This window comes from Epinephelus lanceolatus, chromosome 19, assembly GCF_041903045.1.
Source record: "Epinephelus lanceolatus isolate andai-2023 chromosome 19, ASM4190304v1, whole genome shotgun sequence".
In the NCBI taxonomy this organism is placed as follows: Eukaryota; Metazoa; Chordata; class Actinopteri; order Perciformes; family Serranidae; genus Epinephelus; species Epinephelus lanceolatus.
The window spans coordinates 14,781,696-15,057,728 of record NC_135752.1 but is presented as its reverse complement, the minus strand read 5'-3'; the positions used below and the strand labels follow the sequence as shown (position 1 = coordinate 15,057,728).

Sequence of the window (276,033 nt, the reverse complement as noted above, 5' to 3'; positions counted from 1 at the left end):
TCCTTAGCTTCCGACAAATATAATGTTGAGTTCACTGAATAAATGAAATCTGAGTTATCCAAGTAATGTATCTGTTTCAGTCTTTGTTTTTTTGCGCGTAATATAAGTGTATTCTCTCTGTTTTTATGGCCCTGAATTGTGAAGCTCCCTCCCTTTAGATCCAAAAACTGCAAACTCCCTGGGAATTTTTAAAAAGAAATTAAAGAGTTATCTTTTTTATTTGGCTTTCAATTTTACTGGTATCAAAGTATTAAAGTTGTGTTAATTGTTTTTGTCTTGTTTGGTTGTTTTTGTCTCACTTACAGCTATGGCTAACATGGACATTTTTTTTCTTCTTTTTTATTTTTATTGTTTATTTACACATGATCTTGACTTGTTAAGCAATTTGGACTTTATCTGTCCATGAACTGTGCTTTATAAATACAATTATTATTAGTATCAATATTATTAATATTTTACATACAGTTCATTACTGTTGTACTTTTACCTTAGTTTTAAAATGCAGCATTTTTATTTGTAAAGGACCATTTTTCCATTGAGGTGTTGCAACTTCTATTAAAGCAAAGAGTCTGAATACTTTTAACCATCACTGTAGACACACAGATAGCTTTACTTTTATCTGTGTATACTTACATTGAGTTAAAACTTTTATTAACATTCCTGCTTGGTTTTTGAATAAATATACATTTATTTAACCATTTGGAAGCAGCTTTCATTAAGTCTGTATGAATTAATAATAACAGAAACTCTTCCTGGAACAGTCAGATAGCTTCATTCACTAAGACTCAGACTCTCTCCACAATGTGGCATTACATACCCACACTGAACCCACACGCTTAGTCTTTTCATGGCTACACAAAACCGCAGCTGGCTGCGTTCATCACTAGAGAGGACATTAGCTCAGATATTTTGCATGTTTGGTACTGGATTATTATGTAATGATCCAAATGTTATCGTAATTGAAACAGACATCCCTTGATTTTTTTTGTGCATTTTTTTCTCTCAGCTGGGTTTGTGTTGGGTTGGATTAGCTGGCATGCCAACTGTTTCCCCTACACAACGCTTGTGTAACTTCAGTTACACAGTTAATGGGGCAGGGATGGGTACTGACGGAGAAAAAAAAAATGTTGCATAAGATTTATGGCTTAACGTAATACTGATATTGAACAAAATGCAAATCCCAGATGACTCATTCACATGTCAGGGTATAAATACAAGAAGAATATATTTACAGGTCAGGGAAAGTGCGTCAGATGCCATGGATAAACGTCATTTTGGGCAGATCTTATTACTGATTTCAAGTGTTGTCGTCATGCCTGAATCTGCGGAATAACTCCTCCAGTGAAACGACTGTTATTGTAGTGAGTGCGGCGTGTGAGGTCATAATGTCAAAAATGAGATGTTGACATGTTTTCAACACATTTATAGTGATTGCATAAAATAAAATACACTGAAATATCAGTATTGAGATTTCTAACCTTGCATTTTGGACATTAACATGAAACAGCTGTATAAACTGTATGCTGTATGACACAGATGATCCCTGTGGGGTTTAATCCTGCCTTAGAGTACAGAGTTATTACAGTACAGACTTTCCAGAAAATGTTGAGACGAATATCCTGGTCCTGCATGATAAAATGTGTTCCCGATTCCTCATGATGGTCTCATTGGCCCTGCTGAAATTGCATTGTGTCTCTAAGATTACAGCCAGTCATCTCTGCTTACAGTCAATACCTCATCTGTACATGAAACATTACATACCTCCGCTCTGCCAGCCATTGCTTATGCCACAAATAGCATCAGCCAGCTACAGGATGGTAGCATTGTGTTACAATGCCCCCCTTGGCCCCTTTTCATTTTCTGCAAGTCATCCAACGTATAGTGAGTTTATCCTTTGGATAGGCTTTGTTTCTACTCTCAATATTTTGAGGCAACATTTAGAGTAATGCTCACAACAAAACGGTAAAAAATGTCTTTTGTTAATCTTTTATACTGTATTAAGTGTATAGGGATACATCATCTGCAGTGTTCATTGATTTAGAGGACCTACCATATCCATCACAAAGTAAATTTTGGAGTTAAAAGTCGTAAATCACCTCTAGTGTCACTGAAACATCCGAGAGACCAAGCTCAATAACTGACACAAATTAAAAATACAAATCTTCCACCTCCTGGGCCAGACATGACTACTAATTCACTTGTCCTCTTTGGACTCTTGTCCCATGACTGACTGCTTTAATTAAACCATGATTGGGGCTGGGAAGATGGTAGTGTTCTAATAGGATTGCAAGCTTTGGTCCGTCTCCAGCTGAGACTATCAGGGTATCATGGACCTCAGGGATGAGGCTGAGGCGTTGGACGGGGACCAGCTGAGGCCAAGGTTGTCTTAATCAGCAAACTGACTGGTATAAACAAAATGAGGGCATTACGAAGCTCAGTCAAGAAGATGATTACGATAAAATGATGGGGTATAGGTTTGAACACATCAAAACGAGCAACCCAATTAACGGACGGCAGAGAAACACACCGTCCCGTCGTTGCCCTTCCTCGCCAGTGAGCAATTTCACCGAGCTATGAACTCGTCCACTCGTCCCATTACAATAGAAAAACACTTTGCAATATTCAAGCAAAAACTGTCAGATACAAACATTTGCAGAACATCCCGTTCCTTAACTTAATGTCAGTTACAACAGGATAGTAAAGTGCGACTTAATGCATCAGTCAAATAAGTAAACGGGTTACATGTCAGTGGAGTTAATGTGACAGTTGGCATTACCATATCATAATTAGATCCACACAGCCGAGCTCTTGTTTAACCTCTACAGATTATGCAGCCACAAAGCTACAGCTGCACTTAACCTTTACACTCATATCCATGAATTAATGGTCATCTACTGCTCATTACACACTACATAGGAAAGAGGTTTTGTTTGACTCAAAGCTAACATGGTCTTGTCACACTGTCAGTGGCTAAAGTTGCATAGCATGAAAGGGAATATCTAAAGGTTTGACCGGTACCTGACCCACACACAAAGCTGTTCTCTACATGTATCCCACAACTTCTGACTTGAAATTATACTATGTAACTAGCACACATGTAGGAATTGAGGGGGCATCTCGCCATTGTGCCATGGTAGAGGTGGAAAAATTCCCGTGTTTACAACTTGTAAGTGTTAACATCAGTGGTCATCATCTCAAGACAGTTGTAGAGTTGTCAGTGTAATGGTTCAAAATACCGTGCATTGTTATATTAGCGCTATATCCATTTAAATTGGGTTTGACTGCCTTGAACAGGGGTGGAGAGGATTGCCCAGGGACCCAATGGGAGGGGGGCCCTCAAGAAGCCTGGAATGAAAAGTTTGAATTTGTTGGAAATATCATTTTTCTAAGTAATAAGTGCCGAAACTAAATTAAGATGGCTGAATACCTCAGTTGAAAGACTGAACTTTGGATAAAAACTTAGTGGAAGCCCTCTGAGGCTCCCTCTCATCTCTCAAAGCACAAAATGGTTTTGTCCACCCCTGCACTAGGATTCATCTCTAAACTCAGCCTGAGCCGAGTGAGTGAGTGACTGCTTACACTGCTGGACCACGAACATACACTGTCTTTCCCGAAAAAAGAAAAAAAATCGGGTTTAAAAAAAAAGACAGATGGAAAAGAAAGAGAAAGAAAGCAAACTGACTTGTAAAAAGAACAATGCCAAAAGGGTACATGAGATAAACATGGATCAAAAAACGAAGGATGGGGGGCCCACAGAAGCTGCCTATGCATAGGTCATAGACGCCTGACCTTGAATGACAGACTTTGGCTGAGGCATCCATGTTTGGATGCCTCTGTGGATCATATTTTGGCTTAAAATACCTGGATTGGTCGCTACAAACATGGCTGGAAGTATCCTAACCTCTTGTTAAAAAATACCCACTTTTGTCGCAATAAACAAGGCTGGAAATGTCCAAACCTTTTGTTAAAAAATGCCCGCTTTTGTTGCTGCAAACATAGCTGACAATGTCCTGACCTCTCGTTAAAAAAATAACTGCTTTTGCACCTACAAATGTGGCTTGAAATGTCCCGACCTCTTGTTAAAAATACCTTCTTTTGTTGCTGCAAACAAAGGTGACAATGTCCTGACCTCTCGTTAAAAAAAATACCTGCTTTTTCACCTACAAATATGGCTGGAAATGTCCCGACCTCTCGCTACAAAATACCTGCTTTTATCGCTACAAACATGTCTGGAACTCTCCCAACCTCTTGTTAAAAATCCCCTGCTTTTGTCACTACAAATATGGCTGGCAATGTCCTGACCTCTCATTAAAAAAATACCTGCTTTTGTTGCTACAAACATGTCTGGAACTCTCCCAACCTCTTGTTAAAAATCACCCGCTTTTGTCACTACAAATATAGCTGGAACTCTCCCAACCTCTTGTTAAAAATCACCCGCTTTTGTCGCTACAAATATGGCTGGCAATGTCCTGACCTCTCATTAAAAAAATACCTGCTTTTGTCACTACAAATATAGCTGGAACTCTCCCAACCTCTTGGTAAAAATCACCCGCTTTTGTTGCTACAAATATAGCTGGAACTCTCCGAACCTCTTGTTAAAAATCACCCGCTTTTGTCACTACAAATATAGCTGGAACTCTCCCAACCTCTTGGTAAAAATCACCCGCTTTTGTCGCTACAAATATAGCTGGAACTCTCCGAACCTCTTGTTAAAAATCACCCGCTTTTGTCACTACAAATATAGCTGGAACTCTCCCAACCTCTTGGTAAAAATCACCCGCTTTTGTTGCTACAAATATAGCTGGAACTCTCCGAACCTCTTGTTAAAAATCCCCTGCTTTTGTCACTACAAATATGGCTGGCAATGTCCTGACCTCTCATTAAAAAAATGCCTGCTTTTGTTGCTACAAACATGTCTGGAGCTCTCCCAACCTCTTGGTAAAAATCACCCACTTTTGTCGCTACAAATATAGTTGGAACTCTCTGAACCTCTTTTTAAAAATCACCTGCTTTTGTCGCTACAAACATGGCTGGCAATGTCCTGACCTCTTGTTAAAAAATACCTGTTGCTATGAACATGGTTAGAAATGTCCTGACTTGTTAAAATAACTGCTTTTGTTGAGACAGTGGTCTGCTCCTGTCTGCTGCCTGGCAGCCATTTTGCCTAGGTGTCAGCCCATCCACCATCCCCTCCTCCTTCAGACAAGAAACTTAGGTCATATAAATGTAAACTGAACTACATCATATGTATGAAATGCACAAATGTAGTATATCAGTAGTTTGCAGGACAACACCACACAACACCGACATTTTATTCTGGCAACTGGGGTGCCATGTGTATCATACTGTTAGTATCCTCTAGTATGGAATTGAGATACAGCAAAAGTCAGTTCCTGATACATAGTGGGCTGCCTGCCTAACCTGGAGGTAACCCAGCTTCTTCAATAGAGTGGCCCCACACCTGATCCTGATTAGTGTGGAGGACTCATAATTGTTGGCTATTACAAGTAAATGATTTTAGAGCTCACTGTGTACACAGTACCACGCCCTGGAATCTGGCCCTGACCTCAACACGGAGAGGGAGCATGTAGCCCAGTGAGAAATACTGCATGTTCCAAAAACATATATTAGTAATACTCAAACAACTGAGTCTGTGCCCCCGAGTCCTCTGGCAAAACTTAACACTGCAACCTATTATCGCCTATTTAATTTAAAGTATGTGCATGCACTTACTTGAGTAATAGATTTTACTCTTCATGCATGTTTATTCTGCCCAATTCTAACCACATTTCTAGGGGCAAGGAATGCGCTAATCCTTTAAGCACATATTTTCTCCATAAAATCAAACTTTATAAAGTAGCTTTCAACCTTTTTAAGAGAGTTGACAAAGTTCAGTGTAACATATGTTGCAGGTCATTTGAAGTCATTCAGTTACAGGCACCTTTGCCCTGAGGACACATGCCTAGACAGTGGATCAGGTGTTGATGCACCATTGACAGCTTTTCACCGCCTAATTCCAGATTTGTGGCATACACAGTGTCCACTTGCTACGCGTAGTAATCCCAAAGGATTGGCAAGTATTTTTAGTAATGGATTTACTGACGTCGGTTGATCCCTTGATGGGTGGTGTCTTTCAGAACAGTTGTGGACCACCCCAGCCTTGCTGAGCAAAGTGTTTACCAGTATGCACGTGTGGGTGGGTGGGGGTGTGTGGGGATAGCCTGTGTGTGTTGGTGTATGTAGGCTTCTTAGCCATCTACTCGCAGGGTCAACCACAGTGCTTGAATAATGGAGTTAACCCCATTTGAAATGCAGTCATGTTTTCTTCCATTCTAACTTAAGAAAGTTGCCGTGTTTGTCTGCTGTCTTATCTGAAACTCGGCTTAATGAAAACCAAGAATCTTTTGAGGATGTCCTCACACTGACCATAGGTTATTCCTGTGTGTGAAGAAACTGAACTGATTTCAGCACAGAGTTTGTTGGTTACTTGATACCCAGTATCTACTGAACTGAAAATAAGTTGGGGAAATACCCAGTTGGGTAGGGTAGAATCTCTCATTTGACTTACACATTAAAGATATTACAAGATATTCCACCTTTGAAATATTCTAAAGCATTTTTTTAAACATAAAAAACGTGTCTTCAAAGTGCTTCTGCTAATGCCTCAGTAATTGCCTGGGCTTGTACCGTCACACTTTTGTGTTTCTGTCCCAAGAATCAAGATAAAATGGGAGTGTTTTTCACCTATGAATCTTTGTCGAGCAATTAGGGACATGCTGTTCTCACTATTATATGACCAACTCAAGCTCCGTGTAGTTTAGGACTGAAAGAGTCTCTCCTTTTACTTTACACAATATTAATATAAGAACAGGCTTCTGGGAGCTTTTGGTCTGTCTGTATTATTACTTCCAATATCAGCCATATTAGTGTGGCTGTCTGTCTGTTCTCTCTGAGGCACCTGTCGCATGCAGTGATTTTACTTCACAGTGGGGCTGCAGGCACTTCTTTGTGGATACCTAGCTGGACAAATGTTAAGTTTCTATCTCACTGTGTTTCTCTATAAATATTTTTATGTCATTTTCTGTCATATAAATGACAAATATGTGAGCGGTGTCTCGTATCACATCAATATGCAATGATAACTGGCAGACTTTGATTTAATAGCGTGACTTTTCTGTTTTTACGCTACATAAATGATCTGCAGTTCAATTTCAACCTTATCATGTCTGCCATGCTATGAGCAAGTTGAAACCCCGGAGTAAAACGAGGGCTACGTCATGGCTGGCCGAGTATGAGACGAATGCAAATGTTAATTATGGCTCCAAAAAGTCAAATCGCCTAAACGTTGAAAGCCAGAGATTTTAGAGGCTGCTGGGAAAATCCCATAGTAATCCACGGTGATCTGAAGTACTCTAGCTCCCAGACAGCGCAGACCACAGCCAGCTGCAGACAGACAAGTGTCCTTCTGTGTGTGTGCATGCTTGTATGTGTGCCTGCGTTTGGGGCGGGGAACAAGAGGAGGGAATTACTTTAGATGAATTCTGAACGTTTTAGGGTAAGAGAATACGACATGTTCCTGGTCCAAGGCTGGGGGAAATGAAGTGAAGGGTACTCTACAGACACAAATACGTAACCTGTGACGTCAGCTCTTTCCTCATCCATCCTCTGCATTATCCCCTTTTTTCCTGTCCAAACACTGAGCCTTCCTGTCGACTGTTCCTCTCAACCCATATTTTTAGTCCTGACACTCTAGCCCTCCCCTATTCCCACCCAGTTTTATCCTCCAGTTACCTCTTACTTCCTCAGCTGTCCTAACTAAACCCCAAGCTATCACTCAGCTCTCTATATTTTTCCTGTTCTGTCATGGCTGTAAGGCTTCCTGGTGTTTTGGTCTGCTGCCTCAGCAGCACAGCAAGGTTAAATCTCCCAGAGGAAAGAGGTTCCCTGACGCTCCACCCATTACCACATACGGTGCACTCACCTTGGGAGATTGACGGTGTTCAGGCTTGATTATACATTTCACATACAAAAAGGATAAGCAAAAGAATTACCATTGAAATACACATGCACCATGGCAACCATCTTTAATATACAATCAATGCAGTTTGTTTAGATTAAAGCAAAATACACAAACAGATCAGAAGGTGAAGGTGTCCAGCTCAGGGGAGGTCAAGGAGGAGCCAAGGTCCTTTCACAGTTGCAAAGTCTCTTAATCTCTGAGCTGTCTTGCCATAACTTCAGCCCCACAGGCAGTCTTTAATCCCAAGATGCCCCAAACGAGCTCCGCCAATCAAATGATTCCGTTTTGGATCTGCAAATCCTCACAAAGAAGCCAGGATTTATGAGCAGCCCGTGACAAGAAAGTCCCAGATGACGGAAGAGCATAAATTCAATGATGTTTTGTGATTCTGTCACTGCGTTTGTTCATAATCAAGACAAAATATATATAACTTCCATCTTATCCTTTGGTATTATACATGATTATGTGTTATTAAAAAATTACTCAACTTGGGTCTTTCTAACTTCCATGGTTTTAGCCACAACTTCTGTTAATTACAGGGTGATTCTTCAAGTATTGTAATTTTTGTTTTGTTGTCAGAAACAACAACAACAACAACTATAGTTACAAAAACACATTTTAAATTTAATTTTTTTTTTTTGTCACACTTACTTGACACCAAAAGCAACATACAAAAATCAATGATAGAAAACTAATTATCTTATTATAAACAAAAAGAACTTTTATGTGTTGTTTTTGCTATATTTTCTTTGTCCCTGAGCCAGGGAAGTTGGACATTCAAGGAATTTAATACTGATTTAATAATAATTTTAAATACAAATGACATAAATACCCATATAAACTGTGTTGTAAGATATATTACGATTCTCTGTCTTTTTTTTTTCCATAAAAAGAACATCTGTTCTTGGTGTTCCTGTCATAAGTTATTGTTTTATTTAATTATTATTTGTACATTCAAAGGAAATATGAGCTGTTTGGAAATGACATCCAGTAAAACATTCTTCATTTAAAAAAAAAAGACCTTGATTTCTTTTTATTTCATGTCATTCAGCCATGTGCTCTCCTGTCACATGACTGTTGCTGTGGTCACCAAGTATACAAAGCTAGCAGATAACATTGGCGGAGCCAGTTTCCAGGGCCCTGCTGCTGTGCACGCTGCCTGATTGGCAGGTCTTGTGGGGGCCCTTTAATTGATCATTAAGGTTATTAGTCATATCTGTGCTTATCCTGCTATGACACGTCAAAATGTCTGCTACAAGAAAGGCCCATTAACCACATGTAATATTGTCAACTCTCGACAGAAACAGAGTGGAGAAATGCTGACAGATAATTAAGAACCGCTTCACAATTATGAGGTTGTAACTTTGAGAAGGAGCTATTGATTAGAAAGTCTCATGTGGGCTATCTGTCTCCTGATTGTCCTCAACTTAACTGCTTTACTATGTTGGACCAGGCTCACTGATATGTTGTAATAACAAGGGATCAACTTATAACAGCTCAGCGTTTAAATATGAGTGATGGCTGGACACTTTTTACCCCCATCCTCACTGTCCCTTTTAAATATTCATTAGCCAGCCTCCATGTAGCAATGCTAAAATGTATTTGATTTTTCACAAATACAGGCCTTAATCCTGTCTATCAAAGTTAATGCATGTATTACACAGGATGTCGCTGCAAAATATTCTACCCAGAAGGCTTTTGTTGGAAACTGAATCACAGACCTGAATGTGAAATGTGTCTTTGCTTGCCTTGTATTGATGATGAGCATGAGCCCCATCAGTAGCAGAGTAAACAAGATGTTTGACTTGGCACCTGCGCTGCTGCTGTATTGAAATATGACTTGAATTCATTCTGTTGTATTTCTCTCATGTCTTAGGTGGTAAAGAGAAATGCAGCGTGCTTTTTTGGGCTTAATACAGCAAACAAGTTATCTGCTGTTCATGTGTATAGCATTTTGCTAGCTGTAAAGCAGTGGTCCAGGGAACATCCATTGGCAGAAGTATTAATTATTCCATTTATTTTGCTTTTAACATGTTACAAAATCTGTTACTGACGCATTACATTGGTTCAGATTGCCGTAGCAGTCCTAAACCAATGCAATATTTATTGTGCTCTCTGTTTGCCTGAATCAGAAAGTGTGATAAGAACCTCCCGGTCACACCCATACTGACAGGATCCCTTAATGTTTAATCAACCAAGTTTTTAAAGTGTGTGGTGTCCATTTAAACTGCCACTCCAGATTAAAGATATCATTTCTCTGTGAGTGATTTATCTGATTTGTTATTAACTGGATTAAGATAAGAAGATTTTTCTAATGTGGCCCAGCAGAGTTTAGAGAGATGAAATTGTGACCACACTGCTGCTGTTTTCATTCGCTGGACCAGCAAGTAACTAAATCGGCTGTTTAAATGAAGATAAAACAACGACTGGCCAGGACGTGCAATATATTCTTTTCCATCGTGACACAAAGTGACTGTCCTTTATATTGTTTCTCTATCTTTTAAACATTCATCAGAACCAAAAGCATCACAAGACAAAGCTTTAAATCCAGGTTTAAGTTCTTTGAGCTCACCCTTATGAATAATTAAGATGCCCACAATGGCAAGGTGCCCCAGTTCGATCCCAGACTAATGAATCAATCACTAATGACTCACTTAGCTCATCAGGCTTGACATCAGTAGACTCAACATTTAACCAACACTTCAGCATGACTCTGTTAGCTTGAAGTGTTAGCTAAAGGTGTCAAAGCTCCTCTTCTATCTCCTGCAACTCTTATTTCCCCAGAGGAAGAACAGCTGTTAGTCTGTTTTATTATACTGCCTGTCTCATTCTTAAAAAAACACTGCCACATTAACCGGCTGGAGGTTAGATTGACCGACCTAATCTTGTTTTTACTGCATTTTAATACCTGTTCTCTTTGGGTGGATCTGGATATTAGTTAGGCATAATTTGCTGGTGCCTAATGCTGGCCCTGTTTTTAGTTGCTTTGTGATTCGTCATGTAAACCAGCGAGAAATTACGCGCATATTCAGATCTGAACAATGTCCTCACCCTCCACCCAATACATCAGCTGCTGGGAATCTAAAAAAATGAAAGAAGCGGTGAAAAAGTCTTAACACAGGACTTGTTAGAAACTAAAGTTCCTATGACACATTTTTATCTCAAAATGATACAAGCATAGAAAGGGTGTCAGGAAAAAAAAAAAAAAAAATCCACTTCAAAACTAGATGTAATTTCCTTCAGTTTCTAATACTTTCTAATAGTGTTCTTGGCACTCACTGCCAGCCACAGCATCTATCTAGTGTTTTCAGCTTGTGAGTCTGCGCGTGTGTATGTGTGTGTGTGTGTGTGTGTGTGTGTGTGTGTGTGTGTGTGTGTGTGTGTGTATGTGTCTGCCTACTATAGTGAGAACTACCGTAGAGGCTGTTGTGGGTACTTTGCCAGATGTCTATACCCTCAGTTGTGGACAGATTTTGTCAAGATGACAGAGTCACAACCGAGCAAGATGCAGTCATGAAAAAGGTGTAGCTGCAGCTGAGGTCAAAGGATCACTAAAGTTATTTGCTACAATTCATCCTGAAAGGGACATGAATGTCTGTATCAAATACCGCAGTGATCCATCCAATAGTTGATATATTTCAATCTGGACCAAAGTGGAGGATCGACCAACAGACTGACCGTTCCATACCATCCAGAGCCATGCAGCTCACATGCCTGAGAAAGGCTAACCACCTTAGACCGTTGTCATTGATAAAGACAATGCTCTGATAGCTATTAATATCATTAGCTGGTTATAAGCAGATTAATGAGCCAACGTGACGGAGCTTTCAGCAGGATATGAGGTGGCTGATGAGCTGAGAGAGGTAGGTACAGGTCAAGATACAGTATGTTTAGCCAATAGTGTAGCACAAAAATATGAAGCAGGAAAAATTACTTATTTGGAGACAAGTTGAAATTGTGGTTGTGAATTGCAACAAAATGTGCTGCTATGACCCTGTTCTAATAAGTTGTAGTCTACTTTGGTAGGGTTGTTTATTTCTGTATGTAGGCTACATGCATCCATTTTTGACTTATTTATGGCTTACTTGACTTACCAACACATTCTCACTCCCAACTTATCAAATACTGACGCTTGGTCAGTGGCCCTACACATCATACTATGACACCCCAATGTACCCGTCCTGCTTCAGTTTTAGACATTCAGGGATGGCGTGTCAATTTACAGTTGTTACATGCATCGTGTCTTTTCAAAATAAACCTCAGTTTTCACAGAAAATGTAAAGTTTCCGCTATTATGGGCCTAATTTCTTCTTAAAATAACCTTAAGTTTAGGAAATAAAAGCACCTCGTTAGGTTTAGAAAAAATGTATGTTTTGGTTTAAAATAAATCTTTTGAAGTTGCCTGAGGAAGACCGTTTGGGTCGAAACGTTGCTTTTTTAGTCATTAAAAACTTACTGGGAGCTCTAATTCAGTGTGTGGATTTTCTTCTTCTTTCTCCTTGGTTTAAAATAAGCACATTAGTTACTAATGTAATATAAGGTCACATGACATGCACTACTCGCATACTATGCTACACATACTAGCACACTATATTGTTGTTAAAATAACTAGATTGACTTCTGGTTTTACAAGGGTCACAGACACCAAGCTCTTGGGCGAAAGTCCAGAGTGTGTTTAACCCATCCATCTCCAGTCCCTACAGCCCTATACTGACTTTCTCGCTCTTTATACTATGGTAGTTGCCCAGAGCGTCAACAAAGTCCAGAGCCCATCTTGTCCCATATTACTGCTAAAGGATGCCTCTGTGCATCAGTGTGTGACGTCGACAGGGCATTAACCAACATCAGTATTTGATGAGTTGTAATAATCACCAAAAATATAGGTAGGATCAATGTCATATTACCTCTGATTTCTTATTAAAAAACAATAACTGTGTGCCTCTTTAACAGTGATGGGTGGATGTAGAATGTAGAGTAACATCACCCTGATCTATACCTAATGTAATGTGATGCATTCATCATTGCAACAAAAATATCTGACTGCAAAGAATCCTAGTTAATTGTACTTGAGCAAATTAATGCAGCAATCAGAAAAGTCCCAGCTGCTTCTAGAAATGTTGCTGCCACCCCCTAACTGAGAGGTCACAGTATAAATATTGATTCCTGGCAAATCAAAACATTGTTCATAAAACTGTGGGCAGTAACTCTCAGCCCTCAAGCTCGTACAAGCTGATTATACACTACCTGGACAGCACAAGATGGCAGAGAGCCAAAATAAACAAGTGGCTGGTGAAGATAGTAGAATATCAAGCCAGGCGAAAGACTCGCAGAAGTTGGCAGACAAAACCAGAGCTAAATTGTCAGTAAATGTTTAGTTTAAATTTGACAGATAGCGAGAAAGAGGATTCCAATGCAATGCTTATTCTGCGCTATAGATTATTATGGGGGTCTTTCGGCTGCCTTATTTTAGATGTGATGTAAATATTAGTCACCATACATACTCAATTCGCATACCTCATCAGACTGCGTTCAGAAAACATTAACATCTTAATCAATAGCACTCTGAAATAAATAACTGTTTTGATAGAACTGTTTTTAAAGTGTAAACCTGTTCATTAAAAAGGCATATATGCATTTACAAATGGATTTTTCTATTTCACTGAAAACCAAATTGCATTTCTTACCTTATGGCCTTCATGCTCTCACATGAAGACTTTGTGCTCTGCTCCTAAAATTCCAGGCCTGAGCAGCACGCATCCAAGCTATGAAAACTGCAGATACTGCACTTAAAACAACGCAAATACAGCGAGGCAAAATGCCAAGCGGACAAAACTCATTTTAAAACAAGAGTGAATCTGGGGTTGGCTTTTACCTTCACCTTTGCTGGTGAGCCCTGAAGGAGAGGATGAGGATAAAGAACAACCCTGAGTTGGCCTGTTTTCTGTTGGACAAGTAGGTGCCAGCGGTTTGCTGAGTAAGCTTGCTAAAGTGTCAGTTTTGCCATTCGACAAATGTTCCCACAACAGCAGTTGCAGTGTATGTACCATGAGTGTATAAAGAGAACTGGATACAGTGTTGGAGGCGAGGCCCCGTCCGTTCCTATGATAGCTGATCAGTGGCATGAAGCCAGAAAAGATTTACTTCTTGGGTGTAGAATTACCCAGATCTTCTGCATCACTGGGCCCATAGAGCAGGCGCACTAGAGACTTTGGTAAGCTGAGTGGCTAACTTCAAGTTTAACCCTCCTCAAACTTGAATAGGGATACAATTATTTAATCATGTGGCTCTTCTAGACTTTTCAAATGTCACTGGGCTGAATGGATCAAATCCTAATAGTGAAATGAGTCATTTCACGAGGGTTGTAATGCTCAAAAATGTATTCACTGATTTACAGGCCTCTCTTTCCCAGTGTAAGTCTATGGGAAAAAGATATTTTTAGCCCAATGGCATCACATGATGGAACCGGAAGTTGTAATTCCCCTGTTTGGCCACTAGCCCAACACACTTCCTGGGGGCCTGGTGAATACAAGTAGTCTAGGGAGGAGGGGCCATGTTTCGAACTTGTGTTTCCAAACAGTAAACAACAATTCCTGCATAGTACGAATTCAAGGACAGTGGACAGTATCTAGGCTAGTGGATGTTCCTCTTTTTATTATGTACTGCTTTCTCTTCCAAGCTCGCAATAAATCTGCTTTGGCGGGACAGACTATGGATGACTCAGAGTCAGTCCACCTACTTACATCACACAGTCATGCATCACATGTGAAAAACCTTTGGCTCTGCAGCTGTAACCCCATTGACAGAAAGCTATCAAGTAATACAGGAAGGCTCCAGCTGAGTGGATACAAACTGTCGCTGTATTTCACAGTCGGCAGTGGCGGGAAGCTGGAAGCGGGAAGTTATAACCATGAGGAGGCTTTCAAGAAAATGAGGTTCCAGAGCCAGAGCATGTACATGCACTGATGGATTGCCCTCAACTTTCCACCTTTATGGACATAAGGGCAGAGGGATCCTTCCTCTTCATTGTCATTGTGAGTCAAAGCATGAGATGGTTCAATGGAAGGTCAGTCTGAAGTCTCACTAATCAAGAGCGGCACGTGTCTCTTGCTGTGCCATATGCCTGTGCCCTTCAAATATGTGTATTTACAGCCATACATTTAGATCCAAAGGCAAAATGCTGCGTCCTAAAGTGATGATGTAAACTCGCCATAAACCCAACATAATGTTCTGCAGAGAGGAGCAGCAAACAGTAAACAGCAGCTGTCTTGGACATGTGACTGAGCGCCCGCCACACAGGGAATGAGCTATATCATGATTGATAAGCCCAAGCATTGGCTTAATTGAACACAGTGTGCCAGGCATATCAGCTTGAAACAAACATACACAGTTGTACATACTGTATGCATGACTAAACTTCATACACAACACACGTGCAGACACATACACACTTTTCTCAAAAGCACTCCCATTCATTTGCTGTTGTTCATTTGCTGTCTTTCTTTCTGCCTGCCATTTCTACAGCTTTCCCTCCTTTTGTGGCTAACAGAAATCCCTTATGCAACAAAAAGCCTGTCTCGATTATATTATCCGACTTCATCATCATACTAATAACGCAGCCAGTGTAACACGTCGTAGACAGCTGGTGCAGCTACCAGTCCAAATGCAGCCAGTTCCCACCCCAGGTTCCCTCTGCCAGCATCCTTACCCCGGGAGGTCAGCTGTGCACCGTTCCCCTGGTTTCATCTCATTATGCAATTCTTGCTATTAATATGCTTTATGGTTATTCCAGGTTTCTTTCCGAGAGAGATAGAACACTTCATACTAATTTTGAGCAGTTTTCTACATGTTATAAAGAGTGATTCTGTTGCTTTCTTATATAATGTTCTGATGCAATTTTTTTAGGGATTTCTTAAGATAGATACATCCATCTAAATGCAAAATAATCTCATATAAAGTGGATATGGAATCATCTGACACCATCTCATAATAATCACAATGCTGAGTTTATTAGGTAAGGTCATATACAGTATCTTCTGTCACACACACATCATCACTTCTTCCTGGGAGGTCAGCTTAAGGCTAATCTGTATATATGTACAATACAGGCTATAGTTCTTTATCAGATCAGAGATTTATTTATGATGTATGGCTTCTCTTGCCACTTGTGGGCCACATTATTTTCAATTCAGTCATTTGATACACCGTTATTATAAAAGATATGGATTGTAGCCACTTTAGGTACCTGCAGAAACCAGTGGCTGCTGCTGGTCTTTCAAGGAGGGGAAGCTCATTTTCGGCCTACATCATAAAATGTGTCTGTTTATTTATACGTAAATTCTACCCTCTGGGGCTGCTGTGCAAGGCTAGTGTGACCGCCTGTGAGTGCTTTGAGACGATGGAGCGGCTCACAGCAGCACCCGCTGCTCGTTGGGGACAGTAGCTGCAGAGCGACAGAAGTCAGAGTCTCACGAGTAAAGTCTCCAATAACACCAGAAAAAGATGCTAGATTTGTTGCTAATCGTTTTTAACAAAGAAAAAGTCACTAAGAGGATTGGAAAAGTCTCCAGATCAACTCGGAACAACGGAATGAAAATGCTCCAGTGGTGGTTTATATTTCAAGATCGCTGATTCGCTCATTTTGCTGTCAATCAAAAAGGGATTCAGCCTCAGACAGATCATCCAGTCATCATGCAGAAGCCCAGTGTCCAGGCCAGCCGAGGCCAGCCCACTGCCCCATAGACCCCCAGAGATGCTGAGCGTCCGATGGGCGGGACAAAACTGAGCATTTATCCAATGACTGTCTAGTTTCGCTGCAGTGGAACAACCCACTCTATGCTTCCCCACTGAAGTCTTTGGACACTGAGCTTCCACTGTGACGCTACAGGAATGAATGAGAAGAAAGTCGTGTCAGTGACCTGTGATAAGTAGCTGATTCTGAACAAAAGTTGAACGCGTTCTAGCGCATATTTAGTCAATGAAATGTAAATACAACCATACATATTTGACCACTTATTTTTTGACAGTTTAGGGGAAGTTGAGCTTCCCTTGCAGTCTTAGAGCAATCGCCACTGGCAGAAACCCACGATAAGTAAAATAGAGGCTGGAAATCCCAAATTATTGTTAAGTTTTAAATCATAAAACATATCATGCCATTAGGCAGGACAAAAATGTTTCTGAGAATAGGTATCAACAGTGACTATAATGTAGTCTATAGTAAATGAATCATTCTGACTTTCCATATGGTTGGAGGAAAATGTTCCACGTATGCCCTTGTTGACCATTTGTCGATTTTAATTAACTGTGTTATACCGTCCCTTATTACCCAGACATGATGGTTACAGCACACTAAATCCACTTTTAAATGATGAATGAGGGAGCCTCTGCCATTGCTAATGGGCACAAGTGTTTCCTAGTTAGCGCCTCCTCTCTGCACGGACACCACTGGACCTTTGTGTGAACATGTGCGTGTATAAGTGTATCCAGTATCAGCTCTTATCTTATCATCACCATCAATGCAAGTATAAAACTATACATTTCCATGATGCATCACACTTTAAGCCTGTCTTCTCTGCAAGCTGAACTCATGACTTTGAGCTAGAATCATTCGCACTTCTTCTGGAAAGGTAGGCAGAAGCTCTCAGCTTTCACAGTGCCACTTCTGTCTGTCTGTGAACTGGGTTGTGTTTACAAGTGCAACCAGGGCACCTGACACTTTGTGTGTAACACTAGAACAGTATTATCTACAACACTCACACCGGCACTGCAGGGTAAGATTTGATCACAGACACCTCAAGTGCAAAGAAAGGACAATTCATCTGAGTTGAGACAAAATCTCTGGGATTATTATCCTTAACAAAGAGCTTTATGAATGTTGTATTTTATCATTTATTTACAATAGTGATCATCAAAATGTCGCAAAAGTGTATACTACTATGCAAATAAAAGCCATCAGACAGTTTTACATGACCACATGGGCCCAATGGTTCAAAACCTTCAACAATTCTTCCACTAACACCCACTGTAAACACAAATAAAATCATGCAATCATGCAATATGTAAATTCTTCATTGTATTTTTTCTTTCTCTCACTGAACATAAACAAACCTTAACGTCACAGGCATGGAGAACTGGTTGCATTTGCAGGTTTTAGATTACACACGAGGGACAGTTCGCTGTATGATTAATACTGCAGTTAACCAAGAAGCCGAAGATAAATCACAGACCCTGTTTAAAATATAATCTTCAAGGCTTTGACGTCAGCACTACGGTATACAAGGACTTTTATGTAGGTCGGGTTAATAAATTGTATTTTCATGGATGCCTAACACACAGATCAAGATCAGATCTGGAGTAATAAGTGAAATTATTTAGCTGGATATTCTCACAAAATAATCTAATCCGATATATTAAGCAGGGTTAGTACCTTTGCACTGTAGGTTGTTCAAGGGGCTAAAACATATATCAGCCTGCATTTGGTCTATTTTCTCCAAAACAAGAGTCAACACTGGAGCATTTGAAAAGAAAAGAAATCTTTAGCCTCTGAATAAGATTAGAGGACCAGTTTGTAGCCATTAGTGGCATCTAGCAGTAAGGACTGCAGATTGAAAACAGCTAAAACTTCTCCTATATGCCAAGCGCAAAGTCACAGTTAGGATTCCCTCAGTGTTTATTGTTCAGGAGGTTTTTACCTGGAAATGAATTATCCACAGAGGTCCACTCAAAAACAAATGGACCAGGTATTTAAACCGGTAAAAAATCAGTGTATCTCCAATGCTGCTCTACTTTTTGCAAACAAGCCACTCGCCCAGAACCTGCTAACGTGAGCTCATCTTTTTCTCTGTTTGCCTAAGATCCAGAAGTTCATGAGGTTTTTACTGGGAGCTGAATTATCCACAGAGGTCTCTTCCTTTCCAAAATAAACAAACAACAGTGATTTTAACCAGTAAAAACACTGAATAAAGAAGTTTCACATTCAAAAAAAAAATGTGTTTTTTAAATGCTTTTCCTAGCCGAGGGGATAACTATGATGGCTGATGCGAAAACACAAATGGCCCTATCTTAGTTTGTCCATTCTGGACTACTGTAAAACAATATGGCGATGCAACATGGTGATCTCAGTAGACGAGGACCTGCTCCATGTCTAGATATAAACAACTCATTCTAAGATAACAAAACCACAGCAAGTCTTATTTTTTTATATTCCATTTCTGCCATATATCCCCCTAAATCCTACATACTGGACCTTTAAGTTCTGTCGCAGAGCTGCCATCACATTTATTGTACCTACAGTACTTTGCTCCACCAGTGTTCCCTTGCATGTTTTCAAGCACATACCTATTCTATGCACACACATGCAGTAGCGCCAGTAATGTTTGGCTTGTGTATTAACAGCACGCTCAAGTGAATATACAGAGCATCTCAAGTGCTCTTGACCAGCACGGCTCTTTCCTGCTCTTCACACTAATGCCCCAATGCAGCAGCCACTTGTATGTTATGCACCAACAATCACAAAAGACCCATTCGTCTGCCTGAGATGGCTCTGTGTTCATGAGACATGTACTTTCAGCCTCTGGTTAAAGTATTAGCCAATTTCAAAAACAGTGTATATTCAGGCCAGCAGACTTGTATCTTTCCTCATAGACTGAATGGTGAGAATATCTGAACATTCAGACCATCACTGCTTGCATCAAAACGAGTTTAATTAGTACTTGACATGAATTATATTAAAGTTTTTTACTGCATGCATGTTCTGTAGGTCCTCAGAGGAGGCTGTATTTCACCTGCAGTAATGCATGTATGCATGCAGTGTACTATAGGTCCTGTGTTTGTCACACATACTGTTCTTTATGTATGCAGACGCAGACTGCATTGCAGTACTCTACTGCCTCCATCAGCGCCTTTGATGTTCACTTCATACAAGCCGCTCACTTCAGTGCTGACAAAACATCGTCTGTGATACTTTTCTCGAACTCTCTCATTTGCTATTTTCTTTATTCCTTTTGACTGTCACATAAAGAGGTGCTTTATGTTTGTGAGGATGTAAAAATCATGGATCGAGTAGTGTGCCTCACAGAGAAAGAGGGAGGGAGGGTGTCTTTGAGGTATGGAATATAAATGATGTGAAAGGTTGATACACAGCTAGGTTGGTCTGTGTGACTATCCTGCAGGCACAGTTTGGCAACTGCTATGGGCTGCTTGACAGTTATTGTGTGTGAATGTTGCGTGTTAGTGTGCAGTGTACTGTTAGTGGGTCTATGCTACAGTAGGCTACATGTACATTATTCCAGGTGTCAGGTTTATACTGTATGATACAGCCCTACTTTGTTTGGTATTTTAAGCTCACAGGGAGCTTAACTAGGTCCCTCACCAACTGCCCTTCCCTTTCTCCTGTGTCATCATCTCTCTGTCCCGACCCTCCAGTATGTGAACACAGGATTGTATTTGTTATGGTGGAGATATACGGGCTTGTGTTGTCCCAGAAAATATATCTCTGAGGGTCTTAAAAGCAACAGCATATAATATTCAGAGACACATCAAAGCATTGTCTCATTTTTTCTGATGCCAAGCTGCCTTTTTTTTTTTAAATGTCCAAACCATCAAACAAAAGTACAAAAAGTATTCATTCATATAACACACCACATCCTGTGCTTGGAAATATTTGTACATCACTAATCTCACAAAAATAGCTCAGCCTAAACCAGCTTGTACATTTATATGTCTCTTTTTTTGACTAATAATCATGGTCAAGCCCATCAGACAACAACATGGCCAGATGGCGTACACCAGATGTTCATGATTACTGAGAATACAAAATGATTCCCGATTTCAACATCATTAGCAAATAAAAAACGAGAGAGAGGGGGGGGTATGTGGGTGAGAGAAATTCCTGTTTCTGGCTCGGAATCAACAAAGCAAATAGGAATGCCCTTCGTGTTTTGATCCCACGGGGGGGGAGAGAGGGAGGGGCTGGCTGGTATTGATGTAATCACCGCTGCTTTATAAAAAAAGATGGGCTGGTCTCGCAAGGTCCCTTGCCCAGATGCTGTTGCGTAATAGCTCATTGAAAATGAAAGTTCTGTTGTTTAGCATTGGCTTCCACCTTCTGGGAGCAGCCGACCAGCTTTAGCTGTATGAAGCTGAGCTGATGCCCATTGCCAGCCACGGGAGGTAAAGCCGCAGCCATTGATGATGAACTGTCCATAAGCCGCGGGATGGAAGGACACTCTGCTGTGCAACGTTTGTAAGCCTCGAGATATTAGACAACTACAGCTGCAGCATCATACACATTTAGCAGATGATGCATCATCAATGAAAGAGGATACACTGAGCCTCACTGGATATTTTGTGGCAGTTGCATGCAGGACGTCATGACACTAATTAGAAAATGGTGAGATGACGGTGATGATTGGCTGACCTCACTTTTGTGACAAGTCTGAGAATATCAGACTAAATCTCCCCGAGAGGAGCAGGTTGTGTTTTTTGAGGATGGCCCCAATGACTTAGACAAGTCTCTTGAGAAATAGATGGGCAGCTTGTAATGTGAAATAAATATCTAATGGAAAATCATATTAACCATGCTGAAATTAATCAGAAATTGCTAAATGCACAGTAGCTAATCTGGGACTATATTACATTGTGACTTCCATCTGGCCAAATATGCCCATAATGCTCTAAATCAGTGGTTGCCAACCTGGGGGTCTCAACCCCCACTAGGGGTCGTCAAAGCTTCACTAGGGTTTTAAGACTTTCGTGATTTTAAGGGGATTCAGACTTTTTAAATATATACAGTAGGCCTGTATTTCCAGATTTTATTCATTTCTGTGAAAAAACTATTATATTCAGGATATAAACTTTTAAAATTTGAGAGGATAAGTGCACAGTGAAGACCTGAACACAAGCTATATTCACAAAACCTTCACTCTCAAACAGCAATGTTCTGCAATTAAAACAACCAAAGAGCTAATAGAACAATGGCCACGTGCCAGGGAAAAGAAACCATAACTGTATGATTGTTTAAAAAAAAAAACACAGACAGAGAACTGTATAAAAAATCCCAACAAATATCAGGGACACTCATCTCTGATGCAATATGCAAAGGAAATAATCTGCTCGAAAATCATCATCATTTCACACAAACTTCCTGCAGATATTGCTCAACTCTTTGGGTTAATTGTACAGTTTATTAGTTGTTTTGTCATGTTATTGTTATACATCAAATATAACATCAAATATCCATAAGGTATGTGACTTGGTCAGGGGTCGCCAGTTTACTCAGTGATAGAAAATGGGTCCCTCAGTCCTGAGGGTGCTTCAAATTATGACAGTCTAAACAAAAAGACACAACAGGAGACAGTGTTCACAGATTTATGCTGCATCCACAATTGAAATGTTAATAAAATTAGATTTTGTATATTAAGTGAATTTTAATAGACTAAAGTTAATTTTAAAGCCATCTGAATTGACATCCGGTGTTTCCCAAAGAGCCAAAGTGGTGGGGCAGAGGAGCATCACTCTTTAGATGAGATTAGTCTGATGACCCACAAGGAGAAATTAGATTGTAGCAGGAGTAATGGTACTGAGCGGGAAAAGACAAATATAAATATAATGTACTGTAAATGTTGCGATGCAAGATGATGATGCGTTCAAGTTTATTTGAGAATATACTAGAAAAAGGATGACAGAGTTGGGTTTTTTGCTGACTGCGACGTAGGTCACGCATAGGATACGATGCACAATCTAAAACACATGTATTACTGAATTATGTCAGGTGACTGGCTCAACTCAGTGTGCATGGCAAAATCTTACTGATGACCTCACCTGACAATTGTCTGTTAAGTGCTTATAATAGCTTTCTACCAGCTGATGCCCTCTACCTGAGATCTCCATCTGCATAGTTAGTGGCAGCAGCAGCTGATTTACACATTCATTTAAGCTTATAATACACACTCTCAAGTGAATTAATTTTAATTTTTCAGATTGATTTTGTAAATATTTCTCGTAGACTTGTTATAGTCAGTTGTGGTTGGTTGGTAAATATTGCGATGACCACTGTTAAGTAATATGACTATGAGTCTGTAGTCAGGCTCGCACCTCTGTGAGACTGTTCTAACAGCAATGCTTTGAGCTAAATGCTAACATTAGCATGCTAACATGCTCACAATGACAATGCTAAAATGTTGATGTTTAGCAGGTGTAAAGTTGACTAAGACTGGGGTGTTAGCATGCTATTTGCCAAATAGCACTAAACACAAAGTATAGCCAGGGCTATGGAAATCATCAGTTTGCAAGTATTAGTTTGCCAGGATGCGAGATATTGACATTTTGACCTAATGATGTCACTAGATATGAGAGTCAGCAGATCATCATAGTTTTTAGAACTCATCCTGTGGGGAACATCAATGTCTATACCAAATTTTATGACAATCCATCCAATAGTTGGAGAGGTATTTCAATAAAATCTGAAATGTCAATCTGCTTGTGGAGCCAGAGGATAAAAGTCAGGCGATCAGTAAAGTAATTAGGATGCATTGTCTGAAAACTATCGTGTGCCAAACCATGTACTTCACGTTGACATATTTCACTGAATAAGTTAGGTTAAGGTAGAGGAAACGTCAGTTGATCAACAAAGTCATTCAATTTTAAAGGACCTTAGATATCAGTAAAAAAGTCATGGTCATCCATTTAATAATTAAATAGTTGCTGAAATATCAGGATAAAAGTGGTGGACTGACTGGGACACAGACATTGAGCCACACTAAACGAAAACTTAAAAATAGCAAACAGTTCAAAACCTAACCCCTTAAATTAAACAAGAGCACCTGATACAATTTTTTTAAAGGCATCTTTTGATTAATTCCACAAAGGTCCAGTTGTATGAGGAGATTGTGTTGCTCCTTCAGACACTGTTGCATTATTAATCAAAGCAGTCTCACCAGGCTCCCACCTAGTGCCACTTTAATCCTCCTTGAGTCCCATGACACACCTCAGCTTTTCACTCCACAGGTCAAGCAAGTTGGTGAGAGGTGGCTAAAAGGTTGTTATCATGACAAAAAATATTGAAAATAAAAATGTATTTTCAGGAAACTCAATCTACAAATTTGTTTTAAGATGTGACTTAAAACATGGCATTTGTCCTTGTCCTTCTCAGATAGGTTGTTCCAAGTGCAGATACCCTGGTGGAAAAAGCAGGGTCATATTTATTTTCATCTCAGGGCCTCAGGCTGCCAATTAGCTAATACGTATGTTTACAACATTTTGATTCAAACAGTGCTTTCTAAGTAATATACAGTACAGGCCAAAAGTTTGGACGCACCTTCTCATTCAATGCGTTTTCTTTATTTTCATGACTATTTACGTTGTAGATTCTCACTGAAGGCATCAAAACTATGAATGAACACATGTGGAGTTATGTACTTAACAAAAAAAGGTGAAATAACTGAAAACATGTTTTATATTCTAGTTTCTTCAAAATAGCCACCCTTTGCTCTGATTACTGCTTTGCACACTCTTGGCATTCTCTCCATGAGCTTCAAGAGGTAGTCGCCTGAAATGGTTTCCACTTCACAGGTGTGCCTTATCAGGGTTAATTAGTGGAATTTCTTGCTTTATCAATGGGGTTGGGACCATCAGTTGTGTTGTGCAGAAGTCAGGTTAATACACAGCCGACAGCCCTATTGGACAACTGTTAAAATTCATATTATGGCAAAAACCAATCAGCTAACTAAAGAAAAACGAGTGGCCATCATTACTTTAAGAAATGAAGGTCAGTCAGTCCGGAAAATTGCAAAAACTTTAAATGTGTCCCCAAGTGGAGTCGCAAAAACCATCAAGCGCTACAACGAAACTGGCACACATGAGGACCGACCCAGGAAAGGAAGACCAAGAGTCACCTCTGCTTCTGAGGATAAGTTCATCCGAGTCACCAGCCTCAGAAATCGCAAGTTAACAGCAGCTCACATCAGAGACCAGATGAATGCCACACAGAGTTCTAGCAGCAGACCCATCTCTAGAACAACTGTTAAGAGGAGACTGCGCGAATCAGGCCTTCATGGTCAAATAGCTGCTAGGAAACCACTGCTAAGGAGAGGCAACAAGCAGAAGAGATTTGTATGGGCCAAGAAACACAAGGAATGGACATTAGACCAGTGGAAATCTGTGCTTTGGTCTGATGAGTCCAAATTTGAGATCTTTGGTTCCAACCGCCGTGTCTTTGTGAGACGCAGAAAAGGTGAACGGATGGATTCCACATGCCTGGTTCCCACTGTGAAGCATGGAGGAGGAGGTGTGATGGTGTGGGGGTGTTTTGCTGGTGACACTGTTGGGGATTTATTCAAAATTGAAGGCACACTGAACCAGCATGGCTACCACAGCATCCTGCAGCGACATGCCATCCCATCCGGTTTGCGTTTAGTTGGACGATCATTTATTTTTCAACAGGACAATGACCAGGCTGTGTAAGGGCTATTTGACCAAGAAGGAGAGTGATGGAGTGCTGCGGCAGATGACCTGGCCTCCACAGTCACAGGACCTGAACCCAATCGAGATGGTTTGGGGTGAGCTGGACCACAGAGTGAAGGCAAAGGGGCCAACAAGTGCTAAACATCTCTGGGAACTCCTTCAAGACTGTTGGAAAACCATTTCAGGTGACTACCTCTTGAAGCTCATCGAGAGAATGTCAAGAGTGTGCAAAGCAGTAATCAGAGCAAAGGGTGGCTATTTTGAAGAAACTAGAATATAAAACATGTTTTCAGTTATTTCACCTTTTTTTGTCAAGTACATAACTCCACAGGTGTTCATTCATAGTTTTGATGCCTTCAGTGAGAATCTACAATGTAAATAGTCATGAAAATAAAGAAAACGCATTGAATGAGAAGGTGTGTCCAAACTTTTGGCTTGTACTGTACATAAAAAAAAATCAACACCACTTGCATTTTGAGCAAGCGAGTGTTGTGAGAGGAAAAATTGTTCCTTAAGACGTTCACTTTTTGCTGTGATTTTGCCTAGTAAATCGATACCACTCTTGTATCTGTAGGCTATATCAAGCTACAGCCAACAGCGGAGTAGGTTAGCTTAACATAAAAGACTGAAGGCAGGGGGAAACAAGTGGCCTGGCCCTATGTTTGTCATTGTGTATATCGCTTCCTAACTGGACGTGATGCGAGCAGGCGAACATCAGATTGTTTCAGAAGATGTGCTAACTTCCTCCAGGCATCAGGGAAGACGACGACATGTCAATGTTTGAAAAGCCCCTCTCCCCGGGCTCTATTTTGTCAATGCTTTGCGCACCTCTTGTTGTTACTCACAGGACACTTTTTACACCCCTTTTTATATCATCAAATAACTAACTAACACCAAACTTATCAGAAAAATGAACACTTAAACACGTCATCATGACAAGGACTACCTAAAATAGCAGAAACCATCTTTGGGAAATATTAATTTGACGAGTACTTTGATCTTTTAATTTGGCCCATGTCTCATCTGCTAACATGGAGGTGGAAGGGGTTTACAACTTATACTGCAGATCAACATGTTTTTGGTTCATTTTTGGGGAGTTATCTGTCGTCCATCCTTATTATACAGTCTTTGGTTCAGACAGAATGCAATGTGAATTTTAAAGGCGATTAGATTCGCCTGGGGTGGTACGAACTGATGTAAATACACATCCGTGTCGGTTCAAAATATTTCAAATTGAAACATTTGCACGTACCCTAGGGCTTTATGGCTCTACTTCATAAAAGTAGATAGATGAGAGGGAAATGGAGAGACTGGAGGGAAATAAGAGAAAGAAGAGGCTGATGTGGACACAAACACACAGGCACACTCCCATGGATATGGTCGGTGCTGCTGTTGATAGCTAGCTAGATAGAGCTAATGTCTCTACAGTTGGTATACTGCTTTGGGCAAATAATCACAAACACTGCGGCAGTCGAATTTGCGTGTATGACCTAAGGCGAAAATGCACCTTTAGTTTCGTTTATCTCCAGGGTTGCTGCTTCCCCCGTTTCCAGGATTTGTGCTTATCTAAGCTAATCGCCTGCTGGCTGTAGCTTCATATTTAACTGACAGATACCGGAGCGGGATCACCTTACTCCCACAAAGTCAGTTTATAAGTCTATTTCCCAAAATGTCAAACTATTGTGTAAAGGTTTTCTCAAAAACTATGCAGACTGATTCTGTAAATTCTGATACTTCCAAGAACACACAGTTAGCAAACCACAAATCAGACTTCAGAGCCTTTCACCATGTCCTCCTTCCTGTCGTCTTATCTGGCACATATCACAACAGCCTGCATGTCAGCTGGCAGGAAGGCAAGCACGTCCGTATCACATCACCAACTGAAACTGTACCAGAGTCTTAAGTGTCTCTGAGGTACATGGGTCACACACTGCCTGTCCTGTCCTGTAATAAGAGAAGAGGAGGTGCCAGTCGGGATACTCATACAAGCCCTGAGCAGCCCAGGCACACATCACCGCGTTACCTCAGCCATCCACTGACCCGCGCCCAAGTGCCCTTGTTCTCACAGTAGCCCACATTCATTCACTGTCTAGATGAAATGAGCTCCTCTGATTTTGGAGGGAAGCAGGAGGAGGACGTTGATGGTGTACAGAGGAGGGTCAGGTGACCAGTCACATCCCTGTGTTGCCTCAGTTAGGCTATGTAGGTCACACCCTCCTTTGACTAATTAAAAATTCAGGATGGAGATACCTGCTTAATTCACAGAGGCTTGACAAATGTTTCATGACAAAAAATTTTTTAAATCTAAGGTGTTTTGCAAAACATAACTATGTTAATTTGTGTTCTTTAAGTTCAGTCCTGATTGGCAGTCTACTCTTAACACAAGAGATGACCACATTTTTCAAGCTGTGGAGCTCAGTTTAGAAAATCAATTGACAATCATTTTGTCTACCAGCACGTAGTTATCTTTGTTTGCATTCCCCTTTAGTTTTCACATTATTACAGTTAAAAGGACTTAATAACCTCCAAAAATAAGTGCTATATCATAGTAGTTAACTTTTTGTCATTGTTGAAATGAAAGTTGAGCCTATAAGAGAATGCAAAGACGTAATCTGTGTACCTGCATCTCTCTCAGTAACCACCCTACAATAAGAGCTTAAAAAACAATAGTGTGGAGGGGAAAACAAGAGACACAGAAATATATTATTCAAATTACTTTGCACTTCCTTTGGTGATTGTGTAATTTTATTTGGACATCTAAGAGATAATAACATGCTCAGTGAAGCAGGCTCAATTCTGTTTTTTAAGCCTGGGGATATTTTTCATGGCAAACGCTACGCTTTTAGATGTTTATGAAACAGAGGAGGGCAACTGTGAACATGGTCATATTCTACAGCCTTAATGCATAAATCTGTTGGTAATACAACTTACACACATGAGAAAGAGGGGGAAACTGTTAACTGCAGAAAAAAGTTCAATCTGATTTTGATTATTGCTGCTATTACAAGGTCCTGAATGCAGAAAGACCAGAGTACAATTACATTTAAAGGAATTAAAAAATATTGCTGTGGGCAGAATTAAATATGTGTATGTCTTGTACAATATTTCTTGTTCAAGCCATGTGTGACATATATACAACATATGATAGATTTTTGTGTAAGTCTGAAGTTACTGACACGCTGAGCAGATACTGAGCTGATTAAACCACAGTTATATTGATGAAGTGTAAATTATTCAGCTGGAAAGGGGAATATGTAAGGGATTACTGACATTTACGGTTAAAGGGCCCTGAGTGAGCTGTTGTAGGTACGTATATAAGAACCTCTACCAGAGCCCCCGCTGATGCCATTTAAAAGAATATTTCAACATTTTGTGAAATTATCTCATTCGTTTCTTGGTTTGTTTTTTTCTGGTCACTGGTCTGTTATGTCCCTTTCCCACTGCATAAAAAGCCTGCTAACACTTTCTAAAATCTGGCCTCTATACTAAACGGGAAAGGTTACAAAGGGCATTCACACCCGGGTCAAATGACTCTGCAGTAGTCATGGATATTTATCAGCTCCAGCTCTGATCTGCATTAATGAAAATACAACGCTCAGGTGAACAAACTAGTTTAAGCCCCTTCACCGGCAAGATGCAATGACGCACCACCACATATACAGTCTGTCTCTGCCCAAGCAGCGCTCAAACATCGTTATTAATTAGTCTGCACCGAGTTTGAAAGACAGACTGAGTAAGTAACATTTTCACTGTCCTCCATGCTGCTTTCTACTGTTTACTAACCTATATTCCAGCCTCTCTGTGACATCAAACGTGACGCACCAGTAAACAAAACAGAAAGACATGCTCGCCTACTGCAGAGTCTACTAGCAATGGGAAATGAGTCTATCACCTATTTTTAGCAGGTATACCCATGTTTAAAAAACCTGCCTACACGTGCTAATTTCGTTGGAAAAGGGCTTTTACATGAGGCTACAGCCAGTGCCATTAACTTAGCACACAGGCTGTAAGCAGGGGGTAACAGCTAGCCTGAATCTGTCCAAAAATAATATCTCATTTGTCGTATCCGAACAGAACCAAAATAGCAATTTGAAGTATGACGTGGGGTTACTTGCTGAGAGCAATGATTTCCTAGATCTCTTCTGGTTTCCTGTAAGCCTCACACTGAAGACTCCAGAAATAGTACAACACATAATTCCATAAAATACGACAAATTTAAATTTTTACAATTCGGTGACTGTAAAAATTTAACAAATTGAGATATAGCATGATAATTAGTGACCTTCAGCTCCTTGTAGGCAGATTTTTTACCTGTGGACAGAGAGAGGCTGGCTGTTTCCCCTATTTCCAGTCTCTTGCTAAGATAAGCTAAGCTTAGCTAAGCTAAGTGCCCTCTGGCTGAAGCCTCATATGTAACATACTAATATGACAGGAAACAATCTTCTCATCTGTTTTTTGGCAACATAGTGAATACATGCATTTCTTACAAGGTCACAGTAATCCTTTAGCATGGCAACAACTTAGTGTCATACTGTACTATCCTAGTGATGACATGGTAATAGATGCAGAGCAGAATTGGAGGCTCAGTAATGAGATATCTGCATGCCAAATGATGGAAGACTCATAAACTGCATGATCATTAATTCAAATTCATTTTAACATATGCCAATGTAACTAAGGCAGACCTCATGCTCACTTTCAGTGAATACATGCTGCACTGCCATCACAGTGCTCCTGCTGAATTGCTTCCATGCAGTGCACTAAATTATTATGTCAACCCCCTCTCACTCTTTCTCCCCAGCGCCGCCTTGATTCATGCAGCCCACTTTATAACAAACATGCCATCCGCGAGGATTGCTCCCTATGATGCAGGTCATAGATCATCTTGCAGTCTTGGCTTCACAGAGCCAAAATTCTGTGATTTTTAATGTATGAAAAAAAGAGATGGATAAATTAGGAGATACCCATGTGCCTCTTTGAAACTGAGCAAACACATTTTTTTGTGAATTGCACCTGGGTTGAAACAAGCCTAGGCGGCCTAGTTAGAGTAGTGACACGCGAGCAGTTCTTGCTTCTTTTTTTTTTTTTTTTTTAAGTTCATGATGCAAACTAAGGCCAGCTGCACATATTTAGCCAGAACTAGAACATCTCAATCCAAAAAACACCCATGTGTCAATGTATTCAGGCTTTTAAAGGTGTAATGTTTGAGTAATTTGACCACATACTGTTTGTCATCCAGTATGTCATCCATTTGTACAGATCAAATTAGCTGACTGGGAGAAACAGGGTGACAGAGATTAGCTGACAGTGAAATGCATCATCAGCAATACAGGATCTGTGCATGTGTGTGAGTGAGTGAGTGTGTGTGTGTGTGCGCACGTTTGTGCGCTCTGATGATCTCTGCTTATACTCAATGCTCTCCTGAACTTGCTTTGTGAAGTGATGCATCGAAGTGCAACAACCAGACTGCCCTCCTGTGGGAATAGGAAGTATTACATATTCATAACCAGGTCTGTCTCCACTTTGATAACGAAAGCTGAAGCAAGTCTTACAGTATGTCAACAGTATTGATCTGTCAGTCCTAATTTCTATATGGTAAAGGTTTTGCAGCTGTGGGAATTTTATATGTGTTTATAAAATATTCATTTTTAAATGAATTTTTAAATCTTTTAAATGGTTTAAATGGAGTGTGGCAGAGTTTATAAGAGGGTTCCTATCTCTGTCAGTGCTTCTACACATAAATCTGAATGAGAAAAGACATCTGGTGAAATTATTCGATACCACTGAAAAAGAATAATCTAATTCAGACACGGAGAGGATTTCATTCTGTTCATTTTCAAAGTAAGCTGCAATTTAATCCTACAATTCAAACCCTATTTGGTCTTTGTGTTGTCCTTAACTCTCCTTTTACCCATCCATACAGCTGCAGACAAAGCAGTAAAAGTGAAAGCAGAGTTCCTTTCAGGTCCAGCCAATCAGCAAAAGGACTAAATCAGATAAATATAATATATTTTTCAAGTGCGTTATTCCAGACAGGATATTTTCATTTGCTGTATTTGTGTGGCTGGATATACATTACAGTTTAACCTGAGGTAATGTCCTCTCCAGTGTCCCTATATGACTCTTGTGTTCTCACATATTTGCAGCTGGATTTGATATAACATACTTGAATTCACACCTGCATCACAGAGGCAATAACCAGGAGAGCGCCCTGGCCTCTCTAAATATTGTGTACTTGTTAAGTTGATAGATGAATGTTATATTTATACCTGGCGAGGACTCTCATGAAAAAGCCTCCCTCTCTCAGCTGCAAGGCTGCTGACTGCAAGTTGAATTCTGCCTTACTAGCCACGCCGCACACAGGGAAACAGATGGGTAATAAGGTCATAGCAGACGTACCTCTCACTAGCACAGACAAATTGCAGACGCACCAGCTGTGCTGACTCAGGACAACATTAGACTCAGGGGAATTGAATTAAGGTCTCCTTTTGTAATGAGCGAAGTTGTTGCTTTGTGCGTTCTTTGCTTTTTATGTAAAGGCTGGCGGTCCTGAAAACCTATTTTCTCAATCAGCCTCTTTAATTTGAATGCAGGTTTTGTACATAAGCGCACTATCTTATGCCAGAGATGCAACACTTTTTCACCTGAAAGGTGAAAGAAAAATACCAGCGCCGCCAGCAGGTCAAAGTTTTAATAATAATAATAATAATAATAATACATTTTATTTATACAGCGTTTTTACAGCTCTCAAAGACGCTTTACATTTAAAACCAAAGAAAAGAAGTACATACATGTAAGTGCAAAGACATAAACAGAAGACAAGGTCAATATAAAACAAGGTGCAAAAGCATAGTGCAAAACAAAGAAAAGGAGGGCACATGAGGAACCGAGAACGAAAAGCTAATGTTAAAGGTTAAAGGCGGATTTGAAAAGGTGGGTTTTGAGGAGTGATTTGAAGGTGGATGGATTTGGACAGTCACGGATGTGTATAGGGAGGGTGTTCCAGAGGGAGGGGGCGGCTATGGAGAAGGCTCTGTGCTTGGTCCTGTGTGGGGGTGAGAGGAGGTTTTTGTCGGATGATCGAAGGTTGCGGGAGGGAGTGTGGTGGTGGAGCATGTCCGTGAGGTAGGAGGGGGCCTGGCTGTGGAGGGCTTTGTGGGTGAGGAGGAGGAGGATCTTGAAATTGGTTCTGTATGGGACAGGGAGCCAGTGAAGGTTTTGCAGGACAGGGGTTATATGTTCACGTTAGCTGGTGTGGGTGAGGAGGCGGACGGCAGAGTTTTGGATGTACTGAAGTTTGTTGAGGACTTTGGATGATGAGCCATAGAGGATGCTGTTGCAGTAGTCCAGTCTTGAGGTGATGAAAGCATGGATGAGAGTTTCAGCGGCAGAGAAGGAGAGCAATGGGCGGAGACGGGCAATGTTTCTAAGGTGAAAGAAGGCAGTTTGGGCGAGGCGGCTAATGTGATGTTCAAATGAGAGGTTATTGTCAAAGATGATACCAAGGTTGCGGATGAATGGGGAGGGAGAGAGGGTGGTGTTGTCAATGCTGAGGGCGAAGTTTTGTGTTGCTGTAGAGAAGGATTTTGGGCCGATGAGTATTATTTCAGATTTGTCACAGTTGAGTTTGAGGAAGTTGGCTTGCAGCCATGATTGGAGTTCAGTCAGACAGTTGATGAGGGTAGAGCGGGTGGCCGGGGTGATGGATTTTGTGGAGATGTAGATTTGGATGTCGTCAGCGTAGCAGTGGAAATGGAGACCATGACGACAGATGATGGAACCAAGGGGGAGTAGGTAGATGATGAAGAGGAGAGGACCAAGCACCGAGCCCTGAGGGACACCTTGAAGCACTAATGTGATACACAATGGCCAAAAATGTAAATGCACACTTTTGTTTTTGCTCCTATTTTTCAGAGGTTTAGGTTAAAGCAGAGTTCCTACAGCTGAAGGCAAATTCGATTTATGAAATTTAAAGACTTTTTAAATCCAATTTTACAATAACTAAAACTAAAGACAAAAAAACACAAACTGACATCACTGACTTATTTTCACAGTCCATAGTTGATTCCTCTCATGCCGAGTTTGAAAAACGTTTTACATAAGATACACAAAGTCTCTGATCCATTGCCTTGTACTGGTTTCAGCTGTGCCACAAAATCTTGCTTTAATGGCCAATTGTCACTGAACATCCCGATGTCGTACAGGTACAGTGACAGGTAGTTAGTTATCCTAGGCTGAAACAAATTACGAGCATTATTGGTTCTGCTATCAGGACATTGCTGTAAAGCATCCGGTTAATTATTTAAAAATAGATGTTACCAAATATTTTAAAGATTTAACAATGCAACATTAGAAAAAAAACGATTAATAAAATCCTACTTCCCATGTCTTAGCATTTTTAAGAATTTTTGGATATTGATTTAATATATTTTAATACCTTATTTTTAGATTAAATAATTCATTATCTTTTAAGTTTAAGTTTAAGTTTAAGTTTATTTAAGTTTAAGTTTATTTACTTTATTAATCCCCCTGAGGGGAAATTCAATGTTTTCACTCTTGCTTGTCAATTACACACAGGTCCGAAAGACACACATATGCACAAACAGGACCTATACATGCACAAAGTGGAGAGATGTCAGAGTGAGGGGGCTGCCCTTTGGTCAGGCGCCCCGAGCAGTTGGGGGGTTCGGTGCCTTGCTCAAGGGCACCTCGGCAGTGCCCAGGAGTTGAACTGGCACCTCTCCAGCCACCAGTCCACGCTCCATATTTTGGTCCGGACGGACTTTTAAGACGTTTTAAAGTAAACTATGCAGGATATGTCGCTTACTGTTTTTTAAAACAAACTTGGCCCCTCCTCTTCAGCTCCACAAGACTGAAAGAGCAGTGGTGTTCAAGCGAGCTTCAGAATTCATGAAGGGAAGAGTGGTGTTATGGAGAGCAAAGCAGGGGATTAGAGAAATAAAATACTTTGATTGTTTCACAACCTTTATGTTCTAAAGCACAAATAAACACACCCACACCTCCACACACCCCTGTAGGAAGGTGCTGCATTGCTAGATTTTATATGATTTCAGCTGAAGTGCATGCTTCATCCTGTCTGCTTGGCCTCTCTGCTCTGCGTGTGGCTCAACTTCGCCCTCAATCAAACAGACATACAGACCTGTAGCTTGCATCCACAGAGCAGAAGAGAAAGATAGAGACAGCGGTGTAGCAAGGTTGCTACGTTTTATAGAGTCCTGACCTTGCGCTGCTATTGGCTGGGGGCTACACACCACTACCCAAAGATTGACATCCAGAAATGTCTCACACAAACCATAATAATAAGAAAATACAGGCAGAGGGCAGGTTCTCTGCAGATACAGACACTGCCACACACTGCTAGTGGGTCATAAGTGATGACTGAGAGGGATTACTTTTATGTGAGTCCATATATTCTTTTCTTTTTCTTTGAATCCTGCATGATATACCTTAAAGGATGCATGTGGAGCCTTAACAATGTTAGCAAGTGCATATCGGCTACATTATCATTTTCATTGTATCCCAGCTGAAGCAAAAACCAAATTGATGAGACATTCCCCATTTTGGCAGCAGGCTAGCTATGACCTGGCGGTATGACATCAGTTGGAACAAAGAATGTTGTTGGTCACATATATATTTCCACAGGCGAATCCAAAAAAATTAAGTCCATCCCAATATCTTATCCCCTGCATGAATGTTGCACAGCGGTGTCCAAATATGCATAGAAAACCAAAACATTTTTGAAAAATTTAAGAGCAAACTTTCCAGACAAAAATCTGTGCTTGGTGTGAACTCAGTGTTATTTTAAGGATCCTCTGATAAATTACATGAATCAATTATTTCTAGAGGTTTTTTTGGTGATCTTTACCGTTATGTATTTCAGTGACATAATCTAGTCTAGTCTGGGATTAGTGTGTGTGTCCACTTATATTTACAGTACCTAAGCAGAAATGATCACAGTAGCGTGGATGTGGATCTTCAGAGTAGATTCCTCATATCTCTCCTTTTTTCCTTGTCCCAACATAACCTGTAAAACAGAGAAAAACAAATAGGCATTTTGTCTACATATATTATGACGTCAACTACATGTGCTGACATGTGTAAGATTTATGTCCAGCTTGCAGTTTTTATAAAGCCTCCGACACTCAAGGCTGGTGTCAAAGGGACTAGTTTGAAGCAGATAACCTACGCCATGTAGCCTATGCTTGACATTATTTCACATATCATTAGGAAGAATTTAAACTTATTAACTGTAAGGTTAATGATAACACACGTGCGGTTAGGCTGGGCTGAGAGACTTCGGCTGGTGCAAATGATAACGAGCACATTAACTTTAGAGATAAACTATAAACTCGACTTAAGTAGCGGCTGGTGAACGTCGGCTAACTTCATGCTAACGCTAACTGAGCTAATTACACCTGCCTAACGTTACCTTTTGTGACGTAGTTTTTGGCCACCCAGGTGACTCCTTGTCGCCCAACTTTGTCAATCACTGGTGTTGTTATCCGGCTCTCAAAATATCGCTGGACGCCTGTCTGGAACTTAATTTGAGACATACCGCTGAGTTTATTCAAAATTTTACGACGCAAACTAGCAAATACCGCAAATAAATCATAGACTGTATATCAACCACACGGCACTAAAAGTGACGTCGAAAAATCACGCATGCGCAAACGGTATGTGTTTATGTTGACTTTTGCGATATAGGCTATCTACAGTGACCCAACAGGTCTAACAGAGCTGCATCAGTGTAAAAAAAAGGTTTCAATTATTTAACCATTAAGAATATAATAGAATATATCTTTATTGTCCACCAAGTGTGTCTTTGGCTCACCAAACATAAAAGACAACATTGTAAAAAGCAGACAAATAGTAAGACAAGCATATAAAGTCATAACACAGTAAGTCAGGTCATTGTCTGTCGGTGGTTTAAACCTTATCACTAACTTTGGTGAGTTAAGGATTTTGATGGCACTTGGGATAAAGGACTTACATAGGCTACATTTTTAAGTGCCAGAGGGGCTCTATAGCGCCTCACTGAGCTTGCCATAGTTACAATCCTAGGGAGTTTATTCTTGGATGTACAGTCAAGGTGACCGTACCAGGCAGGAAGGTGACAAGTCAAAAGTTAAATAGTTTTGTACAAGTATTCTAAAATCTGCTAACACCAAGACCACTGAATTTTCTAAGAAGATAAAGTTGCTGTGTGAGCATCTCTTGAAAATATAACAGCGTTGAAAGTTATTAATCGACTCCATAGGCCAAATACAAAAAGACTGCACTAAGAGATACAGTGGTCATCTTTGAGTTTGACTAAAATGGCAGTGCCACCTGATATAAAATCTCCTCTGAGTAAGTTCACGAGATGTTTATGTATCATGTCTACCACTAAACATCTACACAAGTTGTACAGTACTTTTTATGTTTATCAGACTATAATGGAAAATGTGTGCATAGCCATCCTTTCTCACTGTTTTTCGTTTCTCCATCTCAGCTTACATGTGGCATTGACCTGTGACTGATGTGTCTTGGGCTGCTCACACATGTATTCACTCCTACAGCCAAATAAAACACAAATGAGCAGAGAGAGCAAAGTTCAGCTTGTTGCAACATCAATAAATAAGTAAATCTAATGAAATGAAAGAGTAATCTGTACCAAGCACATTATAATTTATCTTGCATGACATTCACACTTAAAAACAAGACTATGGTAAAAAAAAAACCCGAGAGTAACCATATCAAATTCTTAAGTACACTAAGGTAATATGGCACCAAAACTGTGTGGGATATAGTAAAGTAACTGCTTTCTTTCCCAGTGCTCAACCCCAAAGTTACCCAACATTGACAAACATTGACATGAATGATTAAATTAATTGTGTTAAAGGTCCTGTGTGAAGGATTCATGGGGATATATTGGCTGAAATGAAATATAATATGAAAAGTATGTTTTCTTTAGTGTGTAATCACCTGGATATAAAAATTGTTGTGTTTTCGTTACCTTAGAATGAGCCGTTTATATCGGTTTAGGGAGTGGGCCCTCATCCACATCATGTTTCTACAGTGGCCAAGAATGAACAAATCAAACACTGGCTCCAGAAAGGACTATTTGCTTTTGTGTTTTTGCATTGGCCACCATAGTTGGCAGCCCCTCTGCAATGAGTCAAACAGCTTTGGAAAAACATATATTTTTAACATGGAACTGCTTTATTGAGAGCTTTCTGGATTAAATCACCTCCTTTGATTGTTTTGGAGAGGAAGAGACCATCCATCCATCCATCCATCCATCCATCCATCCATTTCCAACAGGTCATGGGTGCATCAGGCTGAGCAAAGCACTTTAGACGTCCCTCACCCAGCTACGCTTTCCAGTTCTTCGTGGGGGGTCCCGAGTTATTCCCAGGCCAGATGAGATATATAATCCCTCTGTCTTATTTCCTGCCCCAAGCGAGGGAGTTTAAGTATCTCGAGGAAGAGACCTCGGCTCCTGGTAAAAACCTCCTGAACAATGAACACTTAAGGAATCCCTAGTGGGAGCTCACACTCGGCACATGGGAGAAGTTTCAGCTGGTTGCAATCTGCAAACCTCACCACTACACATTCCTACACATTGCTCCTTTAAATGTAGGTACAGCAAAAGAGAACAAGACCATGGGGAAAAAGTGTTATATTACATCCTATTTATGCCAATATATCATCCACGTCCTGAGCACTGGACCTTTCAGTTATATTAAGAACTGTTAAGTATATTATTGGCCAGAATAGTTTCACTTATCGCTATATAAATGATCTAAACAAGCAATGGATGATCTATTGTTTTTATTAGTCTTTACATTATACTTAGCATTTAAGAAGAATTTTTTCTTTACTCTCAGCTACTGTATCCATCCCAACAGCATCTGTCCATTCTGCACATTTGGATGTTATGTAGATGTTTGTTGGCTTTGTTTTCCTAAAAACAAATACTTGGAATTTTGATGTCTGAAGTCCAAAGTGGTCTAAGCTGGTCCAACGAGTCAGATAGCACAAGTTCAAAGTAAAAGATTAACTAATTTATTTCTTTTTTTCTGTAGGAGTAAATACATGCGGGGGCAGCACAGCACAATGAGTCACAGGTCAATGCACTGTCTGGGCTGAGAGGGACAAGAGGGTGGCTATATTTCATGCACTCAGAACTTCAGAGAGAGTTGGACTCAAAGACTTAAAGGATGGAGAAAACAGCGATTCTGTTTTCTGTGCTGCTCCTGGGGTGGACCTGGACCCTCCAGGGGGTCGCTGCTGATGATGATCAGGTGACTGGCTGAGCTCCTCAGTTCTCTCTGCAAATTTTTTTTTTTTTTTCACAGATTGTCAAATACAAAATGAGTTTAAAATGTAGCAGGATAAACAGGACAACTACAATTTCTCTTTGATTTAATGCTGCAGATATTAAAAAAGGGATATGAATGTCTCACTTAGAATGTGATTGAGTTTCAGTGAAATGCTGGAATATGAGATTAAAGAGTTTGTGATGTTAACCAAATTGGAGAACGCGTCTCACAAGTTCAAATGAATGTTATGTGGAATATTTGGAGAAAAAAAAGGTTTTGAATGTCATTTTCTGTCTGTGGCTGCGGTACAGGTGAAGACCACTGAGAGTACTGTGGTGCCTGCAGACGCTGAGGGTGCTACTGTTAATACAACTGTGCACGATGCAACTGAACACAGTACAACTCTAAACAATGCAACCGATGCAGCTCTTATCAGGGCTCTGTTCAATGCAACAGGTAAGAGATCAACTTACTCTGCCGGTCTGTTACTTCTCCAACTCCACCTCAATGAGCTGTGGGAAATTCATCTATGGAGGGTGTGGGGGCAACCAGAACAACTTTAAAAATGAGAAAGAGTGTATGCAGAGATGTCACACTGTAGGTGAGGAGTGGAATACAAATAATACTAATAAAAATTGTTAAGTAAACAAAGAATTAAATTATTAAATAAGTCGGTGATATAATCAATAATAGAGGATAGAGAACAATAATAGTAACTTATTATTATTAATCTCTCTCTTCCTGTAGACATCTGTAACGCACCACCTGAAAGAGGTCAGTGTATGGCATTTTTTAAGTATTACTTCTACAACTCCATCTCAATGAGCTGTGAGATATTCACCTATGGAGGGTGTGGGGGCAACCGGAACAACTTTAAAAACAAGAAAGAGTGTATGCAGAGTTGTCATCCTGAAGGTGAGGAGGGAAAACAAATAATACTAATGATAATAATAATTGTTAAGTAAACAAAGAAATAAATAATTAAATAAGTCAATAATATAATCAATAATAGAGGATAGAGAACAATAATAGTAACATATCATTATTAATCTCTCTCTTCCTGTAGAGGTCTGTAACGCACCACCTGAAACAGGCCCATGTAAGGCACACACTGAGCATTACTTCTACAACTCCATCTCAAAGAGCTGTGAGAAATTCGTCTATGGAGGGTGTTTGGGCAACCACAACAACTTTAAAGATGAAAGAGAGTGTATGCAGAGATGTCACCCTGAAGGTAAGAAATGAAATACAAAACACATGTTTCACACATCTTGGAAAACTCGCATATCAAAGTGTTGACTGGCTGAGCTCCAGAGTGCTGCTGATTGACATTAAACTTAACATGACCCAGTGGTGCAGGGGAGGGTATATGCCACTCTGGCAGTACACCCACTTTATGAACTATCACTACACCACTGACATGACCTATCTTTATAGTATGACTGTGATACAGTTTCTTGTTTTTTGTTGATCTGGTAAAGCAAACAAATAAACAAGAACAACATTTTAAAGAACTAAAGAAAATCAAGTGTTAGGTCTTGGGGTGTGGGGGTATGTGAAATAGCAAGGGTAGTCTGTTGTGTAGGGAAAAGAAAAAAAATAGGTAAATAAATAAAATGAAAATAAATACACTACGGTAATAATGTAGGCAGGAATAGATTTGCTGACACAGTTAATAGAAGAGGTTAGCTGTGAGTGATAAGACCCAAGACAGAGCAAACAAAGGAGGAACAAGTGCTGGGTAGACCTAAAATAAAACAGAATTAAATTAATTAAATTAAATTAAATTGAATTCAAGTAAATTCAATTCAATAGTGAAGGGGGGGGGGGGGGGGGGGGGGGGCAGTGGCACTGTAATAAAATAAAATAGAGAAAAGATGGAAAGGGGGAAAGTAAAGAAATTATTAAATTACTGTGGTCATGATACGTAAAAGGAATAAGGATATAATAGTAAGAAAAGAATAGTAAGAAAAGAAATAAAGAAGTTAAAGAATAAATGATAAGGTTAATAGCAATGATAGATGTGAACAGTGGTATCAGGAAATGAAGAAAAGCCAATAAATAAATACATTGATATTAGCTGATGGGGAAAACACGTATTTCTGATAATAATGATCAAGTAAACAAAGAAATAAATTATTCGGTAATTTATTAATAATAATAAGTCAGTAATAGAATCAATAATAGAGAATAGAGAATAATAATAGTAACATATCATTATTAATCTCTCTCTTCCTGTAGAGGTCTGTAACGCACCACCTGAAACAGGCCCATGTAAGGCACACATTGAGCATTACTTCTACAACTCCACCTCAAAGAGCTGTGAGAAATTCGTCTATGGAGGGTGTTTGGGCAACCAGAACAACTTTAAAGATGAGACAGAGTGTATGCAGAGATGTCACCCTGAAGGTGAGGAGTGGAATACAAAACACATGTTTCACACATGTTTGAAAACTCGCATATCAAAGTGTTGACTGGCTGAGCTCCAAGGTGCTGCTGATTGACATTAAACTTAACATGACCCAGTGGTGCAGGGGAGGGTATATGCAGGTATACAGGGTATACCCTCCTCTGTAACCTAACCATACAGCAACTACCCACCCAGATATGATCAAAGCATTTAATGTATTGTTTCCCTTCTACAGAAGAAGAGCACCCAACAGTGGCGTGATCAGACTGTTGAAGTTCTGTTTTTGGAGGATGAGGAGAAGCTGTTTCTTGAAGGCAAACTGAGGAGATGAAGAAGCATCAACGCTTATCTGGTTATACAAAAACATGAACCATAGGGAGCATATTATGCAGATTACCAATAAAGCAATGCATTACTACGTTTGACACTTGTCTAATGTTTACAAGAGGTTGATGTGGTTGACATACGTCCTGGCGTCCATCATACTAGACTGAATTAATAGAGAACCCAAACAGAGAAAACAGACAGACCTATGAAATGATAACAGTGTTAGTTAGTGTAAAAATAAAATACAGTTATGTATTGTAAATTTGAATAAGTGAACTAACCGTACACTCTGAACTGTATTTGGTTACTGGAGTACTTAGTTACTGTAAAACTTTTTGGATTCTCTAACAGTGAGTATTTCTTTCCTCGTCATGTGACACCACATATGGTGTCATAAACAGCAGACTTTTGACAAAGCAAAGGTGAACATCAGCTTTTTGAAACTACTGTAGATACCAACATGAAGCACCTGTTCAAAAAAAACAATTGGGCCAGAGTCTAGCCCTCTGATGCATGAATTATGAAAGCCTTGGTCAAGATTTTTTTCTGAAGTGTTTTTATTCTTCTCAGGACATGAAAAAAAAAGTTCAACTTTTTTTTCCAAAAATATGTTTTTTTCATAGAGTTCCAGACATGTCCAATCCAGTGGACTACATGCGCCTGAGCACTCAACATAAAACATTGTGAACTTACTGTAAAAATGAATTAACTTGTGTTTTATATTAAATATACAAACACTTTTTATGCTTTGAAAAACATTTCAGCAACTTTTTGGAAGTTTCAACTCTGTATAGGCGCAATGTTTAGGCCTGAATAAGAAAACTATTGCCACTATTTATCAGTGCCACAGAAGCTTTGAAGAGGAGGAGTTTCATCTTTTCCCATCCAGGTAGAGGCGCCATGCATTTACAATGGTCACATCCAAAAAATGAAAAAACACTCGGATGTACCACCTCTTGTTTCGACGTCTGTGGGGGTACATTGCCAGACATTGGTCAACAAGATCAACCCCACTCATGTGTTGATTGTAAAGGGCCACACAGAAGAGTTTTTGGACCCTGACCATCTTTTTTTCCTTCCTGACCCATCTGTTGGCAACATCTTCAGGGGACTGGCCAGCACAGGACGAGACCATGTGGATGACTGAACTGTCGAGCCAACATGTGACAGTGATGTTTGCATTATTGCTGACAACAGAGCCAGCTCCTCTGCCCATTTCTTTCAGTTGTTTTTCACTCTTGAGTTTCTGATTTGCTCCCTTCAGCCTGTTTGCTCTGCATGTACCTGTGCCATAGATGCCTTGGTCTTTCAAGGCCTCGATGAGTGGAATGCTGCTGAAGAAGTTATCAAAAAACACCTTGTGATTTTTGTGTTTTATGTCATCACAAAGATGCATCACCACATCTCCAGCCATTCCCAATGCACTGATGCAACCACTACTTGCAGAGCCTTGGTACACTTCAAATCTATTCATATAGCCTGAGGTTCCTACCCTCACCCACACTTTCACTCCCCAGGGTTTGGGCTTTTTGGTATGTATTGTTTGATGGACATTAAGCCTTTGGAAGGAATGATCTGCTCATCAACTGACTGAAATTCCTCATGGTCTGCTGCTGCCTTGAATGTTTCCTGAAGTGCACTTAGCAATGGTCTTATTTTGAAGAGCCTATCTGTGTTTGCTGGCTGTTAAGTCAAGTTATCCACAAAGTGCAGGTATCTCAGGATTTGCCCTTATCTGTTTACAGACATGGCATTTGCAATTATTCCAAGACGAAGGCCATCCTCACTAGACCAGTACATTTGTGCCCTAGGATACTGAATGTACCCCATGATCATGTTGATGCCTAAAAAAGTCTGCATTTCTTCTCCTGTCACTGCCAGATTTTCTTTCCCTTTCTGGAGAGCATACAAGTTGGTGTTTTGCACTATATCATCAATGAGATCTGCTGGAAACAGATGTGTGAAGAAATCTATGGGATATCTTCCCTCCACATTCAATTTCCACTCTCCTAGAAAAGGAGGCAAGTCTCCATCAAAGTCGTTGTCTTGGACTTTCCAGTTTGCGGGCTTGAGTATGGTCAGGTGCCATGTGCCTATCTTCCACAGCTCCCTGATCATGCTGACCTCCCTCTGCATCCTCACGGGCATCCTCACTTTCTGCATCCTGACTGTATCTCCATCATCCTCAGCTCCTATGTCTCTGGTCTTCTCTGGCAGCCACTCATCATCACTGTTGTCACTATACTCATCATCACTGGAGCTGGATGGAATTTCCTGAACTATTCTGTAGGCTGCCTTATTCTTTGCTGCGTTTGAAGTCTACAAAATATGACAAAATAATTATTATAGTAACACAAACTACAGCTAACCTGCACAAAAATATATATTTTAAATGAATAGCGTATAAACAATTATACACTGACATAACCAAAACAGTCACAAGAAACAGTGAAGCAATTACATGACTTGTGTTGAAAATATACTGGTTGATGCATGATGTCCACTTCATTGGACACATGGTTAATCGTAATTTTCTACATATTGGAAATAAAAATGTCATATTCCAAATGGATAATATCCTTCCTTAGATGTTACTGTATATAATCATATTTTGTTTTTACCTCTGGGGTTCTTCTAGAATATAAGTTTTGACAGGATATGTCAGCAGTGGTCGGCAGGGGTGGCTGTCTAGCGGCCATCTTGGATTCAGAGGAAATTTACTTGCAGTTACACCGACTGACCACTGAATAGACCGCAATGGAGTAGGGCAGCAGAGAGCACTCTAGAGGCTGATATGCAGTTCCACCATAGAAACAATTGCATTTAAGAAAAAATGACTTTTTAGTAGCTGTCCACTGCAGTGACCGCTATGCACCAGAGGGCTAGGGAGACATTTCCGAAATCACCCCCCAAAACTTTTAAAAGCCTCCAGAAGTCTGTTTTCAAGAACTTGTGCAACAATTTGGAATCTACAGAGAGACCGTGTTGGTTTTAATGATGCCAGAGATGTTTTGCCACTTCTTTCAAATATCACCCGATGACACCGCCAAAGTGTGTACGATCCAGCATGAGACATCTATGTTTCTACAGTGATGTCACCCATTCGTTTGTAGATTCTTGTTTTAAAACATCAAGTTCAGCATTTTGAATATCTCCATCTTGGTATCTGGAGACAGAAGTGACAAAATTTAGATGCAGGGGTGGAGCTGTGCATGAGCGAGGTGTGGATCTGACTCGGTGGTGACACCTTGCAGACAGCCTGCCACTCATAGAGATCCCGCCCTTACATATGCATAACTTTAAGCCCTAATAAAATGTAAATGGGTGAGTAATATAAAAATTCACCCTCTGTACATTTGTCATGAATGTTGAAGCTAGCTATAGAGACCAAAACCGTTTTTTGTACCAGGCTGTAAATATGTTTATTTCTGCTGTAAAGTTGGGCATTTTAACACAGGGGGCTATGGGGATTGACTCGCTTCCAAAGCCAGCCTTCAGTGGCCATTTTAAGAACTGTAGTTTTTAGCACTTCCACATTGGCTTCATTTTTCAGCCCCGGAGGTTACTGCTTGGTGACAGGCTGTCTGTGGGGCATTGCTTCAGTCTAAAAGTCAGATCCACCCATCGCTCATTCACAGCTCCACCCACTTGTCCAAATATGGTCACTTCTGGCTCCATAAACCCAAGCTGATGACAGCTGAAATGGGAATACATAAACTAATGGGGGATGTCATGGTAGCTACATCCATTACTTTATACAATATGTGGCAAAAATACATTGACTGCTTTGATCTGGGTATTTGTTGTAAATTTGCATGAACAGACATGTATGTACTGTACAGTTGGCATTTAAATGTAAATTCCAGAATTTCTATGACCTGAGAGGCCTCGGGCATCTACAATGGAGTCTCCAGTTGAGTTCATCCTACTGATCGCGTTTGTTGTATTTATCATGCTTTGTCTGATGAACGACAGATGACGAAATAATATGTACGACAGGGGACTTCTGCTAGCTAGCTAGCTAACCAGCTAACATTACGAGGCAACATAGTTATGCTAGCTGGCGTGTTATCGTAATGTGAAAAATCCAACAATTTTGCAGAACAGGACAGATGACAGACGCCAGGTAGTGCGAGCAAGCTAGCTAGCGAACAAGCAACCTGACAGCGGTAACGTTAGCTAGCTGACTAGCTTTCTAGACAGACATGAATAGCAATACCATTGTGAATAGCAATAAAAAACTGTTATACCGTTCTCTGCACAAATACACAGTTATTCGAAATAGTTTTTACAAAGGTTCCATGTTTATTTGCAAAATTATACGTACATGTATGAACTTTTTTCCTCGTCTCTTGCTCGGTGGTAGCCATGGCGACATCTACCCCTCGCTGGCAAGTCAGCATCTGAAATCCCTCGCTCTGAAGGGCTAGTTTTATACCTACTACTCCTCGTTATGCCCCCTACCCCTACATGCAAGAAGGAATTGGGACACCCCTACCCCTCGCAGGAACGTGCAAATCTAGGGGTAGGGCCAAGGGGTAGGGCTAAGGGGGGGTATTGGGACGGGCCCTTAACCATCAAGAAGAACAGTGTTGAAAGTCATTTAGCCTAAGTTGGCCAGATACAGACTGATGTGTCCTGGGGTGCCCCCACATGTATTCACTCCTACAGCCAAATAAAACACAAATGAGTAGAGAGAGCAAAGTCTGGCTTGTTGCAGCATCAATAAATAAATAATCTCGTGATGTGAAAGAGTAATCAGCAGCAAACACATTATATTTTATCCAGCATTATTGTGTCTTGTAAAAATATTGACAGTAAAAAAAAATAATTAAAAAAGGTAGTTAATGGTACTTAAAACAACAACAATCATATGATGATGTATTAAGACCATTGCTGTTACAGCTGGATATTTCACGGGAACAGAGAAACCAAACTTTTAGTATTCTTGTAAATACTGAATACTTCCAGGGGTAGTGGAAAGACAAAGCCAAGGTTTGGAAAAAAATCTATTACCAACACTGGTATTCTGCAAAACCTATCAAGTAATTATTCGATAGTGTATAATCACCTGAAAATAAGAAGCGTCCAGTGTATCGCTGTGTTTTTGCTACACTAAAATGAGCCATTTATGTCTACACACGGAGCGGGTCCTCTTCCATGGAGCATGCAACGTTGTCTCTACAGTGGCCTAGAGTGGACAAACCAAACACTGGCTCTAGAAAAGGCCATTCATGTTTTTGCATCAGCCACCATAATTTGCAGCCCCTCTGCATGAATCAAACAGCACTGGAAAAACAGAGATTTTTACAAGTTTGAATCACCAAATCTGTTCAAGTGTTTCGGAGAGGAAGAGACCCCTGTGGATGACTGGGTAAAAATGTCCTAGACAATAAACACTGAAGGAATCCTAAGGGCTCATTTATGCTCAGAGTTAAAGACAGAGCGGAGACAGAGATGGACGGAGCCCTCTGTCCATACTATATGTGCATTTCATCCGTATTTGTGCATGTCTTCTGAAAGCTTACAGAAATGTACGAAAAGGAGTTGTAGGGTGATCAAGCCTGTTTATTCTGGATTCACACTAAAGGACTTTTACTCAGCATCCTGACATCAGAGGATAATAGGTGACCAACCACTGGGTCACCTTCACTCAACTGATAAGCTCTCAACAACCCCCCACATCACCAGATGTGGCTGGAGAGTTTAAGACACGTCACAAACTCTGGAAACGAAACAAAGAGACAGACTCAGCCACATGGCCTGAAAGGTGTTTCAAATGTAACTTTATTATTTAACAGGTTGGTGTTGGTGCTGGTGTTACCCAGGAAGAAGATTCAAGCAGAGTGGCCTATGGTGCAGAGTCTGTGTGTACTGTATGTTAATGTGATAACAACCACCCCCTTTCCCTGCAGTTGTCTTTTAAGAGGAAAGACAGAAACGTGGATTCCAGGAACCAACATGTTGTTTGTAAGTTTATGCTTCACCTTTCTTTCTATTTCAGTGCATATACATACACATGTACATATATATATGATGTTATAACAGGATCACCATGTATAACATTTAAATCTGAATTAGTAGTGTCTGTTGACCACTTATTTATAAGTTGGTAATATCCTGTTGCAGACAATGTGTGTTTGGTACCATTCAATAGCAGACAGCGCCACATTGGTAAATATGGAAGCATTAGAAATGCTCCAAGCTTCATTAACCATCTAGGAAGCAATTAAAGAAAATTAAACTTTAAATTAGCAAACGTACAGGAAGGGAGGAGTGAAATGTCCCGCCAGTGACAGTGAGCTGCTCCTACTGGACATCAGCCTGAGAAAACAGCTGGCAAGGCCAATCACAGCGCAGAGGCCGGAGCCTGCCTGCCAATCTATATATATATATCTGTATAACTATAAGATGAGAAGAGACTTTTTGTCTTGTAGAGTCAAAGTTAAGTTTAGAAGAAGATCTTGAAGAAAAACTTTTGAGAAGCCAGCGGGCCATGCTGGGCCCCATCTAGCATGGTCCCGCCGGGCAATTTGATTGCATCCCGAGCACTCCTGTGTCCTGGACCAACAAGGTCAGGACTGAAGAAAGGCAGACTCCTGCATGCCCACACTGGGTGTGTGAAGATGACCGACATGGAGGGCCAAGCTCACCTGAGCCAAGGTTGCCATGTGGGCTCAGGAACGCCCAAAAGTGCCCAAAAGATCCAAGGAGTTCAACTGAGTAGAAGAGAAGGACAGCACCAGGAGCGGTTCACGCCAAGGAGCAGCACTGCTTTTTCCTCTTCCCCCTCCAGAGCATCTTCTTTCTGGTCAGCTACAACTCAGGTGAAACAACACAATTTTCCTTTGCTGGGGTTTGATGCTTAGTTTAATAAGTATGGTAGGGAGCATTGGATAAAACTAGGATTTCCCCTAAGTTTTCAGATGTTTCCTTTTTGCTTCCCATGCCTCTCAGTTGTTGAATGGTGCTTTTCACAGGTCCATGTTAAAGTTTCCTCTGATGATTATCTCACCCTTGCTCACTGCTTGTATTGCGTCTTGGTCTTCTGTGTCAGTAGTATTAGAATAAATGTTTGTCTATAAAGTCGTTGTCCTGGTTTTCTGTAGGATTACATTCAGTCACTTTACGGTGGCAAAGATACTGGCTACTTGAGCTCTATTTGAACTGACAACTGATAATTAATAATTTCCCCAAAGTGCGTTAAACATTTTTGTCTGATCAACAAGAGGTGTGGTTTTATTAGTCTGACTATGAAATTATATCGCTGGACGAATAACTAAAGTGGTTATGTTTAATAATTCTTATTAACGTCACTTTTTTCTAATATTGAGCTAATCAAACCCTACAGTATTCATGGTGAAAAACGTAGGCACCTGAATAATTATAATCAAATCAAAATTTACATATGTAATGGTGGAGAATTTCAGCGAGCATTTATTTAATAAATGCTGCCACAGAATAAATTATAAATTACGTAACATCAATATATCCTACAGAGTCGTACCAGTGGAGATCATGCAGTGTAGTAAAAGCGAGATCCAACCATAGGAGATGACAACGGAATTTAAATAACGGCAGAACAGAACAAATCAGTAATATATGATAATATATCGTAATATATAGTTAAAACAGTGAAAAGAATTCTCCGTCCGCATGTCAGGATGTATATAATGGCTGCAAAGACCATCACCATCTACAACACTGCCTCCATTTAAAGGTGCAGTGTTATGACCTCCTCCCCCATCACCTTGTTTGTTGTTGTGCGAATCTTTTGACTCTACATTTGGTGCCAGTTATTGACGGTGTCTATGCCATCAGAAAGAACGAACAGAGGTATGAGAGCAGTGGCATTTACAACATTTGAAACAGACATATCAATTTTCGTACATAAAGGGAGCATAAATGAGCCTTAACTGGGAGTTTACACTTGGCACATGATTGGGGATGATTGAGATGATTGATTTCACATGATTGAGGATATAGATTGCAACCAGCAAAAACTTTTTTCCATGGGAAAAGTTTTTTGCTGGTTGCAATCTATATCCTCACCACTAGATGCCGCTAAATCCTACACACTGTTTCTTTAAACCCCTTTACCCCATAGTCTTATTTTCTTCAATCTTAGCTACTTTATCCATCCCAACAGCATCTGTCCATTCTGCACATATCGGATGTTATGTAGATGTCCGTTGGCTTTGTTTTTTGTCTACGAAACAAATACTTGGATTTTTTTATGTCTGAAGTCCAATGCCTAAGCGGTCAGCTGCTCAAACAAGTCCAGTGCACATGCAGTAAAACATTAATTTATTTATTTAGAGGAAATACATGCTGGGGCAACACAGCACAGTGAGTCACAGGTCAATGCACTGTCTGGGCTGAGAGGGACAAGAGGGTGGCTATATTTCAGGCCCTCAGAACTTCAGAGAGAGTTGGACACAAAGACTTAAAGGATGGAGAAAACAGCGATTCTGTTTTCTGTGCTGCTCCTGGAGTGGACCTGGACCCTCCAGGGGATTGCTGCTGATGATCAGGTGACTGGCTGAGCTCCTCAGTTCTCTCTTTTTTTTTTTTTTTTTTCACAGATTGTCGAATACAAAATGAGTTTAAAATGTAGCAGGATAAACAGGACAACTACAATTTCTCTTTGATTTAATGCTGCAGATATTAAAAAAGGGATATGAATGTCTCACTTAGAATGTGATTGAGTTTCAGTGAAATGCTGGAATATGAGATTAAAGAGTTTGTGATGTTAACCAAATTGGAGAACGTGTCTCACAAGTTCAAATGAATGTTATGTGGAATATTTGGAGAAAAAAAAGGTTTTGAATGTCATTTTCTGTCTGTGGCTGCGGTACAGGTGAAGACCACTGAGAGTACTGTGGTGCCTGCAGACGCTGAGGGTGCTACTGTTAATACAACTGTGCATGATGCAACTGAACACAGTACAACTCTAAACAATGCAACCGATGCAGCTCTTATCAGGGCTCTGTTCAATGCAACAGGTAAGAGATCAACTTACTCTGCTAATTAACTGCATGCTGCTTATTGTGCAGTGATATGACATGTGATAGAGTCAAGTTCTCACAAATGGTTATCTTCCCCTCTCTCTCTGTAGAGATCTGTGTCAAAGCACCTGAAACAGGCCCATGTAAGGCATATATTGAGCGTTACTTCTACAACTCCACCTCAAAGAGCTGTGAGAAATTCGTCTATGGAGGGTGTTTGGGCAACCGGAACAACTTTAAAGATGAGAAAGCGTGTATGCAGAGATGTCACACTAAAGGTGAGAAATGAAATATAAAACATGTCTTTCACACATCTTGGAAAACTCACATATCAAAGTGTTGACTGGCTGAGCTCCAAAGTGCTGCTGATTGACATTAAACTGAACATGATCCAGTGGTGCAGGGGAGGGTATATGCCACTCTATCTAGCAGTACAATAGAGTTTTCCTAGCTGGGGTCTTAAAGATGTCCCATCTCTCAACAATTTAATGACACTTTGCATCGTCTTTGTCCACATTAGTAATTTATTTATTCAATTTTCACTGAAAACAGAGTTTTTGTCTGTGCTGCAACTGCTAATGTATGTGCATTTATTTATTATTTCTTAAGGAATGGCAGTACTTGGAGCAGAGGAGGGTGAGGAGAGAGAGGAGACAGAGGATGGAGAGGAGGGAGAGGAGGGAGAGGAGGGAGAGGAGGGTGAGGATGTGATTTGTTTTTGTTATGCGTTTCACAGTGCGTGCTGAATGTAATTGTAGTGTGGAGTAATGTAATGTGTTTGATGTATGTGTGCGAGTGTCAGTGGGGGAATGTATATGAGAAACAGTAAGTGATCAAATACAATAATTATGCAAATAACAGCTTTAAAAATAAAAAATAACAACAAAGCGGAAGGCAAGCCACAGGAAAAGAAAAAAAAGGTAAATAAATAAAGTGAAAATAAATACACTGCGTTAATAATGTAGGCAGGAATAGATTTGCTGACACAGTTAATAGAAGAGGTTAGCTGTGAGTGATAAGACCCAAGACAGAGCAAACAAAGGAGGAACAAGTGCTGGTTAGAAAAAAAATAATATAAAATAAAATAAAATAGAATAGAATAAAATAAAATAAAATTCAACTAAAGTAGTTGTAGTAGACTAGACATGATGATAGTAGCTGAAGGGGTTCAGGACATAATCATGATAACAATAATAATAGTGATGAATAGACAAATAACTAAATGTGTGAGTTGATAAAAGTAGTGAAGACGGGGGCAGTGGCACTGTAATAATAGAAAATAGAGAAAAGATGGAAAGGGGGAAAGTAAAGAAATTATTAAATTACTGTGGTCATGATACGTAAAAGGAATAAGGATATAATAGTAAGAAAAGAAATAAAGAAGTTAACGAATAAATGATAAGGTTAATATTAGTAGCAATGATAGATGTGAACAGTGGTATCAGGAAATGAAGAACAGCCAATAAATAAATACATTGATATTAGCTGATGGGGAAAACACGTATTTCTGATAATAATGATCAAGTAAACAAAGAAATAAATTATTAAATAAGTTGGTAATAGAATCAATAATAGAGGATAGAGAATAATAATAGTAACATATCATTATTAATCTCTCTCTTCCTGTAGAGGTCTGTAACGCACCACCTGAAACAGGCCCATGTAAGGCACACACTGAGCATTACTTCTACAACTCCACCTCAAAGAGCTGTGGGAAATTCGTCTATGGAGGGTGTTTGAGCAACCACAACAACTTTAAAGATGAGACAGAGTGTATCACATTATTATCACATTATTTCACACATTAAACCTCACATATCAAAGTGTTGACTGGCTGAGCTCCAAAGTGCTGCTGATTGACATTAAACTTAACATGACCCAGTGGTGCAGGGGAGGGTATATGCAGGTATACAGGGTATACCCTCCTCTGTAACCTAACCATACAGCAACTACCCACCCAGATATGATCAAAGCATTTAATGTATTGTTTCCCTTCTACAGAAGAAGAGCACCCAACAGTGGCGTGATCAGACTGTTGAAGTTCTGTTTTTGGAGGATGAGGAGAAGCTGTTTCCTGAAGACAAACTGAAGAGATGAAGAAGCATCAACGCTTATCTGGTTATACAAAAACATGAACCATAGGGAGCATATTATGCAGGTTACCAATAAAGCATTTGTTACTATGTTTTTACATTTGTCTAATGTTTACAAGAGGTTGATGTGGTTGACATACGTCCTGGCGTCCATCATACTAGACTGAATTAATAGAGAACCCAAACAGAGAAAACAGACAGACCTATGAAATGATAACAGTGTTAGTTAGTGTAAAAATAAAATACAGTTATGTATTGTAAATTTGAATAAGTGAACTAACCGTACACTCTGAACTGTATTTGGTTACTGGAGTACTTAGTTACTGTAAAACTTTTTGGATTCTCTAACAGTGAGTATTTCTTTCCTCGTCATGTGACACCACATATGGTGTCATAAACAGCAGACTTTTGACAAAGCAAAGGTGAACATCAGCTTTTTGAAACTACTGTAGATACCAACATGAAGCACCTGTTCAAAAAAAAATTTGGGCCAAAGTCTAGGGAAACATTTCCGAAATCACCCCCCAAAACTTTTAAAAGCCTCCAGAAGTCTGTTTTCAAGAACTTGTGCAACAATTTGGAATCTACAGAGAGACCGTGTTGGTTTTAATGATGCCAGAGATGTTTTGCCACTTCTTTCAAATATCACCCGATGACACCGCCAAAGTGTGTACGATCCAGCATGAGACATTTATGTTTCTACAGTGATGTCACCCATTCATTTGTGAATTCTCGTTTTAAAGCATCAAGTTCAGCATTTCGACCATCTCCATCTTGGTTTTTGGAGACAGAAGTGACAAAATTTGGATGCGAGAGTGGAGCTGTGCATGAGCGAGGTGTGGATCTGACTCGGTGGTGACACCTTGCATTTAGCCTACTATGTTGGCCAGATACAGACTGATGTGTCCTGGGGTGCCCCCACATGTATTCACTCCTACAGCCAAATAAAACACAAACGAGTTGAGAGAGCAAAGTCTGGCTTGTTGCAACATCAATAAATAAATAATCTCATGATGTGAAAGAGTAATCAGCAACAAACACATTATATTTTATCCAGCATTATTGTGTCTTGCAACTGGACTTATTTAAATGAGAATATCCACAGGTGTAAGATGATGTATTAAGACCATTGCTGGTACAACTGGACATTTCGCAGGAACAGAGAAACAAAACTTTTAGTATTCTTGTAAATACTGATTACTTCCAGGGGTAGTGGAAAGACAAAATGAGGTTTGGAAAAAAATCTATTACCAACACTGGTATTCTGCAAAACCTATCAAGTAATTATTCAATAGTGTATAATCACCTGAAAATAAGAGTCCAGTGTGTCACTGTGTTTTTGTTACACTAAAATGAGCCATTTATGTCTGCATACGGAGTGGGTCCTCTTCCATGGAGCATGCAACGTTGTTTCTACAGTGGCCTAGAGCAGACAAACCAAACACTGGCTCTAGAAAAGGCCATTCATGTTTTTGCATCAGCCACCATAGTTAGCAGCCCCTCTGCATGAATCAATCAGCACTGGAAAAACAGATTTTTAATGTGAAACTGCTTTATTCAGTGTCTTTGCCTGCCCCACTTCCTGAATAAGCTGTAGCAATAAGAGGGCAGAATAAAAATTACACAATAACCTGTACCTGTCATATAGTGTGAAGTAAATACATCTTCTGCTTATCGTCATCACTAATCCTGCCAGAAAGCCTTTTTGTCCTCCACAGTTGACTTCATGTTGAAAGCATATGATTCCAGGCCGGTCTTAACAGACATCTTGTCACGCTGGATGTCATCTTCCAGTCTGCTGCCTCAGTCAAGACTTTTTGACTGCTGTGATCGCCGACACAGGGCAGCTGTTGATCCTTTTTCTCTGAGGTTTTGTAATTTCTTGCCGTATCTGCTCAGTATCACATAGCAGATAAAGTGTTATTTGGGGACGGACCTAACTGTCTTTCAATGCCTAAACTCATCTAATGCAAACTTTAGTACTTGTGCAAGCACACTCCAATCAGATCATTTCAGAAATGAAAACCAGTAATGGCTGTAAAATCTAGGGGTCGACAGATAATGGCCTGGCCGATATTATGAATTTTTAGGGTTATCGGTATCGGTGATTTTTTCCACCAATATGCCGATATACAGTTTTGTTTTCCTTAGCTGCGCTGTTTTGCCCATGGCATGCTTCTCACTGCCTACACGTACCACTCTAGGCTCTTAAAAGCAAACTCAAGACCTACCTTTTTAGCCTGGCTTTTGATTGAGCTCTCCTTTATTTTATTTTATTATTATTTTTTATTGTTTTTCATTTTATTTTTTAAATTTTGTATTTATAATTATTGTGTATTATTTATTCATTTTTTTGTTATTATTTAGCTGGCATATTCTTCAACTTTGTTACTTATTTATTTTTAACTTATTTAATTTCCTATTTATTGAAAGATCTAAAATTTCGTTCTTTATTCTGAGTTTTTATCCTGACTCTATTCTGTGTCAACTATGACTTTTACAGCAGACATATATGGGTTGTAAATATCGGTCATCGTTATCTCGGTTTTATAATAATTGGTATCGACATTGGTTCTGAAAAAAACATATCGGTCGATCACTAGTAAAATCTGCATTCTTTTTCACAGAAGGGAAGTGGTCATACAATGAATGTATTACATTAGTTGTAGGTCCTCCCCTCTTGGGGAAAGTGGCGCTGTTAGAAGCGTACCTGGTCAGCCCCATGTATGCTAACTACCAACAGCAGACTCAAAACTGTACTGTCAGTACTTAGTTGCTTTCCATCACTGGATTTTACACTTTTAAAATTGCACTGAAGTGTTGTTGGATCAAAAAAAAACATGTGCATTAATATAATATATAACGTATGTCTTTGATAATTACATACTCATATTTTATTTCCCCTTGATTTTGGATATTTTACATCCCATTTCAGATTAATAAAACTTTATCTGAAATGTTTTTAAGGATGAAAATGTCTACAGAGAGTCAAAATTTTCCCTAGACATTGTGTTTAGTCAACTTTTAAAAAACATCTATGTGTGATACATAACTTTGGTGCATCAGTGTGTTTAAATGTGTGACACAAGCACTTCTTACAAACCTGAATACACTCCAAGTCATTTTGAGTTTGCCTTTAGCGGTGCTACTCTGCAGTACCAGTTTACCAACAGCTGCATCTCCCCTTTGATGTTGCATATGCAGATATGTACTTGTCATGGTGGGTTCATTCCAGCATCTACTTCTGAGGACATAATGCATGGGGCCATCCACACACAGCCACACACAGCCACACACAGCCACACACAGCGACCTTCTGGAGGAAAGCGCATTTAAGACACCATCCAGCCACTGACCTTAAATTGTAGGATAATAATAAATAACAGCAGCATCAACACCAGCAAAGATTTTAAATACAACACACCAAAATCCTTACTTAAACACTCTTTTATTTTACAATAATACTGCCTGTGTGGGACAGGTCATTAAATTATTACATTATTTTCAAACAAACAGGCACATTAACTCCTTTATTGTGGCTTATTCACCTATATTTTTAAAAATCGTATTCCATATCCCTGTAGTTTTGATTCAGAGTAAGCACTGCAATAATTACAACACCTCGCACAGCTGGAAAACCAAAACTACACATATCTTCAAATCAACCGACATATAAACAGTTCACTACCTTACAGGTTTTGGCGAATAAAAATCTGCGTTCAGTGCATAATGTGCATGGCAAGGGAGAAGATACATTCATCACCAGGTTGGCCACAGCTGGCTGCTTCAGTCCTCGGTGTCGGAGCTGTCTGCTGGGTCTGTGTTGTGGGTCAGCATGTAGTTGTCCATGTCGATGGAGGGGCAGTTGTGGATGGAGTAACGCAGACGCTCAGCGAGGATTGCCTGGCTTGTGTACGGGGGCAGGCGAAACAGGAAGAAGCAGGTCTGTGCAGTAGGGAGGCCGTTGACGGGCTGAAGGTGATAATATGTGGAAGAAAATTATTGTTTGGACTATAAATATGGTTTTCCCTGTAAACATGCTTGTTTTTTTATTAGTAATAACCTCACCCTGTCAACCTTGATGATTTGAAACTTCTGTGTGATATCAGCGGGGTTGGAAGGCAACCTGGACCGGCCAGAGACGAAACGTAGGAACAGCACTCGCTCCTCATTGGTGAACTCCTCCAAGCTCTGCCAAAACCAGCCTATAAGCTGGTGGCTCTCTGTGATGTCACGGTAACGCACCAGCTTCTTCAGCATCTCAACTGAGACCTCTGGCAGGCCGCAGACCAGCTGCTCCAACTGCTGTGCCGTCAGCAGGGAGAGGAGGGGCACGGGGATGATGGTGGACATGCCCTCTCTGACTGCTGCCACCTGCACACAACAGAACAACATCAGCTTTGATACTTCTGAGGACGCGATAAAGGGAACAACAACAGCACAACAGACAGGCTGTCTAGTGAGCACTAATGGAAACTGGTGGGCACACTGGGTGTTTAAAATGGATGAGTTTCAGATACAACAGAGAGAATCCACACCACAAGTTTTTATTGTACAATAATACTGCCTGTGTGGGTAAGAACTGTTTGGTAAATATAGTAACAAGAAATTTGTTTAAAGTTTATTTTTTTTAAACCATCCTTATATAGAAATAATATAGAGCAGTTTGCATGTTCACAGGTTATGAAGTGACAGTTTAAAGGTCCAGTGTGTAAGATTTAGAGAAATATATTGGCAGAAATGTCCCCTTTTAGATATAAAACCACTGCTTCATTATTTTATTCTATTAGACATTTGTGTGAAACTTTGACCACCAAATTCTGATCTGTTCATTCAAAGTTCAAGAAATTCCTCTGATGTGTTCCAGAGTTACTGTGTTCACGAGAATGGAAAGGACAGACAGACAATCCAAAACCATAATGCATCTGACCACAGCCATCACCAGTGCAGAGACATAAAAGGTGAGCACACATTTGCAGATATTGGGTTAGCAGCCTGTCTCCAACAAGCCGAACAGAGTTGGAGAAACATTGATTTGTAACATAAAATGGTTTTATTCTGTGATTTTCCCTGTTTAAATCCCACAGTCAATTTTGTTTGGAGAGGAAGAGACCTCTAAGAGACCTGCGGAGACCTCTGCAGATGATGTGGCTCACTGGGGAGAAGTTTCAGCTGGTTGTAATGTTCAACCCTCACCACTAGATGCCACTAAATCCTACACACTGCTCCTTTAACTGGTCTGCTAATTGCACCCAAATCATTCTCTAACAGTTCAAACCCTACAAACCTGTGAATCCATTTCATGCAGCCTGTAGTCCAGAGCTCTCTCCACATATTCAGTCCGGCTGGCGAAGGTTAGTGAGATGTTTTGACCACCAGGAACCACAGGTACCAGCCTTCCATCTGCACTGTGGGCCATAAACGAATCCAGTGGAATCATCTTCAGAGGGTGACATGGCAGGAGTGAAAAAGGGTTAGTAAAGACAAAGGAAGTGAAAGGTTTGGAAACAAAGAATGAAATGGCAGTGGGTAGACTCTGCAATAAGACAATCTGCATAGTATCTTACCACATGGAAATTATCCTCTGTGATTCCACTGTTTTCCAGGTGAAGGATGCCTTGAAGGGTGCGGTAGGTGAGCAGGTCAACCTCCTCCAGGTCAGGACCTCCCAATGGCATCGAGCAGAGCTGTTTCCACACCCAAGGAGCCAGATGTAAGTCCAGAGGTTTCTTGGTGCGGATAGCTACAGCCATGAGGATGCCCAGGAAGCGGAACTGGACCATGTGATCCTCTGAGAGTGCTGCTGGGTTCAACAGGAACCTGTGAGAGTAGTCAGAGAAGGCCAGAGATAGGGAGTGTTTTGAGAATCTGACACAGGTACAGTTGGTTATTATTAAAAGATAACTACAAAATGCGCACCTATCAGTGTTGCTGCCCACATCTGCAAAGCTGTTGGGAGTATGAATCAAAAGATCCACAACACCAGACTGCAACTCCTGGTGAAAACACATTGTAAATTGTTAATTTACAAAAAGCAGAGAATATTCCAGGCTGTATTTTTATCATTTTTATAGCTGTCTCTGTTGCTCTGCTGCTCCCTTCTCTGTGCGGTTTCCATCCTACCTGGCACATCTCAGTGATGGTGTCATCAAACACTCCTCCGGCATCGTCAGCTCCCTCGCCGACAAGCTTGACCTTCCAGGCTCGTGATGGAAGCCGCAGCTCCAGAGGATTCAGGCTCACCACTTGCTTTGCAATCTGCACAAAGATGGGCTTGCTCGAACGCCCTCTGTGGGAGTGTAAGGGAGGGGAGGGGGTCATCAATCAAAGTTTTCATAAGCAAACACTGTCTGACATAAAAACAAACTGAAAATTGCAGTATGAAGAAAACATGCAACCAAAGTGCCAGATGCAAGTCCTGAAATGCAAATGAGCCCTGCTGTCCAACTGGAAACACAGCCAGTTATTCTGGTCACCTCCTGTTTTCCACCAGCTCTCCTCTGAAGACACACAGATTGGGCAAAGAGACTGAACATCACTGTCAACCTTACCTTGTGGAAATCCGTTTCACAGTGATCTGTGGCCCATACGTTTTGCCCTGGGTCATTGTTCTGCCGATGGATCGTACCAGAGGCAGAGTGTTGACCTTGGGTGATAAAAGACCTCTGAGATCACCCCGGATAATGGCTGTCGTCCCTGAACTATAGCGTGATGTGGACACCTGGATGGAGGGAAGGACAGGGAATAAAATTGGAGTAAGTAAATGTGGCATCACAATAAATAAAGGATGAAGATTAACAGATAGCATGGGTATGATTATAAGCAGGAATTCAATTATCAGTTTATTTAAAAAAGAAGTCAGAAAATGGGATCAAAGATTACCGGATTCTTGGCATCCAGGTTGAGCAGCCTCCAGGACTTGTACATGAGATCAGAAAAGTGGTAGAGTACCCTGAGGCGCATGCTGAGGACATCAGGGCTGCAGTCTTTCAGAGTGTTGTACTGGGGAGGAACTGACTGGGGAAGACCAAGCTGGAAGCTTCCAGAGCCACCTGGAGATAAAGATTACAGAAAGGAGATCCGAGTGTATTATCCTTCATGGATCATAGGTTGGAAGAGTATCTGTGTGTGTACATGTACTGTAGGTATGTGTCTGTGTACCTGAGTTTTTCATCGAGGTAGAGGGGGTGGTCCATGCTGAGCTGTGGCAGCGACCAGCAGAGATCTGTCTGATGTTTTTCCCCTGGAGGGTTGTTATGAGCGTAGGCTCCTTCACTGGGTTGGAGTGTCCAAGGCCAAGCTGGAACACACACATAAAAGACAACACAGATGTGCAACGTAAGCAAACTTTAGATTTTCAAAGTGTATGATATTATAATAGACGATGTTGGTTACCTGTCCCTCACTGTTGCAGCCCCAGGCATAGACGTCTCCAGTGGAGGACAGGGCGAGCACATGTTCACAGCCCACAGCAATGTCTTCTATGAAGAGCCCCTCCAGAGACGGCACCACCTGAGGGCAGGATTTATTCTTCAGCATGGAGTCTGGCAGGCCGATCAGACGCTCTGAGTGATGAACAGAAGGAAGCTGAGTAACACAGTGGCATACACAAGTGTGCTTTTTTGTGCATGCAGCTTTGTGCCAAGTAAGTTGGTGAATAGATTCAGAAACATTTTCAAAAGAGCATTCACTTCATTTCAAACACGAAACATAAATATACTTTTAACTTTGAACATCAACACTTTTGGGCATAGTAGCAAAGTAGCATACAGTTCAGAAATGTTGCATGTTATGACAGATAATAGTCATCGTCGACCCAAGAAACAAATAAGATGTTTATTACTTAAAAACCCAAAGTGCTGGATTTGTAATGTTTGGACTCAGCTAATTTTAAGGGTCCTGACACAGGATGCGGTGTGGGTGTGTGCCACATTGTTGGCACTTGTCGGTCATTGTTGGCTGCTTTTCGGCCAATTCAGCGTGTTGAATCAGTGTTGGTGAAGAGAAACGATTGGAAGGAAAGTAAACAACTGAAGTCAAGAGGGAGTGAGATTGAAATAAACTGATTATATTCGGTAAGATTATGTTTTTAGCCACGGAGATCTTTAACGTAAATGGTTCGTAATTGTTTGTGTTATCGTCCTCTTGTGCGCGGAAAATAGAATTCAACACCAGGTTGTGATGTTAATGTCTTTACTGGCTAACTAGCATCTTAAACCCACACTGTTGGTCTTCCAGTTTCCTTTTGAATGACAAATACAGACTACCGCCACCTGCTAGTTTTTGGGGAGTTTTTCCTTATCCGCTGTGAGGGTCCTAAGGACAGAGGGATGTTGTATGCTGTAAAGCCCTGTGAGGCAAATTGTGATTTGTGATATTGGGCTTTATAAATAAAATTGATTGATTGATTGATAGTGTACAGACTTATTTTGTATGTGTATTTTGCATCAAAAAAGACACTGTTGCAGACAGCAACACAACAAGTGAAAAGCATTTGTACCTTTTTTAGATGTATTTACAAATGAGATTAAATCTTCATGTGATTGTGTTTTTAAAGGGTAATTTCCATTTAACACTTTGCACACATAAGGAAAACACTACGGGCATTTCAAAAAGAAAATAAATGCAAAGCAACATTTTTTACAATCCACTCAACAATAAAACATACCTTGTCCAAATGTGTAAACATGTCCATCACAGGCCAACGCCACAGAGAACTGAGTTCCACAACAGATCTTTTTAATTCCCTTATTGCAAAGCTGATCCACTTTCTGAAATCAAGAACAGACACAAATAATATTTAATGAAAACTGTATAAAAGCACTAAGTAAATAAATAATAAATAAATACTAAAAGCAATGGATACAAATGAGGCAATGATAAGCATGGCTTTGGATTCTAACCAGATAAACTGTGCAACATATATAACATGTGTTGTGTCTTTTGAGGATTCCTGAACATGAGCCTTCATCATTATTAACTTACCTGAGGGTAGTATTTTGCTGTAGAGGAACCTGTTCCCAATTTGCCATAATCCCCATCTCCAAACGCCCACACAACCATGCCATCAAGGGATAGCACTAGCGTGTGGTTGAGACCACATGACACCTGAGAAAGGTAACCAAGTTAGCTTTGTTGAGTTATATTCATCATCAGAATCATTTTTCTGATACATGATTTCTGAATCACCATCTGAGTTTAAGAATTAAACAAACAGAATCTATTTCTTACCTGTCCCACATGGTATCCCTCTAGGGCAGCCACCCTTTCAGGCAGCATCTTGTTGGACGTGGACCTTTGACCCAGACGACCAGATTCCCCACTGCCGAAGGTGAACAGTTTCCCATCTGCTGTTACAACAGCTGAGTGCCGAAAACCGCAAGCAAGCTTGGAAAAAAAGAAAACCCCATATGAAAGTTTCAATTAAACTGATTTGTTTTATGTCTAACACTTTAATGTTTGGTTTTCTTTGGAACTTTTTTTGATACCACAGGAGTTTAAAGCACGTTCATCTCTACCTGAACGACCTCTTCTCCTTGTAAGGCCTCTATCTGTTTGGGCCTCCTCTGCCTTTCACTGTTCCCGTGGCCCAGTTTTCCGAAATCTCCATCTCCCCAACTGAACACCTCCCCAGTTTCAGTCAGAGCCATGGAGTGTCCATCTGACCCACAGGACGTCACCAGCTGAGTCACCACATACCCTGCCAACAAATCAAAGAGTCAGTAAAGCTCAACTTATGAAAGGAAGAATGAGGAAAAAAATACACACTTGGGCCAAAGCAGAAGCTACCACACCAAATTTCAATACTGTAACAAAAATAGATTGTCCCCCACTTTTCTATTGTGGAAAAAAACATGGTTTGAGGCAAGAATGAAAATTCATCACAACAGCAGAACAGCTCCGACTTGGGGCCCTTGATGAATACTGTACCTTGAAAAGCAGAGATGATAGTGGGGACATAGAGATCATCAGAATTCCCCTGGCCCAGTCTGCCATATTGTCCTTCTCCTACAGCCAGTACTGTCCCATTGGACTGGACCAGGAAGGAACAGTTCTGTCCACACACAACCTGAATGACAATTTAACACATCCACAAAGGTGGAGAAAAATTAGAAAACAGTAGTAACCAAGGGCAACGTCTGTGTCCTGAGTGAAAAAGTTGCTACCTGTTGTGTCTGTAAGAGTGAGGGTGCAAGAGTAGGCACCATGAGGTTGGTTCCCATTCCTGCCAACTGTCCGTACCGTCCGTTCCCCCACAAGTAAACCTCGCTCTTCCCCCCTAGCTGCCAGTCCTAAGAAACACAGCAGGTAAAGCAGAAATCTTAATCTACTATAACACTCTCCAGCTTACAGAAAAGACAATCTCAAAGTGCAGACAGATGGTAAATTAAAGGGAAATCTAATTTTAATTGTGTGTACTGTTTCAAAATGGCCAAGCTGTTACCTCTGGTCTAGCGGTGGCCCATGACATCAGCTGTTCATCCATCTTAAAGCTCCACTTACTGTTATCCTAGAAGACAGAGAAGTCACTCAAGAGATGCCTTCATTGAGGCGTCTTGTGTATATTTCAGTCAAATTAAATTCCTGAAATATTTTCAGCCATTTCCTGAACAGACAACAGCACAAAGGCGATTATCACCACTCACCAGTGCTTTGGTGATTTCAGTGGCATCCACCTCTTGAAACTCTGAAATATTAAAGGACTCTGGGAACGCAGTACCACTGGCAATAGCCTCAGCACTGCGGACAGTGGTGGCGTATGTGGCGAGCCAGCTCCACTCTGATGGGCAGGAGTGGGCATCAGGACTTGTGTGGTGTGGGGGGCGTGGGAAGCGGCACAGGTGTTTCTCTAAGGACAAACCGACAGTCAAGGAGGCCAGGCTCTGCAGGAAGGCACTGTGGACTAGCTGGTCACCTGCTGCCACATGGGTCTGCATGAGGGGGAGAGATTCAAAATCATGTCTCAGCTAAGGCCCAGAAAACAACACATTAACAACTCTGAAGGAGCAGTTCACCCCAAAATCAAAAATGGATGTTGTTCCTCTTACCTTTATTTCAAACTACACCTGCCAACCGTATCACAAAAACAAAAGGAAGGAAAAACATGTATCTTAAATTTTGGGGTGAACTGTCCCTTTAAGTAGTTGTAGTAATGACCCGCTCATAGCTGTACTGCTCTTGCAACAGCAAGGGCAGCCTCTCCAGGAAGACGGCCAAACAAGGTGCCCGATTTAGACCCAGGATGTTCTGGCTTCTGAGGACCATACGACAGGAAGCTAGCACGTGGTTTTGACTCATCCAGTCGGGGGTGCAGCAGATCAACAAAACATCCTGGGAAAGAAACAATGACAGATCAGAGCTGTAAAGTGACACATGCAAGAGGACATGTTGCATCTGCATCTTTAAGTCACTTTTTTTTTGCTTTTATAGTAATAAACTGGTATAAAAAATCATATTAGTAAAAGAAGAATGAAGAAAAGCACTGTGATATTCTGGTTTCTCTAAAGGAGCAGTTTTTGGGGAATGTGCTTTTTTGTCAAAAGTTAGATGAGAAGATGATGTCTGTGTGCTACATATGAAGACAGTTAGCTTAGATTGGCATAAAAGCTGGAAACAAGCCTTGGAAATTGAAGTTATGAGTAACCTGAATTACCTTCGACCTCCCAAAGCAGGCAGCTACACACAAGTTTGGTATCCAGGTGGTATTGACGACTGAACCCAAACCTGTAACAGTTTGCAAGACTGAACCATCCTGCAAGATGCACAGAGAATGAAGAGAATTAAAACTCTGAAATGAGACCTCTGACAGGTTTATGTTAGAGTAGCACACTAAAATGGTTTAATAGTCTGATTATGTTGATTGTTAAGTAAGTAATCTTTGCACTGACTTCAGGTCAGTCACAGTGAATGTTCTTTTCTGACCTGTAAGGACCAGATGTTGAGCAGTCCCCCTATCCCTCCAGAGACCAGAGCCAGCCCGCTGGAGCAGAATGAAAGAGACTTCACTGCCGTAATGTGGCCATGAAGTACTAGCACACACTTTTCACTCCCCTGCTATAAAAGGAAACAGAGCTGTGTGATTACATGAGCTAAACTCAGAGGCAACAGCTGCAAACACAAAACTGCCACATAACATCCTGATAAGATTTTATAATACCAAAAGTTTAAAATATTAGTATACCCAGGGCTGTAAAAAGGATTTCCAACAGCCGATCCAAACTGACCTTGACATCGGTGCTTTTATCCTGGCCCTGGGAGTTGTTCAGTATGTTGGGCAAGGATACAGAGGCACCCCCCTGTGGCAGTGTCCAGACATGCACAGAGCCATTCTGACAACCTCTACAGAAACATGGAAAGAATTAAATGAGAATTTATGAAAAACATATTTGAATAAACATTCTTTTTGTGCTGTAGCATTGTCACCATTTTTGTTGTTAATATTAAGAAAGAGGCAGAACATTCAACAGAGGAAGAAAGAAGGATCAGTTATGTAAACTCACACAGCCATCATGAGCCTGGGATCAGGTGCTCTGCCAGCGAGTGGGCACCATTCGGCAATAGTGACAGCGCTAGTGTGAATGAGGGAGTGGAGGGTCACCCAGGTGCCCCCAGAGCGTCCCAGTATCTCCACTACTTCTGACTTCCCTAAACAGAGCAGTAAGTGTCCTGTGGGGTCCCATTTGAGAGAACTCACACTATCCTGTTGAGTGAAGGGAGGGAGAGTGGAGTGGTCGATAAGAGAAAAGAAGAGTGGAAAATGTGTAGACAGCAAAGGCAATCACAGCTGTTTGTCTTTTGTTGTTGTGTTCTGGAGAGCATTTTTATATACAAACCTTGAAGACAGACAGCACTACAGGCTGCTCATTCTCATAGGTCTCAGTTGTGGCCAAAAGGATCTTTCCACTGGGGTAGCCCACTGCGAAAGGCTTGTCCTCACTGTGCCAGGCGACACACTGGGGAGCTAGGAGAGATCAGAAATTTGGGAAAACTAAAATTACTGCCTCAGGGTTGTACGCCTCCACGAACCAGTCAAGTTGCAGTTTACATCCAAGTCTGCCCAGATACATATGTAGCCATGACAGTTGACAATGCTTCACATATGAATGTTGCAACAAGGAGTCTACATATTCTGAAAGATCTTTACAATCGACACAGTTCAAGATGGACACCCAGGATTAGTGTCACCAATTCTGTATCTGACACTGATGTCATCCCCTCTGTTCCTGAGATATGACACTGAGTAATAGCCAGAAAAGTGTTTCTGCAGAACATTATGATGTCACAGTGAAGCTGACTTTTGACCTTTTAGATATAAAATGTCATCACTTCATCATTTTATCCTATTACCCTGGGTTCACACTGGACGCGGAAGTGCCCCGATTTGTTAATTGTCGTGCAGCCGCCTGTCAGCGGTTGCCTGGCTGTGTGTATGGTTGTCTATGTGTGCATGAGCGTGTGACTGTGTGTATGGCTCTGCTTGGCTCTCTTGCTCTCTATTTTGACACAAGTGTCAAATATGTGGAAGCATGGGAAAAGAGGCAGACTGTAAGCAGAAGGAAAAAGCTAGTAGGGTTGTGTCCACACCAAATACTGCATTAAGAAGTGGATGTAGCTACTGTGAGGTCACCCTACGCACATCACACCAATCAAATGAGCCCCTCTCCTCGCCCTTAAATGCGCCGCGCGAAGGCATAATGAGAGTTTACTCAATTCGCCATGGCAGAAGAGAGCAGCAGCATCAGGCGGCCAAACTTCTCCCAGGAGGAAACTGATGATTTGGTCCGGGAGGTCCAAGCTCGCAGTGTCCGAATATACAGAACTGCGAGCAGACCTCCACGGGCTGATGATGCAAAGGTAGCCTGGGAGGAGGTCACCACAATTGTAAATCAATGTTGTGTTTCTCTCGTGCGCGCGCGCTCTCTCTTTCTCTCTCGCAGTCTCACTGTTTCTTTTCTTTTGACTTTTCTAAGATGACAGATGCTGAATATATACTCCCTATCTGATGCTGTGGCTGTTTGTGGTTGGCTGAGAGGGATGTGAACTCATTAGTTTGCAGCTGTCTTAATCAAATCAGGTTGGGTTTCCATTACGCGTGCCAAACGTGCCAAACGGTGCCAATCCCCTTTGATCTGACATCAGATGTGACGGGACAGTCGATACAGAGATACATACTCGGTCTGCCAAACTACCAAACTGAGTGCGCCTCGGTTGCGCTGCTCGAAACTAGCTCTGCGCAGGATTCGCCACCCTGCGCCACCCTGTGCTGCACCGGGAAACTAGAGCCCCTGGAGTTTCCTGCTTGCTCCACACCTAAAGATAACTCCAGGAAGACACTGCATCCAGCAAAGAAATAGTTCCAGCATGTGATGGCCTGTAAACCAGCAACTTGTGCGTACATCTCTGTTTGTGTACATATAAAATAAACAAGATATAGTGTGTACTGAGCTGTAGATTCTGTTAGAGTAAGAAGGTTTGGCTTTAAACAGTAACAGTGTGCGCAGCAGGTTCCTCACCCTCTTTCCTGTGGCAATGGGTGAGTTCGGTGCTTGTCACCTGCAGGTCTATCTGCTGCATTGTGACCTGCAGCCAGCAGAGGGAGCCGTCCAGTCGACCCAACAACAGGCTCTCAGCAGGTCTGTTCTTACTGGCCGTTGGCTGGTCAAGAACCCACAAGCTAAAGGTCTGAGCCCAGCAGAGGGCTGTGATCCGAGACACCTGAGCCTCCACATGACAGTGGGATCCTGTAAAGTACGAGGAAAAGTTCAAATTGTAGAAACTACTGTGCTCATTATTAGGCATTTTACAACTCTTTAAAGTCGCTCTCTACTCAAAAATGTATTTAGCTTAATGCTACTTCACTAAAACATTAAAGTTTCTCTGTGCTCAGAAATCAAATAAATCTACTGGACTACAAGCTACAACATTTTGTTTTGTTACATCGCTGAGAATTTATTACGTTAACGACTGAAACAAGAAATATAATTAACTACACTTATTTTTCTTTCATAGCAGTAATGGAATAAGAAATAATCCAGACTAGTTAAGAGACAGTATAGCCAGACTTACCCCTGATGTTCATGATGTTGATGTGTTTGTTCTCTGGGGCAGCCAAAAAGTTTCCTCCCGTACTCCAGTATACAGGTGACATTAGCTGACATCGAGCGGCCCTCTCACTGCTTGATCTGTCTGTCTTACTGGAGAGAGAGAGTCAGAGGAAGGAAAAGCTTACAGGTACAAGTACTCCCAGTTTTTTTGACATAGCAGCCCCTCTGTAAGATCTTCAGAAACGTCTCTTGCCTCATCTACAAAAACCAAGAAACTTGCCATTAACTTTTCATAATATGTGTGGAAGTGATCTCCAATTTAATGATATAAATATGGATGAATAATCTTTTCAAATTAGCCTAACACGTTTAAAACTCTTACTGGACAATACAGTATTGACACAAGCAGACAAACCTGGTAATGCAGGAGAAGGTGGTCTGTAATTCCACTGTGTTCTGGCTGATGCTCCACAGTTGCACCACCTTGTCCTGAGAGCATGTAGCCAGCAAACTCTGGTCACTGTTCCAGGAACAGCTGGTCACCTGAACAGAACAGAGATAATAAAAAGCTTCTTTTTACGTAGTAACCAGAGGTGTCTGGTTATAGGTTGAGAAATGCCAGATCTGTCCCCAGCCCAGCTAACATTGAAATGTGACAGAGGCCAAGTTCTCAGTTGATTTTTCTTACTTGTCTATTTCTCAAAGAATGTTCTAAATAAAATGACTACTAAAATAGTCCCTGTCTTGCTGGATGTTTTACAGACAGTAATTCTCATTTCCAACCAATTGCTGCTCTGCACAGGAATGATTAGCGCTATAATTAAAGGCTCAATGGGTACAGCACATATCATGAAGGCTGATCGTGCATTCATGTGGTGTTGGAATAATCAGAAAACAAGTCCCCCGACTGGGAAAAATCACACGAACACCCCCTCAAGTCGTAACAACAACTCAGAGAGGCGGCCAAATTTTTGGTACACGACTTAAGCGAGCTGACGCTATAGACCCTTTATATGTTTGTAAATAGAGATTACGTATTTTGTGGGTGGAGCCAAACTGGTCGCAGACAGGGACAGTAGTGGTGTGAGGGTGAGCACCAAATTAAACATAAAAAGCACTGTTATTTTTATATTTCTCAACCGATTGCAATAAATCGTTTTTATATCCATGGGTTATGATCTATGTGTACTAGGAAAAAAAAGTTTTGTCTCCAGTTCTTTGCTCTCTATCTCTCTATCAAAATAAACCAGAAATGCCTAAAAAATGTTTCAAGCTACTCATTAGATTGCTGTTTTGGAGTGCTGTTAAATAAACATATGCAGTGTTTACATAAATAATGGATGCGCTGGCTTTAAAAAATCTGAGTTTCTAAGCTAAAGTCTGAAAAACAAACCAAAAAACATCTCATCCTGTTGTGAGAACAAAGGAAACACTATTTAGTCAATAAGGTTACAACAAGAAGGGTATAAACAACACTATTCTGTTTTAGAAGTAAATGGTATAATGCAGATTACAGTGCAAGTCCCTCACCTTGTTGTAATGTCCTTCCAGCCTCTTGAGGGGACATTTGCGCAGGTCTCCAGCCAGGTCACTGTACGACTGGGGCCTATGAGGACTGTCCCTTCCCGTGGCAGCCAAAGCCTGCACCAGCTGCTGTGCTGCCCACTGGCGGTGTCTACTGGTCAGCCTGGCGGACAGGACACATGCTGCCAACGCATTAGCCAGCTCCAGAGGGCTCACTCTGGCACTCAGGTGGGGTAAAGGGGAAGGAGGCAAGGACGAAGAAGACACCCCTTGGTTTCCTGGATCTAGGTCACATATGCAGAGGAGAGCTACTATGAGTAAAATCACAACATTTGAAACACTGTAGTAAGTAACTACACATAACAACACAACTACTTGAGTAAATTACTTCCTCTCACCAGTGGCCTCGTGGTCAGTCTTATCTGGGCTGTAGCAGTGAACACCCTTCTCAGTTAGCAGGGACACCAGATTCTGTGTGACCAGGAATGTAGGTGGCGTCTGCTCATTGTAGCCGTTCTGTTGCTGGGCTCCCTGGACTGCAGCTGCTAGACTGGAGCTAAGACATCCTCTCTGCTGCGGGTTAGTGATGGCCCCAATGTTCACCCCTGTAGCTGCTGCCATTAAGTCCTACAGGCAGTAACATTAACAATGTATTTTAGAATTTCCATCCATTTGCTAGCAGTTACAATGTTCACAATTCAATAATCCTTCAAATCCAGGATGATTACATGTTTAAATGGATCATAATTTCATCATTTGTTATTAGTAGGGCTGAAAAATAAACCAAATTTATTAATTACTAAGATTGTACTGACCTAAATTCACTCTCATTGCAGTTTCTAATAAATACATGGCCTGATTCACATACAAGTAAACTAAGAAAAGCTACGACGACCGTTATATAACCAGATATTTTTAGAGGTCTATAAATAATTCAGACAATTAAATAAAAGTAAGCAGCACAAAAAAAGATGTGTAATTTACTGATGTATTAAAACATTATTTCATTTATTGTCATCAAAGACAATCAGGACATTTTGTGATATAGTTCTGATATAGTGATATAGTTACTGTGCTGTGATTTTAGATCATATCTCCCAGCACTAGTAATTAGCATTTGCAGTATTTATAATGAGTGGATTAACTGAAGAAAACTGACCTGAGTGCATATCTCCACTAGCTGCCTGTAAGCAGTTGGGCTGTGGGACACCACACTGCCGATGGCTGAGGTAAGGAAGCTGAGGCAAGTGGAGTTGTTGCGCTCTGTCGCCACCCCCTTCGCACCTGGGTGTCTGTCCATACAGGTGTGAGCCCTGCCCCCAGCTGCTAGAGTCATTAAACGCACCAGGATGCGGATATCTGCCAGACCCAAGGACTCTAGTCCGTTAGAGTGGCTACACACTGATGCGCTGGAAAGGAAGACAAAAGAAGAGTCTTAAAACCACAATAAACTGGTGAAATAAACTGATTAACAATACGAAATACTCTGGTCAAATGTACCTGGAAGCAGTCTGAGACAGTGCTCTCATCACCATGCTGTAAGCTAGCAGAATCTGGGCTGTGGAGGTGACTCTTCTTAAAGCTTTCAGTCTGTCATGAGAGTCCCTCAGTGATACTGCCTGCTGTCCAAGACTCAGAGAGGTCTTCTGCTCAACAAGGGCATTCCCTGGTGAGGAAAAACACATATCAAAGGGGATGCATTTATGGTAAATCACTGGACTAATTCCTGATACATCTCGCTAAACTCACATTTTATACACCATCTTGCGTGGGCATGCAAAAAAAGTCAAAATACTGGATCAAATGGGACAACTGGGAGTACATTATGTGTACTTCAGATGCCCAGCTATGATAAATGAGTGATGAGTCACTATGCTGCAGTAAGTTTGACTGTGGTTGGACTCTTTTGCTGCCAACAAGCACAGAGGGAATGTGGGTGTGTGTTACAACAAGTGGGCTAAATCTTTCATCAGAGACTTACAGAAACATTCACTGCAGCATGAACAAGAGGACAGTTAGCTGCAGAGTAATTGCGACCTAATGCTGCTAATATGGCCTGAAACTCATATTTAGAGGTTTGCGGATGACAGAATATTAATTGTGGTTGTAGGTGGTTGGTTTGGTGTCACACTATCCTTGAGTCAGGGTAGACCTGCAGAAAAAGTGACTCAACAATCATGCAGAGGTAACGTGGACTATTTTTTCACATTAAACAACTTCATGTTGCAAAATGATGAATTTCAAAATTCCATACCCTAATTTCCAGACTTCTCTGCGTTTTTTTTTTTTTTTTTTTTTTCCCCAGAGAATATGCAACATCTGAGTAAATATATCAGTGTATCATATTTCACATTATATTTAATTTTTCTTAATAGGCGATTGTAGCCAAGTACCATAATGGCATGCAAATAAAAACTCAGGTAAGTTCAATGTCTGGGCTGAGGCAAAACGGTTGGGACTCTGGGAGCAAGTGATGCAGTAACGAGACGTTGTTTTTTCCTTTCAAGTGGCTCAGAATCACCTTCTCCCCCATGTTGGTGATGTCAAATGATTTTACACAAAGCTTGCATCTAGCTCTGTGTATGAATTGGGAATCCTTGGCCAACCAGTATTTATATACGATATTGTCAAGCCATCCATCCAAAAACTTGCATCTACCCATTGTGAACCACGTGAAACTCGTCTTCTTGTCGAAGGTGCAGTGTTGGAGTGAAACTTGATACCTGGGGGGCTGGAGGAGGGTCATGGGGCAGCGGACTGGACATACCACTTGTCAATCAGGTAAAAGGGGCGGTATGTTTTCTGAGATGTTTGCTCTCACACAAACTGTGCTTGGCCCGGCATAAAACACAATCCGGATTGATTAAATTATTTTTAGAAATACCTCATTTTCTATTTTAGAAAACAGTATTTTAGAACAGTGGTAATAGTCTGGAAACATAAATATTTTTCCATACTTTATTTTTCATTTTCCATACTTTTTAATACCTGGAAATTGATCAAATTTATTTCCATACTTTTCCATACTTTCCATACTTGCGTAGGAACCCTGTATACCATAACTAGCTGAAAAACAAAACAAAAAACATAATACCTTTGGGAGATACTGATTTTGTAGGGTCAGCTGTGCTGTAAACCAGGGCTCCGAGGGGATCTGGCTCAGTGAAGGCAATGGGGTCTGGCACCAGCTTCTTTTCAGTCAGCCCCAGTGGTCTCAGCAACAGCCCAAAGTCCTCCAGTCCTGTCAGCTTGTCTGTGTCGCACTCGTCTTGGTGGCTCATTTCCCAGTCATCTGTGCAAACAGAAGCACCATTCAGATTATACAATTCATTGTAAATTATTTTAAAGATTAAATTGTTCACTTTAGAGTGAAAGTGAGCTTCCCTACCATCAGAAGTGCTGTCCAACTGGCCAATCAAATCAGATGTCAGACCTTTAATCCTGAAGCAAAGGATGATAACAATGATAAAAAACAGGCCTTACAATCAGTTTACTTTAACCAACTAAATCTTTATGATAGAAGAAAAAACAGTCACGAGCCATCCATCATTTCCTGTATGATCTACTATACCTTTCATATTTAGAACTTGGGTCACTCAGGTTTGCAGCCAGATACTTTTCCCTGCAAGAGCTGCAGAGGAGGTAGAAGGGGAAGTTGGAGCCACACTCCCCTTTGAACCAGACATCAACGTAGGCCCCGGTGCTGTCATAACCCTTGCGTGCAGCACTCTGACCGCAACCTGGGTGACGGCGCTTTATGTGATTATTAAATTGTAGGGTGAGGGTGTTGCACAGTTCACACTTCACCATCTGACTGTGTTCTTCTCCGGCCTAAAAAGAGGGTAATAAGATGGATGACAATATTTACAGTATTAACAACAATGAATAAAGACTTGCATATTCAGAGTAATAACAGATTGCATTTTTATTTTATGTCATGCAGCCTTAGTGATGAAACATGTGTGTGTGTCACCTCTACTATCTGGAGCGTGTCTCTCTCCAAGCTGAAGAATGAAGGGGTGAGCAGATCCTCATAAGTTTCTTCATGGTATGGGTCATCCATGTAGCCCAACTCTGACTCCTCCTCAACAGAGTAGGGATGAAACTCCACCTGCTCTGGCCAATCACTGACTGAGCTGTGTTGTTGGTACAACTGCGGGAGGGGGTTGGGTGATGGCAAGTCTGAAAAGATGATGTTTGCTTCAAATGAAACCAAACAGTAAATGTACAGTAGTGTTGTTACAATACTGGAATTTCAAATTTTGATACAGAACCTTATATAAATATCAACATTTGTTACCATTTTCAATATCAAGGAGAAAATTTGGGGAAACTTTTTTACAGAAATGAAAACAATAAGGCAGTGTGCATGTTCAAAATCCTCTGAGACGGTCACATATTTAATGCAATATAAAGCAAGTAAAAACAAAACAAAATGGAGCTGCAAAAGCCTGTGACCAGAGTGAATTAGACGAGTGACAAAACAACAGCACTGTGAGTGAGTGCGGGGGGCGGGGCTATATGGGGACACTACAGTGGTTTGTGCGTCAACTCACTGTCAGAAAGAAGAGAGCGTGAGAAAGTAGTATCGATAGTATGAGTACTAAAGAAAATGAGTATAGAAGCAGTTTCAACAGAAGCAGTGTTTAATGTCTGCAAACACATGAGCTTTGATGTGCACATTTTATTTCTAGTTCAATGCTATGACTCTGACCTGCCCTTCGGAAAGAGGTCCTCTGACTCGGGCCTGAGCGTCGCCGCCGTGCTGGAGGAGGTCTGTTCCTAGTGAGGTGGACGTCCAAGAAGTTCTCCCTCTCTATCCAGTCGAGCCCTGGCAACAGACTTTAACAACATAACACATAGTCCATCATTCTGCTGGCTGCATTTATAACAATGAAAGTAACATAATGCCAGTATCAAATAAAAAATGTCTGTCTGTTGTTCAAATCCCTGACCTTTCATTGGGTTGACTGGTGGGCCGCTCGGGACATTGTACCGTCTCTGGCCCATCTGGTGACGGCGTGTCAGGAGCACCCTCCGGTCTTGCTGACTCGGCTGCCTGCTGCTCCTCTGTCAGGGGGTGCTCTAGCATCCAGCTGGCCAACACCTCGATGGTCTGAGAGTCCAAGTCACCTGCTACATCTGGGAGGGACCACAGGGAAGTTGAACTGTCAGAGTTCAAAAAGAAAAGATGGATCATGGAGTGTTGCATTCCCTAATTTGTGTTGGACATCATCACCAGATGATCATGCTGAGGTGTACTGTCTGAGGTCATCTGCTCTAAGTGTTTTTCCTGGGTAAGTGTGTGACTTTTGTGAAACAGAAAGTGAGGGAAGGACTAAAATTTGAATAGTGTGGGGAGCTTGAGCTCAAACATGATGCTGAAAACATCACAATGTACTGTATATCGGTGCCATGCGTGAGAAAACAATCAGAGTTTGGTTACCTTAAAGCCGACATATTCCGTGTGCAACATTTTTGCAAGAATTTTATTTGCAAGTAAATTCAAAATGTATTATTGTAGGAATTTGAGACACAGTGTTTAGGGGCTTGGATGATTTTTTCGTTCTTTTTTTCCCCAAGAGAAATGGGTAAAATCTGAAAGCTATCCATCAAGATACATTACTCCAGGAGGTGCAGTCTCTGAGGTACAGATTGTTTTGATGCAGAAAAACAACAAAAACAACATATGCTCTTTGAACATCCTACAAACAATAATAAACATCAAATATATGACACACATTTATATATTGAGGCTTGTTATTTTTAAAACAGGAAAATAACAATATGCACTGTTATACAACTCTGAAGCCTCAGTTGATATCCACCATACGTAACAGCATCATGTTAATTCTTAAACTAATACTTTCTTGTATCTATGAAATACAAAATTACTACTAAAGGCTGCAGGACACAATGAGAGACAGATGTTTAAAATAGAAAGCACATGATGCAGAAGATTTAGTGATATCAGACACTCTTCACAAAGCAGTACCTGCTGCCTCCATGGCCCAGTAGATATGTCTCACAGAGAATCCCATTTCTAGCAACCGACTGGTGACAAACATTTGTGTCCGCTCTGGTAGTTGAGGAGAAGAGGGAAAGTACACACACACGCACGCGCGCACACACACACACACACACACACACACACACACACACACACACACACACACACACACACACACGCACGAACAAAAAAAATAAAAAATAAAACAGAAAACAAAAACAAGCCCACAGCTTCATTTTGTAAAATGTTCATATGTGCAGACTATAGTGAAATGTATCAGAACAATAAATTGGTTTCACATTTTGTTTGCTTCCCCCTTCAGTTTATCTTCTGCTTTACTCATTTACAGACCACAAAAAGCTGCTCCAACCGAAGTACACCTATTAAATTAAGCTTTTATATCCACAATGAATGACTGAACCTTAAAACCCTCTTAGTCCTAATGTATCCTAAGGCATTAAAAACAAAGGAATGACCTTTAGTATATTGGACTTCCCAGGACTGTTCAAAAATAAAAACCAACATAATTGATGATGAAAAAAATGGTGGCATCCAAGCATGTGAGTGCACAAACTGTGGCATGCATGCATTTGATTTAAAGATATCTGTCTAACAGCAAAGCAAAACACATGCTGTTTTGACACAAATAGCTGAACATATAAGACCATGCAAGAGACAGACAGGTCCCACTCAGTAATCATACTGTACATCTATGTCTGTTACTCATGTTTAATCTAAATTAGTCGTTATATGTAATATGTATTAGTAATATGAAGCCAGCATGGGGAAAACATTTGTTGAAGAATGAACTGACCTGCAGGACTGCAACGACTAGCGGAGCTATTCTATTTAACACAATCTGTTGTATATTTTAAATCAGGAGAAACATTTAATTATCTCTCTTTTTTTCCTCTATATGTTGATGTTCTTTCCCCCATTAACGTCTCTGCGCTTGTTCTTACCCAGGCTGCTTCTGGCCTGTGTGCTGCAAGGACCTGGTTCCATGAAGCTAGTCTGCTGCTCTGTGAAGGCATCACAAGAAGCAGAGTTGGCCAGGCTGAAGCAAGGATGCAGCACGGGGGGAGCGCTAACCAGGCCCGTAAGCGTGGGGAACCGAGTTAAGACCATGTGCCTGGAGGGAGTGAAGATACAGTATGTAAAGTAATAACACAGTGCATGTGGTGCTACACTGAATGAATAAAGTGCGTTTCATTTACCTGATTTTACACTTGGAGCCAAAACATCACCATAAATCAAGCATGTGTCCTTATATGTCAAAGACTTGAATCATGACATTATGATAAAGCCCGGTATTTGTTGTTGTGGTAGCTACTCTTGTCAAAACTCTCCTCATTGGAGGGTTTCGATTGTACTTTCTTACTGATTCATAGACTGTATAATAAAGATGGAACACATGACAGCTCCCCAAAAGTGAAGCCAAAACATCTCAATCGCCCCCTGGTGGCTGGCTGCAGTATACGTAATTGATACCGCCCCCTCCATATTAGTGCTTGGGACAGGAGCCAAACTAAAAACTCAAATTATACGTCCAATAAATTCTTCCAAAAGATGGTTTCTGTCATTTTAGGTAGTTCTAATAACACTGATGTACATTCAAGTGTTTTTCTGATAAGTTTGGTTTTAATTTGTTAAGTTTAGTTTTATATAAGGGGGTGTGACATCATGATTGACAGCTGTGTGCTCACAATCAATGGCACTGCTTGTGATTGGTTGGACCCGTGTATGGACGGGAACTCAGTACCACAGAGATTGCTATTGTCCAGACTCTGGCTCCAAATGACGTAACCGGTGCAAGATGGCTGCGGCCTTATTCAGGATATTTTGGCTTCATTTTTGTACAGTGACAGGATGCAGAGACACTTTGTCCATCTTTATATACAGTCTATGGTTTGATTATAAAGCACTGATGCTGTCTGTTTGTGTGATTCTGAAAAGCAGGAAAACGCTGACACTCTGGTCAGCTGGCTGGGTTAGGAGAAAAACAAGCAGGCGGCGCTGCAGCTGAGGTTAAAGACAGTGTAGGCAGAATCGTTGCTCTCTTGTTTCATATACATCCTAACTCACCCATTCCCTGGACTTCAGAAAAGCTGCTGCTGCCAAAAGATACAGGTCTGTAGTAATCAGTACAACATGAGAAATGAGGATAGCTCTAGTTATTGTGTTTGTGTCCATTCAATATGTTTCTGAGAATGTGCTGGACTAAGCATTTAGTATGAATTACTCCATAAACAGTTAAATCCAAAGAAAAGCATTCATGATTAACCATTTCTGTACTCACTGGAGAAGGCTGATGGGAAAGAAAGGATTGAAATTATCAAGGCCATCTGCCTGCAGGCTTGCTGGCAGAGAGGATGCCAAGTCTGTATTAGAGGATGAGGCAGAGGCTCTGTTTGATTGGCCAAAGATGGCAGTGCCTTCTGAACCCGCGCTGTACAAGGACACAGAGCTGGAGGACTTGGAAATGGGCTGAGAGGACAAGTGGTGGCCAGATTCTGCAAGGACAAAGAAGAGAGGAAGACTAGATCATACCAAATACTTATTAGGTTTTTTATTTTGACCCTAAATACAATAAAACAGAGCTTCTTTAAAGTCTGTCAGTCTAACTTCCTAGTTTGTAAGGACAAGTTGAAGTCAAGTCACAAGTCTTTTTGCAAATTGCAAGTCAAGGTGCAAGTCTTTCAGGTCTCAATGGTCATTATTAACATATCATAGCATTTCAACATTTTTCTTTTAAAAGCTGTGCTAATAGTATGTTTAAGACAAAGAAGAAGGTCTGTGCACACATCCAAAGACCATATTAGGTACCAGGTGCAGGACAAACAAGTGAAATCAAAAAAGAAGGAAAGTGTCCGCACACTGAGTTTAAGCTCCTGCTTTTATTTGGCTCAAAGCTGCAAGCTTTCGACTCTATCGGGTCTTCATCAGGCAAAAACAAACAAAAAAAAAAATAGTATGTTTATACACCAACTAGAGCTGCAATGATAAGTTGATCAACAGACTTCTCCAAGGAGGGGTTTAAAGCTTCTGTTTTGTCTTAACATTATTGTACACCGAATATCTTTTCAGACAAAACGAGAAAATTTCAGAGATAGGACCATGTCATTGTTTTGCAAGTCCCAAGTCAAGACAGTAAAGTCCCAAGTCCTTAACTTTGAGTTTTGAGTCTCAAACAAGTCGTAATCAAGTAATAATGTAAGCTAATCAGCTAATCAGCCTGCTAACTATATTAATATTAGCCTTGACTTACTGCTCTTTGTGCAACTTCAAATGTTGATCGAAGTTGGAAGTTGGTCTATAATTTTTGACCTGCATGTTTTACCTACTGCGATTAATTTCTGTTGACCACTGCATAGTTTTTGTACGTGACCAAATTTTCTTTGGAATCATTATTTTCCACTGGCACTCAGTAATATTTTATAAATTCATCATAATTCTTTCCTACAACTTCGTTGGATGCCGTCTGATTGGTTTAATCAAGGTGGATCTGGGGAATTAAGTGTCAACTTGCTGGGAATAAATAATATTAATGTTGACTGATTCAAGAATTTGATTCATGGTACACTTTTTAAATAATATACGTTTTAGTCTTTGGGCTTAGGGGAAGGTATCCGGTGTTTTCAAGTCAAAAGGCTCAAGCGCAAGTGTAGTCACCAGTCACTGGTGTTCGAGTCACGTTGCAAGTCTTTTTTGATTTTGTCAAGGTGAGTCTATGGTCAATGTATTTGTGATCGTCTAATCCTCTGTGAAGTCATCACCTTAGGCCCTGGGAGATTGTGATGGGCATTTTTCATAATTTATGAGGTTTTGTAGACCAAACTATTAATCGGAAAATAATCAGAAAATTAAGCAATAATGAAAACAATAATTGGTTGCGGCCATAATACCAATTAAGTCCTTTCACTGCAAAGGCCAAACAATGAAATATTCATAGTATGTAGCCTCCATATCACTATGTTATTTATTTCTTCATTCAATGTCAAAACAAATCAATAGCTCTGCAATACAGTATAATTTATGAAAAATAACAATCAAAGTATCTTTAATTTAATCCAGAAATCCTGATACCTTTGTGTTCTTTGTCCTCCTGCAGTCTGCTAAGGGCTCCTTTGTAGATCATGACCTGAGCCCTTTCCAGGTCGACAAGAGACACGCTCTGTTTGATGGGGCAGGGCCTGACTGCCCACTTCACCATGCTCTGCACCACGTACTGCAGCACCGATCTCAACTCAGCACTCTCATCCCACTGTCTGCTGCTGGCCTTAGCCTGGTCAGGGTTTGGGCTGGAGATGGGACTCATTGAGGAGTTGGGAGGGTCATGTTTAGGCACCAGGAGCAAATCTGATAGCTTCTCGCAACTAAAAATGACAGTCAGGGATTTTAAAGCTCCAGTGAGAAGGTATGAGACTCTAACTGCTCTCAGTTCATGTGCAAAGGCATCCATTGTTTGGGATGTTTGGGGTAGACAGGTCAACTCCTGATGGTCACTGATCTTTGTGGCTTCTTTGGTTGAGGATGGCGATGGGAAGGGGTCTGAATCGACACTGCAATTCATCTCACTCTCTTTCATGTTCTCCTCTGAGTATTTCCTTTTGGGGTTGGAGCCTGGATGAGCTCCCAGCCATCCCTGCTCCTCCAGAAGCCCCATCAAATAAATAAGATCTAACAACACTGTAGGTTTGAGGCCTCCAAGCGGGGTGACATCGCAGCAGGATATGTCACAGGGCTCCAACGAGATGATCGGCGTGTCGCTGGGTGACCAAGAATTCATGGAGCTTAGTTATTGGGAAGGATGGGAAGAACCCACAGATACAGCATGGAGTGACACCAGGACGGATTCAATAGGGGTTAATGGATTTAAGAATGAAGAGGAGGAAGCAAGAAGAAAGTAAGATCAGGGGGGTAAATGACGAAAATAAAGTAAGATGTTAGACAGATTACAGAGAAGGAAAAATAAACACTAACAGAAAAGAATTATACAGAGTAATAATCATGCTGAAAGGATCAAGACAAGAAAAATATAAGAATTGTTTAATGGAAGTTAATGAAAGTCATCATTTAAGAAACATATGCAAAGACATATCATATCATAAATAACTGGGCATATGAATATATATCTGTAATACCTGACAGAGAGGTCAGCCTCCTCCCACTGAAGCTTTGCCAGGGAGCTTCCTTCTTTCAGGACTCCCAGCAGAATGGCCCTGCGCCCACTGGGCTTGTGCAGGCACAGACCTCCAGCCCTGAGACCACTGTCCACTCCTCCGATCAGGGCCAACACCGGCCACACTTCAGTGCAAAGAGCAGCCAGCTTGGCGTCTGACAAGTATCGACGATGTGCCAACACATCCCCTGTGTCGTCACCAGCAGCAGCTCTGTCTCTTCCATCCTCTTCTGTCTCAAAGTGTGTGGGACCGAGGCCTGGAGGAGGATGTAAGACAGTGAGATGAAAACAAAGACTGACAAGTAAGAGCTACGAATACAATCTGCTTTATAAGGATAAAACATATTATAAACTTTAATATTGATTTTCAAATACTGGATATTCTAAAACAGTCAGTGACAGATGCTCAAGATACAGATGTACCGAACCAACACAGCTGGTTTTCATCCAGCTGTTCTTTGCACCTGCTGTTTATTCCTCAGTCCAGTGTAGCCAGACTGTGATTGACAGTTACCGCTGACTTGATTTTAGTTTCACATAATTGAAAGGTAATGTGAAACCTAAATTAATTAAAGAGAAAATTAAACTGCATACCTCAGGGAGGGTACTGTATGTAATGTAACCGAGATGTAGTCTATCAGCCAAGGTAGAGCGGTGAAAATACTCTCAATATAGCATGCACTTTAACTGATGGATTTCTTTTTTTAGGTGGCTAAAATATGTTTTGCTGCTGCCACCATCCACAGCAGTGCATTGGTTAGCTTCTGTGTTGGCACTCCAACCTGCTTCTACAAACTGGAGAAATACCAACAGACATCTACAGTAAGTAATATACAGACTGTGTTGAAGTACCCCTACAACCTCACTTGAAAAAATCCAAACAATCCCTTTAAATGCTCCAGAAATAATAATAATTTTAAAAATATTCTCATGCAGAGGTGTATGTTTAAAAATGCTTGTTGTGTATGAAATAAACAACATTCAGAAACTAATAATAAACAATGCTTAAGCTGTATCTGACCTGAACTGAAGCTTCCCAAGTCATCCTCTCTCAGCAGGGGACCAATGAGCTCCAGGTGGGAGTGGATGTACTGGTTGATGTGCGAGGACCACTGGTCACACTGATGGAGCCTACGGAGGAGCTGCACTGTGGATTCCAGCAGCACCGTGGTCCGAGGGCTGCAGAGAGGCTCCCCGGGAAGTAGGTTACTGGGCATGCCTCGCATCTGGAGGTCACGCAGTGTCACCTGGGAGAAATACAGAGGCATAATTTTGTTGTGCTACACAGTGTTCTCAAAATAAAACTGCTGTATGTGAAATTTCAGGGAATCTGCTGAAAAAGCTGAGAAGACCCATCTTTATTTGTTTTACACACTACTATGCAAAAGTTAGTTATTTTGTGTTTATGTGCGGTGACTCCGAAGACCAACTAACTGAGCGAGGCAGTGGAAGATCAACAGTTCCTATTGTTAGTGTGGCTGAAGAGTACTGACCATACAACTGGATAAATGTGACTAATTATTCTGCATAAATTATATAAGAGTTTGCAAACAGATAATTTGGATTCTTTGTTCACTGTAGATGCACGCAGACGTTTTCTTCACAAATTTAGCATAACACGAGCTGAGTTACTGATATGAAAATGGTAAAAAGACACTAATGCCTTGCCTACACAGGCTTCACACATGTGAAGTAAATGCCTATAGTATGAACAATATATCCAGTACCTTCTCTCCAGGATTACTGCTGTAGAACAATACACAGGGGTACAGTTCAGAGGCAACCACACCTTCAAATGCCAACTTTGGCTCCTAGCAGAAAAAGACAAACACGCAAATATTGCAGAAAAACACATCAGTCAATAAGAGTAAAACCTCTGAATACTGACTGTGAATATTCAATCAGACCTTGTCATTCTTGGCAAATGATATGGTGTGAGCCTCCATGTCCAGGATGCAGGTGATGGTGTCACCCTGGGTAAAGGAAGGAAGTGTGCGGACCAGTTCCCCTCCATGGTACAGGTTGCCACTATAGGCACGATACAGCCACATGTCAGTGGTAGTGTGGTGGTTGTGATCTCGGACTGGCCAGCGTGAAACACCAATACATGTGCCCTCGTTGCCTCTGTTCTCTTTGGTAATGTAGAACTGAGGAGAGACATCTAGGTCAGTTTGTTAAACATCGCAACATCTTGGAACATTTCTGTGGTAAAATCTGGACAATAACCAACAAAGAAAGCTAAACTGCATGAGTTTATTTTTCTTTATGTAGACACCAGTCTTTACCTTCCAAATGAAACAGCCAGATGTGATGGCAGTGGTTGCCAAGCCGTAACCTTTTCCTCCTGAGCCATGGGAGAGGATGTTCCCACTCTCCAAAGAACAGCAGATTAGCTTGTGTGGGTCAAAGGAAAAATCTCCAATGGGAATACATTCATCATAGCTGCCAGGATTCTGCGAAACATGAAATGGGGAAAAAACAGTTTTCCAACAGCCGTCATCAAGTAAATGTACAAGTAAATGTTGCAATGTGCAATAATAGTGACATATATGACATATACAGTACAGGCCAAAAGTTTGGACACACCTTCTCATTCAATGTGTTTTCTTTATTTTCATGACTATTTACATTGTAGATTCTCACTGAAGGCATCAAAACTATGAATGAACACATGTGGAGTTATGTACTTAACAAAAAAAGGTGAAATAACTGAAAACATGTTTTATATTCTAGTTTCTTCAAAATAGCCAAGAGTGTGCAAAGCAGTAATCAGAGCAAAGGGTGACTATTTTGAAGAAACTAGAATATAAAACATGTTTTCAGTTATTTCACCTTCTTTTGTTAAGTACATAACTCCACATGTGTTCATTCATAGTTTTGATGCCTTCAGTGAGAATCTACAATGTAAATAGTCATGAAAATAAAGAAAACGCATTGAATGAGAAGGTGTGTCCAAACTTTTGGCCTGTACTGTAGATATGTGATTAGGAATGATAATTATCATATTAAACTGCATGGTTATATTTTCTATGAATGCTCTCTGTGATGTGACACTAATTAAATTTGTTGTTATTCTTCTGTCTTCTCCACCTCTCATCCCACACCCACCATGGAGAACAGGACCATCTGTTCTATCATAGCCCTGCTGTTTTCAATTTCATGACTGCCAGGAGTGAATTTCACTTGTTCCTAAACACAGCATTCTCTGACTCTTGGATTACTGCATTCATTCACAACTGTCAAAACACATAATCGACGCCTAAATACTACATCATGCATTGATTATGTTGACTAAATAAGGTCACACAGCTTTAAGTTGAAGGTTGCTAGCTACAATAGAGTTGGGATAGCTCAAACCTTTAAAATGTTGGCTGTAAATTGTTATTCCGATACTGGATGGAAAACAAGAATGGCTGTCCTATTTTTCATATACACAAACTGACTGATCACTTTGGCTTTGTTTTTCAGGCAGCACATCAGTAGCTACAATGCGAGTAAACACTAGGGATGCACCCTGAAATTCTGGGCTGATGCTGATACTGATGTTCAAAATAACAGTTTGGCCGTTAGCCTATACCAATGTTTTTATTTTTTTAATTTTATTTTTGCTGTTATTTATGCCAGGGAAACAAAGAAATGTACGTTATGAAAAATAACTGATAGTTTTAAAGCCCTTCATCACGCCATCTTTGAATGAGCACAAATTTATTCATACAAAACTTTTAATATAACCTTTCACATGAAAAACATTAGGTTTCAAAAATAACTGCTTTAAAAGCCCTTTTACTATATTAAATATATCATAATCCCCTCCCTAGTATCTACTTTATATTGCTGTGAAAACACCAACAAATTTAGACTTCATACAACTGTATTTATTTTATTTTTTAGAATAATTTTCTCTTAAGAAAATACTTCAACAAGATAACATTTGAACACATCATAAGAATGTTTTAATTTACCTTTGCCTAATACTGATTTTTACTGAAAAGAGCTTAAAGGCATCACAATGTAACTCCATGCAACCTCTGTCAGCAGTTGTGGCCACCGGCTGCTAATGGCTAACTAGCTCCCCTTCTGCCGATTTTTACATCGATTTGTTGCTTACATTGTAGCGTTATCAGGAAAACAACAGGGTGCATTCCCTTCTGTGTCAATAGTGAGTTTACTGCATCTTTTCGTCCTGAAGGCATCCTGGGGAAGATCTCCGTTTGTCCCATAAACGTTTCCTATTGTCCCTGGGATGGCAGGACACCGTTAATCTCGAGCCCTGCTTCTTAGCCTGTGCAAAATTGACGTGATACAACGGAAAAACATCAGCCGCTGCCTTTGGTGGATGCCATCTTATTTGCCAATAGGCTGATGGCAGTCTTGCCGATAAAGCTGCACTTCCCTCGTAAACACTTATCTATATGGGGATTATCAGACGAGGCATGCCATGGAACTGTGAGGACCATTTGTTTTACATGGTAACACATTGAAATTATACTGCTTATGTAACAGCATTATAGTAAGAAGTACATAAGCCTTTAAAGTAGGGCTGGGCAATGTGTTTTGGATATTATAATATGGTAAGTGTTCCCTTTCAGTCTATTCATTCGGTACAACACATATAGTATGGGATATCACAACCCCGCGTGGCCTGTCTGAAGAAACCTCTATTCACGCCTTTAAGGCAGATGATCTGTGGTAACGTATGTGAGGCCCCGCTAGCCGCTTGCCATGATGACGATGACGTGCTGGACATCGGTTTGGACGTGCATGGCTTGTCGGAGGATGAACAGAAGGCTTTATCGTCAGGCCAGTATGCCGCCGCTGCTGCGTCGGTTGACCAGGACGACACATCCTTCCTCTTGCTGTACCGCCGTGCAGCCGAGAAGCTGGAGGTGGAGTGGCCCTCTCCCCCACCGGCTCAGAAACCGTTGCAGTTTGCGGGATTTTTTCCTTACCCCCGAGCCGACGACTGTTAAAAATAGTCTGCCCTTGTTCCCTGATTTTGTCGCGGAGCTAACCTCAACATGGAACAAGCCGCTTTCTACCCGCGTCACGGTGCCCGGCTATGGACAGTACTTGGACCTGAATGGAGCTGAAAAAGTGGGTCTGGTCAACCCTCCGCCTATGGAGCCGTCCCTGGCAGCCTACCGGCCCCCGGCCCAAAACCACGGTGTCGGCGGCCCCACTATGCTCCCATCCAAGCACTGCAGGTTCTCCGCGTCGCAGCTGGAGAAGATTTACCGGGCACAGGCAGGCACGGCCCGTGCGCTGAGCTTGGTCACTATGCTCCAGACATATCAAGCCATATGTCTGGCGGAGCTTGGGTCACTCATGCCTTCCGACAGTCCACTGGCCCCTCTTCTCAACGAGGTTAGAGTCGCTACGGATTACATCCTCCACGTGTCCCGCTGTGCAGTGCTCTCCCTGGGCAGAGGGATGGCTTCTACTCTGGTTGCGCAGAGGCACCTGTAGCTGACTCTTTCCGACGTTCCGAAGAGGGACAGGGCTGTTTATTTGGATGAGCCAGTGTCTGCTGAAGGTCTGTTTGGACAGTCGCTCGACGCTATTCAGACAAAATTTGAGCTGAGAAAGAAGCAGACAGAAGCCCTGCGCAGCATCATCCCCAGACGTGATGCTAAACCAAAGCGGCCTGCCAAGCCGACACCGCCGCCTCCCCCCAAGAGGGCAGCGCTGCCTGCGAGTTTGGGCTCCCAGCTGGTGAAGCAGCAAGCGCCAGGCCAAACCCCACGCCAGTCGGCTTGGAGCAAGGGTCCGCCACCAGGCCTCCAGAAGGGTTCAGCGCCTAGGGGGAAGAAGCCGCACTCATCCTAGCTACGGGAGTGGGCCGAGAGGGACTCCAGCAGCAGGGAGACACTGCTGCCCCTCATCTGTTGCTGCCAAAGAGGCCGTGTTCATGTTTAGTTCTTGGCGAGAAGCATTGCACAGTCTCCCAAGCACAACCCCCCCACACACACACAAGTGCCCCAGTGTTGGTGCCTTCTGTTCACTGTGTGAATGTTGTAAATGTGCATTTATTGAAATCAATAAAGGTTCCGTTTTGTACCAAACAAATAAACCAGGTCAAACTGGTGGTGCCGTTCCCCTCTGGCATGCCACGGGGCGACAGCCCATTCCCTACAGTGCTGCAGGTCAGTCGGCTAGCTGTCCACCTCCTTCAATGGCGCGCATGCGCAGTCTCACCGTGGGTAGAGAGGTTGTTGAGGCTGTTGCCATGGGTTACCGGTTACAGTTCAGGGCCCGGCCACAAACACAGTTGTAGGGGACGAGGCAGCTGCAGTACTGAGGGAAGAAATAAACAGCTTGTTGAACAAGAGAGCAACATGAGTTGTTCCCACTTCGGAGACAAACAAAGGTTGGTACAGCTGCTATTTCGTTGTTCCGAAGAAAGGGGGGGGGGGGGGGCTTCGTCCTATTTTAGACCTGCAAGTGTTAAACAAGTATCTATGAACTTACATGTTCAAAATGCTAACACTCAGACAGCTACTGAGCGCGACTGGACCAAGCGCTGGGCTTCTCGGTGAATTTACAGAAAAATTCACTGACCCCGAGTCAGCAGTTTTCTTTTCTCAGGCTGGAAATATGTTCGATTTAAACCCGAGCGTGTCTGTCAGAGCACAGGGTGGCTGCGTTTCACCGCTGCCTCACTCAGTTTCAGTTGGGACGCAAACTACCTTTTCGGACGATCTTACAGCTGTTAGGCATGATGGCATCTATGATTGCTGTAGTGCCACTCGTGCTGTTAAAGATGTGAGCGTTGCAACGCTGGACTCAATCTCATCGGCTGTGCGCGCCACGTCACCTCCAGAGAAGGCTGACGATATCTCCTTCTTGCATGTCGGCCCTCCTCCCGTGGAGGGAACCCGGTTTACTACAACAGGGCTCCCCTATAGGGAGGGTGTCTTTTCGCAAGGTGGTGTCCACAGATGCCTCCCTGAGAGGGTGGGGGGCTTTGTGCGAAGGTGCAGCAGTGAGAGGAGTGTGGACGTCGGTACAATGCAGGCGCCACATCAACCACCTGGAGCTGTTAGCAACTTTCTTAGCTCTAAAGCATTTTCGTCTGGTTCTGACAGGTCATCATGTTCTGATCAGGACAGACAATACAATGGTGGTTTCCTACATAAACAGGCAGGGAGGGACCCGCTCACTGCCCCTGTTGAAACTGGCTCGCTCTCTGTTGCTATGGTGCAGCGCTCATTTTCTGTCTCTCAGAGCCACCCACGTCCCGGGCCGCCTGAACCTGGGGCTGGACCTCCTCTCCAGGGGAGGTCCTCTTGTGAGGGAGTGGAGGTTGCACCCATTGGTGGTGACTCAAATATGGGACCGTTTTGGCAGGGCAGAAGTGGACGTTTTTGCCTCCAATGCAAATACCCACTGCCCCCTGTTCTTTTCCATGACGGACCACAACACTCCCCTAGGGATGGACGCATTAGCGCACATATGGCCCGACACACTTCTGTATGCCTTTCCCCCAGCGAGGCCCTGGCAGCTTCCCCTCCGCAGTGACCTCCTCTCCCAGTTGGGAGGGGAGGTGGTTCACCCGCGCCCAGAGCTGTGGCGGTTGCATGCCTACCTGTTGAAAGGTCCAATCTAATAACTAAGGGTCTGCCCCCAAGTGTGGTGGCAACGATCCAGAGTGCGAGGGCGTCGTCAACTAGGGGTGTGTATGCTTACAAATGGCGGGCGTTCGAGCAGTGGTGTCAAGACCGAAATGTACTCCCATTTCAGTGCTCTATTGTGGATGTTTTGACATTCCTCCAGGAACTGCTGGATAAGGGTCTCTCTTTCTCCACAATTAAGGTCTATTTGGCCGCTATATCTGCATGCCATGTTGGTTTTGATGGAGTGACACCAGGCGCTCATCCTCTTGCCATGCGTTTCCTAAAGGGAGTCCGCAGGCTGAGGCCTGTGATTAAACCCAGCGTTCCCTCATGGGATTTAGCTTTGGTGCTTGAGGCGCTTTGTGGACCCCCATTTGAGCCTATTGAGTCTATAGATATGAAGTTTCTTTCATATAAGACAGCACTACTTCTCGCTTTGGCTTCTGCAAAGCGGGTGGGCGACCTTCATGCGTTATCTGTACATCCCTCATGTATTCAGTTCACTTCGGATGGCTCTAAGGTTACATTGCGCCCAAATGTAGCATATTTGCCTAAGATGATCCCTGCAGCCTATAGCTCTCTGACGTTTGAGCTTTTGAGCTTCTGTTCCCCTCCGTTTGCTTCCGAGGAGCAGAGGAGGTTACATTTCTTGTGCCCCGTGCGTGCGCTACGTACTTACATAGACCGCACACAGAGTGTACATTTATGTGACCACTTGTTTGTCTGTTTTGCTAATCCGGCTAAGGGTAAAGCTCTGTCTAAGCAGCGGCTTTCTCACTGGATTGTGGAGGCTATCTCCCTAGCATACAACAGCAGGGGTCTTCCATTGCCTCACAGTGTGAGGGCATATTTGACCAGGGGCATGGTAGCATCATGGGCTTTATTTAAAGGGGTATCTGTGAGTGATGTCTGTGCTGCAGCCAGTTGGTCATCACTGCACACTTTTGTCCGGTTTTATCGTTTGGATGTGACAGCCCCTTCGGTGGCTCACTCTGTCCTTTCTCCTGGGTCTACGATGCACTAGAGTGCTGGAGGTGGACTCCGGTTCGGTGACTGCTCTGCTGGGCGTGTATACATGTCCCATACTATATGTGCTGTACCGAGTGAATCGACTGAAAGGGAACGAAATGTTATGACTATAACTTCTGTTCCCTGAAGGAGAGGAACGAGGTACAACACTAAATTGCCCCGCTGCGCAGCTGGGCTCAGTGAAGAGCGGCTATCGAACTGAAGAATGACTGTTGACTGAATGACCACAGATCATCTGCCTTAAAGGCGTGAATAGAGGTTTCTTCAGTCAGGCCATGCGGGGTTGTGATATCCCATACTATATGTGCTGTACCTCGTTCCTCTCCTTCAGGGAACAGAAGTTATAGTCATAACATTTCGTTTTTAAGTGTGTAAGTCTTTTTCTGGTTTTAAGGGCTGCTTTACAGTAAAGTGATGTTACTGTTCCTGAACTTACCAGACTGTTCTAGCTGTTCTATTATTTGCCTTTACCTGCTTAGTCATTATATCCACATTACTGATGATTATTTCAAAAAATATTATTGTGTAACCATTTAGTTAAAGCACTATTAGTCAACCCTACAATATTGTAAGTATTTGATAAAAACTATTATGATATTTATCACCCAGCCCTACTTTGAAGTACATATATTATTATGTAGTACTGCTGTGTTACCCCCTTCTCTTTTTCAGCCGTCTCCTCGTGGTTCTTCTCAGCTAATGGTTCCTTCCACATGTAAACAGATACAAGCTGAAAGAGTTGTTTAACAATCTACAAGAAAACAGAGGAAAGAAACAAATGTAATAGATAATGTCTTCACATTCACACTTCACACTTATCACATTCACAATTTTACGTGACCAAATGTCTTCTCGAGCTACTTCACTTGCATGCTGCATTCACATTTTGACATCATACCTGTTGAATTTGAGCAGGCTCAGAACAAGCAGGTAACAGTCTTTCTAAAACATGGAAGGCCAAAAGCTTCGTGCGAAGGTTCTGGAAGTGTGGAGATCCTGAGAAGTGAAGGGTGGAGGTGAACAGGAAATCAAAAGGAACCAAAGCAATCTGTTCTGCCCTGTAAACAATACCAATGCTGTTTTAAAATATTATTCTAAATTGTCTTACCCAAAGAGCACTTGTGTGAAATAATGGCCATGAGTGGATCAATCCATTTGACAAAAGTAGAAAGTCTTTTCATTACTCTTAACGACAAAACACGCCTCAGAAAAACCAAGAAATCTGCAAGTTGAGATTCAACCACTTTGCTGCTTTCCACTCCTAAAACAACAAAAAATAGAAGGAAAACTATACTTAAAAACAGAAGGGCTACACAAGAAGGCATTACAAAGGCAACATCTGTATTTAAAAATAAAATATTTCATTGTGCTTTTTGTAAAACATATTTTAGTGACGTTCAATGTAGCTAAATTTGTAACACCAATTAGATTTGCGCTGTTGTTGCTGGAGTCCAGATCAGTTCTCTCAGCTGTTCCTCTCTCTGCTGTCTGCTGTTGGTGGAAAGTATACAGGATATTTTGGAGCTGCTCACACATCACTTCCATCAGAGCATGGGATACATCCATAGGCAGCAAATCCTCACAGGAGCTGAGAGCACAGGACAATTTGTTATGCAAATGCAAACACTTAAGTGTATTTTCACCTCTTAACTAATCAAATCTTCATTCTCACCTTGCAGCCACAGTTAGTATCTGAAGCAGGCGGGCACAGGCTAGTCTAACAGCCCCACTTAGCAGCATGGATCCAGATTTTGAGGCTGCAAACCAGCCCTGGTTCATCAGTGCACAGCTGTTGTTGGTAAGCATGGAAAGGATTTCCAGGATGCCACATTTGATAACCAGCACCAGGTCCACTGGTTGGTAGCAGAAATTCAGTGCAAACATTGTGGCTAAGAGAAGGTGCTGGCAGGAACCTGGGTATAATAGAGACAAAAATCTCAACTGCATGCAAAATAAAATAAAATCTACAGCAACAGGGAGTTTACAAGGTAATGCAAATGAAATCATAATGTTTTAAATGCAGGTGAAACATCAATGAACAAACCTGGATGTTCACTTTCCAACACGACCTTCTGTTTGAGGACACGCACCACCTGCTGGTAGAAGGTGTGGGCTGCAGATTGTAGCTCTCTTTGCGTATCAATAGAAGCTGAATGTGTACCCAACTGGGTGAAGATAAAAGGGATTGGAGAGAAATTTATACAACAAAATGTTTATGTAAGACAAACATCAAATGAATAGAATATTCAGTGATTCTCCTCTCTAAATCTGGCTTGAATTTAACACTTATTCATTCTTTTCATAAACATCTACACAAACATTGTGATAGCATGATTACTAGATGTACCATGTAATGCTGCATCTCATAATTAATTCTGGAGGTAGAGCCAATGATTTGTGTTCCCAAAGCAAAGCACCCAGAGAGGAACTGAAGCTGCACAGACTGCAACAACACAGGAAACTGAGGGGAGACGGTGAACCCACTGCTCTTTTCCTCCATCTTAGACAGGAAGGATGACATCTGACACAAGGCCTCCAGACGCAACTGATCAAAACAAAAGGAATAGATAGTTCAGACCTTTAAATAAATTCACAAAGGCGCTCTTTATGTTTTGCTTTGTTGTGCATTGTTTGAATGAGACAAAAAAACCACCAATAACGACCAATAAATGACCAAATAGCTGCAGGTGTTATAGGGTGACCTAATTTCTCAGCAGTAACAATTAAAGGGACAGGTCATGGAAAAAAAAAAAATATATTGTTCCTCTTCACTGTAGTGCTGTTTATTAATCTCGAATGTTTTGGTGTGAGTGCTGGATATATTAGTCATAAAGATGTTTCCCCCTTTTTGAATATAAAGGCCAAGACACATCAAACCGACATCAGAGAACTAGTGGCAACGAGAGCCCACTGCTGCATCACTTCATGTTGCCGTGTCCTGGCCAAAAAGTTGCACATGAACACACCAAACCAACAGCCAACGAGCACATTTGTCCTGTGCCTGTATGAGAGGACATACCCTTCCATACCAGCAGCCGAAGTCATCTGTAATTGTTATTCAAAAGGGGACCCGGAAGACTGTCTTGACACTAGTTAGCCAGTTAGGAAACATTTATACTAAAGACCTCAATGGCTAAAAGAAAATAATCTTACCTCACATAACAAGCTTGTTTTGACCTCTCTATGTCTTGACTTTAGCCCTTTGTTTACTGTCCTCACCTTTACTGCCAATCATGTTATTCACTGATGGGCTCCGCTGTTGCCAACGCAAATTCAACATGCTGAATCAGCAGAAAAAAAGCAAACCCAAATGGTGCGAGACACATCAGCCGACTGTCGGCTTGGTGTGTTAGGGCCTTAATGGAACTGAATGGCACTTGGCTTATGGTCCTCAAAGCCTCCCAAAAAACTCATCAGCAATGTCTCTTTCCAGAAATCATGACCCCGTTACTCAAGATAATCCACAGACATTGTGAGAAATTTTAAGTAGGAACTATTTTCTTTCTACTGAACCATACCTGCCAACCATATCACCGTGCAGATGGAAGCATGCATCTACCCATGGATGTGGGGCTCATTCCCTCGACAGTGTGAGATTTAAAAATTAATGGTGTCCTCCTCAGCTGAGCTGTAACATTAGCTAGCTCAATGGTGCTACATGTAGGTGAGCTAGCAGCAGATACATGCTTCTGCCTGCACTGTGATAAGGCTGACAGGTGTAGTTTGGTAGCAAGAACATAGTTCCTACATTAAACTGCTCACAACAATGTCTGTGGATTATCTTGAGTAACTGGGTCATCATTTCTGGAAAGACACATGGCTGTTGAGTTTTTAAAATGTATTCTTTTGGTGCTTTGAGCACCACAAGCAGAGCACCATTTAGTTCTTTTATATTACAGAGAAAGCAGACATCTCTATAGCTGACAACTCCAACATTTTGCAACTGACACTACAACAAACTACATAAATAAAGTGCGCTACAAGCGAGAGGAATAATATGTTTTTTTGATATGGGGTAAACTGTCCCTTTAACTTGTTTGGCTGTAATATCATGTAAAAGAGAAAAACCTTATTACCTCAGCCCTCTGTTGCTGCTGCAGTATAGCAAAAGTAATGGCCTTTGGATCTGCCTGACTAGAAGTCTGTCCACCCGGCAATGTTGGTGAGGGGGACGATAAGTGGACCAGGCTCCCACAGATGAAGTGAAACACCTGGTTAAGAATAGGCAAAGTGTTGTTGCCATGGGAGGACACAGTGGTGGTCGGACTGATACACTGCCGCAGGCGATCCCAAGCGTCTTTCATGATGCCCAGAGAACACAGAGGTAAGCCTGGAACAAACACAACACGAGAATAATGGCCAGTATTGTACTCTGTCTGTTCTGATTTTATCTTTCCACACCTCTTACAGAGTTAGTCATGCAGTGTTAATTGCTGTATGGAGAAAAAAAACTTGGTGTGATTTTTCTCACTGACAAAAAAAATTAAAAATAAAATTACACTGTAATCAAACTGTGTTCAGATTTATAATGAGAGACTCATTAAAAATGTTTATTTGTATTCACTCTTTCTGTCATTGTGCTGCATGTTCCCATGGAAATATTGCAAAGCTGACGTGCAACAAGCTTTCCTGACCCCAAGAGACAACTCTTAAAAAAAATAAAATAAAATTCTAAATCTAAATTAGGATGACACATGATTAATTAAAAGTAATAATTGGACATTTTTTTTTAAATGCATTTATTTGCTTTCCTGCCGAGTTACAGCTATACAGTGCCATAGCTCTTTCTCCCTGTTTCCAGTCTTTATGCTAAGCAGAGCCAACAGGTTAATAACTAAATATATAGCGGACAGATATGAGAGCTGTACTGATCTTCTCATTTAATGCTCTGCAAAACTATTCCTTTCATTCATGACTGTATGGATAAAAATGCATTAGCTGAACAAGTATTTTGGAGTAAACATGTTCCACCTACCCATTTTATTCTTGGAAGATCCCAATGAGTTTTTGGATTGGTCAGACTAAGTAAGACAAAGACAGTACATTAGCACTAATTAAGATGTCTTGGACCAAATTTTGGTGCAGTGCAAGACTCACCTGTTTTCGTCCATCAGCAGCCATCGTAGAGAATTCTGTTGCTGACTTCCTAAATGTGGAATGATGTGGACAGTTAACACAGAAATGGCTTAAGAAAAAACAACTGTGTTGAAAAAAATGAAAACAAACACAGGCTGCCAAACTCTACCTTGCTCCTGTGCCCACAGCCTGACTGTTCTCCCTTTCACTGGGTTCCACACAAGCAGGCCTGACCCCGAGCAGGAGGAAGAGACAGCGGGACACCACCAGATGGCAGGCGGCAGGGAAAGACATGCTTTCCTCGGAGTCCCTCTGCTTCTCCCACTGCTGCTTGGGATCCAGCTCCCTCTCCGGGCTGACCGGGCTTTCCATGCTGCTGGGGAGGGTGGAGGTGCCAAAGGATTCGTACACTGTCACATTCTGCTGCACTTGCATGGCCTCCCGGGTGGCCATGAATGATTCTAGGACCTCTGCAGAGACAGGAAAGACACATGGGAATCAGATGTGTCATAATGATGATGAAAGGTTGAGTGGATGTGTGTGCAATGTGTATTTCTGCCTGGGTCTGTCTGCCTTAAAGCATTAAGCTACAAAAATATAATTAAATGTTTTAACACCGCTGGAGAAAGGGCAGAAACAGAGATGTGCATTTCTAACCTGACAGGTACATACGACTGTTGCTAAATGTGTCCTCCTCCGCAACCTCCTCCTGGTTGTGGTTTGCTGTTGGGGGTGGGGGCACCTGAACCTCTCGGCTGCAGTGACCTCCTGACTGCTGCTCATGATCTTTTCCCACCTGCTCCACTGAGGTGCTTGGCTCTTGCCTGTCTGTATCAGGACTTTGGGGAGATGGAGTGGTCTGCAATACAACAAACATATTTAATGCATCTGTGGAGTTTTTTCTCTTTATAATATGGTGCAAAAATAAACAATAAAAAAATGGCTTCTTTAACACAAGGAATAAAATAAGGTGTAACAATTGTTAAGTTGGAAATAGGCAAGTTTTTTGCCACTGCATACGACCTACTGGGAAATGAAGGCTCAAATTACAGCACAAAGGAAGTGTGTCAAACACTAAACTAACACAGGAAGAGGATAGCGCTTTTGTTTTACCCAAAAGAACATCACAGTAAATTCTTTGCAGTTACTATCTCCAGTAACAAAAAGGCAGAAAACCAAATTAACTGTGGAAGCTGTGATAGTTGCTAATGAAGGTGCAATAATGATTAATATTAATACAGCAAAGCACACTTTTGTTGTAATGTTTGAACAATAAATATTACACTACACATTGTTTATAAATAACTGTTTTGTTCTATACTCATTTAACTGCCAAAAATAGTTGCATTGCATAATATTTGATGACATTTTAGTACCTGTTTAACAGCAGTCTGCGCCTGTGGTATCCTCGGAGAGTTTTTATGGGCCAAAAGAGTGCTTCTGATTTTATAAACTGTCTCATAGACGTCCAACAGCATCTCACAGGGCTCGTATCTGTCTCAGGGCAAGTGGATAAATTAAGGAGATAATTAGCATTGCTCTGCAGTCGCTCTGCATTGCAGTAATGATCTTACACAACAGAAACAGGCATTTCAGCAAATATTAGATTTGTGTTACCGACCTGTCCTGCCAACAAGCCTCATTCTGCAGCCCAGTGTGTTTCAGAAGAGCAGCCAGACTGCAGCGACAGACACTCTGCAGCAAGCAGTCGCCTGAAGAGCCTCCACTCTCCCATTCTGCTCTCACAGCAAAAAAACACAACTCGGTTACATCAAAGTCACAAAAAGGAAAAAGACACAACCTAAAGACCAGAGTTTAAAGAATAATCTATGATGTATTGTGCAGCAATTATCCAGGCAAGTAGATGTATTGTGTATATGTATTTATAATTTCTCTATTTAACAAGATGATTTAAACATTGTTAGTCCATTATGACGTGGATATTTACATTAAACACCATTAAACACAGGCATACTGTAAAAGTACCTTTGCTGTGAGCATATTCCTCCATATTCCGCCACAGGCCACCTGCAGGTCCTCTGGAAGATCCCAGCGCCAGTTCCAGTAAAGTCCTGGTTTCCTCATTCAGACTGAGCTCTGCCAGCCTGGCATCACTGCTGCCCAGCAGCACCACCTCACAGAGCCATGCCATGCTAGAGTCTACAGGATAAACAATCACATAAGACACAGGACACATTAACAAATGAAGAATACACACTACATTTAGAAAAGTATAGATTATTTCCTCATTTGCATAATGAAATATCAAGTAACTTTAATAACTTGTTGTTTGTTATCCCCTAAACTCTATACCCATGTCAACAACATAAGCATTACTCTTCACTCACTAATAGTCTCTGTAATATCCTCTTTACCCATTCTCTTTAAAAAATATTTGCTGTACTTTCATGTAGCCAACAATGTGCTTTCCTTATTGGAGGTTCCCAACAGAAGGTGGACACATTAGTGCAACATTAATCTGAGGATGAACACCGCATGCAGTTGGTATCTATTTACCAAAACACTGGCTCATATGAAAGCATGGAAAGCAAGCAGCATGTTCTCCTACCCAGCTGTTCAAAGTCCATCTCAAGCCCGTTCCTGAGGAGGACATTTGATAGCCAGAACTCTGACGTTTTCTCCTGAAGTGAGGGCGGCGGGCCTTGCAGCATACCACCAAGGCAACGGCCGACCGCCAACGCCACAGACCGTTCCAGATCCAACAGCCAGACCCACTTGCACTCTTCCTCCTGTTGCTGCTGTCCAACGCATGTGTTTTCTTCACTTTTATCTGTAAGGAAGGTCCCTTGTCATTGTTTGTATTTTATCTCGTAGGAAGAATCTCCAGTGTAAAAATTAACTATCCTATAAAAGCTATCCCTGTGATACTGCTGTAGCCACTAATAATACCAACAATCAAGGATAACATCCATGAGTCAAGTGTTGATCAAACTTCCACTGACCTAAACAGGTTTTCTGAGCCTCCATCCCCAGTTCTTGTTCCTCCAGGAGGCCTGTCTCCGGTAGCAACCTGTTGAAATCATTGAGTTGTTCCAACAAGGCCAGTAAATGGCTCAGGAGGGGTTGAACTGTGCCCAGGGGCAGTAGCAGCAAGGAGTACATTACTTGGCACAGCAGGCTGCCAGCCACTGAGTTGTACAACACCACTGGGACAAGGGTTGAGACGAAAGAGGGGGATTAGAGACTAATAAAAAGATAACTGAGAAATACAGTTACACGACAGATTTAAAAGCAAAGTAACAGATTAAATCATGGATTTTTAAACATATGGGTGAATGTGTTTATGTGTTTGTCCTTAGACCAATTGACACTTCATTGTTAAGTGACCCAACAGCTCCAAAATCTAAAGGCCTGAATGTGCCGTGTATAAAAATGTAAAGACAGATAATTATGAGGGGTGTATTTATACATTGATCCAGTGATCAACAGATACAAAGTCAAAACATTTATACCTATCTTTACCTTTAAGCTATGAATTTATTTTGAAATTCCCGTAGCACGTCTGTGTCACAGTGTCCCACCCAAGCACCCCTCCTTCGTTAACATTCAGACAGTGCTAGTGGCCTAGTGCCAGGCAGACAATGGCAAGCAGTCAAGAAAAATAAAATGCGGACATTTGCTGACATCATCTCATATCGATCACAGGCCCTAAATTTAATCATATTTTGGCAGACTGTGATCTCAGCAAATATCATAACGTTCTTCAAAGAATCAATAAATACCGCACCTTGACGAAACTTGTAATTTACACCTCTAATAAATTATATTTGATGCGGTCTTTGGTAAACAGAACCCTACCATATATGCATACATATTTGCTGTCTAAATGTTTGAAACTGTTTTTCCACTGGTCATTATTAGGGAAGTGATTTTATTGTATTTTTAGAGTGAAAAGACTCTGTACGTCACATAACAAAAAATATGTGGGTAACAATGACACACACTTCTTAACAGCCATTATTCTTACCATGCAGCTTCTTGATTATTTGTTTATCCAGAGAACTCTCCTTCAACAGTTTGGTGGATCTCCTGAGTGTCTCAGCGGCGCAGGGAAGCAGCAGGTAAAGATGCTCACGAAGCAGCGTTACACTGCTATCATCCTACAGAACAGAGGAATCAGTGTAAACATATACAAAATTACATGACTACAGGGCTGTGGGTAAAATATTAGGTTCAAATATATGTGAATTAAAGTGTACCTCAGTGCTGGAATGGATGTAGCAATGGGCGAGCAGGTGTTTGTGAAGTCCAGACAGCAGCTGGTGAAAGTGACAGGGAGGATCGGTCTGTCCCTGGCTATCACTTGATAGCTGCTTGTCACTGTTTTTCTCCAATTCCCCAAATGCCCGCTCCTGCATGAACACACACAAAAACACAAAGTGTGTAGTAGGAATATCGCACTGATTCAAAGGTAACAATATGCACCAAAATATTCAGAAAATATAAGAAAATTTGAAAAGCTGAGCAACAATATTTGACTGAAAAATAATGCACTACATTTCCCCCAAAAGTTAAATCGTAAATCTATCCAAATTAAACACACATAAGACAAAAAAAATGCACACAAATGCATAAGGTCCCCCTTACATACCGTGTAAAAGCCTATGCTGAGGAGCAGAGTTCTGAGCAGCACCTCTGCTAAGTGCAGGGGGTCATAGGCTTCAACAGAGCTGGATGAAGATGGGGGGCGGACGGACATGGCAGGGGTCAGAGGGGGTCCCAGAGCTGTCACCTCCCCGAAATTGCTGTAACCTAGTAGAGAAGCTACATGGCTCTGATCCTGAAGGCTGCTGAGTACCATGTCTAACTGCAGACGCTTTGAGAGACACAGAGGAAAGAAGAACAGAGAGCTGTCTGGTGTTTGATCATTTAATTGTGAGGTTACTGGAAACATCTCTGCGGAGAAGTCATTTTTTACAGCAACAAATTTTCACAACATTCAAACAGCCTTCAACACATACTGCCTAGCAACGCTCCAAGTTGGTGCTGTGATTTCAACAAACGCTCTGTTTACTAGCCTCGACAATCCATCCATTTTATAGCCAAGTATCTGGATCAGAATCATAGTTAAAGTGAGGAAAGAAAGGAAGAAAGGAAGAATAAGGTAGTTTAAATATAATTGTTTAAATGTGCTATATATTTACACCAACAGCTTCTAGAAAAAACACATTTCTGGCTGAAAATATATTGAGGCACGAATGCCAAAAAAAACATTTGGTCATGATAATCAGCAGCACTATAACCACACATACCGCAATGTTTAAAATGGCACACAGGAGCTTAACATACCTGTCCTTTGGAGAGGACATTTAAGCTCTGAGGGCCCTGAGGAAGGAGGGACAGGAGCAGTTCTGTTCTTTCCCTCAGCGGAGGAAGCAGCAGGGATGCACCAATGGACAGCGTGTTCAGAACTGCCTGAGGATGGACAGGAATGTCAACACAAGGTGGAAAGAAACTTGAATATCAATGCTAAGCATTTACTGCATCAATAAATCAAATAGAAATTAGCACATACAGCACATATCTAACAACCCATTTCACATTTTAATTTAGATACAAAACAGTACTTATTATCTTGGTCCTTACACCTGCAAACAACACCAACACTTCCCCCAGTTCCTTCTGTAAATATGTCAGCATAGGCATATCATGAAAATAATCTAGTAACAAACAGATTGTTAATTTACCTGTTGTATGGAGTCTGGCATATTGGTATCTATGAGCCGGAAGAGCAGGTTTCTGAGGGGCCTACCCTGAGCACCCAAAACCATGGCACCAGTGCCCCCAGCGTGGGCCAAGGACAAGTGGATGGACAGCAGCTTCATGCACAGCAAGAGAAACTGATGGTGGTCCCTGAGGAAAACACACACACACACACATACACACAGCATTAGGAGTCCATGCACCAGAACATTTTTTGCAGGTGATGCTGGACTAAATAAAGTCTAAAACAGGAATAATAAAATCCAATCTTCTGTAACAGAAGTGCTGTGTTAATTAAATTTCCTACCTTTTAGATAAGAATGGGGCAGGGGGTGTGTCGTCAGCGATGCCGTCACAGTAACTTTCTAGAAAATTGCGTAGGTAGGTGAATGTACTCTCTTCCAAGTCAACACAAAAGGGCCTGTGCCATGCCACCAGTTGTCTGGAAAAAAGGAGACAGTTGCTTAAAAGAAGCTGCTCAAGCATAAATGTCTCAGAACTGACAAGATAGAATCACAAATTTGACAGGGGAGAAGAAAACAACAGTTCAGCAGTATAAAACAATGCTGAACACTCAATGGAAATGTTGCAACACAGAAATGCCACTCTGATATATATATACAGTACAGGCCAAAAGTTTGGACACACCTTCTCATTCAATGCGTTTTCTTTATTTTCATGACTATTTACATTGTAGATTCTCACTGAAGGCATCAAAACTATGAATGAACACATGTGGAGTTATGTATTTAACAAAAAAAGGTGAAATAACTGAAAACATGTTTTATATTCTAGTTTCTTCAAAATAGCCACCCTTTGCTCTGATTACTGCTTTGCACACTCTTGGCATTCTCTCCATGAGCTTCAAGAGGTAGTCACCTGAAATGCTTTTCCAACAGTCTTGAAGGAGTTCCCAGAGGTGTTTAGCACTTGTTGGCCCCTTTGCCTTCACTCTGCGGTCCAGCTCACCCCAAACCATCTCGATTGGGTTCAGGTCCGGTGACTGTGGAGGCCAGGTCATCTGCCGCAGCGCTCCATCACTCTCCTTCTTGGTCAAATAGCCCTTACACAGCCTGGAGGTGTGTTTGGGGTCATTGTCCTGTTGAAAAATAAATGATCGTCCAACTAAACGCAAACTGGATGGGATGGCATGTCGCTGCAGGATGCTGTGGTAGCCATGCTGGTTCAGTGTGCCTTCAATTTTGAATAAATCCCCAACAGTGTCACCAGCAAAACACCCCCACACCATCACACCTCCTCCTCCATGCTTCACAGTGGGAACCAGGCATGTGGAATGCATCCGTTCACCTTTTCTGCGTCTCACAAAGACACGGCGGTTGGAACCAAAGATCTCAAATTTGGACTCATCAGACCAAAGCACAGATTTCCACTGGTCTAATGTCCATTCCTTGTGTTTCTTGGCCCAAACAAATCTCTTCTGCTTGTTGCCTCTCCTTAGCAGTGGTTTCCTAGCAGCTATTTGACCATGAAGGCCTGATTCGCGCAGTCTCCTCTTAACAGTTGTTCTAGAGATGGGTCTGCTGCTAGAACTCTGTGTGGCATTCATCTGGTCTCTGATCTGAGCTGCTGTTAACTTGCGATTTCTGAGGCTGGTGACTCGGATGAACTTATCCTCAGAAGCAGAGGTGACTCTTGGTCTTCCTTTCCTGGGTCGGTCTTCATGTGTGCCAGTTTCGTTGTAGCGCTTGATGGTTTTTGCGACTCCACTTGGGGACACATTTAAAGTTTTTGCAATTTTCCGGACTGACTGACCTTCATTTCTTAAAGTAATGATGGCCACTCGTTTTTCTTTAGTTAGCTGATTGGTTCTTGCCATAATATGAATTTTAACAGTTGTCCAATAGGGCTGTCGGCTGTGTATTAACCTGACTTCTGCACAACACAACTGATGGTCCCAACCCCATTGATAAAACAAGAAATTCCACTAATTAACCCTGATAAGGCACACCTGTGAAGTGGAAACCATTTCAGGTGACTACCTCTTGAAGCTCATGGAGAGAATGCCAAGAGTGTGCAAAGCAGTAATCAGAGCAAAGGGTGGCTATTTTGAAGAAACTAGATTATAAAACATGTTTTCAGTTATTTCACCTTTTTTTGTTAAGTACATAACTCCACATGTGTTCATTCACAGTTTTGATGCCTTCAGTGAGAATCTACAATGTAAATAGTCATAAAAATAAAGAAACACATTGAATGAGAAGGTGTGTCCAAACTTTTGGCCTGTACTGTATATGTATAAAGCTGAGATCACATGTTTTCAGTGTAGGTGAATGAAAAATATTACAAATAGCACACATGGACTTAAAATGAAAATTTTACTTAGTAATGGGACGACATGAGGCTTTACCTGTCAGTTGGAACTGCAGTCCAAGCCAGGCTGTGAGAAGTGCCAGCAGTGATCTGTTGGATTGACACCCCCTCTAGACCGAGCACCTTCTTGGGTTTGGTAATTGGTGTTGAAGTGTGACCTTGCCCACACTGACCCATAGTGTTGTTCCCCCATGCGTAAACTTCATTCTCTGACAAAGGAGAACAGCGTACAATGCAGCACATTCACAATTTTAATATCCCATTAACAATCTGAATGATCTTATCTGAATAACTGACTGTTAATTGCTAGAGGATTCTCACCGTGCGTCAAAGCCAGACAGTGGCTGTCTCCACATGAGATATCAATGATCTTGGTGATACTCAGGTCTTCAATGAACCTGGGTCTCAGAGAGGTTGTCTCAGAGGAGCCACATCCCAAACACGAGCCACAGCCCCATGCAAAAACCTACATAAAAAATAAATAAATAAATAAACAAATAAATATCCTTTCCATATCTCCTTATTTGTCTTTGTATTCCATCCTTATATTTAGGATGTAATTGTGACATGAGTCTGGCTACACATATCAAGTGCTGATTAAGAATAATAATTTTTAAAGATATACTATGCAGGATTTTCCTAAAAACAATATATAACCTCTCAATCACTACCTTTAACCCACTAGAAGTGTGTTGTAGTGTATTTATCTGCAGAGATTCTGCCTTCTGCCTGTATTTTCTTCTTATTTTGCTGTGGTCAGTACATTTGTGGGCACAACACGCAGGTGAGGTTGGGTATTTATAAGTGCCAGGTTGTCAGCTGGATGCATCCAAGAGACAGCTACAAAAATCAGGGAGACAGCACCAAAAAATATGACAAATATAGCAAATAACAGCGAGGAAAAGCAGAGTGAATCTGGAGTTAGCTTTCAATTTCCCTGGGTGTTACTTTTTACCAGTAGCTGACAATTCCTGCATAGTATACCTTTAAGGTGATGTTAGTATGCTCCTTCAAAATAAAAGCTTTCCATAGGGAGAATGTAGAAAGAGCTGAGATGGCTTAGCAAATATTATTTAAATGTTGGATAGACATTCTTGACATTTTAAAATCAAAGTGCTGCATCTCACCTGTCCTGCAGAGGTAAGAGCCAGCGATGACTGGCTGCCAGCGCACACTTTCCTGATGATGAATCCGTGCAGGGCCTCTATGACCTTGGGGCGATACACACGATTGGTGTCTCCATGACCTAGTTTGCCTGCAAGGGTGAGTCATGTTCGAGCACCAGCGTTAGTTCACAGTAGCTCAAGACATGCTTGTAAGATAGATCATAAAACAAACCACAATGGTACTGTCCTTTAGGTAAAAATAAAATGACACAGTGTGTTATTTTCAAGCACCTTTTATATCCTGTTCAGAACTGAAAACCTTCCACTCAAAGTGTGATTTCCACCAGTTCACACAGAACTGCATTAAGAGCTTAAATCAAACTATAAGTCATCTGTCAACATACCATTATCCCCTCCACCAAAGGACCACACAGTGCGTCCATCCTGCGCCACAGCAATGGTGTGGGAGCTGCCACAGGCCACCTGCCCGACTCCACTGACATCCTTCACTAATGTGGGCACGTTCCGACTCTGACTGTCACTGTGACCTGCTCAGGGGACAAACACAGGAAGGCAGAGGTTGTTGCTGACACACCAAAGGAGGGGTTTCACTTAAGTTGTTGAGACAAATAAGAGCAAGCAACTTAAAAAATATGGAGTGTACCAAGTCTGCCAAAGTCGCCTTCTCCCCAGGTATAAAGCTCTCCATCATTAGTCACAGCAGCACTGTGTCTGTAGCCAGCAGACACACAAACAACGACCTGGCAGAGAAACCACAATGTATGAAAAATTATGTTCATTAACATGGCTTAAAACAATTCCCCATCCGTCTTTTCCCCCGACAAGCTGGCGTTACTGTGTGCTTACTTTGCCAAACAGCGGTCCTTGTATGATTTTGGGGTATTTCTGTGTAGCACTGTTGCCATGGCCCAGTTTCCCATATTCTCCATCACCCCAGCTGAACACCTAAAAGAAATATTTTGAAAACTTCATTATTCAAGCAAAAGAAGTTAAGTTTTTTTTTTCAGTTGATATCTCACTAACACCTAGAGAGGAAGTGGAAGTAATTTGGTTTTGTCACTATCAAGAATTTACTGTAAACTACTTTAAAATATTTGGGAAAAATACTTCTTAAATGTATTATGTGACAAAAATACAGTACAACTGTCAACTGTCAAAAGCTCAGTCTCCAGGAGTAATCATTTGAACTTGTTACCTCTCCCTCTACAGTGATAGCCAAAGTGTGACCATCAGAGCCCTTAGAGGAGGACACCTTCTTCATGTTCCTATGTGGCTCCAGCACAAGTTTTTTGGGCATGGACTGGTTGTTGGAGTCCCCCAGGCCCAGACGGCCATAGCTGCCTTTTCCACATGCTTTCACTGAACCGTCTGCAGACACTGAGAAGGTACAGTACTGGCCTGCCTCGATCTAAAGAAGGGCAAAGTGGATAAAAAAGGACATCAAGGGATGAGAGGAAAATAAGGAAGAGGAGGAGACAAATGACAAAAACATGAGGGTGCATCAGCAGAACTGCCCAGACCATAAATATTTCAAACTTCTTCAATTAAAATTATCTTAGAGATCATGTGTCTCTAATGCACACAACACAGTGCCTAAGTGGGCATTAGCATGATTATTCTGCATCACCCAGGGCTCAAACTCACAAACTTAGTCATTACTTGCAAGTCAACCATAGATTGGCTTCACATTTTGAGTCTGGCAATCACCAGGGTCAGATGTAAAGGCAGTTATCAAACTAGCATGAAAAATTCAGTTACCCACACAAAATTCTGGGAATTTTTGTGCTTCATTAGACAAGACACTGTAGAGATGTCTGTAATTTATTTTTACAAAGATTACTCCATAACATGAAAAGATGCTCTTGTGTCCACTGACCGCAACAGTTTATGAGGATAGAATTTAAAATACTGTAAAAAAAAAAAAAAAAAAATCTGTTTTCAGATGCTATTTTGAAATTTACCACACTACTTCTACCATAACATCAAAATTTTGTCTTTTTTTTATGAACACTGGAGACTTTTTTTTTTTTTAGCAAAAATTTGCTGTAGCTGTTCAAAGTTCTGTTTCCACTCAAATATTTTGAGGCACTCAGATAGGTGTGATTAGTTTTACAGTTTTTAAGAAAAACATCACCATTACTGCACCTTGAAGCATCTGAATATTTTTGCTCACTTTGGCCTACATTTTAGTAAAACCTGCAAGGCGGTAGCATGTATGACTGATTTGTTATGAACTGTTTAAGTTTTACACTATACACAGTTGCTGCGTACTCCGATCAGTACTATTAGACCCACAATGCCAGCATCAGAGCTGCCAAGCCCCTAAAAATGAATACAGTAGAGAAATAAGTAAACAAGTAACGTAGAAAAATGCTAGTCCCATGCTCACAGTCTAAGCAGCAATAACATACCATTTGGGCATCACTAAATCCCTGTGTCAGCTTTGGCAGCAGAATTTTCTCCAGAGTTCCCTCTGCCAGCTGGTGGCTGCTGTTGCTGCCCCACACATACACCATGACCGTGTCACTCTCTGAACCAGGAGCAGCTGCATCAGTGCTGCACGAGCACAGGCAGTAGGATGCTAGGTTACAAATCTGTCAAACAGGAGGAGAGTGAGGTCCATAAAGTTAGTAATTGGGCAGTATAACAGTTGTTAATAGCGCCTATGTGTTACAGTGTATGTGACTGAAATCTATCTTACCTCCTCAAAGAGGCAGAGAGCTGCCTGGGAGAGTCGACACAGTCCATCTGCATCCTTCTTCAGCACCTGAGTATTGACTGAGTCCCCACGGAAACCCTGGAGGGGAAAAAGATTTATGTTTGGTCTTCTACTGAAACCTGTGTAACTCACTGTGTGTACATATTATGTTGGTTTGGATATAAGGTACATCAGTTTTATAACTTAAAACTTGCAATTTTTATGCGCACATTCTTTCTAAACCAACAATATATATCATAACAAGAAAAGTCTCTCTTCCCAAACACCAACATGCCACTGCATGATCAGGCAGAAGGCTAAATCAACATAGAAAGAAAGATAAGGATGCAAAATTTGAGATGTCAGTTTTAGTAGATGCAGATCTTTAGTGTGTTTTATGTTGTCTAATCCCTTCAGACTTTCTTTATTACAGAAGTCTAAATTATGTGTAGGACGGCAAAATCAATCATGTGGTTGTTGGCAATACTCAGTCCTTGTTGTCATTTGTCCAGAAATATTGCAAAGCTGATTAGCCTGCTAGAGGATGACTCAATACACAAATAGAGGGAGGGCAGGAAGACTGGCTCGATCTTAATCCTTATCTGCACACTAATGCATCACTCTGAGCTTCAAATGAGACTGTTCAAATCAAAAGAACAGCCTTCAGCAGGAACGGATGTAACAGTGAAGAGAAATTTCCCTGCCTTATCAGTATGCGCATGCAAGGTACCTCATATAATTTCAAAACTCACCAAAACATTGATGCAAAATTACTAATTACTTATAATAAAGTGACACACCAAGGCAAAGCAGAACAACCACATGCACAATTTCTAATGTATGGAGAACAATCACTCATTTTGAGTTGTCATCACATCTGAATTGCTTTCACAGGCTATTGCCTTTCTTGCATATGATGCATCTATATTAGCGCTCTTTTAATGGATAAGTGTTAAGATTTCTCATACAATCAGAACTGGGGTGATTACTCCAAGTGATCCTATGTTATGTTGCGGAAACGTCAGACTTCTACGTGATGTTAGAACAAAGAAATATAAAATAAATTCAGACATAGCTGATAAATGCTGCCAAACATGTATTAACGTAGACACATATGCATGAAGTTAATTTCCTGCCAGACCTTAACAAACAAACAAAAGATGTTTTTCAAATGCCCTTCGATTCACAGACAGACACAGTGTGGTTTGCAAATACAAAACACCATTAACAAACGAATGCATTTTGTTTTGCAAATCAGACAAATACACAACATATCACATCACACTTCAGAAACAAATACATGTCTTCCACCTACAAAAGAATAGATCCTACAGTACAAGACAAAAAATGCCAAGTATCTTCTGGCACGCAATTTTTCCACTGTGTTGTGCTGAGGATTTTTTTTTTTTTTTTTAAATACCCTGAATAAACGCTACAAGTCAATTTAAATGCATAGGGAGGCATTTATCATTTTCCAGTTGTATAGTATTTGTTCACCATGTTTTGTTTGTTTGTTAAGTTTCGGCAGAAAATTAGCACCATACCAGTAGTGTTAATGTGACAGCTATGGATGAACAAAGTTAAGGGAACGCACAGTATAAGGAGGAATACTCCAGAAAAGACTAAAAGGCAACGACAGACAAATAGACAAAAGTCCAAATTTAAAGACATACCGAATATTGCTTCATTTGGAGAAGCGTTTGATGGATGACATCAAAGCCCACACCAGCTGAGTGCTGGGAATTCAGTGAGGAGGAGGAAGACAGCGTAGAGGTGGAGGAGGAGGACACAGAGGCAGCCAAGGCTACCTCCACCCACTCCAGCAGAAACTTTAGTGAGCCCCTCTGCATGGCCAGGCCAAGCAGCAGCTCCAGCGCTAGCCTCCGACCAGTCGGGTCAGCGCCACCAGTCCCACTGCTCACTGATGTCTTCTTCAGGAAGTCTGCCACCTGTGCCAGGCAGTCCAGCCCAACTGACGGGATCTTATTCTCATTGGCCAGAGACAGCGGTGGCAGAGAAGACAACACAGAGGAAGCTGTGGCAAGCACATCGTTGCAAAGTACCGACTCCGGATGCACGGAGGCTGCATATCTCCAGTTCTGCTGCAGTAATGAGAAGAGCAGACTCAAACCTGTCCTCACACCCATCTCTATCAGAACATCTGTACCCGACTTGACTTTGGATACGCCCCCTGGCAGGCAGGGCTCTGAGGCCAGCTCAAGTTGCCCACATTCGGTGCCACTATCTGTGGACTGGGAGGGCAGCTGCACGCGGAATTTGTCATGGTATTTGCTGTGGAGTGCGTAGTAGATCCTCTGGAGAACCACCAGCCTGTGATGGAGGCCTAAGGTGTAGGAGGTTTGCGTCAGCATCCGGTGAGCCAGCCATCGTTGGCTATGAAGCAAGGATGACAGGTACTCTTCTTTCTCTGCCGAGGCACTGGACTCACACTCGAAGTCTGGCAGACGTGGGCCAACGAGTTCTTGAACAGGCTGGGCCAGCGTGACAACTTCCTTGTTGAGAAGCAGCTTATTGTAGAGCACAGCAGCTCCATGCCTCCTGGCTGTTTGTATGCTGTCTTCTGCTGCCCAGGAGCTATTGAAGTGCTCCTGCCACTTCAGCAACACGTGGGTCTGACAAGGCACCATGTCTGAGCATTATCTATACACTGATGTACACCTGAAAAACAGAGAGGGAAATGTGTTTTAAAGATGTGATGAGGCTTGTATATCAGCAGATTTATAACATCCACACATCTCACTTGCACACACTTGATTAACATAATGAAATGGCTCTTTTTTTTAATTTATCTCTGTCATAAATTTACAGGAATCACTTGCAGCTCAAAGCCTGTGTTCTAATGCGTTTGCCTGCCAAGTAAATTCAGAGTAAAGGTGTCAGGTTTCTCCTTAGCATTGGCACTTTTCCAACATACAGTACATCCAGGCTAGTGGCATAGGCCCAGTGGGTATCACTGAAATAGGTCAGCTCACCCTATGATAACAGCTAACTAACACACCCACACTAATGAGGAGAATTTTGTCTCACAAGCTGTTGTGCTGCACAATACAAAGGGGTGTATTTAAAGTATTTGTTTCATAATATAACATGGCCAGTCAAAGAATTAAACCTGCTATGAGAGATCTGGCACATGAGTGATAATAATCTGATCCCTCTACCAATTCATTCATATTCTCAGTGCATCTTCATCTCTGAGTTGGTCACCTGACGAAATCAAACACAATCCCATTTTAAGGGGCTCCGCCTAACCCCAAGTCTGTTTGTCTGCATTTTTGTCTGCTTTCTAAACAAACAAAGCGCAAGTCTGTTGCTGCTGCTGAGTGGAAACTGTATATATTCACAGGAACAGCTTTCCTGGAACAAAGAAAGACTTTGCTCTTGCCAGCTTGCAATTTAGTTAATCATATGAGTTTTAGACTCAAACCCTTGGCAACCGCATAATCCATAATGCAGGTTAAAACACGACAGTCCCCATGACAGTGACAAAACAGAGGCCAGCATTCATACAGTATCTTAGTAGGTGATTTTATGGGAATATCAGTTGCATGACATTCTCATGGTATTAGTTAAAGCACATTCACCCTCCCAATTCTATACTGCATAAAAGAGAGGATTTTATACAAGAAAGAATGCATGCAGAACTACGCCTTTATTACAAATGCATTTTTATTATGTGCAATAATGACCCCAAGAGAGAAGGCTGTCATATCAGTCAAGCAACACACACAGGTTTAAGGTAAACCATGGTGAAATATAGCTGTTAAGATGTGCACTAGAAATTTCCATACTGTTGGGTCATGGCTGAGACTTTTTCTATAATTAACACTTGTACAAAAACACAAACCGATACGTGGGAGAGAATGCCAGTTACAGGCTGATAAACATGTGAGCATGCCACCATGGTCCACAGTCAGAGAGCCTCATCTCTCCTGCCTTGCCTGAGGCCTGTGGGGCTATATGGTTTCCACTCTGGACAAAAATAACAGCAAGCATTGATATAGCAATGGGCTCTTCGGGGTCAGACAACCACCAGCAATGCAAGGCGCAACCATCACTGATTACAAATTGTCTGGAGTTGCAGCACATAACGTTAAGACGTTTTTCTTCTTTCTTTTGTGTTTTTATCAAGCATTTACTGTTCAGCTCACTGATGTCAGTCCATCTGGAGTATTTGCAATACACAGAAACACACACACAACATATCTTGTATTCCTTCTTATTAATTACAGACAACAAACTGAGCCAAATATCCCAGAAACTTGCCAATAAGCTATAAAAATATAACTATAAAAGGCTCTTGTGTAGGCCTAGAGGCTAATAACCACTCATACAATACAAATCAATATCAGTGACTGACTTTGAATGCGTGCAGCACCATGTATGATGGGAGGAAAAGTAAATGTCGGTGACATTAGGCAGGGGCGACAATTTACAGTGCACAAGCTATGTGGATGTGTATCTGAATGTCACATATTTTAACAGTCTTGTTTTCCAAAAAATTACCACAATACTGACAGCTGGTTAGTGGGATCAGCTGAAGGAGCATGCACACTCTTGACATTGAATTAAAAAATATGAGATTTGAACCTTGGCTACATGTAACGGTTATTTCCCTTAGCGATTAATCTTGTCCATAATAGTTTTTTTTTAGTTACTGATCAATCATTTCTTTATGAAATGTTAGAAAATGTTGAACATTCCGAGCCCAATTTTATCAACTGGCAAATATCTTGTTTTGTCCTACCAATAGTCAGAAAACAGATTTACAGTAAAATAAGACAGGAAAACCCTCTGAAAATCCTCACCTGGATGTGTTAATGTGGCTACAGTGATCACGTTGCCAATTTTTCTGCAGCATAGATAGCTACAATCTACAACAACATGAAATTCTCAGCTATTTGGGAGCCCTTTGGTGCTCTGTGGATATCCCTAAAGCTGACCCAGGACCAGCTGGAGGTGATCCAGGGGCTTGAAAATCATCCAGAGCAAGCTGGAGGAAGTTTGCTGTACCAAAGGACGTTTGGGCTGCTGTGTTGCCAGGACAACCCTGACCACAATGAGCATTTAGACAATGGGATGCAGGAACTAATAACAAACCTTGCTAATGTTAGCATTAGATGGATTTATTCACTATAGTCAGAGCTACATAATGTCTAACAACAACTAACTGCATTATGTTAAGATGCTGGAGGAGCTAAAACATACCGTCATACATTTACAATGTCATGTATTCAGAACTTAAGCACTGACTCGGGCATTCATGCTAATGACATTAGCCAACAGGATGATTTAATTCATGTACAATGATCCAGCCTTGCTATGTGGCGTCTTATTTTGAAGCGTCTGTCAACATTTAGTAGCGCAATGTATTTTTGGTCTCTGGCGACAGTTAGCTCGGTGTCACATTATAACGTTAGCTGGTGGCTACACCGACATAAAAAGCTAAATACGTGAATTTGAGACGCAGTGTCCGTCGTGTCAGTGACAAACACCGGTATCATTATCATTGCATCTGCGGTGACAGCTGAGCTAACGGCTGGCTGCAGTGCAGTTGCTAGTCTGGTCCATGGCTGTCAAAACCGACCAAGCCCCTCCGCTTGTAGGCTGACAGCTCTCAGCAAAACACTCCCGTCACCCGTCAGCGTCTTATCACAATGTCAACACGGCTGTTATTAAAACTAAAATAAAATACAGCAGACATTTAAGTTACCTTGACTATAAAACCCCGCAGATAAATGGTTTGCGTTACCTGTCCCGTCCCGGTGAGGTCTCCCTTGGACGTGAATATCATATCAACCTTCTCCTCGCTCCTCTTCTTCTTCGTCTGCTGGAGCCTTAACAATTGATGGCAGCCATGTTGGATGACCGCCACCTTGTGTTTTGGAGCGATAATTACTTCTCATCATATTGTTTTTATTCACCTTTAATTTTTATTTTTCTGCCTGACACAGTCCCGACTGTGTAACATGTTTTTTACTAACGTCAGTATTTTGTGGATCCCCAATCCAGTATTAAAATCATTACTAGAAAATAAATTCAGACTAAAGTAAAGCTTCTTTTTATTAATATTGTCCAGATATTAAAGCAGTAGACTATACTGAACATGATATGACTTTTAAAAAATATCTTATAATTAACTAAAACTCAGCCTGTGGTGGGAAAAGGATGCATAATGTGACTCTGGAGGGAGCTTTGTCAAAACTGAGGAAATAACCTTGATGATGCTGCATTATGGGAAGTGTAGGACCCAAGGGTTTTGGTCTAAAAATGAAGATGTCACTGCTCCTTTGATTTTGACCACTCTCTCCTTAATTGTGTGAGTCCTTAACTTTATGGAATTGCAATACTTAACTTGAAGTGCCCCCTGTTATTTGATGATTTTTTAAATGCCATCAATGAATTGATTTTTTTGTTACAATATTAACCCTTTCATGCATGAATTATTATGACCTCAGTCGAGATTTTTTGAGTGTTTCATTTCTCTTAAAGTATGAAAAAAATAATTTTTTAAACATGAGTTTTTCACATGTCCACTCAGGTGGACAATGTGTGTTTAAGTTTTCAACTGCAGAAATATAACCCAATTTAAAGATTGATATATATCATGTGAAACTATAAAAATATATATTTTTAATGCTCTTTCATTCATTTCCATAACCGCTTATACTCTTGAGGGTCTGCTGGTACTGGGTGTGAGGCAGGGTACACCCTGGACAGGTCGCCAGACTATCATAGGGCTGACACACAGAGACAGACAACCATTCACACTCACATTCACACCTATGGGCAATTTAGAGTCACCAATTAACCTATCCCCAACCTGCATGTCTATGGATTGTGGGAGGAAGCCGGGGTACCCAGAGAAAACCCACGCTGATGCAGGGAGAACATGCAAACTCCACACAGAGGGGCTCCCTCCTGGGGACAAGTTTAAACCAGTAACCCTCCTGCTGTGAGGCGACAGTGCTAACCACTACACCACTGTGGCGCCCTTTCTTAAACCAATGTCATAAATATATTTTAACAGATTCTAATACTGTTCAATGCCATGCAGAAGTGTTGAACCTTGCTCCTGACTCTTCAGCTTCTCCCGTCTCTTCGACTGCTTCCTCTTCACTCCTCCTCACCCACCTCCCCCCGTTGAACTATATCATTTTTTTCCAATCAACATTTTCTGCACAAATATTCTCAAAATATTATGTCTGTTACAAAAACTGTTCAGCTAATAACGTAAATCAATTGATTTACAGCCATGAAAACCATTGCAGGTAAAGCATTTTCAAGAAAAACAAAGTTGCAATAATAGTAGGCTATTTAATGTAGTTGAAATACAGCCAGCATTGCATGATGTCCAGTTTAGTAAACAGATGATTAATTGTTATCTCCTCAAAATATAAAATTAATACTTGAAAAATGTAACGACTTTATCACTCCTTGGAAGTTACTTGATGTTCCCAGATTGTTTGTATCTAACAGGGTCTCCTATTATAGAAGGATTGGCAAGATACTCCTGAGCTGAACATTTCTTCCTTTCTGTCAGCCATCTTGGTTTTGAAAGATCTGTGTTGCACTGACAGCACCTGGCCAGTGGGTGGCAGTGTATTAAACGATGCACTGGGGTCCACTGGAGTGACTTAAATGCAACTAGAGCATCAAAACCCAGGCATGTACAAGAAAATGGCTTTTAAACAGCTGTCCACTGCAGTGACCACTTTGTTTGAAAGGGTTAAAAAAAAATCAACATAAATCATGACAGACTATATTTAGAATCTTTAAACTAGGCAGTAAGTATAATGTATCTGGGGACCCCAGCTTATTACTTTCAAATGTATTCAAATGTGGAAAATTATGAGGGTTATATAGGCTATATCACTGTGTTAGTCATAAAAAAATGTCGTTAAAAAAGGTCATAAAAAGTTGCAGTATATGTCACTAAAAAAGTTATTAAAATGCCATAGTATAACACTTAAAAGAGTCACAGGCTAAAATAGGTCATTGCGTGTGCACCCCTGTGTTGCCCTCAATCATATGCTAGCACCTATGAAATGGTACTACATCATCTTAAATTATTGAGAACCCTTGATCTCAGAGTTTTTGTTTAAAAAAAATATTTTAAAATGGTTATTTTAGTTATGAAGTTTCTAAAAAGTTCTCCTGGCACCCACCCCCTCCATGTTGAATGGGTGATTACGGCCCTGTTAAAAAAAAACAGTACAGATACAGATTGTGGTAAAAACTGCTTTTACATGCTACATTTAATGGCTTTTGTTTTATTACTAGCCAGTTCCTATTCCTATTCTGTTCCTATTTTTAATATAACTTAAAAGTTTCCATAATTTTTTTTTTTTTCCTCTTTTAAAACTTTAGACACAACCTTATTCAAAATTACCTTATTCATTCTTATGTGACTCTATATAATGATTTAATTGAGCTAACACTGATTAATCTCCTGTTGTGTTAAATAATGTCAGTATTATTTCCAATCATAGGATGTTGTGACTAAAAACATCCAAACATCAAATGTGATTCTTCAAAGCCGGGAGGTTTGGGGGGTTCCGTCAGTCACTAACACAAAAACAAACCAAAGATAACTTATGACATCAGGTCACACGAATTTCAATTCCTGGATGGCGGTCCAGAGTTAATCCCACTTCCAAGCCGGATTTCTAAAAAGGGGGCTGACTGGCAGAAAGGACGACAACACCGGAATGAGGAAATTGACGAGGGCAAAGCCATGTGCAAAACAAAGTTGTTCATCGCTGATAACCATACAACCTGATGCACCAGAGGTCACTCCGCTCAAGTCTCCCAGAGGTGCTCCGCTTCTCCGGCTCTTCTTCCCGAGACATCCCAAAAGACAGCAGCCCTTCCACGAGCTCTCCACGCCGCATCCAGTCATGTCTTTTCTCCTCATCACAGTGTTGTCCTCACTCATAGTGCGAGATGCTGAGGCGTGGGGCGCCAATGTCAAGTACGCGGTGAACTGCCCCGACAGATGCAACGCGGAGCGGTGCGGCGGGACGCAGCGGTGCACACGGACCGTCCTGGATGACTGCGGCTGTTGCCAGGTCTGTGCAGCCGGCAGAGGGGAGCACTGTTACCGCACGGTGTCGGGGATGCACGGGGTGAAGTGCGGACCGGGATTATTCTGCGAGTTCTACAAGGATGAGGACGATTATGGAGACGAGTATGGGATTTGCAAAGGTACACTAACCTTCAGTATTCAATGTGTGCTGTTTCTGCCTGTGTGCTGCGTTTTGATGTGATGCTCTGCTGCACCAAATGCAGTCTTTAGGCTCTCTTTATTGAATTAATCACAATGAACAGCACCACTGCCATATAATCAGTGGTTAGAGAGGAGCATGTATTGTAACTGTGCATCCATGCTTCAAATAACATTTGACCTGATGATCAGACCATTAGAGGCTTGGAGTTTAACATCAGTGCTCATCCAACTATCCACTTGCAGTTATTTGCCTTTCCCCATTTCTCTCACTCACTGATCATTATTTTGACTCTGAATATGAGTCTGTAGGAATATTGGTGAGGTACATGAACCTTTTCCCTGCTTGTTCTGCAAGACAAAGCTCTAAAATAATGTTTCCTTTCTTTACAGACTGCTTGTATGGAACCTACGGGGTTGAGTGCCGCAAGACATGCAACTGCAAAGGTGGCATATGTGACAGGGAGACAGGAGCTTGCCTCACCCTCAGATTCTTTGCCAAAATTGCCAGCAAGCTCAAGACTGAGACTCAAGAAGGTAACAAACAGTGAGATTTCTTAGAATAAAGATTGCTGCTTTTTAAAAAGTGTTGGCATTTTGTGAATTCTTACTCAAATGTCCTCTACTAAATGGATTAAATCAAGCCATGAAAAGACATTTATTTGAAAATTCAATGAGTTCTTTCACTTGTATTTCAGGGGGAGAGGTGGGCTCAGGAGAGGTCAGCACTGCCCAGAACTCAGTTCAACACACGGACAGATCCACTGCTCCAAAGCGACTCAACCCTCGCTGACAAGTGCTGACAAGACTGAATCTATTCAGTGTAAATGTAGCATTAACTTATAAATGAACTGAAAGATATATTTTATTATGTTAAATGATGAAAAAAACTTTTTTACAGCATTTGGAAGTTTCGTTTGGTTTGTTCGGTCCTTACTTGGCATAGGCATCATTTTCTAATGAAATATGCAGATGATATTATTCTCTTCAAATTCTCCATTTTTCTGTTTTGTTCTTCATCTGTTTCTCACGATTATCCTGTAGGAGCTTCAGTGTAGACCTGATTGTCTCATTTAGTGTGCCTTCATACATTACTGTTGAGAAAATGAGAGTTAATGTCACAAAAGGACCTTGCATTTATTTCCAAACTGGACACAGCAATATTTTTTCATCCATTCATCATTGTAGTCCGCTAAATATTTTGAAGTTTTCCATGCTGATATTTTATTTGTATTGTATATATGAAAAGATGACATGGAAAATATCATGTGTATGACACCAGCCAGTGTAAAGAATGCTCTTACAATTAAACCAAAGTTATCACTGTCTCTTGTCATTTGATTTTCACTGCCTTAAACATTTGTTAACTTAATTAGTGGTGCATCAATTGATATTGAAACGGCCTGAGTGCTTTTATTATGTAGTAATCGATAATTTCAAACTAAGCAGTTGCAGATTTATATTTCAGGCAAAGGTTAATTACATTTAAATGAGTGGAATGTGCAGTAGACTCTATCTATAAATGGCATTCAGTCAGTCATGCTGTACCTTACATATCTCTTTTTAGTTGTGTAAATAATGGTGCTGTAAAATGAAAGACACATAACAACAATCACTTAGGAGAAGAGACAAATAGTGATGAAATGACAAAGTGTTTAGTCAAGTGTAAAGAGTATGGAAAGGGTGTAAAGTCAATTGAATCTGCAAAAGTGAGTTTAGCAAAATAAAGAAGTAAGTCAGCAGCAGTTAGAGCAGGGTTGTAAAATATGTGGCTCATGGGCCAGAACTGGCCCGTCAAAGGGTCCAATCTGGCCAACTGGATGACTTTTGACTCCTGGACACCTGATATTGATGCACCTGTGGAAGCTCAGAGGTTGTGTGGTTCAGGAGCAAAATGCTGCTTCAGAGGCTTTTCAACACAATCATAATTCTCTGAAAAGAAACAATGAAATCATATCATGGACATATTTAAAGATATGGCATATTGTGCACAATGTAGTCAGTCAGTCAGTAGCTTTAGTACAAAAGAATCTGTATCAGACATCTATCCTAAAATGATATTGATGAAACCCTTTTGCCAAAATTTAACATTTATAGATGGTTTGTAAGGCATGGGATAACTTAACTTGCTTCCTCAATAGCTGTCACTTGAGTTTGGTGCAGTGATGCCAGCATTACTACACAGGAATGGAAATGTATGGGAAAATGCATAACAATGAGTAGTTGACTGACTGCACAAGGAAAAACTGAGGCATATTCACCATATTTTTTTAAATAGCGTTTCAGAATGTACTTTTTCACACTAAAAGGAAGGGGAAAAAATTAGAGGTATGGTTATTATAGATTTTTATGCAGTGGTTTTATTGGTCTGGCCCACCTGAGATCAAACTGGGGTGTATGTGGCCCATGAACTAATATAAGTTACATACCTCTGTGCAAGTGTGTGCATTGTTTGGTTTGCTGTATGGTTATTTTAGTTATGTGGAGTATTTTATATATTCTTTATCTCATTGTTTAATGTTTTCTATGTTTTACTCTAAAGCACATTGTGTAATTGCCATAACTGTACTTAGCATTAGTCATGTCCAGGTCTGCACGGTTACCTGACAGCTGTATGCTTCATTTTATTCTATATTACTCTAAGAATTAGATCTCACATCATTCTGGGTTGAGTCTTCGCTGGAGTTTCTTAAAAGGATGTCTTTGCTCTTTTCTCTTTTTGCACTATTCTGTAGTATCATCCCAGTGATGAGCAGTTAGCTGGATTTCATCAGACAAAATGTTGGAATTGATGCCAAGAGATCATTCTTCATCTAAGAAGAATCTTTTCCCTTATGCTCCAAATATTTTTAGTGCTCTCATTTGCTTTGCGGCCCTTTTATTGTAAGGCCTAGTTGTGTGAACGCTGTGGAGACTGATGACTATCAGAAAGATTCTCTCTACAGAGGAAGTTCATTATTATCATTTATAATATTACATCCCCAGTACTGGCAATGGAGAACTGAATTCATATATGTGTGAGTATATAGAGAGAGTGAAGCTGTTCAGTCAAACAGGGAACACATTTGTTATTCATGCTAACATTTGTTAAGTTGCATGTTTTGTGTCTTCAACATTATGAGACCATCAATGTTCTCACTTTAAAATGTGATCCCATGGACTGATCCAATGGTGGCTGACTTTGAGTAGGAAGGCTAACATGTGCATTTAAGATATTGCATGTGCACTTAATGCAGTATTTCTCAATTCATTCAATATATCAACATGTCACAGAGATGCATGGCAACTTTGAAAATCCCGTGGACTCAGAAACCAAGGCAAATTAAATTCTGAATAAATTTCTGTGGGAAAAAAAGAGGAGGAGACACTGATATTCTGATATTCTCAGCAAGACATTAGAGAGATTTATTTATGGGAGGTGGAAAAAGACTCTCTGAACTATGTAAAAATGCGAAGAAGCCTAGATAGAAATATGCCTTCTGCGTAGAAGGAGTTCTTGTTTCCCATGATGATATGAACTGGTACATCTAAACACAGGAGCAGAAAGTGCTGAGAAATGTTCAGGCATCCTCGACTCTTAAGTCTTGGTTGGAACGCCCTACTTTCTCAACTTCCACAAATAGCAAAATATTCTTTGTTCCCATGCAGAAAACATTTCTCAGCCATGGAACAAATATTTTCACCACTAATGGCATAAGAAGAACTGACGAGCAAAGACGGGATTTATGAAAGATCACAGACGGGAGAGAATTTGAGGAAGTTTCTCTGTCTATGCAGCTCCATGGAGAAACTTCTCTACATAGCTTTGCCTGTAAAGTTCTTAATAAAATGCAGCCATAGCAGATGGGACTTACATCAGTCAACATAAACAAAGTGACGAATACAAATTATTAAAAATTTGAGATATTGCTAAAGATCTTTCTTGAGAATTACATATAATGTCATTTCCTTCCTGGAGGGAAACATTCATTAAAGTCTTTCAACTCATCTCTGAGCCCTACTGAGAGTTCCAACTTATACAGTTGAACTGAAATGAATCATTCTTCCGAGCGAGCAGACCAATTATCTTCATATTGTCCATGAGTGGCATACTAATATTCAATGCTGGTTTACATAAAAAAGGAATAAAACGTACATGTGCCATTACAGACTATTTGACAAAGCTTTAAATGAATCAGAGACTCAATTCCTTTGATTATTTGCAACAGACAGATTTCATTTCATAACGTAACGTAAATGTGGTCACTATCAAATCATACTGTATTACAGGCAGGGGCGGAATCCAGATTTCGAAGGGGGTGGTGGTGGGCACAGTTCGAGTGGGACACAGAGGACACATCCTCCTCAATATCTGGAATGTGCGCTTGTCCCCCAAAGTGCATTAAAGTAGCAAAGGAGTTTTATTTTGACAAAATAAAAGACAATTACAACATATACTGTAATGATGCAGAAAAGGCACAAATTGGTGCATATATATGGGTACATCGTGCAAATCCAGGTTTTTCAGATGCCCCAACCCAAAGTACAACAAAACATGGCCATGTTTTTTAATATTTTTGATATCTCCCCTGTGATGGTCTTAACAGAAGCATTTTATACAGTTAAATATAGCAAAAAAGTGATTAAATTGATCACTATTTAGACTCAACCAGTAGGTGAAAAAGTGCAGGATAATACCACTTTAGAGGTGGTGGTGGGAGGGTATTATAAGACTATTGTCTGGAGATTTATAAACACAAAGTTGTCATATGTAGACATTTTAAACAGACATCTTTATAATCAAAAATCAAAATTCAGCCCTATGGAGCTCAAGTTTTCAAAAAGGTATCTCCTCTTACAATTTTTAAAATTAGACAACCCAAGCTCCACTATAATATTTAGTGTTAAATCTTTCAAAGATTAAAAAAAGTCCTTGTATGTGCAGATTCTCCCATCTTGATTTAATTTGATTTAATTTAATTTAATTTAATTATATCACTATTTATTTTTTATTTATCAGTTTATTCTATTTTATTTTATTCATTTATTTTATTATTATTTTTTAAATATAACATTAGTTTTCAGACAGTAAAAAGTACATACATATTGGTCTGTGATAAATGCTGTAAATGATCACAATGATTCAATTCAATAATCATCTTTGTGATTTGGATTTTTAAAGATTGTAATGGAACCACAGGTCATTCATAATTGAACATAATAAGTGAACCTTGGTTAGAGGGAGATGTTTTTTATTCTCTCAAGTCCTCTTTTACTACGTCACCACGCAGTGTAACAAAACATCTAATGGAAATCAGAACCATATCAAACATTTTGTCCAAAGCTGCACATAATAATCCTGTCCCAGCTAAATATATCTCTTATTAGCCTCACCTCTGACTCTTACTGGTACAAAAATGTTTTCCAGTATTCAGCTTGTTTATTTCCTGTGCTTCCTGACACCTGTGAAAATGGCCCTTCTTCCTGTTGTTGTTGTGTCTGTCCAGGACAGGAATTTAAAAGCAAGGATTTTTTTTTTCTTTTTTTCAAGAGACACTCTTGAAAACGCTTGGAATTTATCAGTGACACACAACTGCAACTGCAAAGTCCACTTGTTGAGAGACAGAAGAGGACACTTTCAATCTGCTTTATTCAAGTATTAGTAAAATGGAAGATTGGCACCTCAGCATCCATCAACAGACAAGCTGTTCCTGAGACAAATATCAATTTTTAATATGATTAGAAATCAAAAAAATATGAGTGACAAGGAGTTATTCTTATGATCTATAGATCAATATATTGAATTTTCAAGTCATCCCTTCAGTAAAAAAAAATTGGGAAATGAGGAATTAGAGATATTTTTAGTAGGAAGAAAACATTATTTGCTTTAAAACTACAAAATCTGTCCAGTGTAGCTGCAGCATCAAACTTTGAATTAATGAAGGTATGTTTTTTCTCTCATTCTGTCATTTAATTTCAATAATTATGGCTTAAAACCACCTTAATGTATATTAATGTAGTTAAATGTTAAATGTAGTTAAATTCAAAGGCATATGAAGAATAAAGTTCCCTTAAACAGAAGTGACTTCACTGCAGGGATGTACCTCTTAAAATCCAAGGACAAGGTGACACACACACACACACACACACACACACACACACACACACACACACACACACACAGGGTGATGCAGACAGGTATGGGAGCAGTCTGTGTACGAGGGCCGGAGTGTTCATAAGTGCTCGGGGCTCGAATGTTCCCCTGAGAACGGACAGGCCGAGGCCTCGCAACCAAACAAAGGACCCTGGAAAATAACAGGAAAGCATTGGTGAGAAATACCCTTTATCTGACTCCCTGAACACGTCACTGCCGCCTCTGCAGAAACAAAGGTGCGTGAACGGAGTAGTAAATAACACTGATTTACTGCAAATAGATGTTCTGGTATTTACAGTTTGGCCCTGCCTCAACAGGTTGTTTATTGTAGCTGTAGAATGACAAGGCTCAATGGAGACAACACGTCAACACTGTGAACAAGGAAATTAAGTGGTGAGATTGATTACACTGATAGCACATATCCAAACTGAGGCTGATGAAATGCAACAAGGAGCACTTCAACTCACACACTGTCATGTCACTTGACTGAAACGGGACTGAGTCTGATTAATTAACTCTTTGTCTCCTTTGATCCAGGATTCCCCCTCCTCTTTTTTAACAGTTCTCATGGACATCTTGCAGCAGACGTGTCGAGCCTTGACCTCTGTGACCTGACAGACTTGTGAACCCTGGAGGGAATGTCTTGTTTCTTGTAAGTGTGACGTGAGAAGGAACATTTCCCAACAGGTCTTTTATCACACCTCATATTTACGGAAGGTTATAATCTTATTACAGGTGGCCAGTCCAAAAATAAATCCATAACTGTCGGACTAGTAATTGTATTACTTAAGTATGTTTTCCTGTTAAAAGACTGGTGGGGTTACATTTTGACTGTGATTAGCTGGAGCTTAAAAATTCCTCTCTTTGACTTTGTCCTTTTTTCTGTGTCTCCTCTGAATTAGAAATAGCATAAATACTTTTCTTTTTACAGCCACATCCTTCTATCCACAAGTGTAGATTTTGCTGGGGGACACAGGGGACAGTAATACTGAATAGAACATGAAGTGCTTCTACATTTAGACAAATGTGATAGTTATTTTAGTACATTTGTTAGCTTTTGCTTCAATAAATTGCTAACTTGACACTTCACAGTCTTTAAGTACAGTAAATACTTATTTTAGACATATTTTATGCTTTCAAAATTTAAAGGGACAGTTCACCCTAAAATCAAAACTATATTTTTGCTCCCACATGTAGTGCTGTTTATTAGTTTAGATTGTTTTGGTGAGTTGGTGAGTGTTGAAGATATCAGCCTTAGTAATGTCAGCTGTCTTTCCAGTATAATGGAACTAGATGGCACTCGGCTTGTGATGCTCAAAGTACAAAAATAATTAAATAAATAAGTAAAATTAAATTTTAAAAAAATTGAAAAATTCTACAAAAATGTCTCTCCAGAAATCATGTCCGAGTAACTCAAGATAATCCACAGAAATTTGATCAGACTCATGTAGAAACTATTTTTTTCTACCAAACTACACCCACCAACCATATCACTGTGGAAAAGGAAGCGTGCATCTACTGCTAGCTCACCTGGCACCACTGAGCAAGCTAACCTTACAGTTGACCTAATGATAGTCTGAGTGGGTGGAAGTTCGCTACATAGATCAGCCTCTCATTGGGCGGAACGAGCCACCCGCTGAAGTCCCGCCCTACCACCTCCGGTTGCAGTTTTCAACACGTCCTTTACTAACTTTTGCGGTGTTTGATCTTGCGGGGATGTAGCCATTTTTCTGCCATGGTTCGCTTCCTGTAGGCGATATTTTTGTGGGCGTGTTAAACCAAAACCTGTTTCCCCCCGGCAATATTTTTGCAAGCGCACGGTTGCTGTGGCACCGCCCAGAACGATTGTGATTGGTTGAAAGAAATACAAGCAGCCGGGGCTTTTTTTTTTCTCCAATCTTAAAGTGAGAGTCAGCCCAGGATGGGGGCTGGAGCTTATCCCAGCTGACACTGGGTGAGAGGCAGGGTACACCCTGGACTATCGTAGGGCTGACACATGGAGACAGACAACCACATTCACACTCACATTCACATCTACAGACAATTTAGAGTCACCAATTAACCTATCCCCAACCTGCATGTGTTTGGATTGTGAGAGGAAGCCGGAGTACCCTGAGAAAACCCACGCTGACACAGGGAAAGCATGCAAACCCCGCACAAAAGGGCTCCCTCCTGGGATTGAACCAGGAACCCTTTTGCTGTGAGGCGACAGTGCTAAGCGCTACATCACCGTGCCGCCCCATTTAAATTTAGACCAGAATAATTTAATAACCAAAAACAAGTAGTAACTTACAATTGTAGTGTATTATTGTGTTTGGCCAGTATATCATGAGCAAATGCTACTGGAAGCCACTGGATGACTGAGACATCAGGAAGAGGCAGGTAGTATTTATGATGTAGCTGGTGAGGGGACTGATTTGACTGTAATACTGTATATATCAATTTTTGTTCTTTTTATCATTATTTTTTTTTACTATGTAATACAATTTGTATATTTGGTATGTACTGTATGTTTGTCCAATTATCACACTTTAGAGAATGTTTTTTATGACTTGCAAACTAAATTAATTATATGTACATCGCATACTAATAAAACAAATGTCCTTTTGGAGCTGTAAAAATATTAATACAGTGGTTTAATCCAAGGCAGGTTTTTTGAAAGGCACACGCAACATGTGTGAGTGCATTTTTTTGCTGTGACACATGGACCTCTGGTGGCTCCCTGATGGTATTGTATCACATGGTTGTTTTGCATCTGTTTGCCATTCAGAATGTCTTGAAGCTCTGACAAATACTGCAAAAATTAAATTTATCTTGATCTGTCTTTATTTGGATTAATGCCTGTCTATTTATCTAATAGGAATTTTACAGCATTGACCTCAAGTAAATTCTAGTGGCACAGTGCCATATACCATTATAAAAATATTGTCTTTAAATGAAATATTAAAGTTATGAGTATTAATGTATGTGCTGAATTTTAAAGATAAAGAGATACAGCTACAAATAGGCTTGTTAAACTTCTTAATCCAAAAGTTTTACAAGTCACCACCAGAGAGCAATGTTGCATCAAGAACAAGAATGAGATGATCTTTGGTGCAGAGGAAAACTACTGTCTCTCGAGAAAGATCAACTTTATCAATCCCTTATGGACAATGAGGCCGTGGTAGTGGTAAGGAATATGTATAATATAAGAGCAAAAACAAACTAACTATAATTGATACTAAAATACTAAAAGTAATACTAAAATAAAGAATCATTAACATGCTGATGTAAGGCAGTTTATAGATAATTCATGTGGAGGCATATGTAGAGATGAAGCGATGTTTGCAGTTCATGGAAGGCGTCAACTGGACTTTTCAGTGTAATTCAGGAAGGAGGGAGGTCTCTGTGTTTGCACTGACCTTTCAAAACAACTGTCAGCAAGTTACGAGAAGAAGCTTTCTGTTTCTATTGATGTCAGAAGAAAATTGAAACCAGCAGTGAAACAATGCAGGGGGCGACATTGACCTTACAAACAACTACATAGTGTACTCCCTCACAGTGATTCTTACCATCATGGAAAATGATGACCTCTCACTTCTTATACATGCTTTTACAATAAATATATTTTTATTTTTGACATTTTATGCTTTGAGAGATCCGAGAGTTGATAGTAGAGAGCTGAAATAAAATGAGGAAAGGAGATCTGGGGTTATGTGCTATAAAGGTTCCCACCCACACTCAAACTGTGCTGATGATCAGTGCTTTAAATCCCCAAGGCCAACGGGGCGCCTCCAACTTTAGTTTTTTGTTTATTTATTTTTTTTCACTTCTTTGAATTGCGCTGGTGATGGTCTTATGACTTTCTTGTTTTTTTAACCTGTCATCTTTTGGATATTAAATCTGCAATAACTGATTTGGCCACTAGAGGGGCATCAGAAACAAGCAGTAAACACGTAATTTAAGGTGATAGTTGCAGTGTTTTAACATCCAGCACAGCGAAACATTAACATTCATTTGGTTTTTCATTGAAAAAAATGTGCCTGTTGCATCTGAATACGATACTGATGAGAGCCTGGAGAGAGAATATAAATAGTTATGTTGTGGGTCCTACAACCAAAAAACAATGAGCTAAAAGAAGCTATAAATCTGCATTAGGATAGGGCCTCTGTCAGGTGAAAACCATCTGTGGGTTCATTACTACAAGTGACCCCTCTTACACATAAGTGGTCATGTGATCCATTGTTAAAGGGCCATGAAATCAAAATACCGTAAAACTTATATATTTACCAAATTAATAGCCTAGGCTATTATTTGCTTAAAATGAAAATCAACTGGCCTATATTTGGGACAGGCGTCCATACGAGACAGGTTTTAATTGCTTTCACACAAAACTATTGCTCAGCAAAGAACAGGAAATACAATTAAATTGTTTATTTAAACTAATATGAATATTATTTGTTTAAATATTAGACTTCAGATAACATACCAGTAATGAGTCATTCATCTGATCTAGCTCAGACAGGCGGTATGCCGACACAACACCACTTGATCCTGTTAAAACAATACTCACAACTTGGATTAGTTTTTATGAAAAACCCTTTTGATTCTTTTGATCTGAGGACCCTTACGGACTAAAGGAATATGAATAACTTACAGTGTAAATGAGGAATGGACTCATGATTTGAGATAGCCAACAACCCCAGTTTTAGACATCTGAAAAACTTCTATAAGAAAAGTGAACTGCTTGGCAACCAGACCAGGAGTCTGATTGAGACAGGCATTTATTTACCAAAATGTGTAGCCACGCTGGGGTAGTAAAAGGGACTGGGTGTTTGATTGGGACTAGGCTTTTAATTGAAGTTTTATGGTAGATGTTTAAGGTTTATTTTTTTATCACATCTTCCTCTTGTTGTCCCAACAATGATAAAAAGTCATTTTGTAGGTATTCATCATGATATTTTAGAGTTTCTGGAAATGCTTAAAACATGTTAATGATTCGCCTTGCACTCAGGCATTTTTACCAGTTTTGCATCCAATGAAATGCTTTCTCAAACTGTTATGTCCCACTCCTGCGCCTATAAAATCTGCCAGCTATTGACCAGGATACAGGATCTATATGTGTTTTTGGTTGCGCGAACTCCTGGGGTTACTGATAAATCTGCCCCGACCCACGGTGGTTGGACGGCGTTGTTGCAGAAGCACAGTGCCCACCTTCCCACTGTGAGTGTGCGCTAACTCCCATTAACACTGTTAGCTTAGCACAGTTGCCGTATTTGCACTATTAGCGTGTCCTTTTCACCTCAGCCACCTCTGTTTGCTTGTAACATCAGTCTGGCTGCTACATTTCTATTGGCTGTCACAACAAGTCCCTCCCTAGCTTCCTGTTTGTACAGGAAACATGTAAACATGCTGAATCATGTAGCACTCTGCTAGCCCATTCATGGGGACTCCACACAGATCTGGGCAATATATTGAATAATTACCTAAAGCCGTACGTACAGAGCGGTAAGAAGACAAAAGTGAGAACCTCATATTAATACATCAATACAACTACAATTGTAGTGAATGAGTTCTAGTGTCATTCCAGTCCACTGAGAAAGGCCTCCTCTCTGTCTCAAAGATTTTCATTATCTCCCCAGAAGTCACCAACTGTCCGGAACCTCTGACTGCAAGGCCATGAGAACTACAGGCCCACTGAGATCATTGTAATTCCCAAAAGGCTTCCTCTGTGAGGATTCATCCATTCTCATCTTGTGAGTTAGCTCCTATCGGATAAGGTCCCCCGGAGTGTCTCATGGGAGTAGATGCAGCTCCAGTTTGTTTACAGATGGCCACTTCTCACGTCACAAGGTCACAGTGTTTCATGTTGAGCATTCCACGTCCTGCAAATATAATAAAACATGCTGAAGGATGGCTGAGGACAGATGGCTCAGAGCCTACTGTTTGTTCTCAACATTTTGTTTAATCTTTGTTTAATCTAATGAAGCTTTTCATAACACCTAGAAAACTCATCTTCTGTGTGGAGATTAGATTTTATTGGGAGGAATGGATTTTACTTTATTCTCACTGTTAGCTGTAGATACCTCTGCATAGCTGCAAATAAAACATAATAATCAAAAGATTTACTGTTTCCAATTTAATAACAACTTTTCAAATACAGTAACAAAAAGTAACAAAGAAGACTCTGGAGCAAAAGGTATTCTGCTAAGTACACCAAATGGTTACTGAGCATTAGAGCAAGCATGCGTCACAACAGTTGTCTCAAAGTCAGTGTGTAAAACTGATCATTTGTTGGCTGTACTGTAGCAACAAATGAACAGCCATGTTTGAACTGACGAATGCCATCCAATATGTTACATTTAAGGTGCAAGTCTCATAATGATGGCTGCAGCAAACATGCACAGAGTTAGTGTCAGGATTATCAAGATCGCAGGGTCCTAGACAAATCCGACAGGTTTCAGGGTGTTTAAACAAGATATTTTTATATATTTGTATCTATTTTTTTTGCTCATTACTGCACCTTTTTTCATATAAAGTACTGGATACCTCAGGTTGAACTGTTTCCAGTGCACATCCACACATCACATCATTGATGTCATTGCTTTTTAAGAGGTCACAAGCGAGAAAGGTTGGGAACCACGGTTCTAGATGTCCAGAAAGATTGTGCTGTAACAGAAAAGCAACCCATTTGATTACTGCAGCTGCAAATGCACCATCAATGCATCATGTCCTGCAAGATCCCAGGTAGGCATGCACTTGAGAACTACTTAAACTTGTGAAACAAAAGTGGAGAAGGGTTTTAGTCAGAACCTTATCGTGGTTTGTGCGTTCATCAAAGTGGCAGTTTGATGCTTTGGACAGATTCATGTACTGCTGTTGCCTCTTTGATCAATCATTTGACAGATGCTTACAGAAGACCTTAATGTAATGTTGACCTCACTCCTCTGCCTGTAGATCACACAGATCAATAGATGCTGTGTTTGGCCTCACCCAACACTTGAACCTCTAAGGGCCCTGACATACCAAGCCGACTGTCGGCCATTAGTCAATGTCGGATTGTCCGTGAACGTCTGTTGCCCTAGATTCTGCAGTGTATCCTGCACCGTTGTGACACTAGTTGGCCCTCGTTGGCTTTTTTATTCATATGACTCAGCATGTTGAATCGCTGTCAGAGATGGTGTGTCCCACCTGTGAATGAAGTCACTGTTATTTGCAGTTTAGCTTACTGATCGAGAAGAGAATCAGAAGTGAGGGAAGCAAAGAAACAACTAAGTCAAGAAGGCATGAGATCGAAAAACAAACTTTTTATGGCAACTGAGCTCTTTAGCAGAAATGGTCCTTGTTCTTTCAACACTGCGTTGTGTTGTTAATGTACTAACTGGCTAACTACGGTCTTGAGTCTGTCCTGTCAGTCTTCCAGTTTCCCTTTTTGAATGACGAATGCTGGTATGGAGAGTTATTGTCTCTCATACAGACGCAGAACGTACATGCTAGTTGGCTGTTGCTGTAGTCTTTGCAGTGTGTCCAAGTGCAACTTTCTGGCTGAGACACAGGCGACATGAAGCAACATGCGGCCTTTGTCGCAACTAGTTCTTTAATGTGGGTTTGGTGTGTCTGGGGCTTGACACCTCAAGAACCCAGCCAGGATCTTGTTTGTTAAATCATATCATAAACCACACACTACCCTGGTCATTTACTGGCAAATGTCATATATACTGTGCTGTACATGAGTATATACATAAACTAATTCTGCTACTGATTTGATTTCGAGGAAGTAATTACTGTTGACACATCAGCCACCTCCTACATAGATTGGAATTTCCCTCTGTTATTAGTAATGAGTACATTTTCCATGACCAGGAGATGTGGCCGACACGTGCCAGGAATACATTCAGACCATTTAAAGGTTCTGCATCTGTCTTGTGGCAATAACATAAATTATACCCTGCATGTTTTAGGATTTCATAGACAAGAAAATAGACTTGTTTTGGTGGTGAATGATCTGATTCTCAACACACTTGCTTTGCTTTGTTTTTCTTAATATTTCTTTTATAAAACAACATAAAAAAAATGAACCTCCTTCTTCCATTCTTCAACATCTACACTGAACTGTTTTCCAACCTTTTCATTTTGTATGTAGATCTTTCTTTGGTAGCCCCATCCAGTCAAAGGTCCAGTGTGTAGGATTTAGGGGCGTCTATCGGCAGAAATGGTTTATAATCTGAAAGAGAGTAACACTTTTTCATTTTAATGTGCTTGCTGTCTTGTCATAAATCAATACTCAATGTTTGGTGATCAGGCAGGCTGTGAAGAGTCAATAAGGTGCTTAATGATTGCTTGAGTGAGCTCAGGAATGTAAAGTACACGTCAGAATTCCTCAGTTTGTAAAAGCAGACATAGTCATTTGCTGAAACCGTGAACACCCATAACAACAGTACAAAAGCTTTACCCTATTATACTGTCTCCATTTATCATACAAATTCAACTTTTGTTTTGTGCAGTACATTATAAATTAAATGTGAAATAGTCCCCATTCAGAGGGAACCACTGCAAGACTATGGAACAGGAACTTTATAGGCCACTCCCGGGTAAACAAGATGCACTTTCCACTGGTGTGTATACAGCTGGATTTGCACCAAAGTGAGGATAGTGTCACTGAATAAATGTTTGTGGAGCTGCATGCATGCAGTCATTTGTATACAACAACTTGAAGACGCCTTAAATCTGGGGCAGCTTTCTGTGTTTGTCTGCTGAATTACTCACAGATGACATATGGGAAATGCAGGATTAATACTCCACATTATGAACCGTGGCAAAGTTTGAGAAATTCTCGGCTGTTAACATTTTTGGAAGAGTGTAAGACAGTGTGAGGGTGTAGAAAGTGCCAGTTGCTTGTGTGAAATATTAGAGAAAGTCAGCTGCACTGCTGGAGCACCGCTCAGTCAGAGCTCTCATCTTAAGACTTCCTAAAACATGCTTTCTCACTGACACACACACACACACACACACACTTTCCCCTCCCTCTCTCCTCCTCCTCCTTTCTGTAACCAACATACACACACAGCCTGCTCAGACTGAGTGTGAGCGTCTCACCAGCCAGGATGACTGGAGGAGTTAGGACTGCATAGGCTGCAGTGTTAGGGGAGAGAGCGTGTGTGTGAGTGTCTGTGTGTGAGTGCATGTGGGTGTGCATGTGTCTGGGCGGACTCCCGCTGTAATGCTGCCCCATGTGTGACTGTGCTGACCGCGACAGCCATCCTGTTCACAGCGGAGACTTTCTCAGCATGCAGATGGTGTGAGCAGTCAGGGGAAAAGTTTATAACAGCTCGTCTGAGCCTCGACTAACTCAATCCACTCTGCACACATCGAGTTTGTTCAGGAGAGCAGCAGCAGCAGCAGCAGCTGAGCTGGAGTACAACTTGAGCTTGTCTCAGCCCAGGATCTCTCTGTTGATTGATTACCTGTCACTGGATTGGATACAGTAGGTGTGCATCACCACACGTCAGAGCTGAGGGATTCAAGGAGGCTGTTTATTTGACAGGTGAGTCTGCTCTCTGTGTTTTATGGCATGTTTTTGCCTCTGAGGTATTGTTTTATTGGTGATTTTGTGGCAATGTCCCCATCGATCCTGGCATCTCTACTCACTTTGGCACATAATAGGAATGTAAAGATGCTGTAGGGAAATGGTCTGCATGCCTGGCCCAATCTAAGAGGGGTTGAATGACACTTTAAATTATGTAATAATTATGTAACACCACACTCTCGAGTATAGGGTAGTTGCTATGACATTTGATGGTGTTTGGGGGGATCAGTTTACTGTAATATCTTGCATGTTTTTAATTTACTTGTAACACATATTAACCCAGACCACAAGCAGAGGAGGTCAGCAACTGCCTTCAATTTACTAAACAATGATGAGACATCTGTGCTTTTGGTGACTGAACATTTTTTCCAAACAAACTCCCAGAATCACTAATTTTCTGATGGATTTGATTATGATGGTTCGTCAGTGTGATGTATTTCCACTGTTTTAAACTGGTGATTTAACTCATGTCACCAGCAGTCATATTGAGACTGGAGTAGAGATGCATCAGAGGAAATGCATTCACAACTTTCAGCTATATATATAGATGTGTCACACCTGAGTGGGCCTCTTGGGAATCAGTGAAACATACTGTGAAACTGACTTAATGCTGCAAGCGTCATCTAAAGTATATTAGTTATATTGTTAGTCTGTAACAGTATGACTAATTTAATATAACCAGTGACTGTTGGACAGCCGGTAAGTGCACATTTTGCTCACTTTTCAGGTAGTTTTTAGTCATGTAATTAGAATTCAATGAACTTATTGTGCTCTTGCCCTGTTAGACGAGCATTCTGCAGGGGCTTGCTAATTCTGGTGGAGGACATGCAGATGGCGAGACCGTTGCACATGCCATCCAAAACACTGACCCCCTGTCTGGCTGTCGGCTGGCCAAACAGGGAAGGAAACTCAATTATGTCTGGATTAATGTGTCAGTTCTGCCACATGTACGAGGATGTCACTGAGTGCAATTACTCACAGCATACCCAGAATGGAAAAAGGAGGCAGAAAGATGAGGAAAAAAATCAAATAATAAGAATGAAAGGATGAGAAGGAAAGGACAAGGATGGTAAATGTTGATGAAATGGCAGGGAGGACAGAAAAGACATCCCTGCACCTTGTTTCCCCCACTTGGTGGGTTAATGGAAAAGGAAGATGTGAGAGCAAACAAGACGAGAGCTGAGGTAGAAGGACAGAAGATATGATGATCCCCGTGTGCAAGGAATGTCTGCAGTGCACAAACTGTGCGGCTGGAAAGCCCAGGGATCGGGTTCCCCGTGTCAGCTGCTGCACCCGACTGTTCCCAGGTCTAGCTCTGTGATATCTGTTTATTGAGAGAGAAGAAGGGATGGACACAAGGAGGACTGAAACTGCAGCAAACCTGGAGCGGAGATCAAATAAATGAGAATTCACTGGTGAAAGGAATATTTTAAGAAACAGTTTTATTTGCTTTTTGGCAGTTAAATGCAAAGATTGATACCACCTCATTTCTGCCTATTAAATATAGGCAGCTGATTAGCTTAGTTTGGCACAAAGACTAGCAATGGGGAAACAGTTAGCCTGAAGGGTAACAAAATCTGCCTACCATCACTTCTAATGTTCACCAATTTGCACTTTTCTTTCCTAATTTGTACAAACCGTTCCCAGGTAAAAAATTTCTTGAATCTTCCACATTGCAGGACCCATAGAGCAGGCACGCTAAAGACTTAGCCGGCTGAGCCAAATGCTTCTGGTTTAGCACTCTGCTAATCTGAGTGGAGATAAAATGATGGAATTTTTCAGTTCTTTTAGACATTTAAAATCATACCGAATGGATCAGATCCCAGAAGTGAAACAAGTCACCTTATCCACTTAACAGACGTTTCTTTTACAATTTAACTGTAGGAAAAAGTCATTTTGGGCCCTATAGCATCTCGTGATGCAGCTGGAAGTTGTAATTCCACGGTTTGGCCACTATATCAAACTGGCTTGAAAGCCTGGCGCTGCTCCCGGGGGCTTGTGCTAAGCACACCAACTTCCTGGAATCTTCAATGGCTGCCTGACAACTGCTCAGAGGCAGGCGATTGTCTAGCACAAACCTCCAGTAAAACATTAAATTGAGGGGAGTCGGTGGCTTAGGGGTTAGAGCATGCACCCCATGTACAAAGGTACTGTCCTTGATGCAGAGGCGAGGGTTCAATTCCAGCCTGTGGCCCTCTGCTGCGTGTCGAACTCTCTCTCCCCCACTCACACTAAGGCTGTCCAGTCCATTTAAGGCAAAATGCCCAAAAATAAATCTTAAAAAAAAGAAGAACATTAATTTGACATTTTTACTCTCCAGTTTTACTCTCAACACGTTTTCGTCCCAGGTCATCAAATACTGATGCTTCCTCATGCCTTTTGTGTCTCTATGAGATGCACCCTTTAGCATGTGATGCACAGCTGTTGGTGACACACAGTGTAACACATAGTTAACATTGTGAAACAGTCATGGTTAGGTATAGGTAACGAAACTACTTAGTTAGGTTTAGAAAAAAATATCATGTTTTGGGTTTAAATTAGTATGTAATGTAAATATGTCCCATAAGTGACATAAGTGTGTGACGGATGTACATATGTGTACATATGTTGCGTTAAAACTGACATTTCACACTGGACATGAAAAGCATTCTCCTGGGTGAAAGTCTGCACACTGTATGAGGACATTCTCACTCTTTATACTACGTCAGTTGCTCTGAGCATCAAATATTGCCAAAGATGGGTTTGCAGTGGAGTTAGATGAAAGCCCGGTGCACCTTAAAGTGGCACCAAAGGGTGCCTTTGGCATTGGTATCACATGCTGAGGGGCGTCACAAAGGATCAGTATTTGACAACCTGGGAAAAAGAAAGGGCTGATCACAGTAGGTTCTAATTCACCCCAGACACGAAAGTGGTATCAGTTTTCTCATCTTTCTTTCCAGTAGGGAGTGAATAAGTGTGACAATGTCAAACTACTCCTTCAACATCTGTTAAATTAACTTGACACTCAGGCTAGTTCACCCAGAGAAGCTGAAGCAAGGTGACATTTATGAAGGTTGAAATGCAGAGTCAGCTTTCCCCAAACTGCAACAGCAAATCACATCTCTGGGGAAAATGACTGTGATCACTGGTGTGATTTTCAGCTCACCCTCTAACTTTGTGATTGTTGTATCTTGTATCTTATTTTGTCGGGAAAATATCCCCCTACATTCACATTACTGCGCTACAAAGGATCGCCACATCAACAGTATCATTCACTCAGTTGTAACAGTGCGTCAAACACATGTAGAATGAGTCAATGAGAAGTCTTCAATGCCGTTCCTTCAGCGGGCTGCTGCTCAGTTTCCCAGACATACTGTGACACATGGCATGGAGGAAAACGCAGAGGGAGGGGCGGCGATACTAGTGATGGGGTAGCGGGTGTATCATACCAAAAGGGCTGCATTGTAGGCTATGAAGGGGGCCACATATGGCGTCTAAATCCGTGTGTAGACAAAATAGACACTGACTCATCACGTTGATTCATGCAGGAAAGCCAGGGAGTTTATTTGGCGTTTTAGCAGCGGGAGCAAAAAGAAAATTTATCTCCAAGAACCGATCCTTCTGTGTTTGTGAAACATTATATCTTCCGTCCTTACCTCCCTTCCCCTCTTCCTGCTTTCATCCATCCATCTCTCTCTCTGTGACTCACAGTGGGTTGTGTAGGTTGTGACTGATCGTGGACTGCCCCTTAATGAAGGATAGCATCTCAGATCGCGACCTCACTTTGACCCCCTTCAGCATTAAATCATGATAGACCTGAGCTGTGCGTGTGCTGGACGGAGCAATGGATCAGGTTTTTTTCATGTGTGTGAGTACTTCCATCTGTGACCACTCTAAAGCCCTTCCTCTTTCACATCCTATCCAGTGATTAGCACACCAACAGCACAGCAAGAAACATGCCCTCCTCTCACCTCTGTGACTTTTCAGCAGGAGTCTAACAGAAACAGACTGCTCTCGAGGTAGCAGCTTTGGTAGCGGAGGGTTATATTTGTCTTTAACACATGTGGGTCATGGAGGCCCTACTGTGCAGACTTTAAGGGGGAAGGTTGCCGAGGGATATTTAAAGGTCTGACAGCACTGACTGGCAATTAGAAGTTCATGTTTCCCCTATTGCATGTACTTTACTGTTACTGTGCACATAAACAAACAAATGTGAATGACTCTTTTTCTCATGTGAACATGGACTTTGTCAATTCTATTGGCTTTGATCTGAATTAGCTGTGGAGAGATGGTTGCTAATGAAACACAGACAGAGTTTATGTCATTGCCAGGTGGATTTAATCAGCTGTCAGACATGCTGACTTGCACATGCTGTGAAGTCGGCACATCCCATGTGTCTACCAATCACATTTTTCTGGCAACTCTGTGGTGGTGTACTTGAGGAAAGAGCAGCCCAGTCACCAGAGGAAAATGTTGGCATTGTACATTTGTGAAAACTATTACATTACATTTGTTGTTTCATACATATCATAGTAACGTTTCTGAAGTGATGTAGTTCAAATAACATGTATATGAGCTGAGTTTCTCATCAAGAGAAGGAGGGGATGGCGGATGGTGTAATGTAATGTAATGTAGGTCCAAGCTGCCAAGCATCAGACCACTGTTCAGTATCAGCTGTGTTTTTAATGGCACATTGTAACATTACCAGTGTTCACTGTGGTGGCAACAATCAGGTTTTCTGAAGGCTACGTTGGCCATTACCAGCAATGGTTGTTGCAACAACAACCGGGTATTTCTACGGCGATGTCAGCCCATTTCCAACAGTGGTTGTTGCGACAACCAGGTATTTTTTAAGGTGATATCTGCACATTATGAGCAGTGGTTGTGGCAACTACAACCTGGTATTTTTAAGGCAATGTCGACACGTTGCCAGCATTGGTTGTTGCAATAACAGCACATTTCCAGAGGTGATTGTGAGAACAATATTGGGAATCTTATGACATAGTCTTCTCTTAACCATAGCCAAGTGTTCTTTGTGCCTAAACCTCACCGCATGTTAACCGCATTATTGACAACTGAAACATACAGAAATGTTTTAATATATTCGCTACATGTGAAATATAAAAATATAAAATATCTCTCTTGGGTTGGAAAAGCAACATAATGTAATAAAGTTGATTTTCCAGAAACAGAAATATTTTATCTGTTTTGATTTATAAGCAGAAAAACAGACAGACAGACAGACAGGTACAAGAAAAAAAAATACAATTCTAGTTATCAAGCAAGAGATTTTTATCAGACCTCCATAGTGGCTTTTCTGCTTAACGCACTGTTGACCTTTGCATCATCCAAGGAAAGTTGGCACAGGTTTTACTGGCAAGTACTGGGGCCACTGTGGAGTACAGCAGCTGCTGAAAATGCAAAATCTGAGGACTGAAGACAGACAGATGGCAATGGCACTGTCTACCACATGTTAAAGCTCATGAATAAATGTCTGCAATTCATCAGTGAATCACTGAGGCTTCTCGCAGGAGGTTATTTGCATCACTATGATCACTGATAACCTTTAATATGAACAGAAAATGCACATTACGTCTATGAGTTTTCATCAACATATATGATATATTCTTCTGTGCAAATGTTTGCCAGATCTCTCTTTCCAAACAGCTATTGTCCAATCAGAACTCAGTAAGTCGCAACCTGTCAAGTTTCTCCATATGTTGAAATGGTGTGCACTGGGCTGTATAGTAAGTTCTTACTACTTTATAGTCTTTCCACAAGCAAAAACTCAAGAGAGAAATATGACATATGGATTGAATAAGCTGCGATTCAGGGTGGCATGGTGGTGGTTGCTAGCTGGCTTGGGCCCTTCTGTGTGGAGTTTGCATGTCCTCCCTGTGTTAGGTTGGGTTTTCTTTCTGGGTTTTACGGCATCATCTCACAGTCTAAAGACATGCAGGTTAGATAATTGGTGACTTCAAATCGCCCATAGGTGTGAATGTGAGCATGAATGGTTGTCTGTCTCTATGTGTCAACCCTGGGATAGTCTGGCGACCTGTCCAGGGTGTACCCCGCCTCTCGCCTAATGTCAGATGGGATTGGCTCTCACCCATGACCCCCTTAGAGCATAAGCTTACATTTCTCTTAATATGAGACTAGGACTAAGCACTACACTAAAAAAGTTAAAAGTTGACTACATCATTTCTTCATGTGCATGTCTGTAATGGATTAACATCTGGTGATGAGTGATGATGCTGTAAAGTCTGGGATGTGCAGCTTAAGCCTCAGTCTTTCAGTATTGTGTGGAGGCATCAAATGCATATTTAAGACCCCTATAAAGCTACAAGATTAAAATGAGTCAGGTGGAAACACTAGGCTATAAAGTCAGTCAAAGATTTTTCAGACAACTAATGGAGTTAATGTTAGCTTTATTAGCTCGCTAGCTCTGGTTAATGAAATCTGCCAGCAAAAGTTGTCATTTCAGCTAAAGTATCAACAGTTTGAAAGGACACATAGTTTCAAAGATTACCAAAGATGTGGCACACAATGTCTGTAACATGCACTCAGCACATTCATGTTTACCGTTTCAGCCTGTGACGCTTTATAGCAACCACAGGATGGGAAAAGTAGTGGATCTAAGTTTGTTAAGTGCACTCTCTGTCGACAGAGTGCTCCCTGTGGCTGTTGTGAGCGGCCACTTCCTGTGCTCCCAGAAGATTTCCTGCCACTGTCCCTACCCGATACCAACATTTTTGGCATTTTGGGCAGCAGTCTGTAAAGTCCTAATTACGGGAATTGAATGCTCTTTTTTTGCAGCCTAAAATATATGATTTGGGTAACTCTTGGGTTGTATTTTTACCCCCCCAAAAACTCTTCCCCAGCACAAGTTTAATTTCCCAAAGGATGAGCCAGACTCAATATCCTTCCCTCCAAAGCAGCTCAATTCAAACAAAAATGTGTCAAACAGCAGTTCAGGCTTTCTGTGTGCTGTTAGCTTCAGTACTTTCCCATATGGGGAACAAACACTCTGTGCAAGCACTGACAACTAGCAACCTCCTGATACTGTGAGACAAGTCCTATATGCAAGAAGGTCTGCACTATCACATTTCAGAGATTTTACAATCTCATCAAACTTCCTTCCTTGTTTAGATCTCTAGATATCTGTATTTCTGTGTATGATATTATTCATGATGTTGACAACATATGGTGCTCCTGACATCTTCTACACATTCATGCACAGGTTCATCATCACAAGTATCAGTTTGCATCAAATGATCATGTCCCAGGAAACAATAGAAAAAGATTTATTGTACAATTCAGTGCCTTCTTGGCTGCTCTGAGAACAGCTTTCATCACTTAAGACACGTCCAGTAGCTGTATTTTATGATTTCACTGACAGACGCATATTTCCAAACCAACAACAAGGCGTCCCTGATCCTGAGATGGCCTGGCTCAGCATCCATTTTACTGATGGACACAGACAGACAGAGAATACTAATACGTCAGTGCCGAAATGGAGACAAACACTAATGGTGGTTTCAAAGATTTGTACCCCTCGTAGGAAGGCCAGTCCATCCTTCTATTTTTTTTTTTTACTTGTGGAATGTATTCATTTTTATCCGACCACCACAGAGTCACAAATAAATTGCATCCTGCTAAGAAATTACAGTGCATGCCACAAAACCTCAAGGGGCTGATTCGTGACTATCACTGTGTTGTCCTTTGGAGTGTTTGTGGTATGTGTAAGTGCATATGTGTGTGTGGCTGTCTGTGCTGTATACTCAGCCTTTTTTTTTATTGTGAAGGTCAGTGTGCCTCTTCTCGCTGACCCTTTTATTAGTTCTCAGACGTGCTGGGAGAAAATTCTGGGATATTCTTAAACTCCAGAGACAGAATCAAATGTTACCACACACGAGCAGATGGTACCTAACATGGAGTGTTAATTGCTGCTTTTGAAATGAGATGCTCCATCATGCTGCCACGGTCATTATTCTAGAGATCAGACATGATGTCATCACCACACGTAAGGAGGAAATTAGGCCTGTGTCAGTCTCAATCTCAATTTTCACTTTTTCTGTCTAGTAGCCTATGTTAAATTTTAGTCCTCCTCTACCAATTTTGAATACAAGGCTTCTTCTTCTTTAACAAGAAACTTTTGGCGTCAGTTTTAGAATATTGCACCTTAAACAATATTTTAGTTGCCTTGTAAAGAAGCAGTATTTCTTTGTTTTAGTGTTCCCTTTTCAACCTCATTGTTGTCATGGGAAAATATTACATATCTAGTTCCACTGCTTATTTTGGAGCTCGAGGCTCAGGGGACAAAGACACTACTGCCACACACAAAGATGCAGTACAGAAACACCTGCACACACAGGTGTTTTAAAGGGACACAGAATGCACCTCTGGGAGGCTGTTTGCTGAATGGACAAAACAGTCAGGTAGTGATGTGTTCTTGCAGAGACGTTGCAGTTGCATCATAAATGTGCTTACAACCACATCTGGCATCATTAGGGGGTTCACTGTAGAAATGTCTGCAAAACGAATGGCGACATATAAAATCCAGGTTTGAAAACCAGGTCAACTCCCTTGCCTTTAGCCCTTGTTGGGTTGCTGCTCCACAAAAATCAGGTGTATTAACATAAAAAGACACGTATGTGCTCTGCTGGCTGGCTCATTGGCCTCGTAAAGCGTCCAGTGTTATTGTTATGATTTATTTTACAACAGGTTTTGTGCAAATGTGTCTATAAGAACACTGATATAGATGTGCTTGCTACTAAACTGTATATAGTAAACAAAGCGTCAGAGGTGTGAGTCAGTGAGAAAGTGATCAGTTCCCTTTCAGATACAAAAATGTCTTTAAGTCAACAGCTTGTCAAGCAAAGGTAGCTGAGAATCCAAATCTGTAAACTCTGTCTTGCAGTATTTTTGAATGATTTTGGCAGCTTGATCTAGAAAACAAAAACAGTATCTAACCTCCTTGTAGTTCATATCACTAGTATGCATATGCAAAGTGGTTTGATAAACAAATTATATTGCGTTTCATTTCATCACCATGATTGTGACCTAAATGGCAAAAGAAATGTTAGCATTGTATGTTCTGCAAACCTCAGATACATTACATTTGTGCATTAATATGTTGCGGATACTCTGAAACTTTAAGTTTTAACAATGCTGTGGTTATTGAGTGGTTAGGTTTAGGCACTAAACCAAATGGCTATGGTGAGGAAAAGATCATGTTTTGGCTTGATAGCAAACTTTGGGGGCATATTGCGTTCCCTGTGAGGAATGCAGCAATGTCTCTGTAAAAAACAACGATCTATCCCTTGAGCAAAAACCTGGTCTCCAAAAAACAATCGTTTTTGTTGTTGATCTTGAACAGTAATCTGCCTTGGTCTGCAGCTCAGCTCATTCACTATGTCACCATAGAGATGTTGATACGACACATACAATACCAACATTTTCTTCTGGCAACCAGGATGGTGCTAGAGGAAAAGTTAAGGGATCACCAAAGTGATCAGGATCCATCATCTGGGGACCATGAATATATGTACAAACTTGGCAAGCCAATTGTTGTTGAGACATTCAGTCTGGAGTAAAGTGATGGACCAACTGACCCACACCACCGCGTGGATAAAAGACAAAAAGTACTATATGTGTTCTCCCCTTGTCTGCCTACAGTGCCTGTTAAAAGTTGCTTATTCCACCACAGTTCATCTCCATATTGTTCATGAATTATAGGATTCATTACTTTATGGCTGTTGTTAACACATCATTTCCCCACGAATCTGTTAGATCTGTCTGCTTGAACCCACAAACTGGCTTTTAGCAGGAACATAAAAATTAAAATGAGTAACTCTCGAAAGGTCATAATTCATCATGCCGTTCCTGCATGGGGCCAAAGAACCACTAACTTTTCCACTAATTTTATTCCATTTGTCTGCTGATTTATAGATTTAGTAATGATTATGCCTTCTATCCCTGTGTGGTGATTTATTACCACTGGACTAGACCACAGTGTAATGTAAATTTTAAATAGTGTTTCTTCTCTCAGCTAGCTGCGAGTTACTCACATTAAGAAACCACTGAGTTATTTACCATTACACTTCGTAGCAGTACAGGCCAGTCCCAGCAGTGCTGTTAACTAGGCTCTGTGCAGGAGGCATGAAATTGTAAAGGGGCTGTGTCACCAGACTGGCAACACAGCAGGTGACTCCATCAACAGATGGATGTATTAACCCTAAACTGTGATTTATGCTGTGTGTGTGTGTGTGTGTGTGTGTGTGTGTGTGTGTGTATGTGTCAGATTGTTTAATCTAAGAGAATAAAGTGTGTAAGGAGCCTCAGGGACACAGGGGTTATTCCCGTTAATATTAGTGTTAAATGATCCCACAATATGAAGTATTTTCCCTTGGATGAACTCAGCTCAGATGATAGCTTTCACTGCTGCTGAAATAAGAGCACTGTACACTTTCTCCCCACATAGATCTAGCATGAGAGTGGAGCAAAGATTATGTTGAGATGGACAAAAGATAATAACGTAGCCACCACAATACAAAACAGGCGAAAAATTGTTTTTATCCTATAGGAATGCAGAGCAGTGAGCATGTTTGTGCATGCAGATGCATAGAGGACACACTTGGACTGTGTTTATGATGGAGCCAAAGAAAGTTTTGAAATCACCAAAGCAGCCCTGCTGCACTTGCTCCACTGCTGCCTGGAACACTGCTGGGCCGCATCTGGTCCTCATCTGGACCTGTGGGCTGTTTGGACTTTCACCAATGAAAGCTCAGCCAGAGCCACTGATAACATGGCAATGCTTTAAGCTGACAGCAGCAGTCTGTAGCAGTGGTAGCATATGTCACTGAGTGATGAGGTTTAAATACACTATTATGTGTATGGAAACAATATGTGGAGTTTGATTTATTGTATGTGCCCTGGTGTTTATGAGTGCACTCGTGTGTGTGTTAAATGTGTTGATGTGTGTGAGAGTTTGAGATCCAGCTAATGATATTTGTCTATATATGAGGATGTGACCTTTTCCTAACTGTTGGGAAGCAAGGGGGCTACCCTCTTCTTCAGAGGGTCAAGGGCAACCTCCCATATACATTTGAAGTCCAGTGTGTAGGATTTAGGGGGATATATAGGAACTAAAAAACTAAGAACTGTGTTTTTGTAACCTTACAATGAGCTCTTTATGTCTGGACACAGAGTGGGTCCTCTTCCACAGAGTCAGCCATGTTGTTCGTACAGTAGCCTAGAATGGACAAACCAAATGCTGGCTCTAGGCTCTGGCTCTTGAGGGCTATTCACGTTTTTGCGTTGGCCATTGTAGTTCTCCAGCACGCTTTGCAAACGGGAGAAGTTTCAGTTGGTTGCAATCTGATGCCACTTAATCATACACACTTGACTTTTAACAGTGCTTCCCCTACTGATGCGCCTTTGAACAAGACAAAGAATCACTACTAAGGGCACTTCTGTTTAGGTGAGACTGACCTTTGACTCTGTTGTAGAAAGGAGCATCCAAAAGTAGATCAGTTTTTGGAATCAGATATATTGTGGCAATCTTGTGCTGTGGGTTCACCTTAGTGTTTCACAACAGGCCAACACAGTGACAGTCACATAACTTTAACCAAGACCTTGGGCTGCTTTCACACCTAAGCTGTTTGCTGTTTCAACCAAACCCTGGAGCATTTCATCAGACACTCCACATTGTTTGGGGTGTTGTAAAAGCTCATTTGAGCTCTGGTGCAGACCAAACAACCAAACTCTGATGCGCCTAAAAACATGGGTCTCGGTTTGCTTCCAAGTGCACTACAGTTTGGGGTGTTTCCACACCTGCCTTGTTTAGTTTGGTTGAATCAAATCCTGGAATGTTTATCCCCGAGGTGCAGTTTGTTTGGGCAGGTGAACAGAGTAATCACACTAGCGTGGGACCAAAATAACTGGACCAAGACCTTGTTGAAGAGGTGGTCTCAGTCTGGTTACAAACAAACTCTGGTGCAATTTGGTATGGTTTGTTTGTGGTGGAGACATAATCTGACCTTGAGCTCGCCCAAATGGTGGAAGCATTGTCCCTTTTTGGTTTAAATCAGCTGCTGTAGCCACGCTGCAGTGCTTGTATGTACCTTGGCTACAAAAGAGCCCACTCTCTCTGTTCATATCAGCGCTAACCAGGTAGGCTGTGATAAACACCATGGGCATACCTCATAGATCTTTGGGAATATCTTTGGCTGATGAGCATATCACAATCCAGGAGGATTAATGCATGTCTCCTCCTGAACTGTCTTGTCTCTATATGGGCTTTCAGCAACTCCAGTGCAAACATTCACTGGAACTATTCCAGTTGTGTCTTATTTTCAGACTGTATTCTTTCCTTTTACTCGTGTTTACTTTCTGTAGTTTTCCCACATGGAAATTCTGAACAATTAGATTTTGCATTTCACAAATTTTGATCTGCTTGTAAATGCTGCTGCGTGAACACAAAGCAAACACGAGGTAATATGCAACACTTCAACAGATAGGTCCCTGATTTGGATCAGAGCAAACAAACCATAGATATGAAAACACCCTAGTCTACAGCCATATCGTGGCTCTGGGATAGCTTACTAGGATGTTTTCAATTTCACCTGTGTTTTTCCTACTAGATGTGATACTAGATAAGATATTCTGACTTGTCACAGTAGGAGAAGCACAGGTGTAAATACTAAGATTAATGATGGCTGAATTCCATTTAGCTACTTTCATTTCAGGTTCCAGACATCCTGCATGCTGGCTCAGTGTCACTCTCACTGAGACAACGTTAGTGTTTGTAGTATCACCTGTGTTTTTCCTACTATCACATAATAAATTGTCTGCTGTGAGAAAACTCTATCCATCCAGTGGTTGTCGAGACATTTCACTTAAAACCATACATGCGAACCTTAGGGAAAGGTCAATAGAATTCATCCTTGAGAACTGTTTACTGCCGTGTTCACACTACAAGCAACAACGGAACAGCCTGGTCAGCTGCACCATCACCAAGTCATCTTTGAAGCGCTAACCAGGCGCTCGTTAATGTAGTTATAGGGCTTCTGTGTGCCTGCTGCTTGCCACAAGCACCTTGACTGAACTTCATCTAAAGTTTGTATTTGATCAAAAAATATGCTTTTCTTTCATGTCTGAACCCCATTTCACCGCCCCATTGCATCCCTGTGTGCATGGCAATGCACAGAAAGCTATCACAGCGTCAGCTAACTAAGCTAAATAACACAGCACCACAGCTTGAAACAAGAAAACATGATTGGCTGACACTTCACCGCGTCATTAATGAGTTGAGGCCAGCTTAACTTTGATTTGTGCATCACACCCATCTGCAGTGACGGCTTCATGTCACCAGCTTCCATTGAAAATGACTTGTAGCCTGTTTCTGTGTTCCTTGTAGTGTGGACTCTGCATAAATCTATAATTTCCTGGCAGTTCAGATGTTTAAGTCTGGGCCAAAATGCTGGACTGACTGACTGACATCACCATCCATAGAGTCATGTTGCTAGTGAGCTAAAAAATTGTTAGATCTTTCTAACCTTTACAATGGTTTTAGTTGCTGAAATATAACTATACAGTGCAGACTCCAGATCAGATTTTATCTACTTTGATAATAAGGGCTCTGTCATAACAAAATTTCAAAACAGTTCAACAAAGGTTGAGGGTGCAAAGAGATGGAGAGACAAAATGCACGGAGAAAAGAAAAAGACTGGCGGGCCAACTTATGTAGGTGGGTGACACAAGAAGTAGATAAAAGAGATTAGAGGTTTGGCCTGTGGTCTTGTTATCTGGTTTATGAATACCTCCTCCCACACTTCCCCTTCTGCCCTTGTCTCCTTGCACTCACTCAACACTCAGCTCTGTCTGCCTCAAGTTCCATAATGGTTCATGACGGGAAAAACCACAGCAAATAAACAACACTTTAATATTCCTCCAAACACACACACACAAAAAGCCTCAAGTGGTATCTAGCCGGGCAGATAGTTTAGGTGTTATTTGAGGTGTTGTAAGAGAAAAGTTGAGCATTTTGTCACAGCTGAAAACTCCATTAAAAAAAATAAACTCTCAACTCAGATTTTTTCCACATTAGGAAAAATGGTTTTCATTGAATCAACCGAATGAGTAGTTTTTATGTTGGACAGTAATGACTGTAATAATTACACCTATATTGAAAGTACATTCCTCTTTTGGTTGAAATCGTGCAGGCATTTAAGCTTAAGAGTCACTGGACTTCTTTTCTGTTCTAAGTAGCTGGACTGAGTCTGAAAAGAGAGCATTTATGAATTCAGCTTCATCTGTTTGTAATATGCTGCAGAATGTATTTGTTTACCTATTGCCTACTTGGAACTTGCAACTTCTGTAAATGTGAACAGATTTGTAAACTGTTTTGCCTTTTTGCAGATTAGAGTTGCTCTAATGGACGACCAGTGCATGTCCCACAGCAGTCCCCAGCGCGGTGGAGGTCAGGCCAGCACAGAGACCCAGAAGCAGGGACGGCCGAGTGTCATCAGGTGTGGGTGGCTCAGGAAGCAAGGAGGTTTTGTCAAGACTTGGCACAGTCGCTGGTTTGTTCTGCGAGGGGACCAGCTCCAGTATTACAAAGATGAGGAGGAGACCAAGGCCCTGGTAAGACTGCCAACACACTGAAACACTAATCCCAACTGATTTTGAAATAATGGCATCACACATGACAAATTTCCTGCTGTGTCTCTTAGTGAACAATTAGATGCCAAGTCCTTTAATCATGCAGGAACTTGTATTATTGCTATGAATATTCACATGAATCCACTGTGCATTATCAAATACCAGAACTAAGTAAATGTAAATACAAAAAAACAATCACTGAGTTTGGGCTGCTATACAACTATGTGCTGTTGTCAGCTAAATTAACAAATGAATATAATCTCCTCTGAGCTGATCAAGCTGGTAAATTGATGTGACTCCAGCAATCAACTCACTTGTTAATTCAGAAAACTTGAAGTTCTTGCAAACATTGCCAAAAAACAGCTGATCAGACCAGAGTTGCATACTGTAAGTGGCAATATTTGGGAATTATGTGTTTCCCATGCACTGTGCCAACTCCTGCATCTGTTCTCAGTCAGGTTAATTGATTTGGAACAAGTTAAGCATGTTCGCTTATTGGCACACAGAGACAGAAAAAAGGGAAAACACATCTGGACACACAGCTGTCTGTCCAGTCCAGGAGTGAATGTGAATAAATGTGTTTTAAGATAAATGGGTATGTTAATTAGCCTAGCATTCATTAAAGGTCAGGAAGTGCCAGAATTAGGTCAGAATTATCATACCCTTCAGGACATGTCCGCACATCAGTTTGAACATATTAAACATTTCAAACACGACACGTTAACAGATAGAATCTGCATTCTCTCCACGCTGCAAGATAATCTGTGCGAGCCATCAATCACAACTCAGCCTCAGACTGGAGATCCCATTAAAGATAGTTGGGACTCCCACATGCGCCTTCTTTTTTAGCAGGTAAAGTAATCCTCTGCCTCTCCGGCCAAAGTCATCCCCTTCTTTTACAGATAGTCTCTGTGGCCAGGGTTTAAGAAGATCAGATCACACAGAGAAAAACAGCTATTTCAGCTAAAGATAAAGGTGATGTCATACGACATATATAAAACAAAAATAAATATATGTCAGCCATATATATATACATTCTACATTTTGGGCCTTTAAGTTGCTAACTAGCTAATATAAAAGTTAGAATTAATCAAATAAAAATAGTAGTGCATAGTAGCAGTATTATCAGTGTTACTCATATCAGTATTTATTGTATATAGCTTGAAGGTTTTATATGTCTTATTCAAATCACTTGGCAAAGTCCAGAATGCATCATGTCTACAACCCAATAGGCAGAATAAATATTGGCCTTGTATGTTCGCTATTTGAAGTTTCTTTACGATTCAACAAGACTGTGGTCAGCATGTGGTTAGGTTTAGGCACGAAAACACTTGGTTATGGTTAGGAAAAGATCATGTTTTGGCTTAAAATACACGTTTTGGTGCTACAATCACAGCTGGAAATGCTGCGATGTCTCAGTAATGCATCAGTTTTCTTGTTTGTTGGTCTTAAACCATGGTCTGCAGCTTGGCAACTGTCTCACTTAGATATAACGCCATCCACCATCTCCTCCACCTCTGGATCACAAAGTCAGCTCATGTCCATGTAGTAAGAACTAAGTTACTTTAGAAACGTTAATATGATACATAAGGAACATACAAATATGTAAATGTACTGTATCTGTAGTTTGTAGAAACATATTCTGCCAGTGTTTTGGTGTTCTGGTGACTGGGCTGTGGCAAATCATCAAGAAGTTGGCTAATGTCCCACTTTCCTGTCTTACTTCTATGAATGCACAATTACTTGCAAACAAAAGCACCATCTGTCTTTATCTACAGCTTGATTTCCTGTAATTATGTTACAGGAAATCAATTATTATTAATTTTTTTGAAATAGACCCTACTGGTTTAAAAAAAGTATATGTGAGATTGTGTATGTTTTGTCCATCAAGACCCAAGAAACACTTTAAGCTCATCTCAAACATTCAAAGCGCCACAATGAAACAATGAGATGGCCCATGGACACCTGGGCTCTACAGAGCTGATGCATCACCCAGGCAAATGAGACCACAAGATCCGTCTCTGATTCAAATGAGTTGGGCTGTTTTGACTATAAGTCAAAGTAAACTGTTGTCACCGTTGTCAAGTGTTGTCACCGAAGGCAACACACAAAGAAAGAAGAGGAGACAATGAGTGATGCAGACAATAAGGCCGTTTCTAACGTTACTGTAACCAGGCAGCCTTTCTCACTGAGCATGTGTGGACCGAACAAAGAAGCAGACAGACAGACTTTTGATTCTCATTACAGAGAAAAATCACAGAGAGGTGGAAGTGGAAATGTGGAAGAGAAGGAGAAATGATTATTTTCTCAAGGCTAGTTCAATAAGGCACGGCCTGTTTTTAACAAACTGTCTTTGGTCAAGTAGAACTGACAATGGGGATAAAAAGAAATAAAAATTTGTTGTCACTCATTTATGTTGCTTTTGTTTTGGGGCTGCTCAGGGATCAGTTTGCTGGGATTGAGAATGAGAAAGCCAGGGACCACTGTATACAGATTGCAAGTGATATTAAAGGGATAGTGCACCCAAAAATGAAAATTCAGCCATTATCTACTCACCCATATGCCTAGGGAGGCTCAGGTGAAGTTTTAGAGTCCTCACATCCCTTGCAGAGATCCAAGGGGAGAGGGGGTAGCAAACACAACTCCACCTAATGCAGGCTTACGGCGCCCCAGATTCAAATGTCCAAAAACACATAATTGAAACCACAAAATATCTCCATACTGCTCATCTGTAGTGATCCAAGTGTCCTGAAGCCCCGACATAAAAGTTGTTTGGAAAAACGTCATTTGAGCTCTGTTTTTAGCCTCACTGTAGCCTGTGGCTCTGACTGCCTCTCTGGGCACTGCGTTCATGTGTGTGATGAACTAGATAATAACTCAATGACTAGATATAATAACTAGATACTGGACCCTACACCCCAAAACTGCACATATAGAAAAAGAAAAAGTTTATAGCTTCAAGATTTACTTTTACCATGTGCAGCCTATTATATATGCTCAGTAGTGTTTCTCCTCCAAGTTCCCACTTGGCTCATAGATTTGACATTTTGATGATGTCATAGATTTTTAAATTGTTTTTCTTGGCTCGAGGAAAGTTTTACAACTATAAAACCTCCATAGATCAAAATTTCGTAATAGAAAAAGTCAAAGCTGACCATGTTTGCAGTTTGAAGTGTCCTGTCAACAGTTTTGCTTTTAAAGTGGTTGCCTATGGGGAAAATGCATTCTGGGCCTCAGGGGATTGTTTTTTTGCTGCAATACCATGAGTGTCCACTGGGACAAACTGGAAGCAAGACTGAGCTGCATTTCTGGGGGCCTGGATCCCGACAGAGCAAGCACACAAGAGACTCCTGCTGGCCGAGTGGCTAACTTCTGGTTTGGCGCTCCGCTAATATGAATGAGATAAAAATGAGTCTTCCAGACTTTTGAAATGTTATTGGACCAAATGGATCAAATCATGATGGTGGGACGAGTCACTTTACACAATGGACACGGACGCTGTAATTCCACAGCTTGGCCACTATGTCAAAAATGGCTTCAAAGCCCAGCATTGTTTTTGGGGGATTGGTTTCCCTTTGATTCAAGTCTTTATGCTAAGCTCTGGGCTGACAGCTGCTTATGAGATTGGTCAGTATGCAGATTCACAGATGTCTAGGAACTAATTACTACACAGTAATTAATTAACATATCTAGAAGTCTGTTCACAAGTTACATAGAATATAATGCTTGATTCACAGTTATTTAAAATCTACCTGTTATCATTTTATTAATCAGCAGTTATTTCCTAATTTGGTAGCTACTCAGTTATTTCTTGTGGAGTGTTACACAGACAGCTGTCTTACACCAGAAGCTCTGTTCTTTGTCTGCACAAAAAAAAGAAATACACAAAGGGCCACAATCATTTCTAATATCTATTCCACCCAAACAATATCCTCTTTTTCCAGAGGAAACTTGAAATCTTCATTCTGCTCATCTACCCACACATCTCTTTGTCTGGCTGATTTCCCAGCAAGCTCAGCTCAGCCAAACCCAAGCCTCACCAGCAGCAGTAGTCTCTGAAGGTTAAAGCTCCAGACCTGAAGGTGGGCCACTGGCCAGATACAGAGAGGAGATACTCTTCACTTCTATTTCTGGGTAGCAGCGTCTCTAAAACAGGAGCACCAACCAACAGTTTTGCTTTAGTTCTTGGTGCTGTGAATATCCTGAGGGAATGATGCAAATGTTGTGCAGCAATTCTTCATAATAATTTACATACAAAGACAGGAAACAATTTGTTTCCCTTTGAAATATTCTTGCCATCTATATTTATCCACCCAGAAATATTATTCATTAATGTCCCTCCAACTTCAGAAACTCTTCGATGTTTTTTTAACTTTCTTTTCTTTCCTGCTTCTGAAACAAAGCCAACATAAATTTCAGATACCTAGAACTGCTACTTCTTGCAGAGAATGGGAAATTTCAATAAAACTAGGTCAGGCAGAGCAGTGCATTCAAAGTCCTTAAATCTTTGTGACCTCCAAAGCAGAGCATGGCATAGCACAGAAACAACACCATGACAAGACACAGTACCCAACAGAATACAAGATAACTACTCTGGAGTTTCTGACGTCCCAAAAGAAAGAACTCATGTAGGGTAAAAAGGAGAGAGAATTGAAGTTTTTCCTTAAGTCGCCCACAGTGATCAGCGGTAAAAGCACTCTGCACTGGCTGTGCCATTGTTTTCCTATGGGGAGAGCAGTGGTGGCTAACTGGTGCCATGCCATTGTTCCAACAGCCCAAAATTCCGAAGTTCCATTAGTCCGAAAAATGTCCCATTGGACTGAAAGCCCATTTCTCCGACAGCTCATAATCCCAGAAACAAATGGCCATTGCTCCTGCAGGTCTCTCTGAAAATACACTCTCCCTCCAGTTGGGTTTTCCACCAGTGTTTGAGCCACCGATCCCAGGTGTTTTTACCAACTTGCGGCGTTTCTCAGCGGTATTTGAGCCACCAATCCTGGGTATTTTTAACTAACCCTGTGGCATTTCCCAGCAGCCTTTGAGCCACAGATACTGGGTGTTTTTACCAATTTGCTGAGTTTCTCAGCAGGGTTTTAGAGAGGTGTTTCTCAGTGGCATTTGAGTCACCAGCTGCAGGTGTTATTCACCGACCCATCTCTTGTTAAAAGCCAAAACATGATCTTTTCCTCACCTTAACCAAGTGTTTTTTGTGCCTGAACTTGACCACTCATTCACCACAGTGTTGTTGACAAATTTAACATATCTGTAGTTTACAAAAATGTATAATGCAAACAGTTTTTCCAGGCAATTGGGTTGTCTAATTGCAGGGTGTGCATGTTTTCGATGAAACAGGACTTTGGAGTGATGGGCGTCAGAGAAATGGACTTTTGGTCCAATGAGACATTTTTCAGACTAACAGGGCTTTGAAAATTTGGGCCATAGGACAAATTGGGCAGTCACCATATAACTAGGCGGTAGCGCTATCCTCGGCATGACGCTCTGCTCAAAGTTGCCACCTCAAATTCCAAATTTCTAGACTTTGACCTTGTTTGCCGCTGATCTTTCAAAGCACAGCCAATGATATAACAGTTGTATGTAACGTAGCCAAAAGCAAGTAATAACACATGAAAGCAGGGGAGTGTAGAGAGTGATGGGAGAAAACCTCAACCTCTTTCCTTAACTTTTTAACACAAATATATACCACAATATCGGCAGCTTTAACAGCTGTTGTGTTAATGCATTGCAAAATATCAGCAGTCAGATAGGGCTACCAGATTTGTGAATAGGCATATAGTTTATGAACTTAGCTAGATCCAGTGCTAAAGCTATCTTAGCTGTTTATGTACGTTAGCTATGCCAGGCAGACACATTAACAGTGGCTATACTTCCTACCAATAGCACCCGGTCTTTAGGGCAATTGCCCAGGCCTTCTTCTGAAATAAACCTGAATGCGTTGTTCTGTACACAAAACAGTCTTCTTCTTTTTTGAGGTTTAATCCCACAAAATGGTCTGCGACTGCAACTGTTGTTGCCTAAAGGATGTGTACCTGTGTTGCACTTTGCCTCTGCAAATGTCTGCGCACTGTGCCCTACCTTGCTGTTAGCGAAGAGCAAATTTTTCATCATGTGAAAGCAGCTTAACACTGACACTCACAACCAGGGGACAAAGACACATCTCTTAACTTAGAGTGTCTGCAGTGGAGTTAAATCTCCCTGTCCTGAACCACAAAACTCAGTGGTGTGAAGCCATATTTAGATCAGCTATTAATTAATCCTCTCACGTGCAGTGAAGTCTCCATTTGTTACCTGTCACATTAGCCTAATTACTGCTTCCTCAGTGGGAACAGGAACATCTGCCCATCTCTGTTGCCTTGGAAACAGAGACGCCAACAAGGCTTGCACTGATTAGACATGAACAGTCACATATTTAAACACAAAGGCCACATTTTCCTGATCAGTGACCTCTTGTGGTCGTGTTAATAATGACTGTCCTCTCCTATAAGACATAACAGAAGTAGTGTGATATTTTCATAGCGTACAATGTGTCTAGCTTTGATATCAAGGTCTTGGTTCTTGTCCAATTTCCAACCAACACTTAAAAAAAGTTCATTTTAACTCTGTCAACAGTCTTTCCTCAACCTTAACCAAGTAGTTTTAGTTGCCTATTCATAACAAATCTGTAAACCTGCAATTTTTTGGAATATTGACATATTCCTGCCAATAGGGGCACTAGATCAGAAAACACCCTATGAACACAGGGGGTTATAATGGTTACAATGGGAAGCAAACATAAGGATTCAGTTGAACTAATTCACAGAGGTATTGTGTGTTGCAGGACCATTGTGTCCACATTTTGTGTGTTTGTATGTACAATTCACATTCCATAGAAACCATACTGTACTGAACTGATCCTATGAAAATTGAAGAAACAATACCAGCACTTAACTTTATACAGAACCAAGATGAGATTTTGTTTTCAAATGCTGCTGGCGAGGGGAGTTCTGATGTTTGCAGATAACGTTTTTAGAAAGAGAGTATTATTATTGTCCATACAGGGGACCATGTTGTGTCCCATACAGTTGGGCCAAACCTCTCTGAGCAACTCTCGGAATCTGAGGAATGGGAGTCAGATGGAGGTGAAGGGTCACTGAAAAGCATGCGTAGGGTACGGCACGTGTGGGCTTAGCGTCAACATGCCATCTGCCTGCCCTTACTCGCCCATGGAGATGTATGCACGCACAAGCATGCATGCTCTCACTCACATTCTCACACACAAACACACTCTCACACACATATGCATGCACTCAGATTTCATCTGGCTGAGCCATAAACAAAGACAGTATTCATCCAGTGGGTGAAATGGTATGATTATTGTAATTTAAACCACTTAGCATTGTATCTGTATTCTGGCGATGAAAACGAGGTAACATTATAAATGAATGAGAGAATTATGAATGAATACATTGAGCCAATTTTATTATATTACAATGTATTAAGAAATAAGGGACATATTAAAATGTAATTAGGATATTACGATTCTAACCACAACAAGTCCTACAAGTAAGTAGATTAATATTCATATCATGAGGGGGGCTGTGTTTGAACTCGGACAAAATGATCTGAAGAAAAGTTCTTTAATGAGAAATTGCATAAAATCAATAATGCAACAGTGCAATAATGCACTGAAAATCCTTTGTTTTCCCTGCTTGAATTGGAAACCGTTTGACCTTGGCATTTAACGGGAGTAAATAAAATGCCATTGCAGTTCTGTAATTATTCAAACTGCAAGACTGTGTCTCCTCGCTGCTGTTTTGATGAAACATTAACACTGTACCATTTGTCTGACCTTCTCCGCTGCAGTTACTCTCTAGTCACTTTTGACACTGACAAACACAGATGACAGTTACGCTTGTGACTTTTACAGTCCCATCCGATCACAGCAGAATGGATGTGTACTCGTAAGGTGTGAAGGTTGCAGTGAGTCACATCACATCCAGGCGTGATCTGACTTGAATGTCAGAGGAATGTGGACAATAATGTGGACATTATCCAAACACCCTCTTGTGTACGTCATTAAACGCAAGCCTGACATCATTTTGTAGCTGCAATTACAAACACAGACTTTACATTTGGGTGTCACATAAACCCTACGTGCACATGACAAAAGTCAGCATGAGTGACATACGAACACACACACTGCGTCTTCTCTTACTCCTGACATTATTACTTTAGTTTGATAATAATATTTAGGCACAGAAACTTTCTTCAGCAGGCACATTAGAGCAAGACAAAATGAATCATTGGACAGTTGTGGCTGTCAGTATTCCTGCTATGCACACTAACTACAGAGACTATTCCCTGTCTGGTGACATGTCTAATAAGCTCTATATTGATGGATGGAAAAGTCAATTATCTCTCGCTGGACTTGCAGCAAGTTCCTGCAAGTTGTTTTCTGAGCACTTTCTCTGTCTCCAATACCTTTAGGTGGTAACAGGGCGCTACTATAAATTTTAGGTATGTGCAGGTGCAGTGGTATTTGTACAAGTGGGGGAGCACATTTCCTCACAAGAAGTGAGTATGCAGCTGGTGCAAGAGCTGTATGGGATCACATCAGAATTCATCACACACAACAGGGGTTTGAGTTGGTACCCCCAGGCAAAGACCATGTCTGACTTAAAGCACTTTACTTTCTAATGGCTACATGTGTTATCCTACAGGATAGAGCTGTAAGTGTTGGTGAAGGTCTGTAGTTTTGCAAATTTGACTTCCAGTGGCTGTAATCAATATTTTTCTATTAACAATAGATCACATGACTACAAGCCTAGTTGCAAGAAGAAAATGTTGGCATTGTACATTTCTGAAACTATAGATATGTTACATTTGTACATTTCATATGCATTATATCAATATAAATGATTACACTGACATACGAGCTGGTATTCATGCTCCCCAGAGGAAGACCTCCAGATGTCCTCTTTTTGGATAAAGCTAATCTTCACACACAAAATATTTACTGTATTTTTACCAACCTGTTTTCAGTCTTTGCCTTTAATTTCCTTCGGTATAGCTGAACTAAATAAAACAACACTGTGAAAGTCAAGTTAAATTTGCGGACTGCAAAACCGCTTTATTCTTTGTGGATTGATTTTAAATTCAGTGCAGTTACTGTATGGTATCTAGTGAGGTGCCATAGTATTTATTCTATATATATAACCAATACGTGCAAGAATAGATAATGAACAGGAATTTGTTTTATCTCTGGTCTTTGCTGGGTGCAGCTGTGCTCTACTTTTTAAGGTAGGACTGTACTGTAACAAGGGTCCAGCTGAACTACATGTAGCTGCTAACTAATTTCACTGGAAAATAGTCGATGCGCAGGGATACACCTCCCGCCTGCTCTGTGGTTGTTATTTGTATACTTTGCAAGCCAAAGCAGTGATACCTCCTGCAGCTGTGCTCCACTTTTAAAGGTGTAGATGTGCTGGAACTGAGAGTTCAGCTGAGTAAGCTATAAACTTATTTCACAGGAAACACATGAAAGTCATAACTCTAACTCAGATTAATGGCCTCAGAAGAAGATAAAGCATATAAAGAGCACTCTGACTTTGATAAGGTTTCAGACATTACTCCCATACATATATTAATATTATTGAATAAAGTCATGGAAAGACATTCTGCACGGCAGAGGAGGAACATTTATCAGTGAGATATTCAGTACATCATTAGAGTGGACATTTTGTGATACTTGTCCATACGTATTGTATTGTACATTATACAACATGCATGTAGGGCTGGGCAATACATTTATATGATAATGATATTATGATATGAGACTAGATATTGTCTTAGAGTTTGGATATCATAATATTGTAAGTGTTATCTTGTCCTTGTTATTACAGCCCGCTCTCACTGAAATGACAACCACATGGTCGACTCTGCAAGCAGGTTATTAAGACCCATACTCATGTTTAATGTAAGGCGGTGCCACCAAGTGGCCATAGTAATTATTACAGGAGTAATACGTGACAAAGTCCCGGTGAGTCCAAATGTCAAAGGAGTCCCTATAGGATGAGCGCGGGGGTCAAACGAACTCAGGACTTTCACTCAGGAGACCAGTGCTCGCATCCTGAAGTCAACGTTAACTTGTTTTAATAGCAACATAGCCTAGTTTGCCAGTGTGTGTAGCATGCTATGCTAGTGACGTATGTAAGGTGCCCTATGTGACATATGTCACATGACGTGTGACATCATGTCAGTGACAAAAGTACTTGTTTAAAGCCAAACCATGATGTTAAACCTAAGCTACATAGTTTTAAAGTGGAATGAGTGGTGGAGGGGGTGAGAGGACTCCTCTGTGATAAAGCCTGATCACTGAGCGGATGTACAGTTCACAACGATTATGAGTAGACGTATCTCACAAGGTCAAAAATAATCTTTTCTTATTGAATTGGGGTAGAGATAGCTTGTGGAAACTACACCTTATTAAGATTCTTAAACCATTACCTTTGTCTTCTCTTAAGATTTTATACTTTTACAGAGGACTGTGTACCCCTCAATCTTTTACATTTGATTTTTATAAGATTTCACAGTAATTGCTTTGGCATTTTATATTCCTTTTAAAAGAGAAAAATCCATTCACTTATCTTTCCATATGTTTCATTATTTGAGAAAACTCAGACGAACAGTACGGGTGTAGGCAAAGGAGTTTTTATGACACTTCATATACGTGGGAGTTGAATGAAGATGGGATATTTCTGTGTCACGCAGGCAGCAACAGCAGCAGCAGCAGCAGCAGCAGCAGCAGTGACAGGTATTCCTGCAAGAAAGTGACAGGACACCGTGTGTTTTCCAGCTGCTTGCACATAAATCACTGTAAGCTTTTTTTTTTTTGTCTTAGGGATCTTGTAGTTTTTGATGGATTTGCTTCAGAACATTCTTGTCCTTGTTGTCTGCTTCTACAGCTCCCTGCCCCAGATTTTGTTGCACATTACACAGCTTTTTGCTAGAAGGTTCAATGTTGTGTTTGTATTTAGAGATTGTGTGATTTTCACAAAGTCTGCCTGCATTAAAGCTCGACTGATGATTCATCTATTTCAGATTAGAAATACTCAGTAGTGGGTCATTAAACTGGATTATCAGTTAATTGTTCTTTCATTACAGTTTTAAAAATCATATTTGCTATGTCTGCCTGCTACTCACTTTTTTTAAGCAAACATTTCACGTACTTTGTTTGATGGTTACAGCCTTGTTTTGTGATTTTCCCAACTTTTTTAATGCCTCTCTTGTTAATTTCCTCAGTATCATCTTCTTCTGGTTTATCATGTCTAACTTCTCACATCATTCACCCACAGTTAATCCACAAAGTGAATAAAAATTAATGAAGTCCTCTTTTTTTTCCACCCTATTACTTTTGACTGGCATATTAATATTTTAGTGAATGTTATGCAGTCGCAGCTGTGGGTTTACTGAGTGTTTTACTGTGGATTTTGATCGAGACTCAGCCACTCAGAGCTGAAGATCAGAGCTACCTGTTTTATAACTGCGAAATAATGATGACATTTATTGGATTGATGGACTCAGTGGAGCGATCAGAGCAGAACAACCGTAAGTAACTCTTTGCCACTTGAATAGAAAGGTCTTACAGAGCAAAAGTAGAGACTTGGATGGTGGAAAGAATACACACATAGACAGATGCACTTAACACACTAACTATAGTGCATATGGGCAAAAAGTATAAGGGCTCCTGGTCTCCCACTGAGTTTGACTTCCTGTGTCTAAGAGGTCACTGACGCTGAGGAACAGTAATTATTGGATGAAAGGATCACTGATCAACCAGCCAGGGTTTAATGAGCGCTTAAATGGCCTGTTACACCAATAACTTCTGCTTAATTGACTTCAGTGTGAGCATTTATCTGTTTGCAATCTGAAATCAATTTCTGCTCCAGAATATATTGCTCTACATTTCATTATCATGCAACATGTCCTGTTTACTACACTCATTCATCAAACCAGGTCATTATTTAAGGAACTAAGGTTATGTCTTAACTTAAAGACAAAAATTCCAGTGGCCTATTATGTTTTATACTTAAAGCGGTGATAATCAATATTTTTCTTATGTTAACAATGGATCACATGACTACTGATATGGAGAAGGGTCGCTGGCAGTGATTAACCCTCAGAGAATTATTACCCAACCCTGCAGTTAACCTCAGCTCTACAGAGCTTTATAGCATCCTTGCGCAATTGCAATTTCAGTGTTTTGGTTCAATATCTATCTACATGCTCGGCACAACAGGGCAGAGCAAAAAAGTTAGCAACCAGCTGTTGACCGTTAGCATTTACCTGCTAAAGAGCCAGATATTTCCTTCAGGCGCTGGTGGGGAACAAAATAAAGCTAAAACGAGATTGAGTATTGGACTTATGTGGCCAAAAATATGACTCTAAATGAATGCTCATGTTGCTCCATGTACATTAAAAATATTTTTTTTCTAACAAGTTTGTTTACGAGCTTTAAAATGTCAGTGTTGTGTTTACAGCTTGTTTCTGCTGCCCCCAAGTGGCAAATATTGCAGGTTTGAAGATAGTAGATGGTAGGAAGTAGGCAAGGGACCATTGCCCCTTGATCTTTTTTCTAAGCCTAACCAAGTAGTTTTGTTTCCTAAATCTAAATACGACCGTTTTACAGAGCCCGGTCTCAACCCAAAGTCGTCAAAATCCTGTTCTTGACTTGCAACATCAGAAACCAACGAAAAAGAACAGTCTTTAACGTTGGCACAATACATGGCTGGTTGCCGTCATAGTTTAATGGCACCTGGCGGCATCAGGATGACATGTGGCGGGACAAGGATGAAGGTTAAGGTGGCAAAAGTCCAAGTAGGGAGGGCAGGAGGGTCAGTGGATGGGTCCAAGCACTGACTTTCACCCAAGAGAACTGTGTTCGCATCCTGTAAGATTCTAAAGCCAAATCCCATTTTTTTTCCTAAACCCAACCACTTGCTTCTGTTGCTTAAACCTAACCACATATTTTTTGTTGCCTAAACCTAACCATTTCTGTTTGTTGTTGAAGGAAAAAAAACACATCAATTTGCAGTGTTGTACCGACGTAGTGCGTTTATTTTGAATTCGACTGTATGTAAATGGTAAATTTCCTGTGAAAACGGAAGTGTATTTTGAAAGAAGACAATGCATGTAACAAGCAGAACTTGACATGGCGTCCCAGAACTTCAACAACCAACACACCCAGTGTACCTTGCACGTTGTATGTGGACATGCAGAGTCCATTACCAAGCACATCAATATGTGACGAGGTTGGAGTGAGATGGTGTTGTTTTACAACATAGTCCATGTTTCAACTGTGCATAACATAGAGATGCCAAAGAGTGCCCTGTGTGTCACTATGAGATGCCGAGGAGCATGACAATGTGTCAGTATTTGACAACCTAATGATCGGGTTGGTCTTCCCATCATTTTATTAAGAAAGCCAATTTGGCCTAAGGAATAATTAATGACACATCCAAGGCTGCAGGGAGAACACTGAGAAACACTGTTATATTCACCCTATAACTGTCACCCAACAAAGTTGAATGTTCACAGAGGTAAAATGTCTGCTTTATGACCAGAAAGGGCGTCACATTTGGGTTTTATTGCCACAGTGTGTGCAGGCTGTTCAGACAAACTTGTGGAGATGCCATTAACTGAACAGAGCTGGAGTTACAGTCAGTATTCTGCAACTTGCTTCCAGTCTGAGAAAACACTCCAAATTTGATTTCATTTGGAGCATACTGTTGGACTCAGCCTCAGAAACAGCTCCCCTGACAGGCTGTGCTGCTGCTTACAAACCTGAGCCTCCTGCTGTCGCTTTTCTCAAACAGATTTCACTGAGCCTCTCCCGTCCCATATGTGTGTGTAGAGCTTTTTGGCTGAGAACAAAAGATAATTGGGTTTGTGTCATTACACCATTTCCAAAAAATGACCTCATCCTAGTTAATGACAATATAAAAATGCATAAAACACCCCAAAATAGGTTGGGAGTTTTTGTCCCTTAGGGTAGGCCAGGCTACCGTACTCTTTGCATGGTAAATATTACTCTGTCTGTGGTCGGGTTTGTCTGCAGCAAACAACAGGCCACCAGAGAGGATGTCAGTGTGGAAAGTGCGGCTGAGACTTAGAAACTGAGGAGAGGAATATGAGTTGAGTTGTGGTTTTACAATACTTCTTTTTTAAGGATATACAAGGTCCAAAGGCAACATTTATGAAGTCTATCTCACCCACACACGATTCATTTAAGTCATCTCCTGTTTCCTTGGAATCAGTACAACGTGCATGACAAAAGGATCTGTGTTCATCGAAAAAAAAAAAAGTTCTTAAAGGAGCTTTAATCTCGAGATACTGAAGCTGAGCAGATTCTCTTGCTGACAACCACATCAAACGAGTTTTCTCTCCCTCATTTCTCCAGTTCGGAGTGTGTCTGTCCCATCTTTATAACCCCCTTTAAAGCACTTCATCTGGGGTCTCAGGTAGGGTTTCCACTTCCTGGTTGTCACAGTTATGGCTCATTAAAGAGCTCTCTTTCTCAGCAGGAAGGAAACTGACTCCCCTCAGATCCTGTTAATGTGCGTGGGTCCTTAATACCGACGCTGTCACCAATGCACATCTTGTCTGTGTTAACATTAACCCAGATAGAGGGCACTCTAATGAATGTCAGATGCTGCATCGTGGCACTGAAGGCCGAACACTTAATCAAGTGCAAAGTCACTGTTTGAATACATAAAAGGGTCAGCCTGCAGCTGCTTGTGTTGAAATCCTTTTAAAGGTCACCCTTATTAGGGGAAGACCGAGTGAAGTCAGTAACTACTTTGTCATTATCAAAGGATTAACACATGCAAGTACTAATTTACTTGGTAAGGATGATGAGTTTGAGATGTATCCAATTTTAAAAATATAATCACTTACTTCATTGGTTTTGCAACTAATAATTAGTTTTAGTATGGATTAATCTGACAATTATGTTTTCAACTAATCTATTTATCATGTGGTCCATAAAATGGGAAAATAGTGAAAAAAGGCCATCACAATTTCTCAAAGGCCAATTTAAGATATTCCAATTGTAACCCAGTTGCTAGAAGATGTTAGCATTGCTTGTTTCTGCAAACCACAAATATGTTACAGCCGCATGTTTTAGACATACCATCACCATCATTTCTAAAGTGAGATGGAAGGATGATGGATGGGATGACACCCACACAAGACGCCTGCCAAGCTGCCAACCACTGTTCAAGATCAGCAACAAGAACGGGTTGTTTTAGCCAGACATTGCTGTGTTTTTAGCGGCTTTTTAGCATGGTTGTCTTATAGTGACCCTTCAACGGAGATAGTGGCACATAAAGTGGTTGTCTTTTACTGAGACATCACTTTTATTTCTGCCTAAATTATGCCCCAAAAACTGGTATTTTAGGCCAGAGCATGATCTTTTCTTAGCCATAACCACGTGGTTTTTTTGTGCCTAAACCTAACCACACATTAACGCCTTGTTTCCACTTATGTATGTGTACGGAGGCGAAGCAACCAGAAGTCCATGAATTCCTGTGGGAATCTCCATGACATCTGATGTACCTGCGAAAATCCTCCACTCTGTAACATTTCAGTCTGGAATTAGCAGCAAGTATATTTAAAAAAATTGAACTTTTGTGGTGGAATTTGGAGAGGCTGTATGACAGTGTGCTAGCTGAGCTAACAGACTGCTAACTTGCTAACATGCTATTTCGTTCGGTAAAACATTATTAACAGTGGGATCGTCATTATGACTTGTTCAGCCATTCATATGTCTTCTTAACTGAATATTTCACAAAACATACCACCTTCCTGGCAGGTCCTGTTTTTGTCCCGGTAATGTTCCAAGCGCATATTCCAAACTACTGGATGGTGAAAACATTACTTACTTTATCACTTTTTTTCTTGTTGTGTAGTTAAGAATGTGTCATATTTTATGGAGTGACCATGGGTTTTATTGAAAAAAATATCAACAAACTCATAACTATGTGTCTACTGTAGCTGTTGGATAAATATAGAGAAGTAAGAATTTGTTTCTGAAATAGAGTGCAGGAAAAGTACGTCAGTAAAGTACAAACACCCCAAATGTGTACTTAGATGCAGTAGTTTTTCCTTGTATCATTAATATGACTTACAGAGATTCACAGGCACCTGTAAACAGACAATTGTGACCCTCCTGAGATCAGCAGTATTAGAGGTAAATATTCAAACGTCCTGTCATTAGTAATGGTATCTCTGGTCTCTCATCTCTCACGATGCTCTGTAGATACCCCACAGACTCTCAAACTGACAGGAAGTCTGGACAGTAAGGATGTTGAGATGTTGACTCTGGAAAAAGCTGATGCTGATGCTCCTAGCTGCTATTTAAAGCAGAGGATTTCTGACCTCCAGTGTCACATAGATGATGTATCATTGTGGACAGAGCTGAGGCAGAGAGATGATGATCCTCTATAATGCTGCCACTTTGCCACATTTTATAACAGCTCAGCTACATCGTCCACACCCGTCCATGGGGACCTGTGAACCACCGTCTCGGCCGGCAGAGATGCTCATACACATGGCAATGCGAACATGTCAAGTGTTTGAAACATATTTTCTTGTGATAATGTGTGAGAGCTGGTGTGCTGCTGAGCTCAGGAAGGCTGCTGGAAAGGTCATGCAAAGTGAACTGTTTTAGATCAAATGGCAAATGTACAGTTAGGTGTGAAAAAATGATAACGTGCATATATAAATCAAATGTTGTCTCTGTGGCCTTAAACCAGGTGCAATTTCAACACGAAACTGTGAAAATTAGACATCAGAAATGTAACATTATGTCAAGAAAACTGATCTTAAAAATCACTGTGACCATACTAAATCTGTCGCATACACACAGTGAAAAAGTATGTTGAATCTTCCAATTGGGATATTGCATCTCATCAATCTGTTCTTTGTTCTCCACAGGGAGCCATTTTCTTACATGGAAACAGAGTTACAGAACATCCAGTCAGCGGTGATGAAGGAGGGAAATTTCTCTTCGAGGTCATTCCAGGTAGGAAATGTTGCAGTGTAATAACTTTGTATTTTTACTGAGGACAAAATGATGATGGCAATGCTGACAGGAGCACGAGCAAGAAAAACAACATCTGTGTGCAGCAAATACATTTGAGGAAAGTCTCACACACTGTGAGAGATATCTGGGGAAGTGAATGATATCATTGATATAAGAAATGTAGCTTTCTATGGCAGTTGACGAGTTAACCATTTGTTTGCCTGCTGTTTGCTGGGATTGCATGTATGAAAAGTTCTCCTCTTGTTAGTTTTTACATTACATTATAGATTTTGTATGCTATGGATTTTATTATCACCTGAAAATAAGAACCACTGTGTTTTCGTCACCTTAGAATGAGCTGTTTATATCTACATACATGGCAGGGAGTCAGCCATGTTGTTACAGTAGCCCAGAATGAACAAATCAAACGGGCTCTAAACAGGGCCATTCACATTTTTTTTGCATTTTCACCTGGGCCACTGTAGTTCTGCAAGCTCACCACTAGATGTCACTACATCGTACACATTGGACCTTTAAAGAAATGTATTTTTTTCCCTTTGGTAATATGCTAACTTGCTCTCTTGCTGAGGGTTAAAAGAGAAGATTGATGCCTCTCTTCTATCTCCACGCTAAATATAAAGTTGCAGCAGGAAATCGCTACCCTGGATTTGTGTAAAGAAAACAAAAATCTACCTACCAACATCTCCTAAGCCTATTTAAAAAAGCAATTATATCCTCTGTTAAATCCATGCAAAAACCCAAACGTAGAAGCATCAAGTTTTGGTTTAATGGGGGTGTAACAGGGCGCCCAGGAATGCTGCCCAGCCTTGCTTCCATTTTTTTTCAGTGGCCACTTGTGGTATTGCATCCTGGCCCAAAAAGCATTTTTCCCATAGACCACCATCATAAAAGAGGTCACCTCAAACTGCAACCAAGGTCAGTTACGACTTTTTCTACTATGAATTTTTGATTCACTTCCTTAAAGCCGAGAAAAGCAAAAACACAACAAAACTTGGGGGCTGCATATCCCGCAAGTAAACACTGAACCTAGAAACATTTTTTGGCCTATGTGGCAGGCAAGCAGTCCAGTTTGGTATGAGGTCTGATACCTAGTTATTACAGTATACATCTGTGACTATAACCCCCTGTATAACCCCTGTTTCTCTTTATGCTAAGCTAAGCTAACTAGCTGCTGGCTCCAGCCTTATATTTAACAGACAGATTTTGGCCACAGAGTTTCCAAAAATGTCTAACTATTCCTTTAGTTCAGAGGCTTGGCTCAGAAGCCGGCTTAAACCACTGACCACACACACATGCACACATGCTCCCACACATAAACTCAAAGAGGAGCACATGCACAGACGCCAGGAGACTGTATGGAAACATGTTCGAATACAACACAAAGGAGTAGTGGGGTATTTTCCCAGGCGGAGCGATGCCAGGAATGTCAGTCTATGGAATAGATATTTAAAACACACATGCACACTGGGGAAATAGAGACAGCTGGTAAAAGATACAGTAGCAGAGTGCAGCAACAGCAACAGTTGATCCATCTACAGTTAAAACACTGCAGACAACACCGGATGTGTGCAACAACTACTTGCATTTTGTTTATCTTCATCTTTTCCCTGGTGTGTAGCCACTACAGTTTCTCTCAGAGGAAAGCAAAATATAAGTGTCAAGACATTTTCTCACATGATTTGTGGCTCCCATTGGACGCATACAAACTGAAAAACAGTGTGACCTGGCAGATAATGGAGCAGAAAACATTTGTCAGTAAAAGGTCAATTGAAGGCTGACACTGCGCCAAAATTAAATAAGTAATTTGGGCAGTTGTCCAGAGCTGACAGATGAAAACTCCAGGTATGTCACAGGTTCGCTTGAACGACTCTTAGTGGTGTTTTTGTTTTTGGATGCTAATGACCTTACTGGATTTTTAATAGTTTCCACATCAGATGAGGATTAGCACCTCCCCGCAGAGATAACTTCATGAACTTTCAGTTCCACTCCATGTTCACACTGGCATAAAGCAAAATCAAGTTGTCAGTTTGTGATCAATAGTTCTCATGTTTCGTATGGTTGTGTTATAGGAGAAACAATAGGAGGCCCATAGAGCAAGTGCAATAGAGACTTAAAGTGGCTAAGTTCCGATTCAGTCCTCCGCTAACTTGAATGGGGATAAAAAAAATTGATTGCAGCTTTGTTAAACTTTCGAAATGTTATCAACCAAATGGATCAAATCCCGATAGTGAAACCAGGCATTTCGTGCAAATTGTGATGCTCAAGACAGTGTACCCAATAAATTACAGATGTCTCTCTCACAATGCAAGTCTATGGAACTTGTTATTCCATGACCACTACGAAAATTGGCTCCAAAGCCCAGCACTGCTTTTGGGGGCGTGTGATTCATACATTGGCTGCTGTAGGTTTTCAAACCTGCAACATCTCTATCATAGGATAAGCTCTCCTTAATAGCACAATTTGATTGACGCCATCCATAAGGATCTAAAAAGTGTCTAAATAATCAGTTATGCTTTTGAAATATGGCAGTGCTTAGCTGAATAAAGCTGCTCTGAAGAAAAAAAAGTTTCAAAAAACATTTTTTTTGCTCTGAAATGGATTTTCAGTCCTTTTTTTTTATACCTATGCATTCAAGCTGAAAAAGTGTGTGTAGCACATAAATCCACACCCAGCATTATGTAGAAATGCATGACCAGAACATATGGTTTAGAGGATAGCATCAGTGTGGAGAGACATTTTCACCAACTTTTCTCTGGAAACATGAAGGTGGTCACATATTCTAAGGCACTGCTGAATGTGATCCCGATCTGTGCCAAGTTGCCAGGTGGCATTACTCTTGTTCCAACTCAATTTGCATTGTGAAATAAGCTTCACTGACTCATTGTGCCCCCCCTTTCAGTCTCAGTTTCATTTCCCTGTTTCCAGGTGCCACACTATATGCTGTAGCATATAAAGCATATGAACCATGTGCAGAGAAAATGAAGAGTATGATCACATGTAACACTTCACCCCCCTCTGAAGTAAATATGTGGTCTATTGACAGTTTTTCGATTTCTGTTGACTTATGAGAGTCAGTGTTTGTTTTCCAGTCTCCTCCACTACAAACAGTTTTCTTCTATTTTCCAACCTGCTGGACCAGACTGTATTAGCTTCTTTGAAAAGGCTGAAAGAGGGGAGAGGAAATTGGAAATCCAGTGACTCCAGTGTTTTTTCTACCTGCAATAGCAGTCGTAACATAATTTCCACAGCTTTGCCGTTTCATATTCCTCTTAACTCATGTCATATGCTGGAGTTTCTTGGTTTACTATGTTGGATATGACTGTGTTTTTCTTGTGGCATTTAGTGATGGTGAATGTGGTTAAGTAGCTGGTCAGGGAGTCAGTTTCAACCTTGTTAAACAGCCCATGACATTGTTTCATTATTGATGATTTTGAGGCCGCAGAGATAATGTGCAACTATTTAATAGTTACTGAAAATCAACTGTTTTCATATTATCATGGCACCATGTTATGCATCTTCAGTTTTAGCTATCAACTATACCAATGCAGTGCTAACAATAGCTCCACTTTAATGTATTATGTAATAACAGGAAAAGTAGTTTAAGTACAAATTGCTATTGAAAAACAGTCATAATACCAATACTCTGAAGGACGTGCAACCACAGTGCAGTGAACAATAACATACTAGACACCAGTAAGACAGAAAAAAGAGCAACAATACGTGCCAACAGTATAAGGACAAAACGATGAAAATGTTACACATACAATAATGAGAGCCTCATCAGTCAGTGATGACCTTGGGTACAAAAAACAGAGAACTGAAGGTGAAGTCATTAATTATTTTGGGCATCCTACAGGTAACCGCCCCTGAATTTTGAACTTGAATGCACCACAAACATTTTAGGATACAAGAAGGAAAACATCTGTGTGTATTTATTCCCTAATGGTATTTACCTAAGCACATGATGTTTCCTGTGTACTTTCATTTCAGTAAGACCATGAAACTTACTAAATAAAAGCCACTGAGTGCACTAGTTACAATTTTGGGATGAATGCTTAATGTAGGTGGCAGTAGCACAAGTAGAGAAGCGTTATACCGTCAGTAAACTGACTCAGTAATGCCATTCATGCCGTAATATCAAGCAAAAACCTATGTATGTAAAACCTATGTATGAGCTACATTTTATAGCTTAAGAACTCAGCTTCTCATCTGTAAACAAAGATTTTGTTGTTTCCTCTTTCAAAAGTCACTTCGTCCCATTTTCAAAGACAGTTTGACATTTCAGGAAATATGCTAATTGGCTTTCTGACCTAGAGTTTGATAAGACGATTGATTCCATGCATGTCTAATGTGAAGCTACAGCCAGCAGCCGGTTAGCTTAGCTTAGCACATAGACTGGAAACAGCCAGCCTGGCTCCGTCTAAAGATAACAAAATCCTGCACCTCTAAATCTCACTAACTACAGGTCCAGTCTGTAGGATTTACTGGCAAGGCATCTATTGTCAGAAAGGGAATATAATATTTATAACTATGTTTTCATTAGTTTATAATCACCTGAAACTAAAAATAGTTGGGTTTTCATTACCTTAGATTAGGGTCCAGCAACCTTTACTTTCAAAAGAGTCATTTTTGACCAAAAAAATAAAGCAACAAACATTTGCACATCATTTCATTCTCTATTTTCCTTCAAGACCTTTATTTTTTTGGGTTTAGAATCCATAGTCAGCTCAGCTAGACTCAAGACTAGTTACTGCTACTGAAGTTCAGCAAAAAGCTGTAGATGTATGCACATTTTAGATGTTAAAACTTTTTTTTTTAATTCATTTTATAGGCTATACATTTTCATAATTGGAGAAGATGAGAATTTCTTTAGGCAACAATAATCAGTGAAAATTAAAAATTGTCAAAGCCACAGGGAGCGACTGGAGAGGTGACTAAAGAACCACAGGTTGCCATCCCTGCCTTAGAACAGGGCATTTTTATCTATACACGGAGCAAGTCTTGTTTCACATAGTCCGCCATGTTGTTTCTACAGTAGCCCAGAACAGACAAACCAAACACTGGCTCTACATAGGGCCATTTGTGTTTTTGAGCCAGCCACCATACTTCACTTACATGCTTGGCACACAGGAGAAGCTTCAGTTGGGTGCAGTCTGCAACGTCACCACTAGATGCCACTAAATCCCACACAGTGGACCTTTAACACATCATATCTTATTGTTTTATCTGTACAAGTTTTAGCTTTATGGGTGTTTAATTCCAGTATGATAATAATACTTAATACTTAATACTTACTATACTCAGGTAGTCTCAGAGATATCAGAGTGTTAATCTTCTCATCTAACTCTGATCAAATAAGCAAATTTCCCAACATGTCAGAATATTCTTAACACTGTTCTTAGTATCATTGTGTAGTTTGAGTGCATAAATTTATTCACACAAGTGATTTTTCTGGTTTATACGCATGTAGGCTCATATTTCACTTCAGTGGCCGCAGTGTCTGTAGTAAACTTACCTCTTCAAAAGCCGGGCTTGTTATGGTCGTGTATCAGATGCCGTATAATTACTCATGCAGACCGCAAGATGTGGATATAAATGTGACTCCCCTCATGTTCACAACAAGGGCCTCTGGGGTTGCTACAACAAAACAAGAACTCACCAGACTTCAATGTTTTAAAGTACCACCAATGCTACTAAACTGTTTTCAACATTCTGTAACATCCACTACTATGCCCTCATACTGTTGGAAAACAAGAACATGGCTTGTTATGAGACAGCAAATAAAGAGGTCTTAGAGAAGCAGAGGGAGCAAATGAAAGGAAAACACAACACATATATTCCACTGGTCTAAATGAGGCCGTGCAGTTCGAACACAACACATGGACAGTCTCTGGCAGACAGACAGACGGGATGTGATGGGGGGGTGGGGGGTGTTCGGCAAGGGAAATGGGGTGGAAGTCAGAGTTGTACAGAGATGTCCGTTGTCTTGTAAGGGTGGCGATGAGGTCTGAACACGAGCTGGGTATGACTGGGTGACTGCCAGAGGCTTGAATAGCTGCACCAGGACATCTGTACGAAGAGGGAGACTCTATTTTAGATCAACAATTAACTCTGTATTTTTAGCCTTTATGGAAAGTTTTACTTAGTTACTGCATGCATTAAAAATTTTCTAAACAGTTCACAAAACATCTCTCCAACTTTTATTGTTATGCACGCTCTGATGCTTTATCTGTTCCTATGTTTTGTTGTTCTCATCTCTCTTGTCTTTGTCTCTGTCACTGTGAACATCTGGATGATGCGTGTGAAAGCTGCAGACTGCGGAACAGAGGGGCTTATAAGGCAGATTCACCACATGGCTAACAGTATTTAGACTGGAATCATGGTTATGTCTTTGTTTTAAACTGTCTGACAGAGACACACAGGTACAGACACAATGGGCTTTTGTTTTTCTCGCCCACTTTAAGCACCGGTGAAGTTCTTCCATCACACTGACACGTTCCAACATGTGCAAGCACACATGGGCCTGAGCTAAAGGGGGGAGGAATAACAACATGAATACTGCTGTCAAAATTCCTGTTTACGGCATTAAACATTTACTATGCATATTATCTGTGCGGACATTTTTATGCTTTAGGATTACATTATGACAGAAGACATTTTCTGGGTTGCCATATTTGGATGCACCTGCAAACTATTCTAAATTCTGGTACTTTGTAAGGGATCACAGAAAAAGTAGCTTCTTCTTCAGAGTATCTCTCATACACAGGCAGCACTGTCAGAATATAAAACTGGATTTCTCTGAGTCCATATATCTGGAATACATATCAGATCATCCTGCTGCTCAGGATCAGTGTGCAGTTTTATCTGATGTTAATGAATGCTCCAAAGAATGTCAGGTATGATCTGAATACAGCCGTGTGATATAACATAGCTCTGAGCGCCGGGGATCTGGGTTGTGATGAGACTGCGATACAGTGAAAGAGCAGAGCCTGCCTTCAGCAAATGATGAAATTAGACAAAATGGCAGACTCTTCATTCATTTACCTGTCTGAGCTGCATGAATACCTGTAGCTAAATGTCACTCCACGTGGTCCAAGCGTGATTAATCATCCCATTCCTGTAAAACAAGAATCAACATAGAAAACACTCCCCACTGTGTTTTTGATGGGGAAACAGTGTGCTCCTCTATCCCCAAGCACCAATAAATAAGGCTTTGGCTGCAGAGTTCACTTCTCTCTCAAGTCACTGCTGCTGAATTATGGGATTATTTACCCGCTCAAACCCAGAGGCCAATGTACCTTCATTCATGAAAGGACGGTGGGACAATGTTGCCTTGAACAGGTGGACAGCCTCAAGCATAAATATTATTTACAGGGCAAGGCCTGAGTCTGTAATACATGCCTGAGGAGGAGCTCGTGTTTCCTCTTCTACTGGTATCAAGCATGTGTTTGGCTTCAGCTTATTGTACAAAGTGTAGTAATGTCCAGGCATTTCCTCAATTTAAGCGTGAGTTAACGTAGTGCTGATGAAGAAAAGCCTTAGTGCCAATCTAAAGTAAAGGTGATAGTGCCCTCATGTGGTTTTATAAGTTATTGCAGTACTGGGGAAAATCTAATCCAGTCCTGTCTGTCTGTATTAATCTTGTTATGCATTTTGCAAAGGAATAGGCTGAATTTCAGTAGGAAACTAAGGGGGGTATAGTTGTATAATAGTACATTTTCATATATTGTCACAAATGCCAGCAATGTGTTGATGCTGCACTGCAAAAATAAATAAATAAGTAAATAAATAAAAGAATAATATAAAAAATGACAGTGGCTGCCAAACAAAAAACTTAATAAATAAAATTAAAATAAAATACCCGGATTTGAATAAAGATCAAAAGCAATAAATTTGGTTGTGATACAATTATTTTACTTTTTTTTTCCCTAAATTACAATCAAACACAGAGAACAGAGAAGCACTGTTATTTTACATATTTTCCTGAATTAATTCAGTCTTTATGAATTCTGCAAGATTTAAGTCTTTGTGCAAAGAGGTAATGTAAATAAATATCCCTATACAGTAATATATTCAATTCCCTATACAGAATTTGCTATTTTATACTCTTATCTCACCATCAAAAATAAGTAACACGGTGAATTATAAAGTGTAGGAGTACTTAGTAGAACATTGTTTTAATTGCTTGTATTACACACTGTTTGTATTGTAGTGGAAAAACAGTTTAATAAAGCACTTTATAGTTTTATTCTTCAGCATTTGGAATCATTTGCTTAGCAATGACTGAGCAATCTGCTGATGAAGACTGAAAGATGCAGCTGAGAGCTCTGGAAATAGCAATGTATAGTTAAGATTTTTATTTATTTATTTTGTCAGAATTAATATTCTTTGAAATGTTTCATATCTTTGTTTTATTGCAGTTCTTTAGAGTCTGATTTTATCATTACTTTGCCATCAGCTCAAACCTCCTTTGTGGTAACATTTAATTAGTTTCATATTATGTAAATTTGTTTTTTTATTTATTTCATTTTGTGATTTAGTGCATCTGCTCCATCATGTGTGTTTGACATGTATGGCTGATGGGTAGCCACCTTGGTGACCTCTGCAGTGACTTACGAGTGTCATACGTCACTGAGGTGAATGTCCTATTTACTCAGTGTGACTCGTGTGATTGAATTATGATAATCACAATGTATGTATGAGTCAGCAGGCAGGACAGAGTGTGAGTAAATCAGACTCAGACACAGACAGAGGGATGTTTGAAGATATTTAGAGACCCTTCTCATCGTTATTATTCTGGTTAATGAAAAACTAGAAAACAAACTGTCATTGTATGATCAGTCTAGGAATGTGTTTTATCAGGATAACATGTTAATCTAACCTAAACCTATATAGAGTGGCTTCTAATTAAACAGTAGTGACTGAATGACTGCTATTGGTGGGTGAAGACAGACGTGCAGTTATAAGACTACAGTCCACTGTGCTGTTCATTACGAGGAGGTTACTCTAAGCTGGCATGTAGATTGTAAGCACCTGAAGTTGATGATGGACTGATGGATGGATGAATTCAATAAAAAAATGCCCAGGCCAGCAGGGGGGGGGGGCTTTAATAACCCAAACAATTATTCCACTTGTTCGTGGATGGTAATAAATGTGGCATACTTACAATATTACCCTCAAGACATTGGTGTTTAAGGTTAAGGAAGCACCCAGTAGAGTAATTGAGAAAGCATATGAATCTGTGGTGCTGACATTTCACTGTCAGGATGTATGGATGTGGTTTTCAAATAGGTCCCAAGGTCACATTAGTCATGGATAACTTAGGGTGCTGGAATCGGTTGTATGTGTGTGTTTATGTGTGGACCTCTTTGTATAAACAAAGATTCAGTGACCGCTTGTGCAGCTTTAACTGTAGTTATGTTTAATTCAGATGGTTGCTTGAACTACTCTAATCTATTTTTATCATCTGGTTTTCTTTGTAGCTGTACTGTGCACATATTATAATGGTGTTTATGAAGTGTCTGAAAGACCTTGGGCTATTTTAATCCCACAACAGGCTCACAGCTTCATTTGCAGCTCCAGAGAGAAGCCTTTGGTTTGGACACAAAATCAGGAGTTTTCACATCTTTGACTTCCTATTTGTCAGTGTGCATTCATTCATTCATTTACAATGCAGAGGAGTAACAAGCACAAGCTTTTCTTGAATACCTTCTACAGTGTGCTGGCATGTCACAGTCCATGGTCTTTCAAACATGTAGGTGTGATCAAGGAAAGGAAAGTTTATTTGTATAGCACTTCTCAAAATGCTTTATATAAGACATTAAAATTCCATTAAAAGTCCAGTGTGTAGGATTTAAGGGCATCTATTGGCACATATAATCACCTGAAAACAAGAGTCATGTTTTTGTTACTTTAATATGAGCACTTTACATATGGTCGCAAATTTGTGTTTCCTTTGGTAGCGAAGGCATGACCCTCTCTACTCTGCCTTACTCTGCTTTTCATTGGCTTACCCTGACATTCTTACTCTAACCCTAAACAATCCCACTTCCCTTACCTAAACCTAGCCAGCCCAACTAACAAAGACAATCAGTCCTAATCACTCAGTGGCAGAGTAGGGCAGGTCATGCCTTCACTATCCTAGGAAATGCAAATTCACAACCCATGAGGTCCGCCATGTTGTTCTACAGTAGCTCAGAACGGACAAGTCAAACACGGGCACTACAGTGGGTCATTTGCAATTTTACTTCGGCCAAAGTTGTTCTCCTACACACTTGGCCCAAGGGAAAACACCTAGTTCAGCTCTGGAACTCACCACTAGATGCCACTTAATCCCGCAATTAGACCTTTAAGATGAGATATAAAAGAGACACAAGACAATGTAAAACGTCATAAATATGGGAATTCAAAAGAGTGAAATTAAACAGAAGATAAAATCAGATAAAAAAAGAATTAGGTCAGGTGTATAAACCTGAAACACATCAAACAGCGTCACCGATATAGCTCACATAGAGCCGTTTTCAAATGAAGTGTGGCATATGCAATATACACGATCAGCATCATGTGTCAAAAGGAAGAGAAAGACGATAAAGGTAAATAATTCATAAATAAAAACCAAAAAGGAAAATATATATATATATTTACACAATATCAAAATACCATGCTTAAAATGAAATACAATCTCACAGCAGGCTCAACTATTGGACTCCAAGGAGCACAGGAGAAAGCCCCACCCAGCTGTAATAAATGAAAAAGCCCCAGGAAATAAAATTACTACTCCACCCAACACACATACACAAACACCACCTCTTACACCCACTCCACTGTCATAGCTAGAATATATATTAATCCATACACTAGTTTGATCAAATTAATCTGACACATAGGATATAAACAAGAAACAGCTCCCTGTTTCAGACTCCATGTTCTGATATATAGATTTAATTAGCGGGTGGATGTATAGTGCCCACACAGCTTCTAATGCATCATAAATCCAGGAAGGAATATAGCTGCAGGATCAAGGCATGCATTAAGAGGGAGAGCAGTGAAATGTATTGATATTACTGTGGTAAAAATGATGAAGCCCCCAGAGGGATGAGTGACAAGATTCTGTTCTGCATATTAAGGTGTCGACTATCTTCATTTCCCCAACCAGTCTGTCTGTGCAGAGCTTGTGTCCTTTCTTTCCCAAGAATTTGCTTTGCAATATGACATTTTCAAAAAGGTCAAAAATTGAACTTCTCTTCCTTCTCTTTCCCTTGGTGTACATTTGTGTATGTGTAAGTGTGTAGACATGTTTACGCACATCCGTGTTTTCCCAGTGTGCATATAAAGTCAGTGACCTGCTGTTTGTGACACAGTGGCGTCTGGCCTCCTGGAGGAGTCGTGGTCTGGTAATCTGCTGCTGTTGACATTTCTGAGACAGCGGCTTCTGAGATTCACATTGTGTGTTGTTGTTCCCTTGATATCTGAATTTACGACCCAAAGCACTTTACAGAGGACCATCTCAGACAGACGTACAGTGGCTATCAATGTCCTGGCAGGATAAAGTGAGAATACAGAATCAGAAAGCTCCAAAAAGATTCAACATCACTTTTTGTTTTTAAATTTAGTGAAGCCCATGGAAGACTGGAAGTTTTTCACATTAAATTGTGTCATTGTTGTCATTGTCAGCCAGTTTTATGTCAAGACCAATGCCATGAACTTTTGTACAGACATTGATGGTCCCCAGAGGATGAATCCTACTGACTTTGGTGATCCCCTGTAAAAAGTAAAATGTCTTGACAGCTATTGCCTGTTATGGAATTTGGTGCACACATGCCCACCTCACAATTATTTGTGTTAACTTAGATGATCCCTTTACTCTTCCTCTAAAGTCACCACAAAGTCAAAATCTAAAATCTGTCCAATATCGTCATACAGGATGTTCTCATGCAGTGTTTGTGTATATGCCTATGAAAAGTATTGCACCGAAATTTGTACATAACCAGTGTACTCAGGAAGGCTGCGGTCATATAATGAATGTGCTGACAGGAGTTCAAAAGGTAGTAGTGTAAAGATCAAAAGTCCATGTATGGAGGAAGGTTGGGATGGTGAATGGGTCAAGCGAACACACAACTTTTCAGCAGGAGACCGTTGTTCGTGTTGCATGTGAAACCAAGTAAACTTTGAGTTATTTTAAGGTCATCACGGTATGACAGTATGTCAAGTATGCAACTATATGTTAAATATGTAACCTGATGACACCATGGTATTTTCCCTAAACCTTATCTAACTGGTAGGAGTGCTAATTTGTTGAATATCATACAAACTGCTGTTTTGTAAGATAACATACATTGCTTAAAAACTACATTCCCATCACCCTCAGCTGTATTTTGTCTCTTGTGCTAGTTAGAAAATGCTGCTAGCCTGCTAAACCATGATAGGCAATGCTTGTAAACTAGCCAACGCTTACCCATATAATTAAAACCAAATTATTTAATGTAAAAATAGAGACAGAGCTGTATGCCAACCAAAATGTCTATCACAATCTTTCCTGTTTAAATTTCTCAGTGTATCCTCATACAATGATATCTAACACATTAGCACCCCTCAAATGATGTTGTTGCATTATTTACTTAACATTATGTTACATAAAGTAACATAAAGTTGCATAGGTTAGGTTAAGGCAAGTAAAATTATGTAAGTTAGGTTTAGAAGAAAAAAAAACATGGTGACAACGTAACCTAAAAAACTCAAAGTTCACTTGGTTTCATTCCCAAGTCTCCTCAAGTCTCCTGGGGAAAAGTCCTGTGTTTGCTGTCCCATCCACTGCCCCAACCTGCCTCCTTATGCAGATTTTCACACTTTATACAACTTCTTTCTCCTGTCAGTGCATTTGTCATGTCATTGTAGCCTTTCCAACTATGTGGATTATACACGAATTGCCTATGATTACATGTTATGTAGAAACTTTGGTGCATTACTTTTTATAGGTGTACATATAACCATTGCATGAGAACCGTTGAAATACCTGCCACTGAGAGCGGCTAAGTGGAATTGTGCTAGTTGATGGTGGCAGCTCAGAGTCCTGTTGGTGCCAGTGAAGACCAGTGCTATCAGTCTAAAATAGGACCTCTAGATCCAATTGGTTCTCCTTACTCCAAAAGTTATTTGCAGGCCAGCAAGGCTGTTGCTGCTTAGCTGCCAAAGCTCAAACTTGGGAGCAGATAATGGAGGCAATGGAGGATGATTTTTACATGTTTCTTATTAAATTTTGGAAAACTACTCTGTGTCCCAGAAGGCAAAGCCAGGATGTTGCTCGGCATGTCTTTGCAGAGGCAGGGAAATGCTCACAATCAACAGGGGAAATAGTTGGAAGGTGTAAGAAGCAGTTTAAGAAAGAAAACCCAGCAGACACATCCTTTATTCAGGAGAAAAAAAGGACAAGTTGGAGTCTGAGAAAATGTCCTTGGCAGAGGTCTAGATAGTTAGAAAACTCATCTATGTCACGGCAGTGGGCAGAGATGAAATCTGTCTGGATAATGTTGGAGTGCTGTGATTGAAAGAAGTCTTCATTGTCACACAGAATTTAGGAAAAGCTCCTCTGTACTGGCAGATGCTGGAAGCAGAACATTTTGGGGATTGGGATGTGCTCAGATAGTTAGCAGACAACTTGAACTCCCTCCCTCTGAAAGCCAGTGACAAGGTGCTGGAAAGGGAACTTTGGCTGACTGTCAAATGGATTTAAAGGTAACAATGCAGACTCCTGTAGGGTTTCAAAGCAGTGACAAAATCGTTTTTATTCTCTCACAGTTTGGCGTTTGCTAATCCTGTCTACATTTGCCTTTGTGGATTAGGAAGAGGTTACTGACCAGGTTCAATGCAGGAGATGCTGTGGGAGTTTGAGCTGCCAGAGCTGCCACAGCAAACTGTTCAATCATTGTAGACTCAGAGAGGAGATCTTTCTAATGATCAGATCTGTTAAAGAGGTGACTCTCTGACAAGGATGCCTCCCCTCTGCATGGGATTTTCAGACTGCTCATTAAGACAGAGGGTCTGGAGAGTGTTGAGTTCAGTGACAGTATGACATCTGCAGTTTGTAGAAAATATTATCCTTTTACGGTTATCATTTACTGAGTATCATGGCTAACATCTCTGAATTGGAGGCAAAGATTGTTAAGAAAAGAGATGGTCTGCCGCATCCAGCTGAGGGAAGAAGGGTCCATTTTGGGGGTTTGCTGATGATGAGTGAGGATTAAATGAAAAAGACTACCTCTCATTGTGAGTTGAAATGAAATAGAATCATTCAACATTTTGGGAGATATGCTGATTTGCTTTCTTTCCTAGAGTTAGATGAGAAGATTGTTACAGCTAAATATGACAGTGGTATCAATTTTCTCTTCTCTTAGCAAGAGAGCCAATTTTTAAAAAATATTCCTTCAAAAAAATAAGCGCCTTATATATGTTTCCCAAGCACCATTCCCCGGGGCTGAAAAATGAGGCCAGCGTTGATGTGCCAAAAACTGCATTTCTTTGAATGACAAATTGAGGCTTGTCCAAAAGCCAGTCATCCCCATAGATCCCCATGTAAAAAAATGCCCCAGCTTTACAGCAGAAATAAACATGTGTACAGCCTGGCACAAAAAAACCCAGTGCAGTCAGGACCATTTTAGTCAAAGAAAACTTATTTTCATTTGCAGTATTATATTTGGTGGTATGGCCTTGTTCTGGGGCCTCTCTGCCTTTCCTTGAGCCTAAGCAGAAAGCCTTTTCCAGGCGCCTATGTGGAAAGCCTAAGGTGGAGAGAGCACACCTGTCTGCCCTTCTACATGCAAACGAGGAAAGCCTGAGGCAGAGAGAGTAAACCACCCTGCTCTTCCATGCGCCTATATGGAAAGCCTAAGGCAAGGAGAGCAGCAGCAAAGATTCCCTCAGGAACAGAGCAGCATCACTGACAAACAGAAATGACGTTGATAAGTCAGACACAGCATGAAAAGGAGGAGCTGGGGTGGAGGTGGAGGTGGGTTGCAAAGCGGCTTGCAGAGGAAGCAGCAACAGTTGGCAGGCCGGAGCAGTTTAAATAGGGCACCTTGAATGAGATTCGCCAATTGGTTGCATAGAAACGAATCATGTGATCTATCAGCTGACTCCCTTCCATCAATCAGCTGCTCCATCAGTTGATTGGGCTGTTTGAGATCAGCTGATGTAGCTGGGATGTGAGCTGAGCTTGACATCGTGTCCTGCCTGAACTAACGCTATGCTCAATTTTTGGTCTCTGTAGCTAATTTCCCTGTTCATGACAACTAACTAACATAACTCACCTATTTATATTTTATTAAGGCCACTTTGAGTGACAGGTGGGTGACAAGTCGCTATCATGGCCATTATGTTGGTTATCGTAACTATGATAACCAACCCCAGATTCACAGAGTACAGGTGTAGCTGTAGCTGTTGCAACTTCAGTGTTTTCAGTTCATGATTTTTGAACTTTTCAAGTTAATTGTAAAGTTTTGGTTGCCCCAAAAGTCTTGTTGCAGGAGGGTTGAACTAAGGAGACGAACATTCAGTTTCTCCAGTAGATACATTTTCTTTTAGTGGTTTGAAGCCTGTTTATCACTCGCAAAAATTAACATTAGCATTATCACAGTTAACCATAAGTGTAACTGCACCATGCTAACCAAGCTAGCAGCTAGCATTAGGGTTAGCTCCACCCTCTTGTTCAAAAATCGTCACCCCTGGCTCCAAAAAAACAGGATGGCAGTGGCTAAAATGCCAAACTTGCTTCAAAACAGGAGTGAACAAACCAATGAGTGACATCACAATGGCTAAATACATTATTTTATAAAGTTTCTGGTGTACCCTCACTTCTGCACACAATATGAATGAATAGGATTCGAGGGTTAACAAAACAGTTTGTTTGGAAAGTGAGAGGTTACAACTTTGTGACAGCACATGAATATGATTGATGCTTTTATATGTCGCCAGTATCAGCAGCAGTGTGATCAGTGGTTACTCTCCTCCTTTGTGTCTCCGTAACAACACAGTGTGAAGTTCATGTATTTAAGTGATGGGATCAAAGCTTGTGGGAGCTCGCATAATAGCTCAAACTGCACAGTGGAAGATGAAGCCCATTTTTCATAAAGCTATGACTGATCAAGCACTATATGGGAAAAGGCAGCTGCAATAACAACACAGGAGGGTAACGCGTGGGACGAGTGGACATGCAGTGTTGCCTGATACACTTTTTATATCGTGTAGCAGGCAACAAAGTACTCACAAAGCTGTCAGATAATGAAAAGATGATGAACTAGCAGCTTGTGGTGGTAAATGATTTGTATCTGAGTTGTGAAGGACAACAATGGTACAAAGGGTATTGAGCCTGAAAATACAACCTTGGATTGTTACACACTTTTATTTGACCCATGCGTACATTCTTCAGACAAGGACTCTTGTGTGATGAGCTGCTGAACTGCTTATTGGAAAAAGGTACGTGACAAAAAGCAGCAGACTGGGTAAATTCAGGTGTCCAAACAATAAGCTGCATACCTTTTGTATGTGCTGGATGTTTGAAATATCCACCTCATTTTTATCTCTGCTTCTGCAAGAGAATTCCAGGCCTTCTTCTTCCTTTCTAGCATGTTATCATTCCTGTGAGTCTGCGTGAGTGAGATCCTCTGGAGGAAATGCACTGAGGCCTGCAAACAGGCCAAGTCTCAAGCCAAAGAGAGGGACAGGAAGCTCAGATGCTTGCATAACAGCCTTATTGCGGGGATCGGTATTTGACATGTCACATAGCAATGTCCTCCATTAGTCTCCCACTCTTGCCCCTGTCCGCAACCCCTGCTCCTCCTAATGTATCAGGTTGGCCGGGTCTCACAGGGGGCGTATTTTGGCCTCCAGTGAAGTTTCTACTGGACTAGAGCATGTTTGTCTGGTGGGGACACTTGACTTGAATGTTCAGACCAGTGGTATGTAAACTGATTTCTGCCTGGATAAATATTTAGATGTCCCCCCACTACTTCGTTTCTTCCCCCCTCTGAGTTGAATCCAACAGGTAGTATCAGTGTTGAGTTTAATCACCCTTCAAGCCCAAGTTCAAAAGGGGCGCTCTTTGATTTGATGTAAACCAATGATGTGTGGTTCGCCTTTAAGTCTGGGTGAGATTGAAAAACGATAAGGAGGCTATTAAAGACCTTCCTCCAAGAGGGAGAAACCCCAGTGTCTCAGGGCTTCTTGGCCACCAGTAGCAGCAGCCTCGTCGACCCTGCGCGGCTGTATTTATAGAGCGCTGTGGATGAGTCATTTGGCCGAGTGCCCACTCTTCGTTCACCAGATTTACAGGTCCCCACTTTGGGGAGGGCTGCTTGATTTACGATGCACCCCCTCCCCCTCCACCACCAGCTCCCACCCCACCCCTCTCACTTCCTTCAGAGACGAGCAGACACACCATCTTGCCTTTCGGCTTGCTGTCTCACTCGGTTTCATTCAGCCGCTCTCTCCTATACACTTCTTTCGTGTGTGTGACTTAGAAATATGCTTCCTCTGCTCTTTCAGCTGCTTTGACAGAAGTGTATGCAGAGGAAAGGCTTCCTGAGAGGCAGACAGACTAGCCCTAGCCTGACCTTGTCTAAGTGCTGCTGACTGGTGTGTCACATTGACCTGCTGTTGACTGAACAAAATGAAGTTTTCGGGCGAAAGAGTTATATGAGGTGGAGGAAAGTAAGAAGCAAAGGAAGGAGGAGGGGAAGAGGAGGAAGGACAGCGCTGAGTGTAGTGGAGTGTGTTTTAGCAGGAACAGAAGGAGGTAAATCTCTCTGTGGCACTGAACAAGAACAGATGAAGAAGTGGCACTGGGGGGCCGGCGGTCAGCAGCGACAGCGTGGCTTTTGCTCCCTCAACCTCCAGCTGAGAAGGGGGCACGTCTTCCTCTGCACCCCATGGATCTTAACTCCAACCCAGGTCTGTGTCTTTACATACCAGTAATGAATACTAACATGTTTGCGTCTGGTTTGGAGCGTTTCATCACGATGGCAGTGATATTTTTAGACTTTGCAGTGTTTTTAGTTTCAGGAAGGGGTGGAAGGATTTCTCAGGTAGCTTTACTTGCCTTAAACTTACTCTTTCTTTCCCTCTGTTCTCACTGGGAAAGCATCTTTTCCATATGCTGTCCATTCATCACGTCAGCAGACGGGTGTTTTACAAGCTACAGTTCATAGCTTTTGTTTATTGCAGCTGTGATTTCTGATGAGCAGTTTATGATGCTTACATTCCTGATTTTCCTGCCGTTTCAGTGGCACTGCTGCACGTTCCTTTTTATTTGTCCGCTGTACAAACATCTGCAAACATGCTCTGTGAATAACTGAGTTATTATTTCTCGCAAAATGTTTCTTTTTATATGCAGTTAGGGCATGCCAATAAATGTATATTATATCAATATTGTGATATGAGTGTAGATCCTTTTAGATTTTGGATGTCATAATATTGCAAGTGTTGTCTTTTCCTGGTTTTAAAGGCTGCATTACAGTCAAGTGATGTAATTCTCTAAACTTACCACACTGTTCTTGCTGTTCTATCACGTGCAGTCACCCCTACAACATTGTTGCATTATCAGTATCGAGAACATCATTCTGTTAAAGCTGAACATGTCATTCATTTTAATTTTCAATACATTAGACACACTGCACACTAGAGGCGTTGACTCGAGTCGTCACAAATTTGATGACTTTAGACTGCACTTGACGAAACCTTTTCACCTGTTGCTTCATCAGATTCGATTGTCAATAGCAAATCTGATAAAGCAACATGCAAAAAGTGTAGTTTGCTCCTATTTTTGTTTTTTAACATAAGCTGTCAATAAATAAATTAAGTGTCAACCTGAGTATCCTGGTGTGCGCTTGAACCTTGATTTCCTTTTTGGTTTATTTAACACCAGTGACTTGTGCCTTCACTTGAACTTTAGCCTTATGACTTGAAAATACTTGATACCTTCCCCCAACCCAGTTTACTGTGTTGTTAAAATTGCATTAAATTTGATGAAGAGAACATCATAATTTGTTTAAGACTTGAAATTCAAAGTTTAGGACACATAACTTGACTCGTAACTTGTCAGTCTTGACCTGGAACTTGAGTGCAAAGACTTGAGACCCACTTGTGATTTGCAAAACAATGACTTGGTCCCACTTGTGCTTCTTACATTACCAGAAACTGCACGTGACATATAGAAAAAGAGGGTAAAGTTCAGAGCTTTATAAGAGTACACCACCGATCTGGCATTGCACTCACAATGGACAGGTTTTGTCAGGTGCAAAATTGATGCAGCAGATGCAACTGCAGATGCAATGCAACTCAACCGCCAACACTTTGGACCGAGATTCAGATGTGTTTTGCTAGTAGCAGCTAATGTAGCCTTGAGCTGCTAGCCTCAAGCAGGAGGAGTGGGCTAAGGGGCAGGCTACAGAAGTTTGGTGAGCTAATTTCTTTCTAACTCCACAACCCCTGATTTTTTTTTCTTCCATTTTCAGACTTCACACCCAACTGATACTGACTCAAGTAGCATCCCTCAGGAGCCACAAAAGGCTTTACACAACTTTTTCACAAATGACGTAGTACTCCCCAAGACCTACTCTGATGTGTGAAATTGGCGTGGTTCCCCTTTAACACCCTTCCAATATTCCTATGTCTGATGAATGAGTAAATATAAAAGCAGCAACCCGTATTTTTCCACATTTCCAAGGTAAAGCAAAGAAGATAGAGCATAATGTCAATAATCAAGTGGGTAATGTGATTGCACACTATTTGCTGAAATAAAAGGCAGTCAGCCAAAAAGGTGACATCCACAAACTACATAGACATTTCTCATTAGCTGAGTACAGAGCGCATCTCCAACAGTAATTGCTCCATTTTCTTTCCTGTGCTTTACTGCACTGCACTCCACTGATCATGACTTATGTGTAAATTTCAAAGTTTGTCCCACATTGCGCTCTGTGTAAACTGCAAACTAACACCACTGAAGTGATGTGACAAGGATTTAACCATCTAAGCCATGAGAATGACTTCTATAATAACATACTGTGAGCCTTTAAACCATACATGTAGTTTAAATGCCACCCAGGTGCGGCTGTACTAGATACTTAGCTCTAAAAAATCTTGCCAGAGGAGGGAAAATCATGCGAAGCAAAAATTCTCAAGGCTGGGTCAAATTTCACTTTGCTTGGCTGCTTGAGGTAGATAACAGAACACGCTCCTGAATTCATGGCTCCCAGCCTGCCTGTAAATCCACCCCGGTAAAGACGTTCAATCATGCACAGATCTGAGGTAACAGATGGAAGAAAGAAGAAATACCGTATGTGTTGAATGTTGGAGCACAAATGAGATTTCAAGAACTGGTGATGGAGGTGCGGAGGGAAAAGAGGAAAGGTGTTTTATAGGTGTGGGATCTTGAGCTCAAAAAACTGCATGAATAAAATACCTGTCTATTGGATGCACTGGTGATGGGCAGATTCTTTAGCACTTGGGCGTTTGACAGGCTCATCTGGTACATACTGCACGCTGAAAAGAGTTGTTTGGCTCTTTTTTTTTTCGCTCATCACTAGGAAGCACATCAGTAAATTTTGCTGGTTGAATCCAACAAATCTCCCTTATTATTTGCCTGTGGAGACAGCAAGTAATACATGACTAGACAGTAAAACTAAATGACTTAAGAGGGTGCACCCAACAATATTAGCCAATTTAGCATAGTTCTTATACTGTGATCAGTTCTGTCTGATAGTCAGTGACATCGCAGGGTCAGATGGGGTGATATCGAACAACAGAGTTGATACAATTTGTTGATAAACTACCGGTCGATTGACAGAAAATTATTTAATTCATCATCTGAGTAACTTTTGGGGTGTGGGAAATTGTGATAAGCTTTTTTTTTCCTATTTTAACCAGATGATTAATTGATTAATTTAGCAGAAGATTAAGCAATAATCAATATTATTTAAAGTTGCAGCCTTAATATAGCTTCACTTTTGCTGCTAAGGACATTAACACACAATACACAGTGATCTCTATGGTTGAGATACAGCAAAAACCTAATCAGGGATGACAGTGATCAGTGATGAACTGTGGTAACTCAGTATCAGCACACCAGTAACTGTAAAGTGAGTGACTGCTCATAGCACAGGTCTGAAACAACAGAACTGACTGAACAACATCAGTAACAGTTCAGCAGCGCACACTCACACTCACAAAGAGCCAACCCCACGGTCAGCATTTCTCTGTCTCTCTCCACTTAGATCACCACCAATCTTTTTTCTTTGACCCAGCCTGCCTGCACTCCCCCTCCAACACACCCTGCACTGCAGCCCTCTCCGGCCGGCAGTGCTTTGGCCAGCTTTGTCAGAGAAAACAACAAGGATGTGGAGTGGCAACGCAGACAGGATTGCTGCGATGGCCAAAATGAAAACACGCTTATCTTGCCGAAGCTCATGGACGCTGTCCATCGGCTGTCTAAATAATTGGGGCGGCGAGGAGTTTTGTGGTGCATGCCTAGCACAGATATGTGCGCAGAAACACGTGTTGAAAATAACTGGCACAGACAGGCACGAGCATTACATGGTGACACAGATGCGTCTGCTCTGAGAACACATTTTCTGCACCTAAAATGGTGTCATTCATAATCCACCTCATCAGTCACTGAGCAGAAATATGAAGCAGTGGGAAAGGCTCATGCAGGGAGATGATTGATGAATGTCTATTACTGTATCTCTGCTTTCTATCAACAATAATGTTCACCTCTGACAGGCCAATCTCCTGAAGCAATCAAGCAAATGAAAATGTTGATTAATGCTTCATGACACATAACCAGTATGAGCCCATTGTCAAATTGCTTCAGGTGAATGAAAATCATGAGAGGACTCAGCTGTCAAGCTTTTTTTTCTACATTGTTGTTGCATCTCTCTGGTCAAAGGTCTTCACCCGCAGCATATCCAGCTACACTCAAGCTATTTCTGTTTCCTTTTTGATCCTCCTTCATTGCCACTTCTCTTTGGTTCTCATGGGGAGAGACAGAATAAGCAGTCACATGATAAACCAGAAGCTGTCTGAAAAGTTCAAAGGGCTTCCCCAAAGGCCAGGCTGACTCAACCTACCAATTTTGTGCTGGGGGGAGTGCAGGTGTGCATCGGCCCTGAAGCCCTCATCCGTGCTGAAAGGTGATATTAGAAGGTATTAGTGAGCAGAGCAACAGGTACTTTGTGAAGTCCAATCCTTGTTTCATTCTCTGGCCTGGATAAAGGGAGGTTCAGTCCCTTCACAAAGTGCCAGGATGTTTGTCTGCGTCTATTCTTTCCATTCTTTATCTTAGTAATTAAGATGAAAGCTTTAATATCTGAAACATTTGTAAACACAGCAGCAGATTGAAGCAATTGATGTTATCCTGCAGAAAAAACTTCAATCTCCTAATTATCACAGTGCAATCATTTTAGCAGCGGCATCCTTATCTGCATCTGTGTGTGCGGGTTTATGTGTATATGTTTATGTGTGTGTATGAGGCTTGAAAGCATCCTGTATCTAAATCAAAACAAATTTGGATGCTGGACAAACCTTGTGGGAGCTCATTCATCTTGGGTCGCAGAGCAAACACCAAGTATGTCATACAGATTTACAGTCTCACAACCATGAATGCATGAAATACACACTCGACCAATTGGTGATCTGTCTTGGTGAGATATGTTTACACAACCGTAAGGATGTCTACATGTTTCACACAGACACACAACATCCCACATATACTACAGAGAGCTTGGCCGTACATGAAACACAAATTCACTTGGCTAAAGGTGCATTAAAACCTAGTGTCAGGTTGACTTTAGAGAGCTCTCCTGCAGAGCCACTCGAGGTTTTTCCTCTTGGATCTGAATGCACTGCACCTTTCCAGAAGCTTCCTCTGAAGTATCAGACGGCTTGTATCGCTGATGTAATGTTTCAGCCTCTCAGCATTGCGTGCAAGTGTTCAAGTGACAACAGCTGCCAGCCCTCACCAAAACTCAAGGCTCCTAACATTTTAATGGGATATTAATCCCCCCAGTCAGTAGTCACCGAAGCTGTGAGTCGTCTTAATGGTTCACTCGTAAGGATTTAGGTATTTTAACAAACCTCAAAGTGTTGTCGAGCATAGTTTAAAGATGTTTGGAATTAATCTCAGCTTATACTGCAAGTCACCACAGAAATAAATAGGTTGAACAGAATGTTTGTGGTTTCAGTGGCCGAGGGCGTCTATAAATGTCAGTTGTGATTTATACTTGCAATTGTCAGTTTTGGCACTTTAAAACCAAGTCAAATATCTAAAGGGTCATTCCGGGGTTTTATTTATTATTATTATCCTTTACATTTGCTGCACATACTTAACACTTTTACAGCCATTTTCCTCAGCAAAACAACTATATTTTAGGTTGTTTGATTAAAATTTCCTGCCCTGAAGGCTGCCACTGGTTTCCATATCAGTGAAGTATGAACAGCAACCTTAGGAAACTCAAAACTAGCTTGAGATACAGCATATAATCCATCATAGTAAACATCATGTACTGTATTCTCTTCTTGTCAGCATTACATTAGAAAAAGAAGAAAACAGCATTGTCAGAAAATGTAGTAACTGTAGTGAAATATACAAAAAGGCAGGTGCAGTCCCTCAAACTGCACCAGCCGACACTATACAACTCACTTTTCCATCTGTATCAGCCTCTACTCTTTATAATTATCACGCCGACTTATGTTCCAACACAAGCTCTAGACTTTAAGTCAAGTCTGAGCCGTGTTTCCTTTTCCTAAAGTTTAAATCGATTCCCCTTACATAATGGTATATTTACAGCAGCCTTGGCAGGACACACAGACACAGCTCTTTATTTAGTTGGCATGAAATCAGAATGGAGACACTTGGCTTTTTGACAGCGCTGTGACCTCCCTGAACGGACTGACCCACTGTCTTCATGACAAGTCATTAAAACTCTGTTCACTCTCACTACTCAACAGCATGATATCATGTTTGCCTTTCAGCACTGAAGAATACAGAGAATTTTGAGCTGATGTCTCTATTATTCTGCATTTTTCTGGTGCCGTGATTACCTTCTTCCCTATGGGCGCCTGTAGAGGGACAGTAGAGCCAAACAGTCCTTGTCCCCTTTGACCTCCCCACTCCTATTCACTCTGTTACTCATTCAGCATCAGATGGTAATGGATAGCCGTAGTAAATCTATGGAGTCTGTGTTCTCCACCAGACAATGTCTTTGGGGAGGCTAATGTTGTGGTGTCTGCCTTCAGATTATGTCGATTGACAGGCAAGGACCACCCTGACACCAGGAAGAGAATTAGCCATCGATACCTTACCGGGGGTCAAGAGGAATAAGACACCCATTATAAATACATGGGAAGATACCGCCGCAGAGAGAGAGAGGAGCCAGGAGCAGTATAAGATGTAATGACAGTTTAGGATATTTGGATATGAAAGAGTAAGACTGGCAGCCCAGTCGCCAGAATAAATGTTGGAATTGTATATTTCTGCCTACTACCTTGACAGGAAACATATCAATGACTTGGTGAAAAACTTCCACATTTGTTGGCTTAAAAAAGCCAATGGATATAGGACTGACTCACTTAAAAACAACTGGTTTTGTTGTTTGTTGGTTTCAAACAGCAGTCTGCAGCTTGGCAGGCGTTTCACCTAGGTGTCACACCATGCCCTCCACCTCACGATAACAAAGTCAGCCCATGTGCTACATCACTTCAGAAACATTGTTATGATAAGTATGAAACATACAAATGGAATGTATTTGTGGTTTGTAGAAACATACAATGCCAACATTTTCTTCTGGTAACCAGGCTGGCTTTGGTGTTATTTTTGATTTCTTGGCCTTCTGATTTCTGTATATATATTATCAACCAACATAATAAGTTGGGAGATGAATACTATTATCTACAGCTGCAACTAACAGTTATTTTTATTATCAATTAATCCGTCAAAATGTGAAGATAGTAAGTAAGAAGATAGTAAATTTCCAATGATCTAAAAAAAAAAAAAAACTAAAACATTTTTGCTGAAATGATCATTTGATTATCAAAATCATATTATTATCAGCCATCTTAATATACAGGTAATGGCCTAATTTCCTAAATCCTAACATCACGCTTAAATTGTTCATGTCGTTCATTGTTCATTGTTCAGTTGTACATTTCTTTTACTTACTTAAGTCTGCACAAATTGTTTGATAGTTAAAATTAATTAATTACATTTGGTGAGACAAAACAAAATATCACAATACTAAAAAATAATAATGTAACTGGGATGAAACATAGTATCCATATGATAATATCAAAGGTGATGTATCTAACTCTGAAGAAAGATGGTTGATTGTTGAGTCCCATTCTCAGGTTGTCCAATACTGACGCTTAAGTCGGTGGTCCACTCCGACTACCAACACAGAGGGCTAGTATTTGATGACTTAGGAATGAAACTCAACAATCAACTATCTTTCTCCAGAGTTACATACATCACCTCTAATAATATTAGTAATAATGCTGTATATATGCTCTCACTCCCACATGCAAAAAGTTAATATTATGTCATTATAAAGCTGTTGCAGTTTGTGGTTGAAGATGTTAACAAAGCACTGCAGTGTGAATGAGTATCTCATGTTTGCTTATGGGGTCATGCCCTGTGTCAAACCAGTGGCCTTTTTCAACCCAAGCCTTCAGAGAGATCTGCCTGTTGTTCCCATTACAGTGCTAAAGAGAAGTATGCGAGGGTGTGTGTGTGTGTGTGTGTGTGTGTGTGTGCACTCCCCAACCCCCTCTTCAAACCTCCCCTCCCTCCCCTCCTTCCCTTTCTCTTTCACACCCTCTCAGCTGTGCTCACTCACTCACTCATTCTGAGCCAGGCCAAAAAACTGGCAGAGCAGCTCCTCCGTCAGGAACTCCCGTCCTCAAGTTAACCCAGGCGGACAGGGAACTTTGTAACCCACTGAGGGAGCTTCTTTGCTGGACTGCAAAGACAGGAGTGTGGAGGAGTCATGGAGATGGTTCATCAGGCAATTCATAGTTTACCACAGTATGGATTATGTGACTTGCTATCCTCACATCAAGGTAACAATAATAAGTGTGTTATTTGACTTTTTTGAGTCTGCTGATAGCTTTCTTTCTCTCCACTGCAATACAATAGATGCATTTCACTGATGTATTTACTACAGACTTGATTGTAGCAACAGCTGCACTTAGGAGGGATTAAATCATCTGGTGGTGATATCACTCATGAATGAAACACTCTGTGAAGGGGCACCGTCATTTGTAAACCAAATATGAAAAAGGAAATAGCCGTAGTTTTAGTTTCCACTTTTAATCCATGTCATCATTCCGCATGAATGAACAAACATTTTTGCGTTGTCGCTGGGTGACTGACTTCCTGTTCTGCTGGAGGTATTTATGATGTGTGGACTTCTGAGAAGACTATCATTAGACACAATATTGAATCTCAGCTTGCCCCTGCTTGCATGCAAACAAGAAGACTCTCGCACACAAGAGAGAACAGACACTGATGAAGTCATTTAATCTCCCACTGCACACAAACACACTCGCACACACACACACACACAAGCTGGCAGAGTTATGACACATATTTTTGTCATTTGAAGCTAAACAAGGTAGTTACAGTGTCTGCATTGTTTTGTGGGCCAGCAGCAGCTGCTTCCTCCACTTGGCAAGCAACACAATCAAAGTCTGGAAGAACTTAACATTTTCACAGCAAGTCTCCCACAAATGTTTTCCACTTTTGAGGATTCTGAATATTTTTTAGGTCATTTCTAACTCCTTAACACTCACTCCCTTTTGGGTAATGTCTGCCAAAACTTTATAACAAACTGACCTTTTTTTATTGTTTGGCCTTTGCAATGAGGTGAACATAAGATTTATCACATTGTTGGACTGCTAGACTGCTTTAAAGGCAGGGAGACACATTTTAGTTGCATATTCTGCCTTGTATTGTGGCTAGATCATTTTACCGACATGGCAATTCTTTTCTTAAATACTTTTTAACCACATGTGAGGAATAGTTTTACATTCTGGAAATCATTTTTTGTAAAGTGTAAAGTCAACAACTTGTAGTTTTATGGGAGTTTACGTGCAATTTCTTTGTGCTATCCTAAGCTAAGCTAAGCTAATCGTGTCCTGGCTGTTTTTTCTTCTTTAACACACACATATATGAGTGTGGTATCAATCTTCTTGTATAACTCACGGCAAGAAAGAGAATATGTTTATTTCCACACAGTTTTTTTCAGCAAAAACACAAGAGTTCAATCAATACATACAGTTTTCATGTTCATTTTAGAGATAGAGATAGACTTGGTTGTCCGGTACAGAGCTACTGTCCATTGTTTCACATAAAAAACATCACAAAAACAACATGAAAACATCTTTAAACATAAGCGACAATGTACATACATGTAACATTTTATAGTGCTAGCAGTCTGTGGCAATGGTAGTGGATTGTAAAAGATTAATACTGTTATCTGCACTAAATTAAACCATTTATTCTGTGATTCCTCTACATGCTGTATGGATGGATTCAGTGCTGTTGCTGTACAGGCTTACTGACAGAGGTACCCGTCAGAGTGAAGTGTATCAGGGCTCCAGGTATCTTAGAGCAATTACAGCACAGTGGGATCCTTTGTTGTCTCCCACCTGTTTTTAAGCCATTAGTTTAAGACCAGTCTGCAGCTGGGTTTGGCCACTTATTAAGGCCGATGGTCAAAACTGGAATGAACAGTTGTTAGCTGTTTGAACTAGACTTGGATAGTAATTATGACACACACACAGGGCAACTAAAAATAATTGGAAAAGGCAGAGATAATTCAATGCAGTATAATGCAAGGTTGTTAGTGATATGTTATGGTTTTCTTTGAGGATATGCAATTAGTCAGAGGTGTGCTATTTATGTTTTATGTAATACAATAAGAGGTTTGTGTTTCATTTTAGCAATGTCTTTCCTTTACTTTGAGGTTGGTTGTAAACACCTGTGGCATGATGCAGCTGGAGTGAGTGTTTCCTCTATATAAATACCATAGGCTATAAACTAATGCCTACCACACACTAGAGGACTGAAAAGACTTAAGTGTGAAACTCTGTCAGATCTGAAGACAGGTTTGTTTTTTGTCACACACAATATGATTTTGCAGAGACTGGTGATATTGCAGGGTCACGATCTGCAAGACTAAACTATATTTCTTTTGAGATTATTTCCCATCCTGCGCTATATGGGAATACCATATCAAATTCCCTTTAAAAGGTATGACATATTAACAGCTCCTTATACGCCTGCAAAAACTCTAGAAACACAATATAAAAAGAGTCGCATGTCGACAGTATCCTTGTCAGTTCACCATCGGTACATTTCAGAAAGACAAACTGTACTTGCATACAAACTTTACATTTTGGATTTTACCTCCTTAACTTGCTTCGGGCCTCCATTGGTTGGCTGTGCCATTTTAGTAGGAGACCATAGGAATGAGAGGTGAACAGTTTCAAAAAAATTAAGATTTCTCACTAAAATAAGTACAGGTTGTTGGATCAGATACATACCAAATTAACCACAAACCCTTGCTCACTCCACAACTCCACCAGTATCTCCTCCTTTTCCACAGTCCAAGTGAACCGAGACTTCACATTCTTGCGCCTCCCTTGAATCCCATTGACGTTTACTAAGTACCTGGTTTGCTGCTTCTTGTTTGGTGCTGGAGAGAGCCACCTCTTGGTTGTTGACAATGTTCACATCAAGAACTTCAGTATTTGCATGAGCCAGGACTAAAACCTTAGAAAAATATTTAACATGTTTGTTTTTGTCAAGACAAAAGAAAGACTGACTTAAGGCATCTCGGACTGACTTTTAGGAACACCCTACACCAAATCATCAGATCACCGGAGTGTGCTTGAAAAGTTGTTTGGTGTGAGTTTTCGTATTAGTCGATGCTCCTCTGAAGAGAGTATTGTCAAAAGAATTATAGTTGAAAAGGGAAAGGGTGTGGCATTTTCTCTCTTTCTAAACTTTTTTCATGAGGTGTAAGTCTCAAGGTGAATAAGGAATCCTTCTTTAATACAAGCTGTCCTCTGAAGCACCAGTCTGCACGTCTCTGTAAAGCTGACAATTGTTCACTGCCGAGTTTATTGGAGCGGTGCGCTGAAGCGTGGCGAATCGGGGGAATTGTGACAGCTGTCACGGTTGTCTCTTTAGGTACAGTCGTGCTATAAGTGAAGATCCTCGACTGTCTCTGGCAGGCAACTCCTGCTGGGATTGGTCTCATTTAAGAAGCAATGATTTAGCAGGGGGTTTTGAGAAAAGTGCCAGTCACAGAGAATTGTGTGCTGGAGAATAATACCTGCAGGCAGCTTCACCACAGCCAGTAAAGAATCTGTCAAAGGGAAGCCTCCAGTCATTTTATTTAGTGAACAGATACAGAGAATTTACCTACAGGTGACAAGATGATATTTGAGCTAAATGCTTTCATCTTTCTGCAGCTAATGCTTAATTGACCAAAATCTTGACGGCCGTGAAAGTTGTAGACCAGGAATTGAAAAGCTAATACTTGTCCTTCACAGGAATGTGGCTTCAGTTTTCTCAGATTATCTGTTTATCTGATGGTGGTTTCATCGTGGAGACAAATCATTGATTGACTTTTATGTGTCTGCTGTCAGGAGACAATGCTCAAAGACTTATCTGGGAATGCTGTGTATTTGTGATGGAGCTAAACATGAGTCTCCAAACAATTAGCACCTGTGCAGTAAAAGAGTTTTATTGCAGTTGGCTAAAAAAAGGTCCCACAGAAGAAATAAAGCATCATCTTTGCCAACTATGCAAATGGAACACTATTCATTAATGCCTGGAGCCATTTATAGCACCTATGTCATTCACAGACTGATGACTCAATCACTGCAGCTGCTAGACAAGAGTATGCTTTTCCTACCTTTGTTTGCTGCAACCTAATCACCAGAATAAATGTTGGTATTGTGCTTTCCTGTAAAACACGGATGTGTAACATTTGTAGCTATAATGCAGTGGATATGCTGTATATTTCTGTACATTTCAGCAAAGCTGTGGCTGAGGTGTGGTTAAGTTAAGGCACAAAAACACTTTGCTATGGTTAGTAAAATGACCATGCTTTGGTGACACAGTCACCGTTGGAAATGCCAAGGATGTCTTGCTATAAATTAACCAGTTTTTGTGGCACAATCACCACCTGAATTGCCATCAATGTTGCACTAAAAATTCATTTTTTTTGTGGCACAAACACGGCTGAAGATGTCACCAATGTCCAGCCAAATGACACTCTGCAGATTGGCAGCAGCCTCGCCTCAGTGTCACACTATTCAACACCCCCTCTACCTTCCAATGACAAAGTCAGCTCGCATACATGTAATCAGAACTACTGCAATTTAGAAACATGGATATGATATGTATGAAACATACATGGTTTGCAGAAATGTACAATGCAAACATTTTCTTCTAGCAATCGGGCTGTTGTGTGATAAATTAGGCTAAAAGGCACAAACACAAGGCACACAGGTTGACGGACACATTTCTACCAGACAGTAACAGTCTGGATACACACACACACACACAAAGAAAGCCGATGTTATTTGCTCCTGATATTTGTCTGTTTCATAAGAGGTGATATCCAAACGTTCTAAGATTATTAATAGCTATACTAATACTAGGAACACAGTTATCAGGGCTACAGAGGGGCCCATAGGTACCAAATGACAAATATGTAAAGGAACCTCTGGAACAACTCTATCACAAGTTTTTTTAATAGAAAAAAATTGCAGGTTTTGTCCACGAAGTTGATATGCTAAGTGAGTTTAACTTATCTCCCATCCTTATAAACAATGTGGCCAATTCAGCCACTGTGGAAGAAAGCTGAGCATCAACAGGAAATGGCAGGGGGAGCAGGAGTGTGTTGTAAGAGCCATGGTATGCTGTATAATCCTGTTGCACGCCTATTTAACAACCTCACAAGCGTTGTTTCCAAAAGGAAATGCTGTCTCTCTATGCAAGTAATGGAAACAGAAAGGGCTGGTTGATTTTAAATGTGGACAAAAGCACTCACAGGGGCACCAGGGAATCACAATTACTTTGCATGACAATCGATGCAAATGTGACGGAGAAACTTCTGTGTGCCAAATCGGCCAATGGTACTAATTGGTATCACTGTGGAATCCATCTGACATATCCACTTCACCAGTCCACATATGAGCATCAGACTGATGGGGTTGAGTAACATGGCATCTTTATCAAAACATAAATAAACATGGTAAGGTAGCTCATAGAACATACAAGCATTTCATGAATTTTCTGGAAATGTAATTTTCTTGACACTGGTGAATCAGTATGCTAATACTGACTTGTTACAAAATGACAGTGACAGCGTTTTTTCTTTTACTTTATGAGGAAAAACATATTAACTTTATGAGAATACTTTCAGAGCAGGTTATTTTGCAAAGCAAATGTTTTGTGACAAAGTGCATTTTCCCACGCACAGCCTAATAAATTACTGCAAAAATAGTCTGCACCTGCTGCGACGTGGTAACTGGAGACGTCAGTTGTAGCTAAACAGACAGGGGGCTTCCTAGACTGAAATGAACCCAACATCTGTTTCAGTCAGCAACCATAAAATGCATGCAGTATGCCACTGTCATCATTATTGTTACTTATTATTATGTTACGTTATTGGTGTTTTTTTGTCACTAATTGTCAAAATCTAAATATTCCCTATGTTGCATTTGTATTATTTCTTTTTTCCCATCAATTGTTTTTTATTGAATTACAACACATATAAATTTCTAGAAAAGAAAAATAGCCCAAGTCAAACCAGCAAAAGAAGACAAAAAAGGGTACAATTCCATAATTACAACTTGGTGGTGGTGGGGAGGGGTGCATAAATGATTAAAAATTTTTTTTAAAAAAATCTTTTATTTTTTGGCCCCACCCCAAAATCACAGTGCCCTCCATCCCCTCGCCTCTAGACCCGCCCCCTCCACCCCACTGACAAACAGGAAAAACAAACAAATGAGAAAGGAAAGGAATTGAGATGTGCACTTCCTACAGTTTAAAGGAGGGAGACTCTCCCGAACACTTCATTTTTACCTTTTTTATTTGTTTAATTATACCTAATGGTTATTCTCTACATCTGCATGTTTGCTAAGTTAATTTTAAAGTGTTTGCAAATTGTTTTAAACGTGGAAACACTGGAAACACTCATCTAAAAGGATTAAGTATGGTGATAATCTCTATTTTTCTTGTTAATAATCCCCATGAAAAGACCAAAATTATTAACAAGTATTGACTATTTAGCCAAAGACTAATATAGTGTATTCCTCTGTGCTGCAGAGCTCCAGAAAAACTATTAAAAACATATCAATCAGAAATACTGTGGGCACTGTAGATTTTTTAGCACATATACTGTATCCTCCTGGCTTTAAATACTCAGAGCATCAAGTGTGTATTAATCCACAGCTGAAAATAGTACCCAATAAAAGCACAGTTTACTCCTGACTGTGTGTTATTTACTAAAAACTTCAGTGCCCTTTCTCTTGAGGAAAGTATTTCACATTTATAAAGAATGAAACTAAATGTGAGAGCCATTTTACAGACTTACATTGTCAGGCTTGGGGCTGACCCTTCAGACCCATAAAAAGCTTTGCACGGCCCTGCAGTCACCGTCTCACCCGGTCCCTCTCACACAGGGACGCACAACATATCGATACTCTCTTCCTCTCCCACTCTCTGGGTTAAATCCATGGTATTATCATGTTTTGAGGAGTTTATCACACGGAGGAGTTCAGGTTGATAGTCTTAACCGGTCTCGTGTCTGTCAGACGAAGTCTTTTGGAGCGGCGGAGCTTTCCACCGGCTGAAGAACTCGCACGTGCGAGTGTAAGCGAGCTGTTACCGGCGTATCAGTGCATCGTTTCTCTGTTGACAAATGGCACCGTTTCAAATCTGTTGCGCGCCGCAGGTTGAAGATGAAATGACGATGTGGATGTGATTTCTGCGCTTAAGAGGTGAGCTGAAGCTGCCTCTTTTTTGTTTCACTCATGAATGGACCAAACATTCATACGGCTGAAATATAAATGTTGCCTTGCATGACTTAATATGAGCCTGTAATTGACAGAGTGGATCAATTGTGTCTGCTCAATGTGAGGTGTAATTAATGGGAGCTCTGGGGCTCGAGTCAATAGCGGGTAGTGACTAATGACTGGATCAGGAGGGCAGTAGTGAGGGCTGCTATTAAAAGGAAGGACTTGCTTCCTGGACACAGATCAGTATATAACTTAAATGTCTTAATGTGGGAGAGAGATGATCTGTGCAAGCTTTAATTATGCATCTTCACTGTTACCTCAGGCACAATACTGATGGATGAATGGATGATGCTTTACTTGTATTGGCTGCAATGAAGCAATATTCATCTGCTTTTTACAATATTGTGTAAACTGCCTTTTCACACTTAGCAAATTTTAATTTGAAATGTCTGCAAATGTCATGGTTGCTCTTATGCAGACAACATATATTCTCTTGTTACTGCTTTATGTAGGGCTGCTGCAACTACTGATTATTTTCATTAACAGTGAATCTGCTGACAGTGTTCTCAATCTGTATTCCACAAAGTCTACCAAATGTCAAAAATATATGCCAAAAATGTGAAAGAAAATGCCCAGTGCAATTTCTTGACATTGTTAAGTGGATGTTCTTGCACAACCAATAGTTCAAAACCCACAGATATTAAATATACAGTGCTATAAAACAGATACAGGCAGTAAATCTTCACATTTGTAAAGATGGGTGCAGAGAACATTTGGCATGTTTGCTTGAAATTGTCTGTCAATCATCGAAAAGATTTATTGAATAATGACTTCAGCTCAGCAGCAGCCATTTATTGGAGCAGCTGGGGAAATGCTGAGAATGTGCAGTAAAAGTAACACTGAGGTTAAAACAGAGCAATTTTAGTAATTCTAAAAGTACAGTACAGTATTTAAATTTGTCATCATCCTCAGCCAATCTGCTCACCAAACTGTTTCCCTTGAGAACAACTAAGAATGAGTCCCTTCAGATACGTAATCACAACAAATCACTACCTGCTGATAAATGCAATCAAGCCTGAGATAGAAGCAAGCTGTTATGGATCGCTTCATGAGGTGACACTACAGACTGTAGTGCTGTGTGCAGCACTTATTGATGCTGAGGAAATAACATTGTTTATGTTTCAGAAACACACCAACATGACCCTGAAAATTAGCTCCAGTTACACTTTTATAATGACTCCTCGTCTGAAACCTCCTTTGACTCTCACAGACATACTGGCTGCATTAACTGTAGGTTCATTATTGTCACATAGTCTGTGTTTGTAAAGTGGATAAACACTGCAAACATGCACAGTGTCACACAGGGCAAACAGTGGCATCTGCTGCCTGCTAATGAGATCTCATTAACACTGACAGGGAGCATCAATATCACTGTCAAAGTTTGGCTCCAAATATATCTCTCCTGGGCCCCCTTTTATTATGTGGATGGACTGTCTAGACTAAAATTTTGAGAATGTGACAGTAGTTTTTTCTATGTTTTTTTTTTTTGGTTCTTCCAATCTGGTTTGAAATTCAGCTGAAGGAGCAACAAGTCCTTGAGCCCAAACCCGCAAAGGTGTAGGCTTATTGACCTTTAGCTCGATGATGAGGCTTAAGGCTGAACCCATTACATTACATTGTGGGCAGATGCTATTGTCTAAAGCAACTTAGAGTGAGTACATTCAAACCACACAGGATGAAGAGCTTGACAAAGTTGAAGTTCATGCCTTTTAAACAAAAAACTAAAAGCATGTTCAGTGCTGCTGCACAAGTGCTTAGAGATGTGTTTTTTGTTTGCTTAGTATTTTAGAAACAACATAAGTAATTGCTAGCAACCCCATGCATTTCATTTGTTTAATTTAGCTAATTGCACAGCATTCAAAATGTTAACTGAGTCTCTGATTCAAAGATTGTGACATTCATAATAATGAGTTCACAAAGAAACATGTAATGTTATCTAACCCTGTGGTTTTGTTTGATTTTTAAATTCCACTCTGGCGATTTAAATTTCACTTTAAAAACTGGCTTCAGTTTGCATCAGAAAGAGTATCGTTTTTTGCCTCATTTCCAGTCATTAGGACTCCATGGTGTTATACGTGATCCCTTAGTGTGCCATGCAACCCGCAGATCTCATCCTGGGACACAATCAATGCAGCAGGATCCCTGGTGGTCAAAGTCATGAATAATTCAACGGTTGTGTGACACACCATTCGTCTCTTAATAGCTCATCTCTTCCTATAATAGAGCAGGTGCATCCCTGTGAACGGCCTTGTGTTTGTTTGTTTGTTTGTTTCATCTTAATAGAGTGGTACAAATGGTTCTGTTGTCATAGAAATCACTGCAACCAGATTCGTCATGTGAAACAGGTCCAGACCCTCTGCTCCAATCTGTTAAGTATCACATGACAGTAGAGTGCTTGTGGCCATTATCCACAAGTCGAATCAGGATAGCTGAGCCTGCCTCTAATGGAGCATACACTTCTCCTGCCAGGAGATATAAACCTTATTTTTTTTAGTTATCACTGTATTTGCCCAAAATCACCTTGTTTTTTACTGGTTAGGTACAAAAATAATTGTGTCTCCAAGGACATTTGAAGTCAGCGCTCTGTTGGTTACCAGGAGGTCAGACTCTGCTTTGAGTTTCGCTTTAAAGTCACCATCCATTCAAAAATGTCTTTTCATTTGGATGTTTGAGCTTCACTGTGTAGGATGATGTATGTTCAGAGTTTGGCATGAGAAGGATGTTTTTACATTTATCTGCCGAATGGGGAAAGCTTCTCCTTAAATTTGACTTTGATGATTTTGTAACATAACAACTGGTTTGGGAGCCAGTTGGAGTCCAGTATGCAACTTGTGCAAGTGTAATGTGGAAACTTGAAACCTCCAGTGCACATCAAGCGGCAGCCTCCAGGGCTGAAAAATGAAGCCAGAAACTGCAGTTCCTTAAATGGCCACTTGAGGCTGGCTCCAAAAGCGAGTCAATCCTCTCAGAACCCTGTGTTATTATGCCCAACTTTATAGAAGAAATAAACATGTTTACAGCCTAGTGCAAAAACAGTTTAGTGTCTGTAGCTAATTTCAACATTTATGACAGCTGTACGGCTGATGAAATTTTATATAACTCATTCATTTACTTTTTATTAAGGCCAAAAGTTATGCATAATTAAGGACATAGCCTCTTGGGGTAACAGGCTATCTGTGAGGCATCATCTCAGTCTATAGGCGTTTTCGGACCAAACAGCTCAGGGGTTCCTTAAGAGGAAGTGCCTACTGGGGAGCTCCCCCGAAGACAACAAGGGCTTTTTTCACTGTTTGCATTTGCACCACCAATAGGATATTGAATTGACATACTGTAAGCCTGGCCAGCGGTTAGTAAAGCAACGTTACTTTTGCAAAATTGCATTGTATTTCTACCATCGCATATATGCTCAGTAAAGCCTGGACTTCACTGTCGATCCATTTTTCCATGTCTTCTTCCTTGTTTTTCATTATGAGCTGTTGCTTGTGTTTTGTGTTTGTTGTTTACCCTGCAACACGTTTTTAAAAATGGTCGTTGCTGGTGCTGCATAGGCTGTGTTCAACCAATCACCATACACTTCTGTCAATTATGGGCCTTCCTGTGCTGAGAGAGTATCTACTCTGAAATAGGGGCTTAAATTCCCTCAAAACAATGTTCTAAGAACCACGGCTATTCCTAGTTCTTGCTGTCCGAACACATTAAGAAGGGGGGGCTCGTGAAACTAGGTTCTCAGAACTAATAAAGTTCCTATGGTTCCGAAAATGCCTTATGAGTCAGATCCACCCCTCGCTCCTCCACAGCGCCATCCTCTCAACCAAATATGGTCACTTCTGGCTCCAAAAATCCAAGATGGTGATGGCAAAAAATGTCCAAAACAAGAGTCTACAAACTAATTGGTGGCATCATGATGACTATGTCCCTTATTTTGTACAGGCTTTGGTGCACGGACACTGAGAATGGACTTCTCAGTGAAGGAGAGGAGGAGACATCTTGTTTCTAGCATTTAGACTATGGCTGCTATCTACAGGATATTTTAATCATGTGTGTATTTGTTTCTTTTATTTGAACAGGGGGAGACAGAGAGCGGATGACAAGCAACCATGAGACCTACCTTCTTATGGCCAGCACCCAGAATGACATGGAGGATTGGGTGAAGACGATCCGCAGGGTCATCTGGGCTCCTTTTGGTGGAGGTCAGTGAGCAAATAATCATTGTATTTTATTGCCGTATAACTTGTTGATGTCAATGACAACCTGTTTGGTGTTCATTTTGATGACTTTTAAAGTTTCCAGTAATATTTCTGGAGGATGGATAACTGTATATTCAATCATCACTATCTCTACTGAGTGCTTTTGAGCAAGGCCATCAAACAGCTGACTGTGTGCTCTGATCCCAGTGACAAAATGCATCCTTTATATTGCAGAGACGGTGTTTAACTAAGCACTGAAAGTACAAACTTTAGTTGCTTTGTCCACAATGATAATAGTGTAACCTAATCCATTCGTGTGTGCATGATAGAGATGGACTTAGTAGTAATTTCCAGGTACCTGTAATATTGTGATTATATTTTACAGATTTTTTAAACGAGGAACAGTTGACTGCATTTTCCAACAATATGTTTTTATCATATCTTGTATAGTACTGTATCTTCAAAGTTAGATCTAAAACAGGCATGTATCCACAGTCTGTTTGCAGGTGAAGCAACAGGTTGCCTCCACTCTTTTTTCCATACTCCTTATGGTGGGTGTCCTGCCACAAGTTGGTTGTATCACTACAATACTTGATAAGATGTATAAATGACTCAAGTCCTAGGAATATTTGAAGCACTAGATTTGTGCTGCTTGAATCTTTTCTCTCATTTTTGTGTCATCATCCTGCGTGTTTGTTTTCTTCGCCTCTAATAAAAAAGGAAATGAGTATATTAAAAATGCAATTGCATGTGTCAAATAAACCGACAGTCAGTGGCGATGTAGTAATCGTCAAATCCGCTGTGGTTCATAGCTGAAGTGCATGATGTTGTAATTGTTCTCATGAAGTTGTTCCTGGGATCAGTGTGATGATTACCGAGTATCCTGCTGTGCCGCTACCGCTTGTTATTGACTTTACTGGCAGACATTGGCCTATATTGTGAATGAGTGGGGCACAAGTGCGGCATTTGAGACCGGACGGGCAGTTCAGGCAGCTCTCTGTGTCACAGTGAATAGATGAGGCTGAGCTGGCCCCTCTGTTTTCAGTGTAGGGAGTTTGATGTCTATTGCAGTTGACTGCTTTTCAAAAGGACGAGCCATTTGTCAAAGATGCCACAAGAAAGGTGGCTCCAAGTTGGACTGGAGCCGGGCTTTCACACACATACACACAGAACACACACACACACACACACACACACACACACACACACACACACACACACACATATTCCAGGCTTTCACATTTTGCAGTAGCAGCAGAGATTAACTGAGCCCTGACTGGCTGGTGAGTGCCCCTGAAGTGTGATTGAAACTTTCTGGTCAGAGTGTGACAGAGAGGGGAGCTCCCAAAACGAAGCCTGTGTGTGACCCACAGAAGAGCTCGGAGCCCCAGTAGGTTTGCTGTCATGTTGTGCTGAACACTTGCTATGATGCTGATTTAATTACTGGTCAGTTTTAACGAACAGTTGGACGAGAGAGAGTTTGAAGTCAGACCATTGAGAAATGTGCAGCTGTGGCCTCTCCATCTGGATCTTTGGAGATTTATTTCATGGTAATTATAAACTGTTTATTTGTAAAGAGTTTGCATTTTAACTTGAACTGTTGTTGCTGTAGAGTTAATGCAATGTAGAAAATTAAACAGTCTATTTTAAACTGTTCGTCATGCTAACACACATGCTAATTTGTTCTCCATAGCTTATACGGGAGATTTTCCAGACTGTTATTTTGGTTAAATCTAAAACTGTCACCACAAACAACCGCGTCCAATCGCCCTTATATTTATGACATGTGCCATGTCTGTTTCAGTCCGGCTTTAACAACATTTTAGAGCCATTTTCAACCTAATTTTAGTTTAGTGTAACACGGTTAGAGGTACTTTCAAGTATAATATAATGTTTCCCTGCTTTCTGGCTTTGGATCAGAATTATCATGCTGTATATAACTTGCACAGATTTGTTTGGCTTGGTGTATAATCTGTGTTCTAGGTGTGCAGGAGAATGTTGCTTGAGAATCGCGATATTATGTTTCGTGATACTGTATCAATTCTCAAAAACACCATCAATTATAAATTAATAGTTGACATGCAAAGATTCATGGCTCATTTTGTGTTGTGTTATAACCCCCTAACTGCTGGATAGCAGTGTTGTAATCTATCTTCAGCCATTTGACTCCACTCCAGCATAACAACATATCACTTGTGTGAAACAAGGATAGAGAGATAAACTCAAATGCAGATCCCACTGTTGTGACTACAAGTTAACATTTTTTAAACTCAGATTTTGTGGCTATGGTGGTGTATTCTTTATACTATGACAGTTTTAAATCAAAATCATTGCAATAAATCTCATTGCTTACAGTATTGCAATATCAAAATATATTAAATCGTAATCCCTGTATCGTGATACGCATCGTATTGCCAGATTTAGGGTTGCACTGCTCTACGGTGGTGTGAAAATGGAGGGTTATCATACCATGTACATTTGCCTATACAGTATTGAGGATGGATGGAGAATCTCACCTGCACCTGCACAGCTCTTGTCCTCCCTGATTGCCCGTCAGACTTTTTACATGTACTTCCATCACAAAAATGGTTTTAATGTTAAATTAATATACAGAGTCTGTTGAACCAAAATCCTTCAGTTTTCATTCCTTTAAGGGGCATTGTAACTGATAATGGTAATGGTAATTGTGTAATACCACATCGTGAAACCATCATATTATTTTCTGAGATGGTTATTGTATCATGAGTATCTCATACTGTTGCAACCCTAGCCAGATTCTAGCTGTTCTGTTTCATTGTACATCTTCATGAATATGTAACATTTAGTAGAGTAAGGAGGTGTCAATATCAGTATCATATATTTGAGAGACATTCATCCACCACACCAAAAAGGAAGAATCAAAGACAACGGAGAGGAGACAGGAAGACTGTTGGTACGTTCCAATACTGCTACCCTGTTTAGTATGCTAGGAAAAAAATTAGTATGTCCCAATACATTGTATGTCAAATGCAGAATGCCCAAAATAACAGGATGTCCCACAGCATCGGGTCCTATTTTGCCGTGTGCAACCTGGCATGCTTTTCTGTCTCCTCTGACCCACAATCCTCTGCGCAGAGAGATGACAGCTCATTGACAACTGACAGAAACACCACTGTTCATAACCATCAATCACTCACAAACTGTCCATTATGTATAGAGTTACAACTTAAAAGTTAAAGCTACATACACTGTAAAATAACAGCAGAGCTCTTTGGGTCGACCTTCCTCTCTGGTGAGCTTGACAAATAGCGTTTTGTCGTATCTCCAAGGTAACTTTGAGTGATAACAGTAAGATCTGCTGAGTTCCAAATTCTTTTTACTTCACATTTTGGACTGAGGTGAATCTATAGGTGAGGGGGTCAAAGTACAAGGTGCAATGAAGCAGTATGTCCCAATTGTATACGTACTCCATGCAACACTACATACTTTGTAAGGGCAGCTGCAGAGTGTACTGATATTAAAAAGAAAAAGTACATGTATTAGATTTGGAATGCAGCATGTTGTGTCTGGACCTCTTTCCTCCTGTGTGTTCGTGTGTGTGTGTGTGTAGACATGAGTGTGTGTGCAGCAGTCAGCCAGGGCAGCTCACAGAACCTGAGAGTGTTGAAGGAACCTGCTGAGTGTTTGCACAGTGGAGGAGTCCCTCTCATGCGCCAAAGTCTTTGTGGTCGTGGTTCGAGCCAGCAAACATGCATATAAACACATGCACCCAGTCTTCATAAGCTGGTGCACACGCAGAGTTACATGTGACCTGGGGAAAACATTCCTAGACTCATGACCAGAACGTCTGGAGGGATGACCTCGTTTTCATCCAGTCACTTTTTCCTCATTTGTTCTCTGATGCTCGTTTAGATACACGAGGATTTTCATCATTCTTTACTCTGGTGGAGCTTCATTTGTATTTCACTCTGATCCAAGATTTGGGAAATGGATACACAGCTTCAAATAATTCTTGGGATTTTGTGACCATTTACTTGTTCTGTCTTATTTGGGTTACTGTAAAGACTGAAGTCCCTGAAGCGACTGACCCAGAGGAGAAAGAAGACAACACAAGACTCCGCTGTTCAACTTCTGAGCAGCCTTGTTACCACTGAAAGATGATAAAACAAACAATTTTCTGAGAGATGGAAATGAAGACAGTTTGACTGACCTGCTATCAAACTGATGCATCTCTTTAATTTCTGCTTTATGTTTGTTTTTGTTTTGCGTTCTGCAAAAACTGAGGCTAGTTTTTGGAACATGCTTGAATGCAGACACTTTAAATTCTGCACCTCTGGTGTGTTACCTTACCACAAATTTATTAATAGGCATTTCTTCCAGAAGCTCACAAATTGTGTCAGTTTAAAGAGAGGTGAGTATGATAACATATTAACTAAAAAGCAGTTTCCCTCCAATGAAAAATGTATTTAAGCATTTGCATCAGCTTCCTAGGAAAGCTTCATTCTGGATTAGTTTGATGCACCAGTACACCTATACGAAAACATTGACTTAGACTACTACTGCACATTAACGCCAGTTGGTTTTAAGCCACTTCTTGCTGTGTCAAATGCTGCCAAAAGCACGAGGATCCTGGATAAGCTTGGTTTAATGCAGTCACCGTACGGTACTTTGTCGTACCACGTGTATGCATGTGTGTGAGTAGCCTCTGTCTGTCTCTGGAGACCGGAAAAGTATGCAGATCCAAATCTCTCAGGAAGGCTGCCTTAATCCCCTCTTGTGTTGCATCCACATGAGACGGCTGCAAATGGAAATCAGTCTTTTTTTTAATGGCGACTGCCTCAGACAAAAGGCGAGAGGTGCTCAGCAGGAAGTTAGAGATTTGATCATCAGACTAATGCGTTGTGGGTGTACATATTTTTTGCCTGAACTGTTTAGCTGGCCTTATCAGAACTTTTTTTTCCAATCGATTTAACGGCTCTCTTTGATGTGACTTAAGCTGCAGATATTAATCTAGATGGGGTTTTTTTTTGATTCTTTGAAAAAAGTTACTTTTCCTTTTGCACAGAAATAGTGTGGGATATTTAACCAGTATTGATATTTCAAAAGATATTTTGGAATCATGTCCAAAATAATGTTGCTGTAAAGACTGAAACGAATTGTATATATTTGTGTTAAACTTCCTCCCTGGGCTCTGATTAAGACCCTAAAAAAAAAAACATCTCTTTTTATCAAATTTACATCTTCAGTTTTTTTTCATGAAAAAATCCCTTTCATACTATAGAATGAGCAGGTGAAGCATGTGTTTTTGTATCTGCAAGGCTCGAGACTGCAACTATTTAGCAGCATTTTGCAACCATGGAGCACCAGTGCGCGACCTTCAGATATTATCAGTATATGAACTGGAGAGCTGTTAGTTTGATTCCAGCTCACAGTGATTAAATCTTCAGGTATAACAATCTGCAATCTGCTGACATCTGACTGTTGACCAGAAGCTCCAAGTTCACCGCAAAAACATCAGTGGTTTCACTTTTAATTATTATATTATAACTTTTTTTTAATTTGTTTATTTTTATCATATGATAATTATAGCAGTATTTACTTCATTGTATCTATTTTATTTAGCTTTATTATGACAGTACATTAACTTTATTATATAACAGTAGCTACTTTATTTAACTTTATTATAATTGTAGATTATTTATTAGTTTAGTATTTTAGTAGTCTATGGTAGTTTAGAGGAGATTTCCTAATATGGAGATATATATTGTGTATCGCGATATAACCACAAATTATTGTGATATTATTTATAGGCCATATCACCAAGTCCTCAGCTGTGCCCATCAAACACACAAACCTCTCCTTGTAAATGGTAATAAATAACATGAGCCTTCGACTTGACTGCATCATCAAACATCAAATAATGTGTCGCTAATTTTAGATAAACCTTGTTAATGTGAAACTGATACTGACACAGAGATTCATTTCACAAGTTGACTGGATTAGTTCCTTAGGTTTGTGACATCACAAACCCTGGAAGCCAGAACCCGTATTAATGTCATACACTGCATTTTCAAGGCTATAATGCTCAGCCATGATGTTGACTGCCTATTTTTCTCGTCATGTGTCTTTTAGCATATAAAAAAAACAACATATGGATGTGTTAACAAGGTTAAAAATTGGATTTTCATTGAAGGGGGTCTTTAAAAATATTATTAAACCCTGGAGATATGGCTCTCAGCTTCCTTGATATGTTGAACTCACTGCAGCCTGTGGCTAACAGCTTATTCTCCTGTGAAAATAAAATAAAAATCAAAGCTAATTTCTCAAGTTTCTCAACATTTTCCATTTTATCTTGTGTTTCAGGGATATTTGGTCAGAAGTTGGAGGAAACTGTGCGCTATGAACGCCGGTTTGGGAACAAGCTGGCCCCTATGCTGGTCGAGCAGTGTGTGGATTTCATCCGGCAGTGGGGCCTTCGGGAGGAGGGCCTATTCAGGCTGCCGGGACAGGCTAACCTGGTCAAAGAGCTGCAGGATGCCTTCGACTGTGGAGAAAAGCCCTCTTTTGATTGGTAAGAAAGCAGTAAGCGTACCGGCTGCTTGGATTTCCACAGTGCATTTTAATGTGAAGTTAATATGTTCAGAGTGTTGACTGGTCAAGTTCTGTACCTCTGGAATCTCATGGGTGCTCCTGTTGGCCTGAATCCCTCCAGACGCATCAGGTTTTGTTGTGTCTAGTTAGAGAGACTTGAATGCAAGAGTTTTTCAATGTCGGTATTGCACTGTAAACCTGTATTACACTACAAAAACATTAGGTAGGATCCCTTGTAATAAACTAAGGACGTCAAAGACAACTCTGAAAATTCAGAAGCAATGTTTCCTGTCTGAACAGCTCTTAAAAGAAATATTTTCTACATCATATACTGCGCACAGTGTTTAATTTAATGTAGGATTTGCATACATTTTCTGTTTTCACACCAAGGGGTAACAGCTGATACATTACAGAATTTGAGGATTTCTTTTTTGAAAATTCTTCCTGGAATTTATTGTGCTCCTCCTGATCTTCATTTTACCTCTTCATTGCATTGCGGCATTGTAAAACACAGCAATACAGAACAGTGATCTAATGTCTTTCACAGCAGACACTTTGATGTGTCATAGCAGGAAAAGCACAGTTGTAATTATCAGATTAAGTACGAGTGAATTATGTTTAGTTAGTTCTTGGATGCTGCTATTGAGTTTGCTGACTCACTGAGACACATGAAACAGATCAGTCAATAAGGTTATAAGGCTTGTTGTCACAGGTTGGAAAGATCAGAATATGTTCTTCTTCTTCAAAATAACAACAGATCATCCACAGTAAATATCAATCTTAAATTTAGCTTTTCTAAATTGATCACATTTCTTTTTACTAGAATTTACAACAAAATTTAGCAAATTTATGCACTGACACATTATTAAAGACGCTGCACGGCCTCTGTCCACCCTCACAGGTGTTTCCACTTGCTTGATTAGACTTGTTCTCTGGGATATGTGGGTGTGTGAGGATCAGAGGCCGTTCACACGTACATGGTGATTTTGATAAACGGAGATATCTTCCTTCGTTTGTGCCCTTCGTTTACACGCAAACGGAGATTTCTCCTCTGAAAACGAGTCTTTCTAAAAACTCCAGCCAGAGTGGAGATTTTGGAAAACTCCGGTTGCGCGTTTGCATGTAAACTGAGATAAACGGAGATAAACGGAGTTATAGGCAGCCGACGTCACAACATGCGCCGGAAGTTGCGCCTGTGTCAAAAGTGCGACCTATGTTGCTATGGTGACAATGGATACATGGAAGGCTTGAGCCTCTCGTTACACTGCCACCTACAGGTTTGGCATGCTCTTGTGTATATATACATGGGTAAGTGTAAACGAAGATCTTTTTGAAAACGGAGATGGTGAAATGTCCGTTTATGAAAATAGCCGGTGACGTGTAAACCGCCTGTCAGGCTGGATTGACATCTCTCTTGCCCCCTTGTTAAGACCCCATCACACAGGAAAAAAGAAAAAACATACCCAGGAGGCAAAATAACTAAATCCAAAACTCACATTTTGTACAATAATTTGCCTACAGAACAGTACAAACTCACCACAGTCTAAAAAATGAGCTTGCAGCTGAATTTGGCTTACAGTCTGCTGTCATTATGTGGTGTGTAGGAGGCTGTACTGAGTGTATAATGTGACAACCTTCATCTAGAACTCAGGATGACAGAGAATACATGAATGATGGAACATACCACCTCCACATCTCTTTTTCTCTGCTCCCTCTGTACTCTTTCACTGCATCCTCCACTCCCATCATCCAATCTGATGACCATAAATAAAGCCTGGATATGGCTGTCAGGATCCAGCCCATGCATCAACATCCTACCACTTCCTAGAAGCACAGGCTACAGAATCACATCATCGTGTGAGCTGCACACTGACTATGCTTACATGCACACAATATTCTGGTTTTGCCCTTAATGTGAAGAAGACAATATTCCTACTACACTGTTTATCTGCCCAAGGAAAGTAAATATTCCACTAATATTCTTGTTTACATGCAGATGTGCATACACTCAACTCAGATTTTTTCAAAGTTTTCCACTAGTGGCGGACACAGCAAACACAGCCTCCTTCTTTCCCTCCTTTAACCATCCTCTTGAAAAGGTTGGTGTAGCAATATTTGTGCATATTCAAAAACCCGTTGCTTCCCTTGTGGATCAGAAATATAGGCTTTCCTTTTGGACATGCATCTCTACCCCAGCCTGCAAAGTTGCTAGTTTGTTTGTGTACAATGCACAGAGCTGAATGCAAACAGGCAAGAGGCTGTGTGTCGCAAACCTTTGAAGCCCCATCAGTCTGAAAAATGTCATATTGGACTGAAAGTCCATTTTTCCAACCACCCCTTATCCTAAAAACAAAAGCTCATGCCTCCAAAGTCCTGTTTCTCTGCAGTTAATCAACCTAATCGCTAGAAAAAATGTTTGCATTGTACGTTTCTGTAAACTACAGATATGTTACATTCGTCAACAATGCTGTGGTGAACATGTGGTTGGGTGTAGGCACAAAAACACTTGGTTATGGTTAGAAAAAGATCATGATTTGGCATAAAACACCCAAGTTTTGTGGCACAGAAGTTGCTGGAAAAGCAGGGACGGGTCGTTAAAAACACCTTGGATCTGTGGCTGAAACTAACTGTAGGAAGTGTGTGTTTTTGGACAAACAGCACTTCAGAGCAGTGGCCGTTTGTTTTGGAACAAAAGGCTGTCTGAGAAATGGGCTTTGGGCCCAATGGGACATTTTTCAGACTAATGGGACTTTGGAATTTTGGACTTTCGGAACAATGGCATGGCAACATTGAGACACATATTTCAATTGTCCTGTATACATGTCCAAATAATGCTCCTAAAAATTGGAATAATATTGGGATTTTCCACATCAGAAAATACATCATTTGGAAAAAGGCCTGATTCAGAATATCCGAACAGAATATGGAATATTGGTGTCAATGTAAACGGAGACACATCTCTGCTCATGTACATCTGCTTTAACACAGCTCATGTCATGCAGTGGTTACATCTATACCTTCCTCTGTCTCAGCCCATGTCTGTTTTTGTCCCTAACTGTCCCTCACCTTGCTGCTTCCCCTCATTAGCCCTTGTAACCTCCTGCCTGCCTCACCAGCTGCCCCTTGTTGGCTCGTTAGTGTCTCTGAGCCTTCAGTTGAAATCCTCTTGGCTTCAGGCACATCATTTAGGCTGCCCAGTGCTGTTGTTCCCTCTGTTGCTTTCGTTGTTACCTGTCTGTCTTTCTGTTGCCTGTGTCCTGTTTGCTGTTTTTAGTGTTGTAAAGTTTGACGATTCGTCCACAAAGTTTTTATGTGAGCTCTAACATTGTATCTGAAACCTGAGATTTGGGGGCATTTGATTAGGCTGCCAGCCAAGAAATAGTCCAGCACATAACTCACTGTAAAACAAAAAAATGCTCTGTTTTTTGAATGAATTAAACAAAGAAAATCTGGCTTATTAATGAGTGAGCTATAGAGGTTCTGGTTGGTTGATTTTGTTAGTGGTGGACAGAGCCATGCTCACTGTTTCCAGATTCTTTTTGTGAAGCTATGTGAAATGTCTGTTGGCTGTAGTCATATAGTTAACAAACAGATCAGAATGGTATCAGTCTTTTTCTTCTTTGAAATGCCAAACCACAAAAAAGGTTTATTTCCCAAAATGTCAAACTATTCCTTTGAATTATACCCTTAATTTGTGTTGTTTCACAAATTGCACTGCTCTATGTTTTCTGTCACCTAAGGTAATAACAATATTTTCCCCTTTGATTCCACCCATCCCCAACAGTCTTGCTTCAGGACTTCATGGTGATGATTTGTGTTTGCCTCCATGTCATGTACCCATAGTAAATTATAACAACCCTCCCCCATCTCTATCTCTGTCTGCCCTTTCTTTCCTGCAGTAACACAGATGTGCACACAGTAGCCTCTCTTCTGAAGCTGTATCTCAGAGAGCTGCCGGAGCCAGTCGTCCCCTTCCACAAGTATGATGACTTTCTGGCCTGTGCCAAGCTCCTCAGCAAAGATGATGAAATGGTAAGAAAGAGTACTTGACAAGTTCCTCTTTATCCATACCTACATATTTCATTCCTCTACATAAAGTTGTTCAAGTAATATATCAAAGGCTGAGCACTGAAAAGCTCTCACATAAATCATCCGAAAGTCCTGTTCTGTGCCATTAAAGGGTGACTTTGGTATTTTTCAACCTGGACCTTATTTTGCTATGTTTTTCTGTCAAGGTGACTGATGGAAACAACAATTTTGGAAATTGGTCCAGCATTGAGGAAGACTGCAACAGCAACACAGGCTGCATTATTACCACTCAGGGCATTTGTGCAACGTCAATTTACATCCACTAAAAGTGCTTGTTCTTGCCACTGACAGGCTGAGATTGTTTTTTAAGTGTTTGACAACATTATGGAACAGATTCTACAAAGACAGACCTTTTTGTAAAGAGTAAGATCCTTTTTGTTTAATCAGAAACGGCCCTGAAATTGCTTTCACCAAACCCACCAGACTGCATTTAAATGAACAGTAATTTTATCCTTGGAAAACTAAATTCAAAGACAATAGAAAGAAAACAGAATTCACAAAAGGCATCTTGGATTGTCTTTCCACTGTTCAGCTGTCACTGACTGTGGTTTGGTTGAAATAAACCCTTAATTCACATAGTTAGATTTGAAAATATGCTGGTTCTATACATGCTAAAATCACTGCTTATTTAAATGGAGTCTGGTGAGTATGGCAATAGTGATTTCTGGGCTGTTTCTGGTTAAACAAAAAGGATCCTACTCTTTAAAGAAAAGGTCTCTCTTCAGGGATCCTTTCTATAATGTTGTCAGACACTTCGAATAACAATCTGATCAAGTCAGTGGCAAAACGAGCCCTTTTAGTGGGCGTAAATTGACGGTGCACAGATGTCCTGAGTGGTGACATTGCAGCTTGTTATGCCACTTCCACTGCCAGCAGTCTCGCTCAATACCGGAACAATCTCAAAAATGGTGGTCTCTATTAGTCACTTAGACACAAAAACAAAGGAAAAACGTGTCCAGGTTGAAAAATACCTGTTACCTTTCAAAGCCGGTCATCTGCTGTCCATTCACCCTGCTCTGCTCTTGTGTTTCTCACACAATGACTTTGTCTAACTTCTATATAGGTTTTCTTTCACACCAAAGTAATGCTTCACAGCAGGGAGGAGTCTTTTGTTTCCTCACACTGCCCATAACATCTTTCTCTCATTTTCACTTAAGAGCTCAAGGCTGTTCCTCTGTGTATCCATGTGATCGGGTGTGTTCTTATATTTAAGTTTTTAACACCTCAAGCGTAGATTAGAGCTGCCCTGCCTTTCAAAATTCTGAGGATTTTGAAATAAAGAAGGAACACACTGAGCAGAATTTAAAAATATTTCTGAAAAAAAAAAGATACTAGTTTGCTCATGGATTGCAGCAGATTTTTGGTTGTTAGTAATTCTGTAAGATCACTTCAGATTTGCAGGTGGCTGATGACACATAAATACAGAACTGATAGAAATCAGCATATTGTTTAATGCTCTTTTTATTTGATTAGTTTTTTGCGTTTGGTAAAAAACAGATGGATTCTTGTAGTGGATAAAATCCTCTCAATACACAAATACATTTCATCTGATTGTAGAGAACATATCTTTCAACACTTATCTCAAAAAGTGATGGGAATCATTTAGTACTCATTGTTTTAAGATGGCAGATGATGAATTAACCATTGCTTCCATAAAAAAACTTTTAATTCGGCAGATGAGTTGTTGAGCAAAATGTTGTTGCTCTTATCAGTGTTACTGAAAGATCCTTGATCATATCTAAGTGTGCAATTTATTTTTTTTCACTGATTCGTTTCATTTTCTGTTTGCTCTGTGAGTGTGACTGTTCTTGATTGAACTTGATTAAAAAGTGTCCATCATCTGCAGGGTATGAAGGAGTTGAAAAAGCTTGTGGAAAATCTACCTCCAGTGAACTACAACCTTCTCAAGTACATCTGCAGGTAGTAATCTATTATTAAAGTAGATTATATTATTAATTATCATTATTGAATCATTAAAAGTTAATATTTTCTTGTTTGCCAGATTTCTAGATGAAGTCCAGTCATATTCTGGAGTGAATAAAATGAGTGTGCAAAACTTGGCCACAGTCTTTGGGCCAAACATCTTGAGGCCAAAGGTTGAGGATCCAGTCGCTATCATGGAAGGTCAGTATTTTTAATAGATGTGTGCTTGTGTCTTGCTCTCTGACATTTTGTTTTAATGTTAAGCTTAGTGGAATGAACACTGTCAGGCTGTTCTTAGGCACTGGTTGTACATATACCTATAAAAAGTGGTGCACCACAAATTATATATAACCCATGTAATCATGAGCCAGTTATTCATGTATAGTTCATGTAATTGGGAAAGTTGCAATCACATGACCATTGTGCTGACAGGAGAAGAGAGGGAAAGTCTGCGTAAGGAGGCGGGTTGGGATGGTGGTTGGGTCAAACAAACACAGGACTTTCTCTCAGGAAATTGAGGTTAGCTACCATGTGGGGAAAGCCAAGTGAAGATTTAGTCATTATATGGTATGACGTCACCATGTTTCTTTTCCGAAACCTAACCTATGTAACTTTATGATGCCTAAACCTATCCTATGTAACTTTCCAACACCAAAACCAAATCCACATAACTTTCTTTTCCAAAACCTGTCTTACTTAACTTAACAATGTCTAAACCTAACCCACAAAACTTTACGACACCCCACAATGTGTCTTTTCCAAAACTTAACCTACGTAACTTTACTTGCCTGAACCTAACCTACATAACTTAACATGTCCAAGCTTAACCTATATAACTTTACGACGCCCAACAATGTTTCTTTTCCAAAATGTAACCTACGTAACTTTACGATTAGTAAACTTAACCTACATAACTTTATTTGCCTAAACTTAACCTATGTAACTTTACGATGTCTAAACCTAACCAATGTAACTTTACTTGCCTAAGCCTAACCCACACAACTTTAAGATGCCCAACGTTTCTTTTCTAAAACATAATCTACTTAACTTTACGATGCCTAAACCGAGCCTACGTAACTTAATGATGCCTTAACCTAACCTATGTAACTTTACGATGCCTAAACCTAACCTATGTAACTAAATGATGACAAAACCTTACCTATGTAACTTTCTTTTCCAAAACCTATGTAACATTATGACGCCCAACAATGTTTCTTTTCCAGAACATAACCTATTTGACTTTATGATGCCTACACCCAACCTACATGACTTTACTTGCCTAAGCCTAACCCTAACCCACATAACTTTATAACACCCAACAATGTTTCCAAAATGTAACCTATGTAACTTAACAATGCCTACACCTAACCAAAGTAACGCTCTTTCCAAAACCTAACTTAGGTAACTTTATGAGGCCCAACAATGGTTCTTTTTCAAAATGCACTCTACGTAACTTTAATTGCCTACACCTAACCTATGCAATTTCCCTCTTCAAAACCTAACCTACAAAATGTTGACATTTAAAAGGAAACATAATGATTTATGGTGTCATGTTCTCAGGTACTGTTCTGGTCCAGCAGCTCATGGCTGTTTTGATTGGCCGCCACGATGTGCTGTTCCCTCTGGGTGAGGACAGCCCCACGGCTCTGGAGCTTGTCAACAACAACAACATCGAGCTACAACGGCGACAAGCCACTACAACTACCTCCGCTGTCACTACGGTGTCTCAGAACGCTGAGAACAACAACACGCAGGTGGTGCGGCAGTGTGTTTGGGAAGCACCTGAATCTCCCTCACACCGCCAGCATTTAGACAACAGTGGCTCCCCACGAGCAGCAAGCCCTCGCAATGGTGTCATAGGACGTTTTGACATCACCCGCAGTCCGCCGCTGACTGTTAAAAAGAACCCAGCTTTCAGTAAAGGCAGTGGGATTGTAACAAATGGTTCCTTCAGCTCCTCACCGTCTTTGGACCCCAGTCAAGAAAAGAGCCCGACTTTGACTGGTGGTGGGAGTTTACCAGTTCGGCGCAATGGGGCACTTAAAGGCTCCGGCACAAAAATGGGCACCAGTGGCGTGACAAGTGGAAGCAGCTCTGGAGGGAACGGGACCGGAGTTGTACGCATGGGCATTTCTGGCACTGATGTAGTCACGGGGAGTCTGAACGGCCGCAATGGTCTTTGGGTACCAAACGGCTGCGTCACTTTACGAGAAAGCAACAAAACACGTGACTGCTCCAACGGGGATCAAACATCCAATCAGAACCGTCTGTCTACGTATGACAATGTCCACTTAAACCATCAGAACCTGCAGCAGAACCACATCACCAACACATGTCTGAACAGCAGCTGTGAGGACAAGCAGAGCGTAGACAGCGCAACCTGGTCCACCTCCTCCTGTGAAATCTCTCTTCCTGACAACTCCACTTCCTGTCGCTCCTCCACCACTACTTGCCCTGAGCAGGACTTCTACGGAGGTCACTATGAAGACCTGGATGGAACAGCACAGGACAATGAGGCCCCCCAGTCTGGTGGAGGAGGAGAGGGGGAGGGCAGAAACAGCAACAGAGAAGGAAGTGGGGATGGAGCAGGGAGGAGCAGCCGGGGCACCAGCAGTAGTGATAATAGCGAAGGTTACACTGTTGGTAATGGACCCGGCACTCACAGCGCCCTGCACAGTTTAGTGGCCAGTCTGAAACAGGAGATGAACAAGCAGAAGAGCGAGTACGAGGCCAGGATAAAGAGGTAAGGTCCCATCTGAGAGAAAGTGAGTGTTTTTTGATCGACATTCGAAGGAAGTCGCTCACGATAAATTAAAATTTTTTCTTACTTTTTTTTTTTTGCAAAGTTTGACATATTTTAAAGTGTCAGGGGGAACATTGGTGGACAATGAACCGGCACAAAAACAGAAGGATGTCACAGACAGTTTTATTAAGAAATAATTAAGAACTTTATTTATAGAGCACTTTCCATGCAAATATGTACATGAAAATGCTTTAGAATAAAAATATAACACATTAATTAAAAACAAAACAAAAAGGACAACAAAATTTGACAATAAAAAGACAGTAAATCCAGCTGGTGTTTAAAAATGTTCATCAAGCCTGCATCTGCTATAGTGTTTGGTAGCATATTCCATAATTCTGAGCATAGTTAACAATAACTGCACCCATAAAGGGTTAAAGAATGGCACACAGTCTGCATGTAGGCTGGTCCCAGAACATTAACAGCTTCAAAAAATGAGTGAAAGAACCTATCTAAAATCTATTCTTAAACATACTGGGAGCCAGTTGAGTGTAGCTAAAAATTTCTCTTCCTTGTTTTGATAAAAAAAAATAAAAAAAATTCAGCAGCAAAATTCTGAATAAGTAGAAAATTTTCAGTTGACTTCAGTAGAGAGCATTGCAATCATCTAATCTATTTGAAATAAAAGTATGAATACATCTCTCAGCATCTTTATAGGATACAAATAGCGTACCTTGGCGATGTTTCATAAGTGATAAAAAGCTGTTATTGTTCACCTTCTGTATGTGTATCTAGATCTAGAACAATGCCTGGGCACTTAACTTCTGTTTTAGTCTTGGGAACCAGATGCACAAGCTTGCAAGAGAGTAGATCTCTTGTGGCTTGGGGGACAACGACGAGTATCTCAGTTTCATTTAGTTTCAAGAAGTTATTGCTCATCCAATTTTTAACTGCTGCCATCCCAGTAGTTTGGGAACACAGGTCACTGTCAATGCTAATGGAAGGAAATATCGTATAAAAGAATACGTCTGTCACAATAATTACATTATTGACGTTTCAAGGTCTTCACAAATGATCAATTTATCATATGATATTGCCTTTATGTTTACGTGCATGTTTTGTTTTTGAGGGAGAATGTCACCAACATTTTAGCCAACATAATGTCAGAATTAACAGCAGGGTTCATCCGTATATTGCTTGTTCAGGAGAGACCCTTTGTCAGCCTGTGTCAAATGTTAAATAGTCTGGCAACCTGTCCAGGGTGTCTCTCGCCCAGTGCCAGCTGGGATCAGCTCCAGCTGCCCCATGACAATGAACAGGATAAGCGTTTCCAGATAATAGATGAATTAAAAGTTCATTGCTCTTTTAAAGGATGTACTTGTATTACGCTATTATATTGTCATCATATCAGTGGCATAAAATGGTCTTAAAATGACAGTAGAATAGTTTATCGCAATTATTTCTGGGACAGTATATCATCCACCAACAGTAGTTAGGCCTAATAACAAATCCAGACTGGATGATATTTAATATACAAAATGTCCTGTATGCAGTTTAAGCAAAAGCAGTGAGACAGATTTCAGTAGAAGTATGTAATTTATCAAGCTTATTGGAAATGAAAATCAACTGCAGCTGCTTCTCGCTGTTAAGTGAATGTTCTGCCTTCCATTAACCTCCTCCTGCAGCTTGGAGCAGCGTAACTTGGAGCTGGAGACAGAGATGGTGAGTCTCCACGAAGAGCTAGACCAGGAGAGAAAGAAGTACACCATGGCGGAGATCAAGCTGCGCAACGCCGAGCGCGCCAAGGATGACGCTGAGCGGCGGAACCAGATGCTGCAGAAAGAGATGGAACAGTTTTTCTCCACGTTCAGTGACCTCACCGCGACTGGCAACACCCCGGCCGCAGACCCCCGCCGACCAGATCGTAACAACGCCATCTGGATACAGTGAAGGAAGGCGGGGAAGACTGGAAACGGTTTATTATATGATGATGATGATGATGTGAACATTACGAGGGCTCCAAACAGGATTTGGCTGCTGGTTGTTTGAGAGAAAGTTGGGAAGTTACAGAAAGGTTAATGGCATGTTTTAATTTAAGAAATAGGAGGTGTAGGGCTAATGCAAGCCACCTATATAAATGTAAGCATCACCTGGAGTGATGCCAGACTGACATTATCTGTAAATACAGCGTTATTTAAACAGCTCACAGACTCTCCAACCTACTCAGAATCTGTGGTGGTAATCACTCATCTGCCTGGGAAGACGAGGAAAGGCACAGTACGCCATAGTCTATGATGATACACAGTACTATCATTACTTTAGCTTGTAGAGCCACACGAGGGAAGGCAAAAAACAAGGTTGTGTTCAGCAAAAAAATGAACCTTGGACCTGAAAACACATAAAGACGACGCAAAAACGCCTCCCTATCTTAATTTACTTTTAAAAATCTAACCAAAAACATCTTATTGTTCCATGTAATTCTGTATCTGCTCGTGTACATAGAGGGAAACAATGCAGAGGAAACACAGTGTCATATGTATGTAAAAAGAAACTTAAATGTTTATCTGATATTTAAGCAAAGCTATCAACGTGCGGTATTTTATATTAAGATTTCTCCTTGCACTTACATGTTTGTTTAGTCTCAGCAAGGCGGTACTGAATGTTCTGTCGGCACCATTTAAATTGGACAATATACTGTATTATGTGCCTGTGCTTCTGTGCTGTTTCATTTACCCCATGACCAAAAAGAAAAGAGCCTGTACTGTAAATATTTTATAGATAATCGTAGACACTACTTGTTAGTCTGCACTGTGGTGTGACGCAGATGGATACGGCACGTACTGAGTTGATTGAAGAATGTTTTGTAGCTTGTAAAGATACATTTTAAAGACTTGCACGATGGGTTATTGGCATAAATCCCAGATAAAATAAAAACAATGTCTGTCGTAAATTCAGAATTTCAGCTGACAAACTGTCTCTTCCTGTTAACAGATATGTAGCTGCTGTCAGTCTGTGAATGCTACTGGGGATTACTGTCTCTGAGCATATGAGATCCCAGATTTAAAAATACTCTCTTGTAGTCGTCTGACAATTTATCCACCTGACTCAACTGGTTTTCATCCCAAACTAGCACAGAATAACAACCTGGAGCAACAAAGCACCAACGCAGAGTTGTTTTTGTGGGTCGTAACTGTGAAAAAAATTGGATTACAGCATCAAGTGTGTCAACATTGAGGACATTAACAGCCTGGTGGCTAGAGTCAGTAGCAAGCGGTGTGTGCATGATGGTGCATGAGTCCATGCAAGCCGGTGTACAATAAGTGAATGTCTGTGAAGTGACTGCATATTGATGAAGCCTTTATAAGTGTATTTATGTAGCTTGAAGCCAAATGTATACACACGATGTGGATTTGCTGATGGGTACAAAACAGCTGAGTACAGACCTGAGCTGGACTTCTCCTCCTCTGAAGACCAGGTCCAATTTAAACCTGCTGCTGGTCAATGCAGGACATCTGGAATGTGCACACACGGGGGGGAGAAAAAGTGCCTGAACAACTGAAGGAGGGAGGGAGAGCCTGTGCTTCTCATTTTGCACCCTTCACCGGGAAGTAATAGGCTTAAGCCAAGCTGACAGTGGCACCTCGTTCTGTGAATTCCACACAAAAGAGCAGATTATGGACGCAGGGCAGGAGGGACAGCGGGACTGGGATGGTGGAATATTTTCATGACATGATACTTGATACACAAAAGAACTTAAAAAAAAGACTTAATATGAATAAAAATGCATTTTCATGTGAGTCTCCCTTTGTTGTTTACTGTTAGAGCGTCTTAGGGTTGCAACTTTTCTAACAGGTGTGGAGGAGACACAGAATAAAGCTAGTCCCACATTTAGTGTTTAGTGCAGGGGTCTTTGAGGTTTTTCACCCCTTAGCTGAAAGAGAGAGGGAGCAAGGATCCCTTACTACATATACTGCGTAAAATTTAGTTGCATATTAGGCAGCATAAACTGCCATGTATAAACATACCTTATTATGGTACATACAGTACTAAGCTATTACAAATTATGGTTATTGACAGATTAATGTATTTATACATCATGTTTTAATATTAATTATGCATGTGGAGGGCAGAGATTTAACAGTAACAGGCTATCATCAGTGTTGTGAACTGTAAATTAAATGGGTCAATTTATGTTATCCTAATTATATTTTGGACACATGTTAATGTATATTTTCAGACATCTTTTAATTTTTGAAAGAAAAAAAGGCTTTGAAAGATTAAACAATAATGTAGCAGTCCCAAAGCAGTAACTCTGGGGACCCTCTAGAGGTTGCAGACCCCCTGTTACAGACCCATGGCTTAGTGAATATTTGGACTGGGAACAAATTACTATTTTCATCATATTTTATTTTTCATTTCATAAAGTAGTGGTTTAGTTTATGAGGTCAAATATTCAATAATGTAAAACATACAATGGTGGCAAAATCCTCACATTGGAGAAGCTTCAGTCATCACTTTTTCATGTTTCTTTTAATGATTATTGTGGATTTATAAGTGAATGCTGTGTTATTGATAAGTACTTAGTGTGAGATGGGCATGTTGGGCAAACAGATTCATAGAAACATCTCATATGAGGAGTTCTGACTGTCATCTGTCCAAACATTTTCACAACTGAAACAGCCCATAAAAACAAAACATTAACAACTTAACAATTTGTCTTAGGATGTGTTTTGAGTGGCAAAAAAATGACAGTTGATATGGATGATAATAATAATTTATTTTGTATCTTGATACTGATATATTGTAACATTTTCTGAAGAAGAAAAAAAACAGACATGAATATCAGCTTGTTGGCTAATTTAGCAAATTCAATATGTGATATTTAGAAATATTTCAATATCTTGATGCAAAAAGTTTTATAAAAATCCAATATTGCAGAAAAATTGTCCGGCTCAGGGACTTACAACCCTGCCTACAACTGCCTAAAATACAACCAGAGATGGTATCGAGTTACTAGTACGTTTACTCAATTCCTGTACTTACATACAGTTTCGAGATTTTTTTATGGGCATTTTTTGCCTTTAATTGATAGGATAGTGAAGTGTGAAAGGGGGAGAGAGAGAGGGAGAGACATGCAGCAAAGGGCCACAGGCTGGAGTCGAACCCAGGCCGCTGCAGCAACAGCCTTGTACATGGGGCGCCTGCTCTACCACTAAGCCACCGATGCCCCACACTGCATCTATTTGACAGCTTTAGTTATAGTTATTTTGCAGATTCAGATTGTTTATATAAAATAGAAATCAACTAATAAATTATGATATATTATCATATTATGTATTAAGTAATTAAAATAAGCTCCACCTTCACAGCTGCAACATTAAAGTAATGAACACATTAATGCATCAATAATTATAATCCAGTTATATATATATATTTCTGAAAAGGGCTATTTGTATAATGAGCACTTTTACTTCTTATATGTTGATGCTGATATTTATGTACTTTTTAAAGTTTGCAGGATTTTTTATTTCTACACACTAGCATTGCTGTATTACTTTTACTTTTTTGTTGTTTTTTTGCTCCTCTTTTGCTTTTTGCAAAAGATCTGAATACTTCTTCCTTGACAAATTTACCTTATTTCATGGTATAAATCACCACTAAGAACATTACACTAAAGTGGGAAAAGTCGGTGTACATGGCTTTAATCCTGCACCACCACAAACTAATTTTTAATTTTTTTAATGCATTATTTGTATTCATTCTGCTTGAAAACTTGCTAATGGATGCCAGCCTTTAAATTGTGAGTCCAGCAGGTGCGATGACTGGAGCCTGAGTCTGTGTAGGAGGGACTCAGTGTCACTGTGACAGTTTGGTCAGATGGGTGTTATGGAGGAAAGGGACAGGAACAAACAGAGGCACACAGAAAAAAAACATATTCACTAAAAGAAAACAGTACACCTTTGTCCAAGATCAAAGATTTTGTTTATTTTCAATCACATACATATACTATTTTTACATACACAGTTCCTTTAAAATGTTGTGTTTACAGTAATAGCTTTCAGTAATTTTTTTTCTTTTTCTTTTGCATTTGTTTTGACTTTATTTGAAACGCTATAGCCTGAAGCTTTGAGATCAGCGTGAAACAGATACAATTTCTCATTTCTTTTTTTTTTTAACCTGACAATGTCAAAAGAATGATTCATTAAAACAGCACGGAGTAAAAGAAACAAGAGAGAAGGAAATTGTAAAAAGAACTGAAGAACGACATCACCTGATTCAGATGAGCTATACAGGGTTTCATCATTGTAGAGTTCCACATTTCAGTCCACGTTAAAAGACTTTTAAAGATTTTAGCATCACCTGACCCTCGCTGTAGCTTGCCTCCCTGTCTGAGTGCAATAAAGTGTTTATTGCATTGTTGGGTTGTTGTTATTTACAATATAACTTGAAAGAAATAGGTGAAAAGATGGGGGTCACAAGTACTGAGTCCAAAGATTTTATGTTGGCACAGCTGAATACAAGATGTATCCTAACTTGTGACTTCATGTCGGCAAAAATATTATGGCTGAATGAAAAGTCACTCGCCTTCAGATTACAAATAAATGGCTAACAGACTGAATGAATTTGGCTAAATCCTGAATCCACAAGAGATCATTTTAAATCCCTTGGATTGGTAGCTGACACATTTCTAATTCTAAAATGTATGTGGCTGAACATGAAAACACACATGAACTACTTCCAAACACATGACTTCACCGACTCTCTGTCAACATTCTTAAAAGTGATCCCACAAAATCTCGTATCTAAACAAAACATGAAAACATGAACTGATAAAGAATCTGTCCAGATTGCAGATCACATCTTCCAGTTCAACCTTACAGACAGTTTGTGTTGAATGCTGGTCATTTTGAAATCACACGCACGCAAACACACACTGATGACAAAGCAGAGCAGCAATGACGTGAGTGAAACAATTCATTTCTACATTCAGTGCTGACAACCCAGCTGTAAGAATCATCTCTACCTTCAGGCGCGTTAAAACAGGACCAAAAGCACCTTTTTGTTTATTACAACAGAATTGTCTGGAGGGATGTTTTTATAAAAAGATCACATTCAGAGAAAGAAAAATAGAAAATGTTTCCATATTTGTACTCGAAAAGAAGAATGTAGTTTGGATGGTTAAAAATGCCCTGTAGTAATAACTGCAACAGTACTGTGAGTATTTGTGGTTGTAAGAGTCCACTCGAGACAGACCCCTTTTGTGAGAGATTCATCAGAACATTTTCAAAACACAAAGAAGTTCAAAGTTGCACCCTGTTTCTGAAAGATTGCCCTGGCCAGACCCTGAACAGAAAGCCAAGCTAGCCATAGCTTATTCTGGAGACGCCACCCTCAGTTACCCTCTTAGCTCTGTGAAGGTACTGCAAGTCTGTGTGTGGTTTACTGTACACGAGCCACAGGCAGATAGAGTGTTAACAAAGTAGCTATTACAAGTTATGTATATAATTTTGGTGGGAACAGATTTTGAGACATTGTATGTACAGTGACAGAGTGCTTTGGGTAGACTCCATGCACAGATTAAGCCACTGTGCTATAGCAGCTCAACCGGAGAGTACAGAGACACGGAAGAAACATATGTGAAATGTCCACCTAAATAGTGCCGTCACATGACTGGAATTGAACCTTTATTCTAAACTACTGGACATATGATCCATGCAATTTCCATATGTAGGAAATATGGTGATATTTATAGAAACTGTTGTAAATGGTGTTTTAACATGCTAGAAACAAACTCAAATGTCCCAGTTTGTTTCATTAAAGGGGACCTATTATGCTCATTTTCAAGTTTAAACATGTATTTTGGGTGTCTACTATAATGTGTACATGCTTTAATGCACAAAAAACATTTTCTTTTCCTCGTCATGTGCGTGCCGGAGCACCTGTGGACACCGTCGGTTTGAAACACTCCATTTTAGCGTCTATTTCTTTAAGCCTCCATCTTGAGCCCACTGGAGTATAGCAACACTTTCTAACATGTAAAATCCCCAATAAAAGCTTCTAAAACAAAATCTTCACAACCAGTCATGTTCCAGCAGGAATATGATCTGAAACTGGGGAAAAATTAACAACATCAGCAACAAAAATTACTCGTTTCCCTGATGTTAGCATGTGGCTACATGTAGCAGTGTACTTGTGGCTGGGGAATTACTGTAACAAAGTATAGCAGCACTTTCTACCATAAAATATGACCATTAAAAGCTTCTAAACCAAAATCTTCACAACCAAAAACGTTTCTGCCAAAACTGGGGAGAAATTAACACCATCTGCAACCAGAATCGTTTCCCTGATGTTAGCATGTAGCTACATGTAGCAGTGTATGTAATAGGCCTATGTAAACACTTGCGGTAGCGTGCCTGGAGCAGATGACCATTTAAAGATAGTAAAGACATACATTTCTTCAACTATTTATTTGAAACATTTAAACCTTTAAAATGAACATCCAGCACTGTAACATTATATATGACAGAAAATCAGTGTAGCATAATAGGTCCCCTTTAAGGGCCAACGTTAGCATCCTTGAGTGTGTTAAAACATCTTTTTATGTTTTTGGTTACCTGATTGTCAACTGATGACAAGTTATGTAATTTGTTATGTAAACTTTACATAAAGTAGGAGGAAATCCATGTTTTGTTCACAAAAACAGCTCACAGTTTCTAGAATGTCTTTCCATCTGAATTATTCAAGCACAAATTATTTCTTTGCTTGCAAAATGTGGTTTCGTAACCCAGCATCTGTTAATGGTTCTTTGCCCATCAACCCACACAACCTGCATAAGAACACGGAATACGGCACTGGAAACCAAGATTATGAGAATTATTTACCTAAGGAAACTAACTACTAACACAAACACAAATAAAGCAACTCACTGTAGATCACCTGCTTCTAGTTGGAGTGTTTTTTAATCTAAAGTATGAAAAGAAAGCTGTAGTAATACCTTAGTTGCAATCAACCATTGCATATTCACAACTGTAGCTTAAACTGTTGTTGTTGTGAGAAGTAAAAATATAGCGTGTTTTGAATGGGATGAGTGAAATATCAAAGATTACATGTGACCTACAGTGACGGGCTGTAACTGGACGGTGGAGTGAGAGACAGAGTGCCCTAGAGCTGCCAAGCCTTTGCAAAGTTCAATGCGAACAATGCATGCGAGTGTTTGTGCGTGTGCCCTAGTTTGAGAAAATCTGGTCACACACTGTGGAGATTCAGTTTGAAGGATAAATCAATATGGAAAATGACAGAAATCCTTCCATGCTGTGTAAAACCTATCTTAAGTATGTGTTAAGCCATTTGATCTGAACAAAGCAGTTTGATTTCACACCCCAAAGTGTCCCTGTCACTGGATAAAACCTAAAGTTAAAGCGGCAACATCCGGCCAAACTGTGTGTTTTTTGCTTAAATGTTTCTACCAGCATTGGTGCGTTGGGGATACGGATAATTTTAAGGCAGAAAAAGAAGAAGCAAAGGAAAAAATACCCAAAAATAATATCATTTCTGTACCTGCAATGCTTCATTCCAAAAGGCACTTGCCATATTCAGGTTTCGTCTATCAAAATAAATAAATCAATAAATAAATCTTCCAGCTGAGAAATAATGTAGTCAACATAACTGTTGGGTAGCCTGTATCCAGTTCATTTATTATTAACAAAAACATGTTTTTTTTTTCTCGTGTGTAGTGAAATGATGTACATGACTTTAGAATAAAACATTGCTACGAGGTTAACACTCATCGCCCGCCTTTAAACTACCCACTGCATCATTTGTATCTCTTTCCATAAGCCCTCAGTTTCAGACAGTCAAATAAATAAGAATAGTCCCCTTGTGGTAACACCACAGTGAAACAGACCAACCTCCTGTGCCTATGAGGGGTTAATGGTACACAATGACATGCAGGGCTGTGGGCCAGCCCGTGGGGTGGTGGAGGGACCGATCATACACTGCCAGGAGAAATAAAAGGGACATTACACAGAAATCAGACTTTTTTTTTAAAACCCCTTAAAGGTAATCTTATGAAGTCTGAGCACAATCAAAATAATTTATCTCAGAGTGTACTGACCCTTTAAGTCCCGAACTCAGCCCTGACATTTACTAATGTCTTAATGGCTTGCCTGTGGTTAACAAACACACACCCACACACACACTCACACTCACTCGTCCTATCCTGTGCCCAGACCCCCCCCCATGTCTGGAGTTGAGTTAGTTTACATCGTATATAAACAAAAGTCTCTATACAGACTCATTTTAGCATACAGTGAGATTAGCATTGTTTTAAATCTAATCATGCAGGACTACAGCAATAGGCAGGGGCAACTGAGGTGGAAAGCGGTGATGTGGCAAGGTGCGCTAGTCAGAAAAAAAACTCCCAGTGTACTGGCCATCAGTCCCACTCTGTGTGCCCTTCAGCTGTACAGAATTACATTATTTACAAGTAGCGCAGGGAGCGCCACCCTGGGTGAGAGCGACTACATTTCCCTGCAGAATAACCACATAAAAACACACAAATCAGGCAACCTTACATTGGGGATTGTGTTGGGTGGGGATGAGGGTGCCTAAGGCAAAGCCTAGAGGTTAAAATACAGCAGTGTCATTACATAAGGGGTGAATGGGGAGAGGGGGGAAAGGAGGATGTATTGTACAGTAGTGATGAGCAAAATGGCAGCCCACCTTGCCACAATGATTGGAGCATAAATGCTTTTGTAAGGAATTGGGAGACCAGCAGCCAGCCAATATGCACTTTACAGGAGATGCAAGTCGAAGCATTTGGTCATTTTGTTTGGATGCCATATACAAGATATGTGGGGTAATATAAGCAAAGCAACTAGAGGATCATTAACATATATCTCAGCTCATTTACTTCAGTTTAAATACCACTGCTGTTTTTGAATGACAATGCACAGGCTTTAGATTTCATCATTTCAGATTCGGTGTTTCCACGACTCATGTTTTTGTTCTTAATATATTAATTTTGATCTTTACTCTTTTTTTCTTTTTTTTCCTTTTTTGTATTTTCAGTCGGTCATTTCGGGTTGGGTTCTTCACCTTCGGAAGAACATGGGGTTGCGCAGGCAGGCGGCTAGTCACCTGCAACACCCCAGGGGTCCTGCAGAGGTCTCCAGGCTGCTGTCAGTGTCTGAGGCCAGGGTCTGGTCGGTGGACATGGAGGAGATGTCGTTTATGGAGGAGGAGGGGGGGAGGCTCTCGCTGCTGTTCACGGCTGCACCTGTGCTAAGGGAATCAACAGCAGCAGGGGGTTACAACGTAAAAGAGTGCTGGCAAAGACGGGAGCAGAAAATACAGTCGCAAGAGATATTTTGGAAGTGCACACAGAGGAAAGTTGCAGCTGAATTTGTTTAGTATGAGACTGAGACATCAACAACATGAACAGCACCTGTGGGAGACCACAATCACAGTGTGTCTATAATGAGACAGGGGTAAGTAAGATTTGGGTCCAATGGGTTTCACAGGAAAGATCGTCAAAGGCTGCAGTGTTTCAGCAATCCATAAGAGTGGGATTGTATATCAGTATATCATACCTATGGTTAGGATTTTCTTTTTATTTATTTATTTACTCATTTTGGATGTTATAAACATGTGTTTTGATTTATGTATCACCAAATGTGTCGATGGCTGGGCCTATTGGTTAGCAACCTTCAATAGTGCAATGTTATGCCTTGTCTTTTTTGCCCAGGTAGTTTTCTGATATTGATCTTGCTTTTAAGTCAAAGGTGGAAGCAGCCAGCTGTAAATATCTTAAGGTTTCATTAAAGAACTCTTAATTCAGTCTACTGCTATTCTGTCATTAGTAATTAGATCAACACTTCATTTAAAACCCTCATCTCTAATTATTTTCTTGCATAAACAGATTCTTTCTGGACCTGACACATCATGGTAAATGATCTACTTGACGTCCAGAATTAATTAGAATTACCGCCTTACACTTATATGCCTCCACCAGCCAATAAAGTTGCAGTTTACATCCATGTTTGTCCAGGCTCATATGCGTCATGACTGTAGAGAAAACGTCAAACATGGATGTTGCCAGCAGCACATAAGATTTATATAATCATTGCAGTTTCAAGGTGGACACCCAAGATAGTGTCACCAATTTGGTCCCTGACCAAATGTCTCCTCTCTGTTCCTGAGTTGTGGTGTTAAATAATGGCCAGAAAAGTCTTTCTGCAGAACATGACACAGTGACAATAATCTTTGACGGTTTGGATATACAATGTCATCCCTTTATCATTTTATTCTATTAGACATTTGTGTGAAATTTTGTCATAATCATCATATGAATTCTTGACTTATTGCCAAAAACCTGCTTTCACAGTTATCTTTAACGTTTGACCACCAAATTCTAATCAGTTCATTGTTAAGTGCAAGTTGACGTTCGTGCCAAATTTGAGGAAATTCCTTTAAAGCCTTCTTGAGATACTGCATTCATTAGAATGGGACAGGCAGACGGACAGATAGATGGACGTATAGACAGTTGAACAGAGAATCCAAAAACATAATGCCTCCAGCCATGGCTGTCGCAAGCACAGAGGCATAAAAAGGGTAAACATCTCTGCGATGTTGGATCTGGAGGTAAACCTTAGGAGACAGGGGCATTAATCTTCATTTTCAAAAAGAAGTCGAACAACCAAACAGCTCAACCTCTGTGGGTTTGTACATCACTTTCATTAACTTCTCAGTGAGTGGATTTTGCTGTCTTTGATAACTTTATGAGCAAATCCATATAAATATAGGCAGTCTGCTGTTACCATGGGAGTCGAAAGCCTGATTAAAAAGGATGAGAATATATGGGTGTTGCCAATATGAAGAACAACTACTTTTATTTTCAAGCACACTGTACCAGCATTCCCCTAATTTCTACAGAAGACATGTACAGTGCAGGCAAACTGTAAATCTGCTGCTTGTGTCTGTTCCCTGTGGGAGGTAATTGCTTAATGGAGACTGGTGGGCACTTCAGCTGACCCAAAATAAAACGGAGAACAAAGCAGGATTAATGGCTGGCATTAATTCCAGCAGTCACTTCACTTGTAAGTTTACTTACAGTAAATACATCAGAAATATCTGTTAAAAGTCACCATGTGGGCGCAGTATACGTTTAAATCTTGAAAGATGACTTGAGCATGAACCAAACTGGTAGTAGTGAGACAGATTATGGAAATGGGTAATTAATGAGGCTTTTACATCATAAATTAATTAAGGCTAATCTTGGGAGAAATGCTGGCCAAGGTTGTGTTGTGAGATTATAACTCTTGTGTGCTGCCTTGGCACCGTTAATTAGGTCTCAACCATTTCTCAATCTTGTACTGTAGAGCCGCCCTATGCACTCAGTGAACTCCTTTTCATCTTTGCAGTCTAGGAATGATAGTTAATGTGTTAATAATAATAAAAATACAAAGTATGGCACAAACAAATATGATAGTGCTGGGATGGTAACATCTATACAAATAATAATATAGCTTTAAAGATGTTAAACTCTCCATCACACACTTAGTAGCACAGAAAGATGGGTCTGACTCAGGCATCATGTGTGTGCTAAGCTCTTCTGTTTTACTGCTGCGGTAAAACACTGCTGTCTGCAGCTCCTACACTGCACTGAGTCTGCTACACTCAGCATCAGACACCAGCCCTTCTGCTTAAAGGGGCAGTTCACCCCAAAAACTCTCCTTGTGGTGCTTGAAGTGCCAGAAAAAAATACATTTGAAAAACTCAATGGCAATGTCTCTTTCCAGAAATCATGACCCTGATATTCAACATAATCCACAGACCTTGTTGTAAGTACTGTATTTTCACGTAGGAAATATTCTTTCTACCAAACTCCACATGCCAAGAGTATCATTGCGCAGAGGGAAAGGTGCATCTACTCATGGACGAGAGGCATGTGCTAGTGCTAAATTGAGACATTGATGGCATCCCTCTTGGCTGAGCTGTAACATTAGCTAGCTCAGTGGTGCTAGGTGAGCTAGCAGTAGATGCATGCCTCCATCTGTGCCGTGATACCATTGGCAGGTGTAGTTCAGTTGAGAGAAAATAGTTCCTACATGAAACTGCTCACAAGATCTGTAGATAATTTTGAATAACTGGTCATGATTTCTGGAAAGAGACATCTCTGTTGAGTTTTTCAAACATATTTTTTGGCGCTTTGAGCACCACATGCCAAGTGCCATCTAGTTCCATTATACTGGAGAGAAGGCAGACACCTCTACGGTCAATATCTTCAACACTCAGCAACTCACACCAAAACAATCTAGACTGATAAACAGCACTACAGATACAAGATCAAAAATATGTATTTTCCATTTTTTGGGTGAACTGTCCCTTTAATCATTATTTTGTGAGAAACAGAGCAAAGAGGAGGAGAAGAAATGGATGCAACCACACATGCTATGTTAATTTCGGAATGGCTGTTGTCTTAACCTCACAAAAAGCTATTTCTGCAGTGAAGTCTGGGTGGTCTGGTCAATCTGCTAATATGACTCCATACTGCCTCTCTGTGGCAAACTATGAAAGCAGCACTCACTGTGCTTTGAGATCCTTTGCAGACAATAGAACAGTGTGAGATGTCAGCTGCAGCTGAGGAGTGAACTGTCCTGTGATGGACCCCAAAAGGACCCAAATCTTAAGTCATGACATGTCATACACACACACATACACACTCCTTTAAGTGCACACACCATCTGCTATTCAATATATTCAGAGGCAGTCTTAACAATTACATATTAGGTGTCCATCAATACGATTTCTATACACTGGGCACAAACACTAAACAACATTTAGCTTTAAAAACAGGAGATGCAAAAGACAGGGACACATGGTCAACAACACGATGGGGTTCTCTATTTACAAGTAAACTCCAGTAAGGTTATAGTAAATTCACTTACAGAGCGATTAGGGTTATGCACTGAGAGTACCTGAAGGTGAAGGCTGTCCCTTCACAACGCCATTCTTCGTTCTCTCCTCAAAATTCATCACCTCTTTGTAAATTAGTTCTGCCGAGGAGCAAAGTTAGTGGAGAAGTCATTGAAAAATGCAAAGTGATACAAATATACACATAAATACTGGACCTACCGTTCGTCGGACATTATCACTTTTGGTGATTTCCTGTCAACATATAGTATTTATTTAGAGGTTTAAAAAGTAATTCTCACCTTTCCATTCATCAATGGAGTGTTCTCTTTCATCCAGCTGCTTGTCGTAGATCTGAGGTGGAGGCTAAACAAAACGAAGTACAAACATTTTGGTAACAATTTAGTTAACAACCCAGTGAACAAGGTTAATTTCACATTAAATCAAATCAGTCAATCAATGGCTGATATCACTGGATACCTCCAGGTGAAAAATATCCATACAAAAATGTCTTCAATAAGTTTATGTTAATTCAGCAACATGAAATTGTGGACAAATAAATACAAATATGGGGATGAAAAAAAAAATATCTGAACATGACAAACGCATCTGACTATCAATTTGACACTTTAACATGTACTGTATGTACACAAAGACATGCTGGGATACAAAATAGGCACATGTGGATTATGATGAAAATAAATAATGTGAATGAAGGAAAATAAACAGCTTTGTTTAGTCGTACTCACATAAAATGATGATTGATTTACAGTTTAAATATCAATACATTGTCTCCACACACACATATATCAAAATATTACAAAGTAATCAGGCTTAAACAACTGACAGACAGTGAGATAAGAACAAATCCAGTGGGTTGTCCAGCTGAGATGTCCTTCTGCCATAGGACTGTCATTTTATCTAACAGGACACAAATATGCTGTCTGGCACTCAGTCAACCCTCCTGATCCTGCCCCAGACTCTGACACCATAATCTCACTGCAAGTGACAGGACCACCCATAAACCTCTCTGCTGTGACCTTGGAGGGACACTTACATGTCTGCTTCAGCAGCTACAGCAAGACAGAAGGGAGAGGTTCTCCCTCATACAAAGATTCATCAAAATATGCAGAGTGTGTACAAGTGTGTGTTATAATTATGCTTATCATGATTAAAGCTGTAGTTAGTAACTTCTATAAAAAAAAAAAACAACTTTTGTCATATTTGCTGAAACTGTCCATATATTTACACAGCACTAAATGAGACAGATAATCCATCAAAAAAAAATATATTCTTCTGGTTACTCTATTGTATTGTAGCATTTCAAATGGCCTTACTGTATGTGAACTGTCAATCACCTCAATCACTGCTTGTGAACTGCGGTTAAACTGTCAAACTAGGTAGCACTGATCAAATACAAATCAAGACTCTGTTACTGTATTGCCTATTTCTCACCTCAGATGTTTTCAGAAACATATTTTAGTGTACTGTTTAGCTGTAAAATGATAAGGTTAGTCCGACTGATGGGTGGTGTTTGGTACTCCAGTTACCTGTTTCCAACATGGCGGCCAGATCGCAAACATTTTCATTTTACAGCCAAACAGTACACTAAAATATGTTTCTGAAAACATTTGAGGTGAGAGATAGGCAATGCAGTAACAGAATCTAGATTCATATTTGACCAGCACTGGCAGTTGGCAGTTTGACAGCAGTTCACAAGAAGTGACTGACATGATTGACAGCTGCCCCTCAGCTCTGATTGGTGGTTTCTGGCGTGCCATGGCAAATTAGAGGCAGGACGAGGAGGGAAATAATTTTTTCACAGACTATCTGTCTCATGTACTTCTTTCAGAATATAGTGACAGATTCAGCAAGCATGACACAAAGTTATTTTCATAAACATTACAAACTGTAGCTTTAATGATTGACAGTTGTGAACCAAACATGTCTCCTTTAAAGCTATGGCTGGTAACTTTTATGAAAATAACGTTATGTCATATTTGATAAAACTGTCACTATATGCTGAAAGAAGTACACGAAAAAGAAAAAAAAACACCACGTCCCTCCTCCCCTCCTATTGCCCCCTGGCATTTGCTAGAATCAGACCACTGCACAGTCAGCAATAATCAATCAGAGCTGAGGAGTCTCTAACACAGCTGTCAATCATATCAATCGCACCATGAGCTGCGGTCAAACTATAGGCAGTGCTAAAATATGAATCGAGGTTCTGATACTGCCTTGCCTATTTCTCACCTCAAATGTCTTCAGAAACATATTTCAGTGTACTGTTTAGCTGTCAAATGAGAAAGTTGGTCCTGTCAGTGGGTACTTCGTTTAACTGTATCCCACATGGTGGCCAGGCTACAAATGTTCTCATTTTACAGATAAACAGTACACTAAACTATGTTTCTGATAACATTTGAGGAGAGAAATAGACAATGCTGTCACAGAATGTTGATTCATATTTGATCAGTGCTGCCTAGTTTGACAGTTCGACTAAAGTTCACAAGCAGTGACTGATAAGATTGACAGCTGTGTTAGAGACTATTTGGCTCTGATTGGTTGTTGACAGTGGGTCGTGGTAGACTCTAGCAATGCCATTAAAGACACTAAGAAGAGGAGGGACATGATTTTTTCACAGACTATCTGTCTTATGTTCTTCTTTCAGAATATAGAGACAGTTTCAGCAAATATGACACAAAATTATTTTCATAAGTTACCAACTGTAGCTTTAATGACTGACAGTGCTGAACCAAATATGTCTCCTTTAATCTTCACTCTTTGCAAACAAAAGTCCCATTGAATCATTTTCTTTGATGTAGGGCGGTTGTTATTTACCATGGATATTTGGATGAGATCTCTGGCCTTCATCAGCATGAGATGACATTAGAGAAAGGGAAAACAGCAGAAAACGTGTTGAAATGCCATTCACAGCCATATCATACACACCACATCAGCTCTAACAACAATATCATCAATAAAAACCATCAACAACTACACAGCTCAGACAAGTCATGGAATCCTCTAAAAATGAACTACAATGGAGGTGTGTCGTGTCGTGTGGTGTCTTTACAACCAACAAGATATCAAACGCTAAAATTCATCACCTGGTCATGCATTCATTAGTGTATTGCTGCAAGTAGAAGTGGTATCTGTGCAGGCTTTATCGAGCTGCAGATGGCTTTTTCCCAATCTCACTGTCACCTCATACTAATGAGGCACTGATGAAGAAATTAGACTTCACCAAATAAACCAGAATCACCACCACTCTTACGCTACCAAACAGAACAATGCACTAAGTCGCTCTTTCATGAATAGCACGAAAATGCACTATGTTATCTGACGAGGATAATTTGGGGTTGTTTTTACTGAACATAAAACTATAAAAGTTCGGATATAAAGAATGAAACCAAAAGTGAGAGAAAAATGAAAATGAGATGTGAACTAAAAATTTTAAACACAATCATAAATGCACTGATGCAGCAATTATCACTGATACAAAACATACTGTAGTTTAATATGTATTATTGGGGTTGTAAATCAAAATAAAATGAGGGGAATCACTATTATTTTTATATGCCAAATACAAAGTAAACAGTGCTGATCAATCAAAGACAGAGGGGATAGGATTGAGCTCGGGATGGTAATCAATATACAGCTCTGCCAAAGGCCTACTCACCGCCTCCACCTCAGCTGGATCATACCACACGTTGATGTAGGGGTGCTGTAAGGCTTCATCCACCGATATCCGTTTAGCAGGGTCGATGATCAGCATCTTAGACAGCAGGTCTCTGGCTTGGCTAGCTGTGGTTTGGAGAAGAAGAAAAAAAACATGTCTGAGATCATAAGGCCAGGAAATTTTCCTCTATTCTATTAATGTGCCAAAAGGAAATTGGAACACAACAAGGCAGAAAGGGAGGAAAAAAGAGAGAAGAGAGAGAAATGTCAGGGATTAAAGAGAATAATTAACAACAGCAGCTTTTCAAAGGAAACCAGGATCTCACAAAGCCTCAATCACATGTGGATTAGCAAATATACTCACCATCTTTACAGAAAGAGAGCTCTGGAAAAGAGCATTTGGACAATTTTTTTAAGAATTGATAATGTAGGACAGATAACACTTTATCAACCACCCAGATATCGCTGCCTTTTTTATCTAATTAAAATTCAAGTTTCTGGCTTGTCCCATATACGTATGCAGTGCGGCAGCTAGCAAATTCAGCTTCAACTCCCTTTACCTCTCAACATTATAAAAAAAAAATTAAAACATTATAATTTATACCTATGGTATTTATTACAAACAGGAACAAGAGCTAATGAGAAATCGACACTCTTATGCCCTCCACATACACTCCACTATACCCATCATCTAATGAACACATTAAGGTAAACTGCATTGCCAGGACTTGATGTGGTAACCCTACTACAGACTGAATGTTAGCATAAGATCTTTGGATAATTTTCCCTTATAAGTTTGACATTAAAAAAAAAAATGGAGACCACACAGGAAGTGCCCTATACAGCTGGCTGTGTCACCTATAGGAAGATCCACCACTGAATGTCTCTCACCTGATGCCATGGGGCCCAAAAAGACTTTTTCCCACTGTCTCATATTGTGAAAGAGACATCTGTAATTCAATGGATACATTTTTTGGAGCTTTACAACCCCGTGAAATGACCGATTTGGGAAGCCTAGAAGAGCCGCAAGATTGAATTGTTTTATCCCCATTCAAGTTAGTGAAGTGCTAAACCAGAAGCTGCCTGTTCACAGCTGCCAAAAGTCTCCAGTATGCTTGTTCTATGGGCCCCATGATGCAGAACATCAGGGTAATTTTATACCACGGAAAGAGAGCTTTTTTGGCTTCACGTTCCACTGAGTAACTTTTAATAGGAATGAACAGAGTCCTGCCTCCAACGCTATATTCAGTTCTCTTTCTACATCCATGGTCCTGATCTTTTTGTTACAGACTAGTATAATGTATGAAATCTAAGAAATTATCTGCTCCAACTGGTGTCTAAATGTAGTGTTAAAGGCATCACTATGTACAATAACTGTATTTTAAAAAACATTCCTCTTCTCAATATACAAAAATGCCATCAGCATCAGCAGTCACTCAATCGCTCAGTCTCTCTACCCTCAGGCCTTCTTGGACTGATCTGAAATCGAGAACCCTTAAACTACACACCATTCCTCTCCTACTCACACTGACCCTATTATAAATAGCTCTACAGCAGCAAAGGGCTGAAGAAACTGAACAGGGGAAGACAGATGAGCCGGGTGCACCCGCTGCATTTTGCCTCGGCATCAACACGTCAATAACAAAAGGATGGTAAATCTGTAAAATGACTCCTCTATCGCTCTCCTTCCACCTTTTCCTTATCTGTCTTTCTTTTCTCTTTCCCACATGCTGTCTGTCTGTCTCTTCCTCCCACAGTTCAACATAACCAAAGCCCAAAGGATGTCTGCCTCAGTTCCTACCTGTGACAGTACAAAACATACAAAACAGCAGCACTTCAACCCGGTCTAACACCCTCCCACACGTTCTCTCTAGGTGCATTTCCTTTAACACTGTCACTCCAGCAGGGAGCAGCTAGAATACAAAAGTGATTCATGAGGATTTTACCAGACAGGAGCTCTGATGTAGGAGCAGGGCAACAGAAAAAGCATATTTTGCTGTATCTCAATGGAGGGAATTTCCACTTAAAAATACTGTGAAGAGAGATTGCACATCTCAGCTGAGAATGAAGAAAGATATGATGTCTTGGTTAAACCTCTGCATAATAATAGATGTATTCACAGAGGTGCGAAGAATGGGGTTTAAAAAATGTATTTAATGTTGAGGCCCAAATGAAAAATTTAAGATAAAAGTTTTTGAGGTATAAATTGACCAGAATAAAAGTTTTATTCCCAATCTATAAATTAAACACGACTAAGAGTGTACAGCAACTCTAGCTGTGCTACTTTGAGCTAATTGCTAACAAGATTTTTAGCAGGTGTGATGTTTACCACGTTCACCATCTTGTAGTGTTAGCATGCTAATGTTTGCTAATTAGCACTAAACGAAAATTACAGCTGAGGCTGATGGAATGTCATTAGTTTTGCAGGTATAAACCAAAGTGTTGGACAAATTACAATTTTGACTTGATGACCTGATGTGCTAAGCGAAAAATTGAAGTACCACCATGGTAATTACAATTCATCCTGAGGGGGACATGGATGTCTGTCACAGGTTTCATGGCAATCCATCTAATGGTCAGACAGAATGAAACATATCACTCGAACAATAAATGTGAATCTGATGGTACCGCATGAATGACAATGCAACAACACACAGCAACGGAACATTTCCTGTCAGAGTGTGCACAGGTGTTATAAAGCAGAGGTAGTCAAGCCTGTAATTTATTGAAACATTTAATGGACAGACATCATATTTCATCATAGCAGCCACTGATTTTACGCATTGCCAGTACTCATGCCAGGTGTAAGTTTTAAAAACATTTATGGTTGCCCTGGTCCAACAAAACTTTATCTCTCACATGATTATCTTGTATGTTATAATGTCCTACATGGGAGATAAACTTAAATTACTTAGACCTTAAGTTTCAGGGCTTTTGTAGTTAACAAAGAAGTTGGCATCATAAGAAATCTGACACACGTAGGTTATCACGTTTTTGTGGGATCCAAAGTTGTACATTACAGAATCACACCACACATGCAAAGGTACCAAAATCAAATAATCGGTCAACAGTACAGTTCAGTTCAGTTCCTCACCTTTGAGTTTGTTGTGCTCAGAGTCAGCAGGGAAAAGGCAGTCGGGGAAGAGCTTGGGAAAGGTGAGACCTGCGTACTTTGGCCGGTTCTCGACGTAATTCCTCACTGTGGGCTGCAACTTCTTCATGAACTCTGGTGAGGGTGTGCCCAGCTGCTCAATCACCTTGTTCCACTGGTCGATGTCTGGTGTGGTGGGTCAGGATTAAGGGAAACACACATGGAATATGTAGCATCCTTTACACCTCAGTGTCCATTCAGGTACTACTCCCAAGACAAGTGAAAAATGGTTAACTTTTGATTTACTCAGAAAAGGTTGGAGTAATGATAATGAGGGTTGTGAGACCAAAAAAAATTAAAAATAAATAAATAAATAACTGGGCCTGTAAGACAGAGTATCATCAGCAAAGATACAATGATCTCACCCCAAAAGAAGCATCCATGAGAAATTTTGAGAATTACGGGCCTCAATACGCAGCCAATCAATATTTCATCCCTTCTATTACTTTCACTGCTTTTGGCTTCCTGGAACTCAAATAAATCTCCAGTGATCCCATGTGATTATCTTTATGCTTTAACATTTGCTTAAAATATATGAAATACCTACTGTGTATCTGATTTACATTGCTGAGCTTGTAGCATGTGGTTGTGTTTGTGTGTGCAAACACAGTTGTAGGGTGTGTCAGCTTGTGTTTCCCCTCCTCGTTGGCAACAAATACTTCCTGTGTTGCCCGTCCACACACTCCGAATGACCCCCTCCCATCCCTGTGTTCTCACAGATGGTGCCAGTTGAGGCAGTTAGCTGCCAGGGCCACCAGAGATCCCCATTACTTCATCTTGCTGGAACGCCGCACACTTCCACCTCCTTTTTGTCTCCATTGCACATTGGCCATGATCCACCCGGTGCTCAGAGAGGCATTTTTTTTTCATCTGCTAAGGTTCTTATCCATGGCTCTTTAGCAAGTTGTTGGATTCCCTCCGACAGCTAGAGGTTTTTTTTCCACAGTGTCAGAAAAGCATGATGCTCCACTGTGGAGCTTTGGAGTTATTTGTGTCTTGAAGCAGTGCATCATGCACCTGAATGCAACCGCACGCAAGAAAAATGTTGAAGGTTTCTATGATATTCAGGTTTACATTTGAAACGAGAGGTCAGAAGGATACGGTCAGTCCCAGGGAACAGCACTGTCCCTCTTATCACCTCTCCAAAGATGCAGCCGATTGACCACATGTCCACTGGGGTCACACACAGGTACATGCACAAGCATACAAACACACACACGCATGCATTACCATCATCTATCAATAATCATTTGACACTTCTACTTCCTAAATGTCTTACACATACGTAAACATATAAATGTATTTTTGAAGTTCTAATCCAGTATGCTTTATTATTCATTGGCTAAATATGTGTCAAAATCCCTCTCTTTTCTTTTCCTGTAAAAATGTTTGATGACTCATCTTGAACTCATTGGGAGTTACAAAAATGTGTCCCATCAAATTGGATTTTGAGGACCAGGTCTGAGGTGTGAGAGCCAATGGGAAAAGAGTAGGGTCCCAATATGTGAGATTTGTTGCTTCCTTTATTGTCCCTATGCATGGGTTTAGGGTTATTTATTATTACTATAAAGGTCCGGTGTGTAGGATTTGGGGGGATGTATTGGCAGAAATAATATATGACATAATAAGTCTGCCATGTTGCACCACCATGTTTTTACAGAAGCCCAAAACAAATATATCAAACAATGGCACGAGATAGGGCCATTTACATATTCGGATTTTTGCATTTTGGGGTTTTTGCAACAGCCACCATAGATAGGCAAGCTGCATTGGAGAAACACTGATCTGTGATGTGAAACTGCTTTATTCAGTACTTTTACCCATTTAAATCTCTGGGTCCATTGTTATGGAGAGAAGGAGAGCTTTGCAGATAATTCAGCTGCTGGTAAAAACCTCCTGAACATCTGAATCTTAAATTATCAGAGAAAAAAGGTGAGCACACATTAGTGAGTAACGAGAGGAACAGCTTAAGATAAAAACTGATTTGTAACATTAAACTGCTTTGTTCAGTGTTTTTACCTATTTTAATCACGTGGTCTGTTTGCTTTGGAGAGGAGAAACCTCTCCTGGTAAAAAAAAAAAACGATGATGACTAACACTGAAGGAATCCCACCCGGGAGACAAAGGTTTCAGCTGGTTGCAATCTGCACTCCTCACCACTAGATGCCACTAAATCCTATGAATCCTACACACTGCTCCCTTAATCTTTTTTCTTTCTTTCTTTCTTTTTTGCCAGATTTAAAAACAGTTATATCCCTATGCTAGCAAGCAGGGCAGTAACCTAGTAAAAGGTGTGTGTTTGGATTTCAGCTGGCAAAAGCTTTATTTACATTTCTGTTTACAGGTCTAATTAATTTTATGTCCACCTAACAGTGCGGATGAGGGAGGTTAGTGTGGAGGCCAACAGTCCTCTGCAGCCCCATTGTGCTGTATTCACTAGGCCATGCCTGCTTTTAAGTGATTCAATCAAATGTGTAGTATTTGATTTAAACCCATCTCATAATTAAACCCATGTTCTGCTTCACATGTGCCATTTCACACAGAAGTATGCCATGTTACTGAAGCTAAAGTTGTTCTAAATGTTTAGGAGTTCCTAAAATTAAGTAACACAGTGCTTCTTCTGCAACATAACAATATGTATTAAATTTTATTGCATAGTATTTTACCAGTTATTACTTGTCTTTATTTATGCGACATGTAAGCCACAAACAAGTACAACTTCAGTTCCCTTGCCATCACTTCATAACCACTTATTTAATACGCTCTTGTGCTAAATGGCCATCGAACACCCAGTCACCCTGAGGCTCACTGTGCTGTGACCTGTGTAGACAGACTGCTCTCCTATATCATCGTCTGACAGACACTCAGAAAGGTGCAGATAACTTTAGCCAGGTCAATACCTCTGGTCGAAAAGTCTATGAAGTAAATTAACATTAGCAGTGACAGCGTACCAGTCCAGAACTCATCTATAAGCAGAAGATTAACAAAAGTGTGCATGACTACAGTTCATTGATCTACAGTAAGAAAGGATGGAGTGTTAGGGTGGTAAGAATCTCGGGTCTTTGTGAGAGCAGAGACAGAAGGGGAGAGATATTGCAGTGCTCACTGCAGGGGTTTTCTAGTTCTCCAGAGCATTAATCTTTCAGGGACTGCATGTTCAGGGATGTGGAGACCACAGTGTTCGACAAAAGCACCTGCAGACACACTGCTTATCTGCCTCTAAACAACTTACAGTAAATGTATCATTGTAAAAGATGATGCCGGCGATTGGTTATGTTAAAGTTATTGTCAACAAATGCAATGAAAATACTAAAGTCATCTAAAGGAATACTTCACCCCCCAAATAACCATTTGTGTATCTATTACTCATTTAGTGTTACATTGAATTTATGAAGAAAACTTTGTTTTTCTTGCATTCCTTCCGTGAGCAAAGCTCCGAAAAGGAGGAAATTCTTGATTAGCTGAAGTTATTGGGGTACATGTTTAACAACAGCAAAACTATATTCACATATCTGTTTACAAAGTCTCACAACAACCCATGCAGGTTAATCTAAGTCTCATTTATCCAGTCATATGCTCAGTACTTCACAAACAGGCAGCTCTTTCCAATGGGGAACTGAACAGAAATGGAAACTTGATCTATGCTCTCTTCAAGGCCAGGCTCCATTGACAAAAACAGTAATTTTACCTCGCTGAACACGGGAGCTGCTGGTCCACATTCGCCTCGATCAGTTAGTATTTTTGTGTTATTGTGTGACTTTGGTGAATCTGAACAAACCCTCTAACTGATCAAGGCAGAAGACCAGCAGCTCCGGTGTTCAGCAAGTAAATTTACTGTTTTTGTCAGTGGAGTCTGGCTTTGAAGAGAGCATCGATAAGTTTCATTTTCAGTTCAGTTCCCCATTGCAAAGAGCTGTCTGTTTGGGAGGTACTGAGCATTTGACTAGATAAATGAGACTTAGATTATACGAATTGTGTGAGAGTTTGTAAATGGATGTTTTGAAATAGTTGTGGTATGACTTAAATTCAACAAGGACTTTCTCTGTTTTGGATTTTTCGTTCACTGGAGGCATGTGAGAAAAATTTCCTTCACAAATTCAAAGTAACACGAGGTGAGTAATTAATATACAAACCGTCATTTTACTACCTGACATCATCCATCCACCATCATGGCAGCTGTCACATTTATTCGAGCTAACATGCTAACAGTCTACACCTTTAACCTCTGACCTTTCCTCACACCACCACGTGGGTTCCACAGAAGCTTAAAATGAATACATAAATCCTTCATTATTAATTCACTGAATGCTTACTGTCTGACTCAGCATGAGGACTATTTATCTAAAGCCATCTCACTGAAAGAAATCATCTTGGGCAATTACAGCCCCCTCACTGCAGGAGAACACACCAGGTAGCGCTCACAGAAATAGCACACACACTTAAATATTCAGACACAAAGAGAGAGAACTTCCTCTTGCCCAAATATGAGACTGAATAAAGCTTAGGATTCAGACATACCACCTTGAGAACAAGAATTTATGATGCTTGTTTTAGGATGTTACTGCAAGATAAATTAAAAGCGTTAAAAGAGGATCAGCTGGAATTGATATGGACATGTGTTATGAAGACAGCCAGGTGTGAGTGTGGTTTAGTTCACCTCAGTAACACACAGAGAACATCAGGCCAGAATAATCTTCAAAGTAAATGTAACTGAGAAATGTGAAATGATGGAACTAAAGCAAAAATACCATGTGAAAAGTGTGTTATGGATATTACCGTATGAATAAAATACATTTTCAAAGGAATAATGGACAACCCGCCTGTGGCTACTGTTTCATTACTCTCCAAGCACTTGACTGGGATAGTGTTTTAAAAGGCAGTTGAATCCATCTTGAGTCAGACACTTGAAACCCAACATGGATGGTCGCATTTAAAACAAAGAATGATTGATTTTTTTAATTCATTCTTCATTACATACAGCAGACATAAACCCATAAATAAAAATTGTGTTACCATCAGATAACAAGGATACAGTCCCGCCCAGGGAAGAGGATTTTGTGGCGCACCATTTCTCCCATAATGCACCCCACCGACCATATATCCACTGCACGCACAGAGGTGACAGTAAGACGGAGAGGGAGCAAAAGAAAAGAGAGGAAGGCAAAGGTTAGTGTTAGACACATCAAGCTTTCTGGGAGAGGCAACAGTGATTAGCTGTCATTCAGCGAGGGAGAAATAATTAGTGAGGAGCATGTTACATGAAGATAAACTTGAATGAAATAGATATAGACAGAGAGCAGAGGATGAGCCTAACTAGCGGCAGGAAATTTCAAAGCTTGCAGGCTTCTATCCATGGGAGGAATATGGCTAATGAATCATAGCTTAGGCTGGCAGCCAATCACATGTCTGATGTCTGGGGGCTTTTAATCAGTGACTCATACCGCCAACACTTCAATTCACTTTAGCTCATTTGCAAAGTGCGACTACACCAGATTTGTTTGTGAGGTTTCACATATAATTGGGATCATTAATGGATAACACCTCTGTAATTTTATTTTTTTTTACTGATCATTAATGCCTATTAAAAGATAAACAAATATTTTTTTTGCTAGAGTCAGAAGCTCCTTCTGTCTGTTCCACTGCAGATTATACTGCAGGCAAGTCACTGGGTCCCACTGGATTACAAATACACTGCATACAGCTCAAATAGACATACTGCTGCTATATGTACTGACAACCCAATTGCCAGATTTTTTTTTTGCATTGAATGTTTCTGCAGATCACAGATACATGACATTTACACCTTAGTGGATACGTTGAAACTTTACACTTCAACAACGCTGTGGTAAACATATGGTTAGATTATGGCAGCACAATTCAAGTAGGAAAAGCAGCGAGGTCTCAGTAAAAGATAATCACTTTTCAAGCCACTACCCTTGGTGGAAAAACAGTAATGGGTTGCTAAACAACATTGCCTATCAATGCCTAAAAAAGCTGCTAGAGACACAGCAGTAACTAACAAAAAAAAACCAATCTTTTTTTGTCTCAAACAGATGTCTTCAGCTTTCTAGGCATCTCACCTCGATGACATGCCATCCACCCTCACTTCCACCTCCTGATGACAAAGGCAGCTTATATAGAAATGCACAATGCCAACATTTTTTTCTGGCGTCTGGGCTTGTACTTCACCTCTTAAAATGACTTTGTTCCACAAATGCTTCAAAACTTTAATTACTTGACTACAGGTTGGCTCCCAGTCTGCATTAACTGTCCCCTCTTCAATGCCACGACAAGAAAGTAATAGCTCGGCTTATAGTTCCAATAAACTCATTTAGTGATGCACTATATTAGCAAATACTGCTAAACATGCACTAATTGATCTCTGTGAGCTGTTTTAATTGACTCTGGCAAAGTGGGTGCCAGACTTTTTGTGTGCATTCATAAAGCGAGCAATAAATAGAGCGACTCCGGCGTTATCCTTTAAATATGTCTGAATTTGATGCATGCGAGCTCAAACACTCAATTATGCTGACTTCTCACCATTCTCTTTGTATCCCATGCCTAGGATAACCTCTGGGGCTCTGTAGTATCTGGTCACCACATAAGGGGTCATCATGAAACTGGTGCCTGCAGTCCTGGCCAGACCAAAATCCAGGATCTTCAGGGTGCAGTCTGACTTCACCACTATATTGCTTGGTTTGAGGTCCTGGTGATGGAAAAAGATGGATGTGAGAAACTGTGGATATTTTGGTAATTTATAAACCTTCTTTTCTGTTGGTAAGTTTCAATGATTTCTGGTATTTGACTTGTCTAGAGCCAGTGTTTGGTTTGTCCGTTCTAGGCTACTGTAGAAACAGCTTGGCGGACTCTGTGGGAGAGGACATGCTCAGTATGTAGATATAAATGGCTCATTCTGAGGTGACAAAAACATTTAACTCTTATTTAAAGGTGATACACTACTGAACGCATAGTTATGAATATCATATTCCATTTCTGCCAATATATCCCTCTAAAGCTTACACACTGGACCTTTAAGAAGGGGTCCCTATTAACTGTTACACCTCAGAACGGCATGTACAGCTCACTCTCCACAGTTTGTTACAGTACATTCAAGAACGGATAAAGAAAGAGAGGCCGGAGTCCCAAACGCTAGCTGTTAGCAAATGATGTGTATACTCTAGCATTGCTAGGTCATGGCAGGTCTATTGCTCAGCACCCAAGGAAGTGCAGCATCAAGTGTGAAGTTGTTCGGATGAGTGCGTCTGTAGAGCTGCAAACAGCAATACCAGAGGCCAAGCAATCAGCCCCGTTCCAAACAGACACGCTTTGAACAGGCGCTGCACTAGTCATACAAATGAACAGGGCTAATGGGTGAAACAAGGGATGATTGGCTGATACGTAGCACTGCAATGTCAAACCTTTGCTTTAAATTTGAAAACCTGCCTGTGTTGGTTCAATTCAAATTTTAATCAGAGCTACCTGAAACTGCAAATAGTGAAACTAGAAGCAATTATTAGGTTGTACTCAGCCAACCAGTCAAATCTGCTGGTGCATGGACAAGGACCTGATCCCTCACAGGCTTCCCACCCTATAAACAATGCAAGGTAATGCACCAAGGATTAAACCCCATGTTTCCTCTGTGCACTCTGAATGCCAAATGGGTAACCAAGGTGATGTCAAGTAGATTACTGATGTAAGACTGCAAATTGCTATCCCAAAACTAACAAAACCACACAAACCAAACCATATTCAGTAGTTAAACAAAAGAAAACTGAGATGTCTTGCTTTCCTACCCTGTGAATAATGCCGGCTGAGTGCAGATGTTTGATACCACACAGCATCTGGTAGAGCAGGTAGGACATTCTCTCGTGGTCAAGCTCCATTTGAATCACCTGGCACAAGTTGGCATCCATCAGCTCCATCACTAGGTACCTGAGAAAAGGTTTAATTGATTTACGAGTGGTTGCATGAATTATCGGTTGAGTGACTGTGGAGTTGTGAAGGTCATAAACTGAGTATTCCTCTACCATCTCAGTGGTAGGAGCCAAGGGGGTCATGGCCACCCTGAGACACTACCCCCCACCCACTGAAAACAATTGGAGGCTGATATTACTGTCTTTACTGTCTGAGGCTGCGGTGTGCTAATTTTTTAAGCTAGTGCAAAGCTAGTGGTGTTTTGTGAAACCAGACAACTTGAGGCATTCGTTAATACCAACCAGTCAGTATAGCTTGTCTGGAAGGGGGTTATTTCATATTCCAAATTCAGGCTAAATTTTGGCGAGGAAACAACTGGCATTGCCATTTTCAAAGGGGTCACTTGAACTCTCACTTCAAGATATCTGATTGAAAATGGGTTCTATGGGTGCCCACAAGTCTACCCTAAATTTGAAAAGGCTTGTATCTAGTAAGTGTTTTGTTCCTTACAATCAATGTACTCCTTCAAAGGAAAGCTGTATATTCGTCTTTTTGAGGAAAACAACAACCAGCCTTTTTGAAGAACAATTTATTGCCTAACATGTATAACGCATTAAAACAGGATTGTTGTGGAACTCAGAATGTTAACTGTACCGGTATAAGCCTATGCACATCAGATATTTAGCAACATTAACTGTAAAATAAGAAACCAAAGTAAATCAGTATGCAATTCCTTAACTCTCAGAATAATGTAGTTCTCCATTGGCCCATATATACTTCAACAGCATTATCGAATTCCTAAAATTCAGTTATGGCTTTTGGTTTTGGAGTACCACCCCCATCTGGCCATCCCTGAAATGAAAAATTTCTGTGGGCACCACTGTACCATTTCTGGCTGAATTAAGTCCCACAAAGACATATGAATCCCTCTGCAGATTGTTCTAAACGTGAGCACACTCTCATTTATCATTTAGTATGAGAACAGGATACCTCCAGCAGCCTCGAGTTACACCTACAGTACTTTCACTCACTACACTCCAGCGGTTCAGTTCTCACAACTGCAGATGCGACGGAGTAATTTGCACATAATGCATAACAAAACTCAGTTACCTTCTTTTCACCGTCATTTGAGGTGCGAGACTCAATGAAAACAAGTGGCTCTCTGTCGCCTGTTACATAAGCTAAATTAATATTTTTGATGGAAATGTAATTATGCAAAGAAGGGTTTACTATACTCACACATCCTGGAATTCCTCTAATGATTTCTGTGGTGTGAAGACATTTAATAAACTGATAATCTGAAAGAGAGAAGAGCACGGAGAGGATCAAGATGTAGGAGTTAAATATACAGACAAAATTAGAGTTACAGCAGAGGGATGACCCTGATGAAGGACACTGCTCAGTAAACCGACGAAATGAGGTGGAACAAAAGAGTGGGGATAAACGAGGAGGAAGGGAAAAAGAGACGGAGAAGAAGAAAAGAGCTCAAACTGCAGCACTGGAGATTACATTCATGCCTTGAAGTGCTCTCTGTTTCACTCTCCTGCCAGTTCGGTACATTTCTGGAGGCATCGAATTTAGCACAGTCACAACGTTGTCTCCGTTTTGTAGCCAATGGATTTATCGAGAACCAAAAATAGACACTGACTGGGGTATAGTTTAAAGCTGTGCTTCATTCTGACAATGGTTGCATTTTCATTCTTCCTGCATTCATTCTTACCCCTGTTACCCCTCAGCGGAATCACTTACATTTTTGTGATTGACACATTTCATGAGCACCAACTCCCGGTATGCCCTCTTGGCATGGGTCTGGTTCTGGAAGGGTCTGCTCAGCTTCTTGATGGCTACATTTCTGTCCAGAACAGCATCATAGCCCGCACTGCAGAGGGAATAAAAACAATGAAACATTTTTCCTTTAGTATTCATGGTTGGATGAATTACTTTGGATGACATTGTGACAATCCACCCTGAATATCATTGGTCACAAAAACAAAATGATTATTTTTTCAAATCTCAAAAAAAGACTCATGAAATGATGACAGATTACTTCATTGAAATCATATGTGTAGATATTAAAGGAGTAGTTCAACTTTTTTTTTGAAATAGGCATATTCATTTTCTTTTAAAAAGAAATTAGATGAGAAGACTGATATCACTAACAACATGGGCAGATTATGAGAAAATGGGTCGCTATGCAAAAGGCCCCACCACCTCCCACACATAGACTTTGTGGTAGTTATTTCTCTATTTTGTTGTTATTTAATATACACATCTTTTGGTTGTTTTCTGTCTCTTTGCAGTTCCTTTGTATCCATTTTGGGTCATTTCGAGTCTCTTCCTGTTCAGTATGTGTTAATTTAAGTCACCCCTCTGACCCTTGAGGCCCCTGGACCTGTGCCCAGTAGGCCTGTTCAGTAATCTATCCATGACTAACATTGACATTTACATCAAATCTGGTATTACTAAAATCAATTCAGCTATTTAAGAGGAGCTATACACAGTTTGTTTGTAAGTGGTTTCGCTTGGTAATGCTCCAAATAAACACCACAACAAAAGCAGCTGATTTAGAGTATTAAAATGATGTCACTTCAAGGCAAACAGTGGGGGTAACCATCTGGCAGTCGTGCGTGAATGCTCCCAAGTTGGAAAAATGAAAGGTTTTCCTGTACTTCCCATTCTGCTTACATTGCATGAGTACAGCACGAGACTCAGCGAAGTCCTGGGGCCGGCCAAGAAATAGTCTGACCCATATTACTTTTGGACAGATCTGGGCTAGCTACTGCCAGCTAAGCTAAGCTTCTCCAGATTTATGTTTAATGGACAGAAAACTATTATTTGTCATTATTACACTTCTGGTTTTTGTACAGATTGAACTAATTAGTTAGCTTTAGAGTTGTCGGTAGGCAGTTACAGACGGGTGTCAAATTTAAATAAAAACCGACATTAGGTATCATAGTAAGGTGTTTGGCCACCACCCAGTGGCATTGGACAAGTGGGTAAAAGGGTACTGAGTATTGAGCCCTCATATGACTGACCCACAAAGATACTATAATGACTGGCTGTGGATGCAGGGAGGGGCCCACAGACAATGCCTAAATGTACAGGGTCCAGAATTCTGTCCTCCAGTCCTGCTACCACATGCTGCCAGAACAGCTTCAGTGCACCTTGGCAATGATTATACAACTCTACGAATCTCTACTGGAGGGATGAACACCATTCTCCCCAAAAATATTCCCTCATTTGGTATTTTGATGATGGTGATGGAGAGTGCTGTTGGACCCAGCAGTCCAAAATCTCCCATAGCTGTTCAGTTGAGTTGAGATCTGGTGACAAATCATTTTTATACATGTCACACAGCATGGATGTTAATTGCTTAATTGTACCATGCAGTGCACCTGTGTGGAAGCATCTGCATTATTTCTCCATTCATGTTTCAGGATATCCTTTAAAAAAGTATTTCACTGCTGGAGTGCAGTGACAACTAGGCTGTCTATGCAGCAGTAAGAGGGCGCTTGTACTTTTGAAACTGGTGCTACATGACCAGAGAAAACAGAGGGAAAGGGCTACTGCATTCACTTTTGCTCAAGAGGTAAGAAAAACTACACCTACCATAATGCACTGCACTAGCAGGACCAATAAACACTCCTTCTAGTGGGAAACATAATTCAACCTTGGCTTTTTTTCTACAGAGAGTATGGCAACCAGTTGGTAACAAACAACCTTGAATTACAGTGAAAAAGTTAAGCTAAAATATGTTTCTGGAATCATTGTAGGCAAGAAATAGGCAACGCTGTCACAGAATCTTGGTTCATATTTGATCAGCACTGCTAGGTTTTACCGCTTTGAAACTCACATCTCCTATCGTGTCAGATCACAACACTTCCTGCCCCTGTGTGTTTTCCCTTCCTCTTAATGACTTCACCTGTGTCTGATTGACTGTCCCGCCCTGATCAGCTTCACCTGTGTCTCGTTAGCCTTCCCCTCACCAGATTATTTAGTGTCTGTCTTGTCTTCTCTCAGAGGCCGTTTACACGTCGCCGGCTATTTTCATAAACGGACATTTCACCATCTCCGTTTTCAAAAAGATCTTCGTTTACACTTACCCGTGTATATATTCACAAGAGCATGCCAAACCTGTAGGTGGCAGTGTAACGAGAGGCTCAAGCCTTCCATGTATCCATTGTCACCATAGCAACATAGGTCGCACTTTTGACACAGGCGCAAGTTCCGGCGCATACTGTGACGTCGGCTGCCTATAACTCCGTTTATCTCCGTTTATCTCAGTTTAAAGAGATAAACGGCAGTCGACGTCACAGTATGGGCCGGAACTTGCGCCTGTGTCAAAAGTGCGACCTATGTTGCTATGGTGACAATGGATACATGGAAGGCTTGAGCTTCTCGTTACACTGCCACCTACAGGTTTGGCATGCTCTTGTGTATATATACACGGGTAAGTGTAAACAAAGATCTTTTTGAAAACGGAGACGGTGAAATGTCCGTTTATGAAAATAGCCGGCCACGTGTAAACGGCCTCTCAGTGCCAGTTCGTCTTAGTTCCTTGTGTGTTTAGCATTCTAACCTTTTGCTTCCCAGTGTCCTTTTCTTGGTTTTTGGATTTAGCCTGTTGACTGACTCTGCCTCATCCCTACTGGATTTGTTTGCCTTCACTGAAGTGTACCGAACCGACCTTTTGACCAGTAAAGACTTATTTTACCTGAACTGACTCCAGAGTCTTGCGTTTGAGACCACACCTAGTTCAACAGTTGTAACAATAACAGCCGAACAGTGCACTTCAGTATCTTTCTGAAGACAATTTAGGCAATACAGTTAACAGTATCTTGTATCTCAGTATCTTTTAGTTGATCAGCACTGCCTGGTTTTATCATGTGATCTGAGTTTGGTCTACATTTAAGGAGGGGGGGGGTCTCTCAATCCACTTCTATACTCTTTTTGTCTGTGGTGAGGGGCATACAGATATGCACAAGTATGATCTGTAGTTTGGGCAACAGCCCTAAAGCTGGCAAAAATTTGAGCTGAGAGATAAGCGGGGAAATCAGGGCACTGGCAAGATAAAGGGAAGTTTACCACACTTCATTTACACATACTACGCAGAATGTTACAACACAAAGCTTGTTGACAATTAGCAAAGTGTCCCTTTGTGTCCCTGGGTTTGTATATGTACCCTCATTTCATATTTACCTTACAGACACTATTCTGAACTATTCCATTACAAATGGTACAGTCTACATATCATTATACTCTAATATAATGAGAAATATTTGTTTTACTGTATTATAAACAATAATAAAAACACAATGCAATGAAGAGAGGGGGGAATGAGACATATATATTTTTTCCACAAAGTGGCTCAACCCATTTTGGAGGTCATTACACAGAGTGAGTTCTTTGCTGACTCAACACAATCCCCAACCCCTGAGAGCCTTTGTGATTTTGCCTCTTTATATTTATTCCCAATGAAAAGCAGTACCTAGACAAAAATAAGCAATAAAGATGCCACGCATATCACAGTCTCAGCTATATCTTAGACAGTGCGTTTTCGGATAAATCCTCCCTACAAGAAGCTACAAATTGAGCATCAGTGCTGCATGTGGGCTTACTGCAACAACCCTAACCAAGACGACACTGTGTGTGTGGGTTTGTGGACGGCTGGGTGGGATTCAACTGTGGTTCGTCATGTCTCTGGAGACTGCAGGCCAGGGATGGCGTGTGTGACCATGGAAACAGTGAAGCCTTCATAAAAGCATTGATCCAATAGGGATGTGAGCCTGTCATCACTTTTCTAGCTGAGTGAGAGATGATGTCATGACCAGCTAAACTACTTAAAGCCTTCATCCCTGCTAAGATGCTTCTGAAAGCTCATGGTGACCGAGCGCACAAGTCAGAAGGGCAGAGATGTGCATGGACTGTGATGTTTGTGGGCGACAACATTGGCAGGTTGAGTCTTAGCTGAGCCAGTGATACAAGTGTTCTCTCATTACCATGTTCTCAGGCTTTACAGGGGCAAGAGTCTGCTGATTGCATAATAAATGCATACTTACTGTACTCACTGTTGATAATCACTGGGATAACTCCATGCTTGTATGTATATTGTAATTTGCATACAAGCTGTTGTGAGTGTATATAACTGTTAGTAGAAAGGAATTCAACTGTCTGTGCAAAATCAGACAGATGTTTACGTCGACGAGATTATGTCATCCAGTTGGGGATTATGCTGATATTAATGCACAGCAGGCAAGTCACTCTAATTATTTTATCATCGCATTATGACAAAATTATTCTTCCAGTATAAATACACATGTCACGGTCTTGTGGTATGTTGTTGATGTGCTTGTTTACATCTAAATGAGACCATAGTGGGTCCCATTTGATCTCTATAATCGGTAGAATATTATGTCAGCCTTTGGGGTTTTATGTGGTTCGGTCGTGGTAATGCCATCACCATATGACACCAGCTGACAGCTGTGGGCAGAGCCAAGCAGCACACAGCAGAGCAGGTTAAATTAGATTTGCACTGTCTCCCTGCTATCCATCTCGACAATATCCTTCAAATGGGCACAATCCCAGCATTAGCAGTTACAGCCTGCCCAAGCTCCTTTGCAAATGCACAAAATTGCTTTGGAGTGGAAGGAGAGAAGGGCTGAGGGCATGGGAAGCAAAGGAAGGACAATGAGCGAGGGCAAGTGGAAGGCAAGGGGGTTTAGAGTGTTGAGGGCCAGTGATTCTTCAAGCACTGTATGAGAAACATAGGTATAAAACACGTCAAGTCGGCTCACCCCGAGGAGCGTCTCTGAGGCGGGTGTATCACCACTGTGACACTGCATTAACATAAATATAACTAATAGATCTGTTTGGTCATTTGACAAAGGCTGTAAGATGCATTCCTTTAAGTGGAGCCTTGGCAGTGGCACCATTCTGACAGGGCAGGCGTGAGATGAATTACAATGAATACGAGCTCTCTCTGCAATCCGGATTAAGGATTCCCGTAAGTGCCCATCCTGTTAGGCCCTTATAGCCCACACGTCCATATTCTAACCGATACTGTATGTCCTGAACTCATAGCACCGGAGAGGATAAGGGCCTATATTAAATCCATATACTATAGTTGGCCACAATGTACAGTCCACATTTATGATTACATAATGCCAAAAATGCTTGCTATTATTCCTCTACTAAATACAGGTATTTGTTTTTGCATATATTTAACACCTTTTTAATGTTTATCGATAGTGAGAAACACTACTGATATCTGTCCTTATCTTTCTAAAAATAGAAACAACAGTAAATTTTACTTTTCTTTTGGTTTTCATTTTGATTTGTTAGCTGATTTATTATTTACCCTTCTAACTTATTTAATTCTAAAATAAAATAAAAATCACTATTTATGGGTTCATAAAAAGAAACAGGTGCACTTGGCAGTTAAGTGGTCCATCAAAGGTCCATCAGTCAGTCAGTTGCAACAGAGTGCTCCAGGGATGATGTTATTTCTGTAGGCTGATGCAGAAGTTAACATCATCCTGGTTCCCTTGTCAAAAAGCCTAAAGATTTTTGTTTTTTAATTGGATTTTTGATAATTGCAGAAAATCTTCACAAATGAACACCACTTTCATAATTATTAAAGTTTAAATGCAATCACCAGATGTAAAAAGCTCACATAAATAAATTATACAGCTGTCACATGACTTAATGTTGTCATCACAACAAGGCTGTAAAGCCGTGTTTGCTCTAATGGCGTTTTATGACACACAAAAAGCTTCAAAATTCATAAATGGGGTATTTACTGTCTTTACTTCATGTTATACAATAAAATATGACAGTCTTGTGAGCTTGTGTGAACGTCAGACCTTATTTCAGGCATCTATCAAAAACCCATTGACTTCAAGATGTGGAAACCTTGAGCACTTAATTTGTTAAATAATTTCTGGGTTTTAGGACTCATCCCTGGAGCACATTATTAAAATTACCAAAATGATCAAGGCATGAAAATTACGCTGTGGTTAAGCTAAGGGACTGTTGGTTATTTGTAAGGGTAAGAGGGGGTGGTGCAAAACGGGAGAGGCATGTCAAATAATTTTTTAAGGGCTGGGGAAGGACTTGTGTTTTTTATTTTGGCTGAGGTAAGGGAATTACAACTCAACATGGTTATATTTATTTTGAATACTCTCTGAACCCCAAATTCCAATGGCGGGTTTAAAAGGCATGTTTTATTTAAAAATCACCGCAATAAAACCATTTGTCATTGCCAGAAACTGTAAAAACAGAAATTATCATCATATTTTCAAATTTCTGATGGTCTTCGAACACGTGACGCGTGACTAACGCTGTGTTCACTTGTGGACACTTGTCACTGCTGACAGGTATGATGACCTACATAATAAAAGCTGATCTAACCTTAACTTTTTTTTTCAGCACTCAAAGGACGCGGTGAGACTTCCACCAATCATATGTTTTTGTTGCTAGCTGTGGTACTGTGTTATTAAGCTTAGTTAGCTGACGCTATGATGGTGCACACAGAGGGATATAATGGAGCAGCGAAATGTGATGTTAAAATGGGGCTCAAGCATAGACATTTTTTTTGCCCAAATACAAACTTTAGATGGCGTTTAGTCAAGGTGCTTTTTGGCAAAAAATAGACACACACACGCCTGTCACAATGTAACTAAGTTAATGAGTGTTTGAGCATCACTTTAAAGGCAATTCTGTTGTAATGTAGCTGGTCACGCTGTTGCTGTGTCGCTTGTAGTGTGAATACAGCATAAGGCTTCCATCTTATAAATCACTTTATTTTGTCTCATTTAAATTTTTTTTTTTGCACTAAAGAGAGTCTGTAAAACAACATTAAATTCTGTGCTCCTGCATGCATAACAATAGTGAAAAACCAAGCCTGATCAGTTCTTTTTAACCATATTCATTAAAAGTGTATTCACAGGGATAATTGAAGATGTTGTCTCATAAAATGAGAATTTTTGTGCCTCAATTAATCAAGATCTAAAATATGCCCATTCATCAGCATTAGAAAACAGTAGTTTGACAGATTAATTTGCACTTTTAAAGGAATCTCTATCTGTTTGCTGTTACAGAATTAAAACCCAAAGTCTGGAAATATCATCCTTCAAAGAAATGAAACCGTTTCTACATTCACAAGCTTTACGTTGAGCTGATCTTTTCTTTCATTTTGCTCATCACAACATCTCTGCAGAGATGACTCACATGGCTGCATGGTGTGCTTTCAGATGTTATGATTGGTCAGACATAATGAAAACACATCAGGCTTTTCGAATGAACTGAAAACATGACTTTCTGATTGCCAAATCAATCACAGAAACTTCACACAATTTTCTAAAATTACTATTGTTTTCACTGTTGTGCAGCTCTTCTGCTGCACAACAGTGAAAACAATAAGCAGAGATTCTCCTCCCTTAATAATCTCCCACAACAATAAACTACAAGACAATTAGAAAAACAACAGCTTAATGAGATAAACACACATTAAATACTACATTAAAAAACACATCAAATAGCGTGATATGATTTAAAACAGGACATAAAAGAAACACACTGTTGAGCACCTACCAGACAATTCCCTGAGCTCCAGAGCCGATGGGCTTTAAATTCTGGTAACGTTTTAAAACTGTGAAGGTGGAGTCTCCCACTTCCACACTGTAGAACTGGTTGTCCACTTTGCTTTTGCTCATGTTGTAATGTTTGGCAATATATGACACATCCACTTGTTTTCCAAAACCCTGCGAGAGGCAAGCACAACAAAAAAACTCTATTAGTGATGATAAAGAAGATTTATGTGTTTACTTGCATAATAAAACATCTGGAGGGAAATAATCAATTTGCACAATAACAGTAAAAGGTACCAGTGAAATGCATATTATACATTTTATGTTATTAAGTTATTATTGTTAAAGGAACAGTTCATCCCAAAATCAAAAATACATATGTTTGATTTTACCTGTAGTGCTATTTATCAGTCTAGATTGTTTTGATGTGAGTTGCTGAGTGTTGGAGATATCAGCTGTAGAGATGTCCCCTTTCTCTCAAATGTAATGGAACTAGATGGCACTCGGCTTGTGGTGCTCAAAGCACCAAAAAATATATATGTGCTATTTATCCATCTAGATTTTTTTGGTGTGAGTTGCTGTGTGTTGGAGATCAGCCGTAGACATGTCTGCCTTGTCTCATATATTGGAACTAGATGGCGCTCAGCTTGTGGTGCTCAAGGTGCCAAAAAATACATTTGAAAAACTCAACAGCAATGTCTCTTTCCAGAAATCTTGATCTGGTTACTCAAGATAATCCACAGACATTGTTGTGAGCAGTTTCATGGAGAATCTACTTTTTGCTGTCGAACCATATCACTGTGCAGAAGGTAGCACACATCTACTGCTAGTTCATCTAGCACCACTGAGCTAGGTCAGCCAAGGAGGACGCCATTCATGTTTAAATCTCATGCTGTCACAAACAAGAGTCTCTTGTCCACGAGAAGATGCACGCTTCCTTCTGTGCAGCTGTACGGTTGGCAGGTGTAGTTTGGTATAAAGAAAATAGTTCCTATGTGAAACTGCTCACAACAAGGTCTGTGGATTATCTTGAGTTACCAGGTCATGATTTCTGGAAAGAGACATCAGTATTGAGGTTTTCAAATGTAATTTTTGGCACTTAGAGCACCACAAGCTGAGTGCCATCTAGCTCCATTATATTCAAGGGACTGCAAGTGACTTGCAAATGTGTCAAGTTGGTTAAAAAAACACTTTATTTTGAAATTTGCAGCACAAAGCTTTATTTTGAAATGCAATTTTCTGCTGTAGAGTGAGGGACTAACAAACAGCTACTTAACAGAGACAGCAAACTAGCTTGACGACATGGCCAAATGCAAGTATGACGCTGAATATATTAAACTGTGCGGACCCTGAACTAATGACTAAGGAAAAATCTGGATGGCTGGACCAGTTGTGAACCACTGATTTAGACTGATAAATAGCACTACAGGTAAGAGGAAAAATATGTAATTTTGATTTGGGGGTTTAACTGTCCCTTTAAATAATCATCCATCTATACATTAGTCTATATTTGTAATTTTTCCAAACAACACAAAAATGTGTTAGTGGTAAAACTGGAAAGGTAGACTAAACAGGACAGGACACACAGTACAGTTGAGTTTACACTTACACTGTTTCCATGCAGAAATATAAACTCTGTAATAGCCTTGTAATGACATTAGTGCCACTAATGTCTTTACTGTATTCACTAGACTAAAGACATTATTCTTTTATGAATGTGCACATAATAATAATCAGGCTATAATTACTTGGGCAGAGCAGTTGAACAAACGGTGCCACAACAAAAATATCAGTTAATTACAGACTGAGTAATTACAACACAGCTCACAAACCAAACAAAGCTGTGCCACTGTGTCTCACTGAGGGGCACAGGTCTGAAACACTTCCCACAGATGCCATGAAAAATTTATATGTGTGATGTAATACATTTAAATTCAACATGGCGGGCAAGTCACCCAAAGCTATCATCTCATTATTTCAATACACTGGACTGCAGCCTTTGTACAGATAGCTATAGTGGCTATTAAACATCAAGCTACACATGCATGTTTAAAGCAGTCATCCCATGCAAAGGCTCTAAATAATTTGAGCTACAGTGGAAAAGCCTGTGGCAAACCAAGCAGTCTTCACACACTTGTGACATAGAATGCACAGTTCATGAAATTACATCCCCGCAGGAGTTTTGCATTTACACTGTGACAACTCAAGAGGAGACGGGCGATTAAGCCTCAGTTAGGAACTCCATTGTTTTGTCTTTAGTTGAGAAAATCAGGTCTACACAAATTATTTTTAGCTTTGCATGAAATTAGTTGCCAACACAAGGCTACAAACACTTCATCTTTTGAAAACATTTTTTTACCGTGGGATATTAACACCACAGCTCCTAATCACAAGTGGAAATTTGCACATTAAAAATCCTCTAATCGTTATTCTTACGTAAATGTTGCTAATAGACTTTTTCACAGCAGACATTTTGATATATCATAGTAGAAAAAGTGCAGGTGTATTCAATAACATTAACAATGGCTGCATTCCATTTAGGGAAGGCCCTGGTATCATCCATTGTGGCTCGCTGGAATAGCTTACTGGGACACATAATGGAATTGAGCCATTGTTAATTCTATCATTTTTACCTGTGCCTTTCCTACTATGACAAGTCAGAATATCTGCTGTGAAAAAGGTGGTTAATGGTTGTAAACCCAAACTGTTTATTAATTATCTTTTTACACACAGAAACACAACAATACCACAACATACAGAGCAATGAAGGGGAAATGGAAGTGAATGAGTACTGTACCTTTTTTACCTGTAAGGAACACACACCTGACAAAAGGCTATCTTCACATCCAGGATTGGTTGGCTGCAGTTATATAAGAAATGTCTGCTCATAAATACCTGGAAGACACAAACAGAGAGAGCCAGAGTTACAAAGTGAGTGTGTGTGTATAGTCTGGACATCAGTAATAGTAACTTACAGCCTAGGCATAGATTTCAAGGGCGACACGAAGGACTTGTCCCCCTCAACATCTAGAACATGTGCATTTGCTACCCCAAATAAAAACATAACAGTAGCAGAGGACTTTTGTTTTGACACACTTAAAGACATTTACACCATAAATGCACGCTGAAAGGGCATAAATTGGTGGCGGCTGTGTTGAAACTTAGCCTACAGTATGTGAGCTGCACATACTTGCATATAATGGGAAATGAACTGATCCCAAACAAATTCAACAGTATAGATGGACACAGACAATGAAGAGTAGTGGTACATTCCTCGACACGTACATTCATCTGCATGCACATTCTGTCTTGACGCATCAAGCTACCTAAATTTGTGTTTATTTGTTATCCCTTTGTTTCCTGTTTTATTTTGGCAACCATTGTCTCGACTCATTTCGGATCCCATGTCCTGTCAAGTTTCCCGCCTTTGTGATTTCTTGCCCCGCCCCAATGTGTTTCACCTGTCTCATTGTCTCCATTGTCTTTATTTATCTAAGTCCCTGTCTTCCTCTCCTTTGTTGCCAGATTGTTTTTACCTTTGAGTGAGAGTTTCTGCGATTCCCTTGTGTTCCTTGTGTGTTGTTGCCTTTTGACCACGCTTTTTGCCTGTCGAGTTGGACACCTTTGCCTGTGTTACTGATAACCCCTGTACCAACCTAAGCCTGATGAAAGACCTTAAACTTTTGTCCAAGTCTGTGAGTCTGCTTTGTGAGTCCATCCCCAGTTTGTGCTTGACACATCCATCTAGATTTATTCTGAATCACTTGAGACACATTACATATAACAAACATTAGAGTCATTGAATTTATCATGGTCTCTCTGCGTAATAAAGTCTTGTGCACCGTGATGAAGTAGTTGTTCGGGCCTTTGCACTTCCATCTTTCCTGACGTGGGATTGAATGCACTGCTGTGCTCTTCCTGCTCTGTCCCCATTATTCTCAATAAAAGTGAGAAAAACAACAACTAACTGCCGCTGCCCATTCCTCTAAACACAAGAATAGGCCAATATAATCGATTCTTCATCAGACTACAATATAGCATGGCTACAATGACCGATGTCTCAGTGTTTCAAGATGCTGGTGTGACCTGGGTTGAAAAAGCAGCCCTGAATATAGCTGCAGCCTTAGGGGAATGAAAGATTATATGGTAATGTTTGTTGATGACTTCCTGGCAAGCTGAAGCCTAATATATCTCCTCCTCGTACTCCCGTTTATCTGCAGTAAGGCTGATATCAGAACATCCTGTCAACATGTCACTGCTTTCCTTTTGTTTTAAGCCTCATTATATTAGAATGCTTTTCAGTTTCTTGCTGAGAGTTAGATGAAAAGATTGATGCCATTCTCATGTCTATCCGTTAAATATGAAGCTACTGCTAGCAGCTGCTGAGCTTAGCTTAGCATTAAGACTGGAAACAGGTAGCCTGGCCTTATCCAAAGCTGAAAAAAACAAAATCCACCTATCAGCACCCCCACAGTGAGCTAATTATCACTTTATGTCTTATTTGTGTAATCCATACAAAAACAATCAGTTGAGGTTTTACAAAGGGTTATTTGCCGGACTATTTCTTAGCATGGTCTTGGTTTAATGACTGCACGATTAAACAAACATACTAATTATTGGCCTTTAGCAGCTCTGTCTCTTAGAAATTATGTTTATATATAACTAATTTGAAAAAAACAAATGCATTTTTGAGGGTAAACGTAATGCCGAATTACATTTCCTATTAACATAATAAGGAAATGTTAGTGACATACCTAGCAAGTCCCAAAAACATTGATACAGAATATATCAGCAAAACGTTCAGTGACAGTGAGCCTAATTCATCTGTTTTCCACCAAAACAGGCAATCTTGCATATACTACGGTAGTGACGACAGCATGATCTTCCTCAACAAAGTGTTATCAAAGTGCTTTGTTGCCTAAACAAGACAGGAGTATGCACATGTATCTTAGATTCTGGCATAGGTGTAAATTTCAGGGGCAGAGGACTGTTACTTTGACAAAATTAAAGACATTTACACCATAAATTGATGCAGAAATGGCACAAAATGGTGCGTAAAAATTCACCAGAGTGCAGGAAATTAAATGTTTGATGCTCTGGCAAAGGACCCCAAAACCCCCGTCCACTGTCCAATGTTAAAACAAAACCTACGCCCTTGGATTCTGGTGTCACAGTGCTGCACTTTGTACGTCCACCATTTACAGTCAACAGTTTTGGCTTCAGAGGTGCTGGTAAGCAAACTTTGGTCCCTGCCTTTATGCTAAGCTAAGCTAACTGGCTGCTGGTTGTAGCTTCATATTTAGTGCAGAGACATTAGAGTGGTATTAGTGCAGCATGAAAGCCAATAAGCTTGTTTCAAAAAATGTTGAACTTCCCCTTTAAACAGCCATAAGCTTTAATATGTTTCCATGTCCTCTATGTCTTTTGATCATTCAAATTAATAAAATCTGTTACATATAAGTTGTCCAGCTCCATATATCTGTGGATGATTACAATTTTAGCACCACACAAATACATAAAAATAGCCTGGTAAACGTTTCACATACTGTTTCATATTTTATTCACACTTACATTTTATCACTTTGAAAGTAAACTAATTAACCTCTTGAACCTTCAGGGGAACTATGAGTCATGAGTTTGTTTAGAAAGTATGCACTAGATAATGTGTGCAATTTCCCAGGGTTATATTTAATACTGCTATCATACATGAAGCAAGATTTCAAAGAGCTTGTACCACCCAGCATCACATTTGCATAAAAGTAGCACAGTAAGTTTTGCCAAAGCTGGGAAGCTTTTACTGTGGAGGAGCAGCTAATGGGTCAATTTGGTTTAAATGTAGATTTGTACATTTTCTGGTGCTTTTTTTTGCTGGCAGACCAATTCAAAAGATTGCATGGGAGGAATAAAGAGGAAAGAAGGAAGCTCTGAACAACAGTTGCTCCCACATTAAGCAGGAGCTAGACAGGTGGCCTATCTATCGCCCACAATGACTCTGACTTCAAGGGTTTTCCAGGTAATGAAGCCCCAGTATGCTAATGATCATGTCTCCTGAATAAATTGATATGTGATGTTAATGTTGGTATCGAAACTAACTGAAAAACAATGTTTGCTGGTCTAGCTGGAGGGGCTGTGTGGCGACAAATGTCCCCAGGTGGTTTGGCATCTTTCACAAAATCTAGCAGTTGAAAGGATGTGGATTTTTTCCAATTTGCTCTCAGGAGGTAAATGTAGAGCTTTCTGGACACAAATGTATCACTTAGCTCCACCAGTCCTCTAATAATGTCACAGTCGAGGCTTTGGTGTCTCTGCTAAATCCAAAGGGAGCAGGGCAGTGTTAAAAAAGAGATGTGGGACACAAAGGCAAGAGATTTCTGGTTTGGCCTATTTAGCCCGACCTTTTCCTTTAAACATTTGCGGTGTCAAAGTATAAAATGATGGCTGACATTCCTACTGTCTGCATTTTACCACAGAGTGTGCTGCATTGGTATGATCCATATACAGAGCAATGAAGACAAACTGATTCACTACAGTGCCTGCATTCCTAGAAGAAGAAGAATACACAGACTCAAATGAGACTAAAGGGAAGTAGAAAGTTAGAAAGATGGTACAGTTGAGAGGAGAGAGGACTTAAGATGTGATTTTTGTGCCTAATTCCTCAACCCACTTTTGTAATTTCACATCACAGCTGTGTGACAAACATCACTGCCACCACATTAACCAGCACAATATTTGCTATTAATCTAACAGGCCAACACTGGAATAAGCCCCGCCACCTAGCTAGCTACATCTGTGCGCTTTAATCTTTTGCCATCTGTGTACATAACATATTAAACCTCTCACGTTTGTCTTCCAGCAATACTCACTGTAATATTTCAAACACCACCATCTCTGGAGATGATATTAGACTGTGTGGGAGAACATACGTAGCATGCAAGTTAGTGCTACATTCATACACTAACACTGGACAAATATATCTGTAACTGTGCTGTCAATTAAATGCTGTTTTTGATAGAGTGCATTTTGGATCAGGATCAACAGATTATAGCATCGGCCTGTCACCACCAACAGAACAAATACCTATGAATATATGGTTTCACCAGAATATGCTCATATCATAGGTGGATTATGAGGCAAAGGCACATATATGCAAAGGGCCCCACCACCTCTCAGGAGCAGGAAGCACAGACTTTGTAGTTGCTGTGCATCTTTTTGTGGTTTCGTGTCTCTTTGTAGTCGTTCTGTGTCTCTTTATGGTAATTTTATGTCTTTTTTTAGTTGTTTCATTTCTCTTTGTAGTCATTTTGTGTCTCTCTGTGGTTGTTTTGCCCCTTATGTATGTATTTTTTCCCTCTTCAGTTTCTTTGTACCTCTTTGTGGTTTCCTCCTGATCAGTATGTGTTATTTTGAGTGACATTTTGCAGGTGAAGGCCTGGGGGGTGCCTGACACTTTGGGCCTCTGGGCCTGTGTCCAGTAAGCCTGTTTAGTAATCCATCTGTGACTCATATACAGTATAATGACATTTAACACTGTGCTAATAAAAGACATGGCATAATTTCACACCCCTTTAGTGAGAAAATCAACTTATAACAATGTGCATGTATGTAAATCCTTATAAATATTTTTCTCATTTCAAGTGAACTGGGTCTTTTGTATTCACTAAACCCTGGTGGATTATTTCCGATGTGATGTAAACCCTGCATGTGTTTGAACAGAAAATACAGAGCCAAACCATAAAACTATGCAACACATGAACTATGCAGCATCTCAACTGGATAAAGACCGTGAACATATTACGTTGGAGTTGTCGTTTTTGGATAATTTACACAGCTAACAGTAATGAGATGAGTAATGAGAAATAGACGGATTGATTTGTGTCATTAACGGGAACAAAGATGTGACGAAAATCAAGTGACACTACAGTTATTTATTCCCTTTGTGGAGCCGACAGCAGGTTCTGTGCTTGTTTGTTCGGCCCAGCTCTGACCAGATCCTGCTGATAGTGGTTTGAAATGCTGCCCTGGTTGCAGCTGAAACTACACTCAGCACCATTCCTTAAAATGCCCAGATGTCATTCTGACTACAATATGCCTCATCAGTACAAGCAAATGCCAGGTGATGGAGAGGTATGGGCATCGTTTGTTATGTTTTCAACCACATTTCAGCTGGACATGTAGCCTAGTCCTTCCATTAAGACTGTGATTAAATGTTAAAGATTGTCAGTTAAGTGTATGGTGAGGATCAGTAGGTATAGGGGTGTGACATATAGGCTCTTAAAGGAGCAGTTCAAACCAACATTCTCTGACCTTTTGTGCTATTTATCCATCTAGAATTTTTTTGGTGTGAGTTGCTGTGTGTTGGAGATATCAGCCGTAGACATGTCTGCCTTGTCTCATATATTGGAACTAGATGGCGCTCAGCTTGTGGTGCTCAAGGTGCCAAAAAATACATTTGAAAAACTCAACAGCAATGTCTCTTTCCAGAAATCATGACCCAGTTACTCAATATAATCCACAGACCTTGTTGTGAGCAGTTTCATGTAGGATCTTCTGTCTTTCTACAAAACTGCACCCACCAACCATGTCACCATGCAGAAGGAGGCGTGCATCTACTCATGGAAGAGAGGCTCAAGCATGTGACAGCACGAGATGTAAACATTAATGGCGTCCTCTTAGGTAGCTTGCTCAGTCGTGTTAGGTGGGCTCGCAGTAGATGTACACTTCCTTCTGCGCTGTGTTACAGTTGGTGGGTGTAGCTAAGTAGAAAGGAAATAATTCCTAGATGATTTGTGGAAACAAACATTACGAGAGACTTGTGCTCGTGACAGTGTGAGATGTAAATATTAATCGTGTCCTCTGCGGGTGAGCTGTAATGCTGGCTAGCTCAGTGGTGTTAAATGAGCTAGCAGTAGATGCACACTTCCTTCTGCCCAGCGATTCATTTGACTGGTGTAGTTCAGTAGAGAGAAAATAGTTCCTTGGTGAAACAACAAGGTCTGTGGATTATCTTGTCTTATCCTGTCGATTCCTGGAAATAGACAATCCTGTTGAGTTTTTAAGATGTATTGTTTTGGCATTTTGAAAACCACAAGCTGAGTGCCATCTTGTAATGTGGGGTTAAAAATCCCTAAGGAACAGTATTTCATAACTTCATAGGTCTAGTCAGTGCTTCTAAATTGTTTATTAACTCTAGTGGTGTACTGTTTTAATCCCAGTGAAAATACAATGCCCAGTTGGAACCAATATTAAAACTAAACTTGCTACTTTTTACTAATTTTTGATACCTTTCTCCAATAATACTGAGTTTCAATATTCCAGCCATCTCAAAAGCCGTTTTAAAAGAGTGAAAAGATGACATGGTAGCTTTATCTTCAGTGAAGGAGGAGAGAATCAGAGGAAGATATTGGTATTAATTAACTTTTACATGATATGAGCATCAACCACGGTTTCTTAAAAGTTTTCTCTCCTCTATACAGCTCTTGAGTCTTGCTACAGAGCATTGCTGAGTGTTGCATCAGAGTTTAGAAAGTGACGGTGCTTCTGCAGGATGTACAGGAGTTCCAGACTCTTTGCAGTATAGATTGTATGTAAAATTGCCAATTTGAAGCAGTCGGTCGGATGTTACCAGCGCTGGCGTTTCCTTCTGCTGGAATTGACTGCTCATGTCTGATAGCGTACTTTGAATTTACCAGCCTGTGATCACAAATTCAAACCAGTTTAAGAGACAATTTAGAGCCAAAGCAACACACTCACAGTCTTTGTCTGTCTCTTTCTCTGTCTCACAATACACATTCAGACACAAATGTATTACACAATCACAACAGGTCGGGCCTGTTTCACTGATGAGACAACCATTATTAAGAAAAACACTAAAGAAATTCAAGAATGAAACAGAAAAAGACAAGAGAGGAGGTTTTAATTGTCTTGAATGGGCTAATGCTTATTACTGATACAGCAGCAGACCATTAATCTCCAGTGCTGCATGGCCTTGCTGATGCTGAATTGTGCTGTGCATGTGTGTGTGTGTGTGTGTGTGTGTGTGTGTGTGTGTGTGTGTGTGTGTGTGCATGTCTGTGTGAGCACTCTGCAGTTGTGGCTGGTCCTTGGTATTTGGATCCTGGGCATTCTGTTACATCTATACTCATGAGCACAACAATGCCTCAGGCAAACCAATGATCACTCTGCATACTGGGCCAGCAGCAGCTCTTAATCCCAGCATGATCTGTTGTAGTACACTTTTCGTTTTTGTTCCACCTGCTAGTTTTCTAGCACACACCTGGCAACTAAGGTGTGTATCAGCCTCTAATTGAATGGCTGGAAGACCAGGATTGAGAGCCACTGATATTAAAAAGATACAACAGCTTAAATGATCTACTTTTGTTGAGTTACGGTGGAAAGCTTCTATAAATTGTATTCTATTAGAGTTAATGTTGGGCTGCTGTTTAGACTCTGGACATTGCTGATTTGTCAAACACAGGTGCCACTAACAACATAAACTATGGTGTGTCAGAGATGGGGCTGCTATGTAACAGAAATTTTGACTTACAGCTGGTTCAGCACAAATGTAACTAATGACATTTAAAAGCTCAAGTAAGATACACGACTGAGGCCCCGTCTACACGTGTGCATATATTTTTGAAAATGTACATTTTCCTCTACATTTTGGCTCTCATCCACACACAAAGAGTTTTAGGTCACTAAAACAAGAGATTTTTAAAATGCTCTGTGTATCCATGTGGACATGCAAAATGGAGCATTTGAGAAACAATGATGTCATCTTGTCAGCTTGCGCATGCCCACAGTTGCTTTGTGAGATGAGCATGCGCCAGAAACAATAACAACAATGGCGGACTACCTGTTTGTTTATGTTCTGTTAGCACTACTTGGTCTAATGACTATTTCACATCTTCACTCTGCATTGCTGCACCACTTCACTGATGAACGGAGGCGTCTGCTGCGCCCAGTGTTATGTGCTCCACCTCAGCATCTGCGGTTTAAAGTCTGCCAGAAACGACAGTTTTGGATCAGGCCCGGTCGAACCTGCAGATTGTGGGACACTTTCCAGAGTGGGATTGTTATTGGTGAGAAGTGGAAGGAAAACTTTTGCATATCCAGAGCATCATTTGTATCTTTGAGTGAGCTCCTTTGTTCTTATATCGAAGGGGAACAGTAAGGAACAAGGGAACAGTAATGAGATCTCCACTTGGCGTTTTGAACATTTACCTGTACACTTTACTACCTCTGCGATGAGGGGAGACTGATGAAGACAAAAATATCTGTATACATGTAGACAAGGCCTGAGCCAGGATGTGTAATACCAGGGAAAGTTGTTTACTATAAACGTGGTTTTCCTGCTATGACACATCAAAATGTCTGCTCTATTAGCTAACATTAATGTGAACATTAGTTACACCTGTGGTATTTCTGTAATGATCAAAATGTTTGCATTGAAAATATGTTTTCGGCAATGAAACAGAACACCCTGGGCTCTAGTTTCCCGGCGCAGCGCAGGGTGGCGCAGGGTGGCGATCCCCGCGCAGAGCTAGTTTCGAGCAGCGCAACCCGAGGCGCGCTCAGTTTGGTAGTTTGGCAGACCGAGGTGCGCTGAGATGGGTGTGGCAGCGCAGCAGGGGGAGGTGTCGACAGATCCAGCTTGGCGCAGTGACAGTTTCGTGCCAAAAGGCTTTGCCAAAGGTGCGCTAAAAGCTCGCCAGCTGAAACCAGGTCTACTGTCAGCACAGGGGGAGCACAGCTGGTGTAAGCCGAAGTTTGGCTGACCGGCGGACAGTGCCCACACGTCACCAAAACCTCACAAGCAGGTTTCCAGAATATCAGGCACATTAACAATGCAATAAATAGCCACAACTATCTGCAATCAGCATATAAATGTATCTCTATATTGACTGTCCCGTCACATCTGATGTCAGATCAAAGGGGATTGGCACCATTTGGCATGTTTGGCACGTTTGGCACGCGTAATGGAAACCCAACCTGATTTGATTAACAAAACTAATGAGTTCACATCCCTCTCAGCCAACCACAAACAGCCACAGCATCAGATAGGGAGTATATATTCAGCATCTGTCATCTTAGAAAAGTCAAAAGAAAAGAAACAGTGAGACTGCGAGAGAGAAAGAGAGAGCGCGCGCACCAGAGAAACGCAACATTGATTTACAATTGCGGTGACCTCCTCCCAGGCTACCTTTGCATCATCAGTCCGTGGAGGTCTGCTCGCAGTTCTGTATATTCGGACACTGTGAGCGGACCTCCCGGACCAAAACATCAGTTTCCTGGAGTTTGGCCGTCTGACGCTGCTGCTCTCTTCTGCCATGGCGAATTGAGTAAGCTGTCATTACCCCTTCGCGCAGCACATTTGAGGGCGAGGAGAGGGGCTCATTTGATTGGTGTGATGTGTGTAAAACCCACTCCACGCCTTCTCTCCTCCCTCTTTCCGACTTGCGCCGGTAGGAGGGACGGGGGTGGGACAGACAAGTAGCTGCGCCAGCACGCACGGTGTGCCAAACTTGCAAAATCCGCCTGGCCACACCCAGTTGGCGAAGCACAGGTGTGCTGCGCCCCCGCCTCGCCTGGTCTGCGAAACTAGAGCCCCCTCTGTCTGATGGGATAAGAAGTTAAAAGTAAGACAAATTGCCCTCATCTCCATCCTTTAAATGGTCACACATTTCCTCCCAAGCATCACATTACACAGTATAAAACAAAACCCCCATCAGTAAATAGAAAATCAGTCCTAAATGAGTGACAGTTTTCATCTATTGTCTTTGTATTCAGAAAGGTTTCTAGTATGTTTTCGCATAATGTAGCCTTATGTCTGATGAGCCCAGTTCAATCAACCACAACAGAAGCAACAGACCCTACAATAAAATGCAAACCACCCATATAAAGATTTTACTATGCCAGGTACAGTAGCCAACAAAGTTGTGGATCTATGAGTGTGCTCAGCAGACAAAATAAGACTAACATGCTATATGGGTTGTTGCAGACTAATTGTTAATATGAAATTCTCACAGTTAAAGTGGGAGGTTTTTCTGCTTTGGCACAGCAGGTGGGCACCTTCGTCCAACATCTGATTTAGAGGTACGGTAAGGTTAAAAACCTACACACTATCACTGAAGCACAGGATATGAGATATTTCCCGTGTGTCATGAGAGTCTGTTTCATTAGTTGTTAGAGACGTGCAGCCAGGGGAACATGTCATGCCAATATCTACTGAAAATGCCTATGGACTGAAAGGTGTGTTTGACTAGAAACTGATTTCACAGAAACAGTGCTGGTGAAATATTTCAAGTATAAATATAGTTAACATTTTTGTTGGATTGCTGGGTGAAGGAACATCATGTGTGACAGCAGGTGTTTGAAATCTACAATAATGAGGTGCATCCACTATCACCCACCCTGCCTGCAGTATGCATTTACAGACTGTTCCTGACTCAGCGTAGCCCACAGTATCACATATACAGGAAGACGTCATGGTTCTATATTTCAGTCACTGCAGTCCTCATAGCCTAATAGGATTTAAACTGAGTTACAGACAATGTTTTATGTCTGCATTAAACGAACAGTGTGTGAGATTTAGGGGCATTTAGTGGCAGCTAGTGGTGAGGATTGCAGATGGCAACCAGCTGAAACGTCTACAGGTTTCCTCCTCTCCAAAACAAACAGACCCAATGATTAAAACTGGTAAAAAAAAAAAAACACTGGGGAAAAAAAGCAATTTCTCATTACAGATAAGTTCTTCTTCAACCTTGTTTGGCATGTCTGAGATGGGCTGCTAGCCCAGCGCCTGCTAATTAATGTGTGCTCACCATTTTTCTCTGATAACTTAAGATCCAGACGTTCAAGAGGTTTTTATCCAGAGCCGAATTATCTACAGAGATCTCCTCCTCTCCAAAACAAATGGACCAGCTGATTAAAACTGGTGAAAACACTAATAAAGCAGTTTGACGTTACAAATCAGTGTTTCTCCGACGCTGTTCAGCATGTCGGAGATGAACCGCTAGTCCAGCACCTGCTAATGTGTGCTCACCTTTTTTCTCTGATAACTTAAGGTCCAAACATTCAACAAGTTTTTAACATGGGCCTAATTGTATGCAGAGGTCACTTCCCCTCCAAAACAAACAGACCCAGTGATTTAAACCAGTAAAAACACTGGATAAAGCAGTTTCACATAAAAAAAATCAGTGTTTTTATGACACTCTTGTCACAAATGGGGTTCTAACTGAGAAAATCTTAATGTCCCTATCTAGAACCAGTGTTTGTTTTGTCTGTTCTGGGCTACTGTAGAAACACAGTGGTGCAACATGGCAATCTCTGTAGACGAGGACTCACTCCCTATGTTGATATAAATGGCTCATTCTAAGGTAACGAAACCACGATTCTTATTTTCAGGTGATTATACGCGAAAGAAAACATTTCAGAAAGCTCCCCTAAATCCCACACACCGGACGTGTAAACAGCTTGATTGACTCCTATGATAAGATACAATGTGCCTATCTAAACATCCACTGCACACAAGTGTTATTGTTTCCTGTCGAATCCATCTTTGCTTCCTCTCTTCTCACCACTCTTCCTCCTTCTGTCATGTGTTCAGGCTTATACACATTTTGTGAATGTCACAATGCACACCCACAACAACCTCCATCTATGTCTTCATTCTTCCCTTCATCTGATGAGAGCCTGTGTTCTCCCTTTTCCTGCCTGTCTTTTGTCCCTCCCTCGCTCCCACCATTCCTGCTCCCAGGCTCCCAACCTCGCTGCAACCGGCTCCCCTCCCCCTCCCTCGGAGCTCCATTGTGAGTGCTTGGTTCAGCAGCCTCAGCCTCTCCTGCAGTATGCAGCCTTGCCTTGCCTTTGCTGTGCAGCCCGAGCCAAACGCAGCACAGCCTCCTGTTTGGGCACAGGGGAGGGGAAGGGAAGCACTTCAAACTGCAGATACAGCCAGGAAAACAAGACAGCGACGACTCCCGAGCTCATCTACAGGCTGCGAGAATCTGAATGTTCGCTGACATCTTATCGATTTGTTTCTTTACCGAAGAAAATACGCTCATCCTCTCTGTCTGTGCTCTTGTCTGTCGCCTCACTCTCAAACCCTGATTCACTTTAAGTAAACAACAGACATGTTAGCTGAAAAACTGCTTACACTGCAATTTTTCTGATAAGCCGCATGGTAGCAACATGTACAGCTTTGGCAGGTGCATGAGCCCAGTCATCTCACTTACAGCTTTTTTTTTTTACGGAATCTACAGAATCAGAAACACATTAGGTAGAGATGGACCAGAGCACTGAACCACTGTGCTCTCTGTAAAACAACCTCCTGAATATTCATCTATAACACATAACATGATAGAAATATTTCATTTGACATCACAGAGCTGTCCTGATGCCATGGTTACAGAAGATAATGTTTTCTAAAATAGACCACTGCTGCCAACTATTCTCTCAATATATTTTTTCCACACCTCATACTTGATGTATTGATGCTTCTCAAATGCCCAAATCACTCATATCTGCATTCTTATAACAAAATGAATCATCTTCCATATCTGCTGCTGTGCCTTTAACTTCAGCTGTGTTTAATAACAACCATCTTTAATGAAAGTGTATTGAGACAAAGTTTGGCGATATAAGGCATTTTTCCAACATTGTATTTAGTCTGGAGTTAATGCCCCCTCTGAAAGCCTTTGATGGCCTCTGAGCTGCTACAATGTCCGACCCTCTGTGACTCTTAAGTCTCTTTACAGATGTGCCGCGAGGAGATTTGGGACAGAATCTAACACAGCTTAAAGTCTTGCACTCGGCAATCTGCAAAAAGCAAATAAAAGCTGCATATTTGTCCGATCAAATTCAATTATGTAACTGTGCATCTCACTCTGCGGGCACATTTCTCTGTCTGTCTGTCGTGGTGAGCAACACTGCAGCCTGGGGGAATCAACTTTCATGCAGCAAGAATTTAATTTTATTTGTAAGAATAAGGCTGTAGTATCACTGACAGAGTGTCCCCACATGCAGCTTTCAGATCAGATCTTAATATGGTCAGACAAAACAGTAATTGTCCGTTATAGTAATAATAATTATGTGTAATTTAATGCCAGCAGTTACGATCATAAAAGCATTAAGAGGCACATTTTGATCGACATCCGGCGGGGTAAATAAAACTCAAATGTGTGGAAAAAAAATGTGTAATACTGTGCCACTGTGTTGACTTAATAATACGAAGTCAAACTTAAGACGTTACTACTCCTTCACAAAGTTGATGCTGGGTGACTTATGTCCTCACCTACATATACATCTATATCTCTCATACAACCTCTTTCTTAACTAAAATATCTATCTAGCTTCTTTTCTCCTCCTTGTTTAGTTATGTACAGAGACTTAATATCTGAGCTACCATTACTACAGAGACAGACCACTGTAATTCACAGCAAAGAACAATACTCAGTCAGGGTCATTTGGCCATGATAGACTATGCCAGTGTTCCTCAGTAATCCATCCTCTTCTAATGACGACTTTGACCTTCCATATAATCATGAGAGCCACGGCAGAATGGCCCCCAAAAGACTGATGAGGACATGTAAGTAATTGATGGTCAGCAAGAATTGTTTTGGAGAAAGTCCGCAACTTCTCATAGTCAGCCTCTAAAAACCTTCACACCAACTATCCTGAACCAGGATTATTTATTTTTTTGGTCATTTATTTTGTCTGGTTAGGCTCCTTTACTCTGAAAACATTATATTACCATGATAGTTCATGCTGTTATCGATGTTTCTAATAGGCATGGGACAACATGAAAATTTTACGAAATGTTACGATTATCCTAGCATAAATAGTTGTGATTCACAATGTTGTTCCGCTAGTTGTTGAAATATGCGTAAACTCTAAAAATGGCACCACAACTGGAATCACTTTACCCTACATTTTGTTGAAAAACAAATATTTCTATTGCATCTCATATAGGACACACTTTTTTTGTGAACATCCTTTTTTAATGCAAAACAAACAATCTAACTATTTGAATTAGCATAATGTCTTTCAATATGAAATATGCCACTGCTTGATTAACATATTTTGAATTTTTTTTAGATCAGTGTGTATGCAGCCTGTTCTTGCAAAGTGTCTTTTATTGTTGGTTTCCCTCCAGTATCTTTGGGGCTGTTCATAGACTGTATAGGGCATAGCTATCATGACGTCACCCATTGGTTTGTGCAGCCTTGAGTCCAGTATTTCATCCGTCGCTATCTTGGTTGGACAAGAGGGTGGGGCTGTGGTGGAGCAAGGGGTAGATCTAACTCATAGACTGTAACAACACACACAGTCTGTCACCCAAGCGGCTGCACCCTTAAATATCCATAACCTTGACAGGTAATAAAATAAAGGCTAAACAGGTGAGTTATATAAAAATTCACCCCTGTAAAGCTGTCATAAACAGCAAAATTAGCTATGAAGACCAAACTGTTTTTGTACAAGGCTGTAACCATGTTTACTATTGGTGTACAGTTGAGCACTTAAACATGGGGGTCTGTAAGAGGATCCAGAGCAGGCTTCAAGTGGCCCTTCAAAGAACTGCAAGTTTGGGCATTTCTGTGTTGGCTTCATTTTTTAGCCCCAGCTGTAACCACTTGGTGCTGCTTGACACACAAAATTCACAATTACCCTGATAATGGAAATTCACATTCACAATCAACTTCTTGTGATGAATTTCTATTTTGTTTGTTACTTTTTGATTTTGCAATCTGCGACGAAATCATAACCTTTCCCATCCCTAGCTCCTAACTGTCCTTGTGAATCCTACATTTAAATGAGGAGGATGCTGGTTGGTGTCTTCCAGGCAGTGCCACAACACCAGAATTCATTTAAATCCTATAGACAATTCCTTATCCACCTCACTCTATAGTTAAACTATTACCTCTATCAATTTCTAATACATTTAATTTCTATCAGTGTCTCATTATATCTACATTTTTATGTTTCTTTTATAGATCAGGTCAATCATCACAACAGAAATTGGCAACTAGTCTAATAACTTGTTCAAGTAAAAACTCCCAACATTCCCCGTAGTATCAGTTTACTTAAAGGTCTAGTGTGTAGAATTTAGTGCCATCTAGTGGTGAGGTTGCAGATTGCAACCCACTGAAACTCCTCTCATGTGTCAAGCATGTAGGAGAACTAAGGTGGCTGACACCAAACACGAATGGTCCTATCTTGAACCAGTATTTGGTTTGGCAGTTAAACTGTATAAATGACTCATTATCAAAATGATTATTCTTAGTTTCAGATAATCAAACACTGATGAAAACATAGTTATGAGTAGTATTTTCTGGTGCTTTTCCCTGTTTTACACCATTGTAAAATGAATATATTTGAATTTTGGACCGTCAGTTGGACAAAACAAGACATGTGAAGGTGTACTGGTGGACTCCAGAAAACTGGGATGAGCATTTTTCACTGTTTCCTGGCATGTTACAGATCAAACAAATAATCAATTACTCAGAAAAATAACCGTTAGTTACTGCTCTAATTCCTTACTTTGCTGATTAATCGTGCCTGTGATCCCACCATTATCTCATCTTAATGCATTGCCTTATTTTGTTACATAACAAAGGATTAGTATACTGATGCTTTAAAGTCTGCAAAACAAAATGGAATTAAAATGCAAGCATGATCTCTACTGCGAGATAACATCAGTCTGCTGTTGGCTATTTCCATTGATGATTCTGTATTTGGATAAACAAGTTGCCTACCTAAAAATCAATACCAGTGAATATCATTTTGTGTAGACCTGCAGAGGCCAATAAAATAGATTGTTTTATAAACTGAAGCTACTTTCAGCAGGAATATTATAGAACTATTCAGGACACATGATTTGCCACAAGCCGATGATGTTGAAGAGGATGAAGAGAACTAAGGTGAATCTGTTTATCTATTAAATCGCTCCGTTCAGCCCCCCTGCAGAAACACCCATAAAAAGCTTTGTTTAATTGTTAAGCGTGTTCCCTGCAGCACTTTCACAAGCATGGAAGCCTGCTCCTGAATTATTCAGCACCCAAGGTCACAGCGCTAAAACCTCTCTCTTTTCCATCCTGTACGTGGAGAGTTTGTTGTGACTCCTTTAAACCATCACTGACTCACTAGCAGCGCGGCACAGCACCAGTAATTAATCCATGACTGTGGGCATGCACCAAAACAACTAGGTGGGAGAATGTGAAATTTTAAAAACATATATAAGCCAAATAACAAAACGAAAAGCTGTTGTTTGTGTAAAAATAACTGAAAGCTCAGTTGATGCAACACCTCTGTGTACTCGTACCTGTGCAATCAGCATAACTGGCAAGGCTGTTTTACAGTCAAATGAAATGCCTTTCCAATAATCCATGAGCAGATGAATGCCCAAAACAAATTTAGAGAAATTACCTTCCTCTGTGGCTGCATCTCTTTTAATCCAGTGTGTCCTGCACACAATGTAACCCACATTAGGGTGAATAACATCCAGTCCCCTCTGCATTATGAGTTCAGTTTAATGACAAAGCCTTCAGAATTCACTTCCCTTAACATGTACCACAAACACCAGCATCAAAACCACCTCTACTGATTAAGAAAATCACCCTTAATTCACACTGTTGGGACTGTTTTCCCGGCACTTGTGATGGATCTGAGGCTGGTCCCACATCCCTGGTGAAGTAGTGATGGTCTGCATAATGCACAAGGTGCGCAGCTGACTTCTGAGGGGGAGGAGGGACAAACTCTGCATGTAGGCCTACAGTATGTAGCCCATGTAAGCCTTGTGTTTTGAAGAGCATCATCCATTTGCACCACCCCTGCACTCCTAATTAAAAATGCATAACGTGCTTCATAACAGTGTTTATTCGTCCTAAGAGCGGTCAGGATATGTGGCTCACACAAATAAATGGTGCAGATCTTAAAGTCAGAATATTACACAACAAAGAAGTGCTCTGGATATTATGCTATTTTGTGATGTTATCTAGATGTCCGTTTAGGGACAAAGAAATGATGTTAAAGCCTATTGCAGGGTGTCTGTGTGGAGGGAGATGGAGAGCGGATGGACAACATTTAACGCCATAATGAAATCCCCGCACAGTTGTTACAAAACAACAGATCCGCGGCGGTGACTGTATCAAGATGGGGTTGATTTCCTTTTTTTTTTTGTCGATGTCCCTTTCCCACCGAAGCATCGCTAGTGGACTTCATTAACCTTCCCTTCCGATCAATATTCATCACTCCACCCTCTAGGCAGCTGGGGTGCAAGCATCGCACCCACATTCAACAAACCCACCCGGCCTTACCATTCCGTGCCAGCTGATGACGATCCCAGTCCGGTGACAGTCCTTTTCAAAACATCCCGACGAGAAACATTGCGGGGACCATGACTTTAAACGATCATAAATAAAGATGGCGAAGGGGTGGGGGGAAAAAACGACTCAAAAAAAGGCGATGAGGAAAGAAAAAAAGCAGAGGTGGACGGAACCGAGGTTTGCTGATGCTGAATCACTCTCCCTCAGCTCACCACCTTGCAACCATTGTGCTGCAAGATGCTGGCTGTACCATTGTGGACCTACCAGAGCAGAGAGAGAGGGAGGGAAGAGGAAGGGGTATAGGGAAATATGTTGCTATAGCAACCGATCAGGAGCACGTCTGACGTCAGAGCCCGAGCACCCGGAGAGAGAAAGAGAGAGGAGGAGATCACATGGAGGCTGTGTCTCTGGACGGGAGGGGCGTGTAGGAGCATCTCTGATCCCATCCTGTACCGTCCCGCCACTGCGATCATGAGGCACAGAGAGAGTATGGAGCCGGGTGTTATTGGTCCGGTTTGTGTCACCAAGCTGCCCACATCTCTCACATCTCTCATCAGCCAGCTCAGTCAGCCAACACTCGCCATGCGTCTCAGCAAACACAAAGGGAAAAAAGAAAAAGAAAGAAAGCAAAAAAAAAAAAAAATGTGTATAAAGGCAATTCACATTTTATAGCACATTTCAGTATTCATCATTTTAAGTTAACTTAATGTATACTACATCAAGCACCCATGGATGGGCTACCATACAGGCCTACCAGACACAGGCCCACGGGCTTGGCCTTCACCTGCAAAATGTCAATCAAATACCAAGCAGGAAGTGACTCAAATGACCAAAAAGGGCCATGAAAAGACCAGAAAGAGATGCAAAGAAACTGCAAAGAGACACAAAATAACTACAGAAAAAGGCAAAACAACCACAGGAAGGCACAAAATGGCTATAAAGTGTCACAACATGACCAAAACAGATAAAAAAAATGTTCAAAGAGACACAAAATTACCTTTTATCTCAGAGAGACCCAAATGCCTACAAAGAGACACAAAACAACAAAGAAGACACAAAATTACACCAAAGAGACACAAAACAACCACTGGGAGACAAAATGACTACAAAGACACACAAAACTATAAAAAGA

At 40.6% G+C, this 276,033-nt stretch overlaps 5 protein-coding genes across 33 annotated transcripts; 3 read left to right on the top strand and 2 right to left on the bottom strand.

The window, feature by feature from the left end:
- Window positions 1-38,582: 38,582 nt before the first annotated feature.
- Window positions 38,583-52,646, top strand: LOC117269311 (actinia tenebrosa protease inhibitors-like). The gene is made up of 9 exons (XM_078162361.1): window positions 38,583-38,784; window positions 39,114-39,258; window positions 39,550-39,717; window positions 39,869-40,036; window positions 41,044-41,211; window positions 50,658-50,825; window positions 51,157-51,236; window positions 52,179-52,320; window positions 52,549-52,646. Coding segments are annotated over exons 1-9 (1,125 nt in total). The 5' UTR covers window positions 38,583-38,700; the 3' UTR covers window positions 52,551-52,646.
- Window positions 52,647-56,069: 3,423 nt separating this feature from the next.
- On the bottom strand, window positions 56,070-111,844 carry LOC117269219 (putative E3 ubiquitin-protein ligase HERC1). Of its 11 annotated transcripts, none has more exons than XM_033646102.2 (80): window positions 111,769-111,844; window positions 107,672-108,677; window positions 106,002-106,097; window positions 105,712-105,894; window positions 104,496-104,708; window positions 104,147-104,245; window positions 103,944-104,040; window positions 103,684-103,827; window positions 103,301-103,428; window positions 102,495-102,639; window positions 102,211-102,382; window positions 100,150-100,284; window positions 99,827-99,992; window positions 99,429-99,554; window positions 98,731-98,955; window positions 98,339-98,491; window positions 98,107-98,239; window positions 97,082-97,285; window positions 96,688-96,909; window positions 96,105-96,278; window positions 95,740-95,854; window positions 95,495-95,612; window positions 94,776-94,977; window positions 94,288-94,588; window positions 94,140-94,188; window positions 94,018-94,063; window positions 93,119-93,372; window positions 91,390-91,587; window positions 91,087-91,207; window positions 90,715-90,955; window positions 90,464-90,630; window positions 90,151-90,303; window positions 89,941-90,038; window positions 89,698-89,793; window positions 82,686-82,853; window positions 82,308-82,547; window positions 82,128-82,211; window positions 81,422-81,647; window positions 80,363-80,657; window positions 79,305-80,011; window positions 77,518-77,731; window positions 77,304-77,350; window positions 75,204-75,287; window positions 74,164-74,350; window positions 73,923-74,050; window positions 73,182-73,408; window positions 72,780-73,039; window positions 72,597-72,649; window positions 72,303-72,500; window positions 70,709-70,874; window positions 70,368-70,617; window positions 69,607-69,835; window positions 69,215-69,492; window positions 68,100-68,227; window positions 67,707-67,834; window positions 67,154-67,381; window positions 65,474-65,601; window positions 65,141-65,340; window positions 64,865-64,979; window positions 64,563-64,694; window positions 64,294-64,392; window positions 63,798-63,971; window positions 63,287-63,571; window positions 63,085-63,150; window positions 62,807-62,932; window positions 62,571-62,709; window positions 62,159-62,340; window positions 61,872-62,027; window positions 61,626-61,748; window positions 61,309-61,411; window positions 60,036-60,205; window positions 59,802-59,940; window positions 59,523-59,692; window positions 59,192-59,361; window positions 58,764-58,929; window positions 58,560-58,636; window positions 58,208-58,460; window positions 57,928-58,080; window positions 56,709-57,014; window positions 56,070-56,612 (listed from the first exon to the last, which is right to left on the bottom strand). In XM_033646102.2, the coding sequence occupies exons 2-80, from the start codon at window positions 108,644-108,646 to the stop codon at window positions 56,427-56,429; spliced, it is 14,292 nt and encodes a 4,763-aa protein (XP_033501993.2). In that variant the 5' UTR covers window positions 108,647-108,677; window positions 111,769-111,844; the 3' UTR covers window positions 56,070-56,426. The 11 variants fall into 11 exon arrangements, with proteins under 11 accessions (XP_033501993.2, XP_033501994.2, XP_033501996.2 ...); XM_033646103.2 differs by having other exon boundaries at window positions 77,304-77,332; XM_033646105.2 differs by having other exon boundaries at window positions 77,304-77,329.
- Window positions 111,845-114,712: 2,868 nt separating this feature from the next.
- On the top strand, window positions 114,713-116,567 carry esm1 (endothelial cell-specific molecule 1). The gene is made up of 3 exons (XM_033647432.2): window positions 114,713-115,223; window positions 115,636-115,779; window positions 115,941-116,567. Exons 1-3 carry the CDS (start codon window positions 114,728-114,730, stop codon window positions 116,033-116,035), a joined length of 735 nt encoding a protein of 244 aa, XP_033503323.2. The 5' UTR covers window positions 114,713-114,727; the 3' UTR covers window positions 116,036-116,567.
- A 13,872-nt stretch (window positions 116,568-130,439) lies between these two features.
- arhgap24 (Rho GTPase activating protein 24) lies at window positions 130,440-219,129 on the top strand. Of its 4 annotated transcripts, XM_033647381.2 has the most exons (10): window positions 130,440-130,898; window positions 145,341-145,565; window positions 162,576-162,663; window positions 199,893-200,015; window positions 206,355-206,562; window positions 210,482-210,614; window positions 212,518-212,591; window positions 212,674-212,795; window positions 214,155-215,337; window positions 217,023-219,129. In XM_033647381.2, exons 2-10 carry the CDS (start codon window positions 145,356-145,358, stop codon window positions 217,285-217,287), a joined length of 2,406 nt encoding a protein of 801 aa, XP_033503272.2. In that variant the 5' UTR covers window positions 130,440-130,898; window positions 145,341-145,355; the 3' UTR covers window positions 217,288-219,129. The 4 variants fall into 4 exon arrangements, with proteins under 4 accessions (XP_033503272.2, XP_033503274.2, XP_033503273.2 ...); XM_033647383.2 differs by lacking the exons at window positions 130,440-130,898; window positions 145,341-145,565; window positions 162,576-162,663 and adding an exon at window positions 180,108-180,624; XM_033647382.2 differs by lacking the exons at window positions 130,440-130,898; window positions 145,341-145,565; window positions 162,576-162,663 and adding an exon at window positions 188,583-188,784.
- Window positions 219,130-221,296: 2,167 nt separating this feature from the next.
- Window positions 221,297-275,210, bottom strand: mapk10 (mitogen-activated protein kinase 10). 16 transcript variants are annotated; one of them, XM_033646719.2, is made up of 14 exons: window positions 274,893-275,210; window positions 257,404-257,475; window positions 254,585-254,754; window positions 246,743-246,872; window positions 246,233-246,291; window positions 244,873-245,011; window positions 243,620-243,785; window positions 238,181-238,252; window positions 237,023-237,205; window positions 233,930-234,054; window positions 233,089-233,115; window positions 230,553-230,616; window positions 230,316-230,393; window positions 221,297-226,615 (listed from the first exon to the last, which is right to left on the bottom strand). In XM_033646719.2, the coding sequence occupies exons 1-14, from the start codon at window positions 274,893-274,895 to the stop codon at window positions 226,473-226,475; spliced, it is 1,431 nt and encodes a 476-aa protein (XP_033502610.1). In that variant the 5' UTR covers window positions 274,896-275,210; the 3' UTR covers window positions 221,297-226,472. The 16 variants fall into 16 exon arrangements, with proteins under 16 accessions (XP_033502610.1, XP_033502616.1, XP_033502615.1 ...); XM_033646725.2 differs by lacking the exon at window positions 238,181-238,252 and adding an exon at window positions 242,112-242,183 and having other exon boundaries at window positions 221,297-226,620; window positions 230,286-230,393; window positions 274,893-275,207; XM_033646724.2 differs by lacking the exon at window positions 238,181-238,252 and adding an exon at window positions 242,112-242,183 and having other exon boundaries at window positions 230,286-230,393; window positions 274,893-275,207.
- Between the last annotated feature and the right edge of the window lie 823 nt (window positions 275,211-276,033).

Excerpts from the sequence above, each read along its gene's own strand:
- LOC117269311 (XM_078162361.1), top strand. The coding sequence starts at position 38,701 with ATGGAGAAAACAGCGATTCTGTTTTCTGTGCTGCTCCTGGGGTGGACC. Across the intron at positions 39,718-39,868 it reads GCAGAGTTGTCATCCTGAAG|AGGTCTGTAACGCACCACCT; the intron begins GTGAGGAGGGAA and ends CTCTTCCTGTAG. Across the intron at positions 41,212-50,657 it reads GCAGAGATGTCACCCTGAAG|AGATCTGTGTCAAAGCACCT; the intron begins GTGAGGAGTGGA and ends CTCTCTCTGTAG.
- LOC117269219 (XM_033646095.2), bottom strand. The coding sequence starts at position 108,646 with ATGGTGCCTTGTCAGACCCACGTGTTGCTGAAGTGGCAGGAGCACTTC. Across the intron at positions 94,189-94,287 it reads GCTGTGGGCACAGGAGCAAG|GAAGTCAGCAACAGAATTCT; the intron begins GTAGAGTTTGGC and ends TTCCACATTTAG. Across the intron at positions 57,015-57,927 it reads TGCATGAAATGGATTCACAG|GTGGCAGCAGTCAGAGAGGG; the intron begins GTTTGTAGGGTT and ends TGTTGTGTGCAG.
- mapk10 (XM_033646719.2), bottom strand. Across the intron at positions 246,873-254,584 it reads GGAGCTCAGGGAATTGTCTG|TGCGGGCTATGATGCTGTTC; the intron begins GTAGGTGCTCAA and ends TTCCCTCTGCAG. Across the intron at positions 246,292-246,742 it reads AATGTGTCAATCACAAAAAT|ATTATCAGTTTATTAAATGT; the intron begins GTAAGTGATTCC and ends TCTCTCTTTCAG.
- arhgap24 (XM_033647381.2), top strand. The coding sequence starts at position 145,356 with ATGGACGACCAGTGCATGTCCCACAGCAGTCCCCAGCGCGGTGGAGGT. Across the intron at positions 212,592-212,673 it reads CTTCTCAAGTACATCTGCAG|ATTTCTAGATGAAGTCCAGT; the intron begins GTAGTAATCTAT and ends CTTGTTTGCCAG. Across the intron at positions 212,796-214,154 it reads TCCAGTCGCTATCATGGAAG|GTACTGTTCTGGTCCAGCAG; the intron begins GTCAGTATTTTT and ends TCATGTTCTCAG.
- esm1 (XM_033647432.2), top strand. The coding sequence starts at position 114,728 with ATGAGGAAATTGACGAGGGCAAAGCCATGTGCAAAACAAAGTTGTTCA. Across the intron at positions 115,224-115,635 it reads CGAGTATGGGATTTGCAAAG|ACTGCTTGTATGGAACCTAC; the intron begins GTACACTAACCT and ends CTTTCTTTACAG. Across the intron at positions 115,780-115,940 it reads CAAGACTGAGACTCAAGAAG|GGGGAGAGGTGGGCTCAGGA; the intron begins GTAACAAACAGT and ends CTTGTATTTCAG.